The 253,939-nt window shown below is 44.5% G+C and overlaps 2 protein-coding genes across 5 annotated transcripts; both read right to left on the reverse strand.

The window, feature by feature from the left end:
• Nucleotides 1-9,935: 9,935 nt before the first annotated feature.
• On the reverse strand, nt 9,936-76,802 carry tinagl1 (tubulointerstitial nephritis antigen-like 1). 3 transcript variants are annotated; one of them, XM_036953357.2, is made up of 13 exons: nt 76,250-76,703; nt 75,742-75,919; nt 64,429-64,739; nt 58,498-58,564; nt 38,277-38,369; nt 37,545-37,659; nt 26,936-27,062; nt 26,545-26,695; nt 26,202-26,388; nt 25,197-25,242; nt 21,375-21,498; nt 13,305-13,350; nt 9,936-12,990 (listed from the first exon to the last, which is right to left on the reverse strand). In XM_036953357.2, exons 2-13 carry the CDS (start codon nt 75,861-75,863, stop codon nt 12,823-12,825), a joined length of 1,557 nt encoding a protein of 518 aa, XP_036809252.1. In that variant the 5' UTR covers nt 75,864-75,919; nt 76,250-76,703; the 3' UTR covers nt 9,936-12,822. The 3 variants fall into 3 exon arrangements, with proteins under 3 accessions (XP_036809252.1, XP_036809253.1, XP_036809254.1); XM_036953358.2 differs by lacking the exon at nt 75,742-75,919 and having other exon boundaries at nt 76,424-76,802; XM_036953359.2 differs by lacking the exon at nt 75,742-75,919 and having other exon boundaries at nt 76,250-76,351.
• A 31,028-nt stretch (nt 76,803-107,830) lies between these two features.
• On the reverse strand, nt 107,831-234,596 carry kcnq4 (potassium voltage-gated channel subfamily Q member 4). Of its 2 annotated transcripts, none has more exons than XM_090209105.1 (14): nt 233,364-234,596; nt 149,716-149,806; nt 140,936-141,062; nt 138,197-138,372; nt 137,202-137,327; nt 136,880-136,990; nt 136,679-136,774; nt 136,426-136,514; nt 133,706-133,831; nt 122,496-122,725; nt 120,989-121,088; nt 113,513-113,644; nt 113,197-113,341; nt 107,831-108,963 (listed from the first exon to the last, which is right to left on the reverse strand). In XM_090209105.1, the coding sequence occupies exons 1-14, from the start codon at nt 233,663-233,665 to the stop codon at nt 108,760-108,762; spliced, it is 2,055 nt and encodes a 684-aa protein (XP_090065231.1). In that variant the 5' UTR covers nt 233,666-234,596; the 3' UTR covers nt 107,831-108,759. The 2 variants fall into 2 exon arrangements, with proteins under 2 accessions (XP_090065231.1, XP_021428263.1); XM_021572588.3 differs by having other exon boundaries at nt 122,496-122,728.
• Nucleotides 234,597-253,939: the final 19,343 nt, after the last annotated feature.

The raw sequence follows: 253,939 nt of genomic DNA on the forward strand, positions 1-253,939 counted from the left end.
GGGGGGGGGGGGGGGGGGGGGTGGGGCACAGACAATGAGAGAAGAATGGGCTAGAATGTGAGGAAGAACAGAATGTGACGGATAATTCCTGGGCCACCGGGGTGGGGTGGCAACATGTTCTTTCCAATGCTGAGTCCATAATCACAGCTTCCTCCTCGAATGAGATATTTGGCAATTGTCATCATCTGGAAGGGAATGTAACAGTAAGCGTTGAGGTAATGGGTGATTGGGCTATTCCTGAACCACAAACCATGACAGAAATGTAAATACATAGTCGCCAAATGCATACCTCTGTCCAAATTTCCTTACTTGGTGCCTTTGGCATCCTTACTTGGCCCCCTTGGTCCACACAGTGTACTGTTCTGGACAGATGTATTCAATGCCAGTAACAGTGAATCTGGACAAGCAAATATGTAATGGGTGCCGCACTGAAAAATATTTTGCTTAAAGCTTACTTTTTTTAAATTATTTTTACTGCATCATGGATACCATAGCATCTGTCGTTTCGGCTTAACATCCTTCTCAGTGTTAAGGTCTTCATAAAACCAATAACAGTGACAGCAAAACAGGTTGTCTGCAAACAGAGGGTACATTTGGGGATAGTTCTCCACCATCACGTTGTTCTAGAGAGTCACAAGTGGATGCTATCTGTACTCTTTGACGGTATTACACATAGATTTGTTTGTGTGACTGAATGTTTGTCTGGGATTCTCTACTTGCACATTCATCTTCTGCACATCTATTCACTCCAGTATTTAATTGGTATATTGTAATAACTTCCCCACCATTGCCTAATTATTCGCCTTATCTCACCTCATTTGCACACACTGTATATAGACTTTTTTCTACTGTATTATTGACTGTATGTTTGTTTATTCCATGTGTAACTCTGTGTTGTTGTATGTGTCGAACTGCTTTGCTTTAGCTTGGCCAGGTCGCAGTTGTAAATGAGAACGTGTTCTCAACTACCCTACCTGGTTAAATAAAAGTGAAATAAAATAAATCAATAGAAATTATGGTCTGAAGGTTGTTTGCCAACCTACTGATCAAATTCCTCTTCTTTTTGTTGGCTGAACTCACTCATTCACTCACTCACTCACTCACTCACTCACTCACTCACTCACTCACTCACTCACTCACTCACTCACTCACTCATTCACTCACTCACTCACTCGCACGCACGCACGCACGCAAGCTTGAACAATGAAACGCACGCACACAAGCACGCACCCACCAAACATGCATGGCATGCACAGAGAACCATGAGGATGTTGGAAAGGCTATGGTGATGAGCTTTCCTCATACAGCAGCATCACAACTCAGTTAAAGTACTTACAAATAAGTAAATGAAAGTTATCATATAACCACTGTGGGCACACCAAAAAGTCATTTATTTGGGTTTCACAGTAGGTTATAAATGATCATCCAATACATTCTCAGTCTGCAGTGGAAGAATGGATTGCAAGGTCAAAAACCTTGGACATAACTCCAGGAAACTTTAGCAATAAAGGCATCACATGCCGTCAGAGACCAGCCTCTCGGTCGGTCTCTGTCTGAGGTATGGCTAGTCAGACTGGGCCGATGACACCTGGTTGTGTAGAAAGTCAAAGCAGTCCATAATCCTGATTGTGTAGACCTGCAATTATTATTCTCAATTATTATTATTATTTAATTATTATTCTCAGTTCAAAAGAAGAGATCCTCTTTCTCCAAATGAGGGTAAGCTATAGCTTCATAGACAGATGTTCAGACAGCGTGTACACACATGGGCAGCCAGGTCACCCGCAATATAAGTCCGTATTCGACGTCCATCCATGTTTGAGGACGTCTAGAGATAATGTGGAAACCGGTCACCACGGGCAACAGTGAGCGCTGTTACCTTCAAATAGGTTTTGGTTTTGCTAGGGTGTTGTGGATAGGTGTAAGCATCTGCCTCTGATTCCAAAGGTTGCAAGTTTGAATCCAGTGATAGAAAGTTATTTTTGTTTTAAGCCTATCCCAAACCCTTACCTTAAAAAACATAGATTTTTTTTCCGCCTAAAATGACATACCCAAATCTAACTGCCTGTAGGATATGCATATTCTTGATTCCATTTGAAAGGAAACACTTTGAAGTTTGTGGAAATGTGAAATTACTGTAGGAGAATATAACACATTAGATCTGGTAAAAGACAATACAAAGAAAAAAACATGCGTTTTTTTAGTTTTTAGTTTGTTCCACTATCTTTGAAATGCAAGAGAAAGACCACAATGTATTATTCAAGTTTAGGCACAATTTAGATTTTGGCCACTAGATGGCAGCAGTGTATGTGCAAAGTTTTAGACAATGAACCATTGCATTTCTGTTCAAAATGTTGTATCAAGTCTTCCCAAATGTGCCTGGTTTATTGATACATTTTCAATTGTGCACTCTCCTCAAACAATAGCATGGTATTATTTCACTGTAATAGCTACTGTAAATTGGACAGGGCAGTTAGATTAACAAGAATTTAAGCTTTCTGCTCATATCAGATATAGCTATGTCCTGGGAAATTGTCTTGTTACTTACAACCTCATGCTAATCACATTAGCGCACATTAGCTCAACTGTCCCGTGGGGTGAGGTCACCGATCCCGTAGAGGTTTTAACGATTCAGAGTCTGCTGCCTGCTGTCCTCTGACCATTTTCTCTCTCTGACTACACTTGTTTATGAATTATATTTCCAGACACTACTAGTTACTTTTTCTTTTGCATTTCATTAAATGTGAAAACGTTTGCCAAGACAATGCTTCAACTCTTTTTCTGAACGGAAATCAACAGTTGACATTAACAAACAATTTCAGATCCTTTTTTTCTACATTTGGACTCTGCTGCTGGTGACATTTCTATTATGTTGGGTATTGTGTTCCACTATTAGACAATGAGTCATACGTGGATGGTTGTTTTAAGATACTTTATTGTGTCTCACAAGTGAAAACTATGGTGGTGTAAACTTAGTGCACACAATACACGAGACAGAGAGATAATAATAAACATTGCACAGAAAATATATAATTTACACATCTTGCCCCATCATAAATAAAATATATGTATCACTGAATATGAAGTGATTCATTGACTTTGAATACACAACTTCTGACAGGGGATCTGTACATGTTTTGAGGGTGTTTTTGAAGGACAGTCTGGTAGTATAAAATGTTTGGTTGGTTGAGTGAGTGAGTGAGTGAGCGGTCTTCAATGTCAGAGTAATTGTATTAGCTGAATACCATCCAAAATGGCTGACAGACGAAGATCTTGTTGATGACCAAGATGTCATAACTCATTATTTGTCCATGGAGAGTGTGTTGTACCCCTTATCCACATACATCTTTTCATTTTAGTATCCCACAAGGATCTTCTGTCGACGGATCTTGACACCTTGGGCAGACTAAACATGGAACCCAGTGAATCGCACTCAGGAGTCACTCAAACTTAAAAAGAACAGTCTTGACTTGGATCCAGCTTTGGACAAATTCCACCCCCTTTCTCCGCATGACTTGGATCCAATCGCCTGCTCCTCTCATCCCATTGATCCAGACAGGCTTATCTGTCTATCACTGGTTTATCCCTATAAGGACACAGCTGTCTGGATGACTGCATGGGAAAATGGATCCATCTGGTTAGCCAACAGTTTGACAATAACCTCATACAGTAGGCCAAATGGTCAAGGTAGTGCACTATAGGGTTTATGGTGCCATTTGGGACACAGCCCTAGTGTTTTCAGTGGTTAGGGGCTGTATCTTATAGACTAACGGGATAGTACTATAACATTATTTTAAAGGATAAACTGATTTGACTTGCTCCCGAGTGGCACAGCGGTCTAAGGCACTGTATCTCAGTGCTAGAGGCGTCACTACAGATACCCTGGTTCAATTCCAGGCTGTATCACAACCGGCCGTGATTGGGAGTCCCATAGGGTGGCGTACAATTGGCCCAGCGTGTTCCGGGTTTGCCGGTGTAGGCCATCATTGTAAATAAGAATTTGTGCTTAACTGACTTGCCTAGTTAAATAAAGGTTAAATAAAAAAAGATATAAAACATTGATAGGTTATATCTATGAACAGTTATGGTAGCTTATAACAAACGGTATTGTAAAATCTAGAATAAATGCATAATATGGAACACCTCCCAACTCAACTCATCAATATTTAGTCAAGTGGAAAGAAGAAATGAATGCACAACAACCTGTCATTGACTCCCCCCAGTCCCAACATCCACCTCCCTTCTGTCATCCATTCTTTTCCCACTGTCATGCCTCGTGAACCCATGATGCACCTCATCCCAACCCTGGCCGCATCATCCTCCCTTAATTAAATCAAATGTATTTATAACGCCATTTTTACATTAGCAGATTTCACAAAGTGCTTACACAGAAACCCAGCCTAAAACCCCAAACAGCAAGCAATGCAGATGTACTGTAGAAGCACAGTGGCTATATAACGTCCGTGTTGATGATACTCAGAACACAAAACAACAAAAGAATAACAAACGTCATGTTCTGCAGGCCTCACAGAGCTAACAAAAAACAAGATCCCACAAACACCAAAAGGAGAATGACAACTTATATGTGATCCCCAATCTCTAAAGGGGAGGGTCCGGGTGTGCATCCCTTCACGGCGGCGGCTCCGGTGCGGGACGTAGACCCCCCTCCGCCCGCAGATCCCTCCTCTTTGGTGGTGGACCTGGTGCATGGCCCTTCACTGGAGAAACCGGGCCGCAGATCATCGTCGGAGGAACCAGACCACCGCTCATCGCCGGAGGCTCCGGACTGGGGACCGTCGCTGGAGGTTCCGGACTGAGGACCGTCGCTGGAGGCTCCGGACTGGGGATCGTCGCTGGAACAGGTCTCACCGGACTGAGGAGACGTACTGGCAGCCTAGTGAGTGGAGCTGCCACAACACATCCTGGCTGGATACCCACTCTAGCCCGGTGAGTGTGGAGAGCTGGCACCGGATGCACTGGGCTATGTCGGCGCACTGGAGGCATAGTACGTATAGCCAGCGCAGGACTATACTGGACCATGGAGGCGCACCGGAGGTCTGGAGCGCAGAGCTAGCACAACTCGTCCTGGCTGGATACCCCCCGTAGCCCGGCAAGTGCGGGGAGCTGGAACAGGCCGCACTGGGTTGTCCTGGCGAACTGGGGATACCGTGCATAGAGCTGGTGCAGGATAACCTGGGCCGAAGAGACGCACCGGAGGTGGCTGAATGAGTGGCTGAATGCCCACTCTAGCACGGCAACTGCGGGGAGCTTGCAGAGAGCGCACCGGGCTGTGGCTGCTCACCGAAGGCATGGTGTGCAGAACCGGATAACACGGTGCTTGACCAGTCATTCTCTCCCCACGGTAAGCACGGGGAGTTGGCTCAGGTCTACAACCTGACTCCGCCAATCTCCCCATGTGCCCGCCCACCAAATTTTTTGGGGGCTGCCTCTCATGCTTGCTTCGTTGCCGTGACTCCCTCGCTGCTTCCACCTGTTCCCATGGGAGGCGATCCCTTCCGGCCAGGATCTCTTCCCATGTCCAGGATCATTTGCCGTCCAGGATGTCCTCCCATGTCCAGTCCTCCTGACCACGCTGTTTGGTCCGTTTGTGATGGGATCTTCTGTATTTTTCCTTGTTGGAACATTGCTTACATTTTGAGTACATTCAGATTATTACTCATACCTGTGTCCTGTGCCTGACTCTGCATACCTATGAAAGGCTATGAAAAACTCCCTAGAAAGGCAGGAACCTAGGAAGAAACCTAGAGAGGAACCAGACTCTGAGAGGTGACCAGTACTTCTGGCTGTGCCAGGTGGAGATTATAAGAGGACATGGCCATTAAGGCCAGATCGTTCTTCAAGATGTTCAAAAATTCCCACAGTAGATGACAGCAGAGTCATACTAATCCTCTTTTGCACCGTTTGCAATTAAAGTAAAGATTCTGTAGACCGCATGGCTCACACAACACACAGCTATGTGATTCTGTAGACCGCATGGCTCACACAACACACAGCTATGTGATTCTGTAGACCACATGGCTCACACAACACACAGCTATGTGATTCTGTAGACCGCATGGCTCACACAACACACAGCTATGTGATTCTGTAGACCACATGGCTCACACAACACACAGCTATGTGATTCTGTAGACCGCATGGCTCACACAACACACAGCTATGTGATTCTGTAGACCGCATGGCTCACACAACACACAGCTATGTGATTCTGTAGACCGCATGGCTCACACAACACACAGCTATGTGATTCTGTAGACCGCATGGCTCACACAACACACAGCTATGTGATTCTGTAGACTGCATGGCTCACACAACACACAGCTATGTGATTCTGTAGACCACATGGCTCACACAACACACAGCTATGTGATTCTGTAGACCGCATGGCTCACACAACACACAGCTATGTGATTCTGTAGACTGCATGGCTCACACAACACACAGCTATGTGATTCTGTAGACCGCATGGCTCACACAACACACGGCTATGTGATTCTGTAGACTGCATGGCTCACACAACACACAGCTATGTGATTCTGTAGACCGCATGGCTCACACAACACACAGCTATGTGATTCTGTAGACTGTATGGCTCACACAACACACAGCTATGTGATTCTGTAGACTGCATGGCTCACACAACACACAGCTATGTGATTCTGTAGACCGCATGGCTCACATAACACACAGCTATGTGATTCTGTAGACCGCATGGGTCACACAACACACAGCTATGTGATTCTGTAAACCGCATGGCTCACACAACACACAGCTATGTCTGCTCTGCCTCCTATAGCCTATACTCGTAGAAAAAAACGTGTTATCTTGAACCTTAAATGGTTCTTCGGCTGTCTCAATAGGAGAACCCTTTGAAGAACCCTTTTGGTTCCAGTAAGAACCATTTTGGTTCCAGGTAGAATTATTTTGGTTCCAGGTAGACCCAATCAAATCAAATCAAATTTTATTGGTCACATACACGTGACCAAGCAGATGTTATTGCGAGTGTGGTGAAATGCTTGTGCTTCTAGTTCCGACAGTGCAGCAATATCTAACAAGTAATCTAACAATTCCACTACAACTACCTAATACACAAAAATCTAAGTAAAGTGATAGAATAAGAATATGTACATATAAATATATGGGTGAGCAATGACCGAGCGGCATAGGCAAGATGGTATAAAATACAGTACAGATGTCCAGGAGGAACAAGAGAACAATGATTTAGAAGAGATGGGATGAGTAATGTAAGAAATGTAAACATCATTATTAAGGTGGCAGTAATAAAATGACTAGTGATCCATTTGTTAGTGGCCAATGATTTCAAGTCTGTATGTAGAAAGCAGCCTCTCTGTGTTGATGATGGCTGTTTAACAGTCTGATGGCCTTGAGATAGAAGCTATTTTCCAGTCTCTCTGTCCCAGCTTTGATGCACCTGTACTGACCTCGCCTTCCGGATGGTAGCGGGGTGAACAGGCAGTGGCTCGGGTGGTTGTTGTCCTTAATGATCTTTTTGGCCTTCCTGTGACATCGGGTGGTGTAGGTGTCCTGGAGGGCAGGTATTTTGCCCCCGGTGATGCGTTGTGCAAACCGCACCACCCTCTGGAGAGCCCTGTGGTTGTGGGCGGTGCAGTTGCTGTATCTGGCGGTGATACAGCCTGACAGAATGCTCTCAATTGTGCATCTGTAAAAGTTTGTGAGGGTTTTAGGTGACAAGCCAAATTTCTTCAGCCTCCCGAGGTTGAAGAGGCGCTGTTTGCCTTCTTCACCACACTGTCTGTGTGGGTGGACCATTTCAGTTTGTCCGTGATGTGTACGCCGAGGAATTTAAAACTTTCCACCTTCTCCACTGCTGTCCCGTCGATGTGAATAGGGGGGTGCTCCCTTTGCTGTTTCCTGAAGTTCACGATCATTTCCTTTGTTTTGTTGACATTGAGTTAGAGGTTGTTTTCCTGACACCAAACTCCAAGAGCCCTCACCTCCTCCCTATAGCCTGTCTTGTTGTTGGTGATCAAGTCTACTACCGTTGTGTCGTCTGCAAACTTGATGATCGAGTTGGCAAAAAACTGTCAGATTTCGACAGACATATGGCTGAGACGCAAAGAAAATTCAAGGAGAGTGGGTGCAAAAACGATCAGATTATTACTGCCATTGAGAAAATCCAAAACAAATTGAGACATGTTCTCTTTCAAGGACAGTCTCGCAAAAAGAAGCATTATTGGGTTCTTACTACCCACTTTTTAAAGTGCTCTGAAAAATTAAGGGAATCATTCACAAAAATTGGCACATTCTAAGATCCAATGACAGTATCAGTAATGGGTTTTTGGACCCTCCGGTGGTCGTATTCTCGCCGGGCAGAAATATCAGAGACGAATTGGTCAACTCTGATTGCGCATCTACTGGATGGAAACTTTAAGTGAAATGGCTGTGCTTAATGCAATGGCACTTACAAATGTAGATCCTTAAACACCCTCAAACAGGGAAACAGATCCCAATCAAAGGTGTTATCATGTGCTCCACTAAGGCAGTTATTTATCTTATAACTTGTCCTTGTGGTAAACATTATGTGGGTAAACGAAGAGCGAATTAAAAGTATGAATCTTGGAGCATCATAGCACCTTTAGGTGAAAAAACTCGACGTACCCACTTTTTGGAAGCAAACTACACTATTTGTCCCTACGTTATATCGGAATCAAACACGTCACCCTCCCAAGGAGATGGGGTGACCTTGACAATTTATAGTTAAAATGAGAGGCTGCTTGGATCTTTAATTTGAAAACCATTGCTCCCTTCTGTCTCAACGTAGACTTTGATCTGAAGCCATTCTTGTGATTATTGTGATTTTGCCTGTGTAGATTATGTAGCCAATTGCATTTATGATCAGATGTTATCCTTTCATGCTTTCTATATGTTCTATTTATATCTGTAAAATAACCAATGAAATCAAGCCAGCACCTCGCCTAAACAGGTGTTCTACTCTGCTAGCCAGCACCTCTCCTAAACAGATGTTCTACTCTGCTAACCAGCACCTCTCCTAAACAGGTGTTCTACTCTGCTAGCCAGCACCTCGCCTAAACAGGTGTTCTACTCTGCTAGCCAGCACCTCTCCTAAACAGGTGTTCTACTCTGCTAGCCAGCACCTCGCCTAAACAGGTGTTCTACTCTGCTAGCCAGCACCTCGCCTAAACAGGTGTTCTACTCTGCTAGCCAGCACCTCTCCTAAACAGGTGTTCTACTCTGCTAGCCAGCACCTCACCTAAACATGTGTTCTACTCTGCTAGCCAGCACCTCTCCTAAACAGGTGTTCTACTCTGTTAGCCAGCACCTCTCCTAAACAGGTGTTCTACTCTGCTAGCCAGCACCTCTCCTAAACAGGTGTTCTACTCTGCTAGCCAGCACCTCTCCTAAACAGGTGTTCTACTCTGCTAGCCAGCACCTCGCCTAAACAGGTGTTCTACTCTGCTGGCCAGCACCTCTCCTAAACAGGTGTTCTACTCTGCTAGCCAGCACCTCTCCTAAACAGGTGTTCTACTTAGCTAGCCAGCACCTCTCCTAAACAGGTGTTCTACTCTGCTAGCCAGCACCTCGCCTAAACAGGTGTGCGTTTCTTTCGCCTCCAAATTACCCAAAAGGGTTCTACCTCGAACAAAAAGGGTTCTCCTATGGGGACAGCTGGAGAATCCTTTTGGAACCCTTATTTCTAACAGTGTACCCTTACTCCACATTGAACATTGCTTGTCCATCTGAACCTGTCGGTTATTCTGCATCTCTATCCTTTTCTCATGAGGTGACGTTTGTGATGGGGGTTTAAAACTGAGGCCTACTCGAAATGTACCAAATTGTGTATAGGATTTACATTAACAATGTGAAAACTGGAAGACATATTGGAAAGGTGGCACAGTTAATAAAAAGACAACTTCTGGGAAGACAAGCAGTTTATTGTGAAGTGAGACTGCACAGTGTGAACTGATACATGATGTGGTCTCTAAAAGGACTGTTGCCACCTCTGGAAACTTAGACATTAAAACTCATGATAGGCACAGAAATAATGTATCTGAATTGGAGACAGTATAAAAAGAGCACCTAGAGCAACATTACATAAGGCAGTTATATCAAGTTATATCAGTATATCAGAACCTGTGTGATTACTGGCTTCAGTTGAGGCTTGAGCTACCTACCTAACACTTCTTTGGAAATACACAACCTTTGAAATGTCACAATGAGTCTGTTCTAGGCCTACACTTGCCTATTGCTGAATACTGAAGTGTTAGTGGCATGTTGCGTCTGTGAGATTTAGGCTATAAAGAAACAGCATTTAACAGACTTTGGCAGCTGAGTCCGACCTCCTCCTCTCCCTAGAGTCAGGCACTTTGATTTTGTGTGTGTTCACCTTCAGAAGGAGTAAGTGCACCACCCAAGCACTCTTCAAAGCAGCTGGTAAGGGGAGGGGAGTGTGTGTGTGAGACAACCACATCTCTCAAAGCAAGTAAGAAAATAGGAGTAAAATACAACAATATTTTCAGCATTATAGTAACAGTGTACACGGAAGGAAACAGATTAAGATTATAATACACAAACCATGGGACACTTTCAACCAGAGGTCGAAAAACAGCACTTATTTCTTTAAGGCATTTGATCAACCAAGACGTTTCCATGTTGAAGCAACATCTGAAAATGACATGGTGGTGGCCATTTTACCTTCTTCAAAGAAATGACAACTCAGATATTTCAATCAATGCCTCATTTTTTCCAAGATATGTTTTTGTCAACCAGCTGATTAATAAACAGAATATGTTTTTTTTAAGCTCCTCACTGGTTTCATCTCTGCTTTCAAATGTACTGTACACTCTTAGAATTAGTGGTGACTCGAGGAACACTGGAGGTACTCAATGAACCCCTGGAGTTCCTCAATATTTGCACCTTAGGTTAGTTGAGGGGTTCTTGGAGGAACCTTTCATGTTTCAATGTAGCAAAGGGTTCCTGTCGGAACCCTGGACTGGAGGTGTGGCTTGGTAGGGGTGTGGCTTTCAGATTTACTGTTGTATTTTCATCACATATTAAGGTTGAACAATGACAGTTCTGTAGCTTCAATGAGGCTTACAGAGGTGTACGAGTTCCTCAAGAGCCTGTGCAAATCCCATTTTTGGACCTTATGTCATCAGCATTGTTAATATTATTAATATTATATTAGAATATGTAATATGCATAAATATTCAAGGAAAATTGAAATTTGCATGATGAAACTTTACATAATGAAAAGGAATGACATTTACTGTAATGTGTGGCCAAAAATAACTATCTGCCATACCTCCAATAAGATACACCTCCAATCTTCTGATAGGCTGCCATCTCTACAATATATTATTAAAAAGGTTCAGAATTGAACCTCACTCATCACAAAAAGGTTCTGATGTGAACCTTTACACAGGGGTTCCTCGAATAATTTTTAGAATTGGTTCTTTGGTTCTAAAAGTTCTTCCAGGCTCCGTTACTTCTAAGAGTGTATACTGTCTATTAAGGGAGATTTATAAATGGTTGACCCACTAAAATTATTCTTACAGAAACGTTATGTTCAAGCAGTTGGAATCAGTCAAGAGCTGTCATGGTCATGAGACTGAAGTTGTTTTGATATCATTGGAAGATTGACAGGTTATGTGGTACTGAACATTTCCAGAGCTTGCTGAGAATCCATCCTGTACTATACACTTAGTATAGTACAGGATTGTACTAAAAATAAAACAGTGTTTTTTGGTAAATGAGGGGAAATAAATTATTGGTCAAAAGGACAGTTCACTAAACTCAATCCCACCTACCACCAAGCCTTAGACCAGCACCCTTTCCAGTGTAAAATTCAGCTAGAAAACTTTTTTTGGAATGTGTAGAGAGATGCGTGGCTACTGCAACTGCAGATCTGCTGACAGTAATAGGAATACATGAATCAATGATATAGCTAGCATGATTAAGAGTTAGGTCCTCAGTGATAACACTAACTAAACTGTAACACAAGTGGATTGCTAGTTTCTCTCTGGTGCTTGTGTCATCTAACATTCTATCTCTCTGGTTCTCACTATCCCAATCTGTCCGTAAGGGGTTGGCTTCCAGAGAGAGAGAGAGCGAAAGAGAGAGAGAGAGTTCAGATCAAGCCAGTCCTTTCATCACCATAGCAGTGGAAATTGAGACTTCTGAACAGAAGCAGGAAGTAAACAGTCGATCCCAGGCCAAAGCCAAGGAGTCTGGGAAGTGTGGTCTTTGGGATAGTGAGTCTTGAGGTGATTATTGCTGTGTCCTGAAGCCGGGGAGGCTATATGGAGGAGCCCCTCTAAGCCTGCAGGCCGTGAGTTTGTTTTGATGCCATAAACCTTGAGTTATGTTGGGGGCGGCTGGAGTTTCAATACCTACAGTGTTGGGTAAGGGGATATGGGTGTAAGGGGTAAGAGTAGTGGTTCTTGGGGTAGTTGGTTCCTCCAAGGGTCAGAGTGTGAACTCCGGGGTTCTGGTTGTGTTGCTCCCCCAGAGTTTAGTACGGGGCTGGTTGAGTTGCACCCCGAGGGTAGGAAGGGGAAGTGGGTAGGGGGTGAAGGGTTGGGGCTCTGGGGCTGGTTGTGCTGATCCCCCAGGGTAGGACGGGGAAGAGGGTTCGGGATGAAAGGTAGGGGCTCTGGGGATGCTGAGGGGAAGTGGGTACGGGGTGAAGGGTAGGGGGTCTGGGGCTGGTTGTGCTGCTCCCCCAGGGTAGGAAGGGGTAGAGGGTTTGGGATGAAAGGAAGGGGCTCTGGGGATGCTGAGTTCCTGGAGTGCCTGTCTCTACTTGCGTCGGCGATGTTGGTGGTGATGGTGGCTTTGCATGTCTTCCATGGTGACCCTACCCCACACGCCGATCACGAACGCCTCGATCTCACACTCATTTTCTCCGCGAGCGATACGGAAGTAGCCGTTCTCCCCCCAGTTCTTCCCCCACGAGTTGGCAGCAATCTGGGAAAAGTCATTAGAAAGAGTGGCATGGGTTAGAATGTGGATATTGTAGGGAGAGACCACAGGAGGCTGATGAGGGGAGGACGGTTCATAACAATGGCTGAAACAGAGGAAATGGAATGGCAACAAACACATGAAAAACATGATTTTGATACCGTTCCCTGAATCTGCTTTGGCCATTACCACAAGCCTGTCCTCCCTAATTAAGGTGCCACCAACCTCCTGTGGTAGATACATAATAAGATATTTACACAAATAAGAGACAACAAAGAGAAAAATATGTGATGAGTAATGTGATAGGAGACATTACTTACCCAGTACTTCTTAGTTGTCCGATCATAGTTCCTCTCTTCTCCCCACCTGGAACAGAACACACAGACGAATTACTGACATGATTGTTTTAAACTAAATAACATAACATTATTATGAACTTCAGAGGTTTCTTCATTTTTCACTGGAAGTAAAAAATAATCTGATAATTATTCTGTTGTGAATTGGGTTGTTTTTAACCTTTTACAAGTAGCTTTTTAAATATATCCCACGCCCACATAGGAATGTGCACACCTGAAAGTGTTTTGACGCAACTTAAGAGCTATAAGTATAGGTAGAGATGCGGAGTACAAAACATCTTTCATCTCTTAACAGCATCCTGAAAACAAGACGTTATTTATGACCATGGCCAAGGAAGACCAGAGCGATTATACTACCCAAACACACACACACACACACACACACACACACACACACACAATCTACCCTGCATCCCACATCATTCAGATTCCTCAGCAGCAGACAGAATTCCCCCTCTGCCACTTCCCCCCTCGCAGCTCAGGAAACAGGAAGGAGAGGGATGGCCAGTGAGGAAGTGGTCACCGCCTGACTCCTGTCATCTCACAGACAACAACAACATTGCTGAAGGTTGAGTGAGGCTCTAATAAATACACCTTACCCCTGTAGAGGTCTCTCTCTCTCCTGGCCAATGCCCATAAATTCCCATCATCCTTAGCGTCTGGTCCTATCTGGCAGTTGCCCCAGTCGGACTTGACCCAGCGTCCCTGCGTCTTAGACCGACTTTCCCTGCCCCCTCCCTTGCTCCAGTTCTATTCCCAACCTGTTTGTGAACACCAGTTCCTAGGGCCCCTAGGAGCCTCATATTTTATAAGGGAATAGGAATGCTGGGAAAGAGAGGTGGTGTTTTCAGTTGTTGCCAACTCGGTAGCCTGCCACCAAAACAATGTTTTATTACTTGACTCTGGTTTGGACAAGAGTTCAAGGGTCATCATGCTCTGAAAAAGCTAATACAAACAGCTGTACAAACATCACAACCACATCTGAAATAGATGGAGACTGGAGGTTGCTTGACGACTCAGACTGGATTTAATTCCGCTATCGCTACGTACATTCAGTCTGAGAGCGCCATCCTAGAAGCCATTTCTGCTGACACCAAAGTGTTGTCCCCCACGCCGTTTTAACCACTTGTGTTCAGGCTCTGGCCCAACTCATCGGTTTCTAGGACCAATCAGAACAGTTAGAATGGGAGAAGTTGTCGGGGAGGAGATCAAATTCAGACTCACGGTGGAGAAGAAATGTTAGTGGGCGTGGAGTTTGGCCAGAGCGATGTGGATGAATAGCCAGGCAAGGCAGGATGTGGGTTTTGGGAGGCCAAACTGCGTGTGTGTGGGTGCGTTTGCGTGTGTGTGCGTTTGTGCATGCGTGTGTGTGTGCGCACGTGTGCATTTGTATGTGTGTGTGTACTTGTGTGTATACGGGCTGAGCCAGAGAGCCAGACAGAATTGGACCACTACGGAGCCCTTATCTCCCCCAGTTAGCGTTGTTCCCCCTGGACAATGAGGGACATACCAGTCCTCCCCCACCTTAACCCTGACCTCCTCTATGGGCCTGATCCCCTCTCTGTCCAGTACAGTTGGGATCAACACACCAGACAATTCCCTTTCCACTAGAGTGGACCTCAATGCCCTAAACACAAACTTTCCCAGGCCCTTGGCTTAATAGAACGCACTGCAGCGGGATTTTGCTTGTAAAAACATCAAAGCTTGTGACAGTCAGGCTCTACGCACCCTGTCCTGACCCCCCTTCTTACCCCCTAACCCGTCCCCAAATCCATACCCTCGGTACCCACCGAGCCTCGCGTTAGTAGCCCAAACCAGCGAAAGAACCGCAGTGTCAGCGGAGGTTGGATGCAAAGGGAAGTTGAGCTTCAACCATCATCCTCATCATCATCAGTAGAGCATGCTGCTCAGACTAGACAACAGCAGCGTTTTAGGACAGACCAGACAGGATAGACAGACCAGACAGGACACCCCAAATGGCACCATGTTCCCTATACAGAGCACTTATTTTGAGCTGAGCACTATGGGCCTTGGTGAAAGTAGTGCACTATAAAGAGAATAGGGCACCATTTGGGAATCAGATTTAAGCAATTGATCTTGATAGACAGAGACTCTAGACCAGAGTTCCCCAACTTACTTTTTTTTATATATATTTTTTTATTGTTGGAAATCAGCTCCAAATGATTCTGTTCCCAAGTATTCCCACGCATAATAGAGAGACACGTGATTGCAGGGAAACTTCTATCAACATGTTAAATGTGCAACCAGAGGGAAAAAAATTCTAGATCACCTGTACTCCACACACAGAGACAAAGCTCTCCCTCGCCCTCCATTTGGCAAATCTGACAACAACTCTATCCTCCTGATTCCTGCTTACAAGCAAAAATTTAAGCAGGATGCCCCAGTGATTCGGTCTATAAAAAAAGTGGTCAGATGAAGCAGATGCTAAACTACAGGACTGTTTTGCTATCACAGACTGGAACATGTTCCGGGATTCTTCCAATGGCATTGAGGAGTACACCACATCAGTCACTGGCTTTATCAATAAGTGCATCGAGGACATCGTCCCCACAGTGACTGTATGTACATACCCCAACCAGAAGCCATGGATTACAGGCAACATCCGCATCGAGCTAAAGGGTAGAGCTGCCGCTTCAAGGTGCGGGACTCGGAAGCTTACAAGAAATCCTGCTATGCTCTGCGACAAACCATCAAACAGGCAAAGAGTCAATACAGGGCTAAGATTGAATCATACTACACCAGCTCCGATGCTCGTCTTATGTGGCAGGGCTTGCAAACTATTACAGACTACAAAGGGAAGCACAGCCGCGAGCTGCCCAGTGGCACGAGCCTACCAGACGAGCTAAATCATTTCTATGCTCACTTCTTGGAGAGCAACACTGAGGCATGCATGAGAGCATCAGCTGTTTTGGGTGACTGTGTGATCACGCTCTCCGTAGCCGACATGAGTAAAAACCTTTAAACAGGTCAACATACACAAGGCCGTGGGGCCAGACGAATTACCAGGATGTGTGCTCCGGGCATGTGCTGACCAACTGGCAGGTGTCCCTGATTGAGTCTGTAATATCAACATGTCTCAAGCAGACCACCATAGTCCCTGTGCCCAAGAACACAAAGGCAACCTGCCTAAATGACTACAGACCCGTAGCACTCACATCTGTAGCCATGAAGTGCTTTGAAAGGTTGGTAACGGTGATGCAATCTGCATTGCACTCCACAATACCTTTTCCCACCTGGAAAAAAGGAACACTTAAGTGAGAATGCTGTTCATTGACTACGGCTCAGTGTTCAACACCATATACCCTCAAAGCTCATCACTAAGCTAAGGATCCTGGGACTAAACACCTCCCTCTGCAACTGAATCCTAGGCTTCCTGACGGGCCGCCCCCAGGTGGTGAGGGTAGGTTGCAACACATCTGCCACGCTGATCCTCTACACTGGAGCTCCCCAGGGGTGCGTGCTCAGTTCCCTCCTGTATTCCCTGAGAATCCATGACTGCATGGCCAGGCACGACTCCAACACCATCATTAAGTTTGCAGATGACAACAGTGGTAGGCCTGATCACCGACAACAACAAGACAGCCTATAGGGAGGAGGTCAGAGACCTGGCCGGGTGGTGCCAGAATAACAACCTATCCCTCAATGTAACCAAGACTAAGGAGATGATTGTGGACTACAGGAAAAGGAGGACCGAGCATGCCCCCATTCTCATCGACGGGGCTGTAGTGGAGCAGGTTGAGAGCTTCAAGTTCCTTGGTGTCCACATCAACAACAAACTAGAATGGTCAAAACACAGCAAGACAGTCGTGAAGAGGTTATGACAAAGCCTATTCCCCCCAGGAAACTAAAAAGATTTGGCAAGGGTCCTGAGATCCTCAAAAGGTTCTACAGCTGCAACATCGAGAGCATGGTTGCACTGGTTGCATCACTGCTTGGTACGGCAATTGCTCGGCTTCTGACTGCAAGGCACTACAGAGGGTATTGCGTACAGCCCAGTACATCACTGGGGCTATACTGCCTGCCATCCAGGACCTCTACACCAGGCGGTGTCAGAGGAAGGCCCTAAAATTTGTCAAAGACCCCAGCCACCCCAGTCATAGAATGTTCTCTCTGCTACCGCATGGCAAGCGGTACCGGAGTGCCAAGTCTAGGACAAAAAGGCTTCTCAACAGTTTTTACCCCCAAGCCATAAGACTCCTGAACAGGTAATCAAATGGCTACCTGGACTATTTGCATTGTGTGCCCCCCCCCAACAACCCCCCCAAACCCCTCTTTTTACACTGCTGCTACTCTCTGTATATCATATACTGTATGTATAGTCATTTTAACTCTACATTCATGCACATACTACCTCAATTGGGCCGACCAACCAGTGCTCTCGAACATTGGCTAACCGGGCTATCTGCATTGTGTCCCGCCACCCATCACCTGACTACCCCTCTTTTACACTACTGCTACTCTCTGTTCATCATATATGCATAGTCACTTTAACCATATCTACATGTACATATTACCTCAATCAGCCTGACTAACCGGTGTCTGTATGTAGCCTCGCTACTTTTATAGCTTCGCTACTGTCTATAGCCTGTCTTTTTATTGTTGTTTTATTTCTTTACTTACCTATTGTTCACCTAATACCTTTTTTTGCACTATTGGTTAGAGCCTGTAAGTAAGCATTTCACTGGAAGATCTAAACCTGTTGTATTCGGTGCACGTGACAAATAAACTTTGATTTGTATACAAATGATAGTAAGGTTTGAAACTGCTATGTTTTAGTCAGACATTATATATATGTTTGGTCTAGAATGATCATCTACTGCATTTATAACCTCCATGTGAAATACATACTCACAAACAACCAAGCAAACAGAGCACTCACTTGTTGTCACAGACAAACCAGGTAAATAAAGTCTTCAGACATGGCTATGAATTATTCCACAAAAATGCAGGTAGAAATACACACGGACAAATACACACATTACTAAAAGTTAAATGACACAATATCACATGGAGACCCAAACAAAGGCAGCAGGACGGGGCAAGAAGTGGATCCCCATCCTCTGTTTTTCTTGATCAATGGCCGATCAGATAAGAGTTAGAGAAACTGCCTCCATGATGGCTCTCAGCGGCTCTGCTCAGAGCTCCTTTTTATTCAACTGACAGCATTGTTCAAGCCAAAGACAACAAACCCTCCAACTCCAGTTTTTATTATGTGGCTTTAGCATTGCACAACGCTGGAGCGCACACGCACACGCACACACGCACACGCACACACGCACACACACACGCACACACACACACACACACACACACGCACACACACACACACACACACACACACACACACACACACACACACACACACACACACACACACACACACACACACACACACACACACACACACACAAAATTCCACCGGTAGCTAACAGACTCAGATGGTGATAATTTCCGATGGGAAAGTATAGCATGTCATTGACATTTAAAAACCAGCTGGAGAAAAACACATCAAATGTCTCTTTACAAGAGGAAAGTGTGTTCATAACACATGCCTTTCCTCATTCTAGTCATAAGGGTTGTAATGCCTAGAATACACCTTTCCTCATTCTAGTCATAAGGGTTGTAATGCCTAGAATACACCTTTCCTCATTCTAGTCATAAGGGTTGTAATGCCTAGAATACACCTTTCCTCATTCTAGTCATAAGGGTTGTAATGCCTAGAATACACCTTTCCTCATTCTAGTCATAAGGGTTGTAATGCCTAGAATACACCTTTCCTCATTCTAGTCATAAGGGTTGTAATGCCTAGAATACACAGCCCAGACAAACAGTAGAAAACAAATACCTGGTCACTCAGACTAAACTATGATGTAAGTATTTGGTCGGGATGGGGTGTTGGGGGTAAAATGTGGGGGAGGGGAGATTAAGAGAATACTGTCTGGGAGGAAATGTGACCTCTTCATAGAAGTTGCCCTTAGGCACAGATCTAGGATCAGCTTACCCTCCCCAGAACCTAACCTAATATATTAACCTCCAAACATCAATATTGACCTTAGATCCGTGTCTAGGGACTAGTTCATTCTACTCCCAGAGGGAGACAGAGGGGTGGGGGTGGGGTGACAGGGGCGTGACGAGAGGGGTGGGGAGGTGATCCAGGTGTGTAGTGTCTGCCTGCATTTTTGTGGTCACCGTAGTAACTAAGGGGCTTGTCTGGGGAATAGAGGACTGGAGCCAAGGTGTGTCTCGACAGAAGGAGCGACAGGCAGAACGGGAGGGAGACTCTCTTTGGCACACTGGGGAACATAACACACCTGTGGTAGCATGCGGTCTGGGACTGTATACATGAAGATGCTTTCATCATTTGATAACTTGGAAAATGCAAACAAGTACACTGAGGTTTGCTATTGTTGGTAGACTTAGGCCGGAATTCAATGCAAGGTGAATTGTAGCACAGTGCACTGTAACAGACTGTAACGGTCATTTACACGTCACCTGTATAGTGTGCTGCACTATAATCCACCTTCACCAATGTCACCTGTATAGTGTGCTGCACTATAATCCCCCTTTCACCAATGTCACCTGTATAGTGTACTGCACTATAATCCCCCTTCACCAATGTCACCTGTATAGTGTGCTGCACTATAATCCACCTTTCACCAATGTCACCTGTATAGTGTGCTGCACTATAATCCCCCTTCACCAATGTCACCTGTATAGTGTGCTGCACTATAATCCACCTTCACCAACGTCACCTGTATAGTGTGCTGCACTATAATCCACCTTCACCAATGTCACCTGTATAGTGTGCTGCACTATAATCCACCTTCACCAATGTCACCTGTATAGTGTGCTGCACTATAATCCACCTTCACCAATGTCACCTGTATAGTGTGCTGCACTATAATCCACCTTCACCAATGTCACCTGTATAGTGTGCTGCACTATAATCCACCTTCACCAATGTCACCTGTATAGTGTGCTGCACTATAATCCACCTTCACCAATGTCACCTGTATAGTGTGCTGCACTATAATCCACCTTCACCAATGTCACCTGTATAGTGTGCTGCACTATAATCCCCCTTCACCAATGTCACCTGTATAGTGTGCTGCACTATAATCCACCTTCACCAATGTCACCTGTATAGTGTGCTGCACTATAATCCCCCTTCACCAATGTCACCTGTATAGTGTGCTGCACTATAATCCACCTTTCACCAATGTCACCTGTATAGTGTGCTGCACTATAATCCACCTTCACCAATGTCACCTGTATAGTGTGCTGCACTATAATCCACCTTCACCAATGTCACCTGTATAGTGTGCTGCACTATAATCCACCTTCACCAATGTCACCTGTATAGTGTACTGCACTATAATCCACCTTCACCAATGTCACCTGTATAGTGTACTGCACTATAATCCCCCTTCACCAATGTCACCTGTATAGTGTGCTGCACTATAATCCCCCTTCACCAATGTCACCTGTATAGTGTGCTGCACTATAATCCACCTTCACCAATGTCACCTGTATAGTGTGCTGCACTATAATCCACCTTCACCAATGTCACCTGTAAAGTGTGCTGCACTATAATCCACCTTCACCAATGTCACCTGTATAGTGTGCTGCACTATAATCCACCTTCACCAATGTCACCTGTATAGTGTACTGCACTATAATCCACCTTCACCAATGTCACCTGTATAGTGTACTGCACTATAATCCACCTTCACCAATGTCACCTGTATAGTGTACTGCACTATAATCCACCTTGTACTGAATCCCTGCCTTAGATATGAATTATGGAACATTTGATAAGATATATTGAATGCATTTAGCCTACAATAACATTTGAGGAAGGTGAAGACTGAACACAAGACATCCACAGTAATACCACCCTTTTCTTCCCATACTGCCTCCCAAATACTGACTGCCGAATGAAATGTAATCACAGAGCAACGGATAGAAGACAACACAAAGCTATAACAGACGGCAGATGATTGACAGCCTTACCCTGTGATCCTGACGGAGTGTGTGTTGTGTTTGCGGTAGTGTGGCGGTTTGGTGAAGCTGACATCTGTGTGTTTATAGATCCCACTCTTATAGACGAAGAAGTCCTCATGGACCTCCAGGATGGCTGCAGGATACACAGGAAGAAAAACACAAGCTAGATGAACTGGAAACACAGAAACACACTTTATACAGGCAGACAAATCTTTGGCTTCTCAGATGGTTACAAAAAGGCCACATTATACACAGAAGATCTCTGCTAAACATAGAATCAAGATGTTTACCTGTCTCTCTGTGACCCCCAATAACTTTACAATGAAGTTGACTACAAATTAGAGCTGGGACGATGAATCGAAAATGATTGACAGCGACCATGCCGATCACTTATCACAGGCATTTTGCTGATATCGTTTATTACGATAAGTAGCCTATACTAGAGAAATGTGAAGTTTGAAATTAAAGAAGTTTGCTAATATTGGTGATTGGCTACAACCATCAATCTAGTAGTAGTAGTTGAAAGTATCATTTAAAAAGCTATTGTGCACATTAATGTTATACACTTATCGTTCTATTTATGATTATTGCATTGTTTTAGGCAATTTATTGCAACAAGCTTTTTTTTCCCATATGGCACAGCTCTACTACAAATATAAAGTTGCCAATTACAGCCTTATTGTAGCAGCTCTCGGTGGTGGTAGGAAGAGTAGACCAAAGCGCAGCGTGGAAAGTGTTCATGATTATTTTATTCAAGAAACACTCAAACAAAATAACAAAAGCGAAAACGGAAGCGTACAGGCTAAGACACTAAACAGAAAACAAGATCCCACAACCTAATGGTGGAAAAAAGGGCTGCCTAAGTATGATCCCCAATCAGAGACAATGATAGACTCTGATTAGGAACCACATTCGCCCAAAAACAAAGACACAGAAAACATAGAATTTCCCACCCGAGTCACACCCAGACCTAACCAAACATAGAGAATAATAAGGATCTCTAAGGGCAGGGCGTGAAACTTATTCTAAAATGGATTGAAAAATATATATACAGTACCAGTCAAAAGTTTGGGAACACCTATTCATTCAAGGGTTTTTCTTGATTTTTTACTATTTTCTACATTGTAGAATAATAGTGAAGACATCAAAACTATGAAATAACACATATGGAATCATGTAGTAACCAGAAAAGTGTTTATTTGAGATTATTTGAGATATTTGAGATTCTTCAAAGTAGCCAACCTTTGCCTTAATGACAGCTTTGCACACTCTTGGCATTCTCTCAACCAACTTCATAAGGTAGTCTCATGGAATGCATTTCAATTAACAGGTGTGCCTTGTTAAAAGTAAATGTGTGGAATTTCTTTCCTTCTAAATGCGTTTGAGCCAATCAGTTGTGTTGTGACAAGGTAGGTGTTGTACACGAGCAATGGACTTTAGACCAGTGGAAATCTGTCCTTTGGTCTGATGAGTCCAAATTTGAGATATTTGGTTCCAACCGCTGTGTCTTTGTGAGATGCAGAGTAGGTGAACGGAGGATCTCCGCATGTGTATTTCCCATCTTGAAGCATGGAGGAGGAGGTATGATGATGTGAGGTGCTTTCCTGGTGAGACTGTCTGTGATATATTTCTAATTCAAGGCACACTTAACCAGCATGGCTACCACAGCATTCTGCAGCAATATGCCATCCCATCTGGTTTGCGCTTAGTAGAATATAATTTGTTTTCAACAGGACAATGACCCAACACAACTCATTTAAGGGCTATTTAACCAATAAGTAGAGTGATGGAGTGCTGCACCAGATGACCTGGCCTCCACAATCACAAGACCTCAACCCAATTGAGATGGTTTGGAATGAGTTGGACCGCAGAGTGAATGAAAAGCAGCCAACAAGTGCTCAACATATGTGGGAACTCCTTCAAGACTGTTGGATAAGCATTCCAGGTGAAGCTGGTTGATAGAATGCCAAGAGTGTGCAAAGCTGTCATCAAGGTCATCTCTGGTCTGATGAAACTAAGGTTGAACTCTTTGGCCTTAATGCCAAGCGTCACGTCTGGAGGAAACCTGGCACCATCCCTACAGTGAAGCATGGTGCTGTGGGTACAGGGACTGGGAGACTAGTCAGGATCGAGGGAAAGATGAATGGAGCAAAGTACAGAGAGATATAATATGTCTGTTTTTTATTTTTAATACATTTGCAAAAACAATCTAAAAACCTGTTTATGCTTTGTCATTATGGGGTATTGTGTGTAGATTGATGAGAGGGGAAAAAAACAATTTAATCAAGAATGGAATAAGGCTGTAGCGTAACAAAATGTGGAAAAAGACAAGGGTACTGAATTCTTCGCGAATGCACTGTATATCATTAAATATGTGGACATAAATGTAATGTTCAATTGAGTTCTCGTTTGCAAATTGTAGGCTACTGTCGGTAATAATGCTTAAATTCAACAACGCACTTAGGGAACTTTCTCTCTGCGTGGTGTTTTGGGAAACGTGTGATATAAATCTCCAGCCGCTGAAGGGACGATGCGTCGTAAGCCGAAGTTCCATCGCGATCGGGAAACCAGGCCTTGGACGCCAACATCAGGAAAAATCTTTCTATGCTGAATGTGCAACCATATTGTAGCGAACGGTGGGGCAAGGACGTGAACCTGGGTAAATAATATCCTTACTTCTTCTGAGGACAATTTGCAATTTCCCCCTGAGTAGAACACACCCAAACATCAGAGTACAATTGTAGTGTCGGGACTCTCTGATCTGGTGCACTGGAAACCCATTAGAGCTAAACTCCCTGTGACTTTCTCACTAGAAACCCCACGGGGAAAAACAATTTGGAACTCTCGCTGAGTAATACCCACATTTGGAGGACTACCTGTTCTTACTAGGTTACCGTTCTCTTGTTCTCTTATTGCCAATAAACAAGGACACACACTCCTCTATGGCAAGGCAACAAAAGAAATTCAAGGGAAAAAGAAAGGACAAGTTGTCAGCAGGCCAATGTTTCAGTCCTGCTGTTTGCAGCAATACATCAAGGCTGGAACAGGCTCAGGCTACTTCTGTACAACCACACGTACACACAAACACGTGCACACACATAAAGGTATACAGTGTACTAACACTCACACAGTCTACATTCCACTGTCTATTTGTCATTCTCTAAGTCTCTCTTCCTTTCAATCTCACTTTCTATGCATTTCACTCTCTCCATCCAAACTTCTGAGGAATTTTTAATTGTTTCGGACAACCGTGTATAATGAATAGCATCAGGTGACCCAGATCAAATTGAGTCTGAGGTCACAGACATCAGTCAACATCACAGTTCTTTCAAAGGTCAAATTCCCTACCTGAGGCCTCACCTTGTTACACTTTACACTTTTCACTGCTTGTGAGGCAGTGTGAAACATGTGTTAAGAACTTCTCTCTGTTCTACAAAGAGAGAGGGAGCTCAGACATGTCTGTTTGTGAATACTAGCAGATGCTTGGTGATGTTAACTATTTTCAGCCAGGTGTTTTCCAGGTAACACATTCGTCTCCAAAGTAATTGTATCTTAGGACATTGTCTACAAATCATCAGTCCAACAATGTCCAACAATGGCATGATAAATCCGAGTTATAGCCAAACATCTGATACACATCCTCTCATACCCAATTTTTCTCCAAGGAAGCCAAGGCGGTCTTGCCCATTTGAATTCATTCAGAAAACCAAGAGATGGCTTTGAGCACTACAGCATACACATATGGTTCCAGTATCTCATAATTGTACAGTTGCCGATGGCAATTGCATGCACGCGCACACACAGTAAGTCACCATCACTAGACCATCCTACCTTGCACTGGGCCGTTATCCATAATCTCCTTCATGATCTCCTTCTCCTGTGAAGAAGTGAGAGATGGACAGAACTGTGATTAGATGAAAGGAAAGAGATGGACAGATCTGTAATTAGATGAAAGAGACAGTGGAGGGAATATCAACATAAATCTGTAGATAATACAGTACATCTCTCGGTGACTTGAGAGGTTATAGAGACAGATAAATATGCTGTAATGATTTCCAACATTAGGCATAATTTAGAATGATTGATGGTGAGAGGTAATAAACCACAGGTAGGCTGTAGCTCAGTGAGTCTACTTTGATTAGGATATGGAACAAGTGGGTGCATGTGGGTTCTCTAAGTACACATGTACTCTGGAAACAGTTAGGCTACCTCCTTAATGACACCCTATTCCCTACATAGTGCACTACTTTTGACGAGGGTCCAGGGTGCTATTTGGGACACAGACTTAATGTAACAGATACGGGCTTTCCAGTTGATCTACTGTAGCTCACTCCAGTAACGATCCCTGCTGCTACCCACTCTGTCTCTGATCAGTTGAGAAATCTGCTGTGTTCAAGTGTAAACCGGAAAATAGGCCCTACAGGTGAATGATGTTGAGGGCTGATGTTGCCCAGAAGTTATCTAACTTTAGCCTACCATTTAATATCTACACTACTCTCTCTCTTTCTGACACATGGAAATTGAAAGGCCTGCATCACAAGGAATTCATTTATGAGCGAGCAAACGGAGACTTCTGTACTTTCTCGATGGTAGAGAAAACACATTAAGACAAATACGTGAGAGAGATTATGGGCTAATGTAGCGTGAGGAATTCAGCCACCTGTGTACGGAGCTCATGCAACATACATTACCATGTTTATGGAGGATTACAGTGTATGTTTTGCAAGTGGTGATAAACTGATGTCAGAGGTACACATCCCGTGGAGAGGTGTTGGACATGATGTTTTGATAGTGGTAATAGTGTGTGTGTGCGTGCGTGTGAGTGTGTGTACATACGTTTGATGAGAGCCTGTAGGGAGGTGTAGACTGGTAGATGTCATTGTGGTAGGTGTGTGTGCTGGGGCAGCGTGCAGTAGCCTGTCTCTTCCCTCTGCCCACAGAGCGACTCTGCATCATACAGCGGCCCACCTCTGCTGTCGTCTGCTGGGGAGCAGAGAACGGGTAGCACTCCTCTGTCACCACACTAAGAGAGAGAGAGAGATGGAGACGGATAGATGATGAGAGATAGATGATGAGAGATAGAGAACATAGCGTATTCAATAAATCATTAACTTAAACTGACCCTTCATTTTATCATAAGGAAATATTGTGCCTGGTGTCATAGTGAAATATGTCCTACCCTCTGCGTCTCAGGTACCACCAGGCTCCGTCGATACGTCCTCCAGCACAGCCCCCTTGGTTGCGTGTGTCACAGGAAATTAGGTTCTGGGGCGACAGCTGAGGGGTCATGTGACCCATCGACTGGATGGAGATTCGATCCGATGCCACCGCTGAGCAATGGAAAGTGCGATAGAAAGAAAGATTGTTTTATGACCAGTATTTTGCAATATTGCTACATTTTCTTTACCCACATTTACCAGTATTTTACCAAAGTTCCAGTAATTCACCAAAATACCAGTATTTTACCTGTATTCTGCTAGCATTTTACCAGCCTTTTGCCAGTATTTTATCAGTACTTTGTCAATATTGCCAGTATTCTGCCAGTATTTAACTAGCATTTTGTGCCTCACCTGCAGTGGAGAAGGCCCAGGAGGCAGCGCAGTTGCCCTGGTCCAGAGGTTCATGGATCTTTCCAGGCCACTTCTCTGCTGCATTAAAATACTGAGGCAGACGGTCATTCTGAGTATCCATATTCATCTGAGCATGGGGATAGCGAGGAGGAATTAGCTAATGTGCAGTCTCAATCCTGTTTAAATGTACTTGACCACCTTGATGTTTTATTTGGAATTGGAATTTATGGAATTTATTATTACTCCCAAAAACCTACAGTAGGTGTTCCAGCGGCCAGACGGCAAGAGACTGACCCACCAACAGCAAGAGGAGGCTGACAAACCAACAACAAGAGGAGGCTGACAAACCAACAACAAGAGGAGGCTGACAAACCAACAACAAGAGGAGGTTGACAAACCAACAACAAGAGGAGGCTGACTGACAAACCAACAACAAGAGGAGGCTGACTGACAAACCAAAAACAAGAGGAGGCTGACTGTCAAACCAACAACAAGAGGTGACTGACAAACCAACAACAAGAGGTGACTGACAAACCAACAACAAGAGGTGACTGACAAACCAACAACAAGAGGTGACTGACAAATCAACAACAAGAGGTGACTGACAAATCAACAACAAGAGGTGACTGACAAATCAAAACAAGAGGAGGCTGACAAACCAACAATAAGAGGTGACTGACAAACCAACAACAAGAGGTGACTGACAAATCAACAACAAGAGGTGACTGACAAACCAACAACAAGAGGTGACTGACAAACCAACAACAAGAGGTGACTGACAAATCAACAACAAGAGGTGACTGACAAATCAACAACAAGAGGTGACTGACAAATCAAAACAAGAGGAGGCTGACAAACCAAACAACACGAGGATGCTGACAAACCAAACAACACGAGGATTCTGACAAACCAACAAGAGGTGACTGACAAACCAACAACAAGAGGTGACTGACAAACCAACAAGAGGTGACTGACAAACCAACAACAAAAGGAGGCTGACAAACCAACAACAAGAGGAGGCTGACGAACCAACAAGAGGAGGCAGACAAACCAACAACAAGAGGTGACTGACAAACCAACAACAAGAGGTGACTGACAAACCAACAACAAGAGGTGACTGACAAACCAACAAATGTTTAAATGTACTTGACCACCTTGATGTTTTATTTGGAAGTATACAGATACAATTTATTATTACTCCCAAAAACCTACAGTAGGTGTTCCAGCGGCCAGACGGCAAGAGACTGACCCATCAACAGCAAGAGGAGGCTGACAAACCAACAACAAGAGGAGGCTGACAAACCAACAACAAGAGGAGGCTGACAAACCAACAAGAGGAAACCAACAACAAGAGGAGACTGACTGACAAACCAAAAACAAGAGGAGGCTGACTGACAAACCAACAACAAGAGGTGACTGACAAACCAATAACAAGAGGTGACTGACAAACCAACAACAAGAGGTGACTGACAAACCAAAAAGAGGTGACTGACAAACCAACAACAAGAGGTGACTGACAAACCAACAAGAGGAGGTGACTGACAAACGAACAACAAGAGGAGGCTGACAAACCAACAAAAAGAGGAGGGTGACAAACCAACAAGAGGTGACTGACAAACCAACAAAAAGAGGTGACTGACAAACTAAAAAAAAAGGGGCTGACAAACCAACAACAAGAGGGGGCTGACAAACCAACAACAAGAGGAGGCTGACAAACCAACAAGAGGTGACTGACAAACCAACAAGAGGAGGCTGACAAACCAACAACAAGAGGAGGCTGACAAACCAACAAGAGGAGGCAGACAAACCAACAACAAGAGGTGACTGACAAACCAACAACAAGAGGTGACTGACAAACCAACAACAAGAGGTGACTGACAAACCAACAAATGTTTAAATGTACTTGACCACCTTGATGTTTTATTTGGAAGTATACAGATACAATTTATTATTACTCCCAAAAACCTACAGTAGGTGTTCCAGCGGCAAGAGACTGACCCATCAACAGCAAGAGGAGGCTGACAAACCAACAACAAGAGGAGGCTGACAAACCAACAAAAAGAGGAGGCTGACAAACCAACAACAAGAGGAGGTTGACAAACCAACAACAAGAGGAGGCTGACAAACCAACAAGAGGAAACCAACAACAAGAGGAGACTGACAAACCAATAACAAGAGGTGACTGACAAACCAACAACAAGAGGTGACTGACAAACCAAAAAGAGGTGACTGACAAACCAACAACAAGAGGAGGCTGACAAACCAATAACAAGAGGTGACTGACAAACCAACAACAAGAGGTGACTGACAAACCAAAAAGAGGTGACTGACAAACCAACAACAAGAGGTGACTGACAAACCAACAAGAGGAGGTGACTGACAAACCAACAACAAGAGGTGACTGACAAACCAACAAGAGGAGGTGACTGACAAACGAACAACAAGAGGAGGGTGACAAACCAACAAGAGGTGACTGACAAACCAACAAAAAGAGGTGACTGACAAACTAAAAAAAAAGGGGCTGACAAACCAACAACAAGAGGGGGCTGACAAACCAACAACAAGAGGAGGCTGACAAACTAACAACAAGAGGAAGCTGACAAACCAACAAGAGGAGGCAGACAAACCAACAACAAGAGGAGGCTGACAAACCAACAAGAGGAGGCAGACAAACCAACAACAAGAGGATGCTGACAAACCAACAAGAGGAGGCAGACAAACCAACAACAAGAGGATGCTGACAAACCAAACAACACGAGGATGCTGACAAACCAACAACAAGAGGAGGATGACAAACCAACAACAAGAGGAGGCTGACAAACCAACAACAAAAGGAGGCTGACAAACCAACAACAAGAGGAGGCTGACAAACCAACAACAAGAAGTGACTGACAAACCAACAAGAGGAGGCAGACAAACCAACAACAAGAAGTGACTGACAAACCAACAAGAGGAGGCAGACAAACCAACAACAAGAGGTGACTGACAAACCAACAAGAGGAGGCAGACAAACCAACAACAAGAGGAGGCTGACAAACCAACAAAAGAGGAGGGTGACAAACTAACAACAAGAGGAGGCTGACAAACCAACAACAAGAGGAGGCTGACAAACCAACAACAAGAGGTGACTGACAAACCAACAACAAGAGGAGGCTGACAAACCAACAACAAGAGGTGACTGACAAACCAACAACAAGAGGAGGCTGACAAACCAACAACAAGAGGAGGCTGACAAACCAAACAACACGAGGATGCTGACAAACCAACAACAAGAGGAGGCTGACAAACCAAACAACACGAGGATGCTGACAAACCAAACAACAAGAGGAGGCTGACAAACCAACAACAAGAGGAGGCTGACAAAGCAACAATAAGAGGAGGCTGACAAACCAACAAGAGGTGACTGACAAACCAACAACAAGAGGTGACTGACAAACCAACAAGAGGAGGCTGACAAACCAACAAGAGGAGGCTGACAAACCAACAACAAGAGGAGGCTGACAAACCAACAAGAGGAGGCTGACAAACCAACAAGAGGAGGCTGACAAACCAACAACAAAAGGAGGCTGACAAACCAACAAGAGGAGACAAACCAACAAAAGAGGAGGCTGTCAAACCAACAACAAGAGGAGGCTGACAAACCAACAAGAGGAGGCTGACAAACCAACAAGAGGAGGCTGACAAACCAACAAGAGGAGACAAACCAACAAAAGAGGAGGCTGTCAAACCAACAACAAGAGGAGGCTGACAAACCAACAACAAGAGGAGGCTGACAAACCAACAAGAGGAGGCTGACAAACCAACAACAAGAGGAGGCTGACAAACCAACAAGAGGAGGCTGACAAACCAACAACAAGAGGTGACTGACAAACCAACAAGAGACGAAGACAAAACAACAACAAGAGGAGGCTGACAAACCAACAAGAGGAGGCTGACAAACCAACAACAAGAGGAGGCTGACAAACCAACAAGAGGAGGCTGACAAACCAACAACAAGAGGAGGCTGACAAACCAACAACAAGAGGAGGCTGACTGACAAACCAACAACAAGAGGTGACTGACAAACCAACAACAAGAGGTGACTGACAAATCAAAACAAGAGGCTGACTGACAAACCAACAACAAGAGGTGACTAACAAACCAACAACAAGAGGAGGCTGACAAACCAACAACAAGAGGAGGCTGACAAACCAAACAACACGAGGATGCTGACAAACCAAACAACACGAGGATGCTGACAAACCAACAACAAGAGGAGGCTGACAAACCAACAACAAGAGGAGGCTGACAAACCAACAAGAGGTGACTGACAAACCAACAACAAAAGTAGGCTGACAAACCAACAACAAGAGGAGGCTGACAAACCAACAAGAGGTGACTGACAAACCAACAAGAGGTGACTGACAAACCAACAACAAGAAGTGACTGACAAGCCAACAACAACAACAACTTCCTAATGATGCTTTTGTGTGGAGCGTGCTCAGCGCATTGTGATTAATTATCCACAATAGGACTTTCATGAATGTAAATACAGTAAGATGACTGTGTAACACATGCAAATCATTGGCAAAAGTCTGTTAAGTTATTCCGGTAGAGATGACTGATTCACAGACGATTAGGACCATTTGGCCTAATATCAGATTCTGACGTTGTTCCCAACATAGTTCACTACTTTTCCCAGAGCCCTATTGAACCCTATGGAGCCCTATGGAGCCCTACTGAACCCTATGGAGCCATTTGGAGCCCTATGGAGCCATATGGGGCCCTATGAGCCCTATGGAGACCTACAGAGCCCCATGAGCCCTACGGAGCCCTATGGAGCCCTACAGGCCCTGGTCACAATTAGAGCACTATATTGGGATGGAGACAGGCCAGGTATGGAGGTGGGAGGCATGCTTACCCTGCAGGTAAAGTTGAAGTCGGAAGTTTACATACCCCTTAGCCAAATACATTTCAACTCAGTTTCACAACATCTAAAATGAGTAAAAATATCCCTGTCTTAGGTCAGTTAGGATCACCACTTATTTTAAGAATGTGAAATATCAGAATAATAGTAGAGAGAATGATTTAGTTCAGCTTTTATTTCTTTCATCACATTCCAAGTGGGTCAGAAGTTTACATACACTCAATTAGTATTTGGTAGCATTGACTTTAAATTGTTTAACTTGGGTCAAATGTGTCGGGTAGCCTTCCACAAGCTTCCCACAATAAGTTGAGTGAATATTGGACCATTCCTCCTGACAGAGCTGGTGTAACTAAGTCAGGTTTGTAGGCCTCCTTGTTCGCACATACTGTTTCAGTTCTTGAGGTCAGGGCTTTGTGATGCCAACTCCAATACATTGACTTTGTTGACCTTAAGCCATTTTGACACAACTTTGCTTGCAAGATTGCTTGTGGTCATTGTCCATTTGGAAGACCCATTTGCGACCAAGCTTTAACTTCCTGACTGATGTCTTGAGATGTTTGCTTCAATATATCCACATAATTTTCCTACCTCATGATTCCATCTATTTTGTGAAGTGCACCAGTCCCTCCTGCAGCAAAGCACCCCCACAACATGATGCTGCCACCCCCGTGCTTCACGGTTTGAATGGTGTTCTTCGGGTTGCAAGCCTCTCCCTTTTTCCTCCAAACATAACGATGGTCATTATGGCCAAACAGTTCTATTTTTATTTCATCAGACCAGAGGACATTTCTCTAAAAAGTACAATCTTTGTCCCAATGTGCAGTTGCAAACCGTAGTCTGGCTTTTTTTGTGGCGGTTTTGGAGCAGTGGCTTCTTCTTTGCTGAGCGACCTTTCAGTTTATGTCAACATAGGACTCATTTTACTGTGGATATAGATACTTTTGTACCTGTTTCCTCCAGCATCTTCACAGAGTCCTTTGCTGTTGTTTTGGGATTTTCGCACCGAAGTATGTTCATTTCTAGTAGTCAGAATGCGTCTCCTTCTTGAGCGGTATGGCGTCTGCGTGGTCCCATGGTGTTTATACTTGCGTACTACTGGTTGTACAGATGAACGTGGTACCTTCAGTCATTTGGAAATTGCTCCCAAGGATGAACCAGACTTGTGAAGGTCTACAATTTTTTGTAGAGGTCTGATTTCTTTTGATTTTCCCATGATGTCAAGCAAAGAGGCATTGACATTGAAGGTAGGCCTTTAAATACATCCACAGGTACGGCTCCAATAGACTCAAATTATTTCAATTAGCCTATCAGAAACTTCTAAAGCCACAAAGGCACAGTCAAGTTAGTGTATGTAAACTTCTGACCCACTGTCTGTAAACAATTGTTGGAAAAATTACTTGTGGCATGCACAAGGTAGATGTCCTAACCGACTTGCCAAAACTATAGTTTGTTAACAAGAAATTTGTGGAGTTGTTGAAAAACGAGTTTTAATGACTCCAACCTAAGTGTATGTAAACTTCCGACTTCAACTGTATGTAGCATTAGAGCATTATGCATTGAACTCTAGCTCTGTTTAGACATACCACACCTGCTGGTACGGCCTAACATTCCTCCTGTTAATATCTCAACTATTATCCCCAGACAAACACCTGATAGAAAATCTACAAATGTGTGTGTGTGTGTGTGTGTGTGTGTGTGTGTGTGTGTGTGTGCGCGCGCGCGCAACGCTGTAGGTCAGAGTCCAAACCATACCTCGGAGTCACGCATGACCCAGCTTGGAGGTGAGAGCACGGTACTGATGTGTTTAGAGATAAGAGGTATAAGAAATTGGAGACAATTCTGCCTGTGCATGCGTGTGTGGCAGCAACCCCCCAGGCCTCAGTTAGGACTGGGCCTGTCCATTACCCAGTAGAAAGACTGTTAGACATGTGGGGACTCAGCTGGGAGACAGACAGAACAGACCGAGAGATTTATGAATAAGCTCTCCTGCTTAAATCTGTCTCCAGGTACAGGTAAGGGCATGTTGGGAGGAGAGGGACAGGTGGATGAGGGAGTGGTGGGTTGGAGAGAATAGAGTTGAAGGGAGGAAGGGATGGGGGATTGGGGGGTTGGAGAGAATAGAGTTGGAGGGAGGAAGGGGTGGGGGAGTGGTGGGTTGGAGAGAATAGAGTTGGAGGGAGGAAGGGGTGGGGGAGTGGTGGGTTGGAGAGAGTGTACTTGAAGGGAGGAGGGGGTGGGGGAGTGGGGGGTTGGAGAGAATAGAGTTGAAGGGAGGAGGGGGTGGGGGAGTGGGGGGTTGGAGAGAGTAGATTGAAGGGAGGAGGGGGAGTTTGGTCTGGAGGATGTAGGGTGGGAGAGGTGGGGGATAGGGATTGGGAAGGGTAGCACGGAGAGCGGAGAGTCAGTATGTTGTGTTGTCTAAAAGAAGATGACTCTACCCCATCCTCCACCTCTATCCTCTACCCCATTCTCTCCACCTCTATCCTCTACCCCATCCTCTCCACCTCTCTCCTCTACCCCATCTTCTCCACCTCTATCCTCTACCCCATCCTCCACCTCTATCTTCTACCCCATCCTCTCCACCTCTATCCTCTACCCCATCCTCTCCACCTCTATCCTCTATCCTCTACCCCATCCTCCACCTCTATCCTCTACCCCATCCTCCACCTCTATCCTCTACCCCATCCTCTCCACCTCTATCCTCTACCCCATCCTCTCCACCTCTATCCTCTACCCCAACCTCCACTTCTATCTTCTACCCCATCCTCCACTTCTATCCTCTACCCATCCTCCACCTCTATCCTCTACCCCATCCTCCACCTCTATCTTCTACCCCATTCTCCACCTCTATCCTCTACCCCATCCTCCACCTCTATCCTCTACCCCAACCTCCACTTCTATCTTCTACCCCATCCTCTCCACCTCTATCCTCTACCCCATCCTCCACCTCTATCCTCTACCCCATCCTCTCCACCTCTATCCTCTACCCCATCCTCCACCTCTATCCTCTACCCCATCCTCCACCTCTATCCTCTACCCCATCCTCTCCACCTCTATCCTCTACCCATCCTCCACTTCTATCCTCTACCCCATCCTCCACCTCTATCCTCTACCCCATCCTCTCCACCTCTATCCTCTACCCCATCCTCCACCTCGATCCTCTACCCCATCCTCCACCTCTATCCTCTACCCCATCCTCCACCTCTATCCTCTACCCCATCCTCCACCTCTATCCTCTACCCCATCCTCCACCTCTATCCTCTACCCCATCCTCCACCTCTATCTTCTACCCCATCCTCTCCACCTCTATCCTCTACCCCATCCTCCACCTCTATCCTCTACCCCATCCTCCACCTCTATCCTCTACCCCATCCTCCACCTCTATCCTCTACCCCATCCTCCACCTCTATCCTCTACCCCATCCTCCACCTCTATCCTCTACCCCATCCTCTCCACCTCTATCATCTACCCCATCCTCCACCTCGATCCTCTACCCCATCCTCCACCTCTATCCTCTACCCCATCCTCTACCCCATCCTCCACCTCTATCCTCTACCCCATCCTCCACCTCTATCCTCTACCCCATCCTCCACCTCTATCCTCTACCCCATCCTCCACCTCTATCCTCTACCCCATCCTCCACCTCTATCCTCTACCCCATCCTCCATCTCTATCCTCTACCCCATCCTCCACCTCTATCCTCTACCCCATCCTCCACCTCTATCTTCTACCCCATCCTCCACCTCTATCCTCTACCCCATCCTCCACCTCTATCCTCTACCCCGTCCTCTCCACCTCTATCCTCTACCCCATCCTCCACCTCGATCCTCTATCCCATCCTCCACCTCTATCCTCTACCCCATCCTCCACCTCTATCCTCTACCCCATCCTCCACCTCTATCCTCTACCCCATCCTCCACCTCTATCCTCTACCCCATCCTCTCCACCTCTATCATCTACCCCATCCTCCACCTCGATCCTCTACCCCATCCTCCACCTCTATCCTCTACCCCATCCTCTACCCCATCCTCCACCTCTATCCTCTACCCCATCCTCTACCCCATCCTCCACCTCGATCCTCTACCCCATCCTCCACCTCTATCCTCTACCCCATCCTCTACCCCATCCTCCACCTCTATCCTCTACCCCATCCTCCACCTCTATCCTCTACCCCATCCTCCACCTCTATCCTCTACCCCATCCTCTCCACCTCTATCCTCTACCCCATCCTCCACCTCTATCCTCTACCCCATCCTCCACCTCTATCCTCTACCCCATCCTCTACCCCATCCTCCACCTCTATCCTCTACCCCATCCTCCACCTCTATCCTCTACCCCATCCTCCACCTCTATCCTCTACCCCATCCTCCACCTCTATCCTCTACCCCATCCTCCACCTCTATCCTCTACCCCATCCTCTCCACCTCTATCCTCTACCCCAACCTCTCCACCTCTATCCTCTACCCCATCCTCCACCTCTATCCTCTACCCCATCCTCCACCTCTATCCTCTACCCCATCCTCCACCTCTATCCTCTACCCCATCCTCCACCTCTATCCTCTACCCCATCCTCCACCTCTATCCTCTACCCCATCCTCTCCACCTCTATCCTCTACCCCAACCTCTCCACCTCTATCCTCTACCCCATCCTCCACCTCTATCCTCTACCCCATCCTCTACCCCATCCTCCACCTCTATCCTCTACCCCATCCTCCACCTCTATCCTCTACCCCATCCTCCACCTCTATCCTCTACCCCATCCTCTCCACCTCTATCCTCTACCCCAACCTCTCCACCTCTATCCTCTACCCCATCCTCCACCTCTATCCTCTACCCCATCCTCCACCTCTATCCTCTACCCCATCCTCTCCACCTCTATCCTCTACCCCAACCTCTCCACCTCTATCCTCTACCCCATCCTCCACCTCTATCCTCTACCCCATCCTCTACCCCATCCTCCACCTCTATCCTCTACCCCATCCTCCACCTCTATCCTCTACCCCATCCTCCACCTCTATCCTCTTCCCCATCCTCCACCTCTATCCTCTACCCCATCCTCTCCACCTCTATCCTCTACCCCAACCTCTCCACCTCTATCCTCTACCCCATCCTCCACCTTTATCCTCCCAAGCCCCTCTGTGATGATTTGATTGGCTCTTACATAATCTGTCTGGTTAGAATGTAAACAGAGTTAAAGACAACACATAGCAGAGGGGAGGCTTCCAAGATCTAGACAGACAAAGAATTATCAACAGATCAATACCAGACTCCGCCTGGTAGCCATAGCTGGTAATGATACAGGCCAGGCAAGTAGAATCTTTAAATAAAATGTTATATCATAGGTCCCTTTTGATGCATATACCTTTTTATTACACCAACTGATCTTTGGAAGATTCTTCTCAGGTTTACATAGGTCATTTTCTGAGAGCGACGTGCTTTGATAAAGTGAAAAACAGACTGTACTGTCCCTCACTCTGAATGTGAGCCCGCGACACCATGTCTGCATCCCAATTGGCTATCTACTCACTACGTACAGTAGTGTGCCCTATGGTCCCTTACATGGGCCCTCATCAAAAGTAGTCACTTTATAGGGAATAGGGTGCCATGGCATTGGAGATCCATTCCATGAATCACCCAGCCTCACCCAGCCTCAACCTGCCCCCTATCCCACCCTTGCCCTACCCAGCAGACAGGTCTTCTCACCTGCATCTCGTTCATGCTCATGATGGTCCTGGAGGGCCTCTGTGTCCCCAGGCGATACCTCAGGCCCTCCTCCAGAGACATGCCATAGAACTGGCTGTAGTTTCCTGCCCGCCAGCTAGGGAGAGAGAGGAAAGTCAGGGCAGTGAGTGTAAAATATGTGTGTATGTGTGGTTGCGTGTGTTTTTAAAACTTCTTCAGGATTGGTGGATCCCCTGCGGGACGGTTGAGCTAACGTAGGCTAATGCGATTAGCATGAGGTTGTAAGTAACAAGAACATTTCCCAGGACATAGATATATCTAATATTGGCAGAAAGCTTAAATTATTGTTGATCTAACTGCACTGTCCAATTTACAGTAGCTATTACTGTCACGATCGTCGTAAGAAGCGGACCAAAGCGCAGCGGGAAACGAATACATGTTCTATATTTAATGAAGAAAGAACACTAAAACAAACTTACAAAACAACAAAGATGATGGTAAAAAAATAAAAAATAACAAAGGTTGTTTTTTTCTTTGTATTATCTTTAACCAGATCAAATGAGTTATATTCTCCTACATTCCTTTCACATTTCCACAAACTTCAAAGTGTTTCCTTTCAAATGGTACCAATAATATGCATGTCCTTGCTTTAAGGGCCTGAGCTACAGGCAGTTAGATTTGGGTATGTCATTTTAGTCGAAAATTGAAAAAAAGGGTCCGATCCTTAAGAGTTTTTTTTTAAAGTGCCCTTACCCAAAGTTTCCTCTGTTGACAGCCTGGATCATATCATTCTCTATCAGACAGGCATGCTGCTCACACTCCCAACGGCCAGTTGTTCCACACGTGCTGTAGGAGGTAGAGAAGGGGAGGGGGAGAAGAGCAGAGAGAGAGGAGAGAGGTGCAGATAAAGAGGGGGAAGATGAATGAAGAGGGCAGCACAGAGAGGGTACAAGAGTTCAAGTTAGAATGGACAGGGGTCAGAACTCAGAACACTGCTTTAGATTCATAGATAATGGTGCCACATTTTATTCATTATAATAATTGGAAGTCTACTACTGTACTGCACAGACTGTAGTTCAAGTGATTGATGTAATTTACTGTACAAAAGCACAACTGACCGTTGTCCACTGTTGTGAAGTAATGAGGCTGAATTAACGGAAGGAACAAGGAAAGCCAACAGTCAATATAGAGAGAACATTTCAAAAATAAAACATGTATAAGAAGCTACACTGTATAGCCTAATTCCCCAGGGAGAGACTGAACAAGATGAACACGGGACTTGGCAAAGGGAGAGGGAAAAGAGAGAGAGAGAGGAGAGAGAATGAAGGGATGAAGAAGGGGCCTTTTAAGGCAACAGATCACAGAAAAATGTCCATTTTTAGTCCTAAGGAACCAGGGGGGAGTGAATACTAACCAGTCTGATGGGCGTGATAAGTAGATATTGAAACATGACCGCATAACATTTTTGTGATCCACTGAAAGAGAGCATTTCTACTGTCTGTGCTGTGCTGAGTCACTGCGGGGAGGGAGGTGTGTGTGCCATGGCCACCTGAAACAACTAGTAGCTGGACAAACACACATACAGTACAGTACAGTCATAGGCCAAAATCACACATTATCCCCTAGTGCACTCCTTTTGATCAGGGTCTATTAGGTTATGGTCAAAAGTAGTGTACTATGTAGGGCATGTGGTGTCATTTGGGACACAGACATGAAGTTTGAAAGGCCTACTGTACAACATACTGAAAGGAAGAGAGTGGGATGTAGATATACATTACCATGATAACAACTCCTTAAACCAGCTTTATCTAATATGTTTAGGGTCTGACACCCATAGACTTGCCATAAACATTCACACTAGCTCATGATTCCTAATAGCAATCTATGTATTCACAAGGAGTTGCAGTGCATACTCACACAGGTGGTTCATATCCAGTACTATCTAAAGAAAGATGATGAGGATGACTTAACTTCTTACCTTATCATTATCTTAAGATAATACTAACCCTATCTCTGGTGCTATCTAGAACGTAAAAGGGTTCTTCGGCTGTCCCCATAGGAGAACCCTTTGTAGAACCCTTTTTGGTTCCAGGTAGAACCCTTTCCACAGAGGGGTATTAGAAAGAGGTTTCTGGGTGTCTGTGTATTAGAAAGAGGTTTCCAGGTGTCTGTGTATTAGAAAGAGGTTTCCGGGTGTCTGTGTATTAGAAAGAGGTTTCCAGGTGTCTTTGTGTTAGAAAGAGGTTTCCAGGTGTCTGTGTATTAGAAAGAGGTTTCCAGGTGTCTGTGTATTAGAAAGAGGTTTCCAGGTGTCTGTGTATTAGAAAGAGGTTTCCAGGTGTCTGTGTATTAGAAAGAGGTTTCCAGGTGTCTGTGTATTAGAAAGAGGTTTCCAGGTGTCTGTGTATTAGAAAGAGGTTTCCAGGTGTCTGTGTATTAGAAAGAGGTTTCCAGGTGTCTGTGTATTAGAAAGAGGTTTCCAGGTGTCTGTGTATTAGAAAGAGGTTTCCAGGTGTCTGTGTATTAGAAAGAGGTTTCCAGGTGTCTGTGTATTAGAAAGAGGTTTCCAGGTGTCTGTGTATTAGAAAGAGGTTTCCAGGTGTCTGTGTATTAGAAAGAGGTTTCTGGGTGTCTGTGTATTAGAAAGAGGTTTCCAGGTGTCTGTGTATTAGAAAGAGGTTTCCGGGTGTCTGTGTATTAGAAAGAGGTTTCCAGGTGTCTGTGTATTAGAAAGAGGTTTCTGGGTGTCTGTGTATTAGAAAGAGGTTTCCAGGTGTCTGTGTATTAAAAAGAGGTTTCCAGTTGTCTGTACTAGAAAGAGGTTTCCAGGTGTTTGTGTATTAGAAAGAGGTTTCCAGGTGTCTGTGTATCAGAAAGAGGTTTCCAGGTGTCTGTGTATTAGAAAGAGGTTTCCAGGTGTCTTTGTGTTAGAAAGAGGTTTCCAGGTGTCTGTGTATTAGAAAGAGGTTTCCAGGTGTCTGTGTATTAGAAAGAGGTTTCCAGGTGTCTGTGTATTAGAAAGAGGTTTCCAGGTGTCTGTGTATAAGAAAGAGGTTTCCAGGTGTCTGTGTGTTAGAGAGTTTTCCAGGTGTCTGTACTAGAAAGAGGTTTCCAGGTGTCTGTGTGTTAGAAATTGTTTCAAGTGTCTGTGTGTTAGAAAGTGGTTCCAAGTGTATTGACATGTTAGACAGATGTTGTCCAGGTGTATTGGCATGTTAGACAGATGTTTTCCAGGTGTATTGACATGTTAGACAGATGTTATCTAAGGTGTATTGACATGTTAGAGAGATGTTGTCCAGGTGTATTGACATGTTAGAGAGATGTTGTCCAGGTGTATTGACATGTTAGAGAGATGTTGTCCAGGTGTATTGACATGTTAGAGAGATGTTGTCCAGGTGTATTGACCAGATAGACAGATGTTGTCCAGGGCGTCTGTATTGACATGTTAGAGAGATGTTGTCCAGGTGTATTGACCAGATAGACAGATGATGTCCAGGTGTATTGACATGTTAGACAGATGTTGTCCAGGTGTATTGACATGTTAGAGAGATGTTTTCCAGGTGTATTGACATGTTAGACAGATGTTGTCCAGGTGTATTGACATGTTAGAGAGATGTTTTCCAGGTGTATTGACATGTTAGACAGATGTTGTCCAGGTGTATTGACATGTTAGAGAGATGTTTTCCAGGTGTATTGACATGTTAGACAGATGTTGTCCAGGTGTATTGACATGTTAGAGAGATGTTGTCCAGGTGTATTGACCAGATAGACAGATGTTGCCCAGGTGTATTGACCAGATAGACAGATGTTGCCCAGGTGTATTGACCAGATAGACAGATGTTGTCCAGGTGTATTGACCAGATAGACAGATGTTGTCCAGGTGTATTGACCAGATAGACAGATGTTGCCCAGGTGTATTGACCAGATAGAAAGATGTTGTCCAGGTGTATTGACCAGATAGACAGATGTTGTCCAGGTGTATTGACCAGATAGACAGATGTTGTCCAGGGCGTCTGTATTGACATGTTAGAGAGATGTTGCCCAGGTGTATTGACCAGATAGACAGATGTTGTCCAGGTGTATTGACCAGATAAACAGATGTTGTCCAGGTGTATTGACATGTTAGAGAGATGTTGTCCAGGTGTATTGACATGTTAGACAGATGTTTTCCAGGTGTATTGACCAGATAGACAGATGTTGTCCAGGTGTATTGACCAGATAGACAGATGTTGTCCAGGTGTATTGACCAGATAGACAGATGTTGCCCAGGTGTATTGACCAGATAGACAGATGTTGCCCAGGTGTATTGACCAGATAGACAGATGTTGCCCAGGTCATCTGTATTGACATGTTAGATAGATGTTGTCCAGGTGTATTGACATGTTAGACAGATGTTGCCCAGGCGTATTGACCAGATAGACAGATGTTGTCCAGGTGTATTGACCAGATAGACAGATGTTGTCCAGGTGTATTGACCAGATAGACAGATGTTGTCCAGGTGTATTGACCAGATAGAAAGATGTTGTCCAGGTGTATTGACCAGATAGACAGATGTTGTCCAGGTGTATTGACATGTTAGAGAGATGTTGCCCAGGTGTATTAACCAGATAGACAGATGATGTCCAGGTGTATTGACCAGATAGACAGATGTTGTCCAGGTGTATTGACCAGATAGACAGATGTTGTCCAGGTGTATTGACCAGATAGACAGATGTTGTCCAGGTGTATTGACCAGATAGAAAGATGTTGTCCAGGTGTATTGACCAGATAGACAGATGTTGTCCAGGTGTATTGACATGATAGACAGATGTTGTCCAGGGCGTCTGTATTGACATGTTAGAGAGATGTTATCCAGGTGTATTGACCAGATAGACAGATGATGTCCAGGTGTATTGACCAGATAGACAGATGTTGTCCAGGTGTATTGACCAGATAGACAGATGTTGTCCAGGTGTATTGACCAGATAGACAGATGTTGCCCAGGTCGTCTGTATTGACATGTTAGACACATGTTTTCCAGGTGTATTGACATGTTAGAGAGATGTTGTCCAGGTGTATTGACCAGATAGACAGATGATGTCCAGGTGTATTGACATGTTAGACAGATGTTTTCCAGGTGTATTGACATGTTAGAGAGATGTTGTCCAGGTGTATTGACATGTTAGAGAGATGTTGTCCAGGTGTATTGACATGTTAGACAGATGTTGTCCAGGTGTATTGACATGTTAGACAGATGTTGTCCAGGTGTATTGACATGTTAGACAGATGTTTTCCAGGTGTATTGACAAGTTAGAGAGATGTTGTCCAGGTGTATTGACCAGATAGACAGATGTTGACCAGGTGTATTGACCAGATAGACAGATGTTGCCCAGGTGTATTGACCAGATAGACAGATGTTGTCCAGGTGTATTGACCAGATAGACAGATGTTGTCCAGGTGTATTGACATGATAGACAGATGTTGTCCAGGTGTATTGACCAGATAGAAAGATGTTGTCCAGGTGTATTGACCAGATAGACAGATGTTGTCCAGGTGTATTGACATGATAGACAGATGTTGTCCAGGGCGTCTGTATTGACATGTTAGCGAGATGTTGCCCAGGTGTATTGACCAGATAGACAGATGATGTCCAGGTGTATTGACCAGATAGACAGATGTTGTCCAGGTGTATTGACCAGATAGACAGATGTTGTCCAGGTGTATTGACCAGATAGAAAGATGTTGTCCAGGTGTATTGACCAGATAGACAGATGTTGTCCAGGTGTATTGACATGTTAGAGAGATGTTGCCCAGGTGTATTAACCAGATAGACAGATGATGTCCAGGTGTATTGACCAGATAGACAGATGTTGTCCAGGTGTATTGACCAGATAGACAGATGTTGTCCAGGTGTATTGAACAGATAGACAGATGTTGTCCAGGTGTATTGACCAGATAGACAGATGTTGTCCAGGTGTATTGACCAGATAGACAGATGTTGTCCAGGTCGTCTGTATTGACATGTTAGAGAGATGTTATCCAGGTGTATTGACCAGATAGACAGATGATGTCCAGGTGTATTGACCAGATAGACAGATGTTGTCCAGGTGTATTGACCAGATAGACAGATGTTGTCCAGGTGTATTGACCAGATAGACAGATGTTGCCCAGGTCGTCTGTATTGACATGTTAGACACATGTTTTCCAGGTGTATTGACATGTTAGAGAGATGTTGTCCAGGTGTATTGACCAGATAGACAGATGATGTCCAGGTGTATTGACATGTTAGACAGATGTTTTCCAGGTGTATTGACATGTTAGAGAGATGTTGTCCAGGTGTATTGACATGTTAGAGAGATGTTGTCCAGGTGTATTGACATGTTAGACAGATGTTGTCCAGGTGTATTGACATGTTAGACAGATGTTGTCCAGGTGTATTGACATGTTAGACAGATGTTTTCCAGGTGTATTGACAAGTTAGAGAGATGTTGTCCAGGTGTATTGACCAGATAGACAGATGTTGACCAGGTGTATTGACCAGATAGACAGATGTTGCCCAGGTGTATTGACCAGATAGACAGATGTTGTCCAGGTGTATTGACCAGATAGACAGATGTTGTCCAGGTGTATTGACATGATAGACAGATGTTGTCCAGGTGTATTGACCAGATAGAAAGATGTTGTCCAGGTGTATTGACCAGATAGACAGATGTTGTCCAGGTGTATTGACATGTTAGAGAGATGTTGCCCAGGTGTATTAACCAGATAGACAGATGATGTCCAGGTGTATTGACCAGATAGACAGATGTTGTCCAGGTGTATTGACCAGATAGACAGATGTTGTCCAGGTGTATTGACCAGATAGAAAGATGTTGTCCAGGTGTATTGACCAGATAGACAGATGTTGTCCAGGTGTATTGACATGTTAGAGAGATGTTGCCCAGGTGTATTAACCAGATAGACAGATGATGTCCAGGTGTATTGACCAGATAGACAGATGTTGTCCAGGTGTATTGACCAGATAGACAGATGTTGTCCAGGTGTATTGAACAGATAGACAGATGTTGTCCAGGTGTATTGACCAGATAGAAAGATGTTGTCCAGGTGTATTGACCAGATAGACAGATGTTGTCCAGGTGTATTGACATGATAGACAGATAATGTCCAGGGCGTCTGTATTGACATGTTAGAGAGATGTTATCCAGGTGTATTGACCAGATAGACAGATGATGTCCAGGTGTATTGACCAGATAGACAGATGTTGTCCAGGTGTATTGACCAGATAGACAGATGTTGTCCAGGTGTATTGACCAGATAGACAGATGTTGCCCAGGTCGTCTGTATTGACATGTTAGACACATGTTTTCCAGGTGTATTGACATGTTAGAGAGATGTTGTCCAGGTGTATTGACCAGATAGACAGATGATGTCCAGGTGTATTGACATGTTAGACAGATGTTTTCCAGGTGTATTGACATGTTAGAGAGATGTTGTCCAGGTGTATTGACATGTTAGAGAGATGTTGTCCAGGTGTATTGACATGTTAGACAGATGTTGTCCAGGTGTATTGACATGTTAGACAGATGTTGTCCAGGTGTATTGACATGTTAGACAGATGTTTTCCAGGTGTATTGACCAGATAGACAGATGTTGTCCAGGTGTATTGACATGATAGACAGATGTTGTCCAGGGCGTCTGTATTGACATGTTAGCGAGATGTTGCCCAGGTGTATTGACCAGATAGACAGATGATGTCCAGGTGTATTGACCAGATAGACAGATGTTGTCCAGGTGTATTGACCAGATAGACAGATGTTGTCCAGGTGTATTGACCAGATAGAAAGATGTTGTCCAGGTGTATTGACCAGATAGACAGATGTTGTCCAGGTGTATTGACATGATAGACAGATGTTGTCCAGGTGTATTGACCAGATAGAAAGATGTTGTCCAGGTGTATTGACCAGATAGACAGATGTTGTCCAGGTGTATTGACATGATAGACAGATGTTGTCCAGGGCGTCTGTATTGACATGTTAGCGAGATGTTGCCCAGGTGTATTGACCAGATAGACAGATGATGTCCAGGTGTATTGACCAGATAGACAGATGTTGTCCAGGTGTATTGACCAGATAGACAGATGTTGTCCAGGTGTATTGACCAGATAGAAAGATGTTGTCCAGGTGTATTGACCAGATAGACAGATGTTGTCCAGGTGTATTGACATGTTAGAGAGATGTTGCCCAGGTGTATTAACCAGATAGACAGATGATGTCCAGGTGTATTGACCAGATAGACAGATGTTGTCCAGGTGTATTGACCAGATAGACAGATGTTGTCCAGGTGTATTGAACAGATAGACAGATGTTGTCCAGGTGTATTGACCAGATAGAAAGATGTTGTCCAGGTGTATTGACCAGATAGACAGATGTTGTCCAGGTGTATTGACATGATAGACAGATAATGTCCAGGGCGTCTGTATTGACATGTTAGAGAGATGTTATCCAGGTGTATTGACCAGATAGACAGATGATGTCCAGGTGTATTGACCAGATAGACAGATGTTGTCCAGGTGTATTGACCAGATAGACAGATGTTGTCCAGGTGTATTGACCAGATAGACAGATGTTGCCCAGGTCGTCTGTATTGACATGTTAGACACATGTTTTCCAGGTGTATTGACATGTTAGAGAGATGTTGTCCAGGTGTATTGACCAGATAGACAGATGATGTCCAGGTGTATTGACATGTTAGACAGATGTTTTCCAGGTGTATTGACATGTTAGAGAGATGTTGTCCAGGTGTATTGACATGTTAGAGAGATGTTGTCCAGGTGTATTGACATGTTAGACAGATGTTGTCCAGGTGTATTGACATGTTAGACAGATGTTGTCCAGGTGTATTGACATGTTAGACAGATGTTTTCCAGGTGTATTGACAAGTTAGAGAGATGTTGTCCAGGTGTATTGACCAGATAGACAGATGTTGACCAGGTGTATTGACCAGATAGACAGATGTTGCCCAGGTGTATTGACCAGATAGACAGATGTTGTCCAGGTGTATTGACCAGATAGACAGATGTTGTCCAGGTGTATTGACATGATAGACAGATGTTGTCCAGGTGTATTGACCAGATAGAAAGATGTTGTCCAGGTGTATTGACCAGATAGACAGATGTTGTCCAGGTGTATTGACATGTTAGAGAGATGTTGCCCAGGTGTATTAACCAGATAGACAGATGATGTCCAGGTGTATTGACCAGATAGACAGATGTTGTCCAGGTGTATTGACCAGATAGACAGATGTTGTCCAGGTGTATTGACCAGATAGAAAGATGTTGTCCAGGTGTATTGACCAGATAGACAGATGTTGTCCAGGTGTATTGACATGTTAGAGAGATGTTGCCCAGGTGTATTAACCAGATAGACAGATGATGTCCAGGTGTATTGACCAGATAGACAGATGTTGTCCAGGTGTATTGACCAGATAGACAGATGTTGTCCAGGTGTATTGAACAGATAGACAGATGTTGTCCAGGTGTATTGACCAGATAGAAAGATGTTGTCCAGGTGTATTGACCAGATAGACAGATGTTGTCCAGGTGTATTGACATGATAGACAGATAATGTCCAGGGCGTCTGTATTGACATGTTAGAGAGATGTTATCCAGGTGTATTGACCAGATAGACAGATGATGTCCAGGTGTATTGACCAGATAGACAGATGTTGTCCAGGTGTATTGACCAGATAGACAGATGTTGTCCAGGTGTATTGACCAGATAGACAGATGTTGCCCAGGTCGTCTGTATTGACATGTTAGACACATGTTTTCCAGGTGTATTGACATGTTAGAGAGATGTTGTCCAGGTGTATTGACCAGATAGACAGATGATGTCCAGGTGTATTGACATGTTAGACAGATGTTTTCCAGGTGTATTGACATGTTAGAGAGATGTTGTCCAGGTGTATTGACATGTTAGAGAGATGTTGTCCAGGTGTATTGACATGTTAGACAGATGTTGTCCAGGTGTATTGACATGTTAGACAGATGTTGTCCAGGTGTATTGACATGTTAGACAGATGTTTTCCAGGTGTATTGACAAGTTAGAGAGATGTTGTCCAGGTGTATTGACCAGATAGACAGATGTTGACCAGGTGTATTGACCAGATAGACAGATGTTGCCCAGGTGTATTGACCAGATAGACAGATGTTGTCCAGGTGTATTGACCAGATAGACAGATGTTGTCCAGGTGTATTGACATGATAGACAGATGTTGTCCAGGTGTATTGACCAGATAGAAAGATGTTGTCCAGGTGTATTGACCAGATAGACAGATGTTGTCCAGGTGTATTGACATGATAGACAGATGTTGTCCAGGGCGTCTGTATTGACATGTTAGAGAGATGTTGCCCAGGTGTATTGACCAGATAGACAGATGATGTCCAGGTGTATTGACCAGATAGACAGATGTTGTCCAGGTGTATTGACCAGATAGACAGATGTTGCCCAGGTCGTCTGTATTGACATGTTAGACAGATGTTTTCCAGGTGTATTGACATGTTAGAGAGATGTTGTCCAGGTGTATTGACCAGATAGACAGATGATGTCCAGGTGTATTGACATGTTAGACAGATGTTTTCCAGGTGTATTGACATGTTAGAGAGATGTTGTCCAGGTGTATTGACATGTTAGAGAGATGTTGTCCAGGTGTATTGACATGTTAGACAGATGTTGTCCAGGTGTATTGACATGTTAGACAGATGTTGTCCAGGTGTATTGACATGTTAGACAGATGTTTTCCAGGTGTATTGACAAGTTAGAGAGATGTTGTCCAGGTGTATTGACCAGATAGACAGATGTTGACCAGGTGTATTGACCAGATAGACAGATGTTGTCCAGGTGTATTGACCAGATAGACAGATGTTGCCCAGGTCGTCTGTATTGACATGTTAGACAGATGTTTTCCAGGTGTATTGACATGTTAGAGAGATGTTGTCCAGGTGTATTGACCAGATAGACAGATGTTGTCCAGGTGTATTGACCAGATAGACAGATGTTGTCCAGGTGTATTGACATGATAGACAGATGTTGTCCAGGTGTATTGACCAGATAGACAAATGTTGTCCAGGTGTATTGACCAGATAGACAGATGTTGTCCAGGTGTATTGACCAGATAGAAAGATGTTGTCCACGTGTATTGACCAGATAGACAGATGTTGCCCAGGGCGTCTGTATTGACATGTTAGAGAGATGTTGCAAAGGTGTATTGACCAGATAGACAGATGTTGTCCAGGTATATTGACCAGATAGACAGATGTTGTCCAGGTGTATTGACCAGATAGAAAGATGTTGTCCAGGTGTATTGACCAGATAGACAGATGTTGTCCAGGTGTATTGACCAGATAGACAGATGTTGTCCAGGTGTATTGACCAGATAGACAGATGTTGTCCAGGTGTATTGACCAGATAGACAGATGTTGCCCAGGTGTATTGACCAGATAGACAGATGTTGCCCAGGTGTATTGACCAGATAGACAGATGTTGCCCAGGTCGTCTGTATTGACATGTTAGATAGATGTTGTCCAGGTGTATTGACCAGATAGACAGATGTTGCCCAGGTGTATTGACCAGATAGACAGATGTTGCCCAGGTCGTCTGTATTGACATGTTAGACAGATGTTTTCCAGGTGTATTGACCAGATAGACAGATGTTGCCCAGGTGTATTGACCAGATAGACAGATGTTGCCCAGGTCGTCTGTATTGACATGTTAGACAGATGTTGTCCAGGTGTATTGACATGTTAGACAGATGATGTCCAGGTGTATTGACATGTTAGACAGATGTTTTTCAGGTGTATTGACATGTTAGAGAGATGTTGTCCAGGTGTATTGACCAGATAGACAGATGTTGTCCAGGTGTATTGACCAGATAGACAGATGTTGTCCAGGTGTATTGACATGTTAGAGAGATGTTGTCCAGGTGTATTGACCAGATAGACAGATGTTGCCCAGGTGTATTGACCAGATAGACAGATGTTGCCCAGGTCATCTGTATTGACATGTTAGATAGATGTTGTCCAGGTGTATTGACATGTTAGACAGATGTTGCCCAGGTGTATTGACCAGATAGACAGATGTTGTCCAGGTGTATTGACCAGATAGACAGATGTTGTCCAGGTGTATTGACCAGATAGACAGATGTTGTCCAGGTGTATTGACCAGATAGACAGATGTTGTCCAGGTGTATTGACCAGATAGACAGATGTTGCCCAGGAGTATTGACCAGATAGACAGATGTTGCCCAGGTGTATTGACCAGATAGACAGATGTTGCCCAGGTCGTCTGTATTGACATGTTAGATAGATGTTGTCCAGGTGTATTGACCAGATAGACAGATGTTGCCCAGGTGTATTGACCAGATAGACAGATGTTACCCAGGTCGTCTGTATTGACATGTTAGACAGATGTTTTCCAGGTGTATTGACCAGATAGACAGATGTTGTCCAGGTGTATTGACCAGATAGACAGATGTTGCCCAGGTCGTCTGTATTGACATGTTAGACAGATGTTGTCCAGGTGTATTGACATGTTAGACAGATGATGTCCAGGTGTATTGACATGTTAGACAGATGTTTTCCAGGTGTATTGACATGTTAGAGAGATGTTGTCCAGGTGTATTGACCAGATAGACAGATGTTGTCCAGGTGTATTGACCAGATAGACAGATGTTGTCCAGGTGTATTGACATGTTAGAGAGATGTTGTCCAGGTGTATTGACCAGATAGACAGATGTTGTCCAGGTGTATTGACATGTTAGAGAGATGTTGTCCAGGTATATTGACCAGATAGACAGATGATGTCCAGGTGTATTGACCAGATAGACAGATGTTGTCCAGGTGTATTGACCAGATAGACAGATGTTGCCCAGGTGTATTGACCAGATAGACAGATGTTGCCCAGGTGTATTGACCAGATAGACAGATGATGTCCAGGTGTATTGACATGTTAGACAGATGTTTTCCAGGTGTATTGACATGTTAGAGAGATGTTGTCCAGGTGTATTGACATGTTAGAGAGATGTTGTCCAGGTGTATTGACATGTTATAGAGATGTTGTCCAGGTGTATTGACCAGATAGACAGATGTTGTCCAGGTGTATTGACATGATAGACAGATGTTGTCCAGGTGTATTGACCAGATAGACAGATGTTGTCCAGGTGTATTGACCAGATAGACAGATGTTGTCCAGGTGTATTGACCAGATAGACAGATGTTGTCCAGGTGTATTGACATGTTATACAGATGTTGTCCAGGTGTATTGACCAGATAGACAGATGTTGTCCAGGTGTATTGACATGATAGACAGATGTTGTCCAGGTGTATTGACCAGATAGACAGATGTTGTCCAGGTGTATTGACCAGATAGACAGATGTTGTCCAGGTGTATTGACCAGATAGACAGATGTTGTCCAGGTGTATTGACATGTTATACAGATGTTGTCCAGGTGTATTGACCAGATAGACAGATGTTGTCCAGGTGTATTGACATGATAGACAGATGTTGTCCAGGTGTATTGACATGTTAGACAGATGTTGTCCAGGTGTATTGACCAGATAGACAGATGTTGTCCAGGTGTATTGACCAGATAGACAGATGTTGTCCAGGGCGTCTGTATTGACATGTTAGACAGATGTTGCCCAGGTGTATTGACCAAATAGACAGATGTTGTCCAGGTGTATTGACATGTTAGATAGATGTTGCCCAGGTGTATTGACATGTTAGACAGATGTTGTCCAGGTGTATTGACCAGATAGACAGATGATGTCCAGGTGTATTGACATGTTAGACAGATGTTGTCCAGGTGTATTGACATGTTAGACAGATGTTGTCCAGGTATATTGACCAGATAGACAGATGTTGTCCAGGTGTATTGACATGTTAGAGAGATGTTGTCCAGGTGTATTGACATGTTAGACAGATGTTGTCCAGGTGTATTGACATGTTAGACAGATGTTTTCCAGGTGTATTGACATGTTAGAGAGATGTTGTCCAGGTGTATTGACCAGATAGGCAGATGTTGTCCAGGTGTATTGACCAGATAGAGAGATGTTGTCCAGGTGTATTGACCAGATAGACAAATGTTGTCCAGGGCGTCTGTATTGACATGTTAGACAGATGTTGCCCAGGTGTATTGACCAGATAGACAGATGTTGTCCAGGTGTATTGACCAGATAGACAGATGTTGCCCAGGTCGTCTGTATTGACATGTTAGACAGATGTTGTCCAGGTGTTTTGACATGTTAGACAGATGTTGTCCAGGTGTATTGGCATGTCAGAGAGATGTTGCCCAGGTGTATTGGCATGTCAGATAGATGTTGCCCAGGTGTATTGGCATGTCAAGATGTTGCCCAGGTGTATTGGCATGTCAGAGAGATGTTGCCCAGGTGTATTGGCATGTCAGAGAGATGTTGCCCAGGTGTATTGGCATGTCAGAGAGATGTTGCCCAGGTGTATTTGCATGTTAGATCTCAGACTGCATGTTGTATCCCAGACTAACCAACAGTTATTCTGTAATCAGTAGAACATAAGTGTGTGAATTACAGTGGGTGTAAAGTTTGGTGGGGTATCTGTACTTTACTTTACTACTGATATTTTTGACTACTTTTACTTCACTACATTCATAAAGAACTTTTGACTCAATACATTTTCCCTGACATCCAAAAGTACTCATTACATTTTGAATGCTTGGCAGGACAGGAAAATTGTCTAATTCACACACTTATCAAGAGAACATCCTTGGTCATCCCTACTGCCTCTGATCTGGCAGACTCACTAAACAGAGAACATCCTTGGTCATCCCTACTGCTTCTGATCTGGCAGACTCACTAAACAGAGAACATCCCTGGTCATCCCTACTGCCTCTGATCTGGCAGACTCACTAAACAGAGAACATCCCTGGTCATCCCTACTGCTTCTGATCTGGCAGACTCACTAAACACACATGCTTTGTTTGTACATTATTTGTTGAACTGTGCCCCTGGCTGTCCGTAAATGGAAAAAAAAACAATACAATTGTGTCGTCTGGTTTACTTAATATAAGAAATGTTTAATGATTTATACTACTTTTGATACTTAAGTACATTTCAAACCAAATACTTTTAGTAGTACTATAGAAGTATAGTAGTAATATAATAGTATAGACGTGTAGTAGTACTTTAGTAGTAAAGAAGCATAGTAGTAGTATAGTACTATATAAGTAAATTAGTACTATAATATTATAGAAGCATAGTAGTACTATAGTAGTATAGAAGCGTAGTAGTACTATAGCAGTATAGAAGCACAGTAGTATTATAGTACTATAGAAGTATAGTAGTAATATAATAGAATATAAGTGTAGTAGTACTATAGTACTATAGTAGAATAGTAGTACTATAGCAGTATATAAGTTTAGTAGTAATATAATAGTGTTGATGTATAGTATTACTATAGTAGTATAAGTATAGTAGCACTATAGTTGTATAGTACTATTGTAGTATAGAAGAATAGAAGTACTATAGTACTGTACAAGTACAGTAGGACTATAGTAGTAAATAAGTGCAGTAGTACTATAGTAGTATAGAAGTACAGTAGTACTATAGTAGTATAGAAGTACTGTAGTACTATAGCAGTATATAAGTATACCAGTACAGTAGTACTATAGTGCTATAGAAGTATAGTAGTAGTATAGTAGTATAGAAGAATAGTAGTACTATAGTACTCTAGAATAATAGTAGTACTATTGTAGTATAGTACCACTATAGTAGTATAGAAGTATAGTAGTACTACAGTAGTATGGAAGTGTAGTAGTACTATAGTAATACATACGCATAGTAGTACTATTGTAGTGTAGAAGTGCATTAGTACTATATCAGTATAGAAGTATATCAGTACTATAGTATTATAGAAGTACAGTAGTACTATAAAAGTATAGTAGTACTATAGTAGTATAGAAGTATATTAGTAATATACACTACCATTCAAAAGTTTGGGGTCACTTCGACATTTTCTTGTTTTTGAAAGAAAAGCTATTTTTTTGTCCATTAAAATAACATCAAATTGATCAGAAATACAGTGTAGACATTGTTAATGTTGTAAATTACTATTGGAGCTGGAAACGGCAGATGTTTTATGGAATATATACATAGGTGTACAGAGGCCCATTATCAGTGACCATCACTCCTCTGTTCCAATGGCATGTTGTGTTACCTAATCCAAATTGATCATTTTAAAAAGCTAATTGATCATTAGAAACCCTTTTGCAATTATGTTAGCACAGCTGAAAACTGTTGTTCTTATTAAAGGAGCAATAAACTGGCCTTTAGACTAGTTGAGTATCTGGAGCATCAGCATTTGTGGGTTGGATTACAGGCTCAAAATGGCAAGAAACAAATAACTTTCTTCTGAAACTTGTCAGTCTATTCTTGTTCTGAGAAATGAAGGCTATTCCATGCGAGAAATTGCCAAGAAACTGAAGATCTCGTACAACACTGAGTACTACTCCCTTCACAGAACAACGCAAACGGGAACTAACCAGAATAGAAAGAGGAGTGGGAGGTCCCGGTGCACAACCGAGCAAGAAGACAAGTACATTAGAGTGTCAGTTTAAGAAACAGATGCCTCACAAGTCCTCAACAGGCAGCTTTATTAAATAGTACCGCAAAACACCAGTCTCAACATGAAGAGTGAAGAGGCGACTCCGGGATGCTGGCCTTCTAGGCAGAGTTCCTCTGTCCAGTGTCTGTGTTCTTTTGCCCGTCTTAATCTTTTCTTTTTATTGGCCAGTCTGAGATATGGCTTTTTCTTTGCAACTCTGCCTAGAAGGCCAGCATCCCGGAGTTGCCTCTTCACTGTTGAGACTGGTGTTTTACGGGTACTATTTAATGAAGCTGCCAGTTGAGGATAATAGTTAGAGTTAGAATAATAGAATACACAAGGTGCAATTTTGAAATGTGGTTGAAAAAACCAGCAGTTTTTTTCCTGTCAGTCACTGATAGTCAGTCAATTAGCCCATGTCAGCAATACTTTTTTAGATTTCTAAGTTAGCTGACTGCTACACTATCTAAATGTCACGTGTGCACCCTCTCCGGCCTCTAGGTCACCAGGCTGCACGTTATGGGGCACATCTGTCAACATCGTTACGCACACCTGCTCATCATCAGACTCACCTGGACTCCATCACTTCCCTGATTACCTTGCCTATATATGTCACTCCCTTTGGTTCCCCAGGCGTTATTGTGTCTGTGCATTGTTTGTGTCTCTTATTTTGTGTTTATTTATTAAAACTTGCTTCCCGACGCTCAGTGCACATCATTACAGAATAACGCCTCACCTAAGGGAAGGATCAGGGAGTGTTCACATTTTTTTTTCCCCGGTGGGAATGATGTCGGGTCCGGGAGCTCCTACAGGCTTCCCTGCTACCGCCGATTTGTCAGGCTCTCATGCCTCAGCCGGATTGCCAGGCTCCCCTGCCTCAGCTGGCTCGTCAGGCTCCACTGCCTCAGCTGGCTCGTCAGGCTCCCCTGCCTCAGCTGGCTCGTCATGCTCCCCCGCCTCAGCTGGCTCGTCAGGCTCTCATGCCTCAGCTGGCTCGTCAGGCTCTCATGCCTCAGCCGGATTACTAGGCTCCCCTGCCTCAGCTGGCTCGTTGGGCTTTCATGCCTTCGCCAGATCGCCAGGCTCCCCTGCTTCCACCGACTCGCCCCGCCCCGCCCCAGCCGGCAACAGATTCCAGCATATGTGGTGACCAGTGGTGACTGGTCCACTCCTGATCCCCGGGATTATCTCTTTGGTTGGTGTCTTGCGGGTGGAGCCGAAAGTGCCAGGAAGGGGGTACCGTCATGTATGCTCTCTCCGGCACTCTAGGTTGCCATGCTCCCGCATCTCAGCCAAACTGACAGGTTTCCCGCACTTAGGTAGAGGTGACCGGTCCTCTCCTGATCCCCAGGATCGTCATTTTGGTCGGCGTCCTGCGGCTGGAGCCGTGCGCCAGGGAGGGGGTACTGTCACATGTGCTCCCTCACCGGCCTCTAGGTCACCAGGCTGATCGTTATGGCGCACACCTAATACCATTGAACCGTTGTTCATGTCTCTTATTTTGTATTATGTTGTGTTTATTTATTAAAACACTCACTCCCTGAACTTGCTTCCCTACTCTCAGAGCACTTTGTTACACTGAACTTGTTATCACGGTCGAATTACCAGTGGGGGGGCCCGCTGGTTAACGAAGCCCTAGCTGGGATGATATTGTATATACTAAGCCCTAGCTGGGATTATATTGTAGTTTAGCCTGTGTGTAAATTAACTAAGCCCTAGCTGGGATGATATTGTAGTTTAGCCTGTGTGCAAATTAACTAAGCCCTAGCTGGGATTATATTGTAGTTTAGCCTATGTGTAAATTAACTAAACCGTAGCTGGGATTATATTGTAGTTTAGCCTGTGTGTAAATTAACTAAACCCTAGCTGGGATTATATTGTAGTTTAGCCTGTGTGTAAATTAACTAAACCCTAGCTGGGATTATATTGTAGTTTAGCCTGTGTGTAAATTAACTAAGCCCTAGCTGGGATTATATTGTAGTTTAGCCTGTGTGTAAATTAACTAAACCCTAGCTGGGATTATATTGAAGTTTAGCCTGTGTGTAAATTAACTAAACCCTAGCTGGGATTATATTGTAGTTTAGTCTGTGTGTAAATTAACTAAACCCTAGCTGGGATTATATTGTAGTTTAGCCTGTGTGTAAATTAACTAAACCCTAGCTGGGATGTGACTGCAGTTTAGCCTGTGTGTAAATTAACGAAACCCTAGCTGGGATTATATTGTAGTTTAGCCTGTGTGTAAATTAACTAAACCCTAGCTGGGATTATATTGTAGTTTAGCCTGTGTGTAAATTAACTAAACCCTAGCTGGGATTATATTGTAGTTTAGCCTGTGTGTAAATTAACTAAGCCCTAGCCGGGATGTGACTGCAGTTTAGCCTGTGTGTAAATTAACTAAACCCTAGCTGGGATGTGACTGTAGTTTAGCCTGTGTATAAATTAACTAAGCCCTAGCTGGGATGTGACTGCAGTTTAGCCTGTGTATAAATTAAATAAGCCCTAGCTGGGATGTGTCTGTAGTTTAGCCTGTGTATAAATTAACTAAGCCCTAGCTGGGATGTGACTGCAGTTTAGCCTGTGTATAAGTTAAATAAGCCCTAGCTGGGATGTGTCTGTAGTTTAGCCTGTGTATAAGTTAAATAAGCCCTAGCTGGGAAGTGACTGTAGTTTAGCCTGTGTATAAATTAACTAAGCCCTAGCTGGGATGTGTCTGTAGTTTAGCCTGTGTATAAATTAACTAAGCCCTAGCTGGGATGTGACTGTAGTTTAGCCTGTGTATAAGTTAACTAAGCCCTAGCTGGGATGTGACTGTAGTTTAGCCTGTGTATAAATTAACTAAGCCCTAGCTGGGATGTGACTGTAGTTTAGCCTGTGTATAAATTAACTAAGCCCTAGCTGGGATGTGACTGTAGTTTAGCCTGTGTATAAGTTAACTAAGCCCTAGCTGGGATGTGACTGCAGTTTAGCCTGTGTATAAATTAACTAAGCCCTAGCTGGGATGTGACTGTAGTTTAGCCTGTGTATAAGTTAACTAAGCCCTAGCTGGGATGTGACTGTAGTTTAGCCTGTGTATAAGTTAACTAAGCCCTAGCTGGGATGTGACTGTAGTTTAGCCTGTGTATAAATTAACTAAGCCCTAGCTGGGATGTGACTGTAGTTTAGCCTGTGTATAAGTTAACTAAGCCCTAGCTGGGATGTGACTGTAGTTTAGCCTGTGTATAAATTAACTAAGCCCTAGCTGGGATGTGACTGTAGTTTAGCCTATGCTCGCTGTTGCTCCTAGTGGCCGGTTTCAACCTAATCTCCCGACATCATCAGACATGGATGGACGATGAATACTGACTTGTATCATAGGTGACCTGGCTGCTCTATCCCCCACAAGGCCCACTGTTGCTCAATGTTTCGAATGTTTACCAATTTTGCTCAATGTTGCCTAATGTTGCCCAATGCTCAGTGTTGTATTGTAGTGTGATGTGATAACATTTCTTGCCGTTGCTTGTCTAATACTGCTTCGATAAAGGAGATTGCTAGCTACAATAACCCAAATGAATGGACAGGGGTCCCAAGTATATGTAGAAGAGTTATGAATGAGATAGCATCACGAGAAGAGCCCCCAAAACTCTCCATGGAAAACGTGGGTCTGTCTGTGGTACAACCAGAAATGTCATGTCATCAGAGCAAAGTGTGTGAAGGACTAATCACTGTTAGGACAGAAGAGATGTAAAGAAAGAAATGAGAGGGGAGAAAGAGGAGGATATGAAGGAGTGATAAAGGTACATAGAGAGGAAAAAGAGAAAGCTGCAGTGGTGGAATAAGTACCCAACTGTCATACTTGAGTAAAAGTAAAGATTCCTTAATAGGAAATGACTCAAGTAAAAGTGAAAGTAACCCAGTAAAATACTACTTGAGAGAAGTCTAAAAGTATTTGGTTTCAAATTTACTTAAGTATCTAAGTAAAACTAATTCCTTATATTAAGCAAACCAGACGACACCATTTTCCTGTTTTTTATTTATTTACGGATAGCCAGGGGCACACTCCAACACTCAGACATCATTCACAAACAAAGCAAGTGTTTAGTGAGTCCACCAGATCAGAGGCAGTAGGGATGACCAGGGATGTTCTCTTGATAACTGTGTGAATTAGACAATTTTCCTGTCCTGCTAAGCATTCAAAATGTAACGAGTACTTTTTGGTGTCAGGGAAAATGTATGTAGTAAAAAGTACATTATTTTTATTAGAAAAGTAGTAACGTAAAAGTGAAAGTTGCCAAAAATATAAATAGTAAAGTACAGATACCCAGACACACCTTTCCGGTATTTTTACTTGAGTACTTTACACCACTAGAAAGCGATTAGACACATACCATAAGTTGCAGTTCTCTTTGTAAGTCTGTCCTGAGAGGAATTTGTGTCCGTTTCTTTCACAGGTGCCTGAAATGAAACAAAAGGAGGAAATTCAATAAGATGTTGCCAGCGGATAGGATCACACCAATGATTACTTTGATCCTGTTGTGGTGGAAGATCTGAGAGGATGACTTAAAGAATCAACCTTCCATTGATACATTGCACACTCCACACTACATACTACAGACACACACTACACACACACACACTACACACTACAGACACACACTACACACTACGGACATGCATTACACACAACAGACACACATTCTACACTCTACACTACACACCCCACACTAGATACTACAGACACACACTACACACTCTACACTACAGACACACACTACAAGCTACACACTAAACACTACAGGCACACACTACACTACAGACACACACTACACAACAGACACAATACACTACAGACACACACTCCATACTACAGACACACACTGCACACTACACACTCCATACTACAGGCACACACTCTACACTACACACTACATGCACTCCACACTACACACACTACAGACACACACTACACTAAATCAAATCAAATGTTATTTGTCACATACACATGGTTAGCAGATGTTAATGCGAGTGTAGCGAAATGCTTGTGCTTCTAGTTCCGACAATGCAGTAATAACCAACGAGTAATCTAACCTATCAATTTCACAACAACTACCTTATACACACAAGTGTAAAGGAATGAAGAATATGTACATAAAAATATATGAATGAGTGATGGTACAGAACGGCATAGGCAAGATGCAGTAGATGGTATCGAGTACAGTATATACATATGAGATGAGTAATGTAGGGTATGTTAACATATAAAAGTGGCATTGTTTAAAGTGGCTAGTGATACATTTTTTTACATACATTTTTTTACATACATTTTTCCATTGTTAAAGTGGCTGGAGTTGAGTCAGTATGTTGGCAGCAGCCACTCAATGTTAGTGGTGGCTGTTTAACAGTCTGATGGCCTTGAGATAGAAGCTGTTTTTCAGTCTCTCGGTCCCTGCTTTGATGCACCTGTACTGATCTCGCCTTCTGGATGATAGCGGGGTGAACAGGCAGTGGCTCGGGTGGTTGTTGTCCTTGATGATCTATATGGCCTTCCCGTGACATTGGGTGGGGTAGATGTCCTGGAGGGCAGGTAGTTTGCCCCCAGTGATGCGTTGTGCAGACCTCACTACCCTCTGGAGAGCCTTACGGTTGTGGGCAGAGCAGTTGCCGTACCAGGCGGTGATACAGCCCGACAGGATCCTCTCGATTGTGCATCTGTAACATTTTGTGAGTGCTTTTGGTGACAAGCCAAATTTCTTCAGCCTCCTGAGGTTGAAGAGGCGCTGCTGCGCCTACTTCACCAAGCTGTCTGTGTGGGTGGACCAATTCAGTTTGTCCGTGATGTGTACGCCGACGAACTTACTACCCTCTCCACTACGGTCCCGTCGATGTGGATAGGGGGGTCACCTCCGAGGGCCCTCACCTCCTCCCATGAAGCATGTGGGAACAGCAGACTGGGATAAGGATTGATTGAATATGTCCGTAAAACACACCAGTCAGCTGGTCTGCGCATGCTCTGAGGACGCGACTGGGGATGCCGTCTGGGCCTGCAGCCCTGCGAGGGTTAACACGTTTAAATGTTTTACTCACGTCGGCTGCAGTGAAGGAGAGTCCGCAGGTTTTGGTAGCGGGCCGTGTTAGCAGGTTTTGGTAGCGCACTGTATTGTCCTCAAAGCGAGCAAAGAAGTTGCTTAGTCTGTCTGGGAGCAAGACATCCTGGTCCGCGACGGGGCTGGTTTTCTATTTGTAATCCATGATTGACTGTAGACACTGCCACATACCCATTGTGTCTGAGCCATTGAATTGCGACTCTACTTTGTCTCTATACTGACGCTTAGCTTGTTTGATTGCCTTGTGGAGGGAATAGCTACACTGTTTGTATTCGGTCATGTTTCCGGTCACCTTGCCCTGGTTAAAAGCAGTTGTTCACGCTCTCAGTTTTGCGTGAATGCTGCCATCAATCCACGGTTTCTGGTTTGGTAATGTTTTAATAGTTTCTGTGGGTACGACATCGCCAATGCACTTGCTAATAAACTCGCTCACCGAATCAGGGAATTCGTCATTGTTGTTGTATGACGCAATGCGGAACATATCCCAATCCACGTGATCGAAGCAATCTTGAAGCGTGGAATCAGATTGGTCAGACTAGCATTGAACAGACCTGAGCGCGGAGCTTCCTAATTTAGTCTCAGTCTATAGGCAGGGAGCAACAAAATGGAGTCGTGATCAGCTTTTCCGAAAGGAGGGCGGGGGAGGGCCTTATATGCGTCTCTGAAGTTAGAATAACAATGATCCAGGGTTTTACCAGCCCTGCTAGCACAATCGATATGCTGACACACACTCCACACTACAGACACACACTCTGCATTACACACTCCATACTACAGACACACACTCTACACTACACACTACAGGCACTCCACACTACAGACACACACTCAATATTACACACGACACAGTCCAGACACACACTACACACTACAGACCCCCCCCCCCCCCCCTCTAGTGAGAGAGTTAACAGTAACACCCTGATGTGAGGTGTATAGTAGTGTGTAGGGTCTAGGAACCCTGAGCTTCAGTAATCTCCTGCTGGAATGTCCTGTTGGCTCTTGGCCTGTGTTTCCCAGAATATCAGGTCCCCATCATGCCTTAATGAGCTTAATTACATATACACACGCACGCGTGCGCACACACACACACACACACACACACACACACACACACACACACACACACACACACACAGTTGAAGTCGGAAGTTTACATACACCTTAGCCTAATACATTTCAACTCAGTTTTTCACAATTCCTGGCATTTAATCCTAGTAAATATTCCCTGTTTTAGGTCAGTTAGGATCACCACTTTATTTTAAGAATGTGAAATGTCAGAATAATAGTAAAGAGAATGATTTATTTCAGCTTTTATTTCTTTCATCACATTCCCAGCGGGTCAGGAGTTTACATACACTCAATTAGTATTTAGTACCATTGACTTTAAATTGTTTAACTTGAGTCAAACGTTTCGGGTAGCCTTCCACAAGCTTCCCACAATAAATTGGGTGGATTTTGGCCCATTCCTCCTGACAGAGCTGGTGTAACTGAGTCAGGTTTGTAGGCCTCCTTGCTCGCACAGGTTTTTTCAGTTCTGCACAAAAATGTTCTATAGGATTGAGGTCAGGGCTTGTGATGGCCACTCCAATACCATGCCTTTGTTGTCCTTAAGCCATTTTGCCACAACTTTGGAAGTATGCTTGTGGTCATTGTCCCTTTGGAAGACGCATTTGTGACCAAGCTTTAACTTCCTGACGTAATTTTCCTGCGTCATTAGGCCATCTATTTTGTGAAGGGCACCAATCCCTCCTGCAGCAAAGCACCCCCACAACATGATGCTGCCACCCCTGTGCTTCATGGTTCGGATGGTGTTCTTTGGCTTGCAAGCCTCCCTCTTATCCTCCTAACATAACGATGGTCATTTTTCCAAACAGTTCTATTTTTGTTTCATCAGACCAGAGGACATTTCTCCAAAAAGTACGATCTTTGTCCCCATGTGCAGTTGCAAACCGTAGTCTGGATTTTTGATGGTTTTGGAGCCGTGGCTTATTCCTTATTGAGCGGCCTTTCAGGTTATGTCGATATAGGACTCGTTTAACTGTGGATATAGATACTTTTGTACCTGTTTCCTCCAGCATCTTCACAGGGTCCTTTGCTGTTGTTCTGGGATTGATTTGCATTTTTTACACCAAAGTACGTTCATCTCTAGGAGACAGAATGTGTCTCCTTCCTGAGCAGTATGACGGCTGCGTGGTCCCATGGTGTTTATACTTGCATGCCATTGTTTGTCCAGATGAACGTGGTACCTTCAGGCGTTTGGAAATTGCTCCCAAGAATGAACCAGACTTGTGGAGGTCTACAATTTTTTTCTGAGGTCTTGGCTGATTTCTTTTGATTTTCCCATGATGTCAAGCAAAGAGGCACTGAGTTTGAAGGTAGGCCTTGAAATACATCCACAGGTACACCTCCAATTGACTCAAATTATGTCAGTTAGCCTATCAGAAGCTTCTAAAGTCATGACATAATTTTCTGAAATTTTCCAAGCTGTTTAAAGGCACAGTCAACTTAGTGTATGTAAACATCTGACACACTAGAATTGTGATACAGTGAATCATAAGTGAAATAATCTGTCTGTAAACAATTGTTGGAAAATTACTTGTGTCATGCACAAAGTAGATGTCCTAACCGACTTGCCAAAACTATAGTTTCTTAAAAAGTAATTTGTGGAGTGGTTGAAAAACGAGTTTTAATGACTCCAACCTAAGTGTATGTAAACTTCCGACTTCAATTGTATGTGTGTGTGCGCGTGAGTGCTGGTGTGTGTGTATGAACATGCCCCATGTTGTCTAGTGAGCACATACCTGCCTCGGCCTCTCCCAGCCTCCTGTCCCATTTCCGTCACCTATCGCTCCCTCCCTCTGCATAGCACACATTCTTTCTCCTGACCTCCATTCATATATCCTTCCCTCCCTGGCCTCCCCCTCCCTCTGTCTCAGACTAATAAGAAGACCACTGTTCCTGGTCTATTCTCAGGTACGGCCCTGTGGCCACCTCTGCAACAACTAGCAGGGATATACTCTATGTGGAGCATAATAACCAGTGTGCTTATTCATATTTCACAGGCCAATGTGACCTCCTACCTAGAGCGTTATTGAATTGTAAAGCAACTGTGAGAACTGAACAAATAACTTTGCCTGTGCACATAAGATTAGCAGTTGGTTTTTGCCATTCATTCATTAGTCCCATAGTAGCCACTCAGTGTGGGGCCTGTCAGTGGGGATAGGGTTAGGGTAGGGCCTGTCAGTGGGGCTAGGGTTAGGGTAGGGCCTGTCAGTGGGGATAGGATTAGGGTAGGGCCTGTCAGTGGGGCTAGGATTAGGGTAGGGCCTGTCAGTGGGGCTAGGGTTAGGGTAGGGCCTGTCAGTGGTGCTAGGGTTAGGGTAGGGCCTGTCAGTGGGGCTAGGGTTAGGGTAGGGCCTGTCAGTGGGGATAGGATTAGGGTAGGGCCTGTCAGTGGGGCTAGGATTAGGGTAGGGCCTGTCAGTGGGGCTAGGGTTAGGGTAGGGCCTGTCAGTGGGGCTAGGATTAGGGTGGGGCCTGTCAGTGGGGCTAGGGTTAGGGTAGGGCCTGTCAGTGGGGCTAGGGTTAGGGTAGGGCCTGTCAGTGGGGCTAGGGTTAGGGTAGGGCCTGTCGGTGGGGCTAGGATTAGGATGGGGCCTGTCGTTGGGGCTAGGGTTCGGATGGGGCCTGTCAGTGGGGATAGGTTAGGGTACGGCCTGTCAGTGGGGCTAGGGTTAGGATGGGACCTGTCGGTGGGACTAGGGTTAGGGTGGGGCCTGTCGGTGGGGCTAGGGTTAGGGTGGGGCCTGTCAGTGGGGCTAGGATTAGGGTGGGGCCTGTCGGTGAGGCTAAGGTTAGGGTGGGCCTGTCGGTGGGGCTAGGGTTAGGATTGGGCCTGTCAGTGGTGCTAGGGTTAGGATGGGGCCTGTCAGTGGGGCTAGGGTTAGGATGGGGCCTGTCAATGGGGCTAGGGTTAGGATGGGGCCTGTCAGTGGGGCTAGGGTTAGGATGGGGCCTGTCAGTGGGGATAGGTTAGTGGGGTATTATGCCTTTGGCTACTGTACATTTTTCCCACTGTACTGGGCCTTTCTTTCTTAATCCTAAAAAGCAGGCCCACACACACGCAAACATACACACACACACACACACACACACACACACACACACACACACACACACACACACACACACACACACACACACTCTCTATCTTACCAATGAAAGGGGGTGAGATGCCCAGACAGTGGCCCCAGAAGTCAGGGCAGCAGTCTGAGATGGTTCGGTTACAGAACAGGTCACAGTAACAGATGGTGTCCAGGTAGGGTACCGTACACTGATCCTCACGACCCGGGCAGCAGCCACCCCTCTGCTCGCAGTACGACCCAAACGGGTCCCTGATGCCCCCCATGTGCAGCGGGCTCATCAGCTCCCTCTTCGTCCTCCTGGATGTGCCTCTTGCCGCCATGCTCTCCACCGCCACCAGGAGGAGCACCACTGCTAATGACGCTAGAAGCTTCATTATCACCCTGACAGAAGCGAAAAAGAAGAACATCTGTTAGGATGCAGTACTTCTGTAGAAAATCAGCCAAATTTCATAACAGCAGGATAATATAGTCTAAACAGTATAGCCTAACAGTAATGGATTATTTTGGAAGAGATTAACAAAACCATGTGTTATAGGTCTAGTCTAACCTAGCCTAACACAGTAGGTAATATTCTAAATCAACAGTAACCCCTAAAGTCACCCTCAGTGGGTCATTTAACAGCTGGAGAGAGTGCTTAGGAAGACTGGAGGAGGAGGAGGATGAGGAGCAGGAGGAGGAAGAGGAGGAGGAAGAGGAGAAGCAGGAGGAGGAGAAGCAGGAGCAGGAGGAGGAGGAGCAAGAGGCCTGAGTTGTATGCCTACTTGGCAACGTTTCCATTCACACGGTCACAGTGGGCTTTGAGTGGACTCTGGCAGCAAGACCAAAATATCAACCGACCCATGTGACAACACACAGGTTAATCTGGTCCTTTTATTAAACAATCTACTCACAACCTTCAACAGGGCCATATAGTGTATCTAAAACATCAACTAACTGTGATAGCTTACAATAACATATTTGATTTGATTTAAAGGGTGAACCTACTGTGAGCAACAGATGATTGAAGTACTGAATTTCTTTAATCCTCTCCCTGTGTTTAATTAGATTTTCGTTGAACAAGCCTGTCATGTGGGTGTAGATTATTTCAGAAGAACTCATCAGAATAGTAACATAGCACCTTTGTATGTAAAACGTGTTTATTATCAACAAGTATGGAACATATCACTTTGTAAACTATGTAGCTTTGACATGAGTTGAAATTTCAAGCGACCTCTCGACATTGCCCTAAAAATGCTACTACTTTTCGATTGAAATCTATAGCACACAGAATGTGATATTTCAATTTGGACAATGCACATCTATACTTACACGTGTGCATGATGGATAGAACGGCAAGGTAAAGCTAAAAAGATTAAACTGCCCTATATTGTAATTGTATTTAATTTGCTTCAAGTCAGAGACAATGTTACACTGTGTCTGTGTCCCAAATGACATCCTATTACATATAAAATGCACTACATTTGACCAGGGCCTGTAGGTCAAAAGTAGTGCACTATATTAAAGGGACTCGTGTGCCGTTTGGGATGCACCCTTTAAGTGGTATAGACATGGCTCTCTGGACTCTCATTGCATAAAACGTTGACGGATGCAGCCACACTAAAATAGCACTGAATGCTATACTTGACTGTTTATCTAAAGGGACATGCCATCAGGGCACAGTCAGAAACGAGGGGCATGACATTATTATCAACACCGTAGTATAATGAATGTTATCATGTCGGGACGGAAACAGACAAACTTCCTGCTATCTGTCAGAGCTAATCTGTCACACTTCAGGAAATGTCCCAAAGAGCATGCTTCACTCTCTATCCTGTCTTACAGACCATATGAGCTCCAACAGTTTTGGGACAGTGACAAATGTTTTGTTGTTTTGGCTCTGTACTCCAGAACTTTGAATATGAAATGATACAATGACTAGAAAGTTAAAGTGCAGACTGTCAGCTTTAATTCGGATATTTTAATCCATATCGGGTGAACCATTTAGAAATTACATCACTTTTTGTACATAGTCCCCCCATTATAGGGGACCAAAAGTACTGGGACAAATTCACTTACAGTGCCTTGCGAAAGTATTTGGCCCCCTTGAACTTTGCGACCTTTTGCCACATTTCAGGCTTCAAACATAAAGATATAAAACTTTATTTTTTGTGAAGAATCAACAACAAGTGGGACACAATCATGAAGTGGAACGACATTTATTGGATATTTCAAACTTTTTTAACAAATCAAAAACTGAAAAATTGGGCGTGCAAAATTATTCAGCCCCTTTACTTTCAGTGCAGCAAACTCTCTCCAGAAGTTCAGTGAGGATCTCTGAATGATCCAATGTTGACCTAAATGACTAATGATGATAAATACAATCCACCTGTGTGTAATCAAGTCTCCGTATAAATGCACCTGCACTGTGATAGTCTCAGAGGTCCGTTAAAAGCGCATAGAGCATCATGAAGAACAAGGAACACACCAGGCAGGTCCGAGATACTGTTGTGAAGAAGTTTAAAGCCGGATTTGGATACAAAAATATTTCCCAAGCTTTAAACATCCCAAGGAGCACTGTGCAAGCGATAATATTGAAATGGAAGGAGTATCAGACCACTGCAAATCTACCAAGACCTGGCCGTCCCTCTAAACTTTCAGCTCATACAAGGAGAAGACTGATCAGAGATGCAGCCAAGAGGCCCATGATCACTCTGGATGAACTGCAGAGATCTACAGCTGAGGTGGGAGACTCTGTCCATAGGACAATAATCAGTCGTATATTGCACAAATCTGGCCTTTATGGAAGAGTGGCAAGAAGAAAGCCATTTCTTAAAGATATCCATAAAAAGTGTCGGTTAAAGTTTGCCACAAGCCACCTGGGAGACACACCAAACATGTGGAAGAAGGTGCTCTGGTCAGATGAAACCAAAATTGAACTTTTTGGCAACAATGCAAAACGTTATGTTTGGCGTAAAAGCAACACAGCTCATCACCCTGAACACACCATCCCCACTGTCAAACATGGTGGTGGCAGCATCATGGTTTGGGCCTGCTTTTCTTCAGCAGGAACAGGGAAGATGGTTAAAATTGATGGGAAGATGGATGGAGCCAAATACAGGACCATTCTGGAAGAAAACCTGATGGAGTCTGCAAAAGACCTGAGACTGGGACGGGGATTTGTCTTCCAACAAGACAATGATCCAAAACATAAAGCAAAATTTACAATGGAATGGTTCAAAAAGAAACATATCCAGGTGTTAGAATGGCCAAGTCAAAGTCCAGACCTGAATCCAATCGAGAATCTATGGAAAGATCTGAAAACTGCTGTTCACAAATGCTCTCCATCCAACCTCACTGAGCTCGAGCTGTTTTGCAAGGAAGAATGGGGAAAAATGTCAGTCTCTCGATGTGCAAAACTGATAGAGACATACCCCAAGCGACTTACAGCTGTAATCGCAGCAAAAGGTGGCGCTACAAAGTATTAACTTAAGGGGGCTGAATAATTTTGCACGCCCAATTTTTCAGTTTTTGATTTGTTAAACAAGTTTGAAATATCCAATAAATGTCGTTCCACTTCATGATTGTGTCCCACTTGTTGTTGATTCTTCACAAAAAAATACAGTTTTATATCTTCATGTTTGACACCTGAAATGTGGCAAAAGGTCGCAAAGTTCAAGGGGGCCGAATACTTTCGCAAGGCACTGTATGTGTATTAAAGTAGTCAAAGTTTAGTATTTGGTCCGATATTCATAACACGCAATGGTGACATCAGGCTTGTGACTCTTCAAACTTGTTGGATGCATTTACTGTTTGTTTTGGTTATGTTTCAGTTTGTTTTGTGCCCAATAGAAATGAATGGTAAAGAATGTATTGCTTCATTTTGGAGTCACTTTTATTGTAAATAAGTTTCTAAACACTTCTACATTTCTGTGGATTCTACCGTGATTATGGATAGTCCTGAATAAATTGTGAATAATGATGAGTGAAAAAGTTATAGACACACAAATACAATACCCCCAAGACATGCTAACCTCTCACCATTACAATAACAGAGGAGTAGAGCATTTTGGGGGGGTATAATATTTACAGTTGAAGTTAGAAGTTTACATACACTTAGGTTGGAGTCATTAAAACTCGTTTTTCAACCACTCCACAAATGTCTTGTTAACGAGCTATAGTTTTGGCAAGTTGGTTAGGACATCTACTTTGTACATGATACAAATAATTTTTCCAACAATTGTTTACAGACAGATTATTTCACTCATGATGCACTGTATCACAATTCCAGTGTGTCAGAAGTTTACACACACTAAGTTGACTGTGCCTTTAAATTGTGTCATGACTTTAGAAGCTTCTGATAGGCAAATTTACACCATTTGAGTCAATTGGAAGTGTACCTGTGGATGTATTTCAAGGCCTACCTTCAAACTCAGTGCCTCTTTGCTTGACAACATGGGAAAATCAAAAGAAATCAGCCAAGAACTCAGAAAAAATGTGTAGACCTCCACAAGTCTGGTTCATCCTTGGGAGCAATTTCCAAATGCCTGAAGGTACCACGTTCATCTGTACAAACAATGGTACACAAGTATAAACACCATGGGACCACGCAGCCGTCATACCGCTCAGGAAGGAGACGCGTTCTGTCTCCTAGAGATGAACGTACTTTGGTGTGAAAAGTGCAAATCAATCCCAGAACAACAGCGATTGGTGCATTTCACAAAATAGATGACATGATGAGGCAGAAAAATTATGTTGTTACATTGATGCAACATCTCAAGACATCAGTAAGGAAGTTAAAGCTTTGTCGCAAATGGGTTTTTCAAAAGGACATTGACCCCAAGTATACTTCCAAAGTTGTGGCAAAATGGCTTAAGGACAACAAAGTCAAGGTATTGGAGTGGCCATCACAAAGCCCTGACCTCAGTCCCATAGAACATTTGTGGGCAGAACTGAAAAAGTGTGTGCGAGCAAGGAGGCCTACAAACCTGACTCAGTTACACCAGCTCTGTCAGGAGGAATGGGCCAAAATTCACCCAACTTATTGTGGGAAGCTTGTGGAAGGCTACCCAAAACAATTTAAAGGCAATGCTACCAAATTCTAATTGAGTGTATGTAAACTTCTGACCCACTGGGAATGTGATGAAAGAAATAAAAGCTGAAATAAATAATTCTCTCTACTGGCTGTGCAGAGAGTGACAATGAGATGTGGGAGTTCAGCCAAGGAACTGGGGCTAATCAGGGATAACACACACACACACACACACACACACCAACAACAACTGCTGGGTTATTAAGGAGTGGTCAAGATTCTCTCCATGTCCATGTGGATGTGTTCCAGAATCCTCTGTGGTTTTTGTTGGAGAGCCAGACACACCAACATTATAAACTGGGTGGTTCGAGCCCTGAATGCTGATTGGCTGACAGTATATACCACGGGTATGACAAAACATTTATTTTTACTGCTCTAATTACGTTGGTAGCCTGTTTATAATAGCAATAAGGCACCTCTGGGTTTGTGGTATATGGCCAATATTTCACGGCTAAGGGCTGTATCCAGGGACTCCGAGTTGCATCGTACTTAAGAATATCCCTTAGCCGTGGTATATTGGCAATATACCACCCCCCCCTCGTGCCTTATTGCTTAATTATACAAGTGTTTGTGACTGAGTTGTGTGTGTCCATGTATGTGTGTTTCTCTGTCTTTTATATGCATTGTACTGTATATTTTGATAAACATGATCTGCCATAGCCATATAAACAGTGAGTTGCAAATGTGTGTATGTGTGTGTGTCTAGTTGGTGATGGTCTTGATGGTAGTTGGTGATGGTGTTGATGGTGGTTGGGGATGGTGTTGATGTTGAGGAGTGACGGATTCCATCCTAGCTGGAGGGGTGCTCTCATCTTATCTATGAACATAGACAGGCTCTAACTCCTCTAGCTCCACAATGAGATCCAGGTCAGGCAGCAGGCTGTTAGCCAGCCTGCCAGCTTAGTGGAGTCTGCCACTAGCACAGTCAGTGTAGTCAGCTCAGCTATCCCCATTGAGACTGTGTCTGTGCCTTGATCTCGGTTGGACAAAACTGAACATGGCGATGTTCGCCTTAGCAATCTCACCTCCATTCCTGTCATTATTGAAAGAGATTGTGATATCTCACATTTCAAAATAGGGCTACTTAATGTTAGATCCCTCACCTCCAAGGCAGTTAAACTCAATGAACTAGTCACTGATCATAGTCTTAATGTGATTGGCCTGACTGAAACATGGCTTAAGCCTGATGAATTTACTGTGTTAAATTAGGCCTTTCCTCCTGGTTACACTAGTGGCCATATTCCCCGCGCATCCCGCAAGGGTGGAGATGTTGATGACATTTACGATAGCAAATTTCTATTTACCCCAAAAAATATTACTGCATTTTCGTAATTTGAGCTTCTAGTGATGAAATCTATGCAGCCTACTCAATCACTTTTTATAGCTACTGTTTACAGGCCTCCTGGGCCATATACAGCATTCCTCACTGAGTTCCCTGAATTCTTATCAGACATTGTAGTTATGGCAGATAATATTCCAATTTTGGGTGACTTTAATATTCACATGGAAAAGTCCATAGACCCACTCCAAAAGGCTTTCGAAGCCATCCTCGACTCAGTGGGTTTTGTCCAACATGTCTCTGGACCTACTCACTGCCACAGTCAGACTCTGGACCTAGTTTTGTCCCGTGGAATAAATATTGTGGATCTTAATGTTTTTCCTCATAATCCTGGACTATCGGACCACCATTTTATTATGTTTGCAATCGCAACAAACAATCTGCTCAGACCCCAACCAAGGACCATCAAAAGCCGTGCTATAAATTATTGGACAACCCAAAGATTCCTAGATGCCCTTCCAGACTCCCTCCACCTACCCAAGGACGTCAGAGTACAAAAATCGGTTAGCCACCTAACTGAGGAACTAAATTTAACCTTGCGTAATACCCTAGATGCAGAGGCACCCCTAAAAACAAAAAAACATTTGTCATAAAAAACTAACTCTCTGGTATTCAGAAAATCAGACCAAGGCTCTGTCCTCATGCTCCTAAGACCTTAGTGCTGCTTTGATACCATCGATCACCACATTCTTTTGGAGAGATTGGAAACCCAAATTGGTCTGCACGGACAAGTTCTGGCCTGGATTAGATCTTATCTGTCGAAAAGATATCAGTTTGTCTTTGTGGATTGTTTGTCATCTGACAAATCAAATGTACATTTCGGTGTTCCTCGAGGTTCCGCTTTAGGACCACTATTGTTTCACTAAATATTTTACCTCCTGGTGATAAAATTCTGAAACATAATGTTAACTTTCACTGCTATGCAGATGACACACAGCTGTACATTTTGATGAAACATGGGGAAGTCCCAAAATTGCCCTCCCTGGAAGCCTGTGTTTCAGACATAAGGAAGTGGATGGCTGCAAATGTTTTACTTTTAAACTCGGACAAAACAGAGATGCTAGTTCTAGTTTCCAAGAAACAAAGAGATCTTCTGTTGGATCTGACAATTCATCTTGATAGTTGTACAGTCGTCAGAAATAAAACTGTGAAGGACCTCGGCGTTACGCTGGACCCCGATCTCTCTTTTGACGAACATATCAAGACTGTTTCAAGGAAAGCTTTTTTTAATCTACGTAACATTGCAAAAATCTGAAACCTTCTGTCCAAAAATGATGCAAAAAAATTAATCCATGCTTTTGTCACTTCTAGATTAGACTCCTGCAATGCTCTACTTTCCGGCTACGCAGATAAAGCACTAAATAAACTTCAGTTAGTGCTAAACACGGCTGCTAGAATCTTGTCTAGAACCAAAAAGTGTGATCATATTATTCCAGTGCTAGACTCTCTACACTGGCTTCTCTGTCTCGACCTTTAAGTCTTTATTGAAGACTCATCTCTTCAGTAAATCCTATGATTGAGTGTAGTCTGGCCCATGTATTAAGGTGAACGGAAAGGCACTGGAGCGACGAACTGCCCTTGCTGTATCTGCCTGGCCGGTTCCCCTCTCTCCACTGGGATTCTCTGCCTCTAACCCTATTACGGGGGCTGAGTCACTGGCTTACTGGTACTCTCCCATGCCGTCCCTAGGAGGGGTGCGTCACTTGAGTGGGTTGAGTCACTAACGTGATCTTCCTGCCCGGGTTGGCACCCCCCTTGGGTTCGTGCCGTGGGGAGATCTTAGTGGGCTATACTCGGCCTTGTCTCGGGGTAGTAAGTTGGTGGTTTGAAGATATCCCTCTAGTGGTGAGGGGGCTGTGCTTTGGCAAAGTTGACTGACCTGTTGCACCCTCTACAACCACTGTGATTATTATTATCTGACCCTGCTGGTCATCTATGAACGTTTGAACATTTTAGCCATCTGCTGTTATAATCTCCACCCAGCACAGCCAGAAGAGGACTGGCCACCCCTCAGAGCCTGGTTCCTCTCAAGGTTTCTTCCTAGGTTCCTGCCTTTCTTGGGAGTTTTTCCTAGCCACCGTGCTTCTACATCTGCATTGCTTGCTGTTTGGGGTTTTAGGCTGGGTTTCTGTATAGCACTTTGTGACATCGGCTGATGTAAGAAGGGCTTTATAAATACATTTGATTTGATGGTGGTTGGGGATGGTGGTGGTGATGGTCGATCATGGTGTTGATGGTACTGGTGATGGTGTTTATGGCAGTTGGTGGTTGATGACAGTGTTGATGGTAGTTGGTGACGATGGTTGATGATGGTATTGATGGTAGTTGGTGATGGTATTGATGGTGGTGGTGGTGTTGTTGATGGTAGTTGATGATGGTGTTGATGGTAGTTGGTGATGGTGTTGATGGTTGTTGATGATGGTGTTGATGTTACTGGTGATGGTATTGATGGTCATTGGTGATGGTGTTGATGGTGGTTGGTGATGATGTTGACCGTGGTTGGTGATGGTGTTGATGATAGTGGTGATGGTGTTGATGGTAGTTGTTGATGGTAGTGGTGATGGTGTTGATGGTAGTGGTGATGGTGTTGATGGTGTTTGGTGATGGTGATGGTGTTGATGGTGGTTGGTGATGGTGTTGATGATAGTGGCGATGGTGTTAATGGTAGTTGGTGATGGTGTTGATGGTGGTTGGTGATGGTGTTGATGGTGTTGATGATAGTGGTGATGGTGTTGATGATAGTTGGTGATGGTGTTGATGGTAGTGGTGATGGTGTTGATGGGAGTGGTGATGGTGTTGATGGTAGTGGTGATGGTGTTGATGGTAGTTGGTGATGGTGTTGATGGTAGTAGTGATGGTGTTGATGGTGGTTGGTGGTGATGTTGATGGTAGTTGGTGATGGTGGTTGTGGATGGTGGTTGGTGGCTGGTGATGGTGGTTGGTGATGGTGTTGATGGTAGTTGTTGAGGGTAGTTGGTGATAGTGTTGATGGTAGTGGTGATGGTGTTGATGGTAGTGGTGATGGTGTTGATGGTGGTTGGTGGTGGTGTTGTTGGTAGTTGGTGATGGTGTTGAGGGTAGTGGTGATGGTGTTGATGGTAGTTGGTGATGGTGTTGATGGTGGTTGGTGATGGTGTTGATGGTGGTTGGTGATGATGTTGATGGTGGTTGGTGATGGTGTTGATGATAGTGGTGATGGTGTTGATGGTAGTTGGTGATGGTGTTGATGGTAGTGGTGATGGTGTTGATGGGAGTGGTGATGGTGTTGATGGTAGTGGTGATGGTGTTGATGGTAGTTGGTGATGGTGTTGATGGTAGTAGTGATGGTGTTGATGGTGGTTGGTGGTGATGTTGATGGTAGTTGGTGATGGTGGTTTTGGATGGTGGTTGGTGGCTGGTGATGGTGGTTGGTGATGGTGTTGATGGTAGTTGTTGAGGGTAGTTGGTGATAGTGTTGATGGTAGTGGTGATGGTGTTGATGGTGGTTGGTGGTGGTGTTGATGGTAGTGGTGATGGTGTTGATGGTAGTGGTGATGGTGTTGATGGTGGTTGTTGGTGGTGTTGATGGTAGTGGTGATGAGGTTGATGGTGGTTGGTGGTGGTGTTGTTGGTAGTTGGTGATGGTGTTGAGGGTAGTGGTGATGGTTTTGCTGATAGTGGTGATGGTGTTGATGGTAGTGGTGATGGTGTTGATGGTAGTTGGTGATGGTTATTGGTGATGGTGTTGATGGTGGTTGTGGATGGTGGTTGGTGGTGGTGGTTGGTGATGGTGATTGGTGATGGTGTTGATGGTAGTTGTGGAGTGTAGTGGTGATGGTGTTGATGGTAGTGGTGATGGTGTTGATGGTGGTTGGTGGTGGTGTTGATGGTAGTGGTGATGGTGGTTGGTGATGGTGTTGATGGTAGTTGGTGATGGTGTGGATGATAGTGGTGATGGTTTTGATGGTAGTGGTGATGGTGTTGGTGATGGTTGTTGTGGATTGTGGTTGGTGATGGTGGTTGCTGATGGCGGTTGGTAATGGTGTGTGTGTGTGCACCAGCTAAAGGCACAGATATACAGCAAACTGCACAGTAAAGACACACCCATCACCACCAACCACTATCACCACTACCATCAACACCGTCATCAACCACCATCACCAACCACCATCACCAACTACCATCAACACCATAATCAACCACCATCACCAACTACCATCAACACCATAATCAACCACCATCATCCACCATCACCAACCACCATCACCAACCACCAGCAACACCATAATCAACCACCATCACCAACTACCATCGACACCATCACCAACCACCAACAACACCATCACCAACCACCATCACCAACTACCATCAACCACCATCAATACCATCACCAATAAACATCACCATCACCAATCACCAACCACCATCACAAAGCACCATCAACACCATCACCAACTACCAACAAAACCATCACCAACTACACACACACACACACACACACACACACACACACACACACACACACACACACACACACACACACACACACACACACAAGCACACACAGACAAACCATCAGCCCCATCACAATCACCACCACCATCTGTCACCATCAACAAATCACAGGTCAACTCTATGTACTGTAAATGGACATGTGACCAGAATGACCGTATCAAAGGGCAAATTATATCACGTTTTCCCTACATGATCTGTTAGAAACATTTGGGAAGACAATGACCAACTCTGAGAGGAGAAGAGGCAGTATGAGGCAAAAGGCAAAAAAAAGAGATATATTTTAAAGGAAAACGGCCTGTATGGTGCAAATACAGCACATACTGTCCATTATTGATTAAGCCAAGTAAACCTAATGATCAGTAAACCTAATGATCAGTAAACCTATTGATCAGTAAACCTATCGATCAGCAAACCTATCGATCAGTAAACCTATTGATCAGTAAACCTATTGATCAGTAAATATATGTCCCCTGAGGTCTTACTTGCTAATCAAACTTTCCTTTTGTAGACGACAGCTTTGTCTTGTGTATCTAATCCCTGTGAATATGACATGGTCTGCTGGGTCCAGTCTGGTTCCAGTCTGGCACGGGAGCGCCTCAGACATACAGAATGGCACAGTGCTGCAGTACTGTGGACAGCTATAGCCTTGCTGCTTTCCCACTGCGCACGGAGACACAGTCCAAAGACAAAGTTAACAGTAATCATAGTATGTAGGATACATAACAATCTGTACACGACACTTTCAGACATATTTATGGCACTTTCATGGCACATATTCAAATCTCATATGTTAGTATAATATGTGGGTTACATTACTGTTGTCATGTCCGTCTGACCAATCCACACCATGAAACAAACTATGCACAGAATCGGATTATGAAACCTGTACATAACTGAACCAAAATGCTTGTTACAGATACACTATCATAGAACTAGCATAGCAAGGAAATCCAACTAGTTCGTAAACATACAATTTATTTAGTGGTTTACCGTCAAAAGTACTTCCAAACAGCCATCCAAGCCAAGTGTAAATTTGTCCAAAACAATAGATTATGACCTGAAACCTGCACCTGCCTGATCTGGCACAGAACGAGAGAGAGGATCAGAGGGAGTTAGAAAAGAAGCACGTAACAGGGTAATGAGTTCAATTAAAGGTATTCTTACCTTCTACGTGTATTCTGGGAAATATCTCTACCTCTTGCTGTTTGTAATCCAATGGAAAAACACAGTCCTGTGAAAGCTGATATTCTTTCCTGCTGCTCTCTCCTCTCAGTAACTCATTCACCTGGTAGAGAAAGTCTGTGCCCTCTTTCTCTCACTCTCTCTCGCTCTTCTTTCACAACTGCACTACATAGTCAGCCTGAGCCACAGAGTTCTATGTACAGCCACTAAGAAAGAACAAGCCACTCCACTCCACTCCACCCCTCCCCCTTCACCCTCTCCCTCTCTCCACCCCACCCCCTTCACCCTCTCCCTCTCTAGCTCTCTCCACCCCACCCCCTTCACACTCACTCCCTCCCTCTCCCTCCCTCCCCCCCCCCCCTCTCTCTCTCTCTCTCTCTCTCTCTCTCTCTCTCTCTCTCTCTATTCAATTCAATTCAAGGGGCTTTATTGGCATGGGAAACATGTGTTAATATTGTCAAAGCAAGTGAGGTAGATAATATACAAAAGTGAAATAAACAATACAAATGTACAGTAAACATTACACATACAGAAGTTTCAAAACAATAAAGACATTACAAATGTCATAATATATATATATATATATATATATATATATATATATATACAGTGTTGTAACAATGTACAAATGGTTAAAGTACACAAGGGAAAATAAATACACATAAATATGGGTTGTCTCTCTCTCTCTCTCTCTCTCTCTACCCTATCACCATAGTATGTGATTTATCTCTCTCTCTCTCTCTCTCTGCCCTATCACCATAGTATGTGCTTTATCTCTCTCGCTCTCCTCTCTCTCTCTGCCCTATCACCCTGTCTCCTCCTTAGTATATACCAATTAAGTTGGCTTTATTGGCATGGGAATCATTGGCCAAACCAAGTGGAATAGATAATAAACACAAGTGAAATGAACAGTAAACATTACACTCACAAAAGTCTCAAAATAATAGAGACTCAAAACACCATAATTGTGTAATAAAACCATGAAAGTGGTGTGCCAAAGCTGAGATATAGAGTTTAAACAGTGTTTGAATGTAAACCCAATGTAAGTGTTCTGATACACTGAATTTATTTCAAAACAGAACGGAAGTACTCTGAAACACCCAAAGTGTCCCTGTTGCCTCCTCAACCGCCCCCGTGGCCTCTTATGAGCGGTGACCCTCGCCGCCGACCTCCGACTGGGGACCCTAGCCATGGGTCCAGAATGGACGGGAGATTCCGGCAGCGCCGGAGTGAAGGGCGATTCTGGCATCGCCTGGCTGACTGACGGCTCTGGCGACTCTTGGCTGACTGACGGCTCTGGCGGCTCTTGGCTGACTGACGGCTCTGTTGGCTCTTGGCTGACTGATGGCTCTGGCGGCTCCTGGCTGGCTGACGGCTCTGGCGGCTCCTGGCTGGCTGACGGATCTGGCGGCTCCTGGCTGGCTGACGGCTCTGGCGGCTCCTGGCTGACTGGCGGCTCTGGCGGCTCAGGACAGACGGGAGACTCTGGCGGCTCAGGACAGACGTGAGACTCTGGCGGCTCAGGACAGACGGGAGACTCTGGCGGCTCAGGACAGACGGGAGACTCTGGCGGCTCAGGACAGACGGGAGACTCTGGTGGCTCAGGACAGACGGGAGACTCTGGCGGCTCAGGACAGACGGGAGACTCTGGCGGCTCAGGACAGACGGGAGACTCTGACAGCGCTGGGCAGGCGGGAGCACCTGTAGGGAGAAGACGGAGAGACAGCCTGGTGCGGGGGGCTGCCACCGGAGGGCTGGTATTTTAAGACATAGACTGAACACTATGAAATACAAAACAATAAACGTGAACATGAACGAAACCGAAACAGTACCGTATGGCAAAAAAAACACACATAGACTGCCCACCCCAACTCACGCCCTGACCATACTAAATAAAGACAAAACAAAGGAAATAAAGGCCAGAACGTGACAACACATGTTGGTGTTTCAGTGCATGTAGAAGGTAACATCCAAACACAAAATGTTTTGGCAAATTGTGTCTCATATAATCAAATGTTTTTACATTTCAAATGGTTTATAGCATAAATACTGATTGATTCTGAATATTGATAGAATTTGTCAATATTTTGAATAACATTTTAAAGAAGACACTAGGAATTAAATAGTTTCCTAGGGTACACTTTGGTACTAATTATAGTCTACAGTTACCAGGAAACTGTGAGAATATAAATAACTTTACAATCAAAATGCTTCGGGGTATGTAAGTTATAGCAGAGGGAACAGGTATAAAGTGAGCCCTCACCAGTGGTATACATGTGAGAAGGTGGATGTGCACCCAGTTCTCCTGCTTGTGAAAACACTGCTTTAGCCCACTCAGCCAGTCTTCCTGGAGAAAACAGTTCTCCAGCTCATGGTGTCCAATTCAGACTTGAGATAAGTAGACAAAACAATAACTCAATAAAAAAATTGACCACTTTAAATAAACTTATTTAACTCAAGTCTGAATAGAGCCAAGGATAATTTTTTTTTGTGAAAATCCACCTTTATTTTTTTCATACCTTCATATCAGAAAACAAATGTTTAGAAGCAAAATATGAACTTGAAACATTATGATTCTGTAGTGTTCAGCATTCCCCCAGTCTGAGACATGGAGGTGGAGGGAGGGCATTCGTGGGCTGGTGTGCCCTCTAGCAAATCTACTGTCAAGTATAAAAACATGCAAGTTTTCGGGCGCCTCCCTAGTATTCGGGTTTTTCACGGGTTTTTCACAAGGTAGATGAGAGCACGCCACTTTCTCAGATGATACTCAAAACAAAAGTATGCATCAATGAAAACGCATGTACACAATTGTATCACATTGAAGAAGGAAACAGAAGAGGAATTCACTCAATAAGAACATTTGTTTTGTGTAGCATTTTGGCCGCTAATGCGAATAGTCCAAGTAAAACAGCCATTTTGATTCACTGATCAGTTTTCTTGATGCTACATGTAGCTAGTAATTGACACATAATTGTTTGCACCTTTCATACTTTTTTTGTGCAAATTAAGGCCTGCTTTTCAGTTAATACTGCTGGCTCATTTGCCTACTGGCTTCATTAGTTTTATCTACTGTTTGATGTGTAGCCCACATGCTATATGCTACACTACAGTGCATTCGGAAACTATTCAGACCCCTTGACTTTTTCCATATTTTGCTATGTTACAGCCTTATTCTAAAATGGATTAAAAAAAAAAAAATCCTTATCTATCTACACACAATATCCCATAATGACAAAGCGAAAGCAGGTTTTTGGAATTCTTTGCAAATGTATAAAACACTTAACACAGAAATACCTTATTTACATAAGTATTCAGACCCTTTGCTATGACACTCAAAATTGAGCTCAGGTGTATCCAGTTTCCATTGATCATCCTTGAGATGTTTCTACAACTTAATTGGAGTCCAGCTGTGGTAAATTCAACTGATTGGACATGACTTGGAAAGGCACACGCCATAAGGTCCCAGAGTTGACAATGCATGGTCAAAGGAATTGTCCGTAGAGCTCTGAGACACGATTGTGATGAGGCACAGATCTGGGGAAGGGTACCAAATTATTTCTGCAGCATTGAAGGTCCCAAATAACACAGTGGCCTCCATCATTCTTAAATGGAAGAAGTTTGTAACCACCAAGACTCTTCCCAGAGCTGGCTACCCGGCGAAACTGAGCAATCGGGGGAGAAGGGCCTTTGTCAGGGAGGTGACCAAGAAAACGATGGTCACTCTGACAAAGCTCTAGAGTTCCTCTGTGGAGATGAGAGAATCTTCCAGAAGGACAACCATCTCTGCTGCACTCCACCAATCAGGACTTTATGGTGGAGTGGCCAGATGGAAGCCACTCCTCTGTGAAAGGCACATGACAGCCCGCTTGGAGTTTGCCAAAAGGCACCTAAAGACTCTCAGACCATGAGTAACAAGATTCTCTGGTCTGATAAAACCAAGATTGAACTCTTTGGCCTGAATGCCAAGCGTCACGTCTGGAGGAAACCTGGCACCATCCCTACGGTGAAGCACGGTGGTGGCAGCCTCAGGCAGTGGGGATTTTTTTTTTACAGAAAGATACGTGATGAAAACCTGCTCCAGAGAGCTCAGGTCCTCAGACTGGGGCGAAGGTTAACCTACCAACAGGACAATGACCCTAAGCACACAGCCAAGACAACGCAGGAGTGGGCTCGGGGCAAGTCTCTGAATGTCCTTGAGTGGCCCAGCCAGAACCCGGACGTGAACCCGATCTAACATCTCTGGAGAGACCTGAAAATAGTTATGTAGCAACGCTCCCCATCCAACCTGACAGAACTTGATAGGATCTGCAGAGAAGAATGGGAGAAACTCCCCAAATACAGGTGTGCCAAGCTTGTGGCGTCATACCCAAGAAGACTCAAGTCTGTAATTGCTGCCAAAGGTGCTTCAACAAAGTACTGAGTAAAGGGTCTGAATACTTTTGTAAATATTTTGTTTTGTTTAAAAAAAAACATTTCTAAAAACCAGTTTTTGCTTTGTCATTGTGGGGTATTGTATGTAGATTGATTAGGACATTAGAACATTTTTTAAATCAATTTTTGAATAAGACTGTCACCTAATAAAATGTGAGAAAAATGAAGGGGTAAGCACTGTAAGAGCAGGGAATAAACAATAAGAGGAGAGACTCCCATTTACAGTATTTGGAAACTCGAGAATAAGGGATCTAATTCTGCACTAGAAAGGACACCATCATAGTGTTTTAAAACTTTTAAGGCTCCCAGTCTCTGGCAAGGTGTTGAACAACTCTTGATTATGTGGTGTTACAACACACCATGTCATGTTTCAGAACACCTCTGTGTGAATGTTTCAGAACATCTTAAATCTGTCCTAATACCCTCACAACCATGTGTTTCTATACATCAACACAGTCAAGGTTTCGTCTCCTTTAAGTTGGTGGCAGCTCAGTTGCCACTAGTTTTAGTGTCACAGAGCATTTCATTTTTTCAGTGTGTCTATGTACAGCGTTGTAGCAACGTGCAAAGTTATCACCTACCTACCCCCTAGTGGTCACTACTAGAACAACTTCAATAGGGGTGCTTTGAAAAGACTCACCTGTACTGTGGTTCGCAAAGCTAGTGAACAACTTATGATCGCTGAAATGACAAAGGAAGGACAATAAACAAACCTCTGCTACAATATGTCCACCGTCTAAATCATTTGGTTTAGTTTTCTTCCCCATAGAATTTCCTAGACACCTTCAATCGTCGCCCTAAAACAACAGTGCTCCAAAATCTGGATGGAGCAGAGGTCTGTCAGTGAAGATGATATTGGAGGTGACAAAGGATTAGCCAGAGAGGGGGGGGGGGGTCTTCTCCACACACACATATGTGCCCTAGTAGCCCCCCAGTGTGACCAATCAATACTGTTAAGACACAATCAATACAACACACTACATGGGGAGAGGGGGCAGGGGGCTAGGGAGAGAAGTGGCAGAGGGCGAGGGGGAAAGGGAAGTGGGGGGGAGAGGGGGGAGGACAGGGGGCTAGGGGGAGAGGGGAGTGGGAGGAGAGAGGGGAGAGTGTACAGGGGGCTAGGGGGAAAGGGGAGAGGGAGTGAGAGGGTGGAGAGGGGACAGGGGCGAGGGGGAGAGGGGACAGGGGCGAGGGGGAAAGAAGAGCAGGTGGAGAGGTCTATCCCCAAAATCACTCAAAGAGCCTTCACACATGCGATCACAATTGAAAGAGGCAGTGCAGTGGAAGTAGCACTCATAGAAAGGTAAACTGATAAGAGATTGATCTCCTTTTATGCGGAAACTGCAATTTCAACACAAGTTTTCAAACCCACTTATCTAAATAAACACACGCTACTAGATAGCATTTATGCACATCCTACACATACAGTACATACTTCACATACTTCAGATTCATAAGCGATTGATCAAGGTCCTTGGAAGTCCACTGTCCGTTCAACTATGGCAAATGTTACATTTTCAACCTCTACACCAGGCGGTGACAAAAAGGCTTCTCAACAGTTTTTACCCCCAAGCCATAAGACTCCTGAACAGGTAATCAAATGGCTACCAGGACTAGTTGCATTACGCTGCTGCTACACATTCATGTACACATGTACATACTACCTCAATTGGCCTGACCAACCAGTGCTCCCGCACATTGGCTAACCGGGCTATCTGCATTGTGTCTCAACACCCACCACCCGCCAACCCTTCTTCACGCTACTGCTACTCTCTGTTCATCAAATATGCATAGTCACTTTAACCATATCTACATGTACATACTACCTCAATCAGCCTGACTAACCGGTGTCTGTTGTTTTATAGCTTCGCTACTGTCTATAGCCTGTCTTTTTACTGTTGTTTTATTTCTTTACTTACCTATTGTTCACCTAATACCTTTTTTTGCACTATTGGTTAGAGCCTGTAAGTAAGCATTTCACTGTAAGGTTTACACCAGTTTTATTCGGCGCACGTGACAAATAAACTTTGATTTGTTCAATATGTCAGTCATCAGGGGTGTAATTAATAATCCCCATATCAGGAGTTGTTTTGTTTCCAGTAAACACTGATTCATGCACAGTCACATCTTACACATTTCTCTATAATATGAGGTTGCTGTGAGTCATCAGTGCAGTACAATACAGTAGTGACACTGCAGTACAGACACAGGACAGTGATTGTAGCCAAATGCGTGAGTGGGGGCCCAGCGGGCCCCGAGGAGCCTCTCTACGATAACCTCCCCCGAATTAGGCCCTGAATCAGGGGATGAAGTCACGACTGGTGTGTGGGATTTTTTTTAAATACCGATCAGCGGAGGCGCCAAGGATGAATCACTGAATGCAAACACAAGAGCAGTGGTGAAGAGGAAGCTATATGTTTCGTAAGAGTTTCATAAGTGTGTGTGAGTGAGTGTGTGTGCGTGTGTGCGTGTGTGCGTGTGCGCGCGTGCGTGCGCGTGTGTGTGTGTGTGTGTGTGTGTGAGGCTGGGCCTGGTCTATAATGACTCCGGGCTGAGCCAGGTCCTCCAGATGCTCAACACAATCCATTCTCCAGAAGTAAAGAGGAAACATATAACCCTCTGCTCATGAGGGCAGTTTGTGAAAGTAGGCATTACTGTGGGGGCCAGGGCCACTAGCGCACATGGCAACAGTAGAGGGTCTATAAACACATTGGACCAACAAACACACATACACACACGCACACACACACTGTGCATTCACACACACACACACACACACACACGCACGCACGCACGCACGCCCGCACACACACACACACACACACACACACACACACACATACACACACATGCACACACACACACTGTGCATTCACACACACACACACACACGCACGCACGCACGCAGGCACGCACACACACACACACACTGAACACAACATACATTCCTCCTGAACGAGAACAATCCTGGTCTTTCTCCCCCTGGGATGGGAACAGCGCTCCACAAGGGGAATCCTCCCAGGCCTTGACACACCAATATCGGGAATTCCAGCTGGAGACTGGTATGTCAGTCTGGAAGTATGTTCTTATCCCATCCCACAGAGGAGTAAGGACCCGATGAATCCCAAATGGCACCCTATTTCTAGGAAAATATCTAATCTCAGGATGATATCTAATGCCAGGATGATATCTAATGCCAGGATGATATCTAATGTCAGGATGATATCTAATGCCAGGATGATATCTAATGCCAGGATGATATCTAATGTCAGGATGATATCTAATCCCAGGATGATATCTAATGTCAGGATGATATCTAATGCCAGGATGATATCTAATGCCAGGATGATATCTAATGCCAGGATGATATCTAATGTCAGGATGATATCTAATGTCAGGATGATATCTAATGCCAGGATGATATCTAATGTCAGGATGATATCTAATCCCATGATGATATCTAACGCCAGGATGATATCTAATCCCATGATGATATCTAACGCCAGGAACATGGAGGAGAAGGACTGAGAATAGTAAACAAGACAGAGCGTGCCAAGAGCAGAGCACGTGGACATTACGGGACGGGGTGCTTCGAGATATTCCTGCAGAAACCTTGAGAGGAATTAGCTGGTGTTTTTCCAGTGATGATGAGAATCCCAGTGGCTTCCAGTTTATTGTACTGTTTGTGCTCTGTCTTGCAGATGGATAAACAACAGTGACCGTTTTGTTTTTGGGAACACTGGTTGTTGGTGGAAACCAATAACCTTGGGGAAGTGTACACCTAACACAAACAACAACACAATGTTGGACACACTGTCTATGAAACACAAGAACCCTCTGCTCTCTCCCTCTTTCTCTCTCACTCTCTATTTCTCTCTAACTACACCTTGCTTGAGAGCAGGCTGATGTTGTGGAGCCATTGAAAAACACCTTTATCACTCTGTCTCCCCGCAAAAGGCAGATAGTGAGGGTGTCAGTGATAGTAGGGTGTCAGAGATAGTAGGGTGTCAGAGATAGTGCGGGTGTCAGAGTAGGTAGGGGTGTCAGAGCTGGTGAGGGTGTCAGAGATAGTAGGGGTGTTAGAGATAGTGAGGGTGTCAGATATAGTAGGTGTATCAGAGATAGCGAGGTTGTCAGAGATAGTGAGGGTGTCAGAGATAGTAGCAGTGTAGAGATAGAAATGGTGTCAGATATAGTAGGTGTATCAGAGATAGCGGGGTTGTCAGAGATAGTGAGGGTGTCAGATATAGTAGGGGTGACAGAGAAAGTGAGGGTGTCAGAGTAGTAGGGGTGCCAGAGATAGTAGGGTGTCAGAGATAGTAAGGGTGTCAGAAAAGCGAGGTTGTCCGAGATAGTAGGAGTGTCAGAGACAGCGAGGTTGTCAGAGATAGCAGGGGTGTCAGATATAGTGAGGGTGTCAGTGGTAGTGAGGGTGTTGTTATATGCTGTATGGGAAATAGGTGAGATATTTACTTCACTGTTCTCCTCTCGTTTATCTTAAATGTCAGAAGATGGAGACAGAACTTGGGCTCGACTCAAAACCGTTTTGTAGAGTAATTGAAATGTTAAGGTCATTTCTGATTTAGCCGCCATATGCAGTGTGTACGTGAATGCAGTCTCCGCAAATGCGGGAACATTATCTGTAAATTTCAGTCGCGCTATAACATGTAAATTCCGTGATGTGGACTGATTGCCTACTAACAAGAGAAAAGAACACTCAGAGAACTGTCTCAGAACACTCAGAGAACTATCTCAGTACTCTCAGAGAACTGTCTCAGAACACTCAGAGAACTCTCTCAGTACTCTCAGAGAACTGTCTCAGAACACTCAGAGAACTCTCTCAGTACTCTCAGAGAACTCTCTCAGAACACTCAGGGAACTCTCAGAATACTCAGAGAACCCTTTCAGAACACTCATAGAACTGTCTCAGAACACTCAGAGAACTTTCTCAAAACACTCAGACAACTCTCTTAGAACACTCAGAGAACTCTCTCAGAACACTCAGAGAACTCTCTCAAAACAGTCAAAGAACTCTTTCAGAACACTCAGAGAACACTCAGAATACTCAGAGAACTCTCTCAGAACACTCAGACAACTCTCTCAGAACACAGAGAACTCTCTCAGAACACAGAGAACTCTCTCAGAACAGTCCTCTGAGGTCTCTGTCTGTTACCTTTGCCTCACTCACATTTCTCATATGTCTGGCACACTATTCCCGATGATTGAGGAACCACATACTATTGGTTTCTTGCTGACAGAGGTGGTGGCAAAGTGTGAGTCATCCTCTGCTTTGCTAAAGAGAAAATGTCCCCTAGTTCAGCTGTATCTGTCTACATGAATCATGATTTAATGTGACACTGTCCTGACAAATGTTTAAAGTACTTTCAAAAGATGACCTGTGGATGAAATAGTAATTACTGTATAACAACAAAGATGACAGTGATATTGTCCCAACCTGTAATGGCAAACAGACCCAGTGCACATACTCCCTCAAGGTATGTTTGGGTCTGTCTGACTCTATTGTTCATCTCAGTGTTCAGGGCTAAGACTCACGCTCTCCCCTCTCATCTCTCTCCCGTCACTTGGAACACACACACACACACTCAGAGACACACACAGACACACAGACACACACATACAGACAGACACACACACACATAGACACACACACACACACACACACACACACACACACACACACACACACACACACACACACACACACACACACACACACACACACACACACACACACACACACACACACACACACACACACACACACACACACATAGACACACAATGGGGATCACCACCTGCCCTGCTACACCAGCATGTCCAACCCTTACCAATCAGACCCATTCAAGCGTAACTCATGCAACACTCAATATAGCTCTAATGTTCACAGTGGTGTGTATTCATACTTTTACTTTGACTTTTGATACTTAAGTATATTTTAACAATTACATTTAATTTTAGTACCTAAGTATATTTAAAACCAAATACTTTTAGACTTTTACTCAAGTAGTATTTTACTGGGTGACTTTCACTTTTACTTGAGTCATTTTCTATTAAGATATCTTTACTTTTACTCAAGGATGACGGTTGGGTACTTTTTACACCACTGAATGAACCAAACAAGACTCTACAATAACAGCAGTGACCGACATGTTCAAATATTTCAACCAGTGTGACTCTGACTGGAAGACAGGTCAACACTCATTTGTTGAATGTATAATGTGACCACACATTATACATAACAGGGGTGTCAGAGAGGGTGAGGGTGTCAGAGAGGGTGTTGTTATATGCAGTATGGGATATAGGTGAGATATTTACTTCACTGCTCTCCTCTCATTCATCTTACATGTCAGAAGATGGAGACAGAACATGGGGCTCAACTCAATTCCGCGTCAATTCACTGTCCATTACATGAGTTAATGGCTAGGTGCCAGAGATTTACCTCTGATTCTTTGTGTGATTACAGTTTTTTTTTTTATCGCTTCGGTACAATTTTCGAAAGTATGCGGTACATTTTCACAACTCTTAGTACAAAATCCAAACTGGTAACGTCTTTCATTCAAAACTTCTCATTGTGCATTCATTTGGATTATAAACATCTCTCTCCACACAACCATTGATTCCCAATCGAAGGTTATTGTGAAATGTACTGAGAACATTGGTTTAATAACCAAAACACAACATAAACGGCCTTCTTTTCTATTTATTTTTCAGATATAATTGCAACATAGATGTACTGCCTGTGATCAAATGTAAGAAATTAAATTAAACAAATTAAATAATATACAGTATATAGTACAGTATATAGTACTGTATATAGTACAGTATATAGTACTGCCCACAGTTGTTTCACCCGGTCGTTGTTTCTCTCAAAAGGCACCAGGTAAATGTGTTTCATAGATACCTAGTGTCTCAGGTGATTGTTGGTAGGCTGATGGATGCCACTTGGTAAAGGTGTCATCGTTCTCAATGGCCTGCTTTATTGAGGACAGCCATATGTCATTCCTGCCGTCTGCCTCCCTATCTCTTTAACGGAGCCCATTCCCACCTCTTTGCCTTCTTTGACAGAGCCCATTCCCACGTCTTTGACCTCTTTGATGGGGCCCATGACCACCTCTCTGACCTCTTTGACGGGGCCCATGACCACCTCTCTGACCTCTTTGATGGGGCCCATGACCACCTCTCTGACCTCTTTGATGGGGCCCATGACCACCTCTCTGACCTCTTTGATGGGGCCCATGACCACCTCTCTGACCTCTTTGATGGGGCCCATGACCACCTCTCTGACCTCTTTAACGGAGCCCATTCACACCTCTTTGACCTCTTTGATGGGGCCCATGACCACCTCTCTGACCTCTTTGACGGGGCCCATGACCACCTCTCTGACCTCTTTGATGGGGCCCATGACCACCTCTCTGACCTCTTTAACGGAGCCCATTCCCACCTCTCTGACCTCTTTGATGGGGCCCATTCCCACGTCTTTGACCTCTTTGATGGGGCCCATGACCACCTCTCTGACCTCTTTGATGGGGCCCATGACCACCTCTCTGACCTCTTTGACGGGGCCCATGACCACCTCACTGACCTCTTTGATGGGGCCCATGACCACCTCTCTGACCTCTTTGACGGAGCCCATACCCACCTCTTTGACCTCTTTGATGGAGCCCATGCCCACCTCTTTGACGGAGCCCATGCACACCTCTTTGACCTCTTTGACGGAGCCCATGCCCACATCTTTGACCTCTTTGACGGAGCCCATGCCCACCTCTTTGACCTCTTTGACGGAGCCCATTCCCACATCTTTGACCTCTTTGATGGGGCCCATGACCACCTCTCTGACCTCTTTGATGGGGCCCATGACCACCTCTCTGACCTCTTTGACGGGGCCCATGACCACCTCTCTGACCTCTTTGATGAGGCCCATGACCACCTCTTTGACCACTTTGATGGTGCCCATGACCACCTCTTTGACCTCTTTGACGGAGCCCATGCCCACCTCTTTGACGGAGCCCATGCCCACCTCTTTGACCTCTTTGACGGAGCCCATTCCCACGTCTTTGACCTCTTTGATGGGGCCCATGACCACCTCTCTGACCTCTTTGATGGAGCCCATGACCACCTCTCTGACCTCTTTGACGGGGCCCATGACCACCTCTCTGACCTCTTTGATGGGGCCCATGACCACCTCTCTGACCTCTTTGACGGAGCCTATGACCACCTCTTTGACCTCTTTGATGGTGCCCATGACCACCTCTTTGACCTCTTTGACGGAGCCCATGCCCACCTCTTTGACGGAGCCCATGCCCACCTCTTTGACCTCTTTGACGGAGCCCATGCCCACCTCTTTGACCTCTTTGACGGAGCCCATGCCCACCTCTTTGACCTCTTTGATGGGGCCCATGACCACCTCTCTGACCTCTTTGACGGAGCCCATGACCACCTCTTTGACGGAGCCCATGACCACCTCTTTGACCTCTTTGATGGGGCCCATGACCACCTCTTTGACCTCTTTGATGGGGCCCATGACCACCTCTTTGACCTCTTTGATGGGGCCCATGACCACCTATCTGACCTCTTTTGTCCACGAGCTCATTGATTTCTTCCTCTTTCTTGCTGTCCATCCTGCTTCATGTTGAAAGAAATTACAAGTGTTCACACTCCCCCTTTTATATGGTGACCAATTGTAGTTACCACTATGTAAAGTCAATTAGCAATAACCAGTAGTCATTATGTATGGTTATCATGTATCATACATGTCATTTAGATGTTTATACTTTACAAACACACATTCTATTTCTGAAGTTCTCAAAATCCATGTATGGTAGACAAACCAGTTTAAAATCTATAGGTTAACCAAACGGTTAAGTGGTTAACAATTAAGAACAGTTGGATTAAGTGATGGTAAAATGTAATTAAACAAATGAGAAGATAATCATATGAAAAGTATTGTGAGCCTTGCATTGTGAAAGGCAATTACTTTATATGAAAGGTATTTCTAGATGAAACACGGATTAGGTTTGGTGAAAAAGTTACTGTGTGATTTTGAGTGTTATACTCAGTTAATTGAAAACTAGCTTGAAGTAAAAATAAAAATAAACTTTTTGATGATCTGTTTTAAGTTTTGTACTAAGAGTTGTGAAATCTTAGCACATACTTATGAAAGTAGTACCAAAACACTCCTATGTTTTGTGTAAGCAATACAATACAGACTCATAGTACCAGGAAATATATTGTCTGGCGTGTAGAGACCTGCTGCTCGGTTGGCAATTCATTTACGTTAGATCACAGCACTCATGCTTCAAGTCTCTGATTACACACAGTCTCTCTGGCATGCAGGTCCTTCACTTTGTTGTTGCTATGCGTGCACGTGTGAGTTTGTTTGTTTGTATGTGTGTGTGGGTGTGCTTACGTGCGTGCGGGTGTGTGCGTGTGTTGTAATGCTTTGTTGAAGCTGTGTGTGGGAGAGCACTCCTTATTGCCTTGGGTTTGGCTGTGTTGCAATCAAACAACAATAATGGTCAGCCACAATAACCAAAGTGAATACAAACTGCACTGTCTACATCTTCTGTGGCTACTGTAATGTATAGTTCTTTGAACGTGGGAAAAGCTCTACATAAATCCAATTTATTAAATACACCACATTGAGTCTTGAAGACAGATGGTTGGTTCCCTCTGGGGAGAGAAGGGATGTTTTAACTTAGAGGGACAAAAAGGAAACTCCTATGATGACAGAACAGGAGAGGCCAGATACACATATGTGCTGTGATTCAGTGTGTCTACAGGGAAGGAAGAGGCCATGTCTCCTCACCGCTCCTCCCCCCTCCTCATCCCCCTGTCCCCTGATGATGTCATTCTATCATCTTTGGGTGAGAGTTGAGAGAGGGGGTATCAGGTGGCTCACCCTTCTCCTTCCTCCATCCCTCCCTCCACTCTTCCACTCCTTCCATCTCCATAGGGACTGACCCAGCCTTGGTGGTCCATCACACCATCGCTCAATACCTGTCATCTACTCATCCACCCATCCTCCCCTCACTGTAGCCCAAAACACCCCCCAGCCACTTCACTAGACTCCTGACAGCATCCCCATGTCATCCCCCAGCCACTCCACTAGACTCCTGACAGCATCCCCATGTCATCCCCCAGCCACTCCACTAGAGTCCTGACAGCATCCGCATGTCATCCCCCAGCCACTTCACTAGACTCCTGCCACATCCCCATGTCATCCCCCAGCCACTTCACTAGACTCCTGGCAGCATCCCCCAGCCATTCCACTAGACCCCTGACAGCATCCCCATGTCATCCCCCAGCCACTCCACTAGACTCCTGACAGCATCCCCATGTCATCCGCATATCATCCTCATGAAGGTAAAAAAAAAATGAAGGTAAAAAAAAAATTCATTCACATGTCATCCCCCAGACACTCCATTAGACTCCAGATATCATCCCCATGTCATCCCCCAGACACTCCATTAGACTCCAGATATCATCCCCATGTCATCCCCCAGCAGCTCCACTAGACTCCAGAGATCATTCCCATGTCATCTCCATGTCATCCGCATGTCATCCCCCATCTACACCTCTAGACTCCAGAGATCATCCCCATGTCATCCCCCAGCAGCTCTAGTAGACTCCAGAGATCATCCCCATGTCATCACCATGTCATCCCCCATCTACACCTCTAGACTCCAGAGATCATCCCCATGTCATCCCCCAGCAGTTCTACTAGACTCCAGAGATCATCCCCATGTCATCCCCCAGCAGCTCTACTAGACTCCAGAGATCATCCCCATGTCATCACCATGTCATCCCCCATCTACACCTCTAGACTCCAGAGATCATCCCCATGTCATCACCATGTCATCCCCCAGCAGCTCTACTAGACTCCAGAGATCATCCCCATGTCATCACCATGTCATTCCCCATCTACACCTCTAGACTCCAGAGATCATCCCCATGTCATCACCATGTCATCCCCCAGCAGCTCTACTAGACTCCAGAGATCATCCCCATATATCGGAGGACGCATGACTTTCAACCTTCGTCTCTCCCGAGCCCGTACGGGAGTTGTAGATGAGACAAGATAGTAGCTACTAACAATTGGATACCATGAAATTGGGGGGTAAAAAAAATAATAATAAAAAAGAAAAAGAAAAAAAAAGAAAACATAGACTGTGGCAAAAGCTAGCCAAAGATATATTTTACTGGTTGAAGGTGAAGTGTTTTTTGAAGTATAATGTAGTTGATTTGCGATGATGACACAAACATTATATTAAGCAGGACATTCATACGAGCCTTAAAATCCAATTCTAATCCAAAAGCAGTGTGAAATGCACTCATAAGCAACATGTAAATAGAGGCTGTTTTTACTGCCGTCTATAAGAACTACCCGTGTTCTGCAGCCAACTTGCAAGCATTACCCTCATGTGGCAATGTTTACAAACACCGAAAGGGATCTACATATTATAAGTAAACATCCGAAAAGCCCAAGTCAAGCTTTTCACTTTCATCAACATGTAACAGAATGTCTCTAATATGATGGCTGAGGCTGCTGACTGTGTACTTGTCATTACATTTTTAGAAAAGACTGGATAATAACTTATTATAGTATTTGTGGTAAGTCACCTTTTACCCACATATAGCTGCGCTTTGGTCTAGTAACTATGTGACCTGAGCGGATGGTTTTCATCTGTGTCTCAAATGTCACCCATTCCCTATATAGCGGCCTACTTTTGACCGTGGCCCATAGGGCTCTGGTCAGAAGTTGTGCACTATATACGGAAACAGGGTATCATTTGGGACACAGCATTTGTTTTTCTATTATTGCCAAGAAATGTTAAGAGGGCCATGTAGTGAAATGTTAAGTGGGCCATGTAGTGAAATGTTAAGAGGGCCATGTAGTGAAATGTTAAGAGGGCCATGTAGTGAAATGTTAAGAGGGCCATGTAGTGAAATGTTAAGAGGGTCATGTAGTGAAATGTTAAGAGGGCCATGTAGTGAAATGTTAAGAGGGCCATGTAGTGAAATGTTAAGAGGGCCATGTAGTGAAATGTTAAGTGGGCCATGTAGTGAAATGTTAAGAGGGCCATGTAGTGAAATGTTAAGAGGGCCATGTAGTGAAATGTTAAGAGGGCCATGTAGTGAAATGTTAAGAGGGTCATGTAGTGAAATGTTAAGAGGGTCATGTAGTGAAATGTTAAGAGGGCCATGTAGTGTAATGTTAAGAGGGCCATGTAGTGAAATGTTAAGAGGGCCATGTAGTGAAATGTTAAGAGGGTCATGTAGTGAAACTCTGGGGGTGGCAGCAGCAACAACAGCATCCCTCAGGCATGGGCTTTTTTTTCATGGGACTCTAACTTCTGATAGAATCTAACCCGATACAAACGACTGACTCTTAAATTAGGTCTACAATAAACAAGGGATAGGAGGATATTTCCTTCAAAAGTATTGGGACAGTGACACATCTTTGGTTGTTTCGCTCTGTACTCCAGCATTTTGGATTTGAAATTATGCAATGACTATGAGGTTAAAGTGCAGACTGTCAGCTTTAATTTGAGGGTGTTTTCATCCATGTATGTGGCCAGATAGTTGTCTAATGTATTAGTCAATGAAGAGTAGTTATTCTGTCAGTCATGATTACTTAAGGCATACATCCTCATCCCTGGTAACTTTATCTCTCCTTTTGCCTTTTTTCTCCCCTTCTTTTTCACCCACTCACTCTTTCTCCCTCCAATAAGTTGTTGACCCACCACTTTATAAGTCTCTAGTGTTTGTGTTACTAAGCAGCGGGATACTTGAGGATCTCTGGCCAACAGGATGTCCCCACCCCCCACGCCCCATATTAGGCCCCTTGGTTCAGTCCAGGAGCAGTGTTTCCCCTCCAGACCCTCTGGTTGGGTTCAAGAGTGGGCAGCTGGAGTTGTTGTGCTCTGTAGACTACATTCCTTGTTCTCTGGCCAGCAGTGTCACAGGAGCAGAATTGTCACAGCCAGAGGATCTGGAACTTTGGCAGGCTGGGGTTGAATATTTTTGGACACGTGGAACATCCACTATCATGTTCCGTGTCAGGTCTCCATGGTGACTAGCAAAGACACGCTACAAACAGAAGCTTCCTGAAGAGAAAGAGTTTTAGATGGGGCTGTAGCGCACGGGTTTCAAAAACCACTGAGAAAATTTGAAAGCATTCTTTTGTAGTTTTCACCTAAGGATGCCCGATAGGAACTAGAGGCACTAACACAAGCTTAGAATGAGATATTTTCTAACACAGTCTATAATCAGTCTCTTTGAAATATTCAGTCTCTGAAATAAATGTAAAATGTATTAAATCAATTAATGTCTCAATCAAGAGTCTTCAAAAAAGCTGATTCATAATTTTAGTCTAAACCCATGACTCTTTTGTCACGGTCTCAGCCTCCCACCTGTTTAGATGAGAACTGCTGCCTAAGTTATGTGAGCCAACTGGGACTTGAAACAGCATGTCCTTCCTCTTCCTCCACACATCTGACAGAGAGATTCAACTGTGCAAGATCCCGGCTCCGGTTAGCTCCAGCTCAACCACTGCCTCTAGTTGTGGACTAGAGGCAGTGGTTGAGCCGGAGCTAGGCAGTGGTTGAGCCGGAGCTAGGCAGTGGTTGAGCCGGAACTAGGCAGTGGTTGAGCCGGAGCTAGGCAGTGGTTTAGCCGGAGCTAGGCAGTGGTTGAGCCGGAGCTAGGCAGTGGTTGAGCCGGAGCTAGGCAGTGGTTGAGCCGGAGCTAACCTGGAGCCGGGATACTGCACCTTGGGTCAAAGGTAGAGCCAGGTGGAGCCGATCTCCAGAACCTTACAGGTCCAAAGAGAAAAGTATGATAGCAGTATGATAAACCGAGGTTAGGGTTATGGCTGAGCTAGGGGTAGACCATACGGCTAGGGTCAGCCAGCCATAGCCCAACCCAGCCGAACCTTACCTTGACCATAGCTTCATGTCCACACCTTGGCTCAACAATAATCCTACCCCTAATGGATTTTTTTCTAATCACAATTGCGTAAGTTCCATTGAATTTGTCAACCAACCACTGAACTAATGGTTACAAAATGCTTAGGAAACATATTTCATTAAATAATTTATAAGGTTGAAGGTTAGAGATTATATTGTTAAGATCATGGTGGTCAGGGACAGAATAGATTATAATCACCAAGGTTCCTTTTTAGATATGATTTGTGTTTACCTAAATATTTGTTTTAACTTGCTGGGACAACTTAACAAATGACAGAGCACACCTTTCATCTTAGAATGCGGAGTATGGCTATACAACAGACTATTTATAACGACACAGGGCGAGACACAGATGCAGACACAGGAGGTAGATGGTTTGAGTCTCTGATATTTATTAGAAGACAAAAGGCAGGCAATAGGCAGGTTGAGGACAGGCAGAAGTTCATTAACCAGGTCAGAGTCCAAAAGGTACAGGGGGCAGGCAGGCGAGGTCAGGCTGAATGGTCAGGCAGGCGGGCTCAGTGTCAGGTCAGGCTGAATGGTCAGGCAGGCGGGCTCAGTGTCAGGTCAGGCAGAACAGGTCGGAACTGGGAGTGCTAGAAAACAGAGACTAGGAAAAACACGTTGGTAGGCTTGACAAGACAAGATGAACTGGCAACAGACAAACAGAGAACACAGGTATAAGTACACTGGGGATAATGGGGAAGATGGGCGACACCTGGAGGAGGGTGGAGACAAGCACAAAGACAGGTGAAACAGATCAGGGTGCGACACTACTACATATTACAGATGGCAATGATCAAACCAATAAGCTACTAGATTTGGATCTCTTGGACTCCCTAAAACAAATTTGTAGTTCTGCTATTTGCAAAATGTTCATTTCAATGATGAGTCAGTCTAGTTAAATCAGATCGGATGACACAATTTTTCTCAGTGTTCCTTTATCAGCCTGCGAACATTCTATTGCATAGACTCCCATACAACAAGATATATAAAGGTGTGAAAACACAGAAAGCAACTTTTTTGGAGAGGTTATCATATATCAATTTGATCAGGGGCTTGTGGTGAAAAATGTCATACCATCAGACTTTTTCCACCCCAAAGTGGACACATTGTCTTCGTTGGCCCATGGACTAACTGTGACAAAGGAGACAACAGGAGTGGGGTGGACCACCAATCATCTCTACCCCTGAGGCTCCCTCGAAAGGCCCTCCCTGTTAATATCATTGATCCCTGCTGAGGCCATCAATACTCAGTGACAGCACATGCTTTCCTCTCATCGATAGGTGTCAACATGTTTAGCCTTTGAAAGAATTAGGTTAAAGGGAAGTATCAATGGACAGAAAACTAAGTACCACTCATCTGAGATTGGGACGTCTCAATACTATTAGGTTACGTCCCAAATGGCACCCTATTCCCCAAAAAGTGCAATACTTTTCACCAGATCCATAAATATATGTAGTGCACTAAATAGGGAATAGGGTGCCATTTGGAAAGTGGCCCGGGTCTTTTGTGACTGCCTTAACCTTAAAACCAAGTAGCTGATTTATTCCCCAATGATGAAAGTCCCACCTCTCCCCTTCCCCAGTCCTTTTCCTACCCAGGCTTGTTCCTGCACGGTCTCTGCATCTAGAATTCCCGGGATTCTTTAGATACGCTATCTCAAGGAGCGAGGTTACATGAAAAAGGAGAGCGAACCAAGAGAAAGACATAACAACGACCCTCCCAATGTTCCCTAGTAGCGGTGGCATTGGTGGGTTTTAATCTTTACAGTAGAAACTGTGCTGAGGAATAGTTAGCATACACACAAACACATGCATAAACGCACACACAAAAATATGCACAAATACATTCACAAAATGAACACGTCTGGGGGTTTGTTTCTGGATCAGGTTAAATCATCTTGAAACACCAAACCATCTGCTTATTCAAACATTTTTACGACCCCTCTGACATTCTCAGCTTCTAGAGTTCATTTAAGGTGAGCTGGTTACAGTAAACGGTCCATCATGGTGAGCCAGTGATACAGCCCAACCCCAGGTATTTCACCAACTACTGTCTTTATTCTGGTCGTAGGGACCAACAGGGTGTGCAGGCTTGTTCAACTTATCCAAGGCTTGATGATAAGTTGATTCGTTTCTCTGGTGTATTAGTGCTGGGTTGAAACAAAAACCTGCACATCATGTGTCCCCAGGAACACTTCTCTACAACTGTGCCCCTCAGAGGGCCTACAAGGCATCTAGGAGTGGTGTTGTTAAAAGCTGTGTTGTTAAAAAAAACAGGAGCCAAGTGAGGCATACCCAAAAAGGTGAATGGCAGTTAGGAATTGGGAACAAATTCAAGAAAACATGCAGTATTATATAGAGGCATGTTTGGATGGAACTCACTTCCATCTCAGATTACTACAGTTAACAGCAAACCTGGTTTAAAAAAACAGATAAAGCAACACCTCACAACACCTCTCCTCTATTTGATCTAGATAGTTTGTGTGTATGTATTGATATGTAGGCTGTGTGATGTTTTACATTTATGTACTTCTGTCCTTGAGCTGTTCTTTTCTATTAATGTTCTGTATTATGTCATGTTTTGTGTGGACCCCAGGAAGAGTAGCTGCTGCTATCACAACAGCTAGTGGGGATCCTAATAAAATACCAATACACTGACAGTATCGACACGCACAGTAGCAAGTAATGTAATTCAGGATCAATAGCTGCCTTCTTAAGCTTCCCCCTTGGCTGGTACCTTTCAGACAATAACAGTAATTTAAACACAACCAGGCCTACACACCCAATCCCATTCATAGAGCCTGACTTCCAGAACACTACAGCTAGCATTCATTTGACTCAAAGCTCTCCTATACAACACATCCTTTGACCCATCAGTCTAGCTCAACCCAGGCATCAAAGGTGAACACAGAAGCACCCCACTGGTCACACACTGGTTCAATCAATGTTGTTTCCACGTCATTTCAATGAAATTATGTTGAACCAACGTGGAATAGACGTTGAGTTGATGTTGGGGGTACCCAGTGGGACCATGTTTAGGTCAAAACTAAACATGTTACCTCATCTATGTGTATACCTGCCTTATCTGCCCTCACACACAAACCCCGAGGCCACCACAGGGTAGTGTGGCTGACCATCTGGTAAATAAAACACCATATCGCCATCACCAATCACGTCTCTTCCCCTCATATCAGAACGCTTCGGATTCCGGAATCTCCGGAATGGTGCTGAGGGTTCAGAGAAAGATGTTTAAGCACCAGACATTAGCTTTGCTGACACCAGGAAAAGTCTGCGTAAGGAATTCAGAGTAAGAATGTGGTCGACTGTCCTGCTTTGGCACCTGTTAGGGTGGGAATCAATGTGAGGGTGGGAATCAATTCAAATGTGGAGTAGTGGAACAATAGTTTTCTATAGGGGGAATGTTTCTGGGATTTCTCTGCCTGCCTGGTGACGTTCATTCTGTCCTTTCTGTAATTCCCTTATCCAGTTTACCCTGAGAAATGGCTGTGGACTCCTATGGTACCATCCAGGGTTGAGACTTACCCCACCTGAGATTAGAAACGGAAGATATATTTTTTTGAATGTGTTCAATATGCACAAAAACATTGCACAGCTGTTGTGGTGTACATTGGCGAATGTTTTGAAAACATTTAGAATTTGCCACTGAGTATCCCATTGCCATTGGCTCTATCTGCCAGTCACACACGGCTGGGAAAGACTGCCCTCTGGTGGACATTCAATGTTCATACAATATCATATTGTGCAGTCAGAGAGTGCAAGCGAGAGAGAGGGAAAACACGGAACAGTGTAGTGTTCATTTCCATCACCAGGCCTTGCCTTGTTGCGGGTTGCCACATAAAACAAAAGCTGACGTCACAATGTCATTAGCCTTACAACATTCTGCAGCAATGACATCCTCTCACATGCACCCTTTCCTGGCACCTTATCTACAATACGTAACAAGCAGGAATCAGGTTAGCATGACATTACCTCAATCAACCAGACAATGAGGACAATATGAGAATAACACCTGTAGTTAAGCAACTACGTATTGTAGCTCTCCACTGTAACTAGAGACAGTCTGGTCTGGGCTCAAAGTGCAAAAACATACATTTGGTGTAATTACCTTTAGGTTGTTATTATATGTCTTCCAAGAATGTGGGGGTATGGTTAATTGGACTTTAACGAGACCTTAATCAAACAAAAATGAATTAAATGAGACAGCTGGGCTGGGCTAAGACGTGCTCTATCCCCTGAAGATAAACCTTTTCAACACCACTAGAAACCTTTTTATTATTATTACAAATACACGTCTCTTCACTCTTTAATGCCTTCAGCATGAGGGAATACCAGGAGACCCTGTCATTTAGAGTACTGGTATAATTTGGGAGCCAGGTGTATTTTTTTATCACATAACCTGTACTGTGGGCTATTGGTCTGCTGGGTAAAAGTGAAAGGAGCCTGACATCCTCAAACACTGTGCACATTGTGGTACCTTCGAACAACAAGCCGTGAAACTTCAACCTTCCAACTGTGTATCATCCCCCTCCATCTCTCACTCCCAGAGAAGGGAGCATCACAGCAGCCCAAAGCCTCCTTTCGGTGCCCCTTCTCTGGGGATTACCACAGCCTGGGGGTCCTGCTCTCAGGAATTTGGATCAAAAGCCTGTATCCCACATTCTACCCCTCCAGGAATGAAGGGAATTGAGAGAAGCGGAGAGAGGAGCCACTGGGCGGAGATAAGTGAAGACATATGGTCTGGACGACCTGCTGACAAATAGAGGATGGGCATGACATAAGTGCATCTCAAATTGCACCCTAGGCCCTAGTCAAAAGTAGTGCACTATATAGGGAATATGGTGCCATTTGGTAGGCGGGCATTCTGTATCTGGACACACAGAGTTCCTGTGGAGAGAATGATGGACTTGTTATCTACATTACAGGCTGCACACTCATAGGCCATGATTGACCTTCCTGAAGTTGAACACATCCACCCACACCTACATCTTTGTATACACATTACAATTATGAATGAACATCCTGTCATTCATGTAAAAATATATGTATATCATTTTTACCCAGGGAAAGGAAGTATCTGTAGACCTCTCTAGTCTTTGCATTGGGACTTGGGTATTTCAACAAGCTATGATGTTAACGGTGTTAAGTGGTTAGCAAGATTAGTAACTGTTATTACCAGAACAGAGCGAGACAGGGTTTGATTTGATACGAAAAAGGTACTCAGATCATTACTCATCATCAGTAGACAAAGCAGGGAGGAGAAATAACACTGGGTTACTCAAATGAGAGACTGGAAACATAATTCAATTAAATAACTTTATTGAAACAAATAAATGAATAAGTTAGTCAAATTAGTTCTCAACAAGTAGTAGGCTTTTTATCGTTTCACTTTTAGAAACCAAATCAGGTGTGAATTAGTAAATAAAAATCATTACTATTCCATTGGTAACTTCATCAATCATTGAAATTGCATGGAAGACATTTTGTTAGCATTATTTTATTGCTTCGACGTTGTGTTAATCTCCTTATAACAATGTTTCCTTTCATTAGAGGGATTTAAAGAAGTGAGGGAGGATGGATGGAATGTTGGAATGGCAGCAAGTCAGAGGGCCCGTCCCAAATGGCATCCTATTCCCTATATAGTGCACTACTTTTGAGCAGGGCCCATCAGGCTCTGGGTCAACAGTAGTGCACCACAAGGAATAGGGTGCCATTTGGGATGAAGGCAGAGTGAGTGGTGTGATGGAATCCGTAAAGGTACAGAAAGAGAAGTACATGCAGTAGAAGACTTTAGATTGGATCATGCATAGCATTCGTGTCGATTAGAACATCAGAGATGTGCAGATCTCAGTTCCTATAGATGCTAACGCCCCGTTAGAGGTGGCCAGGGCTCTGAGGTAGTTGTGTGGAAGCCATATGATCTACGTGACATGCGTATGAAGGGACAGTAATGTCACTGTGTGACGCTCAAGGTCATGCCTCCTGTCACAGTTTAAAATTGGACAGAATTTAAATACATAAGAGTTTCAACGGTTACATTTAAAAAATGTGCAATTGACACGTTCATCCCAGTCTTGTGGGAAAAATAACATGTTGCTGTGTAATAGAGGGACTGAGATCACAAAGGAAAATATACATTCCCTCAAACCAGTAGTTATATTTGTGTGATGTAATATGTAGCACATGGTTCTGTAATCTAGCCACTCAACACCATTGGCAGGAAGACCCAGAGGACCCCATTCATGTCACTCAGAGAAGAAAATATAAAGATATTCAACTCTAGAGACTAACACATTTCATGCGACACAACGGTTTAATATAGATTAATGTGTACTGTGTTGCTCAGAAAGAACAATGAATTGGTTGGACTTTCAATCTGATGTCATTTGGGTTGTAGTTTAGGACAATAAGAAAAAGCTATTTACCATCCAACAATACAGTCAGTGCCTTAATGAACGTGTTGTTGCCAACGTACTGTAACAAAAGCACCTGATTGTGCCATTGAGTTAACTCCCAAGAGTAAAGTGTTTCTCAGAATCTCCAGTCGCTTTGAATGGAACATTTATGCACCTGAATCAACTAACTGCTGGCTTGATTGAACCAAATTAACTTGTCCAAGCCTCTCATGGGGCCATAGACTTTCTTGCACTGGCTGAAAACAGAACTGTGATTCTGAGAAAAATAAAATGTCCTCCATTGTTAGGGCAGGATGCAATTATGGATAACGACAGTCAAATCAATCGTTGAGCTCTGGGAATTGTTGTATAACGTGTGTGTGTGTGTGTGTGTGTGTGTGTGTGTGTGTGTGTGTGTGTGTGTGTGTGTGTGTGTGTGTGTGTGTGTGTGTGTGTGTGTGTGTGTGAGTGAGTGAGTGAGTGAGTGAGTGAGTGAGTGAGTGAGTGAGTGAGTGAGTGAGTGAGTGTGAGAGAGAGAGAGTGACATTCTCTAACTGGGAACAGTCACATGTGTCTTTGATTAGACAAAAATGCTACATTTATTTGACGTTTTTAAAGATATCATATCACAAACAATGGGACACAAATAGTGACTGAAATCTTACATTCGCTTTAAACAATCAAAAGCATTAAAAAAACACAATCATAGAAATGTGACATGTTCTTCTAGCTCTCAGAGGAGAAACAGTGGAGGTATGAACAAATAAGATAAAAAAATCAACACAACTTGAAACAAATGGCAGACAAAAAAACATAGAAATAGGACAACTTTTCTGATTAGGTTTATTTCTGGATCCTCTTCAGGTGCCATAGTGTCCACTACAGTGTTCTCCAGTTCTGTCCATTAGAAAAACATTCCATACAGTATCTCTATGAGCGAACCATTGTTTAGGGTCAGTAAACCATAAACATATGGCTAAAGTGGACAAGCTATTCTAGATAACGCAAGAGGGGCTTCTGCATTGAATTCTGTCAGGGTAAGAGGGGAAATCTGTCAGGGTAAGAGGGGAAATCTGTCAGGGTTAGAGGTGAAATCTGTCAGGGTTAGAGGTGAATTCTGTCAGGGTTAGAGGTGAATTCTGCCAGGGTTAGAGGTGAATTCTGCCAGGGTTAGAGGTGAATTCTGTCAGGGTTAGAGGTGAATTCTGTCAGGGTTAGAGGTCAATTCTGTCAGGGTTAGAGGTGAAATCTGTCAGGGTTAGAGGTGAAATCTGTCAGGGTTAGAGGTGAAATCTGTCAGGGTTAGAGGTGAATTCTGCCAGGGTTAGAGGAGAATTCTGTCAGGGTTAGAGGTGAATTCTGCCAGGGTTAGAGGTGAATTCTACCAGGGTTAGAGGTGAATTCTGTCAGGGTTAGAGGTGAATTCTGCCAGGGTTAGAGGAGAATTCTGTCAGGGTTAGAGGTGAATTCTGTCAGGGTTAGAGGTGAATTCTGTCAGGGTTAGAGGTGAATTCTGCCAGGGTTAGAGGTGAATTCTACCAGGGTTAGAGGTGAATTCTGTCAGGGTTAGAGGTGAATTCTGTCAGGGTTAGAGGTGAAATCTGCCAGGGTTAGAGGTGAAATCTGTCAGGGTTAGAGGTGAATTCTGCCAGGGTTAGAGGTGAATTCTGCCAGGGTAGAGGTGAAATCTGCCAGGGTTAGAGGTGAATTCTGTCAGGGTTAGAGGTGAATTCTGCCAGGGTTAGAGGTGAATTCTACCAGGGTTAGAGGTGAATTCTGTCAGGGTTAGAGGTGAATTCTGCCAGGGTTAGAGGAGAATTCTGTCAGGGTTAGAGGTGAATTCTGTCAGGGTTAGAGGTGAATTCTGTCAGGGTTAGAGGTGAATTCTGCCAGGGTTAGAGGTGAATTCTACCAGGGTTAGAGGTGAATTCTGTCAGGGTTAGAGGTGAATTCTGTCAGGGTTAGAGGTGAAATCTGCCAGGGTTAGAGGTGAAATCTGTCAGGGTTAGAGGTGAATTCTGCCAGGGTTAGAGGTGAATTCTGCCAGGGTAGAGGTGAAATCTGCCAGGGTTAGAGGTGAAATCTGTCAGAGTTAGAGGTTAATTCTGCCAGGGTTAGAGGTGAAATCTGTCAGGGTTAGAGGTTAATTCTGCCAGGGTTAGAGGTGAATTCTGTCAGGGTTAGAGGCAGTAAAGGACTCGTTATAAGGCCGAACTGTTGGCTAAGATGCATGCATATATAAGCGAGGCTACAGTACCAGAGATCATGCTTCTGACATGGATGGATGCCTCCCAGGCATTATCTTATCAGCCACCACCGGACCGTGCCATTAAGCATTCACATGACTGGCTACAGAACAACAACAGTAGAAGTTGAGAAGGTGCCTGTGTCGGGGTGAACCAACTAGAAAATAGTTCTCTCTTTATCTCCAATGAGAGAAACTAAGGCTCTGGTCCAACATCCAGACTAGCACACTGCTTTGAAGCTATTATGGTTGGTGTATGCCTTCTAAGTAGCACGCTAGTGTCGATGTTTGGAACATAGCCTACGAATGTGTGATAGTTGATTGGTTTGGAATACACCTCATCATAGACATGAGCTGATTGGCCCACCTAAACCAGCTGACATGAAACACAGGAGTGAGATACTGCGCAACAAAGACGGATGAGTATTGATACAGAGAGAGGGACACAACCCTCTAATATCTGACCAGGGATCAGTGTTGTCTTACCCTTTGGTCTGGTCTGAGGAGCATGCATGTCTGAGGGGTGGGCTTCAAGGGAGAGGTTTTTAAAGGGATCAACAGGTAGAAAACATACAATATCCCTGTTAACCTGACCCTGTGTGAAGAAGTGTGTAAAGTATCTTGCGAATGCCATGAGGGAATGCTAGAGAGAGAGAATGAGAGAGTGCCCATTCCAGAACTCAGATTGTGAAAATAAAGAGCCTTCCTTCTTGTCAGTCTGTTTCTCCCTATCATACAAGACCATATTGACTTTATTAAAGAAAGAGTGACTTCCTTTTCTTTCTTGTAAAGTGGGCTTATTGCAGAGAGAATCCTGAATCAGGGGAATGTGGTAGAGTAGCATGGATGCACTTCAATGAAGGATGAAATAAGTGTCACATACATGTGAAGCCTGAGTTCTTCTCTTGTCGTAACCTAGTCAGTCACTTTCTTTTCAGGACAACATACTGCTAATGAAAACGAGGGAAGAACGAGTACCATGTAACAACCTGGACAAGAGGGCAAAGTGAGAGAGCTGATGTTTTTGGTGAAATGTTTGTTTGTTTCGTCTTTCCATCCATGTCAAGTCATCCATTTTGGGATCTGGGTAGCCCCACAGGAGTAGAGGTGGACATGAAGTCTTTGCAGTGCCTCTGAAAGAGGGTGGAGTTGAGCTGTGGTCAGTATGGTGGGGACGAGAGGTGAGGAGGGGACAGCAAAGACCCCGGGCACACAGTACATTCATCAGAAGCTCAGAGACAGTCTCCCATAGCATCAGATGAGAGCCTGACAAACAAGAACTGAAATTACCCTGAAACAAAAGTCCTGAATGTTGGAGAGCTGCAGCAGTTCTTCACTCATTCATCTGGAAGTTTACTGATTACAAACAAATAAACAAATAAAGCAGGAGAAGAAATACATATTACTGATACCAGAACACAGAATCTGGTAAAAAATGTACAAAACCCCCAGCTTTGTTAAAAGTTAATATCTATACTTGCAGGTTTAGGAACATGCATAGATAGATACAGTATGTTTTACTGGTGGCCAGTGTCCATGTACCCTCTGGTGGACAGTGTCCATGTTCCCTCTGGTGGCCAGTGTCCATGCTCCCTCTGGTGGACAGTGTCCATGTACCCTCTGGTGGCCTCTGGTGGCCAGTGTCCATGTACCCTCTGGTGGCCAGTGTCCATATTCCCTCTGGTGGCCAGTGTCTATGTTCCCTCTGGTGGCCAGTGTCCATATTCCCTCTGGTGGCCTCTGGTGGCCAGTGTCCATATTCCCTCTGGTGGCCAGTGTCCATATTCCCTCTGGTGGCCAGTGTCTATGTTCCCTCTGGTGGCCAGTGTCCATGTTCTATCTGGTGGCCAATGACTATGTTGCCTCTGGTGGCCAGTGTCCATGTTGCCTCTGGTGGCCAGTGTCTATGTTGCCTCTGGTGGCCAGTGTCTATGTTGCCTCTGGTGGCCAGTGTCTATGTTGCCTCTGGTGGCCAGTGTCTATGTTGCCTCTGGTGGCCAGTGTCTATGTTGCCTCTGGTGGCCAGTGTCTATGTTGCCTCTGGTGGCCAGTGTCTATGTTGCCTCTGGTGGCCAGTGTCTATGTTGCCTCTGGTGGCCAGTGTCTATGTTGCCTCTGGTGGCCAGTGTCTATGTTGCCTCTGGTGGCCAGTGTCTATGTTGCCTCTGGTGGCCAGTGTCTATGTTGCCTCTGGTGGCCAGTGTCTATGTTGCCTCTGGTGGCCAGTGTCTATGTTGCCTCTGGTGGCCAGTGTCTATGTTGCCTCTGGTGGCCAGTGTCTATGTTGCCTCTGGTGGCCAGTGTCTATGTTGCCTCTGGTGGCCAGTGTCTATGTTGCCTCTGGTGGCCAGTGTCTATGTTGCCTCTGGTGGCCAGTGTCTATGTTGCCTCTGGTGGCCAGTGTCTATGTTGCCTCTGGTGGCCAGTGTCTATGTTGCCTCTGGTGGCCAGTGTCTATGTTGCCTCTGGTGGCCAGTGTCTATGTTGCCTCTGGTGGCCAGTGTCTATGTTGCCTCTGGTGGCCAGTGTCTATGTTGCCTCTGGTGGCCAGTGTCTATGTTGCCTCTGGTGGCCAGTGTCTATGTTGCCTCTGGTGGCCAGTGTCTATGTTCCCTCTGGTGGCCAGTGTCTATGTTGCCTCTGGTGGCCAGTGTCTATGTTGCCTCTGGTGGCCAGTGTCTATGTTGCCTCTGGTGGCCAGTGTCTATGTTGCCTCTGGTGGCCAGTGTCTATGTTGCCTCTGGTGGCCAGTGTCTATGTTGCCTCTGGTGGCCAGTGTCTATGTTCCCTCTGGTGGCCAGTGTCCATGTACCCTCTGGTGGCCAGTGTCTATGTTCCCTCTGGTGGCCAGTGTCCATGTACCCTCTGGTGGCCAGTGTCCATTTCCCCTCTGGGGGCCAGTGTCCATATTCCCTCTGGTGGCCAGTGTCTATGTTCCCTCTGGTGGCCAGTGTCCATGTACCCTCTGGTGGCCAGTGTCCATGTACCCTCTGGTGGCCAGTGTCCATGTACCCTCTGGTGGCCAGTGTCTATGTACCCTCTGGTGGCCAGTGTCTATGTTCCCTCTGGTGGCCAGTGTCCATGTACCCTCTGGTGGCCAGTGTCCATTTTCCCTCTGGTGGCCAGTGTCCATGTTCCCTCTGGTGGCCAGTGTCCATGTTCCCTCTGGTGGCCAGTGTCCATGTTCCCTCTGGTGGCCAGTGTCCATGTTCCCTCTGGTGGCCAGTGTCCATGTTCCCTCTGGTGGCCAGTGTCCATGTTCTATCTGGTGGCCAGTGCCTATATGTTAAATACTCCACAGGTCCACTGGCTATGTTTGCTTGAGGATGGGTTAGGTTGGTTAGGACTATCATGGAGAGATGAGGATGGAGAGAACATGGAGGAGAAGGGGATAATGGGAGGAAGGTGTGGGTGAAAACAGAGGTGAGGGTGGTAAGGTTTGGGTGGGTGAAAACAGAGGTGAGGGTGGTAAGGGTTGGGTGGGTGAAAACAGAGGTGAGGGTGGTAAGGGTTGGGTGGGTGAAAACAGAGGTGAGGGTGGTAAGGGTTGGGTGGGTGAAAACAGAGGTGAGGGTGGTAAGGGTTGGCTGGGTGAAAACAGCGGTGAGGGTGGTAAGGGTTGATGGAAATAGAGCAGTGCTGAGCGATTAGTGCTTTTTGAGGTCGGTCGGTTTCAGTGCCATTATTAAAAAAGAATCAGGGTTTTCCATTTCGATAATTTTTTAAAACATGAAATGCACTATGCATTATGTGGGTTGAATGCTATACCAATACAGAATAAAACATGTAATAAAAGTTCCATGATGGTAGTGACAGCCCATTACTGCAGCCTGGGGCGCCAGGTAGTCTAGTGGTTAGAGCATTGGACTTGTAACTGAAAAGTTGCAAGATTGAATCCCCGAGCTGACAAGGTAAAAATCTGTCGTTCTACTCCTGAACAAGGCAACTAACCCACTGTTCCTAGGCTGTCGTTGAAAATAAGAATTTGTTCTTAACTGACTAGCCTAGTTAAATAAAAATAAATTAACCATAATTTAGTCACATGACCTTAATAAAATATTTCAGTTGTGTAAATTACATTTGTTTAATTTTACGACTATTATTTAATTCCAAGTCTTCCTCATCTATGCTGTCTGACAAAATCACTATTTTAGCTGTTTTTTAAAGTGAGAACACCTGGTCTTTCCATGATGTAGACTGGCCAGGTGAATTCAGGTGAAAGTCTTGACCCCTTAATGATGTTGCCTGTTAAATCCACTTTAATCAGTGGGGAGGAGACAGGTTAAAGAAGGATTTCTAAGCCTTGAGACAATTGAAACATGTATTGTGTGTGTGTGTGCCATTCACAGGGTGAATGTTCAAGACAAAATATTGAAGAGCCTTTGAACAGGGTATGGTAGTAGGTGCCAGGCGCACAGGTTTGAGTGTGTCAAGAGTTAAACAGTTTCCCACATGTATCAAGAATGGTCCACCACCCAAAGGAAATCCAGCCAACTTGACAACTGTGGGAAGCATTGCAGCGTTACCCTGATGAAGACAGCTTGGCTATTGGTTATTACATTATTGCGTCTGAGCTCCTAGAGTTTGCGTCTCTCCTTTTATTTTTCAAGCACCTCGCCTAAACAGGTGTATGGTTCTTTTGCCTCCAGATTGACCGAAGCATTGGAGTCAACATGGGCCATCATCCCTGTGGAATGCTTTCGATACCTTGTAGAGTCCATTGGCCTGTTGGAAATTACAACTCCCTACTACATCGCACAGTTCGGTCAATATGATTCATCTCTGAGCTCACAGATAAAAACAGAATTAAATGGAATTCAGATACCTGACCCGACGTTGGTGAACAATAACCAACATTTCGGTTAATCGCTCAGCACTAAAATAGAGAGAGGATAGCATGATGAATTCTCCACTATTGGTGGCTCTAACATATGAAGCAGAGGATTTTAAATATGTGGAGGGAGGGACTAATAAGTGTGGGTTCTAAAGTGTGGAGTCTGAATTCCTAGAAAGAGGATTCTAAGTTAGGAATCTAATTGGTTTGGTGATCAGTAGAAAGGTCAAGGGTTACAACTGCAAATAGATATGGGCATAGAGGTTTGTTCCAGGAGTGCTGCTACAGTCTAGTATAGTGACATGACATCTCAGGGCTTAAAAACATTGAGGTGAGGGTCTAGTGGTGGGCCCAGTTCATACCCGCCCCAGCCCCAGCCCCAGTCAGTGAGTACACTACCAGTCACTCCATATTGCTGGACTCTGAGTGGGAGATGTTGAGTGTGTTGGCAGAGGGGAAGAGGTCGCGGTGGTCCGTGGGGCTGTGGTAGTCTGATGTCAGGTCTGGTTCCAACAGGGAGGACAGGGTGAAGTTGGATGAGCCTTTCTTCAGACACTGGGTGTAGAAGTTAAGAAGGAGGTCCAGCTTGTTCTCTATCGACTGCACCTGTACACACCGACAAAACAACAAGATACAAACGCTATACAAAAATCACAAGATAAACATATATGACAAAAGCGCGACGTTCAACTATGTTATTAGTACTAGCTATGCTCAATCAATCAATCAAATGTATTTATAAAGCTCTTTCTACATCAGCTGATGTCACAAAATGCTATACAGAAACCCAGCCTAAAACCCCAAACAGCAAGCAATGCAGGTATAGAAGCACGGTGGCTAGGAAAAACTCTCAAGAAAGGCAGGAACCTAGGAAGAAACCTAGAGAGGTACCAGGCTCTGAGGGGTGGCCAGTCCTCTTCTGACTGTACCGAGTGGAGATTATAAGAGTACATGGCCAAGATGTTCAAACGTTCATAGATGACCAACAGGGTCAAATTCTAATAATCACAGTGGTTGTCGAGGGTGCAACAGGTCAACACCTCAGGAGTAAATTAAATATTTTTCAGAGCTTGATTTTGGTCAACTAAATACAGTGCCGAGCCAGCAGTCAAACCTAGAATCTTCTGATCCGTAGTCAGACATTGCGCCACTGGCCCCAATGTTATGTACTAATATACACAATGGAATAATAAAGTCAAATAGACATTATTATTTTACAGTCTATCATTTACCTGGTATTTTCTTACAAATTAAATGAAAAGGTTATTACATAGTAATTACCAAAGAATAACCTAAACCAGTTATTCTCAAACGGGGGTACGCGCAATGCCATCGGGGCCACGCAAAATAAAATGTGATTCACATTTAAAAAATTATAATAAACACATTTTTTTTAAATATATTTTTTATTTTATTTTATTTCTTCACATTTTCAAACATTCCATATATATTTTCCAACGGGGCTATACATTTGGGTGAGGTTTTTTTCTCGCCTGAGTAGCCTCGTTTCCCTGCCAAAAATAAAATTAAACCATCTAGTGTTCAGCGAAATAACAACACAATATCAAATACAGGCAGCCTAGTCAAAGAATTTACATCCAATCATATTAACCATTACTCTCTTGCAGGAATTTCACTATCGGTCCGTATGTAGCCAAACGTAGCTGCTGCTCATTCCATTTGCTCGAAAAAGGATGAATGGTTAAAAAAAAGTAAGGCCCGCGTCCATAGAGACACATACCAGCTCTACTGGTAGTACTGCTACTACCAGCAGTACTACACCTGTCGATGACAGACGTTGTTCTGCTTCCACAGCACATCCAATGCTAACATCAGTAATTCTACATTTGTTGTTAGTCCAGCTAGCATGAACACTGACAGTTGTGAATCTGATGCAGCCGAAGAGCTACTGCCCCCTTACCCGGGAAAGCACCGAACAACAGACAGGGACGTTGGTCGAAGTGGCGCAAATATAATTCGGGGTTCACTTATATTGGGCGTAGTGCCTTTCCTCAACCACAGTGTGTTATATGTGCAAAAGTACTTTCTCACAACTCGATCAAACCTTCACTCTTGCGGAGACATTTAGAAGCAAAACATGCCAATTTGAAAAATAAGCCACAGGAGTTTTATGAGTGAGAATTAAGATGACTTTCGAGTAGTAAGGCATGTATAAAAGCAACAGATACCATTAATAAGAAGGGGCTAGAAGCGTTTTCTATGGTGAGCTACCAAGTGGCTAGGACAGGTAAGCCCCATAATATTGTGGAGGACTTAATTATTCCTGCTGCCGTGGATATGTCTGGGACAATGCTGGGGGAAAAGGCCCAAAAAACTATACAGATGATGTATTCATCAAACAACACTGTTTCCCAACGCATCAGTGACATGGCAGGAGATGTTTTGAAATAATTACTGCTTCGTATACAAGCCAGTGAATTCTATGCGTTACAGCTGTATGAGTCAGACGTGGCAGGCCTGGCACAGCTCCTGGTATATGTCCTTAATGTTTATGGGGGGTCAATTAAGGAAGACATCCTCTTCTGCAAACCACTGCAAACCAGGACAACATGAGAGGATATTTTTAAAGTACTGGACAGCTTTGTGAAATCAAATGGACTTTGGTGGTCAAGATGTGCATCTCTACTGATGGCGCAAAAGCCATAAGAGGGAGACATAGTGGAGTGGTAACGTGCATGCAAGCAGTTGCTCCCGACGCCACTTGGGTACACTGCAGCATCCACCGAGAGGCTCTTGCTGCCAAGGGAATGCCTGCCAGCTTGAAAGACGTTTTGGACACTACAGTGAAAATGAACAACCCCTGAACTCTTGTGTATTTTCTGCACTATGCAATGATATGGGCAGCGACCATCTAACGCTTTTACAACATACAGAAGGGCGCTGGTTATGAAGGGGCAAAGTATTTACACATTAAAAAAAAATTGAGACAAGCTTAAAGTTTTATTTACTGACCATAATTTTCACTTGTGTCACGTCTTGACCTTTATTTCCTTTGTTTTGTCTTTATTTAGTATGGCCAGGTGCGTGAGTTGGGGTGGGCAGTCTATGTTTGTTTTTCTATGATTTTGGGATTTATATGTTTCGGCCTAGTATGGTTCTCAATCAGAGGCAGGTATCGTTAGTTGTCTCTGATTGAGAATCATACTTAGGTAGCCTGGGTTTCACTGTTTGTTTGTGGGTGTTTGTTTCCGTGTCTGTGTTTGTCGCCACACGGTACTGTTTCGGTTTGTTCACGTTTATTGTTTTTGTATTCATAGTGTTCAGTTTATGTTCTTAAATAAACAACCATGGACACTTACCACGCCGCATCTTGGTCCGATCCTTGCTACACCTCTTCAGAGGAAGAGGAAGAAATCAGTCGTTACAACTTGTCTGACCGTTTGCATGATGACGAGTTTCTCACATTACTGGGTGATGTTTCTTCTCGCCTGAACGATCTGAATCTAGGATTACAGGGACTCTCCGCAACTACATTCAATGTGCGGGACAAAATTGAGGCTATGATTAAGAAGTTGGAGCTCTTCTCTGTCTGCATTAGCAAGGACAACACACAGGTCTTTCCATCATTGTATGATTTTTCGTGTGCAAATGAATTCAAGCTTAGGGACAATGTCAAATGTGATATAGCGAAGCACCTGAGTGAGTTGGGTGGGCAATAACGCAGGTACTTTCCCGAAACAGATCGTTATCCCTTTCATGCCCTGCCTCCAGTCCACTTACCGATATCTGAACAAGAGAGCCGCATCAAGATAGCAACAAACAGTTCTGTGAAAATTGAAGTTAATCAGAAGCCACTGCCAGCTTTCTGGATTGGGCAGAGTATCCTCAGAGTATCCTCAGAGTATCCTCAGAGTATCCTCCCTTGGCAAATCGCGCTGTTGAGACACTGATGCCCTTTTCAACCACGTACCTATGTGAGAGTGGATTCTCGGCCCTCACTAGCATGAAAACTAAACACAAGCACAGACTGTGTGTGTAAAATGATTTAAGACTGAGACTCTCTCCAATACAACACAACATTGCAGAGTTACAGTGCCTTGCGAAAGTATTCGGCCCCCTTGAACTTTGCGACCTTTTGCCACATTTCAGGCTTCAAACATAAAGATATAAAACTGTATTTTTCAGTTTTTTCACGCCCAATGTTTCAGTTTTTGATTTGTTAAAAAAGTTTGAAATATCCAATAAATGTCGTTCCACTTCATGATTGTGTCCCACTTGTTGTTGATTCTTCACAAAAAAATACAGTTTTATATCTTTATGTTTGAAGCCTGAAATGTGGCAAAAGGTCGCAAAGTTCAAGGGGGCCGAATACTTTCGCAAGGCACTGTATGTGCATCCTTTCAAGCACACCCTTCTCATTAACCTGTGGTGAGTTATTCGCAATTTTCAATGAACAAATAAAGTTTTAAATGTGAGATGGTAAAATAAAGAGCAAAATTATTGATTATTATTATATTATTATTTGTGCCCTGGTCCTATAAGAGGTCTGTCACTTTCCACGAGCTGGGTTGTGACAAAAACTCACACTTCTTCTTATGTTTATTTATACATTTATTGTATACTGTGTGTGTGGCAGGCTTACAATGATGGCAAAAAAACTACATTTGAGAGTGCGCTGACCCTGGTGTTAGAGGGGGTACGCAGCTGGAGGTTGAATGTTTGAAGGGGTATGGGACACTGACCTAAATAATTCATCATCAGGAAAATACCATCTGAAACAGGCCTGGAATGTAAATGAAGTGTTTCCTACAAACATTCACTCAGAACTATATTGTCTAAGCACCTGAGCAATCAATCTACCATACTGGAGCTCTGTACCTGTTTCTCCACCTTAATGACCCGTCCCATCATACTGAGCTCGTCCAGAAGGTCCAGTTCTGGAGGGGTCTTCTCTCCCTTCTCACTCCTCACCTTCTTATTATCTGGCTGGTAGGACGATCCCCGACCCACTATCTGATCCACTCTGGGGAGGACCAGGACAACACACAACAATCAACAACCATTATTAAAATGGTTCCTTTTGTGGTGGTATAGGTGATGGAGTGTGTGGGGGTATGAATCCACTTTGTTTTCAACTGTTGTGTGTGTGTGTGTGTGTGTGTGTGTGTGTGTGTGTGTGTGTGTGTGTGTGTACCTGGTTTGTAGACTCTTGATCCTCCCCAGCATGTCCAGGTGTCCAGCAGAGTACTGCTCTATGACGTCCTTCACGTCGTACGGACGCAGAGTCTCCTTAAACTTCCTCTTGGCCACCAGGAACTTCAGAATCCTACACACGCACACACAAACATTCGTAGAAATGCCTCACACTGCTGAAATAAATAAGTGAATACTGCAAAAGCATTTAACCATGAAACGAGTCCTGAGCTTCATCAGTGTAACTACGTAGGTGTGATTAAGTGAGATTTGCAGTCAAAGTGACCTTACCAATATCATTCAGAAATAGCCTCATAAAAGGAAACCACTGGAGAGTTCCACAATGATTCCCCTTTGTTGTGAAATCTGACAATGACATTGCTCCTGTATTATCAATGAGACATGTACAGTAGAGCTATGTATAGAATACTTACTGTATACATATCTCTAATCGACACCCTTGTTCCGGTGCACTGTGTAAGGAGAGAGGGACACACTCGGTTTTCTGCACACCCTGGCCCTCTGCTAAGTCAGCTATTAGCTCTCTCTAACACACACACACACACACACAGACACAGACACAGACGCACACACACACACACACACGAGGTGGACCCCTGTGTGTGTGTGTCTAGTCTAACCCCTCTCCTCTCAGTGAGACAGCTGTGCACAAAGCTAATATTATTCACATCCTCCCTCCACCAATAGTTGCCCTTTCCTAGAGAGAAGTAAAGGGTACGTGGGGCTGAAGAGTGTTGACCAAGCACATACTGTACAATAGTGTCAAGGCCAACAACAGCACTGCTTTGGGCAGAGTTTTGTCTGCTTGTCACACTATAGGAGAAACAGAGTAAAATCGGCTGGCTGTGCTACTCTCCCCCACCCGGATCCTAAGGTGCTGGCTCGGCAGAACACAGGAAACGCCAAATGTTAGCATCGCAAAACAGAAGCACTTAACCGGTCATCCCACACCGTGATGGATTGCTCCGTGAGTTGGAGTGGGCAGAGAGTGGAAGCGGGGCGAGGCGGGTGAGGAGGGGGGCTGTTTTATGAGGAAACCCTATCTCTCACACACAGACGGGCTAAGGCTGCTTTGATATCAGTGTGTTGGTGAAACACACACGCACACCACATCACAGCAGGGCTGTGGCACAGACAGGAAGGCGGAAGGGTGTAACGTGGCGACTGAACAGCTTGCATGTGCAATGGCAGTTTAGTGGTGTGTGCTGATTTTTGCAGGGTGTATTTTTTCATTTTGCAGGTAGAAGCATATTTTTTTCTGACAGGGCGGGTCTCAGGCGGGTCTCAGGCGGGTCTCAGGTGTGGGTTAAAGAAAGGGTAAGGAAAAGTAGAAAGGAATGAAAAAATAAAAATAATTAAAGGGGTTCTTCAAAGTGCTGAGTCTCTCTTGATCGCGTGTTATGGTTATAATAATACATGGTCAGCCTGAAGTATGCCCCCTACAGCTACCTGGCATAGGGGCATAGTTGGCACTATATCATTATCTACAGGCTCAGAGGCTCTGGTGGGGAAATGGAGCAGCACTTTAGGAGACCGCATCGGTACCGAAATGTTGAGATTTTGAAGTCAGCATTGAATATACAAAGTCAGCATTCTGTCATTTTTTAATTGGTTCTATGCACATTACTCATGACATGACATAAGTAGTGAAGTGAGTGTGATGGAGGAGGAAGCTTTTTGGTGTAACACCAAAAGGGAAACTATTGTTTATTAAAAGGTACATGAGCTTAAAAAACAACTTCTAACTTGCAGAGCAATGGAACTATCACTAGGCAAACGATAGGCAAATGGTAGACTTTCCAAACTCTCTAGAAAAAAAGTTTATGGATAAAACTGCATGAAATTGCTTCAATAGTGTCAAAGGTTCCCAACTGGGCAGAAATACAAAAGTTGACTATGAGTGGCTTTAGCAGAGCTTGATTAGTTTGAGAAGAGTATTACAGCAAGTATGCAGATCTCTCTCCCTCTAAACATCCCCCCCATACCCCAAACGGCCAAACTCCCCACATTTCCACAGATAGGTAGGCAGGCTGATTAACTAAATTAGTCTTCCTAAAGTGAAGCCCCAGCTAAAATATACCTGTTTTTCAAAAGACATCAATCTTAGGTGGGGAATCTGCCAGTCACACACACCTGCCCCAGTGTGGAGGTACAGAACAACACATAGCTGAAGTCAATTGATGCACTCCAAATAGCACCATATTCCCTATAAAGTGGAGCTCTATATAAAGTAGTGCACTATATAGGAAGGGAATAGAGTACCATTTGGAACACATCCAGTGTCATGTGGTTTATTTAAACTAGGGGTTCTATATTGTCATACCAATGGACCAATTCTTGAGCGGAGCCTGAGACAACATTTTCCACCGCCATCAACAAAACACCAAATGATGGAATTACTCCAGGAAGATTGGAGTCGCACCCCTCCAATAGAGTCCCAGACACTTGTAGAATCTATGCCAAGGTGCATTGAAGCTGTTCTGGTGGCTCATTGTGGCCCAACACCCTATTAAAACACTATGTTGATGTTTCCTTTATTTTTCCAGTTTCGTGAAAATAAATAATTGTAACAATGGGAAAAACTATTAGCATATTATTCAGTAACTACTCACAAAGCCACAAAAGTTCTGTATGTCCTACTTTGCCGGTATCTTTGTAAGGTAATAATATTTACGCTTTCATGTGCAAGCATGGTACTAACTAGGGCCCTCCCTCGATTGAATCCAGTCCCAATCCACTATTAAATCAAATAAAAAATGTATTTGTCACATGCGCCTAATACAACATGTGTAGACCTTACCGTAAAATGCTTACTTACAAGCCCTTAACCAACAATTAACTTCAAGAAATAAGGTTAGAAAATATTTACTAAATAAACTAAAGTAAAAATAAAATGAAAAGTAACACAATAAAATAACAATAACGAGGCTATATACAGGAGGTACGGAGTCAGTTAGTTGAGGTCACTTGTACATGTAGGTAGAGGTAAAGTGACTATGCATAGATAATAAACAGTGAGTAAGTAGCAGGAGTGTAAAAACAAAGAGGGGGTCTGATCAATTGTTCAGCAGTCTTATGGCTTGGGGGTAGAACCTATTAAGGAGCTTTTTGGACCTAGACTTGGGACCATGTGGTAGCAGAGAGAATAGTCTATGCTTTGGTGACTGGAGTATTTGACTATTTTATGGGCCTTACACTGTTACCGCCTAGTATATAGGTTCTGGATGTGTTGTACTGGACCGTACCGCACTACCCTCTGTAGCGCCTTAGGGTCAGATGCCAAGCAGTTGCCATACCAGGTGGTGATGCAACCAATCAGGATGCTCTTGATGGTGCAGCTGTTGAACTTTTTGAGGATCTGGGGACCCATTCCAAATCTTTCTTTTCAGGGGGAAAAGGCATTGTCGTGACCTCTTCACGACTGTCTTGGTGTGTTTAGACCATGATAGTTTGTTGGTGATGTGGACACCAAAGAACTTGAAGGTACCTGTTCCACTACAGCACTGTTGATGTGAATGGGGGCGTGTTTGGCCCTCCTTTTCCTGTAGTCCACGATCAGCTCTTTTGTCTTGCTCATGTTGAGGGAGAGGTTGTTGTCCTGTCTCTGACCTCCTCCCTATAGGCTGTCTCATCGTTGTTGGTGATCAGGCCTACCACTGTTGTCTCATCAGCAAACTTAAGGATGGTTTTGGAGTCATGCTTGGCCACACAGTCGTGGGTGAATAGGGAGTACAGGAGGGACGAAGCACGCACCGACTGTTGAGGATCAGAGTGGCAAATGTGTTGTTGCCTACCCTTACCACCTGGGGGTAGCCCGTCAGGAAGTCCAGGATCCGGTTGCAGAGGGAGGTGTTAAGTCCCAGGGTCCTTAGCTTAGTGATGAGCTTTGTGGGAACTATGGTGTTGAACACTGAACTGTAGTCAATGAATAGCATTCTCACATAGGTGTTCCTTTTGTCCAGGTGGGAAAGGGCAGTGTGCAGTGCGATTGAGATTGCATCATATGTGGATCTGTGGGGGCGGTATGCAAATTGGAATGGATCTGGGGTTTCTGGGATGATGATGTTGATGTGAGCCATGACCAGCCTTTCAAAGCACTTCATGGCTACTGACTTGAGTGCTACGGGGCAGTAGTCATTTAGGGAGGTTACCTTCATTTCCTTGGCCACAAGGACTATGGTGGTCTGCTTGAAACATGTAGGTATTTCAGACTTAGTTTTGGCAAGTCGGTTTGTGCATGTCATTTTCCAACAATTGTTTACAGACAGATTATTTCACTTATAATTCACTGTATCATAATTCCAATGGGTCAGAAGTTTACATACACTAAGTTGAATGTGCCTTTAAACAACTTGGAAAATTCCAGAAAATTACGTCATGGCTTTAGAAGCTTCTGATAGGCTAATTGACATCATTTGAGTCAATTGGAGGTGTACCTGTGGATGTATTTCAAGACTTACCTTCAAACTCAGTGACTCTTTGCTTGACATCATGGGAAAATCAAAAGAAATCAGCCAAGACCTGGTTCATTCGTGGGAGCAATTTCCAAACGCCTGAAGGTACCACGTTCATCTGTACAAACAATAGTACGCAAGTATCAACTCCATGGGACCACGCAGCCGTCATACCGCTCAGGAAGGTAACATGTTCTGTCTCCTAGAGATGAACGTACTTGAACGTACGAAAGTGCAAATCAATCCCAGAACAACAGCAAAGGACCTTGTAAAGATGCTGGAGGAAACAGGTACAAAATAATCTATATCCGCAGTAAAAATGAGTCCAATATCGACATAACCTGAAAGGCCGCTCAGCAAGGAAGAAGCCACCGCTCCATAACCGTCATAAAAATGCCAGACGAAGGTTTGCAACTGCACATGGGGACAAAGATCGTACTTTTTGGAGAAATGTCCTCTGGTCTGATGAAACAAAAATAGAACTGTTTGGCTATAATGACCCAAAAGGGGGGGGACTTGCAAGCCAAAGAACACCGTCCCAACCGTGAAGCACGAGGTTGGCAGCATCATGTTGTGGGGGTACTTTGCTGCAGGAGGGATTGGTGCAATTCACAAAATAGATGGCATCATGAGGGGGAGGAAAATTATGTGGATATATTGAAGAAACATCTCAAGACACCAAAGCTTGGTCGCAAATGGGTCTTCCAAATGGACAATGACCCTAAGCATACATCCAAAGTTGTGGCAAAATGGCTTAAGGACAACAAAGTCAATGTATTGGAGTGGCCATCACAAAGCCCTGACCTCAATCCTATAGAAAATATGTGGGAAGAACTGAATAAGTGTGTCCGAGCAAGGAAGCCTACAAACCTGACTCAGTTATACCAGCTCTCAGGAGGAATGGGCCAAAATTCACCCAACTTATTGGGGGAAGCTTGTGGAAGGCTAGCCGAAACGTTGGACTCAAGTTGAACAATTTAAAGGCAATGCTACCAAATACTAATTGAGTGTATGTAAACCTCTGACCCACTGGGTATGTAATGAAAGAAATAAAAGCTGAAATAAATCATTCTCTCTACTATTATTCTAACATTTCACATTCTTAAAATAAAGTGGTGATCCTAACTGACCCAAGACAGGGAATTTTTACTCGGATTAAATGTCAGGAATTGTGAAAAACTGAGTTTAAATGTATTTGGCTAAGGTGTATGTAAACTTCTGACTTCAACTGTATGTACACTACACTTCAGCATACACTCTATAAGCTGCTTTTAACCCTTTACACTCGTGGGAATTGCCCTATATGGATAGGGCTACAGTGAAATGTGTCTTACAGAAGAAATATGTGCATAAGCACGGTAGCAAATTAAAAAGAAACGTTTATAGATTATGGGGAAATTATAAAGACCAAAGTTCAGGACACAACAGCTCACCTGAGAAGACTGAATTCAAACATTACACTGTTGATTGTATGTGCATTTGACATTTGCTGTCCTTTTGCCATGTTTACTGATAAGGAAATAAGAAAATACTCTGGATTGAGTAACAAGACTATTCCTGGATATGTGGGGTAGGGGCAACATAAGACAAACAAATGACAAGGGTTTGAGTGAGAGGGTTAACTGGTTTTTCCAAGTGGCCACACACCTTTCTAAAGTGTGCACAGTTCCTAAGTAATTTCAATTCACTTTTATGACTGAAAGAAGACACTTCAACTATAAGGTGCTTTTCTCAGCTCAATGAAAATATTTGTACCCGCACACTGAAGGCTGCAAAGCCAAAACGTCTGTGTATGCTATCGCTGATGCAGTGAGATTATTATTTATTTAAAAAAAAAATATGAAGTAAGCTTTATGCGGCATCTTTTTAAGTGTGGACACATCACAATTTTGCTGATCAGATCTGGGAACCCGGCCTGCGGCAGGAAGGCTCAGTTACCATGCTAAAGTGGACTTTTCGCTACTGTCAGCTTACACTGCAAACAGCCAGAGACCACTGGAGGAGCTGGGCATTCATCTTACTACAGCCACCATAACAGGAAGTACTATTGACCCAAGTTCTGTGACGACTTGAGGACCAGAGAGGAGACAGGTGACCTGGTTCCACAGTTAGGGGTACTGTGGACCAGTAGGTACCATGTGGGTACAGGTAGGGATGGTGTGAACCAGTAGGTACCATGTGGGTACAGGTAGGGGTGGTGTGAACCAGTAGGTACCATGTGGGTACAGGTAGGGGTGGTGTGAACTAGTAGGTACCATGTGGGTACAGGTAGGGGTGGTGTGAACCAGTAGGTTCCCTGTGGGTACAGGTAGGGGTGGGTGTGAACCAGTAGGTACCCTGTGGGTACAGTTAGGGGTGGTGTGAACCAGTAAGTACCATGTGGGTACAGGTAGGGGTGGTGTGAACCAGTAGGTACCATATGGGTACAGGTAGGGGTGGTGTGAACCAGTAGGTACCATGTGGGTACAGGTAGGGGTGGTGTGAACCAGTGGGACCATGTGGGTACAGCTAGGGGTGGTGTGAACCAGTAGGTACCCTGTGGGTACAGGTAGGGGTGGTGTGAACCAGTAGGTACCATGTGGGTACAGGTAGGGGTGGTGTGGTGTGAACCAGTAGGTACCCTGTGGGTACAGGTAGGGGTGGTGTGAACCAGTAGGTACCATGTGGGTACAGGTAGGGGTGGTGTGGTGTGAACCAGTAGGTACCCTGTGGGTACAGGTAGGGGTGGTGTGAACCAGTAGGTACCATGTGGGTACAGGTAGGGGTGGTGTGGTGTGAACCAGTAGGTACCCTGTGGGTACAGGTAGGGGTGGAGTGAACCAGTAGGTACCCTGTGGGTACAGGTAGGGGTGGTGTGGTGTGAACTAGTAGGTACCCTGTGGGTACAGGTAGGGGTGGAGTGAACCAGTAGGTACCCTGTGGGTACAGGTAGGGATGGTGTGAACCAGTAGGTACCCTGTGGGTACAGATACGGGTGATGTGAGAGGGGGTGTAGGACTCACCTGACAGCCCGTATCAAGGTCTTCACTGCTGGGATCACCTCTTCCATGGCTACATCACAATATGGTTTGTCTTCAACACTGTCCTCCCCTACTCCTTCCACTGGGGACAGGGCAACAACAAGGTGAGAGTGTGTGTGCACAAATTAGTACATTTTATAGATGGTACAAGTATATAGGTGAGACCGTAGTTGTGTGTATGTGCCTACAGTATGTACTGTATATACATTGGGATCTGAAATAATGGAAACCCTTGATAAAGACTAGCAAAAATGACAGTTTAAAATAAATAATTCAGGTCGACTAGTGGTTAGAGTGTTGGACTAGTAACTGGAAGGTTGCCAGATCCCCGAGATGACAAGATAAATATTTGTCGTTCTGCCCCTGAACTGTTCCTAGGCCGTCATTGAAAATAATAATTTGTTCTTAACTGACTTGCCTAGTTAAATAAAGGTGAAACAAATAATTGTATAAAAAAAATGGGAAATTATTTTATACTAATACAATTGCTCTGAGAAAGACACGTTGCACTACTTTTTTCTCTCAAAAAGGTAGAGGTCAAATTATTGACACCCTTGTTTTCAATACCTTTCAATGCCTTGCGAGGATAATGGCACTGAGCCTTTTTCTCAAATGTTTAATGAGTTGGAGAACACATTGGGAGGGATCTTAGACCATTCCTCCATACAGAATCTTTCCAGATCCTTGATATCCTTCATCTGCTCTTATGGACGGCCCTCTTCAATATAAACCACAGGTTTTCAATGGGGTCTAAGTCCGGAGACTGAGATGGCCATTTCAAAATGTTGATTTTTTTGTTGCCAATTTCTTTGTGAATTTTGATGTGTGCTTGGGGTTATTGTCTTGCAGGAAGACCCACTTGTGGCCAAGTTTCAGCCTCCTGGCAAAATATCCAGGTACTGGGTAAAGTTAATGACGCCGTTGACCTTAACAAGTGACCCAGGACCAGTGGAATCAAAATAGCCCCATAACATCAAAGATCCAACACCATATTTTACAGTAGGTATGAGGTTATTTTCTGCTCATGCATTCTCATTTCAATGCCAAACCGACCACTGGTCTGTGTCGCCAAAGAGCTTTATTTTCATGTCATCTGACCAAAGCACCGGTTCCAATCCAAGTGCCAATGTCATTTAGCAAACTCCAGGCATTTACATTTGTTGGATGACATAAAAACAGAGCTCTTAGGCCATGCACACCAGCGGTTGTGCAAGTGGATCTTCCAGCAAGACACTAACCCCAAGCACATATCAGAATCCACAGAGAACTGGTTAATTGGACACAAAAATCAACATTTTGAAAATAGGTGTGTCAATTTTGACCCTTACCTTTTTGAGAGAAAAAGTATTGCTTGTTAAACAAAATCTCTTTCTCTGAGCAATAGTAGTTAGTCATTTTGTATAGTCATTTTTGCTCATCTTTATCAAGGGGGTGTCAATCATTTCAGACCCCGCATGCAGGTGAGAGTGAGTTAAGTCCTAATTCCCACCGTCTGCAGGAGGTCTGGGTTTGAGCCGTAGAGAGGTGCGGAACCGCGTGCGGTCATTGAAGCTCCAGCTCTTCTGCACCTTCCCGGGACTGGTGGCTTCTGGGACATTCTCCGTGCTGGGCGACTGGCGGAAACTTGTCCCGGGAGGCAGTGGAGACGCCTTGTTCCGGATCGCCTGGGACGACCGAGAGTTGTTCATCCGCATCCGGTCTCGAAAACCTATTTTGCTGCTGCTGGAACAATGAAGGAACAATTTACCTGTGTCCACATGTTTATTGAATTAACTACCACTATTATCTGCCACTTAGGACATCCTTAGAGTTCTGTTGTGTGATTTATCTCATGACTGTCGGTCCATAGTGTCCAGTGGATGATACAGTTGTTTTAGACCCTGAGTTTAGCCAATCAGCAGAGGAGCAATCCCAGGTAGTTAGAATATGTTAGCTAGCAGGTACAGACAGCAGTACACTAGATAGTGTAGCTACTGACTACCATTAAACATTAAACAGTCACACCGAGCTGAGTCAGTGACCAACAAAGCAGACAGAGAGAACAACAGAGACAGATATTCAGACTGGGAGATTACAGACGTGATGGAGAGACAGACTGACTGACTGACTGACTGGCTGACTGGTTGACTGGCTGAATGACAGAATTACTTACTTACTGACTGGTTGACTGACTGGCTGGCAGGCTGACTGACTGGCTTACTAAATGGTTGGCTAACTGGCTGACTGGCTGACTTACTGAATGGTTGGCTGACTGGCTGACTGGCTGGCAGGCTGACTGACTGGCTTACTAAATGGTTGGCTAACTGGCTGACTGGCTGACTTACTGAATGGTTGGCTGACTGGCTGGCTGTCTGGCTGACTATCAGTGGGTGGGGGGGCAACACAATAACTCCTCGATGTCATCTGGGACGTATACTCATGTTAACGTCACAAAGTATTTCCAACATCACACATCAGCGAACGATTAGAAACATGTTGTTGTTTACGCCTGTAGTTTGCGCCTGTAGTTTATGCCGAGATACTCCTTGTTTGTGCGCTGGCCTGCCATTTAAGTTAATATTTAAATAGCTGAAAGAGCATTAGGGGAAATAGCATTTCATATGTTGGAGCTAAAATGCTCAGGTTGACCTAGAAGGGGAGGGTGGACAGAGTAAGATGTTGAATTACTGTTAGCCCTTTGGGGGGGAAAGTAAATAAGTGAGGCTGAATACAGCTGAGTCCTCCAAAGACATGCACGGTATACTGAGCAAGTATGCAAGTATAAGAGAAACATTTTAGCAGAGGAAAGGGAAAACTCTATTTGGGGAGAGACATTTTTTTGTCTGGGTTAAGTGGATAAGATTTGCAAAAGTACAACACGCATGTGATTGCATTGCATGCATGACCATTTGAATCCTCTCCCCAGAAATCACCACAGAGCACGATTGATCAAAGAAAACATGCATGAAAAATGTGCACTTAACAATTAATGGTCATGCAACTGTATTAAGAGAACAGCATGCGTGACTTTCTAAATATTTGATCTTTGGAACAACCTTCTGTCCAAAATATCAAATATAGTATTTTAAAAAGTCTGTCAAATCTGTAAGTGTGAGAGAAGGCCAATGCTGACATTAGATCCACATGAACCATGAAACATCCTTTGTTCTCCAATAAACAACGCATGGTTTAATGTGTCCCCTAGTTCACCAAAAACAATGTAAAACCAGGCAAGATAACTGGTAATGGTTAACAGAGTTATGATCTGAACAGAACACCCCATCATTCTCTCACACAGTAAAAGCTCAGTCAAAGATTTCTACGCCAGAGCAGTGTATGTTTCCCATTCTCAAAGATCAATTAGAAAATGTGAATATCAGTTGGACAAGATGGTGCCGAAGAGGATGGCTGACGTTTTACATTCCCGTAACCAATTGTGCTATTTTGTTAATTTTTTTGCGTTGTTTGTAACTTATTTTTTAACTTATTTTGTACATAATGTTGCTGCTACCATCTCTTATGACCAAAAATAACTTATGGCCATCAGAAATGGGATTACTCACCACTAACTGGAAGAATCTTTCTCCTTTAACGAGTCCGACAAGAAGGATATACTGCTGTCCCGGGAACTGGCCCAGATCCCCGTCATTTTCGTAAAGAAAAGAAGACGCAGTTCGGGCTGCCTTTTGAGAATCCGTAGGTGAACTCCCACTGCCTTCAGTTCTACTTGCTACCATGCAATCATTGGAAGATAAAATGTTTAACCTACGATTACAATTATCCTACCAACGGGACATTAAGAACTGTAATATCTTGTGTTTCACCGAGTCATGGCTGAACGACAACATGGATCATTTGGAGCTGGAGGAATGTTTTAACCTTTTTGGGATAGGGGGCAGCATTTTCACTTTTGGATGAATAGCATGCCCAGAGTGAACTGCCTCCTACTCTGTCCCAGATGATAATATATTCATATTATTATTAGTATTGGATAGAAAACACTCTGTAGTTTCCAAAACTGTTTGAATGATGTCTGTGAGTATAACAGAACTCATGTAGTTTTTCTTAGCTTGGCCTACCGAGTACACATTGAGATATGGATGAGGTTGCACTTCCTACGGCTTCCACTAGATGTCAACTGTCTTTTGAAACTGGTTTGAGGATTCTACTAGCAGCAAGCCAGCAGCATACCACCCTGCATACCACTGCTGGCTTGCTTCTGAAGCTAAGCAGAGTTGGTCCTGGTCAGTTCCTGGATGGGAGACCAGATGCTGCTGGAAGTGGTGTTGGAGGACCAGTAGGAGGCACTCTTTCCTCTGGTCTAAAGAAAATATCCCAATTCCCTGTGTAGGGTGCCATCTTTCGGATGGGACGTTAAACGGGTGTCCTGACTCTCTTAGGTCATTAAAGATCTCATGGCACTTATCGTAAGACTGGGGTGTTAACCCTGGTGTCCTGGCTAAATTACCAGTCTGGCCCTCAAACCATCACGGTCACCTAATAATCCCCAGTTTACAATTGGCTAATTTCCCCTGTAACTATTCCCCAGGTTGTTGCTGCAAATGAGAATGTGTTCTCAGTCAACTTACCTGGTAAAATAATGGATAAATAAAAATACTATATAGGAGGGGCTCATGAGTGCTGTTTGAGTCAGTGGTCTGGCAGAGAGCCTTGGTCTTATGACGCGCGCTCCCGACAGAGTTACCTCTCGTTCCAGTGCCTTTCTGAAGACAAAGGAATTCTCCGGTTGGAACATTATTGATGTTTTATGTTAAAAACATCCTCACGATTGATTCCATACATCGTTTGACATGTTTCTAAGGGACTGTAACAGAACTTTTGGAGTTTTTGTCTGGATGAAATGCTCGTGCCTCATGAAGATGGATTACTGGGCTGAACACGCTAACAACAAGTGGCTATTTGGACATAAATGATGGAACAAATCAGTCATTTATTGTCGAACTGGGATTCCTGGGAGTGCCTTCTGATGAAGACCATCAAAGGTCAGTGAATATTTATGGTGTTGTTTCTAACTTTGTTGATTCCAAAATGGTGGCTATTCCTCTGGCTGTTTCGGGTTCTGAGCGCCGTTCTCAGATTATGCTTTTTCCGTAATAAAAAAAAAAAATCTGACACAGCGGTTGCATTAAGGAGAAGTCTATTTTAATTCTGTGAATAACACTAGTATCTTTTATCAATGTTTATTATTAGTATTTCTGCAAAATCACCTGATGTTTTGGAACCAAAACATTACTGCACGTAAAGCGCCAATGTAAACTGAGATTTTTGGATATAAATATGCACATTATCGAACAAAACATACATGTATTGTGTAACATGATGTCCTATGAGTGTCATCTGATGAAGATCATCAAAGGTTAGTGATTAATTTTATCTATATTTCTGCTTTTTGTGACTCCTTTCTTTGGCTGGAAAAATGGCTGTGTGTTTTTTCGACTTGGCGGTGATCTAACAATCATATGTTGTGCTTTAGCTGTGAAGTATTTTTTTTTTAATCGGACACGATGGGTAGATTAACAAGATGTGTATCTTTCATTTGCTGTATTGGACTTGTTAATGTGTGAAAGTCACAAATTTAAAAAAATATATTTTTGAATTTCGCGCACTGCCTTTTCAGCGGAATGTTGTCGAGGTGTTCCGCTGCGCAACCCCTGCGCTAGAAAGGTTAATGAACCGGCAGAACAGAGAAGCTACGTCTGGTAAGACGAGAGTTGGGGGTGTGTGTCTTTTTGTCAATAACAGCCGGTGCGCAATGTCTAATATTAAAGAAGTCTCAAGGTATTACTCGCCTGAGGTCGAGTATCGTATGATAAGCTGTAGACCACACTATCTACCAAGAGAGTTCTCATCTATACTATTTGTAGCCTTCTATTTACCACCTAAGACCACACTCAACCAACTCTATAAGGCCATAAGCAAACAAGAAAATGCTCACCCAGAAGCGGCACTCCTAGGGGCCGGAGACTTTAATGCAGGCAAACTTCAATCAGTTTTACCACATTTTTACCAGCATGTCACATGTGCAACCAGAGGACAAAAAACCCCAGACCACCTTCACTCCACAAACAGAGATGCATACAAAGCTCTCCCCCGCCCTCCATTTGGCAAATCTGACCATAATTCTATCATTTTGATTGCTGATTTCTCATGCTTACAAGCAAAAACTAAAGCAGGAAGTACCAGTGACTCGCTCAATACAGAAGAGGTCAGATGATGCAGATGCTAGGCTACAGGACTGTTTTAGCAAAACAGCACAGACTGGAATATGTTTTGGGATTCATCCAATGGCATTGAGGAGTATACCACCTCAGTCATCAGCTTCATCAACAAGTGCATCGACGACGTCGTTCACACAGTGACCGTACATACATATTCCAACCAGAAGCCATGGATTACAGGCAACATCCGCATCGAGCCAAAGGCTAGAGCTGAAGCTTCAAGGAGCGGGACACTAATTTGAACGCCTATAAGAAATCCCGCTATGCCCTCAGACAAACCATCAAACAAGCAAAGTGTCAATGCAGGATTAAGATTGAATCCTACTACACCGGCTAAGATGCTCATCAGATGTTGCAGGGCTTAAATAAACTATTAAGGACTACGAAGGGAAACCCAGACGCGAGCTACCCAGAGCTAAATGCCTTTTATGCTCGCTTCGAGGCAAGCAACATTGAAGCATGCACGAGAGCACCAGCTGTTCTGGATGACTGTGTGATAACGCTCTCGGTAGCCGATGTGAGCAAGACCTTTAAACATGTCAACATTAACAAAACCGCGGGGCCAGAAGCATTACCAGGATGCGTACTCAAAGCATGCGCAAACCAAATGGCAAGTGTCTTCACTGACATTTTCAACCTCTCCCGGACTGAGTCTGTAATACGTACATGTTTCAAGCAGACCACCATAGTCTCTGTGCCCAAGGAAGTGAAGGTAACCTCCCTAAATAATTACCACCCACGTCAGTAGCCATTAAGTGCTTTGAAAGGCTGGTCATTGCTCACATCAACAGCATCCTCCTGGATACCAACCGCCCCCACTGATCCACAGATGACGCAATCTCAATCGCACTCCACACTGCCCTTTCCCACCTGGGCAAAAGGAACACCTATGTGAGAATGCTTTTCATTGACTACAAATCAGCGTTCAACACTATAGTTCCCACAAAGCTCATCACTAAGCTAAGGACCCTGGGTCTAAACACTAAACACTGGATCCTGGACTTCCTGACTGGCCACCCACAGGTGGTAAGGGTAGGCAACAACACGTCTGCCACGCTGATCCTCAACACTGGGGCCCCTCAGGGGTGTGTAGTTAGTCCCCTCCTGTACTCCCTGTTCACCCACGACTGCGTGGCCAAACACAACTCCAACACCATCCTTAAGTTTGCTGACGACACAACAGTGGTAGGCCTGATCACCGACAACGATGGGACAGCTTATAGGGAGGAGGTCAGAGAACTGGCAGTGTGGTGCCAGGACAACAACCTCTCCATCAATGTGAGCAAGACAAAGGAGCTGATCGGGGACTACAGGAAAGGCCGAACCCAATAACATCAGTGGAGCGGGTCGAGAGTTTCAAGATCCTTGGTGTCCACATCAACAACGACCTATTATGGTCCAATATGGTGGACCATTTATGGTGGACAGTTGTAAAGAGAGCACGACAAAACCTTTTCCCCCTCAGGAGACTGAAAAGATTTGGCATGGGTCCCCAGATCCTCAAAAAGTTCAACAGCTGCACCATCAAGAGCATCCTGACTAGTTGCATCACCACCTGGTAAACTGCTCGGCTTCTGACCGTAAGGCACTACAGAGGGTAGTGCGTCCCGCCCAGTACATCACTGGGGCCAACCTTCTTGCAATCCAGGACCTATGTAATAGGTGGTGTCGGAGGAAAGCACATAAAAATGTCAGAGACTTCCGTCACCCAAGTCATAGACTGTTTCTCTGCTACCGCACAGCAAGCGGTCCCGGAGCGCCAAGTCTAGGACCAAAAGGCTCCTTAACAGCTTCTACCCCCAAGTCATAAGACTGCTGAACAATTAATTAAATGGGTACCCCCCCCCCTCCTCTCTCTCCATTTGTTTTGTAAACTGCTGCTGCCGGCTGTTTATTATCTATGCATAGTCACTTCACCCCTACCTACATGTACAAATGACCTCTAACCTGTACCCCCGCGCAGTTACTCGGTACCCATACCCTCTGTATATAGCCTCGTTATTGTTATGTTATTGTGTTACATTTTATTATTTTTACTTTAGTTTATTCAGTAAATATTTTCTTAACTTCTTGAACTGCACTGTTGGTTAAGGGCTTGTAAGTAAGCATTTCACGGTAAGGTCTACACTGTTGGTTAAGGGCTTGTAAGTAAGCATTTCACGGTAAGGTCTACACTGTTGGTTAAGGGCTTGTAAGTAAGCATTCCACGGTAAGGTCTACACTGTTGGTTAAGGGCTTTTAAAGGGCTTGTAAGTAAGCATTTCATGATAAGGTCTACACTGTTGGTTAAGGGCTTGTAAGTAAGCATTTCATGATAAGGTCTACACTGTTGGTTAAGGGCTTGTAAGTAAGCATTTCACGGTAAGGTCTACACTGTTGGTTAAGGGCTTGTAAGTAAGCATTCCACGGTAAGGTCTACACTGTTGGTTAAGGGCTTGTAAGTAAGCATTTCATGATAAGGTCTACACTGTTGGTTAAGGGCTTGTAAGTAAGCATTTCACGGTAAGGTCTACACTGTTGGTTAAGGGCTTGTAAGTAAGCATTTCACGGTAAGGTCTACACTGTTGGTTAAGGGCTTGTAAGTAAGCATTTCACAGTAAGGTCTACACTGTTGGTTAAGGGCTTGTAAGTAAGCATTTCACAGTAAGGTCTACACTGTTGGTTGAGGGCTTGTAAGTAAGCATTTCATGATAAGGTCTACACTTGTATTTGGCACATGTGACAAATACATTTTGATTTGATTTGATTTCATATCAAATATACCAAATGTCAGTCATTTCTAGCCTGAGTACCATCGGCAATGGCAAGTGTCTTCCCACTATGCTCAATGAAGAGGCTAAAACCAACTTTTTACTCAAAAGTAGAACATTTACAGAGACACACACACACTGCACTGGGCCAGAAGGCTTTGGGACCCTCAGGCAGAGTGAGAAAGGGAGATGGGGGGGTGGGTGTGCTGACGTGCCCCGTGCACAGGCTTGTCACCGTGGATACCTCTGCTGTTTGCGGCCAATGTGAATCCGGAAGAGACTCCGCTTTTTAGAAACGAGCTGACTGAGGAGACACACAGAGGGAGATAAGGTGAGGAAGAGGAGAAGAGGAAGAGAGAGGAGAGGCCAGGTGAGGGGTGCAGAGGAGAAGAAGAGGAGGAGAGGAAGGGTGGGTGAGGAAGAGGAGGAGAAGAGGAAGAGAGGAAGAGCAGGTGAGGGGTGCAGAGGAGAAGAAGAGAAGAGAAGGCGAGGAAGAGGAGAAAATGAGGTGAGGATGAGGAGAGGTGAGGAAGTGGAGGAGAGGCGAGAGGAGGAGAGGAAAAGAGGAAGTGAGGAAGAGGAGGAAAGGTAGAGGAGGAGAGGTGAGGAAGAGGAGGAGAGAGGAGGAGAGGAAGAGGAGAAAAGGAGAAGAGGAGAGGAAGAGGAGGAGAGGTGGTGATGATGAGGAGGAGAGAGGAGGAGGGGAGAAGAGGAGGTGAGGAAGAGGAGGAAAGGAAGAGGAGGAGAGGTGGTGGTGATGAGAAGGAGAGGAGAGAGGAGGAGAAAAGTGGAAGAGGAGGAAAAAGAGGAGAGGAGAGGAAGAGGAGGAGAGGTGGTGAGAATGGAGAGGAGGAGAGAAGTAGAGGAGAGGAGGAGAGGTGAGGAAGAGGAGGAGGAGGAGGAGAGGAGAGGTGTACAGAGGTAGTGAGATCATAAAGGTAAAGATGGGAGGAGGGAGGTGAAGAAAAGTAGAGGACAGGGTGAAGTGGAGTGGAAGCCCAGTACTGCCTCTCATCAGTCTAAAATGGCTTCCTTTCCTAGTCTCCTTTCACGCTTAAGGATTACCAAGTGAAAGCATGTGTCCCTGTTGGCCCCCAACATATTGTTTTCCCCTACACTTCCTTTGTTTTCAGACCAGACTAGACAAAGGAAAGGAGGCAAAGAAAGCAAGCCATGTCAATTTATTGACAAGCACCCCATTGAGGAGGGAGGTAAGGAGTAGGGATGTGTGAACGGAGTGTGTTGAGTTGGGGATGTCGTGTAGGCAGCCAGAGTGCATGCATATGAAGCAGTTCACTTCAGTATGTCCATGATTAGACTGCAGCCTTTCCAGAATGTCTAAGTAATTAGCTCCACACCTATCCATTGTCTTCTTGACTTGGAAGGCACACTGCCTTCAATGTGTGTTATTAATGTCTTTATGTACATGCAGTACTATTTAATCTACAGTATGAAAAAATATCACCGGTTCATATTGACAAGACCAAACATATACCTTGGAAAATGGCATGGCATGTTATTGTATGTATGCCGTCATGCTGGGTTGTGCTCTACTGTTTTTCTACTGCCATGTTGGAACCATGCCTGTATGATCACAGCACCACTTCCTAGCATGTTGGAACCGTGCCTGTACGATCACAGCACCACTTCCTAGCATGTTGGAACCGTGCCTGTACGATCACAGCACCACTTCCTAGCATGTTGGAACCGTGCCTGTACGATCACAGCACCGCTTCCTAGCATGTTGGAACCGTGCCTGTACGATCACAGCACCGCTTCCTAGCATGTTGGAACCGTGCCTGTACGATCACAGCACCGCTTCCTAGCATGTTGGAACCGTGCCTGTACGATCACAGCACCAGTTCCTAGCATGTTGGAACCATGCCTGTACGATCACAGCACCACTTCCTAGCATGTTGGAACCGTGCCTGTACGATCACAGCACCACTTCCTAGCATGTTGGAACCATGCCTGTACGATCACAGCACCACTTCCTAGCATGTTGGAACCGTGCCTGTACGATCACAGCACCACTTCTTAGCATGTTGGAACTGTGCCTATACGATCACAGCACCACTTCCTAGCATGTTGGAACCGTGCCTGTACGATCACAGCACCGCTTCCTAGCATGTTGGAACCGTGCCTGTACGATCACAGCACCGCTTCCTAGCATGTTGGAACCGTGCCTGTACGATCACAGCACCGCTTCCTAGCATGTTGGAACCGTGCCTGTACGATCACAGCACCAGTTCCTAGCATGTTGGAACCATGCCTGTACGATCACAGCACCACTTCCTAGCATGTTGGAACCGTGCCTGTACGATCACAGCACCACTTCCTAGCATGTTGGAACCATGCCTGTACGATCACAGCACCACTTCCTAGCATGTTGGAACCGTGCCTGTACGATCACAGCACCACTTCTTAGCATGTTGGAACTGTGCCTATACGATCACAGCACCACTTCCTAGCATGTTGGAACCGTGCCTATACGATCACAGCACCACTTCCTAGCATGTTGGAACCGTGCCTGTACGATCACAGCACTGCTTCCTAGCATGTTGGAACCGTGCCTGTACGATCACAGCACCGCTTCCTAGCATGTTGGAACCATGCCTGTACGATCACAGCACCACTTCCTAGCATGTTGGAACCGTGCCTGTACGATCACAGCACCACTTCCTAGCATGTTGGAACCGTGCCTATACGATCACAGCACCACTTCCTAGCATGTTGGAACCATGCCTATACGATCACAGCATCACTTCCTAGCATGTTGGAACCATGCCTATACGATCACAGCACCACTTCCTAGCTCGATGTGTCAGCGAGAATGCAGAGATACACACATTCAGAAGACGAGAACGAACCTGCAAGGGACTTCTGCCTTCCTGAGAACAGGGTTGATGGAGGGATGGCATGGAAGAGAGAGGGATGATGGAAGAGAGAGAGGATGAATGGATGAAGGTGATGGAGTTGACATGAGGATGAATCAGACGAGGAAAGACAATGAGTGGCAGGGAGGGAGCAGGCGGTGCTGTTAATTACAAACAGGTCTGAGATCAGTGACAGGTGGTTAGATACACAACAGCACATCCACACAGGAAACACAGACCAGAGAACAGCCAGCATGCTCCTTATAGCATAAACCAGTTTGATGATATAAGGAGTAAAAACCTGCGGTATCCTATGGTGAACCACAGTCATTTTATCCAGTGGATTATTTATTAGATGATTAATGACACAAATGATGATCAAAATAACAGGGCCTAATGTACTGAACAGAATACCACAATGTACTGAAAGGAATACCACAATGTACTGAACGGAATACCACAATGTACTGAAAGGAATACCACAATGTACTGAACGGAATACCACAATGTACTGAACGGAATACCACAATATACTGAACGGAATACCACAATATACTGAACAGAATACCACAATGTACTGAACAGAATACCACAATGTACTGAACAGAATACCACAATGTACTGAACAGAATACCACAATGTACTGAACAGAATACCACAATGTACTGAACAGAATACCACAATGTACTGAACAGAATACCACAATGTACTGAACAGAATACCACAATGTTGTTCAATTGTGTGTGACTGTGACTGAAGGTGACGGTTTGTTTGTGTGTGTATGGGGTGTATCTATATATTGGTGTGTCGTGTATCAGTGTGTTGATGTATCTGCGTGTGTTGCGTGGTGCGTACCTGTCCCCTGACAGGTAGGGGGAGCTGTAGGGCCGTAGCCCAGACAGCAGGGTGTGGTGGGAGTTGTGAAGGACCTTCTTGGCGCTACGCCGTCGCTGAAGGTGACTGAACAGTAGCGTCAGTTCTCTGACCCCACGTGCCCAAATAGGAAAACAAATGAAAGAAAGAAAGGACAAAACAACAACTCATAAAAAGGGTCAAATTAAGAGTCAAAACATTAAAGAGAGGGGGATCACTCCTATGTAATTCATCAAAATCAAGTCAGAAATAGGAATGCGCCATCAACACACTTTTGCTTGTTACTGGACACAGAGCTAAGAAGCAAAAAAGACACAAGTCATGAAAGCCCCTCTTTTTAACCAAACAAAATTTGTGAAATTAATATGTAAATACTTAAAATAGGACAACATAATCTTAAGAAACAAACAACGGTGGTATTTGGAGGCTTGGAGAAACGTGTAGTAACTTACAAAAATGAATGAAAGTGCAGCCCACCATTTTAGATCAGGAGGATAGAATGTCCATGCCACTACTGGTAGAACCAGCTCAATAGCTGGGATACTGCTCATCTTTGTGCATGTGTGCATCAGTGGAGGCTGCTGAGGGGAAGACGGCTCATAACAATGGCTGGAACAGAGTAAATGGAATGGCATCAAACCATATGTTTTATGTACAGTGCCTTGCGAAAGTATTCGGCCCCCTTGAACTTTGTGACCTTTTGCCACATTTCAGGCTTCAAACATAAAGATATAAAACTGTATTTTTTTGTGAAGAATCAACAACAAGTGGGACACAATCATGAAGTGGAACGACATTTATTGGATATTTCAAACTTTTTTAACAAATCAAAAACTGAAAAATTGGGCGTGCAAAATTATTCAGCCCCCTTAAGTTAATATTTTGTAGCGCCACCTTTTGCTGCGATTACAGCTGTAAGTCGCTTGGGGTATGTCTCTATCAGTTTTGCACATCGAGAGACTGACATTTTTTCCCATTCCTCCTTGCAAAACAACTCGAGCTCAGTGAGGTTGGATGGAGAGCATTTGTGAACAGCAGTTTTCAGTTCTTTCCACAGATTCTCGATTGGATTCAGGTCTGGACTTTGACTTGGCCATTCTAACACCTGGATATGTTTATTTTTGAACCATTCCATTGTAGATTTTGCTTTATGTTTTGGATCATTGTCTTGTTGGAAGACAAATCTCCGTCCCAGTCTCAGGTCTTTTGCAGACTCCATCAGGTTTTCTTCCAGAATGGTCCTGTATTTGGCTCCATCCATCTTCCCATCAATTTTAACCATCTTCACTGTCCCTGCTGAAGAAAAGCAGGCCCAAACCATGATGCTGCCACCACCATGTTTGACAGTGGGGATGGTGTGTTCAGGGTGATGAGCTGTGTTGCTTTTACGCCAAACATAACGTTTTGCATTGTTGCCAAAAAGTTCAATTTTGGTTTCATCTGACCAGAGCACCTTCCACATGTTTGGTGTGTCTCCCAGGTGGCTTGTGGCAAACTTTAAACAACACTTTTTATGGATATCTTTAAGAAATGGCTTTCTTCTTGCCACTCTTCCATAAAGGCCAGATTTGTGCAATATACGACTGATTGTTGTCCTATGGACAGAGTCTCCCACCTCAGCTGTAGATCTCTGCAGTTCATCCAGAGTGATCATGGGCCTCTTGGCTGCATCTCTGATCAGTCTTCTCCTTGTATGAGCTGAAAGTTTAGAGGGACGGCCAGGTCTTGGTAGATTTGCAGTGGTCTGATACTCCTTCCATTTCAATATTATCGCTTGCACAGTGCTCCTTGGGATGTTTAAAGCTTGGGAATCTTTTTGTATCCAAATCCGGCTTTAAACTTCTTCACAACAGTATCTCGGACCTGCCTGGTGTGTTCCTTGTTCTTCATGATGCTCTCTGCGCTTTTGACGGACCTCTGAGACTATCACAGTGCAGGTACATTTATACGGAGACTTATTTACACACAGGTGGATTGTATTTATCATCATTAGTCATTTAGGTCAACATTGGATCATTCAGAGATCCTCACTGAACTTCTGGAGAGAGTTTGCTGCACTGAAAGTAAAGGGGCTGAATAATTTTGCACGCCCAATTTTTCAGTTTTTGATCTGTTAAAAAAGTTTGAAATATCCAATAAATGTCGTTCCACTTCATGATTGTGTCCCACTTGTTGTTGATTCTTCACAAAAAAATACAGTTTTATATCTTTATGTTTGAAGCCTGAAATGTGGCAAAAGGTCGCAAAGTTCAAGGGGGCCGAATACTTTCGCAAAGGCACTGTATTTGATACCATTCCACCTATTCCGCTCCAGCCATTACCACGAGCCCGTCCTCCCCAATTAAGGTGCCAACAACCTCTTGTGGTGTATATATGCATGTGTGTTTCATGTCTACCATGTCTATGAATAAGGTTAAATGTGTTTCTCCTAGTTCCTATAATTCATCTGTACAGCCTCTCATAATCTCCCTACAATGCTCTCTCTATGTTCAACCGGTTAGCCGTGTCAGTTGACGTTCAAACCCACATTCTTTTAGGAAAGGTACGCTTGCTATTCTAAGTCACATCTACCTGAACAAACATTTCATCCTTTTAATGACACTAATGATAGACAAATGGGTACAGTGGGGATGGTTAAATCCATGGGTCGATCAGTAGCAACACATAACAGCAGCATTGTTGGAGAGGAGAGGAGTACCTACCTGAAGGATGGAAGCATGCTGTCATAGAAGTACCATGTGGCTGTCAGGTAGGAGTGCTGAGCATCAGTAGAGTACAGACGCCACGCAGCCTGGAACACACACACACACACACACACACACACACACACACACACACACAAAATAAATAAAATAATCCAATCTTACAGCAAAACATCCTGAATGTGTTGCTGGGTTCAGTTGTTAGCACCTATTCTGTCCTTTGCCAGATTGATTGGAGGCTATCTGTGGTCACCTGTATAAGGCTGGCAGCAGGAGTCCTCCTCTTCTCAAAGTGCTTCTGTCGGTGCTGCTCCTGCACCTTTAGGGCAAAGCCTGACCCCAGGATACCCTGAGAGAGAGGTCAGAGGTCAGAGGGAGGGCCAGAGGCATGAGACCAAACCTGATTGGCCGGAAAGGGAACTGACAGTGATGTGGACCAATGAGAAGGACTCACGGCAGGAAGGGCGAAGAAGGACACGCCCAGGAGAGCGAAGCCGGCAGCCAGAAGTCTCCCCAACCAGGTGCGGGGTGTCTTGTCACCGTAGCCGATGGTGGTGAGAGTTATCTGGGTGTAGAAACACACACACATATACACACACACACACTCACACACACACGCATGCAAGCAAACACACACACACACATATACACACACAGGGTATTGATTTATAATGAATGCAGGGTAAAAGAGATGCCTTGTTATTTATTGGTGAGTGTTAAATTGTAGAGAGGGACATTTGTACCCAATGGGTCTGTGTGGTCTAAGCAGTACTGACCGTTCCCCACCAGAGGGAGTCTGCGTAGGTGTTGAACTCTGTGTTGACGTCTTTCTCTGCCAGGTAGACCAGGAAGGAGGCAAAGATCAGGACCAGGAAACCAATGTACCACGCTGTAATCAGCTCCTGAGAGACAGAGAGAGAAGGGGGAGAGAGAGTGGGGAGAAAGAGAGAGGTAGGGAGAGAGAAAGAAAGAGGGAGAGAGAGAGAGAGGGAGAGAGAGAAAGGGGAGCGAGAGAGAAAGAGTGAGAAAGGGGAGCAAGAGAGAAAGAGTAGGGAGAAAGAAAGAAAGCGTGAGAGAGAGAGAAACAGAGAGAGAGAGAAACCGAGAGAGATACAGAGAGAAAGAAAGAGAGAGAGAGTGGAAGAGAGAGAGAGAGAAAGAGAGAGAGGTAGTCATTATCATTATCTTCCAAACCATCATTAACATTAATTAAGATGAATCAATAAATGCCAGACATTAGAGAGCAGGACCATCATCATCTTCATATCTGGCCTCTGGGTTGGTTTTAGTTATGCATAGCCAACTCAGTATTGTTGAGGTCTGTTGCCTTGCTGACACATCCCAATCCATCAGCATGACTATCATCACCAGCCTCATCATAGCTGGACAGTGTGTGTGTGTTTCGTTTTTTGTGTATCCGTGCGTGTGTTTGAAACAGCAACAGCAAAATTGCAGAGTGGTCATTCTAATTGACAAACTAGAGCAGTCCAAGTGGGAAATGGTTTCTGAGGTCAGTCACCCTAACTACGGGACAACACATTGCTGAGCTCAGCTGTTTTCCACTAAACTGAACCAGGTGTGTGTGTGCGTGTGCGTGTGTGTGTGTGTGTGTGTGTGTGTGTGTGTGTGTGTGTGTGTGTGTCCTGGTGGTCGTACAGTCTCTTATTCACACCCTCATTTAGCTTTGACTGCATATCACTAATCCTGGTTGTTTCCATCATAATCATCATCATCATCACCATCGTGTGTCTGTGTGTGTGTGTGTGTCCACCTTGCTGTGGGCGTAGACCACAGAGCCCAGTAGTTTCCAGGTGCCTCCTCGTCTGTCCATGCGTACCATCCGGAGGATCTGGAGGAACCGCATGCTGCGCAGGGCAGAGGTGGCAAAGACGTTCCCCTGGGTCCCCGCTGCGATCACCGCCAAGGACACCACAAACACTATGAAGTCTATGGAGGGAAGAAGGGGAAAAAAGAGAAGAGGGGAAAGAAAGAAAGAGAAGAGGGGGAAAAAGAGTAGAGGGGGAAGAAAGAGTAGAGGGGGAAGAAAGAGTAGAGGGGGAAGAAAGATAAGAAGGGGAAGATAGAAGAGGGGGAAGAAAGAGTAGAGGGGGAAGAAAGAGGAGAGGGGGAAGAAAGAGAAGAGGGGAAATAAAGAGTAGAGGGGGAAGAAAGAGAAGAGGGGAAATAAAGAGTAGAGGGGGAAGAAAGAGAAGAGGGGGAAGAAAGATAAGAAGGGGAAGAAAGAGTAGAGGGGGAAGAAAGAGTAGAGGGGGAAGAAAGAGTAGAGGGGGAAGAAAGATAAGAAGGGGAAGAAAGATAAGAAGGGGAAGAAAGAGTAGAGGGGGAAGAAAGAGTAGAGGGGGAAGTAAGAGTAGAGGGAAGAAAGAGTAGAGGGGGAAGAAAAAGTAGAGGGGGAAGAAAGAGAAGAGGGGGAAAAAGAGTAGAGGGGGAAGAAAGATTAGAGGGGGAAGAAAGAGTAGAGGGGAAAGAAAGAGTAGAGGGGGAAGAAAGAGAAGAGGGGGAAAAAGAGTAGAGGGGGAAGAAGGAGAAGAGGGGGAAGAAAGAGAAGAAGGGGAAGAAAGAGAAGAGGGGGAAAAGAGTAGAGGGGGAAGAAAGAATAGAGGGGGGAGAAAGAAGAGGGGGAAGAAAGAGAAGAGGGGGAAGAAAGAGTAGAGGGGGAAGAAAGAGTAGAGGGGGAAGAAAGAGAAGAGGGGGAAGAAAGATAAGAAGGGGAAGAAAGAAGAGGGGGAAGAAAGAGAAGAGGGGGATGAAAGAGTAGAGGGGGAAGAAAGAGTAGAGGGGGAAGAAAGAGTAGAGGGGGAAGAAAGAGTAGAGGGGGAAGAAAGAGAAGAGGGGGAAGAAAGATAAGAAGGGGAAGAAAGATAAGAAGGGGAAGAAAGAAGAGGGGGAAGAAAGAGAAGAAGGGGAAGAAAGATAAGAAGGGGAAGAAAGAAGAGGGGGAAGAAAGAAGAGGGGGAAGAAAGAGAAGAAGGGGGAAGAAAGAGTAGAGGGGGAAGAAAGAGAAGAGGGGGAAGAAAGAGAAGAGGGGGAAGAAAGAGTAGAGGGGGAAGAAAGAGTAGAGGAGGAAGAAAGAGTAGAGGGGGAAGAAAGAGAAGAGGGGGGAGAAAGATAAGAAGGGGAAGAAAGAAGAAGGGGAAGAAAGAGAAGAGGCGGAAGAAAGAGTAGAGGGGGAAGAAAGAGTAGAGGGGGAAGAAAGAGTAGAGGGGGAAGAAAGAGAAGAGGGGGGAGAAAGATAAGAAGGGGAAGAAAGAAGAAGGGGAAGAAAGAGAAGAGGGAAAGAAAGAGTAGAGGGGGAAGAAAGAGTAGAGGGGGAAGAAAGAGTAGAGGGGGAAGAAAGAGAAGAGGGGGAAGAAAGATAAGAAGGGGAAGAAAGATAAGAAGGGGAAGAAAGAGTAGAGGGGGAAGAAAGAGAAGAGGGGGAAGAAAGAGAAGAAGGGGAAGAAAGAAGAGGGGGAAGAAAGAGTAGAGTGGGAAGAAAGAGTAGAGGGGGAAGAAAGAGTAGAGGGGGAAGAAAGAGTAGAGGGGGAAGAAAGAGAAGAAGGGGAAGAAAGAGAAGAGGGGGAAGAAAGAGAAGAGGGGGAAGAAAGAGTAGAGGGGGAAGAAAGAGAAGAGGGGGAAGAAAGAGAAGAGGGGGAAGAAAGAGTAGAGGGGGAAGAAAAAGTAGAGGGGGAAGAAAGAGAAGAACTGGAAGAAAGAAGAGGGGGAAGAAAGAGAAGAGGGGGAAGAAAGAGTAGAGGGGGAAGAAAGAGTAGAGGGGGAAGAAAGAGTAGAGGGGGAAGAAAGAGAAGAAGGGGAAGAAAGAGAAGCGGGAGAAGAAAGAGAAGAGAGGGAAGAAAGAGAAGAGGGGGAAGAAAGAGAAGAGGGGGAAGAAAGAGAAGAGGGGGAAGAAAGAGAAGAGGGGGAAGAAAGAGTAGAGGGGGAAGAAAGAGTAGAGGAGGAAGAAAGAGTAGAGGGGGAAGAAAGAGTAGAGGGGGAAGAAAGAGAAGAAGGGGAAGAAAGAAGAGGGGGAAGAAAGAGTAGAGGGGGAAGAAAGAGTAGAGGGGGAAGAAAGAGTAGAGGGGGAAGAAAGAGAAGAAGGGGAAGAAAGAGAAGAGGGGGAAGAAAGAAGAAGGGGAAGAAAGAAGAGGGGGAAGAAAGAGAAGAAGGGAAAGAAAAAGAAGAGGAGAAAGAAAAAAGAAAGATAGGAGAGAGGGGGGGTATTGAAGCTACACTGCATGGATATGTACACGCACATACACAATCAGCACACACACGTGCATATTCAGTACACACGCTCAGCCTCGGTAAGGCTATCCATTAGCTATTGCTCACTGGATGTATGTAATGTTGTCTCTGGCTGGAGCAGCCTGCTACTTTTTATTAACAAATAAATGCAATCAACCAATCAACCCAGTGTGAACATGAGTAAAGAAAAACCTGATAAACATTAACTTGTAGGTGAACAGACACACACTTGCATACACAGATAAACACAAACACAGGGTCTTGCCTATGATGCAGAAGGGTTTCCTGGCGAAGCGTAGTCTCCCCTGCCATCCTCTGTAGCGACAGCAGCAGCCGGACGCCCAAACCCTCACAACGTATTCCAGACCAAACACCACGATCATTACAAACTCCTGTAGGGGACGACAGATAGAGAGAACATCAAGATTATTACAGCCTCCTGTAGGGGGAGACAGAGAGAACATCACGATTATTACAGCCTCCTGTAGGGGGAGACAGAGAGAGAGAACATCACGATTATTACAGCCTCCTGTAGAGGGAGACTGAGAGAGAGAACATCACGATTATTACAGCCTCCTGTAGGGGGAGACAGAGAGAACATCACGATTATTACAGCCTCCTGTAGGGGGAGACAGAGAGAACATCACGATTATTACAGCCTCCTGTAGGGGGAGACAGAGAGAGAACATCAGGATTATTACAAACTCCTGTAGGGGACGACAGATAGAGAGAACATCACGATTATTACAGCCTCCTGTAGGGGGAGACAGAGAGAACATCACGATTATTACAGCCTCCTGTAGAGAGAGACTGAGAGAGAGAACATCACGATTATTACAAACTCCTGTAGAGGGAGACAGAGAGAACATCACGATTATTACAGCCTCCTGTTGGGGGAGACTGAGAGAGAGAACATCACAATTAATACAGCCTCCTGTAGAGGGAGACTGAGAGAACACCATGATTATTACAGCCTCCTGTAGGGGGAGACTGAGAGAGAACACCATGATTATTACAGCCTCCTGTAGAGGGAGACAGATAGAGAACACCATGATTATTACAGCCTCCTGTAGAGGGAGACAGATAGAGAGAACACCATGATTATTACAGCCTCCTGTAGGGGGAGACAGAGAGCGAGAACACCATGATTTTTACAGCCTCCTGTAGGGGGAGACAGAGAGCGAGAACACCATGATTATTACAGGTTCCTGTAGAGGGAGACAGATAGAGAGAACACCCTGATTATTACAGCCTCCTGTAGAGGGAGACAGATAGAGAGAACACCCTGATTATTACAGCCTCCTGTAGATGGAGACAGATAGAGAGAACACCACGATTATTACAGCCTCCTGTAGGGGGGGACTGAGAGAGAACACCATGATTATTACAGCCTCCTGTAGAGGGAGACAGAGAGAGAGAACAGCAGGATTATTACAGCCTCCTGTAGAGGGAGACTGAGAGAACACCATGATTATTACAGCCTCCTGTAGAGGGAGACAGATAGAGAGAACACCATGATTATTACAGCCTCCTGTAGAGGGAGACTGAGAGAACACCATGAATATTACAGCCTCCTGTAGAGGGAGACAGATAGAGAGAACACCATGATTATTACAGCCTCCTGTAGAGGGAGACAGAGAACACCACGATTATTACAGCCTCCTGTAGGGGGGGACTGAGAGAGAACACCATGATTATTACAGCCTCCTGTAGAGGGAGACAGATAGAGAGAACACCATGATTATTACAGCCTCCTGTAGAGGGAGACTGAGAGAACACCATGATTATTACAGCCTCCTGTAGAGGGAGACAGATAGAGAGAACACCATGATTATTACAGCCTCCTGTAGAGGGAGACTGAGAGAACACCATGATTATTACAGCCTCCTGTAGAGGGAGACAGATAGAGAGAACACCATGATTATTACAGCCTCCTGTAGAGGGAGACAGAGAACACCATGATTATTACAGCCTCCTGTAGAGGGAGACAGAGAGACAGAACACCATGATTATTACAGCCTCCTGTAGAGGGAGACAGAGAGAACACCATGATTATTACAGCCTCCTGTAGAGGGACGACAGAGAGAGAACATCATGATTATTACAGCCTCCTGTAAAGGGAGACAGAGAGAACATCACGATTATTACAGCCTCCTGTAGAGGGAGACTGAGAGAGAACACCATGATTATTACAGCCTCCTGTAGGGGGAGACAGAGAGAACATCACGATTATTACAGCCTCCTGTAGGGGGAGACAGAGAGAACATCACAATTATTACAGCCTCCTGTAGGGGGAGACAGAGAGAGAACATCACGATTATTACAGCCTCCTGTAGGGGGAGACTGAGAGAGAACATCACGATTATAACAGCCTCCTGTAGGGGGAGACTGAGAGAGAGAACATCACGATTATTACAGCCTCCTGTAGGGGGAGACTGAGAGAGAACACCATGATTATTACAGCCTCCTGTAGGGGGAGACAGAGAGAACACCATGATTATTACAGCCTCCTGTAGAGGGAGACTGAGAGAGAACACCATGATTATTACAGCCTCCTGTAGGGTGAGACTGAGAGAGAACACCCTGATTATTACAGCCTCCTGTAGGGGGAGACAGAGAGAGAACAACATGATTATTACAGCCTCCTGTAGGGGGAGACTGAGAGAGAACACCATGATTATTACAGCCTCCTGTAGGGGGAGACAGAGAGAGAACAACATGATTATTACAGCCTCCTGTAGGGGGAGACAGAGAGAGAACAACATGATTATTACAGCCTCCTGTAGGGGGAGACAGAGAGAGAACACCCTGATTATTACAGCCTCCTGTAGGGGGAGACAGAGAGAACACCCTGATTATTACAGCCTCCTGTAGGGGGAGACTGAGAGAGAACACCATGATTATTACCGTCTCCTGTAGGGGGAGACAGAGAGAACACCATGATTATTACAGCCTCCTGTAGGGGGAGACTGAGAGAGAACAACATGATTATTACAGCCTCCTGTAGGGGGAGACAGAGAGAGAACAACATGATTATTACAGCCTCCTGTAGGGGGAGACAGAGAGAGAACACCCTGATTATTACAGCCTCCTGTAGGGGGAGACTGAGAGAGAGAGGGTCTGACCATTAAATAACTGTAAGAGAGAAGGGGCGAGGGCAAAAAGGAGAGAGCAACTAAGAGAGATATTGGAGGGTAAGAGGGAGAGAGAGAGATAGAGAGAAAGAGAGGGTGAGAGAGATATAAAAGAGAAAGGGAGATGAGGGGGTTGAGCGAGAGAGCAAAAGTAAAAGCAGAAAGAGAGAGAGGCAGAGGGAGAGAGCAGAAGCAGAAAGCCATCCTCCATTACCTCCTTCTAAAGTTAAAAGAGGAGGAAGTGATTATAGGATGGCTGTTAGGATTAGTGGATCATGTCTGGGATTTCTTGCATAGTCAACAATAAGTCCTCTCGCCTGCTTACACCACCGTTTCTTACACTGCTGTTCCTCTGCTAGACAACACACACACACTCAGTGGCAGGCGTGACGGCACGCAGAATCAGACACACACACACACATCATCACAGTGAGATGGATGACAATTGGTGACCATGAGCGGTTTGTGTGTGTGTTTTTGTGTGTGTGGTGTGTTTTTGTCAGTGTGTGTGTGTGTGTGTGTATCCGCACATGTAGAGAAAGAGGAAGAGTGTGTGTGTGTGTCTGATTCTAATTGCCGTCACGCCTGTCGCTGAGTGTGTGTGTGTTGTCCCGCGGAGGAACAGCAGTGTAAGAAACGGAGGTGTCAGAGGAAGGCCCTAAAAATGTCAAAGACTCCAGCCACTCAAGTCATAGACTGTTCTCTCTGCTACCGCGCTGCAAGCAGTACCGATGCATACTTTTTTCAGCACTGGACACACACACACACACACAGAGTGAGAGAGAGCAGACTCGGTAGCCACAGGTACTGTGACAGGAGTAGTGTATGTATGTGTGTGTGTGTGTGTGTGTGTGTGTGTGTGTGTGTGTGTGTGTGTGTGTGTGTGTGTGTGTGTGTGTGTGTGTGTGTGTGTGTGTGTGTGTGTGTGTGTGTGTGTGTGTCCAGTGCTGAAAAAAGTACCAAATTGTCATACATGAGTAAAAGTAAAGATACCTTGAAAGTCACCCAGTAAAATACTACTTGAGTAAAAGTCTAAAAGTATTTGTTTTTAAATATACTTAAGAATCAAAGGTAAAAGTATAAATAATTTCAAATTCCTTATATCAAGCAAACCAGACAGCACCATTTTATAAATTTGTATTTACGGAAAGCCAGGGGCACACTCCAAAACTCAGACATAATTTACAAATAAAGCATGTTGTGTTTAGTCAGTCTGCCAGATCAGAGATAGTAGGGATGACCAGGGATGTTCTGTTGATAAGTGTGTGAATTGGACCATTTTCCTGTCCTGCTAAGCATTCAAAATGCAATGAGTACTTTTGGGTGTCAGGGAAAATGTATGGAGTAAAAAGTATATACTTTGTAAGTTTGGAGTAGGACTTTCACCACAATACTGATCACATTTGTAGACAGGACAGTTTGTTGGCTTAAACATGTATTGCTTGGCAGTTAGCACAAAAAACTGTTTTTTGTAGTATATTCAATCTGATTAAGTAATGTCTTAATAGTGTCAATCAAATTCATTGATCAAATCAAAGTTTATTTGTCACGTGCACAGAATACAACAGCTGTAAACAGTACATGTCACACTCTGACTTTAGAGATCCTTATTATTCTCTATGTTTGGTTAGGTCAGTGTGTGACTCGGGTGGGAAATTCTATGTTTTCTGTTTCTTTGTTTTTGACAGAGTATGGTTCCCAATCAAAGGCAGCTGTCTATCGTTGTCTCTGATTGGGGATCATACTTAGGCAGACCTTTTTCCCACCATTAGGTTGTGGGATCTTGTTTTCTGTTTAGTTACTGTTGCCTGACAGAACGGTGATGTTTCGATTTTGTTTGAGTGTTTTTAAAAATTGAAATCATGAACACTTTCCACGCTGCGCCTTGGTCTACTCTTTCTACCACCAACGAGAGCTGTTACAGTGAAATGCTTCCTGGTAAACTCTTCCTCAACAAGGGGGGACAGGTGTAGGAGCTCCGATGTATACAGTGCCTTGCGAAAGTATTCGGCCCCCTTGAACTTTGCGACCTTTTGCCACATTTCAGGCTTCAAACATAAAGATATGAAACTGTATTTTTTTGTGAAGAATCAACAACAAGTGGGACACAATCATGAAGTGGAACGACATTTATTGGATATTTCAAACTTTTTTAACAAATCAAAAACTGAAAAATTGGGCGTGCAAAATTATTCAGCTCCTTTACTTTCAGTGCAGCAAACTCTCTCCAGAAGTTCAGTGAGGATCTCTGAATGATCCAATGTTGACCTAAATGACTAATGATGATAAATACAATCCACCTGTGTGTAATCAAGTCTCCGTATAAATGCACCTGCACTGTGATAGTCTCAGAGGTCCGTTAAAAGCGCAGAGAGCATCATGAAGAACAAGGAACACACCAGGCAGGTCCGAGATACTGTTGTGAAGAAGTTTAAAGCCGGATTTGGATACAAAAAGATTTCCCAAGCTTTAAACATCCCAAGGAGCACTGTGCAAGCGATAATATTGAAATGGAAGGAGTATCAGACCACTGCAAATCTACCAAGACCTGGCCGTCCCTCTAAACTTTCAGCTCATACAAGGAGAAGACTGATCAGAGATGCAGCCAAGAGGCCCATGATCACTCTGGATGAACTGCAGAGATCTACAGCTGAGGTAGGAGACTCTGTCCATAGGACAACAATCAGTCGTATATTGCACAAATCTGGCCTTTATGGAAGAGTGGCAAGAAGAAAGCCATTTCTTAAAGATATCCATAAAAAGTGTTGTTTAAAGTTTGCCACAAGCCACCTGGGAGACACACCAAACATGTGGAAGAAGGTGCTCTGGTCAGATGAAACCAAAATTGAACTTTTGGCAACAATGCAAAACGTTATGTTTGGCGTAAAAGCAACACAGCTGAACACACCATCCCCACTGTCAAGCATGGTGGTGGCAGCATCATGGTTTGGGCCTGCTTTTCTTCAGCAGGGACAGGGAAGATGGTTAAAATTGATGGGAAGATGGATGGAGCCAAATACAGGACCATTCTGGAAGAAAACCTGATGGAGTCTGCAAAAGACCTGAGACTGGGACGGAGATTTGTCTTCCAACAAGACAATGATCCAAAACATAAAGCAAAATCTACAATGGAATGGTTCAAAAATAAACATATCCAGGTGTTAGAATGGCCAAGTCAAAGTCCAGACCTGAATCCAATCGAGAATCTGTGGAAAGAACTGAAAACTGCTGTTCACAAATGCTCTCCATCCAACCTCACTGAGCTCGAGCTGTTTTGCAAGGAGGAATGGGAAAAAATGTCAGTCTCTCGATGTGCAAAACTGATAGAGACATACCCCAAGCGACTTACAGCTGTAATCGCAGCAAAAGGTGGCGCTACAAAGTATTAACTTAAGGGGGCTGAATAATTTTGCACGCCCAATTTTTCAGTTTTTGATTTGTTAAAAAAGTTTGAAATATCCAATAAATGTCGTTCCACTTCATGATTGTGTCCCACTTGTTGTTGATTCTTCACAAAAAAATACAGTTTTATATCTTTATGTTTGAAGCCTGAAATGTGGCAGAAGGTCGCAAAGTTCAAGGGGGCCGAATACTTTCGCAAGGCACTGTATACTCCCACAACAACCAGTACATCTGTCAGATCGATTACCGCGTGTCCTGCCGGGACCTGATCCGGACCAGGAGGCACAACTTCTGGGTGAGAGAGGATAAGACAACACCCAGTGGTGGAACAAGTACTCAACTGTCATACTTCAGTAAAAGTAAAGATATCTTAATAGAAAATGACTGAAGTAAAAGTGAAAGTCACCCAGTAAAATACTACTTGAGTAAAAGTCAAAGTATTTGGTTTGAAATATACTTAAGTATCAAAAGTAAATGGAATTTCTAAAATGTACTTAAGTATCAAAAGTAAACTTGTATTTTTGTATTGACAGATAGCCAGGGTCACACTCCAACACTCAGACATAATTTACAAACAAAGCATTTGTGTTTAGTGAGTCAGATCAGAGACAGTAGGGATGACCAGGGATTTTCACTCGATAAGTGTGTAAATTGGACCTTTTTCCTGACAAAATGTATCGAGTACATTTGGGTATCGGGGGAATGTTTGGAGATTCAACAGCAGGTTACACCAGGTGGGAACCTGTGGATCTGGGTGACATTGGTTCAGGATTTTGTTGAGCTTGTGTTTTCAAAAACAGGTGGGTTTTTTCTTCTCGTAACAGCGAACTTTGCTGGTTTCTGGTGTGAGTGAGTGTGTGGTGTGTGTGTGTGTGTGTGTGTGTGTGTGTGTGTGTGTGTGTGTGTGTGTGCTCCAGGCTGCGTGGCGCCAGGTGGACAAGTTTCCCTTCTCTCTTTCCTCAGTCCCAGCTGACTCTTGGTTCTAACTGCGGTGGCGTGTGTCTCAGCACTGCTGTTCGTGTGTCACACTCTCTCTGCAGTGGATCTTCAAGCACAAGAACATCCCCAACGTAGATCCTGACAACATAGGCACTGCTGTATTGTCTGGACTCTACACCCACATAGATCCACAGCACATAGACAATGCAACCAATGCTCCAGTTAGCTTGACCATAGATGAGTACATAGAGATGGACGTCATTGGCCAAGCCGGTCACTATCAGAGCCTGGTATCAACCACCAATTAGATCACTATCTGGCAGAGTCAAAAGTTGTCCACCAATTAGATCACTGTATAGAGAAGAGTCAAAAGTTGTCCACCAATACAAATATTAATGAAAGTTAAACTAATCTAAACCAAACTAATAAATCTTCTTGAAATCTACTGCGTGCTATTCTATTGTCTTCTATTCTACACCCATCATCTGTCTGTAATGCAGTAACTTCGATGAACTGACAGGGTGCGCTGTTTGTTTTGGAGTGATGGAGTGACATGAGTGAGAGAGGAAGGGGAAAAGGAAGTGAGAGATGGGAGGAACTAGTTAGAGGCAGAAGGAGAGAGAGAGGGGGGGTAGAAAGAGAGACAGGGAAGTACTCATAGTATAAATGCTGAAGAAGGTTGAACAGAGATATAAAGAGGAAGCTGAACAGTCACGGGAAAACAAGAAGAAAGAGAACACTAACTGGTGACAGGGAGAGAGAGAGAGGCAGGGAGCGAGAGAGCAAAAGAGGGAGAAAGAGAGTTGGGTGGTGTAGATCAGCATGGAAAATGTACAGTGAGTTCACTGTAGGTACCCTATTGTGTGTGTGTGTGTGTGTGAGAATGGGGTCAATTCGAATTGAAGGCAATCAATTAAGAAAGTAAACTAATGTGAATTCCAAATTGACAGCATCTATTTTCAATGACTTTTCAATCAACTGAAGAATAAAAGCTATATTGGTGTGGGTGAGCCTAAAGTTTAGAGATTTCAAATGGTATTTGAACCTAGGTCTGAAAAATGGTGTTTATTTTGGAACAATACTTTTACAATTCTAGTGTATTCAAATAAAGGGAGAGAAAGATTCAGTGGGATAACCAGTGTTTACACTGTAACAGTATATCATCAACCTACTGTAGCTAGTTTCTAGTCTGCTTTCACCAACCTGTCGTTGTCTTGCCAAACAAGGCTATGATATAATGATGTTGAAAGCAAAAGCAGACAGGTACTCAAGCTAACATATTACTGATTTAGACCTGTGTTGAGGTGGGTTGGCAGGGCCAGTTGGCACTGTACGTTGACTACAAAAAGATTTACAAAAGAGAGTTATTGTATGGATAATCTGGGTCTGTGTGTATCAAGCCTCTCAGAGTAGAAGTGCTGATCTACCCATCTAATCTTATTCCATGTGTATCTAAAAGCTAAACTGATCCTAAATCAGCCCTCCTACTTTGAGACGCTTGGTACATCCGACCCCTGGAGCCGGGTCTATTGTGGAGGGGATGAAACCGAGGCTGAGAGCTATTTCTTACCAGGATGAAGAGTCCTTCGTTGGCTATCTTTTGATTGCCTGGGATGGTGGAGAACACAGACAGCACCAGACAGCTGAACACCAGCAGGAAACTGTAACACACACACAGAGAGACAGAGACACATGTCAATATACAGTCTACACATGGCCAAAAGCTTGCACAGACACAAAACAAGATATTTTTCATTGTAGTTCATTCTACTTCATTGTCTTCTAGTTTATTAACGCGAGTGTGTTGAACAATGTGACCATAGTCCATTGTGCCCAGAGTAGAGATGTATTTCATAATTACAGCTGTGGTGTTGTACTCAGAACAGCATGTCCGGCATGCCAGTTTGGAAAACTGAGTGGACACAGATTAAAATGCTTCGGAACACAGCGGGTTCTTTGAGAGTTGGAGCGTTGCCGGGTGCTGTTGCTCTGACTCCATTCCGGGTGTCCCCAGTGGAAGGTTCTCTGACCCTCTCTTTCCCTTTCACTCTAATGCTCACACACCGCCACACACACACACACACACACATCACCTCCACACTCGGGTCCATGTGAATATTCTGGGAGTACAGTAGGATTAGCCAGGTGGTAGCTGCTGTTGCTTCTGGGGTAGAGGCCAGGTCTCACAGTATGAGAACACTTCTCACAACCCCAAACAGTCTCAAGCGCTCCAGCTCATAATCACACACACACACACATGCACACGCACACACGCACACGCACACACACACACTCTCCACTGACATCGCTGTGAGGGCTAATGAAGGCCATGACCTCTAAAACCCCATGTTACAACAACCACAAAGATAAACTGTTGTATGAATGGAGCAATCACACTGTGTGGATATGGATGGATCATCACTGAAGGAATGACAATCACACTGTGTGGATATGGATGGGTCATCACTGAAGGAATGACAATCACACTGTGTGGATATGGATGGGTCATCACTGAAGGAATGACAATCACACTGTGTGGATATGGATGGGTCATCACTGAAGGAATGACAATCACACTGTGTGGATATGGATGGGTCATCACTGAAGGAATGACAATCACACTGTGTGGATATGGATGGGTCATCACTGAAGGAATGACAATCACACTGTGTGGATATGGATGGGTCATCACTGAAGGAATGACAATCACACTGTGTGGATATGGATGGGTCATCACTGAAGGAATGACAATCACACTGTGTGGATATGGATGGGTCATCACTGAAGGAATGACAATCACACTGAGTGGATATGGATGGGTCATCACTGAAGGAATGACAATCACACTGTGTGGATATGGATGGGTCATCACTGAAGGAATGACAATCACACTGAGTGGATATGGATGGGTCATCACTGAAGGAATGACAATCACACTGAGTGGATATGGATGGGTCATCACTGAAGGAATGACAATCACACTGAGTGGATATGGATGGGTCATCACTGAAGGAATGACAATCACACTGTGTGGATATGGATGGGTCATCACTGAAGGAATGACAATCACACTGTGTGGATATGGATGGGTCATCACTGAAGGAATGACAATCACACTGAGTGGATATGGATGGGTCATCACTGAAGGAATGACAATCACACTGGTGGATATGGATGGGTCATCACTGAAGGAATGACAATCACACTGTGTGGATATGGATGGGTCATCACTGAAGGAATGACAATCACACTGAGTGGATATGGATGGGTCATCACTGAAGGAATGACAATCACACTGTGTGGATATGGATGGGTCATCACTGAAGGAATGACAATCACACTGAGTGGATATGGATGGGTCATCACTGAAGGAATGACAATCACACTGTGTGGATATGGATGGGTCATCACTGAAGGAATGACAATCACACTGAGTGGATATGGATGGGTCATCACTGAAGGAATGACAATCACACTGAGTGGATATGGATGGGTCATCACTGAAGGAATGACAATCACACTGAGTGGATATGGATGGGTCATCACTGAAGGAATGACAATCACACTGAGTGGATATGGATGGGTCATCACTGAAGGAATGACAATCACACTGAGTGGATATGGATGGGTCATCACTGAAGGAATGACAATCACACTGAGTGGATATGGATGGGTCATCACTGAAGGAATGACAATCACACTGAGTGGATATGGATGGGTCATCACTGAAGGAATGACAATCACACCGAGTGGATATGGATGGGTCATCACTGAAGGAATGACAATCACACTGAGTGGATATGGATGGGTCATCACTGAAGGAATGACAATCACACTGAGTGGATATGGATGGGTCATCACTGAAGGAATGACAATCACACTGAGTGGATATGGATGGGTCATCACTGAAGGAATGACAATCACACTGAGTGGATATGGATGGGTCATCACTGAAGGAATGACAATCACACTGAGTGGATATGGATGGGTCATCACTGAAGGAATGACAATCACACTGAGTGGATATGGATGGGTCATCACTGAAGGAATGACAATCACACTGAGTGGATATGGATGGGTCATCACTGAAGGAATGACAATCACACCGAGTGGATATGGATGGGTCATCACTGAAGGAATGACAATCACACTGAGTGGATATGGATGGGTCATCACTGAAGGAATGACAATCACACTGAGTGGATATGGATGGGTCATCACTGAAGGAATGACAATCACACTGTGTGGATATGGATGGGTCATCACTGAAGGAATGACAATCACACTGAGTGGATATGGATGGGACATCACTGAAGGAATGACAATCACACTGGTTAGTGTTTAACGGAATTTTAGCAAGAAAAGCCCTAACTGATAATGTATGGTCTGTCGGACAACAAGCAAAGCCCTAACTGATAATGTATGGTCTGTCTGACAACAAGCAATCCCCTAACTGATAATGTATGGTCTGTCTGACAACAAGCAAAGCCCTAACTGATAATGTATGGTCTGTCGGACAACAAGCAAAGCCCTAACTGATAATGTATGGTCTGTCTGACAACAAGCAAAGCCCTAACTGATCATGTATGGTCTGTCGGACAATAAGCAAAGCCCTAAATGATAATGTATGGTCTGTCTGACAACAAGCAATTCCCTAACTGATAATGTATGGTCTGTCTGACAACAAGCAATCCCCTAACTGATAATGTATGGTCTGTCTGACAACAAGCAATCCCCTAACTGATAATGTATGGTCTGTCTGACAACAAGCAATCCCCTAACTGATAATGTATGGTCTGTCTGACAACAAGCAATCCCCTAACTGATAATGTATGGTCTGTCTGACAATAAGCAAAGCCCTAACTGATAATGTATGGTCTGTCTGACAACAAGCAAAGCCCTAACTGATAATGTATGGTCTGTCGGACAACAAGCAAAGCCCTAACTGATAATGTATGGTCTGTCGGACAACAAGCAAAGCCCTAACTGATAATGTATGGTTTGTTGGACAACAAGCAAAGCCCTAACTGATAATGAATGGTCTGTCTGACAACAATCTTGATGGAAACACTATAATGAATGGTTTGTCTGACAACAAGGGTGATGGAAACACTGTAATGAATGGTCTGTCTGACAACAAGGGCGATGGAAACACTGTAATGAATGGCAAAGACTGATGCTGTATCAGTAATGACTGTTATAATGACTTTATAATGTTGTTGAGCTCTGGTGAGTAAGAGTTCTACTGTATTTATAACACATGCCAGATAAACTTGAAACTTGACGAAACAACAAAAACAAAATGTTTAAAAAAAAGAATGAAAGAAAGAATGAAAGAAAGGATGAAAGGATGAAAGGATGAAAGGATGAAAGAAAGAAAGAACAATAGGGAGAACAGGGACAATACTGTAATGTTGTGGAGCCTTGTTGAATTAGGAATTAGACAGGATCTATATGATGTGAGTCTACTACAGTCCATCCATCCAGTCATTCCACTCACTTTACGGTAAACAGAGGAGGAAGGACACAAGGAGAGATAGAGATAGGGGAGAACCATTTCCTGCCAGGCTCACACAGTGACAAACATGCACAAGCACACACAGACACAGACATAGATGATCATTGTAAATGAGGGGAGGAAGAGGAAGACTGGCTGGTGTGGGTGACCAGGGAAGGTAGATATGTGATGATAACATCCCAGAGGATCTGACAACAACCCCAATGTCAGAGTCAGAAACACTGAGGTAGCTACAACAGGACTGACCCCTCTATTAGGACAACAGGACTGACCCCTCCATTAGGACAACAGGACTGACCAACAGGACTGATCCCTCCATTAGGACAACAGGACTGACCCCTCCATTAGTTCAACAGGACTGACATGACATGTCCTAATGGACTGATCCCTCCATTAGGACAACAGGACTGACCAACAGGACTGATCCCTCCATTAGGACAACATAACTGACATGACAATGTGATGTAGAAAACTGCTGACGCACTACCCACTAACCTAGTTTAATTCTACTATTACAACTTTCAAGAGTAAGTTGAAAGCCCGACTGCGTTCCTGTTCATCTCCCACTACCTCTCCACGACCCCCCCCCCCCCCCCCTCAGTTTAGCCTTTTCCATCACAATGAAGACGATTACATGGACAGGGTGGCAGGGTGGATCTGATCCTAGATCAGCACCCCCCCCCCCCCCACCACTGCCTTAGGACAACAGGGAGAAGAAACACAGAGATTGAAGACAGAGAGATCTGAGAGATCCTCTGGTCAGGTCAGACAGTCAGTAGGGAGCAATCCGTCAATCAGGGAGGAAATAGCACTCAGAGTAGGAGTGCTGATCTAGGATCAGATCCACCCTGTCCATGTAATCGTCTTCATTGTGATGGAAAAGGCTAAACTGATCCGAGACCAGCACTGGCCCTGGAGGGCCGCAGTGTCTGATGGTTTTCATTCTTGCCTTTTCATCAATGGTTGGTAACTCTCTGAGCATGAATGTGAACGGACCTGGATTCAAACTATTTTAAATCTTTCAAGCACTTTTAGCGTTTGCTTTGGCTTGCCCGGATGTGCCTGATTAGTGGGGTACACCGTTTTGGGACCATTCTATTGTTCCATTAAAGGGATAGTTTGGGATTTTTGCAATGAGTCCCTTTATCCAGGTTTGGGCTCCCGAGTGGCGTGGCGGTCTAAGGCACTGTATCTCAGTGCTAGAGGCGTCACTACAGACACCCTGGTTCGAATCCAGGCTGTATCATAGTCCCATAGGGTGGCACACAATTGGCCCAGCGTCGTCCAGGTTTGGCCGGTGTAGGCCGCCATTGTAAATAAGAATGTGTTCTTAACTGACTTGCCTAATTAAATAAAGGTTAAATAAAACATTTATTTATATATCATTTAAATATTGACTTCCCCAGAGTCATATGAACTCGTGGATACCATTTTTATGTATCTGCGGCCAATATGAGGGAAGTTGGAGTTAGTTTCGCAGGCCAATGCTAACTACTTTAGCACAGAGATTGGAAGTCTTTTGGGTACAGTACCCGATGACTTCCAGTCTTTGTGTGAAGCTAGATAGCACCAAAATCCCAAACTATCCTTTTAACCCAGGCAAACTCAATCATGCCCAGATAAAGTATTTGAACCCAGGTCTGACAGTGACGTTAACAGATCAATGAAAGGCATTGAGGTAAGAAAACAAGCAGGACTGCAGCCATCAAGGGTTGTCCACCTCACCTCCACCCCTGGGTTATATTATTTCAATAGAGGGTTGTCCACCTCACCTCCACCCCTGGGTTATAATATTTCAATAGAGGGTTGTCCACCTCACCTCCACCCCTGGGTTATATTATTTCAATAGAGGGTTGTCCACCTCACCTCCACCCCTGGGTTATATTATTTCAATAGAGGGTTGTCCACCTCACCTCCACCCCTGGGTTATATTATTTAATAGAGGGTTGTCCACCTCACCTCCACCCCTGGGTTATATTGTTTAATAGAGGATTGTCTACCTCACCTCCACCCCTGGGTTATATTATTTAATAGAGGATTGTCTACCTCACCTCCACCCCTGGGTTATATTATTTAATAGAGGATTGTCTACCTCACCTCCACCCCTGGGTTATATTGTTTTAATAGAGGCCTGCCTACCTCACCTCCACCCCTGGGTTATATTGTTTAATAGAGGATTGTCTACCTCACCTCCACCCCTGGGTTATATTGTTTTAATAGAGGCCTGTCTACCTCACCTCCACCCCTGGGTTATATTGTTTTAATAGAGGCCTGCCTACCTCACCTCCACCCCTGGGTTATATTGTTTAATAGAGGATTGTCTACCTCACCTCCACCCCTGGGTTATATTGTTTAATAGAGGTTTGTTCACCTCCACCCCTGGGTTATATTGTTTAATAGAGGTTTGTTCACCTCCCCCCCTGGGTTATATTGTTTAATAGAGGTTTGTTCACCTCCACCCCTGGGTTATATTGTTTAATAGAGGTTTGTTCACCTCCACCCCTGGGTTATATTGTTTAATAGAGGTTTGTTCATCTCCACCCCTGGGTTATATTGTTTAATAGAGGTTTGTTCATCTCCACCCCTGGGTTATATTGTTTAATAGAGGTTTGTTCACCTCCACCCCTGGGTTATATTGTTTAATAGAGGTTTGTTCATCTCCACCCCTGGGTTATATTGTTTAATAGAGGTTTGTTCACCTCCGCCCCTGGGTTATATTGTTTAATAGAGGTTTGTTCACCTCCGCCCCTGGGTTATATTGTTTAATAGAGGTTTGTTCACCTCCACCCCTGGGTTATATTGTTTAATAGAGGTTTGTTCACCTCCGCCCCTGGGTTATATTGTTTAATAGAGGTTTGTTCACCTCCACCCCTGGGTTATATTGTTTAATAGAGGTTTGTTCACCTCCACCCCTGGGTTATATTGCTTCAACAGAGCATGTAAGCAGGGATAGAGAAGAAGACAAATGTCTTCAGATCTAGAGGAATCAAGTCAGTACCCAGACCTGGAACCACTTGAAATAACGATGTTATCTCAGAGCAACAAACTGACTAACAGGAAAACCACAGCACACCAACACATGGTGAAAGAGTGACCAGAAACCACACTAACACATAGTGAAGGAGTGACCAGAAACCACAGCAACACATAGTGAAGGAGTTGGCAGAAACCACACCACACCAACACATGGTGAAAGAGTGACCAGAAACCACACTAACACATAGTGAAGGAGTTGGCAGAAACCACACCATACCAACACATGGTGAAGGAGTGACCAGAAACCACAGCAACACATAGTGAAGGAGTGACCAGAAAGCACACCAACACACAGTGAATGAGTGACCAGAAAGCACACCAACACATAGTGAAGGAGTGACCAGAAAGCACACCAACACACAGTGAAGGAGTGACCAGAAAGCACACCAACACATGGTGAAGGAGTGACAAGAAACCACAGCAACACATAATGAAGGAGTGACCAGAAAGCACACCAACACACAGTGAAGGAGTGACCAGAAAGCACACCAACACATGGTGAAGGAGTGACCAGAAACCACAGCAACACATAATGAAGGAGTGACCAGAAAGCACAGCAACACATAGTGAAGGAGTGACCAGAAAGCACACCAATACACAGTGAAGGAGTGACCAGAAAGCACACCAACACATAGTGAAGGAGTGACCAGAAAGCACACCAACACACAGTGAAGGAGTGACCAGAAAGCACACCAACACATGGTGAAGGAGTGACCAGAAACCACAGCAACACATAATGAAGGAGTGACCAGAAAGCACACCAACACACAGTGAAGGAGTGACCAGAAAGCACACCAACACATGGTGAAGGAGTGACCAGAAACCACAGCAACACATAATGAAGGAGTGACCAGAAAGCACAGCAACACATAGTGAAGGAGTGACCAGAAAGCACATCAACACACAGTGAAGGAGTGACCAGAAAGCACACCAACACATAGTGAAGGAGTGACCAGAAAGCACAGCAACACATAGTGAAGGAGTGACCAGAAAGCACACCAATACACAGTGAAGGAGTGACCAGAAAGCATAGCAACACATAATGAAGGAGTGACCAGAAACCACAGCAACACATAGTGAAGGAGTGACCAGAAAGCACACCAATACACAGTGAAGGAGTGACCAGAAACCACAGCAACACATAATGAAGGAGTGACCAGAAACCACAGCAACACACAGTGAAGGAGTGACCAGAAAGCACACCAACACATAATGAAGGAGTGACCAGAAAGCACACCAACACATAGTGAAGGAGTGACCAGAAATCACACCAACACACAGTGAAGGAATGACCAGAAAGCACACCAACACATAATGAAGGAGTGACCAGAAACCACAGCAACACATAGTGAAGGAGTGACCAGAAACCACAGCAACACATAATGAAGGAGTGACCAGAAAGCACACCAACACATAGTGAAGGAGTGACCAGAAACCACAGCACACCAACAAATGGTGAAGGAGTGACCAGAAACCAAAGCAACACATAATGAAGGAGTGACCAGAAAGCACACCAACACACAGTGAAGGAGTGACCTTGTGTCATTGGACTCCAAGTGACTTTCCATACTGTGTTGTTTTAACCGCATTAGTGTTTTATGTGTTTTTGTTTTGGCCACATTAGAGTTGTTTTACAGACAGAGTTTGACAGTGTAACCAGATGCATGGGCTGAGCTTAATATCTGAGCATGAATGAATAAAACATACAAGTGCCCTCAAATTACTATTGCTGAGGGTGTGTGTGTTACGCGCGCGTGTGTGTGTGTTACGCGCGTGTGTGTGCTACGCGCGCGTGTGTGTGCTACGCGCGTGTGTGTGTGTTACGCGCGCGCGTGTGTGTGTGTGCTACGTGCGTGGGTGTGTGTGTGCTACGTGCGTGGGTGTGTGTGTACGTGTTTAACTATTTTTGTGGGGACCACAAGAATAGTTACCTGAACAAAAATTTGAGCTCCTGGGGATATTTTGTTGGTCCCCACGAGGTCCAATAGGGGGTTTAGGATTAGTGTTAGGGGTAGAAGTACGTTAAGGGTTAGGGTTAGAAGCTAGGGTTAGTTTAGGGTTAGAAGCTACGGTTAGAAGCTAGGGTTAGTTTAGGGTTAGAAGCTACGGTTAGAAGCTAGGGTTAGGGTTAGGGTTAGGAGCTAGGGTTAGTTTAGGGTTAGAAGCTACGGTTAGAAGCTAGGGTTAGGGTTAGGGTTAGGAGCTAGGGTTAGTTTAGGGTTAGAAGCTACGGTTAGAAGCTAGGGTTAGTTTAGGGTTAGAAGCTACGGTTAGAAGCTAGGGTTAGGGTTAGGGTTAGGAGCTAGGGTTAGTTTAGGGTTAGAAGCTACGGTTAGAAGCTAGGGTTAGGGTTAGGGTTAGGAGGTAGGGTTAGTTTAGGGTTAGAATCTACGGTTAGGTTAGGGTTAGAAGCTAGGGTTAGGGTTAGGAGCTAGGGTTAGGAACTAGGGTTAGGTTTAGGGTTAGAAGCTAGGGTTAGTTTAGGGTTAGGAGCTAGGGTTAGTTTAGGGTTAGAAGCGAGGGTTAGTTTAGGGTTAGAAGCTAGAGTTAGTTTAGGGTTAGGAGCTAGGGTTAGGTTTAGGGTTAGAAGCTAGGGTTAGGTTTAGGTTTAGGGTTAAGGTTAGGTTTTTGGGTTAAGGTTGGGGTTGGGGTTAGGGACTTTGAATTGGACTTGTGGCCCTACTAGGTTAGCTGCACAAGACTGTGTGCGCGCGCGCGTGCGTGTGTGCGTGTGTGTGTGTGTGTGTGTGTGCGCGCTTGCGTGCGTGTGGTGCGCCTGATAAAACCCTGAAGAGAATAGATGAATAGGATGCTAGACGTAATTCAGAAGATGTTAAAGTCTTGTGGATATGATCCTGTGGGTGCAACGTCTCAGAACATGTTATTCTAGAATCAAGAGCATCAAACCACAAGACACATTCCTGCCCCATGTCGCTATGGCAGCCACCACTGTGCCGCTTCGGCGTAGCACACATCCAATAAACAACATCACTACTTCATCCAATTACTCTCTTGCCACTTCTTCCTTCAATTGCAACGAAGCAACTCACAAAGCAAACATTTGGGCTTAAAAAAATGTGAGCCTACATTTGCTTCATCTTCATAACCTCCTAAAATGGTAGAAAACAGACTGAAACTTGGAGGGACTACCAGAACTTGTGCAAAATGTTTTGCTACGTTGTGCCCTTATGAACACGTGATCACATGAACGTGATATATTGTAGAGTGAGCTCCAAAAGTATTGAGACAACGACACATTTTGTGTTGTTTTGGCTCTGTACTCCAGCATTTTGGATGATATAGTGACTATGAGGTTAAATTGCAGACGATCAGCTTTAATTTGAGGGTATTTTCATCCATATCGGGTGAAACTTTTAGAAATTGTAGCACTTTTTGTACATAGTCCCCCCATTTTAGGGGACCAAATCTATTGGGACAAATTCACTTATGTGTATTAAAGTAGTCAAAGTTTAGTATTTGGTCCGATATTCATAACACGCAATGGTGACATCAGGCTTGTGACTCTTCAAACTTGTTGGATGCATTTACTGTTTGTTTTGGTTATGTTTCAGTTTGTTTTGTGCCCAATAGAAATGAATGGTAAACAATGTATTGCTTCATTTTGGAGTCACTTTTATTGTAAATAAGAATATAATATGTTTCTAAACATAAGAATAGAATAAGTTAAAAAACACAAAAATCATACACCCCCCCAAAACATTTTTTTTAAACTCCCCTGTTATTGTAATGGAGAGAGGTTAGCATGTCTTGGGGGTATTGTATTTGTGTCTAACTTTCTCACTCATCATTATTCACGATTCATTCAGGACTATCCATAATCACGGTAGAATCCACATAAATGTAGAAGTGTTTAGAAACATATTATATTCTTATTTACAATAAAAGTGACTCCAAAATGAAGCAATACATTGTTTACCATTCATTTCTATTGGGCACAAAACAAACTGAAACATAACCAAAACAAACAGTAAATGCATCCAACAAGTTTGAAGAGTCACAAGCCTGATGTCACCATTGCGTGTTATGAATATCGGACCAAATACTAAACTTTGACTACTTTAATACACATAAGTGAATTTGTACCGATACATTTGGTCCCGTAAAATGGGTGGGCTATGTACAAAAAGTGCTACAATTTCTAAATGGTTCACCCGATGCAGATCATTGTATCATTTAAAATCCAAAGTTCTGGAGTACAGAGCCAAAACAACAAAACATGTGTCACTGTCCCAATACTGTTGGAGCTCAATGTAGATGATAAATAATTCAATGAAACTGATCTGAGACCTGGAGACCAGGTCTGAAAGGCACACCCCTTTATACATCAGCAACTAAATGGAAACATTGGGGCAGAAATCCACCGAAATCTGCTTAGTTGTTAGTTTCGCCAAAATCCTAGAGATCAGAATAAAGATAGTAGGGAAAAAACATCCCATATACTAGCCAAGGAACTGGTTAGAGAGTAAAAACATCCCGTACACTAGTCAATTAACCTGTTAGAGAGTAAAAACATCCTGTATACTAGTCAATTAACCGGTTAGAGAGTAAAAACATCCCGTACACTAGTCAATTAACCGGTTAGAGGGTAAAAACATCCTGTATACTAGTCAATTAACCTGTTAGAGAGTAAAAACATCCTGTATACTAGTCAATTAACCTGTTAGAGAGTAAAAACATCCTGTATACTAGTCAATTAACCGGTTAGAGAGTAAAAACATCCCGTACACTAGTCAATTAACCGGTTAGAGAGTAAAAACATCCTGTATACTAGTCAATTAACCGGTTAGAGAGTAAAAACATCCTGTACACTAGTCAATTAACCGGTTAGAGGGTAAAAACATCCTGTATACTAGTCAATTAACCGGTTAGAGAGTAAAAACATCCCGTACACTAGTCAATTAACCGGTTAGAGAGTAAAAACATCCTGTATACTAGTCAATTAACCGGTTAGAGGGTAAAAACATCCTGTATACTAGTCAATTAACCGGTTAGAGGGTAAAAACATCCTGTATACTAGTCAATTAACCGGTTAGAGAGTAAAAACATCCTGTACACTAGTCAATTAACCGGTTAGAGAGTAAAAACATCCTGTATACTAGTCAATTAACCGGTTAGAGGGTAAAAACATCCCGTACACTAGTCAATTAACCGGTTAGAGAGTAAAAACATCCTGTATACTAGTCAATTAACCGGTTAGAGAGTAAAAACATCCTGTATACTAGTCAATTAACCGGTTAGAGAGTAAAAACATCCCGTACACTAGTCAATTAACCGGTTAGAGGGTAAAAACATCCTGTATACTAGTCAATTAACCGGTTAGAGGGTAAAAACATCCTGTATACTAGTCAATTAACCGGTTAGAGGGTAAAAACATCCTGTATACTAGTCAATTAACCGGTTAGAGGGTAAAAACATCCTGTATACTAGTCAATTAACCGGTTAGAGAGTAAAAACATCCTGTACACTAGTCAATTAACCGGTTAGAGAGTAAAAACATCCTGTATACTAGTCAATTAACCGGTTAGAGGGTAAAAACATCCCGTACACTAGTCAATTAACCGGTTAGAGAGTAAAAACATCCTGTATACTAGTCAATTAACCGGTTAGAGAGTAAAAACATCCTGTATACTAGTCAATTAACCGGTTAGAGAGTAAAAACATCCCGTACACTAGTCAATTAACATGTTAGAGAGTAAAAACATCCTGTATACTAGTCAATTAACCGGTTAGAGAGTAAAAACATCCTGTATACTAGTCAATTAACCGGTTAGAGAGTAAAAACATCCTGTATACTAGTCAATTAACCGGTTAGAGAGTAAAAACATCCTCTATACTAGTCAATTAACCGGTTAGAGAGTAAAAACATCCCGTACACTAGTCAATTAACCGGTTAGAGAGTAAAAACATCCTGTATACTAGTCAATTAACCGGTTAGAGAGTAAAAACATCCCGTACACTAGTCAATTAACCTGTTAGAGAGTAAAAACATCCTGTACACTAGTCAATTAACCTGTTAGAGAGTAAAAACATCCTGTATACTAGTCAATTAACCTGTTAGAGAGTAAAAACATCCCGTACACTAGTCAATTAACCGGTTAGAGAGTAAAAACATCCTGTATACTAGTCAATTAACCGGTTAGAGAGTAAAAACATCCCGTACACTAGTCAATTAACCGGTTAGAGGGTAAAAACATCCTGTATACTAGTCAATTAACCGGTTAGAGAGTAAAAACATCCCGTACACTAGTCAATTAACCGGTTAGAGAGTAAAAACATCCTGTATACTAGTCAATTAACCTGTTAGAGAGTAAAAACATCCCGTACACTAGTCAATTAACCGGTTAGAGGGTAAAAACATCCTGTATACTAGTCAATTAACCTGTTAGAGAGTAAAAACATCCTGTATACTAGTCAATTAACCGGTTAGAGAGTAAAAACATCCCGTACACTAGTCAATTAACCGGTTAGAGGGTAAAAACATCCTGTATACTAGTCAATTAACCTGTTAGAGAGTAAAAACATCCTGTATACTAGTCAATTAACCTGTTAGAGAGTAAAAACATCCTGTATACTAGTCAATTAACCGGTTAGAGAGTAAAAACATCCCGTACACTAGTCAATTAACCGGTTAGAGAGTAAAAACATCCTGTATACTAGTCAATTAACCGGTTAGAGAGTAAAAACATCCTGTACACTAGTCAATTAACCGGTTAGAGGGTAAAAACATCCTGTATACTAGTCAATTAACCGGTTAGAGAGTAAAAACATCCCGTACACTAGTCAATTAACCGGTTAGAGAGTAAAAACATCCTGTATACTAGTCAATTAACCGGTTAGAGGGTAAAAACATCCTGTATACTAGTCAATTAACCGGTTAGAGGGTAAAAACATCCTGTATACTAGTCAATTAACCGGTTAGAGAGTAAAAACATCCTGTACACTAGTCAATTAACCGGTTAGAGAGTAAAAACATCCTGTATACTAGTCAATTAACCGGTTAGAGGGTAAAAACATCCCGTACACTAGTCAATTAACCGGTTAGAGAGTAAAAACATCCTGTATACTAGTCAATTAACCGGTTAGAGAGTAAAAACATCCTGTATACTAGTCAATTAACCGGTTAGAGAGTAAAAACATCCCGTACACTAGTCAATTAACCGGTTAGAGGGTAAAAACATCCTGTATACTAGTCAATTAACCGGTTAGAGGGTAAAAACATCCTGTATACTAGTCAATTAACCGGTTAGAGGGTAAAAACATCCTGTATACTAGTCAATTAACCGGTTAGAGGGTAAAAACATCCTGTATACTAGTCAATTAACCGGTTAGAGAGTAAAAACATCCTGTACACTAGTCAATTAACCGGTTAGAGAGTAAAAACATCCTGTATACTAGTCAATTAACCGGTTAGAGGGTAAAAACATCCCGTACACTAGTCAATTAACCGGTTAGAGAGTAAAAACATCCTGTATACTAGTCAATTAACCGGTTAGAGAGTAAAAACATCCTGTATACTAGTCAATTAACCGGTTAGAGAGTAAAAACATCCCGTACACTAGTCAATTAACATGTTAGAGAGTAAAAACATCCTGTATACTAGTCAATTAACCGGTTAGAGAGTAAAAACATCCTGTATACTAGTCAATTAACCGGTTAGAGAGTAAAAACATCCTGTATACTAGTCAATTAACCGGTTAGAGAGTAAAAACATCCTCTATACTAGTCAATTAACCGGTTAGAGAGTAAAAACATCCCGTACACTAGTCAATTAACCGGTTAGAGAGTAAAAACATCCTGTATACTAGTCAATTAACCGGTTAGAGAGTAAAAACATCCCGTACACTAGTCAATTAACCTGTTAGAGAGTAAAAACATCCTGTACACTAGTCAATTAACCTGTTAGAGAGTAAAAACATCCTGTATACTAGTCAATTAACCTGTTAGAGAGTAAAAACATCCCGTACACTAGTCAATTAACCGGTTAGAGAGTAAAAACATCCTGTATACTAGTCAATTAACCGGTTAGAGAGTAAAAACATCCCGTACACTAGTCAATTAACCGGTTAGAGGGTAAAAACATCCTGTATACTAGTCAATTAACCGGTTAGAGAGTAAAAACATCCCGTACACTAGTCAATTAACCGGTTAGAGAGTAAAAACATCCTGTATACTAGTCAATTAACCTGTTAGAGAGTAAAAACATCCCGTACACTAGTCAATTAACCGGTTAGAGGGTAAAAACATCCTGTATACTAGTCAATTAACCGGTTAGAGAGTAAAAACATCCCGTACACTAGTCAATTAACCGGTTAGAGAGTAAAAACATCCTGTACACTAGTCAATTAACCGGTTAGAGGGTAAAAACATCCCGTACACTAGTCAATTAACCGGTTAGAGAGTAAAAACATCCTGTATACTAGTCAATTAACCGGTTAGAGAGTAAAACCATCCCGTACACTAGTCAATTAACCGGTTAGAGAGTAAAAACATCCTGTATACTAGTCAATTAACCGGTTAGAGAGTAAAAACATCCCGTACACTAGTCAATTAACCTGTTAGAGAGTAAAAACATCCTGTACACTAGTCAAATAACCTGTTAGAGAGTAAAAACGTCTCGTATACTAGCCAATGAACCGGTTAGAGGGTAAAAACGTCTCGTATATTAGCCAATGAGCCGGTTAGAGGGTAAAAACGTCTCGTATATTAGCCAATGAGCCGGTTAGAGGGTAAAAACGTCTCGTATATTAGCCAATGAGCCGGTTAGAGGGTAAAAACATCCCGTACACTAGTCAATTAACCGGTTAGAGAGTAAAAACATCCTGTATACTAGTCAATTAACCGGTTAGAGGGTAAAAACATCCTGTACACTAGTCAATTAACCGGTTAGAGAGTAAAAACATCCCGTACACTAGTCAATTAACCGGTTAGAGAGTAAAAACATCCTGTATACTAGTCAATTAACCGGTTAGAGAGTAAAAACATCCTGTATACTAGTCAATTAACCTGTTAGAGAGTAAAAACATCCTGTACACTAGTCAATTAACCTGTTAGAAAGTAAAAACATCCTGTATACTAGTCAATTAACCGGTTAGAGAGTAAAAACATCCTGTACACTAGTCAATTAACCGGTTAGAGAGTAAAAACATCCTGTATACTAGTCAATTAACTTGTTAGAGAGTAAAAACATCCTGTATACTAGTCAATTAACCGGTTAGAGAGTAAAAACATCCTGTATACTAGTCAATTAACCTGTTAGAGAGTAAAAACATCCCGTACACTAGTCAATTAACCGGTTAGAGAGTAAAACCATCCCGTACACTAGTCAATTAACCGGTTAGAGAGTAAAAACATCCTGTATACTAGTCAGTTAACCTGTTAGAGAGTAAAAACATCCCGTACACTAGTCAATTAACCTGTTAGAGAGTAAAAACATCCTGTACACTAGTCAATTAACCTGTTAGAGAGTAAAAACATCCTGTATACTAGTCAATTAACCTGTTAGAGAGTAAAAACATCCCGTACACTAGTCAATTAACCGGTTAGAGAGTAAAAACGTCACATATATTAGCCAATGAGCCGGTTAGAGAGTAAAAACATCCCGTACACTAGTCAATTAACCTGTTAGAGAGTAAAAACATCCCGTACACTAGTCAATTAACCGGTTAGAGAGTAAAAACATCCTGTACACTAGTCAATTAACCTGTTAGAGAGTAAAAACATCCTGTATACTAGTCAATTAACCGGTTAGAGGGTAAAAACATCCTGTATACTAGTCAATTAACCGGTTAGAGAGTAAAAACATCCCGTACACTAGTCAATTAACCGGTTAGAGAGTAAAAACATCCTGTATACTAGTCAATTAACCGGTTAGAGGGTAAAAACATCCCGTACACTAGTCAATTAACCGGTTAGAGAGTAAAAACATCCTGTATACTAGCCAATAAACTGGTTAGAGGGTAAAAACGTCTCATATACTAACCAATTAACCGGTTAGAGGGTAAACACACCCCATATACTAACCAATGCGCCGGTTAGAGGGTAAAAACGTCACATATACTAACCAATGAGCCGGTTAGAGGGTAAAAACGTCACATATACTAACCAATGAACCGGTTAGAGGGTAAAAACATCCCGTATATTAGCCAATGAACCGGTTAGAGGGTAAAAACTTCCTGTATACTAGCCAATGAACCGGTTAGAGGATAAAAACATCCTGTATACTAGCCAATGAACCAGTTAGAGGATAAAAACATCCCGTATATTAGCCAATGAACCGGTTAGAGGGTAAAAACTTCCTGTATACTAGCCAATGAACCGGTTAGAGGATAAAAACATCCTGTATACTAGCCAATGAACCAGTTAGAGGATAAAAACATCCTGTATACTAGCCAATGCACCATTTAGAGGGTAAAACATCCTGTATTCTAGCCAATGCACCATTTAGAGGGTAAAAACGTCCTGTATACTAGCCAATGCATCGCCATTGCGCAAGATCGCATTTCAACATTTCAGCTGAGGGAACCGTTTTAGCCACACCAACCCACATTACCACTTCCCAGACTCCCGTTCAGGAAATATCAATTCAGAGGAGCATCAGTAGAAAATCCACCAAATCAGCCACAGTATGTTTGTCTCTGAGGAGGTGGAAAGGAGAGATCTGCTGTATAGCGCCTCCTGAGTGGTGTTCTGTTTCCACGTCAACAAACTGATATCAGACTAAACTATGTCAATAACACTGTATCTCAGATGAAAGACAAAGGGGGAAGGTTTGTGATCATTTAAGGTTTCATTAACACTGAGCCCATTACCATTGTGAATGTGTATGGGCCAAACCATGATGATCCTAAATTTGACCAAGATGTCTTTTTGAAATTAACGTGCCCATCATCAGAGATAATAATGGCAGGGGATTTTAACTTAGTACTGGACTCTTCCAGTGATAGATCTTCCTCTAATAGTATCAGCCTCACACAGGCAGCTAAAATGTTAAAAGCAGAAATGAAACATTTTGGACTTGTAGGCTTATGGAGATTTCACAACCAAAAGGTTCAAGAATACTCATTTTACTCCCCTGTCCATAACAGTTACTCTAGAATAGACTTATTTCTTATTCCTTCAGAAAAGGGAAGTTTAACTACTGGGTGTAAGTATTTACCAAGATGTATATCAGATCATTCTGCCCTGCTGACTTCAGTACCCGTCAGTAAAACACAGCCACCCTCAAGAAGGTGCAGGTTTGGCACATATTTACTCAATAATCCCACAAATATAGACATATTTTTAGCACCAATAACAACTCTGCCTCCCCCCTAATTTTATGGTAAGCTCTCCTTGCATATCTGAGGTGGCAAATAATATAATTTTGCTCGTAAGATGTATAAGGCTCAGGTAGATTTGTTGGAGAATGAAATTTGAGATCAGGAAAATGAACATAGTGTAACATTTGACGACTCAAAAATGAGACTCAAAGTGATTGGAATACAACACCCTGACGACCCATAAAGTGGAAAATGCTCTCAGGAGAACAAAACAAAAATACTACGAACATGGAGATAAAGCAGGAAAGTTGCTTCCTTGGCAGATAAGACGAGAGGATGCTAGTAGAGTTATTAACTCTATTAAGCTACTCAATAACACAGTTGTTCACAGTCTGAGGAAATTAATCTTGTCTTCAGGGAGTTTTATAAAACATTGTACAAGTCTGAAGGGGATGCCCCTGCCACAATGCATGAGTTTTTGAACAAACTCAATTTACAAACTTTAGCTGATGAGGATAGAGAGCACTTGGAGAAAGAGATTACATCAGAGGAAAATAGGGAACCCATTTTCAACACTGCTGGGGGAAAATCACCAGGGTTAGACGGATTCCCTATTGAATTCTATCGATCCTTTTAACCCAAACTAATTTAGCCTCTTTGCAGTATGTTTAATTATGCCATAGAGACAGAAAAGCTCCCAGACACACTTGAACAGGCACTGATCACAGTTTTGTTAAAACCTGGGAAAGATCCTCTGCTTTGTGGGTCATATAGACCAAAATCTCTATTGAACACTTCATATAAGATTCTTGCGAGACTCATAGCTCTTAGACTGGATAAGGTTCTTCCGGACTTGGTTGATATGGACCAAACAGGCTTTGTAAGAAACTGCTCATCTCCTAAAAATATCAGAAGATTATTTAACATGATGCATTATGTAGAGAATGACCAATAATTTGTAGTAGCGGCTTCATTAGATGCGGAAAGTAATCTGATTACTGTACAAATGTCTGGTAGCTCAGATCCTGACTAATGGAAATATTTCCTCATAGTTCTCCCTATCACGTGGCACAAGACAAGGTTGTCCCGTTAGTCCGCTCCTATTTTCTTTGGCTATTGAGCCACTGACAGAAGCTTTTAGGTCTCATCCATCCATCCATGGTGTTTGTATAGGTGGGCGTGAACATCTGGTCTCACTATATGCCGATGACATTTTGCTTTACCTCACTAAACCAGAAATTTCACTCATTAGAACATTAGTTGACATCCTGAAAGAATATGGGACCTTTTCAGGATATAAAATAAACATATTGAAGAGTATAATTATGCCTTTTAACAGGGCAGCTATGCAGAACCCAATCTTAGACGAGCCGTTTTCTTGGAAACCACAGAAAATGACATATCTTGGATTGCAAAATAATTCTGAAATGATTAAGACACATCAACTGAACTATACTCCACTTCTCAAAAAGGTTGGGGAAGAATTGGATAGGTGACGGGATTAACCATTTTCTCTTATTGGGCGTGTCAATTGTGTAAAGATGAATATATTACCAAAATTCTTGTACCTTTTTCAAACCTTGCCCTTTCCTATTCCCAAAGTTTTTTTCAAACAACTTAATAGGAACATTTCTTCATTTCTGTGGAAAGGGAAATCCCCCAGAGTGAAACTCACAACTTTATGCAAACCATACTCAGAAGGAGGACTTACTCTACCTGACTTCCAGTTGTATTACTGGGCATCTCAGTTTCATTAAGAACACTTTAAATGTATGGATTGAAGTCTTTAAACAAACAGAGGGGCTTAGATCTATATATTAACAAACACCTTTCTATAATAACCCCATCTTACCCAAAGCCCTGAGAGATGGTATTACATTTTCTTGGTTCAACAAATGAATTAAAACATTTAGTAATCTCTATAGAGAAGGTGAACTACTATCCTTTCAACAACTGGCATCTCATTTTCAGTTACCTCAAACTAATTTCTTCAAGTGCCTACAGGTTAGGCATTATATTACCACTCAACAGGGAGGTAAGATTCAGCCCATGAGTAAACCTATAACTGATAAACTGTGGCTGGAAAGGGGTAAAAGGTTTCATTTGTTACATGTACTCTGTTCTTCAAGCTCTGTTGGGGAACAATGAAGCTCTGAAAGCTTGCATGAAGTGGCATGACGACCTTGGTCTCCTTTTTGAGGATGAGAAATGGGAAAAGCTATTTTTAGATGTCAGCGTATTTCATTTAAAGTTGATGCAATTCAATATTTTACATAGGGTCTACTTTACACCAGAGAGACTGTATAAGATCAATTCTAAATATTCAAAATTTTGCCCAAGGTGTAAAACGTGAGTAGGCACATTTAAGCATATGTTTTTGTCCTGCCCTGAACTAAGCAATTATTGGAAAGACATTATTCAGATCTTATCACAGGTCACTAATATGACGGTACCACTAGATCCTTCCCTTATTCTTCTTGGAGCTGATTCTGAACGACCAGTTAATATTTGTAGCAAAACCAGATTCATTAAATTGGCAGTAAATGCAGCCAATAAATGCACAGCTATTATATGGAAGAGTGACACTCCGCCAAGCAAGCAGATGTGGCTAAAAGAACTAGCTTTCTATATTCCATCTGAAAAATAACATACAATTGACGTAATCAACCCTTTGAATTTACTGATGTCTGGGGGGACTTTCAGCAGTTTCTAGAGACGTCACCTTAGCTGCCTCATTACTACTGTCTTCATTAATATATTATTATGATTGGTTTTTGTGTTGAATCATTTATTTTCTAGCATGGAATGTGAAAGTCATTCTGTTTATTTTTTTGCTGTTAAACAGTGAAGCTAATACCGGTAGAGGGGAGGGAGGGGGGTGTTCCTGTGTTGGGGAGGGAAGGGTTTTGCCCGATGTGCCCCCATGTAGCATGGTGTTTTGTGTAGGTATTATCTGTGTCATATTTAGCTGATTGTTAAATTGTAAAAAACTAAATGCCAATAAATATATTGCACAAAAAAATGTAATAACACTGTCTAGCAAGGTAATGGGATTCACTGTTAAAATTGAGAGAGAAAAGCTACTGTATTGATGACTTTATGATGACATGAGAAGAAACTTGTTGATTAATCTAATTTTTGCATATTCCCTGTGGATTGATGCAGGGAATTGGAGAATGACTGAAACGTCATCATGAGTTTTGATCAAAAACAGACCAGATTAATAGAAAACTATGCTGGTTTATTACTGTACTATCAGACTGGCCATGACAGGTCAGGGATTGACCAGAAACAATACCTCCACCTTCTGGCCTTCTCTGGGCACACAGATAAAACAGACCTATACCTGTCTCTCTAGCAGTCTCTCTCCCTCTCTCTGTACATCTCTGTCTCTCTAGCAATCTCCCTCCCTCTCTCTGTACATCTCTGTCTCTCCAGCAGTTTCCCTCCCTCTCTCTGTACCTCTCTGTCTCTCTAGCAGTCTCCCTCCCTCTCTCTGTACATCTCTGTCTCTCTAGCAATCTCCCTCCCTCTCTCTGTACATCTCTGTCTCTCCAGCAGTTTCCCTCCCTCTCTCTGTACCTCTCTGTCTCTCTAGCAGTCTCCCTCCCTCTCTCTGTACATCTCTGTCTCTCTAGCGGTCTCCCTCCCTCTCTCTGTACATCTCTGTCACCCTAGCAATCTCCCTCCCTCTCTGTACATCTCTGTCTCTCTAGCGGTCTCCCTCCCTCCCTCTGTACATCTCTGTCTCTCTAGTAGTCTCCCTCCCTCTCTGTACATCTCTGTCTCTCTAGCGGTCTCCCTCCCTCTCTCTGTACATCTCTGTCTCTCTAGCGGTCTCCCTCCCTCTCTCTGTACATCTCTGTCTCCCTAGCAATCTCCTTCCCTCTTTCTGTACCTCTCTGTCTCTCTAGTAGTCTCCCTCCCTCTCTCTGTACCTCACTGTCTCTCTAGCGGTCTCCCTCCCTCTCTCTGTACCTCTCTGTCTCTCTAGTAGTCTCCCTCCCTCTCTCTGTACCTCTCTGTCTCTCTAGCAGTCTCCCTCCCTCTCACTGTACCTCTCCGTCTCTCTAGCGGTCTCCCTCCCTCTCTCTGTACATCTCTGTCTCCCTAGCAATCTCACTCCCTCTCCCCTCTCTCCTCTACCTGCCTTCTGCCCTCCACCCGCCACCCTTCCTCCGTCCTGGTCCCAACTGCTGTGATTGTTGGCAACCATCTCCGTAATGACCTAGGACAGGTCATCTGATCTGACACCTTGTGTGTCCTGCAGTGACCCTCTGCCAACGAGCCTGGGGGTGAGGAGAGGAGGCGATGAATGGAGACATCCTGGACCGCAGGATTTTCCGGCGTCTGACACCTCACTACAAAAACAAACCCAGCCAACCAATGTCATGGGGATATTTGTAGCCCTAGTTAGGAAGGACACAAACCAAAGCATCCTAAATGGGTTTGACAAGCCACAGATAAACTATGGGATGAATGTCTGCTAAAATAAGCCTTAGCCAGTTGATTTCATACTGTATTTATATCCATTCAAAATATGATCTGAAAACAAAACAATGGAAATCTTGCCTTTCAGCTACACCTCGACTCTAGGTCGGTTTGAGCACTGTTTCTTCCTATGGACTGATAACAAAACATGACACTTCTCCAGCACCCTTTGGCTCTCTACAAGGGAAACAAAGTATTCAAATCCAACAGTGCTGTGTCACGGTCTATATTTACATTTTCTCTAAGAGTCCAGCTAGGTGTTAACACTGTCCCTCTCTGGCCGGCTCCACAAAGACACATCCTGGTCAAAATAAACAGCCAGAAAACACAGCCTGGTCAAAAAACAGCCAGAAAACACAGCCTGGTCAAAATAAACAGCCAGAAAACACAGCCTGGTCAATAAACAGCCAGAAAACACAGCCTGGTCAAAATAAACAGCCAGAAAACACAGCCTGGTCAATAAACAGCCAGAAAACACAGCCTGGTCAATAAACAGCCAGAAAACACAGCCTGGTCAATAAACAGCCAGAAAACACATCCTGGTCAAAATAAACAGCCAGAAAACACAGCCTGGTCTAAATAAACAGCCAGAAAACACAGCCTGGTCAAAATAAACAGCCAGAAAACCCAGCCTGGTCAATAAACAGCCAGAAAACACAGCCTGGTCAATAAACAGCCAGAAAACACAGCCTGGTCAAAATAAACAGCCAGAAAATGCCTCCTTCATTCGGAGCAACAGTAGGAAACATAGAATGCATCCCCAATGGCACCTTGTTCCCTTTATAGTGCACTACTTTTAACCAGGGCCCACAGGGCTCTGATCAAAAGTAGTGCACTATATAGGGAATGGGGTGCACCCTTACTGAGCTACATTACTTTTCATTCCTTCACAGTTCTCAGTAGGTACAGTAAGTACATAGGAAAGGTACAATCTGTCTCACAGCCTTTATATGAAACACTAGAGCCCCTTAGGACTAATGATGTGCACACAGCGTAGAAATGTGCATTACAAAACAAGGAAGTAGGCTTTTAATGGGATTTAGGATGGGCCTTTTGTTGGTAAGTGCCCCGGCTCACCATAAATGTTTCCCTGAACATGCATACTGTAAGTGCAATAAAACATGCACTTTGCTTTATAGTATAGGAATGAAATAATGGTAAAATGGTAACAACATTGACAACCGATGACATGTGACTGTTATGTTATTACAGTATAATAACACTGTTACAGTTCATAGGTCATATGATGGATGGAGGGTTCAAGGTCAGGTTAGACCATGAAGTGTAATACAGACAGAGTCTAAAACAGTATAGTATCCTACAGGGGTGGACAGCTCTGCGCTGGCAGATCAGTTTAACCAGCCGTGCTGGAACAAAAACCTGCACACTTAGTAGTAGTGTTGAGTCTTAGCAGAACTGTAGTACAGTAGTGTTGAGTCTTAGCAGAACTGTAGTACAGTAGTGTTGAGCCTTAGCAGTACTGTAGTACAGTAGTGTTGAGCCTTAGCAGTACTGTAGTACAGTAGTGTTGAGTCTTAGCAGTACTGTAGTACAGTAGTGTTGAGTCTTAGCAGTACTGTAGTACAGTAGAGTTGAGCCTTAACAGTACTGTAGTACAGTGGTGTTGAGCCTTAGCAGTACTGTAGTACAGTAGTGTTGAGCCTTAGCAGTACTGTAGTACAGTAGTGTTGAGCCTTAGCAGAACTGTAGTACAGTAGTGTTGAGCCTTAGCAGTACTGTAGTACAGTAGTGTTGAGCCTTAGCAGTACTGTAGTACAGTAGTGTTGAGTCTTAGCAGAACTGTAGTACAGTAGTGTTGAGTCTTAGCAGTACTGTAGTACAGTAGAGTTGAGCCTTAGCAGTACTGTAGTACAGTGGTGTTGAGCCTTAGCAGTACTGTAGTACAGTAGTGTTGAGCCTGCAAGTACAGTAGAGCAACATGTACAGTACACACCTCACAGTCAGGCAGTCAGTCAAGCAGACAGGCAGACAGGCAGAATGTCAGGCACTCCAGTGGGATCCTACAGCTACAGTAAACTGTGGGAGTCTGCACCCACCTTCAATCAGCACAGGATGATAAAGCTGCCACCAGTTAGTTACAGGGGAGAGCAGGGAGTGGAGGAACAGGGAAGAAGAGACTGTAATGTTACTGTTCATTTTGGATTGTTTATTTCACTTTTATTATCTAGTTCACTTGCATTGGCAATGTAAACATATGTTTCCCATACCAATAAAGCACTTTGAATTCAATTGAAAGGGGTAGAGAAAGGGGGATAGGGGAGAAGAGGGAAAGGATGGAGTCGGTGCAATGCCTAAAGTAGTTGGATCTCTGAAGAAGGGACAGAAAGAAAAGGTAGAGAAATGGGAAACGGAGTAAACTAGTGAATAAGGTAACCTGTCACTAAATGAGACAAAGTTAAGGGGAGGAAAGACTGCCAGACTTCATTCAGTGGTAGAAACGGAAGCAGGTTTGTGTGCGTTTACATGTACGCAAGCATGTGTGGCGCCAGCTCTGATCGATGGGGCTCTGAATGAAGGCTTTCAGGCATTGACCCACAGGCTGCACACGCAGGACAGGTGCTCCAACAGCAGAATTACTGTCACACACTCCCATACACACTCCCATACACACTCATACAAATTCACAATGAGACACACAGAGAAATGCAGTAGGTCAAATGAATTATAGTATATAAATAAGCACAAGCTGAAAGATGTATGGCATCGGCTGAAAGACTTATCACCTTGAAAGACCTCCATTTCATGCCCTGATCATGAATAAAGCACCACACAGAGGACCCAACAATTACACAAAGCCCTTAGTCTTCAGAGCTATAAAAGGACCACAGCTCATGACCACAACACACCAGGATAACAAGGACTATACTTCATGAGTCTAGTGAGAGAGAGAGAGAGAGAGAGAGAGAGAGACAGAGAGAGACAGAGAGAGAAATGAAAGGGTGTGATGAAGGGGTGAGGGGTTGAATGGCGAGCGCAAGAGTGTCAGCGAGCAGAGGTAGAGAAAGAGAGAGAAAGCGAGAGAGAGAGGAGAAAGGTGGTAACATTAGAATCAGTTATAAATAGTGCCACAGTGTCCTTAAATAGCGACTGCAGGCAAATTTGCTTTTGCGCAGGTAGCAGCACAGTTCTGTACAGGCCAGCCTCTCTCCATCTCCACCGCTAATCCCCAACCCATGCATGGCGCTTGGGACCAAAAACTTTTCAGGGGAGAGGGGGGAAAGAGAGGAAAAAACACAAACAACAAACAGGAAGTGTTTTTTCACAGGAGAAAGAAGCCAACGGCGCGCTTTAGAGGCTTTGGTAACCCTACTGGGAAGAAAGAGACTGACTCATGAGTCACGGTGTGGAAAAACGAGACACCCAAGAAAAGAGAGAATTGTTTGTGTCTGAGGGACTGAGGACACGTCAAATTCCAGTGGTGGATATGCGATTTATTCCTCGATTCCCCTCTTTGTGAACGGCTGCGTTTTGACAGACCTAACCACTTTTCACTATCAGCCATCTTTTCAATTCTGTGCTTTCATTCACATCTGGGTAATACTAACTTGGAATGAAATAGGGGAAGGACCACCTGAACTTGTCCAATAAAAAATGCTTGTTCTCTTTTTTGGTTTACGTTTTGCTACAGTGTGCACTAATGAATACGACCCTGTATTCTCATTGACCTAATGCAGCTTAGATACTGTATAATATACTGCAATAATATACTGCATATTACCTCTGATGATATGGTCTGTTTAGACCTGGTAGCCATGGCTACATCAACACCACTGCCTAAGTACAACTACAGCTACCTAAATTAATATTTCAAGACTTTTGACATGAGTAGACATTGTAACGCAAAAATAAATAAACTATAAATGTAAACTATGAACTTGGATATCGGGTATCAGATCAAAGTTGGTTAATGACACAGCAGTCCAGTAGGTAACACAAACAGTGCCACAAATAAACTCATGTCATATTGTGGTATGGTGGTATGGAACACACGTGATATACACACGCACATACAAGTGCACACACACACACACACACACACAAACAATGCCAAACACACGCACAGACAAACACACACACACATACACACACACTTCCCTAGCAGTAGTGTGTTGTACTGTGTATACATTCTGCCTTCTCTCAAGAGCTTGCCTGCCGGGACCTCCAACAGCTATTATGATACCATCGTCCCCCTGAAGATGCTGCATTTCAAACAGCGAGTCTCTTGTTCCATCAGATGAATACTCTTTCCTTGCTGGGGAATACCATACAGAGCCATAGAAACGTTTTAATAACCTTGAGACCATATGAACATCAGTCATACAACAGCGACTGTAGTAGGCTACCATGGGAAAGGTTGGTACCAATGATGGTTTGTGCGTACCAGTGCTCCTGGCATCTGAAACACAGATCTTTTCCCACAGATATCATGTAGATGTACACACGCATCGGTAATGACCTGAGGCACATTTGGCACTATTGATTCTGCATTTCTTTCCTTCTTTTTTCCCTGTTTCCATAGACAGGTTGGTTGTTTAACTATGGGGCAGAACAGATGGGGCTGCCTTAGATTGTTGAGAACATGTAAACTATATTCAGTCTCCAATGTTTATTGAAAACATAAAGGAAGTTGAACAATGAGCACTTGTTGTCTCTCTAATACATTGTTACAGTTGTTGGTTAGCTAGCTAGTGGATTTTAGCCATATTAGCATTAACCAACTTTCCATTTTATGCGAGTAAAGTAGATGTCAGATAAAAAATATAATGACAGGCATGATGGAAACTTTCCAAATGCAGACAAAACTAAATACGCTAGACAAAGTAGATATTTTTGTATCGGTAAAATTATTTAATGCGAGAAATATGGTGGAAACGTAAAAATGCACAAATATTTATATAATAACCATCACATTTGGAGTCACACGGTGACATGTGTGGTCCTCCCACTACGACTCATCAGGAAAGAATACACTTTGTTGGGCTACAGATGAAATAAATGATGATGAAAGTGCAAGGTGATGAGCTTGATGCTCCTTTCCAATGAATATCGAGGATCTTATTTTGGTGACATGATCAGCAATACTTGGCTGCCATTTGATAAAAAAATGTTGTTTGAAAACCATCATTGGAGTTGATAACGGGATGGAAACCCGTTTATTTTTTATTCGGTACATGGGAATTGAACTGCAAAAGGTATTTTTATCTGCACCATGTCATCACACACTGTGTATTATCTGCACCATGTCATCACACACAGTGCATTATCTGCACCATGTCATCACACACAGTGTATTATCTGCACCATGTCATCACACACAGTGTAATATCTGCACCATGTCATCACACACAGTGTATTATCTGCACCATGTCATCACACACAGTGTATTATCTGCACCATGTCATCACACACAGTGTAATATCTGCACCATGTCATCACACACAGGGTATTATCTGCACCATGTCATCACACACAGTGTAATATCTGCACCATGTCATCACACACAGTGTATTATCTGCACCATGTCATCACACACAGTGTATTATCTGCACCATGTCATCACACACAGTGTATTATCTGCACCATGTCATCACACACAGTACTTCTTTTCCACCATAATTTGCAAATAAATTCATTAAAAATCCTACAATGTGGTTTTCTGGATTTTTTTTCCTAATTTGTCTGTCATAGTTGAAGTGTACCTATGATGAAAATTACAGGCCTCTCTCATATTTTTAAGTGGGAGAACTTGCACAATTGGTGGCTGACTAAATACTTTTTTGCCCCACTGTATATTTCATATGTATAATATGTCATAGGGCTGATCTTTAGATTAGATTAAAGGCCTCAGTATTCAGTGTGTGGCTAATAGTTCTCTCTCTATCACATCAACTTGTGTAAATCCATTGTGTAATTGGTTAGGAGGGCAGATCATTAGAACTAACCAGATCACAGGCCAGTAAATGAAGCTAAATGAACACATTACCACAGAGAGAGGTTCACTTATATAGGATCATTCAATCACTCCTTGTCGATAGACTGCTTTCAGGTTAGGAGGGGGGCGGGTGGTGAGTACTGTAATTGTGGACGTTGGAAACAGTGTACACAATTACTCAAAGCAAAATTGATTTTATACATTTGATTTATTTAGATTGTTTTCCGACTTTGAATGAACCATACATTTCTTGACAATTTCCAAAGCCCAATGAATCGCACTGTAATGCTACACAATAAACACATAGTTAGGCTGGTAGAGTTCAGTTATATGTCAAAGAGGATACAAGTCTTAGTGAAGTATTTATAAAGGTATTGCTACATGAGACACTTTCCAAGAATTTGTTACCAAATGAAATACTGATGCAACTTCACCACCAGTTTACCTACAACCAGTGCGCGCACACGCGCACGCGCGCACGCACACACACACACACACACACACACACACACACACACACACACACACACACACACACACACACACACACACACACACACACACACACACACACACACACACACACACACACACACTCTCCCTCGCCCTCCATTTGGTAAATCCGACCACAACTCTATCCTCCTGATTCTTGCTTACAAGCAAAAATCAAAGCAGGAACCACAAGTTCTTGCTATCACAGACTGGAACATGTCCCGGGATTCTTCCGATGGCATTGAGGAGTACACCACATCAGTCACTAGCTTTATCAATAAGTGCATTGAGGATGTCATCTCCACAGTACATACCCCAACCAGAAGCCATGGATTACAGGCAACATTCGCACTGAGCTAAAGGGTAGAGCTGCAGAGTTCAAGGTGCGGGACTCTAACCCGGAAGCTTACAAGAAATCCTGCTATGCCCTGCGATGAACCATTAAACAGGCAAAGCGTCATTACAAGGCTAAGATTGAATCATACTACACCGGCTCCGACGCTCGTCTTATCTATCAGGGCTTGCAAACTATTACAGACTACAAAGGGAAGCACAGCCGCGAGCTGCCCAGTGACCGCAAGCATACCAGACAAACTAAATCACTTCTATGCTCGCTTCGAGGCAAGCAACACTGAGGCAGGCATGAGAGCCTCAGCTGTTCCGGACGACTGTGTGATCAGGCTCTCCATAGCCGACGTGAGTAAGACCTTTAAACAGGTCAACATACACAAGGCTGTGGGGCCAGACGGATTACCAGGATGTGTGCTCCGGGCATGCGCTGACCAACTGGCAGGTGTCTTCACTGACATTTTCAACATGTCCCTGACTAAGTCTGTAATACCAACATGTTTCAAGCAGACCACCATAGTCCCTGTGCCCAAGAACACAAAGGCAACCTGCCTAAATAACTACAGACCCGTAGCACTCACGTCTGTAGCCATGAAGTGCTTTGAAAGGTTGGTAATGGCTCACATCAACACCATTATCCCAGAAACCCTAGACACACTCCAATTTGCATACCGCCCAAACAGATCCACAGATGCTAAATCTATTGCACTCCACACTGCCCTTTCCCACCTGGACAAAAGGAACACTTATGTGAGAATGCTATTCATTGACTACAGCTCAGCGTTCAACACCATAGTATCCTCAAAGCTCATCACTAAGCTAAGGATCCTGGGACTAAATACCTCCCTCTGCAACTGGATACTGGACTTCTTGACGGGCCGCCCCCAGGTGGTGAGGGTAGGTTGCAACACATCTGCCACGCTGATCCTCAACACTGGAGCTCCCCAGGGGTGCGTGCTGAGTCCCCTCCTGTACTCTCTGTTCACCCACGACTGCATGGCCAGGCATGACTCCAACACCATCATTAAGTTTGCAGATGACACAACAGTGGTAGGCCTGATCACCGACAACTACGAGACAGCCTATAGGGAGGAGGTCAGAGACCTGGTGCCATAATAACAACCTATCCCTCAACGTAACTAAGACTAAGGGGATTATTGTGGAGTACAGGAAAAGGAGGACCAAGCACGCCCTCATTCTCATCGACGGGGCTGTAGTGGAGCAGGTGGAGAGCTTCAAGCTCCTTGGTGTCCACATTAACAACAAACTAGAATGTCCAAACAAACCAAGACAGTCGTGAAGAGGGCAAAACAAAGCCTATTCCCCTTCAGGAAACTAAAAAGATTTGGCAAGGGTCCTGAGATCCTCCTGAGATCCTCAGCTGCAACATCGAGAGCATCCTGACTGGTTGCATCACTGCCTGGTACGGCATTTGCTTGGCCTCTGACCGCAAGGCACTACAGAGGGTAGTGCGTACGGCCCAGTACATCACTGGGGCTAAGCTGCCTGCCATCCAGGACCTCTACACCAGGCGGTGTCAGAGGAAGGCCCTAAAAATTGTCAAAGACCCCAGTCACCCCATTCATAGACTGTTCTCTCTACTACCGCATGGCAAGCGGTACCGGAGTGCCAAGTCTAGGACAAAAAAGGCTTCTCAACAGTTTTTACCCCCAAGCCATAAGACTCCTGAACAGGTAATCAAATGGCTACACGGACTATTTGCATTGTGTGCCCCCCCCAACCCCTCTTTTTACGCTGCTGCTACTCTCTGTTTATCATATATGCATAGTCACTTTAACTATACATTCATGTACACACTACCTCAATTAGGCTGACCAATCAGTGCTACCGCACATTGACTAACCGGGCTATCTGCATTGTGTCCCACCACCCATCAACCCCTCTTTTACGCTACTGCTACTCTCTGTTCATCATATATGCATAGTCCCTTTAACCATATCTACATGTACATACTACCTAAATCAGCCTGACTAACCGGTGACTGTATGTAGCCTCGCTACTTTTATAGCCTCGCTACTGTCTATAGCCTGTCTTTTTACTGTTGTTTTATTTCTTTACTTACCTATTGTTCACCTAATACCTTTTTTGCACTCTTGGTTAGAGCCTGTAAGTAAGCATTTCACTGTAAGGTCTACCTACACCTGTTCTATTCAGCATTTCACTGTAAGGTCTACCTACACCTGTTGTATTCGGCGCACGTGACAAATACACTTTGATTTGATATCTGTAATTCCGGTTAATGAATCCAATCCAATTCAAAGCCCATTGTGTGTGTGTAGTAATATAGTGTTATAATGAATACTTGCTGAGTTGGCGTCAGTGGAAACCCCAGCTAGCGTCTCTCTCTCACACTCTGTAAGGGATGCTAATTGGTTAAAGGGAAGGTGCTTAGAGCTGTGATGTTTACAGGTGCTAGTGCAGCATTTCCCCAACTCAGTCCTCTGGACTCTAAGGGGTGCACATTTTGGATTTTGCACTACACAGCTGATTTAAATTATCTAAGCTTGATGATTAGTTGGTTATTTCAGTCAGCTGTGAAGTGCTAAGGCAACACCAAAACGTTTACCTATTGGGGTCCCGAGGAATGAGTTTGGAGAACTCTTTAAGCAGATAATTAGCACAAGGCCTGTAGTCAAACCTATGCAGGAACGCCAGCAGCACCACTTCCTTACGTGTGCTACCCATCGGACTGCTAACTTCCTCCTTCAACGCTGCAAAACCCAAAATCAAACAGTGTGGAGAACAGTCAGGTGGAAAGAAGTGAAAAGAGGTCAAGTGAAGGGGGGATAGGGAATGGGGAAGCTGGAAGCTGCTCTCTATGTGAACTTCAGTGTCAGTGTCCCTGTAATTAGCTTCCTAGTTGCTTGGCTTCAGTATCAACACACTGGGGATGTCAGACAGATAGCCTACCCTACCTCAGAGGTAGTCTCTTGAGGAACTTGAGGAACATCTAGGATACATATTTGTGTCCCAATACATATGGTGCTCTTCTGCTAAGAGGATTAACACTGGTACTTGGCCTAAAGACTTAAGACTTTGGTGTTTCCATGGCTAACATTAAATAGCTTCATGTTCCTAACACCTTCCCTTTGTGACCACTGGCATATTTGATTAGACAGTACAGGTGAAAACTGCATGGCAGCCAAACCCTTCCCGTTGGTGAAGTGGTTCAGGAATGTGTACATCCACCATATTGTGATCACACATCTAGTCCTTTGAGATCTGCAAGAGATGGATCTGAAGTAGAGGTCGACCGATTAATCGGCCTAGTCGGCCTAGTCTCCACGAGGAGACTGCGTGGCTGGCTGACCACCTGTTACACGAGTGCAGCAAGGAACCAAGGTAAGTTGCTAGCTAGCATTAAACTTATCTTTAAAAAAACAATGAATCTTAATATAATAACTAGTTAACTACATATGGTTGATGATATTACTAGTTTAACTAGCTTGTCCTGCGTTGCAAATAATCAATGTGGTGCCTGTTAATTTATCATCGAATCACAGCCTAATTCGCCAAACGGGTGATAATTTAACAAGCGCATTCGTGAAAAAAGCACTGTCGTTGCACCAATGTAACTAACCATGAACATCAATGCCTTTCTTAAAATCAATACAAGTATATATTTTTTTACCTGCATATGTAGTTACAAGAAATTCATGTTAGCAGGCAATATTACCTGGGGAAATTGTGTCACTTCTCTTGCGTTCTGTGCAAGCAGAGTCAGGGTATATGCAACAGTTTGGGCCACCTGGCTTGTTGCGAACTGTGTGAAGACCATTTATTCCTAACAAAGACCGTAATTAAATTTGCCAGAATTTTACATAATTATGACATAACATTGAAGCTTGTGCAATGTAACAGTAATATTTAGACTTAGGGATGCCACCCGTTCGATAAAATACGTAACGGTTCCGTATTTCACTGAAAGAATAAACGTTTTGTTTTCTAAATTATAGTTTCCGGATTTGACCATATTAATGACCTAAGGCTCGTATTTCTGTGTGTTTATTATATTATAATTAAGTCTATGATTTGATATTTGATAGAGCAGTCTGACTGAGCGGTGGTAGGCAGCAGCAGGCTCGTAAGCATTCATTCAAACAGCACATTCCTGCGTTTGCAAGCAGTTCATCGCAATGCTCGAATACAGCGATGTTTATGACTTCAAGCCTATCAACTCCCTATCAACTCCCAAGATTAGGCTGGCAATACTATAGTGTCTATAAGAACATCCAATAGTCAAAGGTATATGAAATACAAATGGTATACAAATACAAATGAGAGAAATAGTCCTATAATTCCTATAATAACTACAACCTAACACTTCTTAACTGGGAATATTGAAGACTCATGTTAAAAGGAACCACCAGCTTTCATATGTTCTCATGTTCTGAGTAAGGAACTTAAACGTTAGCTTTTTTACATGGCACATATTGCACTTTTACTTTCTTCTCCAACACTGTGTTTTTGCATAATTTAAACCAAATTGAAAATGTTTCATTATTTATTTGAGACTAAATAGATTTTTATTTATGTATTATATTAAGTTAAAATAAAAGTGTTAATTCAGTATTGTTGTAATTGTCATTATTACAAATATATATATCTATAAAAATCGCCCGATTAATCGGTCTTGGCTTTTTTTGGTCCTCCAACAATCTGTATCGTATTGGCGTTAAAAAATCATAATCGGTCGAACTCTAATCTGAAGCACAAGTCTCTGCTCTCCAAGCCCACGTGCCACCCGATTCACTAAGGCCCCCGGTTAAGGGCTCTCTCCCTCTTTCACATCTTGAGCCTGAGTATTTACTAATGAAGTTCGCACATCTTGACCAATCAGTGGGAGAAACTGAATTTTCCAGAGAATTTGCTTACCTCCTTAGTATTGAGTTTAATTACACAATACTTATATAATGAACGACAATCAAGCCTAATACTGCAACGAGACATGAACAAATACCATTGTGCTGATTCAACACACCAACAATACAGTGAGATTAAAATGACTGAGAGGACACGTTGCACCAGATTCCCTCTGGCCCAAGTCAGGGCACAAAACTCCCCGTCAAGTCAAAGAGATACCACCCACCAGAGGGAGGCTTGAGAAACAACCAGACAAATGAGTGGCTTTAAACTTCTGGCCTGCCGCTAATGGGATTGGAGCTGCTTCTGAAGTCTCGGCGTGAGAACAAGGTCAGCGGTCACACACAACCCCGGTGGTCATCAGATCCGGGGCTGCGTCCCAAATGGGACCCTATTCCCTGTATATAGTGCACTACTTTTGAGCGTAGGCCTGTGGGGTTCTATGGGCCATGATGAAACATATAAAGGGAGGAAGGTTTCATTTTGGACGCAGCCCAGGGTTATATGAAATGCCTTGAAGGTTGGAGTTTGACAGTTTGGGAATACAGCGTTGTAATAACCGGAACAACTGCATGAAATGAACTTGTCAGCACCACAAGGGAAAGTCCATTGAAACAAGTCCATTGAAACAAGTCAATTGAAACAAGTCCATTGAAACAAGTCCATTGACAAGTAGATTGACTTCACTGACACTTTTAAAGGATTATCTACTTCCCGTTAGTCGAGGTGTTACTACTGAATGTGCATTTGTTGTGTGTTTCTCGTGTCATGTTATCTGGCACAATATTCCAAGAGTCACTTATCTGACTAATATAAGTGTCTCTAAATAGTTGAATATAGTCCCAGTGGAAGATAAGTATTTAACACAACACAGAAAAACAACACGTCACAAGAAGAGAAGACATCTTTGATATTTTTCCAGCTATCACTATACCCTCTCTGAAATAACTTCAGCCTTGTGCCTGCTCAAATCACTTGAAGTATGTGGTTATTCACTGACAAGGCACAGTCTGTTGTGTGTTAATGCTTACAGTATACAAGCACAACCAATGATTTGCATACAATACAACCAGTTGTATAAAAAAATATTTAAAAAGTGTTTTAAACAATAGTTTTCTGTATATGTTCCTCAAAATTATTGTCTACACAGAGCTCAACTGACCTAAACAGTATTTTACACCTAACAGCTCAACTGGCCTACACAGTATTTTACACCTAACAGCTTAACTGGCCTGCACAGTATTTTACACCTAACAGCTCAACTGGCCTGCACAGTATTTTACACCTAACAGCTCAACTGGCCTGCACAGTATTTTACACCTAACAGCTCAACTGGCCTGCACAGTATTTTACACCAAACAGCTCAACTGGCCTGCACAGTATTTACACCTAACAGCTCAACTGACCTGAATGAGAAACGTGAATCCTGGTAAGGCTCCAAACCCATCTCCCTGTCAGGCAGATAACCCTACAGTAGAACCCCCTGCCATCTCCCCATCTCCCTTTCAGGCAGACGACACTACAGTAGAAAGCCCTGCCATCTCCCCATCTCCCTGTCAGGTAGACGACACTACAGTAGAAAGCCCTGCCATCTCCCCATCTCCCTGTCAGGTAGATGACACTACAGTAGAAAGCCCTGGTATCTCCCCATCTCCCTGTCAGGTAGACGACACTACAGTAGAAAGCCCTGCCATCTCCCCATCTCCCTGTCAGGTAGACGACACTACAGTAGAAAGCCCTGCTATCTCCACTGGTATTATTACAGAGACGACTTGGCTAATGTCTTTATCTGACGACTTCAAACATCAAGCCTGGGGTTGACATGAAAGACTAGTGTTTATCTGGGCCTGCCTGTCAGCCTGCATGTGTGTGTGGAAACACAATCCAGAACCACGTGTTAGAGGTGACATCATCGTCCTCAGACTCCAGAACCACGTGTTAGAGGTGACATCATCATCCTCAGACTCCAGAACCACGTGTTAGAGGTGACATCATCGTCCTCCGACTCCAGAACCACGTGTTAGAGGTGACATCATCATCCTCAGACTCCAGAATCACGTGTTAGAGGTGACATCATCATCATCAGACTCCAGAACCACGTGTTAGAGGTGACATCATCATACTCAGACACCAGAACCACATGTTAGAGGTGACATCATCGTCCTCAGACTCCAGTACGGCCATTAAAACCAACATGGAGACTTAGAATGTATGTCTCAAATGGCACCCTATATAGTGCACTACATTTGATAGGGCTCTGGTCAAAAGTAGTGCACTGTATAGGGTGCCATTTGGGACGGAGACTCAGACTCTCTTTTCTCATTGGTTGACCAACCTTTCCTTTACCAGTGGCTATAGGAGAGTTGGTTATCCAGTAGCAAAACTTATGCCCTGCAAACCCACTATCTGACCCGACTAAGAACGCTGGGTATGGAAACCCTTAAAATAGACCCTTAAAAATCCCTGAGGACACCACGTCATTTTGAAAGAGCACATTTTGAAAGAGCGTAATTTTGTTGTTGCCTTTTTGTTAAAAAGTAGTAAGCAAAATGGAAACAGCAAGAACAACAACACTCCCCATGCTTTATGCTGTGCACTGTGTGTTTGGATACTGCACACTTGAAGTCGATGACATCAAATCTGCCAATGTGTACCATCCCAATGAGCCAGTAGATAGAACATACAGTTGTGGCCAAAGGTTTTGAGAATGACACAAATATTAATTTCCACAAAGTTTGCTGCTTCAGTGTCTTTCGATATTTTTGTCAGACATTACTATGGAATAATGAAGTATAATTACAAGCATTTCATAAGTGCCAAAGGCTTTTATTCACAATTACATGAAGTTGATGCAAAGAGTCAATATTTGCAGTGTTGACCCTTCTTTTTCAAGACCTCTGCAATCTACCCTGGCATGCCAATTAACTTCTGGGCCACATCCTGACTGATGGCAGCCCATTCTTGCATATTCAATGCTTGGAGTTTGTCAGAATTTGTGGGTTTTTGTTTGTCCACCCGCCACTTGAGGATTGACCACAAGTTCTCAATGGGATTAAGGTCTGGGGAGTTTCCTGGCCATGGACCCAAAATATTGATGTTTCGTTCCCCGATGTTTTGTTCACTTTTGCTTTATGGCAAGGTGCTCCATCATGCTGGAAAAGACATTGTTCGTCACCAAACTGTTCCTGGATGGTTCATGGCTGTCTTAGACAAAATTGTGAGTGAGCCCACTCCCTTGGCTGAGAAGCAACCCCACACATGAATGGTCTCAGGATGCTTTAGTGTTGGCATGACACAGGACTGATGGTAGCGCTCACCTTGTCTTCTCCGGACAAGCTTTTTTTCCGGAAGCCCCAAACAATCGGAAAGGGGATTCATCAGAGAAAATGACTTTACCCCAGTCCTCAGCAGTCCAATCCCTGTACCTTTTCCAGAATATCAGTCTGTCCCTGATGTTTTTCCTGGAGAGAAGTGGCTTCTTTTCTGCCCTTCTTGACACCAGGCCATCCTCCAAAAGTATTCTCACAGTGCGTGCAGATGCACTCACACCTGCCTGCTGCCATTCCTGAGCAAGCTCTGTACTGGTAGTGCCCCGATGCCGCAGCTGAATCAACTTTAGGAGACGGTCCTGGCGCTTTCTGGACTTTGTTGGGCGCCCTGAAGCATTCTTCACAACAATTGAACCGCTCTCCTTGAAGTTCTTGATGATCAGATAAATGGTTGATTTTAGGTGCAATCTTACTGGCAGCAATATCCTTGCCTGTGAAGACTTTTTTGTGCAAAGTAATGATGACGGCACGTGTTTCCTTGCAGGTAACCATGGTCGACAGAGAAAGAACAATGATTCCAAGCACCACCCTCCTTTTGAAGCTTCCAGTCTGTTATTCGAACTCAATCAGCATGACAGAGTGATCTCCAGCCTTGTCAACACTCACACCTGTGTTAACGAGAGAATCACTGACATGATGTCAGCTGGTCATTTTGTGGCAGGGCTGAAATGCAGTGGAAATGTTTGTTTTTTGATTCAGTTCATTTGCATGGCAAGAGGGACTTTGCAATTCATCTGATCACTCTTCATAACATTCTGGAGTGTATGCAAACTGACATCATACAAACTGAGGCAGCAGATTTCGTGAAAATTCATATTTGTGTCATTCTCAAAACTTTTGACCACGGCTGTACATAAACATTTAATGAAACCTCTTTCAACACCTGGAAAGTGTAATCTCTCCCCACTTTCCTCTTCGCCCCTCCTCTCCTCTCAGCGGGGGATGAACCTCTGCCAGGATCAGAGTGGGCCACTTGTAGGCCTCTCAGTCTCCCTCTCTGTCTATCTTTCTCTCTGTCTCTGTATCTGTCTTGGTATCTCTGTCTCCCCTCTATATCTGTCTCCATCTCTCTCTCTCTCTCTCTCTGTCTCAGTATCTCTGTCTCCCTCTCTGTCTCAGTACCTCTATCTCCACTCTCTGTCTGTCTCAGTATCTCTGTCTCCATCTCCCTCTGTCTCAGTATGTCTCTCTCTCTCTCTGTCTCAGTATCTCTGTCTCTCTCTGTCAGTATATCTGTCTCCCCTCCCTGTCTCCCTCTCTCTCCGTCTCCCCTCTGTCTCCCTCTCTCTGTCTCAGTATCTCTGTCTCCCCTCTCTGTCAATTCAATTAAATTCAAGGGGCTTTATTGGCATGGGAAACATGTGGGATCCCACTTCTGACACCAGTGTAATGAAACAGCAGGGAGCAGGTCTCGAACCCTCGACCTTTGAGCCCGAGTTCCGTTGCGCTATCGACTGTGTCGCAAAAGCATGCTCGTGTGGCAGAGTCGATTTCCGCGCTTATAAACCCAGGGTCGTTACAATACAAAATGAAATAAACAATAACAATTAACAGTAAACATTACACATACAGAAGTTTCAAAACAATAAAGACATTACAAATGTCATATTATGTATATATACAGTGTTGTAACCATGTACATATGGTTATAGTGCACAAGGGAAAATAAATAAGCATAAATATGGGTTGTATTTACAATGGTGTTTGTTCTTCACTGGTTGCCCTTTTCTTGTGGCAACAGGTCACAAATATTGCTGCTGTAATAGCACACTGTGGAATTTCACCCAGTAGATATGGGAGTTTGTCAAAATTGGGTTTGTTTTCGAATTCTTTGTGGATCTGTGTAATCTGGGGGAAATATGTGTCTCTAATATGATCATACATTGGACAGGAGGTTAGGAAGTGCAGCTCAGTTTCCACCTCATTTTGTGGGCAGTGTTCACATAGCCTGTCTTCTCTTGAGAGCCAGGTCTGCCTTCGGCAGCCTTTCTCAATAGCAAGGCTATGCTCACTGAGTCTGTACATAGTCAAAGCTTTCCTTAAGTTTGGGTCAGTCACAGTGGTCAGCTATTCTGCCACTGTGTGCTCTCTGTTTAGGGCCAAATAGCATTCTAGTTTGCTCTGTTTTTTTTGTTAATTCTTTCCAATGTGTCAAGTAATTATCTTTTTGTTTTCTCATGATTTGCTTGGGTCTAATTGGACCAGCTTGCTTGGGGGACTCTTCTCCAGGTTCATCTCTCTGTAGGTGATGGCTTTGTTATGGAAGGTTTGGGAATCGCTTCCTTTCAGGTGGTTGTAGAATTTAGCTGCTCTTTTCTGGATTTTGATAATTAGTGGGTATCGGCCTAATTCTGCTCTGCATGCATTATTTGGTGTTCTACGTTGTACACGGGGGATATTTTTTGCAGAGTCTCAATTTGGTGTTTGGCCCATTTTGTGAAATCTTGGTTGGGGAGCGGACCCCAGATCTCACAACCATCTCTCTCTCTGTGTCTCAGTGTCTCTGTCCCCCCCCCCCCCCCCCTTCTCTCTCTCTCTCTCTCTCTCTCTATCGCCGTGCCCCTCTTTACAATCAATTAGGTGACAGGCCATGGAAGGATGAAAGAGGAAAGATAATACTTCTCTGAATTATTCATCCCTTTCGGACAATCTCTCCCCCTGTCCACCTTCCTCTCTCTCTCCCCCTTTCTTCATCCGTTTCCCCATCTGCCCCCCTCCTTCACACTGTTCCAGTGCAGCGTTGGCCAGAGTTCACAGTGATTGAGCCTTAGTCCTGAGGGAGAGGTTTGCTGATTTGCTGTCCTCCATCACACGGCTGCTGTGTAGGCCTACGTGACGTTCCACACTACCCCCATCGTCATCCGATCTGAGCGCCACTAAAGGACCATCACTCGGACATTACTGAGGAAACTGACTGGGGACATTTTTGACAAGCGGGGCCGAAATGATCGATTGACCAGTAAAGGGAATAGGAATAGAGAGAGGGTGTAGCTGAGAGCGAGAGAGATAAAGAAAGAGAGCGAGAGAAAGAGGGGTGGTATGAAAAGAGCGAGGGAAAGAGAGTAAGAGAAAGAAAGAGGTGGTGGGCAGAGTTAAACAGACAAACAAAGGGAAGAGATAAATGGTCAGAGACAGACAGAGAGAAAAGAGGATGATTGCCAGAGTGAGAGAGTGAGAGAAAGAGATGAAGTCTGTGAGGTCTCATCACACACCTGCTGACATGGCTTTAATCTCAGGGCCAAGACACAGGCCATCGAGGCCACCAGAGCACTGAGCAGCCCTCTAAACAAAACAGCACAGGGAACTTAAGACATCTAATGCGCATTCCTTTCTCAAATATATAAATATTTAATCTCCTCTGCATAGTGGCCATATCCGAATACCCATAGTAGCATACTATATACAGAGCCTTCAGAAAGTATTCACACCCCTTGACTTATTCCAGATTTTGTCGTATTACAGCTTGAATTCAAAATTGACAATTTTGACAATTTATTGAAAATGAAAAACAGACATATCTAATTTACTTACCTATTCACACCCCTATAAAGACAATACTTTGTGAAAGCACCATTGGCCTGGATTACAGCTGTGAGTCTTTCTGGGTACGTCTCTAAGAGCTTTACACACCTGGATTGTTCAACATTTGCCCATAATTCTTCTCAAAATTCTTCAAGCTCTGTCAAATTGTGCCAGCAGCATACCACCCTGCATACGGCTATGGCTTATGGCTTGCTTCTGAAGCTAAGCAGCGTTGGTCCTGGTCAGTTCCTGGATGGGAGACCAGATGCTACTGGAAGTGGTGTTGGAGGGCCAGTAGGAGGCACTCTTTCCTCTGGTCTAAAAAAAATATCCCAATGCCCCATGGCAGTGATTGGGGACGCTGCCCTGTGTAGGGTGCTGTCTTTCGAACGGGATGTTAAAACGGGTGTCCTGACTAAATTCCCAATCTGGCCCTCAAACCATCACAGTCACCTAATAATCCCCAGTTTACAATTGGCTCATTCACCCCCCTCCTCTCCTCTGTAACTATTCCCCAGGTCGTTGCTGTAAATGAGAACGTGTTCTCAGTCAACTTACCTGGTAAAATAATGGATTAAAAATAAAAAAAACAATTGGTTGTTGATGTTTACTAGACAACCATTTTCAGGTCTTGCCGTAGATTTAAGTCAAAACTGTAACTCGGCCACTCAGGAACATTCACTGTCTTCTTGGTAAGCAACTCCAGTGTATATTTAGCCTTGTGTTTTAGGTATTTGTCCTGCTGAATCACCCACCACAACAGGACCAAGCGGCGTGGTAATGGGCAACAGCAACAGCAGCGAAAAGAGGAATGGACATGGGAGGATGAGTTGGATGGTAAAGGACCCTGGGCACAGCCTGGAGAATATCGCCGCCCCAAAGAAGAGCTGGAGGCGGCGAAGGCGGAGAGGCGCTGGTATGAGGAGGCAGCACGGCGGCGTGGATGGAAGCCCGAGAGTCAGCCCCAAAAAATGTATTGGGGGGAGGCACACAGGAAGTGTGGCGAAGCCAGGTAGGAGACCTGCGCCAACTTCCTGTGTTTACCGGGGGGCTGGAGAGACCGGGCAGGCACCGTGTTATGCTGTGAAGCGCACGGTGTCCCCAGTGCGGGTGCATAGCCCGGTGCGGTACATTCCAGCTCCGCGTATCGGCCGGGCTAGAGTGGGCATCGAGCCAAGTGCCATGAAGCCGGCTCTACACATCTGGTCTCCAGTGCGTCTCCTTGGGCCGGCTTACATGGCACCAGCCTTGCGCACGGTGTCCCCGGTTCGCCTGCATAGCCCAGTGCGGGCTATTCCACCTCGCCGCACTGGCAGGGCGACCGGGACCATTCAACCGGGTAAGGTTGGGCAGGCTCGGTGCTCAAGAGCTCCAGTGCGCCTGCACGGTCCGGTCTATCCGTCACCACCTCCACGCAGCAGCCCTCCGGTTGCAGCCCCCCGCACCAGGCTGTCTCTCCGGCTCATCCTTACAGGGGCTCCCGCCTGTCCAGCGCTGCCGGAGCCTTCCTCCTCTCAAGCGCTGCCGGAGTCTCCCGCCTCTCCAGCGCTGCCAGAGCCTTCCTCCTCTCCAGCGCAGCCGGAGTCTCCCGCCTGTTCGGCGCTACGAGAGCTACTCAGTCCAGCGCTGCGAGAGCCTTCCTCTCCAGCGTTGCCGGAGCTTCCCGTCTGCCCAGCACCATCTGAGCCACCCGTCTGCCCAGCGCCGCCTGAGCCACCCGTCTGCCCAGCGCTGCCTGAGCCGCCCGTCTGCCCAGCGCCGCCTGAGCCGCCCGTCTGCCCAGCGCCGCCTGAGCCGCCCGTCTGCCCAGCGCCGCCTGAGCCGCCTGTCTGCCCAGCGCCGCCAGTGCCGCCAGTCTGCAAGGAGCCACCAGTCTGCCAGGGGCCGCCAGTGCCGCCAGTCTGCCAGGGGCCGCCAGTGCCGCCAGTCAGCCAGGGGCCGCCAGTGCCGCCAGTCAGCCAGGGGCCGCCAGTGCCGCCAGTCAGCCAGGGGCCGCCAGTCAGCCAGGGGCCGCCAGGGGCCGCCAGTCAGCCAGGGGCCGCCAGTGCCGCCAGTCAGCCAGGGGCCGCCAGTGCCGCCCCTCAGCCCAGAGGCGCCAGAGCCCCTCAGCCCAGAGGCGCCAGAGCCCCTCAGCCCAGAGGCGCCAGAGCCCCTCAGCCCAGAGCTGCCGCCCCTCTGTCCCGAGCTGCCGCCCCTCTGTCCCGAGCTGCCGCCCCTCTGTCCCGAGCTGCCGCCCCTCTGTCCCGAGCTGCCGCCCCTCTGTCCCGAGCTGCCGCCCCTCTGTCCCGAGCTGCCGCCCCTCTGTCCATTGAGAAGGGTCACCGTGGTTAGGAGGCCACGGAAACGGACAATAAGTCAGACTAAGACTATGGTGAAGTGGGGGCCACGTCCAGCACCAGAGCCGCCACCGCGGACAGACGCCCACCCAGACCCTCCCCTATAGGTTAAGGTTTTGCGTCCGGAGTCCGCACCTTTGGGGGGGGGGGGGGGTACTGTCACGTTCTGATTCTCTGATTGAGAATCATACTTAGGTAGCCTGGGTTTCACTGTGTGTTTGTTCCTGTCTCTGTGTTTGCACCAGATAGGACTGTTTTAGGTTTTCGCACGTTTGTTGTTTTGTTAGTTTTTCATGTACAGTTTCTTTATTAAAGTACAATGAATAACAACCACGCTGCTTTTTGGTCCGCCTCTACTTCACAACAAGAGAACCGTTACACAGTGTCTGGCAGAAAGCAGACTGAACCAGGTTTTCCTCTAGGATCTTGTCTGTGCTTAGCTCCATTCTGTTTTATCCTGAAAAACTCCAGAGTCCTTAATGATTACAAGCACACCCCAAAAATGATGCAGCCACTACTATGCTTGAAAATATGGAGAGTGGTACTCAGTGATGTGTTGTATTAGATTTGCCCCAAACATAACTCTTTGTATTCCGGACAAAAAGTTAATTGCTTTGCTATATTTTGTGCAGTATTAGTTTAGTGCTTTGTTGCAAACAGGATTCATGTTTTGGAATATTTTCATTCTGTATAGGCTTCCTTATTTTTACTCTGTCAATTAGGTTAGTATTGTGAAGTAACTATGTTGTTGATCCATCCTCAGTTTTCTCCTATCACAGTCATTCAACTCTGTAACTGTTTTCAAGTCACCTTTGGCCTCATGGTGAAATCCCTGAGCGGTTTCCTTCCTCTCTGGCAAGTGAGTTACAAAGGACACCGGTATCTTTGTAGTGACTGGGTATATTGATACACCATCCAAAATGTAATTAATAAACTTCACCTTGCTCATAGGAATATTCAATGTCTGCTTTTCAATTTTTACCAATAGGTGCCCTTCTTTGCGAAGCATTGGAAAACCTCCCCGGTCTTTGTGGTTCAATCTGTGTTTGAAATGCACTGCTTGATTCAGGGACCTTATAGATAATTGTGTGTGTGGGGGGGGTACAAAAATTAGATACTGATTAAAAAATTATGTTAAACACTTATTGCACACAGAGAGTCCATGAAACTTATGTGACTTGTTAAGCCCATTTTTACTCCAGAACTTGCCATAACAAAGGGGTTAAAAACTTATTGACTCAAGACATTTCAGCTTTTCATTTTTGATTAATTTGTAAAAATGTTGAAAAACAACTCCACTTTGACATTATGTGATATTGTTGGTATGCCAGCGACAAAAATTCATTTTTTAAATTTAGGCTGTAACAACAAAATGTGGAAAACGTAAAGGGGTGTGAACTTTCTGAAGGCTCTGTACTTAAACTGCATACTATTTACTCATCGTCACATACTACTATTTAGCACATAGTGTTAAGTAAGAAGTGTGCAGTATGCCACGCCCACAATGCAGTAGCAGCTCCTGATTGGATGAGTAGGTTGGGCGGGCCGTGTGGAATTTTACAAATTCAAGAGACATATGCATCACATTAACCAGCCTGATAATAGCTCACTTCCAATTTGATTAATTTCTCTAAACTCTGAATAGAATAATAATTGAGTTATAGGCCTACTCAGGCTGGTTATAGGCAGACTATTTCATTCAACCTATACCATAGTAGACCATATAGCCTATCCTGTAAAAAAAAAAAAAAACTGAAGACAGAAATGGAATTTGGTTCCATTTCAACATTTATTAGTGAAACTAAAGTGCTGTAACATAAAAATGTAATCAAATAGTCTAGTACACACCATAACTATTAAATCAAATAGCCTAGTACCCACCATAACTATTAAATCAAATAGTCTAGTACACACACCAGAACTATTAAATCAAATAGCCTAGTACACACCAGAACTATTCAATCAAATAGTCTAGTACACACCAGAACTATTCAATCAAATAGTCTAGTACACACCAGAACTATTAAATCAAATAGTCTAGTACACACACCAGAACGATTAAATCAAATAGTCTAGTACACACCAGAACTATTAAATCAAATAGTCTAGTACACACCAGAACTATTAAATCAAATAGTCTAGTACACACCAGAACTATTAAATCAAATAGTCTAGTACACACCAGAACTATTAAATCAAATAGTCTAGTACACACCAGAACTATTAAATCAAATAGTCTAGTACACACCAGAACTATTAAATCAAATAGTCTAGTACACACCAGAACGATTAAATCAAATAGTCTAGTACACACACCAGAACGATTAAATCAAATAGTCTAGTACACACCAGAACTATTAAATCAAATAGTCTAGCACACACCAGAACTATTAAATCAAATAGTCTAGTACACACCAGAACTATTAAATCAAATAGTCTAGTACACACCAGAACTATTAAATCAAATAGTCTAGTACACACCAGAACTATTAAATCAAATAGTCTAGTACACACCAGAACTATTAAATCAAATAGTCTAGTACACACACCAGAACTATTAAATCAAATAGCCTAGTACACACACCAGAACTATTCAATCAAATAGTCTAGTACACACCAGAACTATTAAATCAAATAGTCTAGTACACACCAGAACTATTAAATTAAAGAACATATCAAGACCATTTCAAGGACAGCTTTTTTCCATCTACGTAACATTGCAAAAATCAGGAACTTTCTGTCCAAAAATGATGCAGAAAAATTAATCCATGCTTTTGTCACTTCCAGGTTAGACTACTGCAATGCTCTACTTTCCGGCTACCCGGATAAAGCACTAAATAAACTTCAGTTAGTGCTAAATACGGCTGCTAGAATCCTGACTAGAACCAAAAAATTTGATCATATTACTCCAGTGCTAGCCTCTCTACACTGGCTTCCTGTCAAAGCAAGGGCTGATTTCAAGGTTTTACTGCTAACCTACAAAGCATTACATGGGCTTGCTCCTATCTATCTCTCTGATTTGGTCCTGCCGTACATACCTACACGTACGCTACGGTCACAAGACGCAGGCCTCCTAATTGTCCCTAGAATTTTTAAGCAAACAGCTGGAGGCAGGGCTTTCTCCTATAGAGCTCCATTTTTATGGAACGGTCTGCCTACCCATGTCAGAGACGCAAACTCGGTCTCAACCTTTAAGTCTCTACTGAAGACTCATCTCTTCAGTGGGTCATATGATTGAGTGTAGTCTGGCCCAGGAGTGGGAGGGTGAACGGAAAGGCTCTGGAGCAACGAACCACCCTTGCTGTCTCTGCCTGGCCGGTTCCCCTCTTTCCACTGGGATTCTCTGCCTCTAACCCTATTACAGGGGCTGAGTCACTGGCTTTACTGGGGCTCTCTCATGCCGTCCCTGGAGGAGGTGCGTCACCTGAGTGGGTTGAGTCACTGATGTGGTCATCCTGTCTGGGTTGGCGGCCCCCCCCCCCCCCCCCTTAAGTTGTGCCGTGGCGGAGGTCTTTGTGGGCTATACTCAGCCTTGTCTCAGGATGGTAAGTTGGTGGTTGAAGATATCCCTCTAGTGGTGTGGGGGCTGTGCTTTGGCAAAGTGGGTGGGGTTATATCCTTCCTGTTTGGCCCTGTCCGGGGGTGTCCTCGGAGTGGGCCACAGTGTCTCCTGACCCCTCCTGTCTCAGCCTCCAGTATTTATGCTGCAGTAGTTTATGTGTCGGGGGGCTAGGGTCAGTTTGTTATATCTGGAGTACTTCTCCTGTCCTATTCGGTGTCCTGTGTGAATCTAAGTGTGCGTTCTCTAATTCTCTCCTTCTCTCTTTCTCTCTCTCGGAGGACCTGAGCCCTAGGACCATGCCCCAGGACTACCTGACATGATGACTCCTTGCTGTCCCCAGTCCACCTGGCTGTGCTGCTGCTCCAGTTTCAACTGTTCTGCCTTATTATTATTCGACCATGCTGATCATTTATGAACATTTGAACATCTTGGCCATGTTCTGTTATAATCTCCACCCGGCACAGCCAGAAGAGGACTGGCCATCCCACATATGCTCTCTCTAATTCTCTCTTTCTTTCTCTCTCTCGGAGGACCTGAGCCCTAGGACCATGCCCCAGGAATACCTGACATGATGACTCCTTGCTGTCCCCAGTCCACCTGACTGTGCTGCTGCTCCAGTTTCAACTATTCTGCCTTATTATTATTCGACCATGCTGGTCATTTATGAACATTTGAACATCTTGACCATGTTTTGTTATAATCTCCACCCGGCACAGCCAGAAGAGGACTGGCCACCCCACATAGCCTGGTTCCTCTCTAGGTTTCTTCCTAGGTTTTGGCCTTTCTAGGGAGTTTTTCCTAGCCACCGTGCTTCTTCACCTGCATTGCTTGCTGTTTGGGGTTTTAGGCTGGGTTTCTGTACAGCACTTTGAGATATCAGCTGATGTACGAAGGGCTATATAAAATAAATTTGATTGATTGATTGATATTAAATCAAATAGTCTAGTACACACCAGAACTATTAAATCAAATAGTCTAGTACACACCAGAACTATTAAATCAAATAGTCTAGTACACACCAGAACTATTAAATCAAATAGTCTAGTACACACCAGAACTATTAAATCAAATAGTCTAGTACACACCATAACTATTAAATCAAATAGTCTAGTACACACCAGAACTATTCAATCAAATAGTCTAGTACACACCAGAACTATTAAATCAAATAGTCTAGTACACACCAGAACTATTAAATCAAATAGTCTAGTACACACCAGAACTATTAAATCAAATAGTCTAGTACCACCAGAACGATTAAATCAAATAGTCTAGTACACACACCAGAACTATTAAATCAAATAGTCTAGTACACACACCAGAACTATTAAATCAAATAGTCTAGTACACACCAGAACGATTAAATCAAATAGTCTAGTACACACCAGAACTATTCAATCAAATAGTCTAGTACACACACCAAAACTATTAAATCAAATAGTCTAGTACACACCAGAACTATTAAATCAAATAGTCTAGTACACACCAGAACGATTAAATCAAATAGTCTAGTACACACCAGAACTATTCAATCAAATAGTCTAGTACACACCAGAACTATTAAATCAAATAGTCTAGTACACACCAGAACTATTAAATCAAATAGTCTAGTACACACCAGAACGATTAAATCAAATAGTCTAGTACACACCAGAACTATTCAATCAAATAGTCTAGTACACACCAGAACTATTCAATCAAATAGTCTAGTACACACCAAAACTATTAAATCAAATAGTCTAGTACACACCAGAACTATTAAATCAAATAGTCTAGTACACACCAGAACGATTAAATCAAATAGTCTAGTACACACCAGAACTATTCAATCAAATAGTCTAGTACACACCAGAACTATTAAATCAAATAGTCTAGTACACACACCAGAACTATTAAATCAAATAGTCTAGTACACACCAGAACTATTAAATCAAATAGTCTAGTACACACACCAGAACTATTAAATCAAATAGTCAAGTACACACCAGAACGATTAAATCAAATAGTCTAGTACACACCAGAACTATTCAATCAAATAGTCTAGTACACACCAGAAATATTAAATCAAATAGTCAAGTACACACCAGAACGATTAAATCAAATAGTCTAGTACACACCAGAACTATTCAATCAAATAGTCTAGTACACACCAGAACTATTCAATCAAATAGTCTAGTACACACCAGAACTATTAAATCAAATAGTCTAGTACACACCAGAACTATTAAATCAAATAGTCTAGTACACACCAGAACTATTAAATCAAATAGTCTAGTACACACACCAGAACTATTCAATCAAATAGTCTAGTACACACCAGAACTATTAAATCAAATAGTCTAGTACACACACCAGAACTATTAAATCAAATAGTCTAGTACACACACCAGAACTATTCAATCAAATAGTCTAGTACACACCAGAACTATTAAATCAAATAGTCTAGTACACACCAGAACTATTAAATCAAATAGTCTAGTACACACACCAGAACTATTCAATCAAATAGTCTAGTACACACCAGAACTATTAAATCAAATAGTCTAGTACACACCAGAACGAATAAATCAAATAGTCTAGTACACACCAGAACTATTAAATCAAATAGTCTAGTACACACCAGAACTATTAAATCAAATAGTCTAGTACACACCAGAACTATTAAATCAAATAGTCTAGTACACACCAGAACTATTAAATCAAATAGTCTAGTACACACACCAGAACTATTCAATCAAATAGTCTAGTACACACCAGAACTATTAAATCAAATAGTCTAGTACACACCAGAACTATTAAATCAAATTGTCTAGTACACACCAGAACGATTAAATCAAATAGTCTAGTACACACCAGAACTATTAAATCAAATAGTCTAGTACACACCAGAACTATTCAATCAAATAGTCTAGTACACACCAGAACTATTAAATCAAATAGTCTAGTACACACCAGAACGATTAAATCAAATAGTCTAGTACACACCAGAACTATTAAATCAAATAGTCTAGTACACACCAGAACTATTAAATCAAATAGTCTAGTACACACCAGAACTATTAAATCAAATAGTCTAGTACACACCAGAACGATTAAATCAAATAGTCTAGTACACACCAGAACTATTAAATCAAATAGTCTAGTACACACCAGAACTATTAAATCAAATAGTCTAGTACACACCAGAACTATTCAATCAAATAGTCTAGTACACACCAGAACTATTCAATCAAATAGTCTAGTACACACCAGAACTATTAAATCAAATAGTCTAGTACACACCAGAACTATTAAATCAAATAGTCTAGTACACACCAGAACTATTAAATCAAATAGCCTAGTACACACACCAGAACTATTAAATCAAATAGTCTAGTACACACACCAGAACTATTCAATCAAATAGTCTAGTACACACACCAGAACTATGAAAGGCAGAGAAGAAGTTCGAGCGCATCGCAAATTAATAAAAAATACAAATAAGCACTGATAAATTCATAATAATAAACATAAGCACTGATAATTGGAAACGAGATCAGAATGACTGCTAAGTCTTGATCCATAAATTAAATCATGAAATAGGGAGCCTAGAATACAAAACAAAAAATTCTAAATGTTCAACTCAAAAGGCCTGATTATCATTACATCAATAACACATTCAAGTCTTGAGTTCTCGGGAAGGACACATTCAGAAATCAAAAGATGCTTTAGTATTTGGTTTAAACCCTCTGACGAAGGCCAAGAGCACAAGAAACACTTTTCAGTGAGAACAGAAATCCAAGACTGTTGTCCAAGCCGACGTGAGTATGACATCCGGGAATTTAAAGTATACTTGATTTTCCAAATGTTGCATACTATTAAAACATATTTTTTAGCATACTGAAATAGCCTACTATTTAGGTCACAAGTATGGGTATTCGGACACAAGCCACTGCCTTGAAGTACTTGTCACACCACATAGTTATTCTTCACTGGTTGAAATCCTTCATTAGATTCTTTCAAAATAAATCAGTAAAGGAAAAATAGGTACCACAGAAAAACGAATGGCTGTATTTCCTGAAGATTTCTTGAAACGTAGAGCCTGACTGTAAAAATGTCACGAGGGGTAGAATAATCTTGGTAGTGAACAGAAGCAGCGGATGTTGCAGTATCTGGAGGTTGACCGTGGCGCGTCCCAGATGACATGACTTTTGAGAAAAATGTATAGGGTATAGGCAGTGTTTTCTCCTGCCTCCCCTCATCATAGAGCCTGTTAACAAGGACTAACCTGCAGAGTCAGGAGCAAGAGAGAGAGAGGGGGGGAGAGGAGAGAAGGAGGGATGGAAAAGGAGGGACAAAGAAGAAAGGGCAAGACAGAGGAAGGAGATAAAGTTAGAGAGAAAGGGGAGACAGTAGAGGAGGAGAGGAGAAAGAAAGAGGGATGACTGGTAATGGAGAAAGGTGGCGTTGAGAAAGAAAGAGGGATGAGTGGTAACGGAGAAAGGTGGCATTGATAAAGAAAGAGGGATGAGTGGTAATGGAGAAAGGTGGTGTTGAGAAAGAAAGAGAGATGACTGGTGACGGATAAAGGTGGCGTTGGGAAAGAAAGAGGGATGAGTGGTAACGGATAAAGGTGGCGTTGGGAAAGAAAGAGGGATGAATGGTAACGGAGAAAGGTGGCATTGAGAAAGAAAGAGGGATGAGTGGTAACGGAGAAAGGTGGCATTGGGAAAGAAAAAGGGATGAGTGGTAACGGAGAAAGGTGGCATTGAGAAAGAAAGAGAGATGACTGGTGACGGATAAAGGTGGCTTTGGGAAAGAAAGAGGGATGAGTGGTAACGGAGAAAGGTGGCATTGAGAAAGAAAGAGGGATGAGTGGTAACGGAGAAAGGTGGCATTGAGAAAGAAAGAGAGATGACTGGTGACGGATAAAGGTGGCGTTGGGAAAGAAAGAGGGATGAGTGGTAACGGAGAAAGGTGGCATTGAGAAAGAAAGAGGGATGAGAGGTAACGGAAAAAGGTGGCATTGAGAAAGAAAGAGGGATGAGTGGTAACAGAGAAAGGTGGCGTTGAGAAAGAAAGAGGGATGAGTGGTAACGGAAAAAGGTGGCATTTAGAAAGAAAGAGAGATGAGTGGTGACGGATAAAGGTGGCGTTGGGAAAGAAAGAGGGATGAGTGGTAACGGAGAAAGGTGGCATTGAGAAAGAAAGAGAGATAACTGGTGACGGATAAAGGTGGCGTTGGGAAAGAAAGAGGGATGAGTGGTAACGGAGAAAGGTGGCATTGAGAAAGAAAGACGGATGAGTGGTAACGGAGAAAGGTGGCATTGAGAAAGAAAGAGAGATGACTGGTGACGGATAAAGGTGGCGTTGGGAAAGAAAGAGGGATGCGTGGTAACGGCAAAAGGTGGCATTGAGAAAGAAAGAAGGATGAGTGGTAACGGAAAAAGGTGGCATTGAGAAAGAAAGAGGGATGAGTGGTAACGGAAAAAGGTGGCGTTTAGAAAGAAAGAGGGATGAGTGGTAACGGAGAAAGGTGGCGTTGAGAAAGAAAGAGGGATGAGTGGTAACGGAAAAAGGTGGCATTGAGAAAGAAAGAGAGATGAGTGGTGATGGATAAAGGTGGCGTTGGGAAAGAAAGAGGGATGGGCCTCCAGAGTGGTGCAGCGGTCTACGGCACTGCACATTGCTGTGGCTGGCTACTGCCTCTTCCAAGCCCTTTGGGTAGTTACAGCGATGAGACAAGATCATAATATGATGAAATTGGAGAGAAAAAGGGGGTAAAAGAAAATAATGAATAGAAAATAAAAAAAGGATGAATGGTAATGGAGAAAGGTGACGTTGAGAAAGAAAGCAGAAGGAGGGGAAGTAGAAAGACAGATGAAGCGAGAGCAACTGAGAAAGACAGAAAAATAGAGGACAGGAGAGGAAATAGAGGAAGGGTTGGGTTGAGTAATAATAACAAACAGAAAGAGAACTGGAATAACCCCGAGAATAACAGTTATTTCAGGGGAATAGGAGAACTGGAGTAACCCTGAGAATAACAGTTATTTCAGGGGAATAGGAGAACTGGAGTAACCCTGAGAATAACAGTGATTTCAGGGGAATAGGATAACTGGAGTAACCCTGAGAATAACAGTTATTTCAGGGGAATAGGATAACTGGAGTAACCCTGAGAATAACAGTTATTTCAGGGGAATAGGAGAACTGGAGTAACCCTGAGAATAACAGTGATTTCAGGGGAATAGGAGAACTGGAGTAACCCTGGGAATAACAGTTATTTCAGGGGAATAGGATAACTGGAATAACCCCGAGAATAACAGTTATTTCAGGGGAATAGGAGAACTGGAGTAACCCTGAGAATAACAGTGATTTCAGGGGAATAGGAGAACTGGAGTAACCCTGAGAATAACAGTTATTTCAGGGGAATAGGATAACTGGAGTAACCCTGAGAATAACAGTGATTTCAGGGGAATAGGAGAACTGGAGTAACCCTGAGAATAACAGTTAACAGGGAGGCAGAAAAGAAAACAATATTATGTGTGTGGCAGTCGCCTGTGTCATTATAGCACAGTCATTACGTTCAAATATTATTTATGCTGCGCCCAGAACAGGGAGGCCAATATAACTGGTCAGCCATGTATACGCTGTATGATAAAACACACACACGCATATGCAGCACACAGACCCACACACACAGTCACATAAAAACACTAACAAAAAGACCCATGAATATGTATGCATGCACACACATGCACAAAAGTGAAAACACCTACACAAGGACACACACACACAGAAACACACACACACACACACACACAGACACACTCGATTGACTTGAGGTTAGCTGACCTGAGCTTTGCGAAGCCCTAATGATGACGAAGTCCATGTGCTCTTAGACAATGGTCAAAGGTGCAGGATCACCAGCCATTACAAAAAAGGAAATGTGACCTACAATTACTTCCTCTAGAAGTCCCCCTTTTGAACTATCCCAGATGAAATCCCCCAGCCAGGCTTCCTCAGAATTGTGAAATGAAGTCTGCATCCCAAATGACATCCTAGTGCCTTTATAGTGCACTACTTTTTGACAAGGACTCATAGGGCTCTGGTTAAAAGTAGTGTACTATATAGGGAATAGGGTGCCATTTGGGACCCACAAACAGTCACCACCGTGATTAAGTTCCCCACTCCCCTGTCTTAAGTCAAAGTTACAGTTTACAGTCAAACCTGTCAGGTCCTGGGGATGGGGCAGATAGCTGGAGGGGGACCATGGCGTCAAGAGAGAAGACTGCCTGTAAAGATCTACATACAATTGCAGTCCTACCGGGAAACGCATTGTGCCCTGTTGAGAGAGAGGCTGTTCCCCAAATGGCACCATATTCCCTACATAGTGCCCTATGCGCCCTGGTCAAAAGTAGTGCACTGTATAGGGAATAGGATGCCATTTGGGATTGAGTCTTAGACTTTCTTTGAAGAGTCACTCAGTTAAAAGGTTCTGAGATGCTGTGCCTATGAATGTTAAATCCTGTTTATATACAAAGAGCTAGAGTGTGTCACGGTTTGGTTGGTGGATACTGTCACCTTCTGCAACTGGTAGGGTGCGTGAGTGTGTGATTGAGAGTAACCATCAACACTTCGCTCTCCAACAGCTCAGACTATTACATACTATTACAACACCACTATTTCTTAACACATTAGAAAGGGGGAGGGGGGGCCTAATTCCATCACTTTTACAATGTCTGGAAAAAACTGTGTTCGTTTCAGTGTTCCAGGATTTCATATTTTTATTTCACAAAAAAATATATACTGACCACCATTATTTAACAAACACACATTTAAAAGAGTTTGAAACTGCCAAAGGTTGTTCTTTTCACTTTGTGCAAACCCACAGTTTCGGGTGGCTGGTCTCAGACGATCCCACATGTGAAAAAGCCGGATGTGGAGGTCCTGGGCTGGCGTGGTTACACGTGGTCTGCGGTTGTTAGGCCAGATGGACGTACTGCCAAATTCTCTAAACTATGTTGGAGGCAGCTTATAGTAGAGAAATGCACATTCAATTCTATGACATCAGCTCTGGTGAACATTCCTGCAGTCAACATGCCAATTGCACGCTCCCTCAAAACTTCAGACAGCTGTGGCATTGTGTTGTGTAACAAAACTGTACATTTTAGAGTGGCCTTATATTGTCCTCAGTACAAGATGAACCTGTGTAATGATCATGCTGTTTAATCAGCTTCTTGACATACCACACCTGTCAGGTGGATGGATTATCTTGGCAAAGAAATGCTCACTAACGGGGATGTAAACAAATGTGTGGAAAAAATGTGAGAGTTAATAAGCTTTGTGTGCGTATGGAAGACTTCTGGGATATTTTCTTTCAGCTCATGAAACATGGGACAAACACTTCTACATGTTGCGTTGATATTTTTGTTCAGTGTACATATGGGTATGTTTCATCATGGAAAAAGACTCATTCTATTATGGTTTTCTTGGTTGCCTATTGCTTTCGTGGTGGTAAATGGAACTGTACGTAGTAAAGACGTATTTATGGTAGGCTGACTATGCTTAATTAATTACTTGGGTCAAATTCGATCCACAGAATTGTATTGTGCCATATCACAACGTGTTGCTGTACTCATGAGTAGCATGATTTTCCATGTCTGAAGCAGACCTATAGGATTATTTGTTTGACAAGACAACTGTGCATGGCTGTATCTCACTGCAGTAGGCTGTAGGCTGTATCTCACTGCAATAGGCTGTATCTCACTGCAGTAGGCTGGAGGCCTGTAGGCTGGAGGCACTGTAGTAGATTGTAGGCTGTATCTCCCTGCAGTAGCCTGAAGGCTGTAGGCTGTATCTCACTGTAGTAACCTGAAGGCTGTAGGCTGTATCTCACTGCAGTAGACTTATTCCCCTGAAATAACTGTTATTCTCAGGGTTACTCCAGTTCTCTTATTCCCCTGAAATAACTGTTATTCTCAGGGTTATTCCAGTTCTATAATTCCCCTGAAATAACTGTTATTCTCGGGGTTATTTCAGTTCTCTGTCTGTTTGTTATTATTACTCAACCCAACCCTTCCTCTATTTCCTCTCCTCTGTCCTCTATTTTTCTGTCTTTCTCAGTTGCTCTCGCTTCATCTGTCTTTCTACTTCCCCTCCTTCTGCTTTCTTTCTCAACGTCACCTTTCTCCATTACCATTCATCCTTTTTTTATTTTCTATTCATTATTTTCTTTTACCCCCTTTTTCTCTCCAATTTCATCATATTATGATCTTGTCTCGTCGCTGTAACTACCCAACGGGCTTGGAAGAGGCAGTAGCCAGCCACAGCAATGTGCAGTGCCTTAGACCGCTGCACCACTCTGGAGGCCCATCCCTCTTTCTTTCCCAACGCCACCTTTATCCGTCACCACTCATCTCTCTTTCTTTCTCAATGCCACCTTTTTCCGTTACCTCTCATCCCTCTTTCTTTCTCAATGCCACCTTTCTCCGTTACCACTCATCCCTTTTTCTTTCTCAATGCCACCTTTCTCCGTTACCACTCATCCCTCTTTCTTTCTCAATGCCACCTTTCTCCGTTACCACTCATCCCTCTTTCTTTCTCAATGCCACCTTTCTCCGTTACCACTCATCCCTCTTTCTTTCTCAATGCCAACTTTTTCCGTTACCACTCATCCCTCTTTCTTTCCCAACGCCACCTTTCTCCGTTACCACTCATCCCTCTTTCTTTCTCAATGCCACCTTTATCCGTCACCAGTCATCCCTCTTTCTTTCTCAATGCCACCTTTCTCCGTTACCACTCATCCCTCTTTCTTTCTCAATGCCACCTTTCTCCGTTACCACTCATCCCTCTTTCTTTCTCAATGCCACCTTTCTCCGTTACCACTCATCCCTCTTTCTCTCGCAATGCCACCTTTCTCCATTACCACTCATCCCTCTTTCTTTCCCAACGCCACATTTCTACGTTACCACTCATCCCTCTTTCTTTCTCAATGCCACCTTTCTCCGTTACCACTCATCCCTCTTTCTTTCTCAACGCCACCTTTCTCCATTACCAGTCATCCCTCTTTCTTTCTCCTCTCCTCCTCTACTGTCTCCCCTTTCTCTCTAACTTTATCTCCTTCCTCTGTCTTGCCCTTTCTTCTTTGTCCCTCCTTTTCCATCCCTCCTTCTCTCCTCTCCCCCCCTCTCTCTCTCTTGCTCCTGACTCTGCAGGTTAGTCCTTGTTAACAGGCTCTATGATGAGGGGAGGCAGGAGAAAACACTGCCTATACCCTATACATTTTTCTCAAAAGTCATGTCATCTGGGACGCGCCACGGTCAACCTCCAGATACTGCAACATCCGCTGCTTCTGTTCACTACCAAGATTATTCTACCCCTCGTGACATTTTTACAGTCAGGCTCTACGTTTCAAGAAATCTTCAGGAAATACAGCCATTCGTTTTTCTGTGCTACCTATTTTTCCTTTACTGATTTATTTTGAAAGAATCTAATGAAGGATTTCAACCAGTGAAGAATAACTATGTGGTGTGACAAGTACTTCAAGGCAGTGGCTTGTGTCCGAATACCCATACTTGTGACCTAAATAGTAGGCCATTTCAGTATGCTAAAAAAATATGTTTTAATAGTATGCAACATTTGGAAAATCAAGTATACTTTAAATTCCCGGATGTCATACTCACGTCGGCTTGGACAACAGTCTTGGATTTCTGTTCTCACTGAAAAGTGTTTCTTGTGCTCTTGGCCTTCGTCAGAGAGTTTAAACAAAATACTAAAAGCATCTTTTGATTTCTGAATGTGTCCTACCCTACTCAGGACTTGAATGTGTTATTGATGTAATGATATTCAGGCCTTTTGAGTTGAACATTTAGATTTTTTTTTTTGTATTCTAGGCTCCCTATTAGAGGCTGTAGGCTGTATCTCACTGTAGTAGACTGTGGGCTGTAGGCCGTATCTTACTGCTGTAGGCTGTATTTCACTGTATTAGACTGGAGGTTGTAGGCTGTATCTCACTCCAGTAGGCTGTATCTTACTGCAGTAGGCTGTATCCACTGTAGTAGACTGTATCTCACTGTAGTAGACTGTGGGCTGTAGGCTGTATCTCACTGCAGTAGACTGTATCTCACTGCAGTAGAGTGGAGGCTGTATCTTACTGTAGTAGACTGGAGGCTGTAGGCTGTATCTCACTGCAGTAGACTGGAGGTTGTAGGCTGTATCTCACTGTAGTAGACTGGAGGCTGTATCTCACTGTAGTAGACTGGAGGCTGTATCTCACTGTAGTAGACTGGAGGCTGTATCTCACTGTAGTAGACTGGAGGTTGTATCTCACTGTAGTAGACTGGAGGCTGCATCTCACTGTAGTAGACTGGAGGCTGTATCTCACTGTAGTAGACTGGAGGTTGTATCTCACTGTAGTAAACTGGAGGCTGCATCTAACTGTAGTAGACTGGAGGCTGCATCTCACTGTAGTAGACTGGAGGCTGTATCTCACTGTAGTAGACTGGAGGTTGTATCTCACTGTAGTAGACTGTATCCACTGTAGTAGGCTGCATCTCACTGTAGTAGACTGGAGGTTGTATCTCACTGTAGTAGACTGGAGGCTGTATCTCACTGTAGTAGACTGGAGGCTGTATCTCACTGTAGTAGACTGGAGGTTGTAGGCTGTATCTCACTGTAGTAGACTGGAGGTTGTAGGCTGTATCTCACTGTAGTAGACTGGAGGTTGTAGGCTGTATCTCACTGTAGTAGACTGGAGGTTGTAGGCTGTATCTCACTGTAGTAGACTGGAGGTTGTAGGCTGTATCTCACTGTAGTAGACTGGAGGTTGTAGGCTGTATCTCACTGTAGTAGACTGGAGGTTGTAGGCTGTATCTCACTGTAGTAGACTGGAGGTTGTAGGCTGTATCTCACTGTAGTAGACTGGAGGTTGTAGGCTGTATCTCACTGTAGTAGACTGGAGGCTGTATCTCACTGTAGTAGACTGGAGGTTGTATCTCACTGTAGTAGACTGGAGGTTGTATCTCACTGTAGTAGACTGGAGGCTGTATCTCACTGTAGTAGACTGGAGGTTGTAGGCTGTATCTCACTGTAGTAGACTGGAGGTTGTAGGCTGTATCTCACTGTAGTAGACTGGAGGCTGTAGGCTGCATCACACTGTAGTAGACTGTGGGCTGTAGGCTGTATCTCACTGCAGTAGACTGGAGGCTGTATCTCACTGTAGTAGACTGGAGGCTGTATCTCACTGTAGTAGACTGGAGGCTGTATCTCACTGTAGTAGACTGGAGGTTGTAGGCTGTATCTCACTGTAGTAGACTGGAGGTTGTAGGCTGTATCTCACTGTAGTAGACTAGAGGTTGTAGGCTGTATCTCACTGTAGTAGACTGGAGGTTGTAGGCTGTATCTCACTGTAGTAGACTGGAGGTTGTAGGCTGTATCTCACTGTAGTAGACTGGAGGTTGTAGGCTGTATCTCACTGTAGTAGACTGGAGGTTGCAGGCTATATATCACTGTAGTAGACTGGAGGCTGTAGGCTGCATCTCACTGTAGTAGACTGTGGGCTGTAGGCTGTATCTCACTGCAGTAGACTGGAGGCTGTATCTCACTGTAGTAGACTGAAGGCTGTAGGCTGTATCTCACTGCAGTAGACTGTGGGCTGTATCTCACTGTAGTAGACTGGGGCTGTATCTTCCTGCAGTAGGCTGAAGGCTGTATCTCACTTCAGTAGACTGTGGGCTGTAGGCTGTATCTCACTGTAGTAGACTGGAGGCTGTATCTCACTGCAGTAGACTATGGGCTGTATCTTACTGCAGTGGGCTGTATCTCACTGTAGTAGACTGAAGGCTGTAGGCTGTATCCCACTGCAGTAGACTGTGGGATGTAGGCTGTATCTTACTGCAGTAGGCTGTATCTCACTGTAGTAGACTGGAGGTTGTAGGCGGTATCTCACTGCAGTAGACTGTATCTCACTGTAGTAGACTGTATCCACTGTAGTAGACTGTGGGCTGTAGGCTGTATCTTACTGCAGTAGGCTGTATCTCACTGTAGTAGACTGGAGGTTATAGGGGGTATCTCACTGCAGTAGACTGTATCTCACTGTAGTAGACTGGAGGTTATAGGTGGTATCTCACTGCAGTAGACTGTATCTCACTGCAGTAGACTGTATCTCACTGCAGTAGACTGTATCTCACTGCAGTAGACTGTATCCACTGTAGTAGACTGTATCTCACTGTAGTAGACTGTATCCACTGTAGTAGACTGTATCTCACTGTAGTAGACTGGAGGTTGTATCTCACTGTAGTAGACTGGAGGCTGTATCTCACTGTAGTAGACTGGAGGCTGTATCTCACTGTAGTAGACTGGAGGTTGTAGGCTGTATCTCACTGTAGTAGACTGGAGGCTGTATCTCACTGTAGTAGACTGGAGGTTGTAGGCTGTATCTCACTGTAGTAGACTGGAGGTTGTAGGCTGTATCTCACTGTAGTAGACTGGAGGTTGTAGGCTGTATCTCACTGTAGTAGACTGGAGGCTGTATCTCACTGTAGTAGACTGGAGGTTGTAGGCTGTATCTCACTGTAGTAGACTGGAGGTTGTAGGCTGTATCTCACTGTAGTAGACTAGAGGTTGTAGGCTGTATCTCACTGTAGTAGACTGGAGGTTGCAGGCTATATCTCACTGTAGTAGACTGGAGGCTGTAGGCTGCATCTCACTGTAGTAGACTGTGGGCTGTAGGCTGTATCTCACTGCAGTAGACTGGAGGCTGTATCTCACTGTAGTAGACTGAAGGCTGTAGGCTGTATCTCACTGCAGTAGACTGTGGGCTGTATCTCACTGTAGTAGACTGGAGGCTTTATCTTCCTGCAGTAGGCTGAAGGCTGTATCTCACTTCAGTAGACTGTGGGCTGTAGGCTGTATCTCACTGTAGTAGACTGAAGGCTGTATCTCACTGTAGTAGACTGAAGGCTGTAGGCTGTATCCCACTGCAGTAGACTGTGGGCTGTAGGCTGTATCTTACTGCAGTAGGCTGTATCTCACTGTAGTAGACTGGAGGTTGTAGGCTGTATCTTACTGCAGTAGGCTGTATCTCACTGTAGTAGACTGGAGGTTATAGGGGGTATCTCACTGCAGTAGACTGTATCTCACTGTAGTAGACTGGAGGTTATAGGCGGTATCTCACTGCAGTAGACTGTATCTCACTGCAGTAGACTGTATCTCACTGCAGTAGACTGTATCCACTGTAGTAGACTGTATCTCACTGCAGTAGACTGTATCCACTGTAGTAGACTGTATCCACTGTAGTAGACTGTATCTCACTGTAGTAGACTGTATCTCACTGTAGTAGACTGTATCCACTGTAGTAGACTGTATCCACTGTAGTAGACTGTATCTCACTGTAGTAGACTGTATCTCACTGTAGTAGACTGTATCCACTGTAGTAGACTGTATCTCACTGCAGTAGGCTGGAGGTTGTAGGCTGTATCTCACTGCAGTAGGCTGGAGGCTGTAGGCTGCATCTCATTGCAGTAGGCTGGAGGCTGCATCTCACTGTAGTAGACTGTGGGCTGTAGGCTGTATCTCACTGCAGTAGACTGGAGGCTGTATCTCACTGTAGTAGACTGAAGGCTGTAGGCTGTATCTCACTGCAGTAGACTGTGGGCTGTATCTCACTGTAGTAGACTGGAGGCTGTATCTTCCTGCAGTAGGCTGAAGGCTGTATCTCACTTCAGTAGACTGTGGGCTGTAGGCTGTATCTCACTGTAGTAGACTGAAGGCTGTATCTCACTGTAGTAGACTGAAGGCTGTAGGCTGTATCCCACTGCAGTAGACTGTGGGCTGTAGGCTGTATCTTACTGCAGTAGGCTGTATCTCACTGTAGTAGACTGGAGGTTGTAGGCTGTATCTTACTGCAGTAGGCTGTATCTCACTGTAGTAGACTGGAGGTTATAGGGGGTATCTCACTGCAGTAGACTGTATCTCACTGTAGTAGACTGGAGGTTATAGGCGGTATCTCACTGCAGTAGACTGTATCTCACTGCAGTAGACTGTATCTCACTGCAGTAGACTGTATCTCACTGCAGTAGACTGTATCCACTGTAGTAGACTGTATCTCACTGCAGTAGACTGTATCCACTGTAGTAGACTGTATCCACTGTAGCAGACTGTATCCACTGTAGTAGACTGTATCTCACTGTAGTAGACTGTATCTCACTGTAGTAGACTGTATCCACTGTAGTAGACTGTATCAACTGTAGTAGACTGTATCTCACTGTAGTAGACTGTATCTCACTGTAGTAGACTGTATCCACTGTAGTAGACTGTATCTCACTGCAGTAGGCTGGAGGTTGTAGGCTGTATCTCACTGCAGTAGGCTGGAGGCTGTAGGCTGCATCTCATTGCAGTAGGCTGGAGGCTGTATCTCACTGCAGTAGGCTGGAGGCTGTAGGCTGCATCTCACTGCAGTAGGCTGGAGGTTGTAGGCTGTATCTCACTGCACTAGGCTGTAGGCTGCATCTCACTGCAGTAGGCTATGTTTTGGATCTCCATTCGGCTTTTGTTTCCTGTATTCACATAGGGTAATTTAACTATTACAAACAGCCCATCTATCTTGTACCCTATATTCATTACCATATTGGCCTTGCTTTAGTTTGTAGGGCGCAGTCCATTGTGCTGATACATTATAGCGGAGATGGGCTACAGATTTCACGCCAACTTGTCACTTCAAAAGAACTCCATGGTCTCAGAATCTCTACATTTGAACTTTGAGATGTGAACCTAACCCAGGACACACACTACTGGAGTAGATTGAAGTTGTCCCTAGAGACTGACCTAGGGTCAGTTTTGCTTTCCCCCCATTAATGGCTGCCATGACTCTCCTGTGAGGATCCTAAGATCCGGTTACAGTGGATCAGCTTTACAGAACTCTCTCCCGCAGAGGGGGGGGATTGATGTGGGGATTGTATGACACCTCACGTCGATCGTAAATTGTAATGCAGCAGACCGACTCCTTTTGGTTTATAGGTTGGGTGATTGGAATGCCCAAAACTATATCGTCAAACAATGGACACTATTTCAACATCTGAATGTTGTGAATGATGAGAGATGGAATGTTGAAAATGTATGTCTATTTTTTGATGTCATTAAAATTGTTATAAAGATTGTAATGGAAACGATGTAACTTGAATGTAACTTGAGATTTTAATATCCAGGATAAAATGAATGTTTTTGTGACGATAAGATTGTGATTTTAGTTCTCTAATGAGATCATTGTAAATGGTGATACCTTGCCTCATAACCAGCCATGCCCCAGGGAGCTCAGAGAGCGTGTCAGCATGACATAAACACCCCCTTTTTACCCGAGGGTATAAAGCGTTTGAGTTAAGAATTAACATATCAGACTAAAACGGACCACAGCTGCAGCGAGGTCCGTGACCCCCGGAACGCAACACGAGGTGTAACAATCAATGCTACGGTTGAGTAGCTATACTGTATCTAAGAAGGTGAATTTAAGTAGGACCATCCGGTTATTCTCTTCAAATCATTGTGCGCTTTCATCACCAATCTGGGATCATCGACACGGCTGATTAGCCATCCTCAGGAGACAAGAAGGACATTGTGACCTCTTGTGGACAATCAGAGACTTACACCAGAGAATGAAGGAGAAGGCCATCCGAAATAAGAAGGTCCAATCGAACCCTCCTCACCAAGCGGAACCCTGTCCACAAAGGCCTGGGCCCAACAGAGATACCAGACGAAGACCCACAACACGTAAATACATGCATTACTTCTTACCCATAAGAGCTACAGTTTGGGGCAGGCTACTAGGGTTATTGCGAGTGTAGTTCCCAAATGTATCCAAGTGTTGCATCGCTTTCTTTCTCTCTCACTCTCTTTCAATCTCCATCTTGCGTAACAAGTGTCATTCTGTGTTAGTCCGCTAGGGACTTGTTGTTGTCGTATCAAGTTTCCAATAAATAACCTATACCGTGTGTGTGTATCCTGTTATCATTTAGTGTTAGTAAATTAATAATCACATCAATTTGTGTGGTACGGAATGATCAGTGAGACCCGGGTTTGTGCAGATTTACGAAGTCTCCGACATTTAGAATGAGACTGATATGAGGAAATAATGAATTAGTGACTGTTATGATATCTATAAATTCTTGAATTATTTCGGTAGACAGTAACTCATTAAATAACTTTCCACGTGGTGCCCCAAATTCCTAATGATTTAATTGTTACATGATTAAAATTTTTTAGTATCAATTAAACATAAAATAAATAACAGTCAGATTAATGATAGTTAGTTACATCACAACATGGTTAAGGTTACAATTCTGGAAAGGGAAGCTGATACTAGATCTGTACCTAGGGGAAACTTCACCCCGTAGCCCCACCACTATGACGGGTCAGCCAGTCAGCCAGCCAGCTAGCCGGTCTGTTGACTTCCACTAGTGTTACCAGTGAGGACAGTGAGGACTGTGAGAACACTGAGGATAGTGCAGACAGTGAGGACTGTGACGAATGTGAGTGAAGGTGCACTACAGGAGTACTTAGAAAGCAGGCCCCTTGTCCATGGCAACATGTCAGCCATGATCAATGGCAGATATACAGAACCTATTCAACCTAGTAGGAAAGCAATATACAGTGGGGCAAAAAAGTATTTAGTTAGCCACCAATTGTGCAAATTCTCCCACTTAAAAAGATGAGAGAGGCCTGTAATTTTCATCATAGGTACACTTCAACTATGACAGACAAAATGAGAAAAGAAATCCAGAAAATCACATTGTAGGATTTTTAATGAATTTATTTGCAAATTATGGTGGAAAATAAGTATTTGGTCACCTACAAACAAGCAAGATTTCTGGCTCTCACAGACCTGTAACTTCTTCTTTAAGAGGCTCCTCTGTCCTCCACTCGTTACCTGTATTAATGGCACGTGTTTGAACTTGTTATCAGTATAAAAGACACCTGTCCACAACCTCAAACAGTCACACTCCAAACTCCACTATGGCCAAGACCAAAGAGCTGTCAAAGGACACCAGAAACAAAATTGTAGACCTGCACCAGGCTGGGAAGACTGAATCTGCAATAGGTAAGCAGCTTGGTTTGAAGAAATCAACTGTGGGAGCAATTATTAGGAAATGGAAGATATACAAGACCACTGATAATCTCCCTCGATCTGGGGCTCCACGCAAGATCTCATGGGGTCAAAATGATCACAAGAACAGTGAGCAAAAATCCCAGAACCACACGGGGGGACCTAGTGAATGACCTGCAGAGAGCTGGGACCAAAGTAACAAAGCCTACCATCAGTAACACACTACGCCGCCAGGGACTCAAATCCTGCAGTGCCAGACGTGTCCCCCTGCTTAAGCCAGTACATGTCCAGGCCTGTCTGAAGTTTGCTAGAGAGCATTTGGATGATCCAGAAGAAGATTGGGAGAATGTCATATGGTCAGATGACACCAAAATATAACTTTTTGGTAAAAACACAACTCGTCGTGTTTGGAGGACAAAGAATGCTGAGTTGCATCCAAAGAACACCATACCTACTGTGAAGCATGAGGATGGAAACATCATGCATTGGGGCTGTTTTTCTGCAAAGGGACCAGGACGACTGATCCGTGTAAAGGAAAGAATGAATGGGGCCATATATCGTGAGATTTTGAGTGAAAACCTCTTTCCATCAGCAAGGGCATTGAAGATGAAACATGGCTGGGTCTTTCAGCATGACAATGATCCCAAACACACCGCCCGGGCAACGAAGGAGTGGCTTCGTAAGAAGCATTTCAAGGTCCTGGAGTGGCCTAGCCAGTCTGCAGACCTAAACCCCATAGAAAATCTTTGGAGAGAGTTGCCCAGCAACAGCCCCAAAACATCACTGCTCTAGAGGAGATCTGCATGGAGGAATGGGCCAAAATACCAGCAACAGTGTGTGAAAAACTTGTGAAGACTTACAGAAAACATTTGTCATTGCCAACAAAGGGTATATAACAAAGTATTGAGATAAACTTTTGTTATTGACCAAATACTTATTTTCCACCATAATTTGCAAATAAATTCATTAAAAATTCTACAATGTGATTTCCTGGATTTCTTTTTCTAATTTTGTCTGTCATAGTTGAAGTGTACCTATGATGAAAATTACAGGCCTCTCATCTTTTTAAGTGGGAGAACTTGCACAATTGGTGGCTGACTAAATACTTTTTTGCACCACTGTAACTCAACATTAACCATTCACTCTAGTCTAAATAGTGAGTAAATGTAAGTTCTAGATGGTAAACTGTGTTCTAGTCCTGACAGTGACAGGACAGTGACACTGTACCTACAGTGCATTTGGAAACTATTCAGACCCCCTTCACTTTTTCCATATTTTGTATGTTACAGCCTTATTCCAAAATTGATTAAATTGTTTTTCCCCCCTCATCAATCTACACACAATACCCCATAACGACAAAGCAAAAACAGTTTTTTAGAAACATTAGCAAATTTATAAAAAACTGAAATATGAAATTTACATAAGTATTCAGACCCTTTACTCAGTGCTTTGTTGAAGCACCTTTAGCAGTGATTACAGTCTTACAGTCAATCTTGTTTGTCATGGTCTGAGAATCCTTTAGGTGCCTTTTGGCAAACTCCAAGTGGGATGTTGTGCCTTTTACTGAGGAGTGGCTTCCATCTGGCCACTCTACCATAAAGGCCTGATTGGTGGAGTGCTGCAGAGATGGTTGTTCTTCTGGAAGGTTCTCCCATCTCCACAGAGGAACTCTGGAGCTCTGTCAGAGTGACCATTGGGTACTTGTTCACTTCCTTGACAAAGGCCCTTCTCCCCCGATTGCTCAGTTTGGCCGGACGGCCATCTCGAGGAAGTTTTTGGTGGTACCAAACGTCTTCCATTTAAGAATGATGGAGGCCACTGTGTTCATTGGGACCTTCAATGCTGCAGACATGTTTTGGTTCTCTTCCCAAGATCTGTGCCTCGACACAATCCTGTCTCGAAGCTCTATGGACAATTCCTTTGACCTCATAGCTTGGTGTTTGCTCTGACATGCACTGTCAACTGTGGAACCTTATATAGACAAGTGTGGGCCTTTCCAAATCATGTCCAATCAATTGAATTTACCACAGGTGGACTCCAACCAAGTTGTAGAAACATCTCAAGGAGGATCAATGGAAACAGGATGCACCTGAGCACAATTTCGAGTCTCATAGCAAATGTAAATAAGATATTTTTGTTTTTTATTTGTAATACATTTGCAAAACTTTCTAAAAACCTGTTTTCGCTTTCTCATTAAGGGGTATTGTGTGTAGATTGATGAGGAAAAACGTTACGTTAATACATTTTAGAATAAGGCTGTAACGTAACACATTATTTAAAAAGGGAAGGTACCTAGGGTCATCTGTCAGTTTCATTGATTGCTGCTAAATCCCTGTCACCATGGTTTGATGTCTGCCCTTGACGTGACCTGCTGTGGATATTTCAGGGTGCTCCAAGTAATAGATTATGTTCTGCACGTTACATGGTTGAATTCCTATGCCCCAGGTGTGTGTGTTTTCAAGGATGCAGGCACGGTGCTGTGTGCCATCATAAGACACGTGCAAAATAATAAGTGAAAAGGCACACCACACACACACACACACACACTCTGCACAGGTGTTTCCTCTCCCGCTCGACTTGCTCTTGTCTCCCTATTGTCATCACCTCAACCACCACTGCACTCGTTGACATAGTGCCAGACTAACCTAACATAATATAGTGACACACTGCCTCTACGGACCCAGGGAACCCCATGTTCTCGTTCCTGGGAAGTCCCAGGTCCAAGGACCCTCTCTCCATCTCTTACATTGTCCCTCTCTCTCTCTCTGGTTACCCGTCAGCAGCATGGTGGAAGGCCCGGCTGCTTAAATATTGTTGAGACCATTTTCATTTATAACGGCAGCTTCTATAAACATGTAGGGAAACCTCACCATGGAGACGGGACTAAAACAAATTCATAATAAGGGCCAGTATTTATAAGGCCTGCCTGCACTAAGCGGGAGCTTTTTCTCTCCCTGTGTGTGTGTGTGTGTGTGTGTGTGTGTGTGTGTGTGTGTGTGTGTGTGTGTGTGTGTGTGTGTGTGTGTGTGTGTGTGTGTGTACACATTTTACTATACTTGTGAGTACCAGAAGTCCTCACAAGTGAAAACATTTTGCCGGTCCTCACTTGTAAAATGGCTATTTTAGGCTTAGGGTTTAGGTTTAAGGTTAGGGGTTATTGGTTAGGTTTAGGGTAAGGTTTACAGGTTGGGATTGGGTTTAGGGTAGGGGTTTTGGTTTTGGTTAAGGTTAGGTTTAGGGTTAAGGAAAATAGGATTTTGAATGGGAATCAATTGAGTTGCTATATAAAGCAGGCAGAATGGCATCCAGGCATTCAGTTACTGTTTGATTGAACGTTAGAATTGGCAAAACGGGTGGCCTAAGTAACTTTGAGTGTAGTATGATTGTCGGTGCCAGGCGCACCAGTTCCAGTACCTCAGACAGGGCTGGCCTCCTGGGCTTTTCACGCACGACAGTGTCTAGGATTTACTGAGGATGGTGCAACAAACACAAAACATCCAGTCAGCAACAGTCCTGTGGGCGAAAACAGCTTGTTGATGACAGGTCGAAGGAGAATAGCAAGAATCGTGCAAGTTAACAGGCGGGCCACCTCTCTATCCGAGGCCCCTCTGTCATTGGCCTGTCCGGTCCTGTCCTGGCTTTTCCTTTCTCTATCCCAGACCCCTTTGTCATTGGCCTATCCTGTCCTGGCTTTTCCTTTCTCTATCCCAGACCCCTCTGTCATTGGCCTATCCAATCCTGTCCTGGCTTTTTCTTTGTCTATCCGAAGCCCCTCTGTCATTGGCCTGTCCGGTCCTGTCCTGGCTTTTCCTTTCTATATCCGAGGCCCCTCTGTCATTGGCCGGTCTTGTCCTGTCCTGGCTTTTCCTTTCTCTATCCGAGGCCCCTCTGTCATTGGCCTGGCCTTGTCCTGTCCTGGCTTTTCCTTTCTCTATCCAAGACCCCTCTGTCATTGGCCTGTCCGGTCCTGTCCTGGCTTTTCCTTTCTCTATCCGAGGCCCCTCTGTCATTGGCCTATCCTGTCCTGGCTTTTCCTTTCTCTATCCCAGACCCCTCTGTCATTGGCCTATCCTGTCCTGGCTTTTCCTTTCTCTATCCAAGGCCCCTCTGTCATTGGCCTATCCTGTCCTGGCTTTTCCTTTCTCTATCCCAGACCCCTCTGTCATTGGCCTGTCCGGTCCTGTCCTGGCTTTTCCTTTCTCTATCCGGGGTCCCTCTGTCATTGGCCGGTCTTGTCCTGTCCTGGCTTTTCCTTGCTGTATCCCAGACCCCTCTGTCAATGGCCTGGCCTTGTCCTGTCCTGGCTTTTCCTTGCTGTATCCCAGACCCCTCTGTCATTGGCCTGGCCTTGCCTTTCCATACTGTGAAAGCAGCTCCAGCTCGTGTGATTGAATGGCTTAATACACCCAAAATAAACCTCTGGCTCTGGCAAGACCTTCACACCCAAACCCTGCAGTATTCCTGGCCTGGCTGGCTAGAATAACATTACATACACACAGATTACAAGTGATTATGGGGTGTCAACATCCAGACCGATCACGTTACACTGCAGGACCACAATGCAATGAGGCCCGGGATGTTGATTCTCTGGTTTCTGGTCTAACCCAGGGTTAGGGCTCTAATGTGATAGTCAAATGTGATATGCATGTATTATGTTTTATATGTTACTGTTTTCACAGCTAAAAGATTTTCCCAGACAAGTATTCAGAGAGGAAGTTAACATTGAGATGGTGAGATTGAGGGGCTGATAGTGATACTGATATTGCTGCTTTATTCATTTGAATGATAAAGAAAAACAACAACAAGATTGTCAAGCTGCAGCCTTGACCCATGACCAGACGAGGTGAGGTAAACAACAATCCTCTCTCCACCACATACACACACCACTTGCCCCCTAGGCCTGGTCTGGTTTAGCCTGGTGTATTTGTATTTCTACTTATTGAGGATCCCCATTCGTTCCTGCCAAGGCCACAGCTTCTCTTCCTGGGGTCCGGCAACATGAAGGCAGTTACACCAATTGAGCAACGTTTCCAATGTTTCCCTTGACCTTCATGACAGCTTTACACACTCTTGGCATTCTCTCAACCAGCTTCACCTGGAATGCTTTTCCAACAGTCTTGAAGGAGTTCCCACATATGCTGAGCACTTGTTGGCTGTTTTTCCTTCCCTCTGAATTCCAACTCATCCCAAACCATCTCAACTGGGTTGAGGTCGGGTGATTGTGGAGGTCATGTGATGCAGCACTCCATCGCTCTCCTTGTCATGTAATATTCAAAATATTACATGACATTACATTTCATAACACTTTTTACCACACATTGTGTTCCCTCAGGCCAGAGTAGTGACTCTACTACCAGATGTCTACAATACAAAATCCATGTGAACGTGTGTGTAGAGTGCATATCTTATCATGTGTATGAACGTGAGCCCTGAGTTCTGAAGGTGTAGATTAATCTGTTATTACTGGGGGAGACCCAACACCTACAGGACCGGCCTGGGACAGACATCTTGTTCCCATTGGGATCAATTCTGCCCTGAAAGTGGAAATGAATACAGCATCTTCCCCTCATCTCCCCACTTCACCTCACCACATCCCCCTCAGAATCTTGCTGCTATCTCGCTCTCAACACACACCCCTCATAATCCTGCTGCTATCTCCCTCTCCGTCTCACCACACCCCCCCTCAGAATCTTGCTGCTATCTCCCTCTCCGTCTCACTACACCCCCCTCATAATCCTGCTGCTATCTCCCTCTCCGTCTCACCACACCCCCCTCATAATCCTGCTGCTATCTCCCTCTCCGTCTCACCACACCCCCCTCAGAATCTTGCTGCTATCTCCCTCTCCGTCTCACCACACCCCCCTGTCCTGCCTCTCTCTACCTCCTCCCGTCTCTCTCTCCTCCCTGTCTCTACCTCCTCCCTGTCTCTGTCCTCCCTCTCTCTACCTCCTCCCTGTCTCTACCTCCTCCCTCTCTCTACCTCCTCCCTCTCTCTACCTCCTCCCTGTCTCTACCTCCTCCCTGTCTCTACCTCCTCCCTGTCTCTGTCCTCCCTCTCTCTACCTTCTCCCTGTCTCTACCTCCTCCATGTCTCTACCTCCTCTCTGTCTCTGTCCTCCCCCTCTCTACCTCCTCCCTGTCTCTGTCTTCCCTCTCTCTACCTCCTCCCTGTCTCTACCTCCTCCCTGTCTCTGTCCTCCCTCTCTCTACCTCCTCCCTGTCCCTACCTCCTCCCTGTCTCTGTCCTCCCCCTCTCTACCTCCTCCCTGTCTCTGTCCTCCCTCTCTCTACCTCCTCCCTGTCCCTACCTCCTCCCTGTCTCTGTCCTCCCTCTCTCTACCTCCTCCCTGTCTCTACCTCCTCCCTGTCTCTGTCCTCCCCCTCTCTACCTCCTCCCTGTCTCTGTCCTCCCTCTCTCTACCTCCTCCCTGTCCCTACCTCCTCCCTGTCTCTGTCCTCCCCCTCTCTACCTCCTCCCTGTCTCTGTCCTCCCTCTCTCTACCTCCTCCCTGTCCCTACCTCCTCCCTGTCTCTGTCCTCCCTCTCTCTACCTCCTCCCTGTCTCTAACTCCTCCCTGTCTCTGTCCTCCTCCTCTACCTCCTTCCTGTCTCTGTCCTCCCCCTCTCCACCTCCTACCTGTCTCTGTCCTCCCTCTCTCTACCTCCTCCCTGTCTCTACCTCCTCCCTGTCTCTGTCCTTCCTCTCTCTACCTCCTCCCTGTCTCTACCTCCTCCCTCTCTCTACCTCCTCCCTGTCTCTACCTCCTCCCTGTCTCTGTCCTCCCTCTCTCTACCTCCTCCCTGTCTCTACCTCCTCCCTGTCTCTGTCCTCCCCCTCTCTACCTCCTCCCTGTCTCTGTCCTCCCCCTCTCTACCTCCTCCCTGTCTCTGTCCTCCCTCTCTCTACCTTCTCCCTGTCTCTGTCCTCCCTCTCTCTACCTCCTCCCTGTCTCTACCTTCTCCCTGTCTCTGTCCTCCCTCTCTCTACCTCCTCCCTGTCTCTACCTCCTCCCTGTCTCTGTCCTCCCCCTCTCTACCTCCTCCCTGTCTCTGTCCTCCCCCTCTCTACCTCCTCCCTGTCTCTGTCCTCCCTCTCTCTACCTCCTCCCTGTCTCTGTCCTCCCTCTCTCTACCTCCTCCCTGTCTCTACCTCCTCCCTGTCTCTACCTCCTCCCTGTCTCTGTCCTCCCCCTCTCTACCTCCTCCCTGTCTCTGTCCTCCCTGTCTCTACCTCCTCCCTGTCTCTGTCCTCCCTCTCTCTACCTCCTCCCTGTCTCTACCTCCTCCCTGTCTCTACCTCCTCCCTGTCTCTACCTCCTCCCTGTCTCTACCTCCTCCCCCTCTCTACCTCCTCCCTGTCTCTGTCCTCCCCCTCTCTACCTCCTCCCTGTCTCTGTCCTCCCTCTCTCTACCTCCTCCCTGTCTCTGTCCTCCTCCCTGTCTCTACCTCCTCCCTGTCTCTACCTCCTCCCTGTCTCTGTCCTCCCCCTCTCTACCTAACCCTGTCTCTACCTCCTCCCTGTCTCTACCTCCTCCCTGTCTCTACCTCCTCCCTGTCTCTACCTCCTCCCTGTCTCTACCTCCTCCCTCTCTCTACCTCCTCCCTGTCTCTGTCCTCCCTCAATCTACTCCTCCCTGTCTCTGTCCTCCCTCTCTCTACCTCCTCCCTGTCTCTACCTCCTCCCTGTCTCTACCTCCTCCCTGTCTCTACCTTCTCCCTGTCTCTACCTCCTCCCCCTCTCTACCTCCTCCCTGTCTCTACCTCCTCCCTGTCTCTACCTCCTCCCTGTCTCTGTCCTCCCCCTCTCTACCTAACCCTGTCTCTACCTCCTCCCTGTCTCTACCTCCTCCCTGTCTCTACCTCCTCCCTGTCTCTACCTCCTCCCTGTCTCTACCTCCTCCCTCTCTCTACCTCCTCCCTGTCTCTGTCCTCCCTCAATCTACTCCTCCCTGTCTCTGTCCTCCCTCTCTCTACCTCCTCCCTGTCTCTACCTCCTCCCTGTCTCTACCTCCTCCCTGTCTCTACCTTCTCCCTGTCTCTACCTCCTCCCCCTCTCTACCTCCTCCCTGTCTCTGTCCTCCCCCTCTCTACCTCCTCCCTGTCTCTGTCCTCCCCCTCTCTACCTCCTCCCTGTCGCTGTCCTCCCTCTCTCTACCTCCTCCCTGTCTCTGTCCTCCCTCTCTCTACCTCCTCCCTGTCTCTACCTCCTCCCTGTCTCTGTCCTCCCTCTCTCTACCTCCTCCCCATCTCTCTCTCCTCCCTGTCTCTACCTCCTCCCTGTCTCTGTCCTCCCTCTCTCTACCTCCTCCCTGTCTCTACCTCCTCCCTCTCTAAAACCTCCTCCCTCTCTCTACCTCCTCCCTCTCTCTACCTCCTCCCTGTCTCTACCTCCTCCCTGTCTCTACCTCCTCCCTCTCTCTACCTCCTCCCTGTCTCTACCTCCTCCCTGTCTCTGTCCTCCCTCTCTCTACCTTCTCCCTGTCTCTACCTCCTCCATGTCTCTACCTCCTCTCTGTCTCTGTCCTCCCCCTCTCTACCTACTCCCTGTCTCTATCTTCCCTATCTCTACCTCCTCCCTGTCTCTACCTCCTCCCTGTCTCTGTCCTCCCCCTCTCTACCTCCTCCCTGTCTCTGTCCTCCCTCTCTCTACCTCCTCCCTGTCTCTGTCCTCCCGCTCTCTACCTCCTCCCTGTCTCTGTCCTCCCTCTCTCTACCTCCTCCCTGTCTCTGTCCTCCCCCTCTCTACCTCCTCCCTGTCTCTGTCCTCCCTCTCTCTACCTCCTCCCTGTCTCTACCTCCTCCCTGTCTCTGTCCTCCCTCTCTCTACCTCCTCCCTGTCTCTACCTCCTCCCTGTCTCTGTCCTCCCTCTCTCTACCTCCTCCCTGTCTCTACCTCCTCCCTGTCTCTGTCCTCCCTCTCTCTACCTCCTCCCTGTCTCTACCTCCTCCCTGTCTCTACCTCCTCCCTGTCTCTGTCCTCCCTCTCTCTACCTCCTCCCTGTCTCTACCTCCTCCCTGTCTCTGTCCTCCCTCTCTCTACCTCCTCCCTGTCTCTACCTCCTCCCTGTCTCTGTCCTCCCTCTCTCTACCTCCTCCCTGTCTCTACCTCCTCCCTGTCTCTACCTCCTCCCTGTCTCTGTCCTCCCCCTCTCTACCTCCTCCCTGTCTCTGTCCTCCCTCTCTCTACCTCCTCCCTGTCTCTGTCCTCCCTCTCTCTACCTCCTACCTCTCTCTACCTCCTCCCTGTCTCTACCTCCTCCCTGTCTCTGTCCTCCCTCTCTCTACCTCCTCCCTCTCTCTACCTCCTCCCTCTCTCTACCTCCTCCCTCTCTCTACCTCCTCCCTCTCTCTACCTCCTCCCTGTCTCTGTCCTCCTCCTCTACCTCCTCCCTGTCTCTGTCCTCCCCCTCTCTACCTCCTACCTGTCTCTGTCCTCCCTCTCTCTACCTCCTCCCTGTCTCTACCTCCTCCCTGTCTCTGTCCTCCCTCTCTCTACCTCCTCCCTGTCTCTACCTCCTCCCTGTCTCTGTCCTCCCTCTCTCTACCTCCTCCCTGTCTCTACCTCCTCCCTGTCTCTACCTCCTCCCTGTCTCTGTCCTCACCCTCTCTACCTCCTCCCTGTCTCTGTCCTCCCCCTCTCTACCTCCTCCCTGTCTCTACCTCCTCCCTGTCTCTACCTCCTCCCTGTCTCTGTCCTCCCCCTCTCTACCTCCTCCCTGTCTCTACCTCCTCCCTCTCCGACAAGGGGCTTTGACAGTTGCTGCACCTCGAAAGAGGTGTCAAGCACATGACAGAAACCCATGGCTTGACAAACATGGGCCAGATGCAGGCAGGGAGAGGGGGACAAATGGGAAGAGGGGGTAGAGGGTAGAGTAGAGAGGCAGAGAGAGGGCAACAAAAAAAAGCAAAAAGTGATACACTTCGGGAGAGAGAGCAAGAGAGAAACCAGAAGCCCAGAAGTCAAGCCCACAGAACCCCCCCCCCCCCTCGACAAACCAGACCTAATCCCAAAGAATCACATCACCTGCGACCAGTTCGGATTCAATCCAGTTACACTCACCCTAATCTCATTAGCCACTCAATTACATAGTTAGTGTTTCCTTCACATGAGTGGTGCATAAAAATAACAAGATGTGCTCCTTTATCAAAGGGGTAGTGTGCAGAGCTGCTGGAACTGCTGCTGTCTCCCAGACTTCGTCCCTAATGGCACCCTATTCCCTATGTAGTAGTGCACTACATAAAGAAAATGGTGCCATTTGGGACAAACTCCCTGTCCCAGTCTGCACAGCAGGGCCTAATGAAGACACCCAGGGGTTGAGAGAGAGAGAGAGAGAGAGAGAGAGAGAGAGAGAGAGAGAGAGAGAGAGAGAGAGAGACAGAGACAGAGAGACAGAGAGAGAGAGAGAGAGAGAGAGAGAGAGAGAGAGAGAGAGAGAGAGAGAGAGAGAGAGAGAGAGAGAGAGAGAGAGAGAGAGAGAGACAGAGACAGAGAGACAGAGAGACAGAGAGACAGAGAGAGAGAGAGAGAAAAAATAAGGGAGACTTGGCTGTGTTGTCCTCACACCTCATTTACCGTTTAAGATAGCTGCCAGTTTCAGGTACTTCAACCCTTCAACCTAGCCTGCCTTAAAAACCTCTACCATCCAAACCAGACTAAACTTTCTGGCCTCTCTCTCTCCGTTTTAGGTCTGAAAGTTCAAGCTCTTCTGAGAATTTCAGAAGAACTGTAACAACACAGAAGTAACTAGGACTTTGGTTTGTTCCTCTAAGAGGGAGAGGTTTAAAAATACAAGATGAGTCTTTATCTGAGGTACTGTGACCTTGGATCAGTGTGTCTCTTTTGGGGGTAGTGTGTGTGTGTGTGATGGTTCATTGCTACTGTACGTCCTGTAGTAATTCTCCCTTTAGGTTCAAAACATCCTTTCATTGTTAATGCCTCCTTTCCTCAATTCACCTCTCTGACAGAGGCACACAGTGGGTAAAGGGAGAAGAAATAACAAGCAAATCAAGACATGGTGGAGAGGGAGAGAGAGAGATGAGAGAGAAGGGAGAGAGATGAGAGAGAAGGGAGAGAGAGAGAGGGGGGGGAGTCAATTAAACAAGGTGATTGAGTTAATGAGAGATGATGTTCCCACATAGCAGGGACAGAGGGTAGGTTGGACCGAGGGTGGGAGAAAGAGAGGGAGGGTGGCAGAGGAAGAGAAAAAAAACACATCCATAGAGGATCCTTAATGGAGCAGAATTTACACCGCCGACTGAGGTGAACTGATAAAAGCCGAGTAATGAACAACAAGCAGCTAATCTGCAGTCAGGAGCAGTCAGGAGCAGGTTAAAATCCTCAAAGTGCTGTGTGGCGTTTCTCCCTTCTCCTTCAGCCGCTTTATGGGTGACCTCCCAAATGGAACCCTATTCCCTATATAGTGCAATACTTTTGACCAGGGTCCATTCAGCTACCATGTGGCTCTGGTCAAATGTAGTGCAGTCTGTAGGGAATAGGGTGCCTTTTGGTACGCCTCCTCCTTAGTCATCAATAAACACATTCATATGCTGACTGGGGCGGCAAGCAAACATGGAAACATAAAAAGCTCCTTGCTGACATAAGTTAGTCGCCTTAATAATTAAAACACAGCCACAAACGTCACGCTGTGATTTTTCGAAGGGGAGTTTTAGTGGGTTTTCTGAACTTGTGATAAAAAAACGAGCAGCGTGTCACGTCTACTCCCGCTCCCCCTCTCTGGCGCTCATTGGGGCCAGTTTACTTATTATTACACACACATGGCATTATCATTACGGACACCTGGCACTATCATTACGCACACCTGGCACTATCCTTACACACGCCTGGCACTATCATTACGCACACCTGGCACTATCGTTACACACGCCTGGCACTATCGTTATACACGCCTGGCACTATCATTACACACACCTGACACTATCGTTACACACGCCTGGCACTATCGTTACACACACATGGCACTATCGTTACACACACATGGCACTATCGTTACACACACCTGGCACTATCGTTACACACGCCTATCACTTCTATGATCACCTCTCCTATATATGTCACTCCCTTTGGTTCTTCCCCAGACAGTGTTAGTTATGTTTCTCATGTCCAGATGCTACTCTTGTTATGTATTGGTCCATGGTTTTTGTATTATTGAATTCACCCCCTGTACTTGCTTCCTGACTCCCAGCGTCTGCATTACACAGCGTTAATTGTTGTTTACCAAAGTACTGCTGACACACTTAATGGACAGGTTAGGTGGCCAGTGAGTTAGACACTCAGACTGTCCAACCAAACCGAGCCCAGACAGGTGGGGAGACAGAGAGGGAGAAAGTCCCAAGATCAGCATGGTTGTGTGGGTTAAGAGCACTTGGCTTATTTACAATGCTTAAAGTGGACTGAAATATGTGCCACGATTTATTTTGAGTGCCAGTACTGGTGTGTTCAGGCCCAAATTAAGGGCCTGAACACATACAAATAAGCATTACTTATTTATAAATGAGCTGGTCATCTTAATTCACAACTGTAGTTCAGACACTATGTTGACTTTCACATATATCAGAACCTGCGAGCAGATATGTTATCTAATATTTTATTTGAACGTTTTGGTAAAATACTTGTTCTAGTTGCTATTGAGAAGTGACAGAGGCCCTGTGCTCATCCTCAGCTCCAGTTCAGAGTCAAGAGCTAATGGATGGAGCAGTCCCATCATGGAGAGATCGAAGACACAGAGCGGGACAGAGAGAGAGAGATACAGACAGAAACAGAGACTGGGAAAGAGAAAAGGTCTATATTCCCATTGGACTCATGATCGCTGCGTAATTTCTTTAAAAGCACAAACAATGCATTATTAAAAGGCAGCAACAGCACAGCAAGCACTAACGTATTCTCTTAGACATGCAAATCCTGTGTGTACGTGTGTATCCCTGGCAATTCACAAGACTCGATGACTAGATGTGTCTGACTATGGTTGTTTTCTGTATGGTTAATTTGAGAGAACATTTGTACAAATCAACAGAAGTGAAGCTACTCCGAGGGAGAGACAACGAACACACAACCATGACGGAAGAACCATGACGGTAAGCCCTCAGTTTGCCTTGACCTCAGCTGGCTCATGTCATTGGTTACCTCATAAAACCTGTTGTCTGTCTCTCTGACCGCAGTATCTCAATTAGGCCTCCACTCACCATCTCTGGGCCTGTATTTGTAAAGCGTCTTAGAGGATGGCTGATCTAGAATCAGTTTTGCATTTATCCTATGGGTACAGCCGAGGAACCCTTTTGGAACCCTTTTTTTCTAAGAGTGTAGATCAACCATCCTACTTTGAGAAGCTTTGTGAATATGGGCCCAGGATTCTCAAACGTTTAACTAAGACCGATACACACACCATCATCAACCCCTTTGACTGCTCCTGGTCCATCTCTACTCTTCCTTCTGTTCTGATGCTCCTGGTCCATCTCTACTCTCCCTTCTGTTCTGATGCTCCTGGTCCATCTCTACTCTCCCTTCTGTTCTGATGCTCCTGGTCCATCTCTACTCTCCCTTCTGTTCTGATGCTCCTGGTCCATCTCTACACTCACTTCTGTTCTGATGCTCCTGGTCCATCTCTACACTCCCTTCTGTTCTGATGCTCCTGGTCCATCTCTACTCTCCCTTCTGTTCTGATGCTCCTGGTCCATCTCTACTCTCCCTTCTGTTCTGATGCTCCTGGGCCATCTCTACTCTCCCTTCTGTTCTGTTGCTCCTGGTCCATCTCTACTCTCCCTTCTGTTCTGATGCTCCTGGTCCATCTCTACACTCCCTTATATTCTGTTGCTCCTGGACAATCTCTACTCTCCCTTCTGTTCTGTTGCTCCTGGTCCATCTCTACTCTCCCTTCTGTTCTGATGCTCCTGGTCCATCTCTACACTCCCTTATATTCTGTTGCTCCTGGACAATCTCTACTCTCCCTTCTGTTCTGTTGCTCCTGGTCCATCTCTACTCTCCCTTCTGTTCTGATGCTCCTGGTCCATCTCTACTCTCCCTTCTGTTCTGATGCTCCTGGGCCATCTCTACTCTCCCTTCTGTTCCTTTAGCACAAAGACATCAATAATAGATGACTGGTGTATTTTCACCCTCCACCCTCCATGGAGTTAATCAATCACTCCCTCTGGTCAGTCCTGTCTCTGGCTCGCCTGCTTTTCCCGTCCCACACCGGACGGGAACATTATGCTCATTGGTCTATGAGTGACCACCCCCCACCCGCCTCTCTGAGCCCCTAGCTAAAAAGATCAAGATATTGTTGCCTAACAGCTCCGGTCTGGGCCGTGGACTGGCATTCGCTTGGCACCGACTGGTACATACAGTCCAGTCCGACCGCCAACAATAGAGCCACCCGCTTTTAGACTGTGGTCTGCGTCCCAAACGCCACCTTCATCCCTATTTAGGGCACTTATTTTAGGGTTCTAGTCAAAAGTGCCCTCTACAGGGAATAGGGTGCCTTTTGGGACACGAACAGAGTCCCCTGACCCTGCTGGTCCCCCTGTAGGAGGGCTGAGCTACAGGGACGAGTCCATGTGAAACAACTATATGTGGCACGGGTGGCGGGTGGGAATGGGTGAGGGGTCAAAGGTCAGGTGGAACGTAGCCGCGTGAACCTGATCCAGCTGAATGCCAGGCATCTGACGGATTGACACCACGCACACACTGTTTACCAAGGTCCCTGTGCTCCTAAGTAGCATCACATGCACACACACACTCTTCTTACAGCCCCCCCCCCCTCCCCCCTGAAGGGCAACAAAGAGGTTTCAGGATTTTAAGTAAGTGGAGCTCCTGTTTTAAAATGTGGTACTTAACACTAACTTTCTCCGCGACATTTAAACGAAAAGCTTGTCGGACGTAAGGCCGTGTGTCTTAGCAACGGTTCAGGTTGGTGAGCACAGGAATTTGTTAGGACAACGTTGTCAGGAAGAGCAGCAGCACTTCCCGGACTCAGCCTGCATCCCAAATGGCACTCTATCTATTCCCTATGTAGAGCACTACTTTGACCAGGGCCCGTAGGGACGCAGGCTGAGGCTATGTTTCAATGACTCCTCTTATTCTCCCAGGTTCTCACAGGACACAAAGCGTTTAGTTCAGCCTCTCCCTCAGTCCTCACCCAGGGCCCAGCCAGTTCTCTAGTCAAAACATCACCAGTCTGGAATCAAGAGTGTGTGTACGTGCGTGTGTGTATGACCAGGTGCTGAAACCAGGGGAAGCCCCGTGAATGGTGCTGTGTGTCTCTGTATCTCTGGTTCAGCGGTTGTTCGACAGAAGCTTGAGAGAGGAGCCGAAGTGGGTGTCCAAGTTGAACGGTTTGGATAGAAGTTCTGGGATCAGCTTACCCGCTTGCAAATTCTAATCTCAAATATGAAAAGACCGTAAAGCTGACCTTTGATCAGTCTTTAGGGCCCTACTGAATGATGAGCCTCCATTTGACTTCCTTTTCCTATACATGTGACCCTGCCATGTGACCCTGCCACATAACCCTGCCATGCAACTCTGCCACGTAACTCTGCCATGTGACCCTGCCACATAACCCTGCCATGCAACTCTGCCACGTAACTCTGCCATGTGAACCCTGCCATGTGACCCGGCCATGCAACTCTGCCATGCAACTCTGCCACGTAACTCTGCCATGTAAACCCTGCCATGTAAACCCTGCCATGTGACCCTGCCATGTGACCCTGCAACATAACCCTGCCATGCAACTCTGCCACGTAACTCTGCCATGTAAACCCTGCCATGTGACCCTGCCACATAACCCTGCCATGCAACTCTGCCACGTAACTCTGCCATGTAAACCCTGCCATGTGACCCTGCCACATAACCCTGCCATGCAACTCTGCCATGTAACCCTCCCTTTCTAGGAATGACACATCTGCACCAGCTGCCTGTCCGTGTTCGGAGCCCAGGCCTAATTAAACGATCTAGGGATATTAGCACTCGATGTGTACTCTATCTCCCCACGCAGCACTGTGTGGCTCGATTCAATTATGATAGATAGATTAACCATGTCTTAATGAGGCTCTCTAATAAAGCACTGATCCTGTACACAGCAATACTGTAGTTATTCTCATGCTACGTGACTATTGTAATTAATCACAAGAAATGCATAGCCCGGGTATAATAATATTGAGAAGGAAATGTGCTCAGGTAAGCACAAGTGTGGCTAATGGCATTACATGAGAGTTCATCCAACAACCCAAAGTGCACACACACACACACACACACACACACAAACATGTAGGCAATTGTAGGGATGCGTGTTGTAGAGCAGAGCACATCAACCTTGGCTAACAGATTAATGCATATGTGTGTGCGTGCGTGCGTGCGTGCGTGCGTGCGTGCGTGCGTGCGTGCGTGTGTGTGCGTGCGTGCGTGCGTGTGTTAAAAACACAGGAGTTGGAAAAGCGGTGTGATGACTTTAGTCTTAGTGCTGGGCAGAGAGGGAGAGAGAGAGACGGACAACCCCCTCTCTCCCGTCCATAAGAACAGTCCGTGAGAGTCTCAGACGGCCTGGCATCTGAAACATGAGCCCAGCAACTTAGCACTCTGCCCACCACTCTGAGGGAGAAAGAACAACAATAGAACTGCCAACATCCTCTCTCTCTCTCCCTCTCCCTCTCCCTCTCAGCTCTGAGATAGGCTCCAGAAATGCCATAGGGATAGCACCAGTACTGGCTGAGCACCAGTGAAGAATGATCTTTAATGGGGGAAAGCCAGGGTTGTGATGGATTCAGAGTGCTGGTTGATAACCTCATCATTCGCAGTGTTAATAGGAGATAAATTATTGGATTGGATAGAGCTATGTAGCCAATATATTGTATACACTTAGGGGCATATGTGCAATAGGACCCAGAAGCAATGAGCGATGAAGTCAGAACTCACAGTTAGCAGAAGTTTATTGTGGTACCATAGGAATACTGTGGAATATTGTGGTACCATAGGAATACTGTGGAATATTGTGGTACCATAGGAATACTGTGGAATATTGTGGTACCATAGGAATACTGTGGAATATTGTGGTACCATAGGAATACTGTGGAATATTGTGGTACCATATGAATACTGTGGAATATTGTGGTACCATAGGAATACTGTGGAATATTGTGGTACCATAGGAATACTGTGGAATATTGTGGTACCATAGGAATACTGTGGAATATTGTGGTCATACATAAGTACCATACATTTTGGTAATTACATTCTGTTTTGTATCATTTACCTCGACTGTCACCAAAACGCTGCTGTAAGTTACATTTTTTCAGAGGAAATGTTTTCTTCTTTACACAATTGGCCCTCCAATGGTCCCTCTAACACACATGACAACTTGGGGATGCTGTATTTTGCGCACCATGTGAACCAGCCATAATCCACATTCCCATCCACCACTTAATTTTAAATCATTGTTTTGGTCAACTGACAGTGAGCAAAAAGTGCTAAAAGACTATAAATATTCTCTAATTCTTGCAAAAATGTTTCAGATGGACAAGATATTTATTCATTAGATAGTTCTCACATCGATCGGGTTCCCGCCTACAGAAATCTGGGCATTTGGATAGATTTTATGTTTAAAAAACATACAGAATGAACAAGTTAAAAAGCTAAGATTTAAAGTGGGTTTCTTTTTTAGAAATAGATCTTGCCTCTCCCTAAATAGCAGAGGGACTTCAAGAGTTAAGGCGTCAGCATGCTTCAATTTAAGCACTAACGAAGGGCGTAGACTTCAGCTCCTAACTTCGGTTTGCCTCCAGAAAAAAATGTGTGCCTGAACAGTTGAAAAAAAAAGTTCAAAATGAACAAAAACGTCACAAATGTCATCATAATGTACAAACTCTACCGAACTGTTTCGGCTGGGAAGCACCTTTAACCAACCCTGCCACCTGGTAAGGTTAGCGTAAGACTAACCCTACGGGCGGCTGGTAGCCTGTCCATAACGTCAATGACAAATGTCTCTGTAGTTACCGAGGATGTTTAGTGAGAGACTTTGAAAAATGTCTGATAATTTACAATTGGTTTTGGACAAATTCAATTTGAAAGCAAAGATCTAACTGTGATTTAATCAAGTGATGAAGGACCACAATTGAGTGTGAGGCCCCATGTTGTATGTCGAATGTGTGAGTTACTGCCAAATAAGCAACTCCACTGACTCCACCTGGCTAATTAGAAAACTACTCAGAGGAAAGCTTGGCTGTTGCGTTATTCAAGATACAACATGAAATGTTTCAATGCAAAGAAATAAACAATGACGTAAAAACAAATACAAATGTATGTAAATAAAAATAAGCCAAAGTAAAGATATACTTTCAGCAAATGCGATGACACTAGTAGCCTTCATTGTATTGAAAAACAATTACTTACATGAACGCATGGTAGATGAATGCCCATCCTCGTGGTCTCTCCAGTACGTTGTACAAGAAGTTCTGAAACTTTCTGTAGCGCTTGCTGGAGGCTGAGGTGGTCGCCCGTGGTCCAGGACGCCCCGGCAGCGGGGTACCGAGGAGCCCGGTGCGGTGAGAGGGGTGCGCGCGCTCCGGGGTCGATGGTTCGCTCCTCTCCATATGAACTGCGGTAAGAGCCACAAATTCAACCCGCCTTTCTTCGTTGGATGCGGGGGGCACCAACATTCTAATGCCACCGTTATTTGATGGGCTCCCTAACATGGTTAGCCAATATAGGCCTATATTAAATACAACAGAATACAGTTTAAATCACCTATTTAACAGTGAGCCCATATCTACGTTGGAGATTTAGCCAACTGAAATCGAAGTCATGATCAACTTGTCCGCGTTGAATAATAATTAGCCTACTTGGACTAGGTCATAATTTCATTCCTCCAATGTCAGGGTCTACTTCGAATTTCGTTTGTTAAATAAGTTAAATAATCAAGTCACGACCACAAAAGAAAATGCTCATGGAATTTTGACATGTGCGGTATGTCAAATGCAAGTTGAAGAAAATGTTAAATTGGTAATATGATAATCCCAATTACCGTTAAACATTTAACGTGAGGTTCCATCGAATAATATGATTACAAGATCATTTGACAGCGGCAACAGTAACTTTGTAACCTATCCTATACTGTCGCTAATTTGCATTGTCGTCATCATAAATTTGCTTTTTGCTCGAAATGATTAAGAAAACATTTAAAGCGCGCAATTGAAAGCATCAAAAGTTTACTGGACAAGCGTATTTATTATAGGCTTACGGTTAAATTAGGTAAAGAACTCTCGATTCGTGATCGCTCTGCTCTTTCCTCAAGATTTCTGTTGGTATTAATATTTTCTTAATCGTATATTTGAGGTTCGCGGCTGTACAAAATGCCCACAGAACTGCTTCCTTTCCTGTGCGTCTCGCTGGTCCAGTGCGCTAGTGGTGAGGAGCGAATAAGACCGTTCGAGGATAGCTAAAATCAGAGTCAACTCTAAACTTCAGTTATATGAGCGAGGACTCATGGGTAACACGCAGCAGGCTTGTCAGATGGTCCAGAGAGAAACGAGAGGTACAGCCCTACGGACGACTTCGAAGTTCTCACGCGCAAACCAAAAGCATCCGGTTAGCTTGAACACACGGGTTTGGACGCAATAAAGTGACAGAGAGAGTGGAATTGCGCACGGTGATATTGGGTGTGTAGCTAGCTCAGTGGTACGAGCAAGTTGTAATATATCAGAGCTAAGCATTCATACATTTGATGAGGCTGACAACTTAGAAATAAGGATGCAAACCTCACAATTACAGGGTAACGGTAAGCCTATATCATAGTATTTTGACCTTTACAGAGCTGTTTTGGGGGGATAGACATTGATAGACATGGTTGTCACATATACTGTATGTCATGCCTTTATCAGCGGTGACCAAATCAATTGTTTCAAGTAAGTATTCTGTAATGACTAAGGAGGCATGGGCACTGTAGGCCAATACAGAATCTCGATGAAAATGCCATGTAGCCTATTTTATTTTTTACATTTTATTTATCCGTCATTTTACCAGGTAAGTTGACTGAGAACACGTTCTCATTTACAGCAACGACCTGGGGAATAGTTACAGGTTTGAGGGCCAAATTGGGAATTTAGCCAGGACACCGGGGTTAATACCCCTACTCTTATGATAAGTGCCATAGGATCTTTAATGACCTCAGAGAGTCATATCTATGCTTAACGTCTGAGAGCTGTCTATGAACACTGGGCAGGGGTTACCAGATAAGAGGGACAGGTGTGAGGCACAGATAGTGGCCTGACAATAGATCACAGAACCGTGTTATGACCATATAAATAGTATAGGAATTCCAGTTATGACACAGTGGGACAATAATAATATAATAGGAATTCCAGTTATGACACAGTGGGACAATAATAATATAATAGGAATTCCAGTTATGACACAGTGGGACAATAATAATATAATAGGAATTCCAGTTATGACACAGTGGGACAATAATAATATAATAGGAATTCTAGTTATGACACAGTGGGACAATAATAATATAATAGGAATTCCAGTTATGACACAGTGGGACAATAATAATATAATAGGAATTCTGGGAATGACACAGTGGGACAATAGGAATATAATAGGAATGATGGTTATGACACAGTGGGACAACAGGAATAGAATGGAGATTCTGATTATGACACAGCGGGACAATAGGAATAGAATGGGAATCCTAGTTCTATGGTATTGAGAGAAAAAGAGAGAGAGAGGAAACAGATCAAGCCAACCTGGAAACCAAGCACGGAAAATGGATCCAACATCAATGGTTTAAAGCAGCGTTTCTCAACTGGTGGGAGGTTTGAGTAAAACATTTATTTTATATGATGACAGTATATTCAATATAGCACTATTAGCAGCTCTAATTGGTTGATTTTTTGGTATCAAAACAATTAGCTTTTCAACATTCTTCATCAAGAAATTAGCAATATGGAATTATTGACAACGAAAATGTATTACAGTGGCTTGCGAAAGTATTCACTCCCCTTGGCATTTTTCCTATTTTGTTGCCTTACAACCTGGAATTAAAATATATTTTTTTGGGGGGGGGGGGGTTGTATCATTTGATTTACACAACATGCCTACCACTTTGAAGATGCTAAATATTTTTTAGTGTGAAACGAACAAGAAATAATACAAAAAAACTGAAAACTTGAGCGTGCATACCTATTCACCCCCCCGAAAGTCAATACTTTGTAGAGCCACCTTTTGCAGTAATTACAGCTGCAAGTCTCTTGGGGTATGTCTTTATAAGCTTGGCAAATCTAGCCACTGGGCTTAAAGTGGTCCTATGGACAGATACTCCAATGTCCGCTGTGGAGCTTTAACCCCTTCAGGGTTATCATTGGTCTCTTTTTTTGGCTCTCTGATTAATGCCCTCCTTGCCTGGTCTGTGAGTTTTGGTGAGCGGCACTCTCTTGGCCTGTTTGTTGTCGTGCCATATTCTTTCAAATATTTGCACCACTTTTCCGTTTTTATAATTTTTTGAAATAAGTTATTTTTTTCAATTCACTTCACCAATTTGGATTATTTTGTGTATGTCCAGTACATGATGTCAGGTGCGTGAATGAGGACCCAAAAGCGAATTAACAAACAGAGTTTCTTTAACTTAGAGCTCTAGGGGCGCTATTTCATTTTTGGATAAAAAACGTTCCCGTTTTAAGCGCGATATTTTGTCACGAAAAGATGCTCGACTATGCATATTCCTGACAGTTTTGGAAAGAAAACACTCTGAAGTTTCAGAATCTGCAAAGATTTTGTCTGTAAGTGCCCCAGAACTCATTCTACAGGCGAAACCAAGATGATGCATCACCCAGGAATTAGCAGAATTTCTGAAGCTCTGTTTTCCATTCTCTCCTTATATGGCTGTGATTGCGCAAGGAATGAGCCTACACTTTCTGTCGTTCGCCCAAGGTCTTAGCAGCATTGTGACGTATTTGTAGGCATATCATTGGAAGATTGGCCATAAGAGACTACATTTTCCAGAGGTCCGCCCGGTGTCCTTTGTCTAAATTTGTGCGTAATCTTCAGGTGCAGGCATTTTCTCCTGGGATTCAGGAGAGAAAGCATGTTTCCAAGAACGATGTATCAATGAAGAGATATGTGAAAAACACCTTGAGGATTGATTCTAAACAACGTTTGCCATGTTTTCAGTCGATATTATGGAGTTAATTTGGAAAAAAGTTTGCGTTTTGAGGACTGAATTTATGGATTTTTTTTGGTAGCCAAATGTGATGTATAAAACGGAGCTATTTCTAATACACAAGGAATCTTTTTGGAAAAACTGAGCATCTGCTAACTGAGAGTATCCTCATTGAAAACATCAGAAGTTCTTCAAAGGTAAATGATTTTATTTGAAGGCTTTTATGTTTTTGTTAATGTTGCGTGCTGGATGCTAACGCTAATGCTAACGCTAAATGCTAACGCGAAATGCTAACTCTAGCTAGCTACTTTTACACAAATGATTGTTTTCCTATGGTTGAGAAGCATATTTTGAAAATCTGAGATGACAGTGTTGTTTACAAAAGGCTAAGCTTGAGAGATGGCATATTTATTTCATTTCATTTGCGATTTTCATAAATAGTTAACGTTGTGTTATGCTAATGAGCTTGCTGATAGATTTACACAATCCTGGATACAGGGGTTTTTTCATAGCTAAACGTGACGCAGAAAACGGAGCGATTTGTCCTAAACAAATAATCTTTCAGGAAAAACTGAACATTTGCTATCTGAGAGTCTCCTCATTGAAAACATCTGAAGTTCTTCAAAGGTAAATTATTTTTTTGAATGCTTTTCTGTTTTTTTGTGTAAATGTTGCCAGCTGAATGCTAATGCTAAATGCTACGTTAGCCATCAATACTGTTACACAAATGCTTGTTTTGCAATGGTTGAGAAGCATATTTTGAAAATCTGAGATGACAGTGTTGTTAACAAAAGGCTAAGCTTGAGAGCTAGCATATTTATTTCATTTCATTTGCGATTTTCATGAATAGTTAACGTTGCGTTATGGTAATGAGCTTGAGTCTGTATTCACGAACCCGGATCCGGGATGGGGAGATCAGAAAGGTTAATGATAAACACACGTGGGCTCAGATGGACAGGTAGATTCCGACAGGACAGGACAAGGTTGCAGCAAACACGATGATAGTCTGGTTCAGGCATGAGACACACAAACAAGAATCCGACAAGGACAGGAACAAAAACAGAGAGAGATATAGAGGACCTAATCAGAGGGAAAAAGGGAACAGGTGGGAAAAGGGGTGAATGAGGTAGTTAGGAGGAGACAAGGAACAGCTGGGGGAAAGCGGGGGAGAAAAGGTAACCTAATACGACCAGCAGAGGGAGACAGGGTGAAAGGAAAGGACAGAAAGACACAACATGACAATACATGACAGTACCCCCCCACTCACCGAGCGCCTCCTGGCGCACTCGAGGAGGAAACCTGGCGGCAACGGAGGAAATCCTCGATCAGCGCACGGTCCAGCACGTCCCGAGAGGGAACCCAACTCCTCTCCTCAGGACCGTACCCCTCCCAATCTACGAGGTACTGGTGACCACGGCCCCGAGGACGCATGTCCAAAATCCTGCGGACCCTGTAGATGGGTGCGCCCTCGACAAGGATGGGGGGGGGGGGGGGGGGGGAAGACGAGCGGGGGCGCGAAGAACGGGCTTGATACAGGAGACATGGAAGACCGGGTGGACGCGACGAAGGTATCGCGGAAGAAGAAGTCGAACTGCGACAGGATTAATGACCCGAGAAATACGGAACGGACCAATGAACCGCGGGGTCAACTTGCGAGAAGCCGTCTTAAGGGGAAGGTTCTGAGTGGAGAGCCAAACTCTCTGACCGCGACAATATCTAGGACTCTTAGTTCTACGCTTATTAGCAGCCCTCACAGTCTGCGTCCTATAACGGCAAAGTGCAGACCTGACCCTCTTCCAGGTGCGCTCGCAACGTTGGACAAAAGCCTGAGCGGAGGGGACGCTGGACTCGGCGAACTGAGATGAGAACAGCGGAGGCTGGTACCCGAGGCTACTCTGAAAAGGAGATAGCCCGGTCGCAGACGAAGGAAGCGAGTTGTGGGCGTATTCTGCCCAGGGGAGCTGTTCTGACCAAGACGCAGGGTTGCGAAAAGAAAGACTGCGTAAGATGCGACCAATAGTCTGATTGGCCCGTTCTGCTTGACCGTTAGACTGGGGGTGAAAGCCGGAAGAGAGACTGACGGAAGCCCCAATCAAACGGCAAAACTCCCTCCAAAATTGAGACGTGAATTGCGGACCTCTGTCCGAAACGACGTCTGACGGAAGGCCATGAATTCTGAAAACATTCTCGATGATGATTTGTGCCGTCTCTTTAGCAGAAGGAAGCTTAGCAAGGGGAATGAAATGAGCCGCCTTAGAGAACCTATCGACAACCGTAAGAATAACAGTCTTCCCCGCTGACGAAGGCAGTCCGGTGACAAAATCTAAGGCGATGTGAGACCACGGTCGAGAGGGAATGGGAAGCGGCCTGAGACGGCCGGCAGGAGGAGAGTTACCGGACTTAGTCTGCGCGCAGACCGAACAAGCAGCCACGAAACGACGCGTGTCATGCTCCCGGGTGGGCCACCAAAAACGCTGGCGAATGGAAGCAAGCGTACCCCGAACGCCAGGGTGGCCGGCTAACTTGGCAGAGTGAGCCCACTGAAGAACGGCCAGACGAGTAGGAACGGGAACGAAAAGAAGGTTCCTAGGACAAGCGCGCGGCGACGGAGTGTGAGTGAGCGCTTGCTTTACCTGCCTCTCAATTCCCCAGACAGTCAACCCGACAACACGCCCCTCAGGGAGAATCCCCTCGGGGTCAGTGGAGGCTACTGAAGAACTGAAGAGACGAGATAAAGCATCAGGCTTGGTGTTCTTAGAGCCCGGACGATAAGAAATCACGAACTCGAAACGAGCGAAAAACAGCGCCCAACGCGCCTGACGCGCATTAAGTCGTTTGGCAGAACGGATGTACTCAAGGTTCCTATGGTCAGTCCAAACGACAAAAGGAACGGTCGCCCCCTCCAACCACTGTCGCCATTCGCCTAGGGCTAACCGGATGGCGAGCAGTTCGCGGTTTCCCACATCATAGTTACGTTCCGACGGCGACAGGCGATGAGAAAAATACGCGCATGGGTGGACCTTGTCGTCAGAGAGGGAGCGCTGAGAAAGAATGGCTCCCACGCCCACCTCTGACGCGTCAACCTCGACAACGAACTGTCTAGAGACGTCAGGTGTAACAAGGATAGGAGCGGATGTAAAACGATTCTTGAGGAGATCAAAAGCTCCCTGGGCGGAAACGGACCACTTAAAGCACGTCTTGACAGAAGTAAGGGCTGTGAGAGGAGCTGCCACCTGACCGAAATTACGGATGAAACGACGATAGAAGTTCGCGAAGCCGAGAAAGCGCTGCAGCTCGATGCGTGACTTAGGGGCGGGCCAATCAATGACAGCTTGGACCTTAGCGGGATCCATCTTAATGCCTTCAGCGGAAATAACAGAACCGAGAAATGTGACGGAGGAGGCATGAAAAGTGCACTTCTCAGCCTTCACAAAAAGACAATTCTCTAAAAGGCGCTGGAGGACACGTCGAACGTGCTGAACATGAATCTGGAGTGACGGTGAAAAAATCAGGATATCGTCAAGGTAAACGAAAACAAAGATGTTCAGCATGTCTCTCAGGACATCATTGACTAATGCCTGAAAGACAGCTGGAGCGTTAGCGAGGCCGAAAGGAAGAACCCGGTATTCAAAGTGCCCTAACGGAGTGTTAAACGCCGTCTTCCACTCGTCCCCCTCCCTGATGCGCACAAGATGGTAAGCGTTACGAAGGTCCAACTTAGTGAAAAACCTGGCTCCCTGCAGGATCTCGAAGGCTGAAGACATAAGAGGAAGCGGATAACGATTCTTCACTGTTATGTCATTCAGCCCTCGATAATCTATGCAGGGGCGCAGAGACCCGTCCTTCTTCTTGACAAAAAAACCCCCCGCTCCGGCGGGAGAGGAGGAGGGGACTATGGTACCGGCGTCAAGAGCTACAGACAAATAATCTTTGAGAGCCTTACGTTCGGGAGCCGACAGAGAGTATAGTCTACCCCGGGGGGGAGTGGTTCCCGGAAGGAGATCAATACTACAATCATACGACCGGTGTGGAGGAAGAGAGGTGGCCCTGGACCGACTGAACACCGTGCGCAGATCGTGATATTCCTCCGGCACCGCTGTCAAATCACCAGGCTCCTCCTGTGAAGAAGAGACAGAGGAAACAGGAGGGATAGCAGACATTAAACATTTCACATGACAAGAGACGTTCCAGGAGAGGATAGAATTACTAGACCAATTAATGGAAGGATTATGACAAACTAGCCAGGGATGGCCCAAAACAACAGGTGTAAAAGGTGAACGAAAAATTAAAAAATAAATGGTTTCGCTATGATTACCAGAAACAGTGAGGGTTAAACCATCCAGGGCGAACAAGGCCGTGGACTCCCTTAACTGTCTGAGAGGAATGTCATGTTCCCGAGCCCAGGTCTCGTCCATAAAACAGCCCTCCGCCCCAGAGTCTATTAAGGCACTGCAGGAAGCTGACGAACCGGTCCAGCGTAGATGGACCGACAAGGTAGTGCAGGATCTTGAAGGAGAGACAGGAGTAGTAGCGCTCACCAGTAGCCCTCCGCTTACTGATGAGCTCTGGCTTTTACTGGACATGAAGTGACAAAATGACCAGCAGAACCGCAATAGAGACAGAGGCGGTTGGTGATTCTCCGTTCCCTCTCCTTAGTCGAGATGCGGATACCTCCCAGCTGCATAGGCTCAGCTCCCGAGCCGGCAGAGGAAGATGGTAGTGATGCGGAGAGGGGGGCAACGGAGAACGTGAGCTCCTTTCCACGAGCTCGGTGACGAAGATCAACCCGTCGCTCAATGCGAATAGCGAGTTCAATCAAGGAATCCACGCTGGAAGGAACCTACCGGGAGAGAATCTCATCCTTTACCTCTGCGCGGAGACCCTCCAGAAGACGAGCGAGCAAAGCCGGCTCGTTCCAGCCACTGGAGGCAGCAAGAGTGCGAAACTCAATAGAGTAGTCTGTTATGGATCGATTGCCTTGACATAGGGAAGACAGGGCCCTGGAAGCCTCCTCCCCAAAAACAGATCGATCAAAAACCCGTATCATCTCCTCCTTAAAGTCCTGATACTGGTTAGTACACTCAGCCCTTGCCTCCCAGATTGCCGTGCCCCACTCACGAGCCCGTCCAGTAAGGAGAGATATGACGTAGGCGACACGAGCAGTGCTCCTGGTGTAAGTGTTGGGCTGGAGAGAAAACACAATATCACACTGGGTGAGGAACGAGCGGCATTCAGTGGGCTCCCCAGAGTAACACGGCGGGTTATTGATTCTGGGCTCCGGAGATTCGAAAGCCCTGGAAGTGGCCGGTGGATCGAGGCGGAGATGGTGAACCTGTTCTGTGAGGTTGGAGACTTGGGTGGCCAGGGTCTCAACGGCATGTCGAGCAGCAGACAATTCCTGCTCGTGTCTGCCTAGCATCGCTCCCTGGATCTCGACGGCTGAGTGGAGAGGATCCGAAGTCGCTGGGTCCATTCTTGGTCGGATTCTTCTGTCAGGTGCGTGAATGAGGACCCAAAAGCGAATTAACAAACAGAGTTTCTTTAATGATAAACACACGTGGGCTCAGATGGACAGGTAGATTCCGACAGGACAGGACAAGGTTGCAGCAAACACGATGATAGTCTGGTTCAGGCATGAGACACACAAACAAGAATCCGACAAGGACAGGAACAAAAACAGAGAGAGATATAGAGGACCTAATCAGAGGGAAAAAGGGAACAGGTGGGAAAAGGGGTGAATGAGGTAGTTAGGAGGAGACAAGGAACAGCTGGGGGAAAGCGGGGGAGAAAAGGTAACCTAATACGACCAGCAGAGGGAGACAGGGTGAAAGGAAAGGACAGAAAGACACAACATGACAATACATGACACATGAAATCCAAATAAAAATAAATTCAAATTACAGGTTGTAATGCAACAAAATAGGAAAAACGCCAAGGGGGATGAATACTTTCTGCAAGGCACTGTACTTATCGATATAGGTTAGGAGGGAACATTTATCCCTTGTCATAATTGCTACATTTATTATCAATACAACATTATAAATAGTTTCCCCATATTGTATTTTGTAGGATTTTCCCACCCTCGATTACAATATTGGGTCGTGACTGAGGCAACTTGAGGAAACAAAATCAGTTCAGAACTACTGGTTTAAAGTATAAAATCCAAGACAGGAACCCCAAAACATACACAAACTAAATTCAATTGATATAAGAGGTATATAACTTATGACCTTCTGTGCAGTGGCTGTTCTAGACCATTTCAACTGGGAATACTGTTGGAGGGGCCAGTTCCATTAGACGTTATTGTTGTCACCGTTTTCTTCACTGCATTGCAGGCATTAGCAGGCAAAAGACCATGTTCATAATCATCATCGTTGCCACTGTCTAATAACAGATGTAAAAAAAGAGCGAAAGCAAAAATTAGTTATGGAAAAATTGTTTCATACTCCACATTTAGGGGGTCCAAAATTGTTGTCACAGGGGCACTGCTTCTGTGACAGGAAAACAAGGAATGTTTAGTCTAAGTAACCTATAATACAAGCATTCATTGTCACCATTTTAGTATGTAGCTTAATGTACTGTGGTGCATAATATACACTCTCCTGGTCTGTGTCAGATTGTTTACATTAGTTTATGGAACATAAGTTGAGGAATTAGCAGGGGAATGCATGGTGGGGCCATTGCTGTGCTGGAGTCACAAATCTCCACATTATTCCCAGACCGTCACCGCAGTGAGGACAGGGTCTGGCTCTCGATCCGAAACCTACCCCTCCGCCTGCCCTGCCGGAAGCTGGGTCCGCGGTTTGTGGGGCCATTTAAAGTCCTGAGTAGAGTGAACGAGGTATGTTATAGGTTACAGCTTCCCCCCGATTACCGCATTAACCCCTCATTCCATGTGTCTCTCCTCAGGTCGGTGGTGGCTGGCCCGCTCCAGGAGTCTGAGGTGCGGGAGGTTCCTCCACCCCCTCTGAACATCAAGGGGCCCCGGCGTACTCCGTTCGATCCATCCTGGATTCGAGACGTCGGGCGAGGGGCCTTCAGTACCTCGTGGAAAGGGAGGGGTACGGTCCGAAGGAGAGATGCTGGGTTCCGGTGGAGGACGTGTTAGATCCTTCCCTGCTGCAAGAGTTCCACCGTCTCCATCCGGATCGCCCTGCGCCTCGTCCTCCGGCTCGTCCCCGCCGCGCGTCGGGGGGTACTGTCACGACTTTTACCGAAGTCGATGCCTCTCCTTGTTCGGGCGGTGCTCGGCGGTCGACGTCACCGGTCTTCAAGCCATCATTGATCCATTTGTCATTCCATTGGTCTTGTCTTGTTTTCCTACACACCTGGTTCCAATCCCATTCATTACATGTTGTGTATTTAACCTCTGTTTCCCCTCATGTCCTGGTCAGAGATTGTTTGTTTGTATGTTTGTGTATTATGTATTAGTGCGCGACGGGTTCTTGTACCCACTTTTATTTATGTTGTATTTTTGATTATGGAGTTTTGTCAAGTCTATTAAACGACACCATTTATACCAAGTTCGATTCTCCTGTGCCTGACTTCCTTACCACCTATACACACAACATTACAGCTAAACTATACCCTAGTAGACTAAATCATCATTGGATGTCATCATTGGCTTTGTTTGACACTAGACTCCATCCATCCTGACTCTAAGGAAATATTGCACTGGTGAAGAAGGCCAGTTTGACCGAAAGCTTAGCCACAATAAAATCAGACATGCAAATGGACCCAGAGGCTCTCTGGAGGAAGATCCAGAACATTCAACAAGTGGGGATACCCTCATACCCCGTAGTCATAGTGGAGAGGGCATCAGCAAATCATAAACAGACCAATCTACAAACCTTCCTCTCTCTCTCTTTCTCAATCTCAAACCTTCTCGCTCTCGCTCTCCCTCTACTCGCTCTCTCTTTCCCGTCTCCCCCCTCTCCCTCTCAGCAGTCCCTCTCTGTGTCTTCAGGTGGCTAGGCAGTGAGTCCTGAAATCCAGCCAAGCGGAGGAAAGAAGGTGATGAAAGACAGCTCTGATCTGGGCCTGCACCAGAAGGTGATGATGGACAGCTCTGAACTGGGCCTGCACCGGGGATTAACATCAAAGTTTCACAGGGAAAAGCAACCCGTGGACTCTCCACAAACCCTCCCATCTCAGCCACCCCCCATCACTACTTCCTCCATCCCTCCACGCCTCCGTCTTTCTCCCACCACCATGCTTGGACGGGGCCAAGCACTACCAGGGCTGACTCCTAGGCCGCTATAGTCTAGCTGTGTGGTCTTCCTGTCTGGGTTGGTGCCCCCCCTTGGGTTGTGCCGTGGCAGAGATCTTTGTAGGCTATACTCGGCCTTGTCTCAGGATGGTAAGTTGGTGGTTGAAGATATCCCTCTAGTGGTGTGGGGGCTGTGCTTTGGCAAAGTGGGTGGGGTTATATCCTGCCTTTTTGGCCCTGTCTGGGGGTATCATCGGATGGGGCCACAGTGTCTCCTGACCCCTCCTGTCTCAGCCTCCAGTATTTATGCTACAGTAGTTTGTGTCTGTTATATCTGGAGTATTTCTCCTGTCGTATCCGGTGTCCTGTGTGAATTTAAGTATGCTCTCTTTAATTCTCTCTTTCTTTCTCTCTCTCGGAGGACCTGAGCCCTCAGGACTACCTGGCATGATGACTCCTTGCTGTCCCCAGTCCACCTGGCCGTGCTGCTGCTCCAGTTTCAACTGTTCAATGGAACCCTGACTTGTTCACCGGACGTGCTACCTGTCCCAGACCTGCTGTTTTCAACTCTCTAGAGACAGCAGGAGCGGTAGAGATACTCTCAATGATCGGCTATGAAAAGCCAACTGACATTTACTCCTGAGGTGCTGACTTGCTGCACCCTCGACAACTACTGTGACTATTATTATTTGACCATGCTGGTCATTCATGAACATTTGAACTTCTTGGCCATGTTCTGTTATAATCTCCACCCGGCACAGCCAGAAGAAGACTGGCCAGCCCTCATAGCCTGGTTCCTCTCTAGGTTTCTTCCTAGATTTTGGCCTTTCTAGGGAGTTTTTCCTAGCCACCGTGCTTCTACACCTGCATTGCTTGCTGTTTGGGGTTTTAGGCTGGGTTTCTGTACAGCACTTTGATATACAGTGGGGCAAAAAAGTATTTAGTCAGCCACTAATTGTGCAAGTTCTCTCACTTAAAAAGATGAGAGAGGCCTGTAATTTTCATCATAGGTACACTTCAACTATGACAGACAAAATGAGAAAAGGAAATCCAGAAAATCACATCGTAGGATTTTTTATGAATTTATTTGCAAATTCTGGTGGAAAATAAGTATTTGGTCAATAACAAAAGTTTATCTCAATACTTTGTTATATACCCTTTGTTGGCAATGACAGAGGTCAAATGTTTTCTCTAAGTCTTCACAAGGTTTTCACACACTGTTGCTGGTATTTTGGCCCCTTCCTCCATGCAGATCTCCTCTAGAGCAGTGATGTTTTGGGGCTGTTGCTGGACAACATGGACTTTCAACTCCCTCCAAAGATTTTCTATGGGGTTGAGATCTGGAGACTGGCTAGGCCACTCCAGGACCTTGAAATGCTTCTTACGAAGCCACTCCTTATTTGCCCGGGCGGTGTGTTTGGGATCATTGTCATGCTGAAAGACCCAGCCACGTTTCATCTTCAATGCCCTTGCTGATGGAAGGAGGTTTTCACTCAAAATCTCACGATATATGGCCCCATTCATTCTTTCCTTTACACGGATCAGTCGTCCTGGTCCCTTTGCAGAAAAACAGCCCCAAAGCTGATGTTTCCACCCCCATGCTTCACAGTAGGTATGGTGTTCTTTGTCCTCCAAACATGACGAGTTGAGTTTTTACCAAAAAGTTATATTTTGGTTTCCTCTGACCATATGACATTCTCCCAATCTTCTTCTGGATCATCCAAATGCCCTCTAGCAAACTTCAGACGGGCCTGTACATGTACTGGCTTAAGCAGGGGGACACGTCTGGCGCTGCAGGATTTGAGTCCTTGGCGGCGTAGTGTGTTACTGATGGTAGACTTTGTTACTTTGGTCCCAGCTCTCTGCAGGTCATTCACTAGGTCCCCCCCCGTGTGGTTCTGGGATTTTTGCTCACCGTTCTTGTGATCATTTTGACCCCACGGGGTGAGATCTTGCGTGGAGCCCCAGATCGAGGGAGATTATCAGTGGTCTTGTATGTCTTCCATTTCCTAATAATTGCTCCCACAGTTGATTTCTTCAAACCAAGCTGCTTACCTATTGCAGATTCAGTCTTCCCAGCCTGGTGCAGGTCTACAATTTTGTTTCTGGTGTCCTTTGACAGCTCTTTGGTCTTGACCATAGTGGAGTTTGGAGTGTGACTGTTTGAGGTTGTGGACAGGTGTCTTTTATACTGATAACAAGTTCAAACAGGTGCCATTAATGCAGGTAACGAGTGAAGGACAGAGGAGCCTCTTAAAGAAGAAGTTACAGGTCTGTGAGAGCCAGACATCTTCCTTGTTTGTAGGTGACCAAATACTTATTTTCCACCATAATTTGCAAATAAATTCATAAAAAATCCTACAATGTGATTTTCAGTATTTTTTTTCAAAGTTGAAGTGTACCTATGATGAAAATTACAGGCCTCTCTCATCTTTTTAAGTGGGAGAACTTGCACAATTGGTGGCTGATTAAATACTTTTTTGCCCCACTGTATCAGCTGATGTAAGAAGGGCTATATAAATAAATTTTATTTGATTCTGACAAGACACAACAGCTAGACAAGGTCACAGTTACAACAGCAGGCACTGACTTCCTCTCTAACACACAGACATGCACGTGCACACATACGCACACACGCACACACACACACACACACACACACACACACACACACACACACACACACACACACATGCAGAGTGGCACTAAAGAACACACTTACACACTTCATACACACCCAAACACACACAGACTCTTTCTCTCACACTCCAGTACTGTACACTTGAGAAAGCAACACAAATACACAGAGAGGCACTTGTGAACACACATAAACCACAGACTGCACAACTATCCACTTTCGTATTACAAGCCAACACTCACACAATCAGAAACACTCCTTGTCCTCTTGTCTTCTTTATCAGGATGGAGTTATTTTGGGAGACACCATGTAACGTGAGGGGTCAGAGGGCACAGGTGACACCATGTAACGTGAGGGGTCAGAGGGCACAGGCGACACCATGTAATGTAAGGGGTCAAAGGGCACAGGTGACACCATGTAACGTGAGAGGTCAGAGGGCACAGGTGACACCATGTAACGTGAGGGGTCAGAGGGCACAGGTGACACTATGTAATGTAAAGGGTCAGAGGGCACAGGTGACACCATGTAACGTGAGGGGTCAGAGGGCACAGGTGACACCATGTAACGTAAGGGGTCAGAGGGCACAGGTGACACCATGTAATATGAGGGGTCAGAGGGCACCGGTGACACCATGTAATGTAAGGGGTCAAAGGGCACAGGTGACACCATGTAACGTGAGAGGTCAGAGGGCACAGGTGACACCATGTAACGTGAGGGGTCAGAGGGCACAGGTGACACCATGTAACGTGAGGGGTCAGAGGGCACAGGTGACACCATGTAACGTGAGGGGTCAGAGGGCACAGGTGCCAACGTGTAATGTACAGGGTCAAAGGGGACAGGCGTCAGGCTGGTATGGTTGTGCTCTCCTCTCCTCCATCCCGTTTCACTGTGCTCTCAGACCGCTATTCACTCACGCCCCAGAGAGCCTAGCTGAGCTCCAGGAGTCGACAGCCGCACTGAGAAACTATGGGAACTTAAAAATACCCCCACATCAGCAGTACACAGTGCAGAACTCTGCTCGCTCTCGCTCCGACGGACCCCACCAACCTTTTATATCGGCTGAGCAACTTGGAGCTTTACTTACGCCACTTAATGTCCTCTGCAGACCACACTATTGCTTGGTTTTATTTCACTTCTTTCTATTCCATTAATCTGCGTGCGTTTCCTTTCTACCCCAGATTCCACTTCATGGGATACATCAGAGGAAAAATTAGGGTGGGAAACACAGATGTCTTTGTTGTTGTGTTTGTTGCTTAATGTTGTGATAGACTTGGTAGTAGTCTTTGAAGAGATGCTGCTATCATTTAACCTACGTCTGAACTAGCTAAATCCACTCTTAAGATTCACGTAGAGATGGAAAATGTCAGACAGGCTTGAACCTCAAGATTCTATCAGTGATACACTGTTGTAACATTTATAGTCATGATATTACATGGTTTTAAACAAGAACATACTAACTGAACAGTCTGTCTGTCTGCATTGGGAGGATACAGTCGGATGGGTGGAGGCCTCGCTAACTACCAGCACATTCATTACTCGTGAAAAGAGTTTTTGTACCTTGCCTGCCACCCCCCCACCCCTTGCCTCTTATAAACTATGAGTAAGCCGGGCTCAGCTGTGGCAGTGTGAAGTAGTCTGCTTTCCTTTTCCTGCAGGAGAGGGTGAGAGGAAGGTTGGTTGTTCCAAAACAAATCTCACATCACTGCCTCCACTCCCCTAGCATATCTGCCACAGTCCCTAGATAGCCCTGCACTATAAAAAGTCAGGCCTAACCACACACAAGCTAGGTGTGTGTGTGTGTCAGTGTCACAGCTCCAATTTAAACTCTGGACTCCAAACAATTGCCATCTGTAGAGTGACACCCCCAGACCATTTTTTACATATTTTTTTAGACTAGTTTAGTACTATCTTTCGATGTATTTCGCGTAAAGAGATTAAAGATAGTGACTTGCATCATGTCTAGTCTTTTTGCTCCTGATTTGACCAGAGATCCACAGCTTTGTCAAGTTACAAACAGGCCAAGTCGTCTTCAGAAGAAACTGCTTAGAAACAAATTGAGGGGATAATCTGATAATAGTTAGTTAGATTAAGATTATAATTCAGGGTTTAATCTAACTATTATCAGATTATCCCCCTCAATTTATGTACATCAAGTATTTACATTATGTCCATACTAGACTGCTACATACTGAATCCTGGTTGGTTAATCATGGATTGACCCCTGACCTTCTGCCTTGTAACTGTGATGCCTGAGCTCTGGATAACCACAGAATGAGCTCCATCACCTCACAGATCTCCCACACCTCAAGGAAAATAAATACCGCCGAGCACATTATGATCCAGAACCCATCTAACTTAAAGTCAACTCGTCTTAATACGATCTGTGTGGTTAACTTGGTAAGAGGAGCTGGTGTGGCGGCCATATCACAAGTTACATTGTGCGTTCCAAATGGCATCCTCTTCCCTATATAGGACACAACTTCTGACCAGAGAACTATGGGAGCCCTATGGGCCCTGGTCAAAAGTAGTGCACTAGATAGGGAATAGGGTGCCATTTAGGATTTAGCCCCAATGTGGAGCCAGGGCAGTCAGCCCTAATTCATCTCTCTGAGGTTCCCTTGATTCAAGAGGACGGGGCAGCAAAGAAAAATAGCGCTGGACAATCCTATTCACGCTTGACTTAAGCTCAAACATTTCTCGCAGTCCTCATTGCCCCTTATTAGACGGAGGTGAGCATGAGTCTGTACTCATTAATGCAGTTATTGTTCAGCAATTAAGTCGATTAGTGCAGGAACGCATCCCAATCCACCAGTAGGCTTACAGACCAGAATAGTGTCACTGTTTACCTGTGTCTCATAACCTAAACTGTGTCCAGCCTTAAAACTCTCACTGACCCAACCAAAGAAGGCCTAGCCCCTTAAAACCCTCACTGACCCAACCAAAGAAGGCCTAGCCCCTTAAAACTCTCACTGACCCAACCACAGAAGGACTAGCCCCATCAGAGCCTCACTGACCCAACCAAAGAAGGACTAGCCCCTTCAGAGCCTCACTGACCCAACCAAAGAAGGCCTAGCCCCTTAAAACCCTCACTGACCCAACCAAAGAAAGCCTAGCCCCTTCAAAGCCTCACTGACCCAACCAAAGAAGGCCTAGCCCCTTAAAAACCTCACTGACCCAACCAAAGAAGGCCTAGCCCCTTAAAACCCTCACTGACCCAACCAAAGAAGGACTAGCCCCTTAAAACCCTCACTGACCCAACCAAAGAAAGCCTAGCCCCTTCAAAGCCTGATTGACAAACATAGACCTAGCCCTGTTATTAGACAAGACATATTTTAAATACCCACCCCCAAAGATAGGGCTGGGTAAATCTTTCCATTAGCTATAAATTAGACTCGCCGGCCCACCTGGGGAAGAGGCTAGTAATAAGTAGAACCAGGAGTTTTTCATGGTCAGTCATGCAGATAGGAATAACTCCTGGCCCTGCTTATACATTACATAGATAGGGCCTGGTTGGGCCAAGTGATATTCCTGAGAAAACTCCTGGTCTTAGTAATAATAACTGATTCTTATAGGGAAATATCTGTAATATATTACAACCTTTTTTGTTGACAAGTTGCAGTTTTGGCCTGTGTGACAAAACCAATTCCTCGAGGTGTGAGGGAACTATGTGTCTCCCTAATTTTCTGTCCCAGCGTAATTACCTCTTTTCCTTTTAAGATTTAGGTCGGATAAGGAATGCTGTCTGATCTCTAAAGGGCTGAGCTGTCTCCAGCCAACTAACTAACGAACTCGTGATTCCATTGTTGCCCGCTTGCCCTTTCACAACGAACAGCCCATTCCAGAAGTAGAGAAGTGAGAAAAAAAACAGTAGGACCTACATTGTTCTGATCTTGAAGTATGGGACTCTAGGGGTGGAACTTAGATAAATGGACTTTTGCCCTAAAATACTACTGCAGTGCACTGCAAAAATGTGTTTGTTATGAAAATGTAGAAGCAACATGTAAAGTGCTGGTCCCATGTTTTATGAGCTGAAATAAAAGATCCCATTATTCATTATTCAGACGCACAAAAAAAAAAAATATCTCAAATGTTGTGTACAAATTTGTTCACATCCCTGTTAGTGAGCATTTCACCTTTGCCAAGATAATCCATCCACCTGACAGGCGTGGCATATCAAGAAGCTGATTAAACAGCATGATCATTACACAGGTGCACATAGTGCAGGGGACAAAAAAGGCCACTCTAAAATGTACAATTTTGTCACCCAACACAATGCTACAGATGTCTCAAGTTTTGAGGGAGTTTGCAATTGACATGCTGACTGCAGTATGTCCAGCAGAGCTGGTGCCAGATCATTTAATGTTAATTACTCTACCATAAGCAGCCTCCAATGTCATTTTAGAGAATTTGGCAAAACGTCCAACCAGCCTCAAAACCGAAGACCACGTGTAACCACACCAGCCCAGGACCTCCACATCCAGCTTCTTCATCTGCGGGATCATCTGAGACCCGCCACCTGGACAGCTGATGAACCTGTGGGTTTGCACAACTGAAGAATTTCTGCACAAACTGTCAGAAACCGTCTCAGGGAACCTCATCTGCATGCTCGTCGTCCTCACCAGGGTCTTGACCTGACTGCAGTTCCGCCGATGTACCCAACTTCAGTGAGCAAATGTTCACCTTCGATGGCCACTGGCATACTGGAGAAGTGTGCTCTTCCCAGATGAACCCCGGTTTCAACTGTACATGGCGCATGGCGTTGTGTGGGCGAGCAGTTTACTGATGTCAATGTTGTGAACAGACTGCCCTATGGTGGTGGTGGGGTTATGGTATGGGCAGGCATAAGATACAGACAATGAACACAATTGCATTTAATCAATGGCAATTTGAATGCACAGAGATGCTGTGACAAGATCCTGAGGCCCATTGTCACGCCATTCATCCGCCGCCATCATCTCAAGTTTCAGCATGATAATGCACAGCCCCATGTCACAAGGATCTGTACACAATTCCAGGAAGCTGAAAATGTTCCAGTTCTTCCATGGCCTGCATACTCACCAGACATGTCACCCATTGAGCATGTTCGGGATGCTCTGGATCAACGTGTACGAGAGTGTGTTCCAGTCCCTGCCAAAATCCAGCAACTTCGCACAGCCATTGAAGAGGTAGTGGGACAACATTCCACAGGCCATAATCAACAGCCTGATCAACTCTATGAGAAGGAGATGTGTCCTCATGCATGAGGCAAATCGTGGTCCCACGATAAGGTATCTGTGATTAACAGATGCATATTTGTATCCCAGTCTTGTGAAATCCATAGATTAGGGCCTAATGAATATATTTCAATTGACTGATTTCCTTATATGAACTGTAACTCAGTAAAATCTTTGAAATTGGTGCATGTTGCCTTTATATTTGTGTTCAGTGTGTTATAAACCTGTGGGGCAATAAATCAAGGTGTTGTAATCTATACATTTTGGGTATCATAAGTATTCAACCCTCTTGATTTCTTTCACATTTTGTTGTGTTAAAGTGGGATTGAAATAGATTTTTTTCATTTTTGTCACTGAGCTACACAAAATACTTCATAATGTCAAAGTGTATTCAGCACCTTTTTTTAGGCAAGTCTAAATTCATTCAGGAGTCAAATGTGGCTTAACAAATAACATAAGTTACATGGACTCACTCTGCGTGAAATAATAAGGGTTGAAAGGCTTTTTGAATGACTAACACTTCGTCTGTAAGATCCCTCAGTCAAGTATTGCAATTCAAGCATAGATTCAACTACAAAGACCAGGAAGCTTTTCGGAAGCCTCACAAAGAAGGGCAGTGATTGGTTGATGGGTAAAAAATAACAAATCAGACATTGATTATCTCTTTAAGCATGGTCAAGTTAAAACAGCTACGGAGGTCAATGGCTGTGATGGGAGTAAACTGAGGATGGATCTACATTGTTGTGA

This window comes from Oncorhynchus mykiss, chromosome 18 (genome assembly GCF_057628025.1).
Source record: "Oncorhynchus mykiss isolate SJ-2025 chromosome 18, ASM5762802v1, whole genome shotgun sequence".
Taxonomy (NCBI): domain Eukaryota; kingdom Metazoa; phylum Chordata; class Actinopteri; order Salmoniformes; family Salmonidae; genus Oncorhynchus; species Oncorhynchus mykiss.

What these genes read in the sequence shown, in the direction of transcription:
- kcnq4 (XM_021572588.3), bottom strand. Translation starts at nt 233,665, where the DNA reads ATGTTAGGGAGCCCATCAAATAACGGTGGCATTAGAATGTTGGTGCCC. An exon ending in ACCCAGACCTCCTGCAGACG is followed by an intron (nt 121,089 to 122,495) that starts GTGGGAATTAGG and finishes CCCTGTCCCCAG; the next exon opens with TGGAAGGAGTAGGGGAGGAC. An exon ending in ACCTTGATACGGGCTGTCAG is followed by an intron (nt 113,645 to 120,988) that starts GTGAGTCCTACA and finishes GTGCGTGTGTAG; the next exon opens with GATTCTGAAGTTCCTGGTGG.
- tinagl1 (XM_036953357.2), bottom strand. Translation starts at nt 75,863, where the DNA reads ATGTCTGAGGCGCTCCCGTGCCAGACTGGAACCAGACTGGACCCAGCA. An exon ending in AAGGAAAGTTTGATTAGCAA is followed by an intron (nt 64,740 to 75,741) that starts GTAAGACCTCAG and finishes CGCTTCTGTCAG; the next exon opens with GGTGATAATGAAGCTTCTAG. An exon ending in CATCTCACCCCCTTTCATTG is followed by an intron (nt 58,565 to 64,428) that starts GTAAGATAGAGA and finishes GTTTCATTTCAG; the next exon opens with GCACCTGTGAAAGAAACGGA.